The sequence below is a fragment of the Synchiropus splendidus genome, chromosome 8, assembly GCF_027744825.2.
Source record: "Synchiropus splendidus isolate RoL2022-P1 chromosome 8, RoL_Sspl_1.0, whole genome shotgun sequence".
Taxonomy (NCBI): domain Eukaryota; kingdom Metazoa; phylum Chordata; class Actinopteri; order Syngnathiformes; family Callionymidae; genus Synchiropus; species Synchiropus splendidus.
Window position 1 is genome coordinate 21,101,709 of NC_071341.1, and position 248,292 is coordinate 21,350,000.

At 43.8% G+C, this 248,292-nt stretch overlaps 17 protein-coding genes across 63 annotated transcripts in view; 11 read left to right on the forward strand and 6 right to left on the reverse strand.

Moving 5' to 3' along the window:
• Positions 1 to 7,389: 7,389 nt before the first annotated feature.
• kiaa0753 (KIAA0753 ortholog) lies at positions 7,390 to 20,560 on the reverse strand. 2 transcript variants are annotated; one of them, XM_053873827.1, is made up of 18 exons: positions 20,235 to 20,560; positions 19,664 to 19,939; positions 19,330 to 19,597; positions 19,128 to 19,237; positions 19,003 to 19,065; positions 18,612 to 18,833; positions 17,818 to 17,986; positions 17,276 to 17,460; positions 17,078 to 17,208; positions 16,627 to 16,782; positions 16,301 to 16,369; positions 15,143 to 15,218; positions 14,957 to 15,028; positions 14,661 to 14,825; positions 14,466 to 14,547; positions 14,162 to 14,276; positions 9,183 to 9,413; positions 7,390 to 7,720 (listed from the first exon to the last, which is right to left on the reverse strand). In XM_053873827.1, exons 1-18 carry the CDS (start codon positions 20,250 to 20,252, stop codon positions 7,576 to 7,578), a joined length of 2,553 nt encoding a protein of 850 aa, XP_053729802.1. In that variant the 5' UTR covers positions 20,253 to 20,560; the 3' UTR covers positions 7,390 to 7,575. The 2 variants fall into 2 exon arrangements, with proteins under 2 accessions (XP_053729802.1, XP_053729803.1); XM_053873828.1 differs by having other exon boundaries at positions 7,391 to 7,720; positions 14,718 to 14,825.
• A 227-nt stretch (positions 20,561 to 20,787) lies between these two features.
• txndc17 (thioredoxin domain containing 17) lies at positions 20,788 to 22,405 on the forward strand. The gene is made up of 4 exons (XM_053873168.1): positions 20,788 to 21,050; positions 21,123 to 21,204; positions 21,523 to 21,598; positions 21,672 to 22,405. Exons 1-4 carry the CDS (start codon positions 20,906 to 20,908, stop codon positions 21,738 to 21,740), a joined length of 372 nt encoding a protein of 123 aa, XP_053729143.1. The 5' UTR covers positions 20,788 to 20,905; the 3' UTR covers positions 21,741 to 22,405.
• Positions 22,406 to 22,986: 581 nt separating this feature from the next.
• On the forward strand, positions 22,987 to 76,888 carry nxn (nucleoredoxin). The gene is made up of 8 exons (XM_053872988.1): positions 22,987 to 23,464; positions 62,993 to 63,110; positions 66,887 to 67,020; positions 68,798 to 68,898; positions 68,966 to 69,072; positions 70,502 to 70,681; positions 70,887 to 71,011; positions 75,606 to 76,888. Exons 1-8 carry the CDS (start codon positions 23,156 to 23,158, stop codon positions 75,786 to 75,788), a joined length of 1,257 nt encoding a protein of 418 aa, XP_053728963.1. The 5' UTR covers positions 22,987 to 23,155; the 3' UTR covers positions 75,789 to 76,888.
• mrm3a (mitochondrial rRNA methyltransferase 3a) lies at positions 75,584 to 78,134 on the reverse strand. The gene is made up of 4 exons (XM_053872987.1): positions 77,784 to 78,134; positions 77,469 to 77,713; positions 77,236 to 77,397; positions 75,584 to 77,148 (listed from the first exon to the last, which is right to left on the reverse strand). Exons 1-4 carry the CDS (start codon positions 78,122 to 78,124, stop codon positions 76,583 to 76,585), a joined length of 1,314 nt encoding a protein of 437 aa, XP_053728962.1. The 5' UTR covers positions 78,125 to 78,134; the 3' UTR covers positions 75,584 to 76,582.
• A 524-nt stretch (positions 78,135 to 78,658) lies between these two features.
• Positions 78,659 to 80,777, forward strand: glod4 (glyoxalase domain containing 4). Its single transcript, XM_053873085.1, has 9 exons — positions 78,659 to 78,787; positions 78,931 to 78,980; positions 79,044 to 79,164; positions 79,231 to 79,375; positions 79,661 to 79,797; positions 79,887 to 79,973; positions 80,040 to 80,153; positions 80,221 to 80,307; positions 80,391 to 80,777. Exons 1-9 carry the CDS (start codon positions 78,698 to 78,700, stop codon positions 80,454 to 80,456), a joined length of 897 nt encoding a protein of 298 aa, XP_053729060.1. The 5' UTR covers positions 78,659 to 78,697; the 3' UTR covers positions 80,457 to 80,777.
• A 580-nt stretch (positions 80,778 to 81,357) lies between these two features.
• LOC128764071 (bridge-like lipid transfer protein family member 2) lies at positions 81,358 to 96,614 on the forward strand. 3 transcript variants are annotated; one of them, XM_053873504.1, is made up of 40 exons: positions 81,358 to 81,525; positions 81,934 to 82,048; positions 82,136 to 82,262; positions 83,569 to 83,618; positions 83,697 to 83,838; positions 83,901 to 84,019; positions 84,084 to 84,144; positions 84,222 to 84,414; positions 84,478 to 84,601; positions 84,679 to 84,803; positions 84,881 to 84,948; positions 85,990 to 86,126; positions 86,297 to 86,451; positions 87,224 to 87,417; positions 87,658 to 87,937; positions 87,998 to 88,203; positions 88,286 to 89,336; positions 89,408 to 89,599; positions 89,667 to 89,869; positions 90,151 to 90,269; positions 90,340 to 90,563; positions 90,630 to 90,820; positions 90,979 to 91,078; positions 91,673 to 91,872; positions 91,932 to 92,235; positions 92,306 to 92,463; positions 92,535 to 92,741; positions 92,806 to 92,905; positions 92,978 to 93,160; positions 93,237 to 93,358; positions 93,431 to 93,586; positions 93,715 to 93,836; positions 93,912 to 94,092; positions 94,170 to 94,256; positions 94,604 to 94,714; positions 94,809 to 94,944; positions 95,031 to 95,155; positions 95,218 to 95,319; positions 95,438 to 95,572; positions 95,939 to 96,614. In XM_053873504.1, exons 2-40 carry the CDS (start codon positions 81,960 to 81,962, stop codon positions 96,122 to 96,124), a joined length of 6,765 nt encoding a protein of 2,254 aa, XP_053729479.1. In that variant the 5' UTR covers positions 81,358 to 81,525; positions 81,934 to 81,959; the 3' UTR covers positions 96,125 to 96,614. The 3 variants fall into 3 exon arrangements, with proteins under 3 accessions (XP_053729479.1, XP_053729481.1, XP_053729480.1); XM_053873506.1 differs by having other exon boundaries at positions 86,333 to 86,451; XM_053873505.1 differs by having other exon boundaries at positions 83,904 to 84,019.
• Positions 96,615 to 98,644: 2,030 nt separating this feature from the next.
• On the forward strand, positions 98,645 to 102,420 carry aldoca (aldolase C, fructose-bisphosphate, a). Of its 2 annotated transcripts, none has more exons than XM_053872642.1 (9): positions 98,645 to 98,666; positions 99,456 to 99,576; positions 99,651 to 99,862; positions 99,935 to 99,989; positions 100,954 to 101,114; positions 101,190 to 101,273; positions 101,347 to 101,521; positions 101,667 to 101,866; positions 101,929 to 102,420. In XM_053872642.1, the coding sequence occupies exons 2-9, from the start codon at positions 99,465 to 99,467 to the stop codon at positions 102,013 to 102,015; spliced, it is 1,086 nt and encodes a 361-aa protein (XP_053728617.1). In that variant the 5' UTR covers positions 98,645 to 98,666; positions 99,456 to 99,464; the 3' UTR covers positions 102,016 to 102,420. The 2 variants fall into 2 exon arrangements, with proteins under 2 accessions (XP_053728617.1, XP_053728618.1); XM_053872643.1 differs by having other exon boundaries at positions 98,647 to 98,666; positions 99,448 to 99,576.
• A 1,115-nt stretch (positions 102,421 to 103,535) lies between these two features.
• srsf1a (serine and arginine rich splicing factor 1a) lies at positions 103,536 to 108,047 on the forward strand. 2 transcript variants are annotated; one of them, XR_008415720.1, is made up of 5 exons: positions 103,536 to 103,939; positions 104,274 to 104,452; positions 106,229 to 106,401; positions 106,572 to 107,288; positions 107,648 to 108,046. XR_008415720.1 is itself a non-coding variant. In XM_053873691.1 (4 exons), exons 1-4 carry the CDS (start codon positions 103,752 to 103,754, stop codon positions 106,767 to 106,769), a joined length of 738 nt encoding a protein of 245 aa, XP_053729666.1. In that variant the 5' UTR covers positions 103,536 to 103,751; the 3' UTR covers positions 106,770 to 108,047. The 2 variants fall into 2 exon arrangements, 1 of the variants encoding a protein (XP_053729666.1); XM_053873691.1 differs by having other exon boundaries at positions 106,572 to 108,047.
• A 1,405-nt stretch (positions 108,048 to 109,452) lies between these two features.
• Positions 109,453 to 112,943, forward strand: dynll2a (dynein, light chain, LC8-type 2a). The gene is made up of 3 exons (XM_053873234.1): positions 109,453 to 109,609; positions 109,903 to 110,055; positions 111,795 to 112,943. Exons 2-3 carry the CDS (start codon positions 109,924 to 109,926, stop codon positions 111,930 to 111,932), a joined length of 270 nt encoding a protein of 89 aa, XP_053729209.1. The 5' UTR covers positions 109,453 to 109,609; positions 109,903 to 109,923; the 3' UTR covers positions 111,933 to 112,943.
• On the reverse strand, positions 112,822 to 121,285 carry rilp (Rab interacting lysosomal protein). 2 transcript variants are annotated; one of them, XM_053873232.1, is made up of 8 exons: positions 120,715 to 121,285; positions 119,186 to 119,309; positions 117,989 to 118,110; positions 117,278 to 117,463; positions 115,834 to 115,997; positions 115,640 to 115,762; positions 115,469 to 115,558; positions 112,822 to 115,101 (listed from the first exon to the last, which is right to left on the reverse strand). In XM_053873232.1, the coding sequence occupies exons 1-8, from the start codon at positions 121,051 to 121,053 to the stop codon at positions 114,987 to 114,989; spliced, it is 1,263 nt and encodes a 420-aa protein (XP_053729207.1). In that variant the 5' UTR covers positions 121,054 to 121,285; the 3' UTR covers positions 112,822 to 114,986. The 2 variants fall into 2 exon arrangements, with proteins under 2 accessions (XP_053729207.1, XP_053729208.1); XM_053873233.1 differs by having other exon boundaries at positions 112,825 to 115,101; positions 115,834 to 115,994.
• Positions 121,286 to 121,465: 180 nt separating this feature from the next.
• Positions 121,466 to 134,447, reverse strand: prpf8 (pre-mRNA processing factor 8). The gene is made up of 43 exons (XM_053873345.1): positions 134,279 to 134,447; positions 133,630 to 133,748; positions 133,381 to 133,549; positions 133,135 to 133,299; positions 132,821 to 133,039; positions 132,533 to 132,745; positions 132,246 to 132,371; positions 132,060 to 132,165; positions 131,540 to 131,730; positions 131,288 to 131,407; positions 130,853 to 131,042; positions 130,614 to 130,733; positions 130,328 to 130,462; positions 130,082 to 130,211; positions 129,806 to 130,002; positions 129,486 to 129,692; positions 129,027 to 129,190; positions 128,827 to 128,953; positions 128,536 to 128,728; positions 128,218 to 128,405; positions 127,862 to 128,100; positions 127,639 to 127,785; positions 127,341 to 127,551; positions 127,133 to 127,249; positions 126,812 to 127,059; positions 126,558 to 126,737; positions 126,339 to 126,474; positions 126,064 to 126,233; positions 125,792 to 125,921; positions 125,569 to 125,715; positions 125,332 to 125,492; positions 125,064 to 125,255; positions 124,560 to 124,797; positions 124,316 to 124,444; positions 124,033 to 124,146; positions 123,766 to 123,939; positions 123,462 to 123,655; positions 123,144 to 123,383; positions 122,920 to 123,061; positions 122,684 to 122,824; positions 122,465 to 122,604; positions 122,176 to 122,378; positions 121,466 to 121,974 (listed from the first exon to the last, which is right to left on the reverse strand). The coding sequence occupies exons 2-43, from the start codon at positions 133,736 to 133,738 to the stop codon at positions 121,820 to 121,822; spliced, it is 7,017 nt and encodes a 2,338-aa protein (XP_053729320.1). The 5' UTR covers positions 133,739 to 133,748; positions 134,279 to 134,447; the 3' UTR covers positions 121,466 to 121,819.
• Positions 134,448 to 135,649: 1,202 nt separating this feature from the next.
• On the reverse strand, positions 135,650 to 152,392 carry brwd1 (bromodomain and WD repeat domain containing 1). Of its 2 annotated transcripts, XM_053874132.1 has the most exons (44): positions 152,019 to 152,391; positions 151,865 to 151,923; positions 151,727 to 151,756; positions 151,497 to 151,556; positions 150,297 to 150,447; positions 150,062 to 150,160; positions 149,789 to 149,949; positions 149,444 to 149,665; positions 149,157 to 149,257; positions 148,947 to 149,017; positions 148,675 to 148,775; positions 148,555 to 148,595; positions 148,352 to 148,453; positions 147,963 to 148,116; positions 147,754 to 147,888; positions 147,519 to 147,647; positions 147,238 to 147,386; positions 146,678 to 146,754; positions 146,389 to 146,619; positions 145,703 to 145,886; positions 145,536 to 145,626; positions 145,185 to 145,310; positions 145,043 to 145,110; positions 143,818 to 144,043; positions 143,621 to 143,737; positions 143,360 to 143,467; positions 143,166 to 143,290; positions 142,836 to 142,918; positions 142,605 to 142,716; positions 142,467 to 142,528; positions 142,132 to 142,275; positions 141,924 to 142,044; positions 141,708 to 141,833; positions 141,540 to 141,606; positions 140,855 to 140,905; positions 140,661 to 140,786; positions 140,430 to 140,582; positions 140,201 to 140,358; positions 139,942 to 140,081; positions 139,685 to 139,801; positions 139,011 to 139,244; positions 138,385 to 138,669; positions 138,124 to 138,273; positions 135,650 to 138,053 (listed from the first exon to the last, which is right to left on the reverse strand). In XM_053874132.1, exons 1-44 carry the CDS (start codon positions 152,053 to 152,055, stop codon positions 136,735 to 136,737), a joined length of 6,603 nt encoding a protein of 2,200 aa, XP_053730107.1. In that variant the 5' UTR covers positions 152,056 to 152,391; the 3' UTR covers positions 135,650 to 136,734. The 2 variants fall into 2 exon arrangements, with proteins under 2 accessions (XP_053730107.1, XP_053730106.1); XM_053874131.1 differs by having other exon boundaries at positions 140,430 to 140,786; positions 152,019 to 152,392.
• A 3,329-nt stretch (positions 152,393 to 155,721) lies between these two features.
• get1 (guided entry of tail-anchored proteins factor 1) lies at positions 155,722 to 159,001 on the forward strand. Of its 3 annotated transcripts, none has more exons than XM_053874161.1 (5): positions 155,722 to 155,880; positions 157,836 to 158,001; positions 158,152 to 158,219; positions 158,489 to 158,603; positions 158,734 to 158,999. In XM_053874161.1, the coding sequence occupies exons 2-5, from the start codon at positions 157,845 to 157,847 to the stop codon at positions 158,805 to 158,807; spliced, it is 414 nt and encodes a 137-aa protein (XP_053730136.1). In that variant the 5' UTR covers positions 155,722 to 155,880; positions 157,836 to 157,844; the 3' UTR covers positions 158,808 to 158,999. The 3 variants fall into 3 exon arrangements, with proteins under 3 accessions (XP_053730136.1, XP_053730138.1, XP_053730135.1); XM_053874163.1 differs by lacking the exon at positions 155,722 to 155,880 and adding an exon at positions 157,084 to 157,144 and having other exon boundaries at positions 157,834 to 158,001; positions 158,734 to 159,001; XM_053874160.1 differs by lacking the exon at positions 155,722 to 155,880 and adding an exon at positions 157,111 to 157,298 and having other exon boundaries at positions 158,734 to 158,989.
• A 222-nt stretch (positions 159,002 to 159,223) lies between these two features.
• LOC128764378 (lebercilin-like protein) lies at positions 159,224 to 162,695 on the reverse strand. Of its 2 annotated transcripts, XM_053874134.1 has the most exons (7): positions 162,643 to 162,695; positions 161,382 to 161,466; positions 161,028 to 161,299; positions 160,433 to 160,675; positions 160,230 to 160,367; positions 160,070 to 160,139; positions 159,224 to 160,002 (listed from the first exon to the last, which is right to left on the reverse strand). In XM_053874134.1, the coding sequence occupies exons 2-7, from the start codon at positions 161,458 to 161,460 to the stop codon at positions 159,479 to 159,481; spliced, it is 1,326 nt and encodes a 441-aa protein (XP_053730109.1). In that variant the 5' UTR covers positions 161,461 to 161,466; positions 162,643 to 162,695; the 3' UTR covers positions 159,224 to 159,478. The 2 variants fall into 2 exon arrangements, with proteins under 2 accessions (XP_053730109.1, XP_053730108.1); XM_053874133.1 differs by lacking the exon at positions 162,643 to 162,695 and having other exon boundaries at positions 161,382 to 161,739.
• A 112-nt stretch (positions 162,696 to 162,807) lies between these two features.
• On the forward strand, positions 162,808 to 172,625 carry sh3bgr (SH3 domain binding glutamate-rich protein). Of its 37 annotated transcripts, XM_053874135.1 has the most exons (12): positions 162,915 to 163,199; positions 164,038 to 164,223; positions 164,368 to 164,448; positions 165,206 to 165,280; positions 165,738 to 165,866; positions 166,173 to 166,202; positions 166,901 to 166,924; positions 167,206 to 167,232; positions 167,889 to 167,915; positions 168,933 to 168,959; positions 169,127 to 169,183; positions 170,601 to 172,625. In XM_053874135.1, exons 1-11 carry the CDS (start codon positions 163,155 to 163,157, stop codon positions 169,142 to 169,144), a joined length of 669 nt encoding a protein of 222 aa, XP_053730110.1. In that variant the 5' UTR covers positions 162,915 to 163,154; the 3' UTR covers positions 169,145 to 169,183; positions 170,601 to 172,625. The 37 variants fall into 37 exon arrangements, 23 of the variants coding, with proteins under 23 accessions (XP_053730125.1, XP_053730122.1, XP_053730128.1 ...); XR_008415749.1 differs by lacking the exon at positions 162,915 to 163,199 and adding an exon at positions 162,808 to 162,857 and having other exon boundaries at positions 168,933 to 169,183; XR_008415743.1 differs by having other exon boundaries at positions 162,913 to 163,199; positions 168,933 to 169,183.
• Positions 172,626 to 202,590: 29,965 nt separating this feature from the next.
• Positions 202,591 to 229,607, forward strand: pcp4b (Purkinje cell protein 4b). Its single transcript, XM_053873655.1, has 3 exons — positions 202,591 to 202,705; positions 220,035 to 220,086; positions 228,962 to 229,607. The coding sequence occupies exons 1-3, from the start codon at positions 202,697 to 202,699 to the stop codon at positions 229,090 to 229,092; spliced, it is 192 nt and encodes a 63-aa protein (XP_053729630.1). The 5' UTR covers positions 202,591 to 202,696; the 3' UTR covers positions 229,093 to 229,607.
• A 16,837-nt stretch (positions 229,608 to 246,444) lies between these two features.
• Positions 246,445 to 248,292, forward strand: part of LOC128763653 (matrix metalloproteinase-20-like) — a 5,282-nt gene continuing 3,434 nt past the window's right edge. The window contains exons 1-3 of the mRNA XM_053872686.1: positions 246,445 to 246,459; positions 246,816 to 247,054; positions 248,175 to 248,292. The exon at positions 248,175 to 248,292 is cut by the window's right edge and continues 31 nt beyond it. Coding sequence (XP_053728661.1) covers positions 246,445 to 246,459; positions 246,816 to 247,054; positions 248,175 to 248,292 — 372 coding nt within the window. The remainder of the gene's footprint in view (positions 246,460 to 246,815; positions 247,055 to 248,174) is intronic.

Consider the following 248,292-nt stretch of genomic DNA (forward strand, 5'->3'; position numbering starts at 1 on the left):
ACTTGGGTTGGGAGGAAGTAAACACAGTTTTTTAAAAAAAGGCCTTGCTCATCCACTCTCCGGTGCGGCACAAGTGGAGCGAGGATTTCATCCTTGAGTAAAGCAAGTTATGTAACAGCCTTCCGATAATTGGGGAATGAAAACAGATGAGTTTTTTTAGAAATGAGGGACTAAATGAGAATATAAAAATAAGCAAAACAGAACTCAAGCAAACACAGTGTATATTGAGTATTTAGGATTAGAATCACAAACAAATAAAAATGTTTTTTTGTATCAAGATGTGCTTTGAAGCATTTGAATGATTCATATCATAAAACCATGTCTTTGAAAAGACTCTCTTCCGCTTTATGAAGTTTACATTTACGCACAAGAGAAAAGGGTCAGATAACGTCTCACTTCAGCCATTCCTTCCTCCGCCTCAGTTGTTACTAACTCAGGCACTTGTATGGATAGGATTGAAATGTGTGCAGATGATTTCTAGCTCACGTGTCAAACTTGAGGGCCAACGACAGACAAAAGCAATACATACATGCAAACTACTTGGTTGCACCTTGGAAGACATCAGCACCAAAGCAGGATGAAATCGTGACCTTCAGGACAAAGAGTTCCAAACTTTGCTCTTCGACAAGCTACCCAGTGGAGATGAAGATGGAGAGTGAATCCAAACACTTCCTAAAGATAGTCGTAAATAAAAGTGAATATGGTGAAAGATGGGAATGTGGATGGATGCTGCTTCCACAAGAAAACCACACTGACTTGTGTGTCGCGAGTCAGTAGCAAATAAGGACCATTCATGTGTTTTGAAAGCATCCGCAGAAGCATGATGCTAATATTAGCCTTCAATAATTCCTCACATGTTTTGGGAAAGACTCACTATTTATTCACTTCAGCATCGCAATGCTTTTTAAAAAGAATGAGGTTAAGATTAGAACATTTAACAGCTCCATTGTGATAGGTTAATCTGTTGGTGACTTACACCCTGATCTTCAGACATTTACCCGGGGATATTGGGATATTCACATTTCACCACTAGGTGGCACATTCTAGCCCTAGGCAACATGGTGTGTAAATCACTGTCGTTTTGCCTTTTAAACCCAAACGTTTAAAAGAGAATGCTGAATATTTCACAATTGTTTTATTTTATGGACGATTTAGTGAGCCATTTTCACTTAGACTTCCTCAGTCCTTCTTGAGTCCCTCTCAAGCGCTAAGCCTCTAATGAAATGGTCTCAACTTTCCACCCCTCGATTAAACTTTAGTACCCTTGCGGGTCAAATAGATTGGCAGTTTTTGCTGATATTTTTGGCTGGAAAAGGAGGAGGACAGCCAAAAGACGTGTCTCACGGACTCATCCACTGTGGTGTCTGCAGCTGGAATAGGCACTGGGACCGTCTGCTGCATTTGTCACTGGGATGTCCCGCACATCTATCCAGGAAGAGTCAGAGCGACAGCTGTTTTGTCGTTGCTTCTGTCGAGCTGGGGTGTCGTATTGTTCATTCCCATTCTAATCATGCACAGCCAAACCATCTCAAAACATTCTTATGCGCGATCATGAACTCTATTACTTCACCTTGGTTTGCAGGGATTTGTCCGACATTCCTTCCTGCCTCGCCGCCTTTAATCCAGTCTGATCTAATCAGGCAGGTGTTTAAACTAATGACTCCCTCCCCAGTCCTTCTCCTGCGCCGTCTTGACCTCACAATACCTCTCTGAATTTTCCCCAATTCTGCTGATCCTGAACAAGACAGAGCACCTCTTGCTTCCACACACACACACACACACAGACAACATCGGCGACCACACATGGCCTGGTTGCTGCAGCATCACTTGGCGTCCACACAAATGAATATTGATAGAGCAAAGAGCCTCTAGCCAAAATATCCATCTGGAATTGGAACTGCCATTACCAGGCTCCGCCAGGAATTCACACACAGCATTCATCATGACACCGTGGCGACACCCTGCTGGCCCCAAACCATAAGATTCCATTGATTCAGGCGAGGACGGGAAGTAGACACGATTGCTCCAATTAGTCTTGACTCGTGGAAAATGAAGGGAAGTTCCATCATCACAGATCTGTCTTGTTTGTCTCTGTACTGTTGGGGAATGACTGCGAAGATTCAAGGTAGGGATCAATGCTGTAACAGAGGAGGTCATCTGGGACTGGATCGAAGGGTACACCCGATCCTGGGGTGGACCCAATCAACAGCTCGATATAGAGCGGCTACAGTAGATAAGGTTGTGGGCGACACTTAACAGAAGTGGGAGCAACATTTAGAGATGGTGAAGAAAGTCATTTCCTCTGTTTTTATGTGCTCCCTCCAGCGAAGGAAAGACTGGACCTCCACTCGTGGTTGTGGTCAATGTTTTGAACGTGGCTCAGCCACTAGAAAACACACACAAAACATAATGATTTGGAGCACTGGTATGAAAAGAGTCACAGTCAGTGAGAGCAAAACATCAGAGTTGAGCTAAAGACTTCCAATTTTGGGTAGGTAGAAAACAGGGAAAGACACATGCGTTTTGTTTTTTTCAACATTCTTGTTGCGGCAACCTAAAAATGAACCCATTCAGAGTTTATATACAGCAGGGGCGGCCAGCCAGTCAGAGGCTAAGAGCCCCATTGTTTGACTGTGTTGCTGAAAAGAGCCACATGCTACAAACATGTCAGGCTGTGAGGCTTCACCTGAACAGCTGGTCATGTGACTGAGCGGCAGTATAGCGGTTAAAGCACATCCCTGTGTGTCACACGGTTGCTGGTTCAGGTCCGACCTATTTCTCTTGTGCATGTACTTTTCCATTTTATATATTTTACCGTGATCCTTGTGGAAATATCAAGCAGCGTAGATAGAAATGTGTGCACCATTGCTTTGACTTCTCTATTTTTGGACGTGGCTCCTGCCACCAATAACGTGGCCCCGGTCTGTGTGTGAGTGAGCCATGCTGCAGGCTGGAGCGTCTCATCTTCACTCCACTGAATTCAACGGACTTCACCACCATCAACAATGAATCAGAGGTGAAACACATGCCAGACCTTTAGTTTAGGGAAGGACAAAGTGACACGTGGAACTGAGTCATGTCAGTCGTGTTGATGGTGGATCTGATGACGCTCCAAGTCTGAGGTCCGCCACTCACATCGACACTGAACCTGCCGGAGGTTTATTGTTTATGTTTCAAAGTTAAACCCAAGTCAAAGTCAGTATTTTGACATTTCGCCGTAATAGCTCTAACTTTTTCATCTTGTTTCCTGTATGAACCATCATCTCAATAGCAACTTCACCAAAATCTGAGCCAGATTGGCGGCTCACTTGGTGAAGAGCTGCATGAAATTGGGGAAAGAGTCGCATGCAGCTCGGGAGCCGCAGGTTGGCCCGGTCTGACATACAGTGATGAGTACAAGCACATTTTGGCAACGGCAGTATAGTGAAGAGCAGTTGTTTGTCAAGCAAGAGGGCCACCTAAAACAGATTTTATCTTTGAAAACTCTGCCCCTTGGGTCATTTGTGGGATCGTGGGCCATGACCACCACATTAGCAACTGGCTGCTAAGTTAGTCGAGGCTCAAGTCGGTGACCAGAAGCGCAAAAGAAATGTATCAAGAAGTTAAGCTTGGATGCAGAAAAAAAAGAACAAATATGGCAGCTGAACCCTGATTTTGATGTATGTTCACACGAACTGAAATCCATAAAATAGTGTATTTAATGGATTCAAAGGATGCAGGCTCGAGCTGTTTAGATGCCAGTAGAGGAGCGTAAGAGGACGTGAACGATTACAAAGTACAAACCTGCCTGAGCAGCTTTAACGGTCGGAGAATTCTCTCTCAAACTGGTGATTATTGAAAAGCAAAATGAAGGTCACGCTGCTCCTGCTGGAGCAAATCGTCCCGTCTACATGGCGTATTTCCTGCAACCATTATAATAACGGAAAAACAGCTTTATTTTGCCAGGCTGATTGCATCTTGTCCCGCTCCTGTGGTGCAGGATGGGAAGATAATCCATTAAAGTCTCCAGATGAATCCATGCATGTAATCTCCCTGTAACAACCGCATTTTCATGCAGCAAAAATGCTGAAGGTCAGCGCAGTCTGGTCGGCAATCAAACAGGAAATTACGCCGGGACGTAATTACAAGTTGTTGCGCAGTCCAAAACTCAAGAGTATTTGCATGAGGAATGTTGCAGCATCTGTAAAACCAAAGGCTTGGTGTGAAGCGCTGAGCCTCAGCTGAAAGTGCTCTGTGCTTAAATATCACCAGCGAGTCATGATCTGCCTTGAGTGAGCAGCCCGGAGCTTGTGAGTCACTGCGGGCCCGAGGCAAGGTCAAGCCTCTCTAAATATTAGAAATTATAATCACACGGCAGAATAGAAGACTTTTGCCGTGCAATCACAAAAAAATAAACTGCTTCAAATATCGGCCATCCAGGAGCATCTTATCCCAGCTTTTGCTCCCTCATAAATATGAATCTGAAACACAACAGAAGTGTATTTGAACGTGGAGCTGTGTCAAATTTTGGTGTGAAAAATCACCAACACCAATGTCTTGTGTGGTGGAGGAACAAGGGGCACTGTGCTGGATTTCATGGAAGCCTGCACATCTTCAACTCCGCCAACTCGGAATCCCGCCCGAGAGAAAATAGAAGCCTCCATACGAGGTAATTCAGTCAGCCGCTCCCCTTCCCCTGTCAAGAGCTGGTCCCCCCGGGGGGTGACCAGCATCTGGATAAGACCCCTCTCCACGGCCGGCAGAGCTTTGATGCTGCGCTCAGGGATTTCTCAGACATGTCCAGGACAGAAGAGAGCGAGCTGATGAGGCAAACGCATGTTTTGCTAAAGTACGTGACTTAAATAAACACTTACATGAGGGAGCGCCATCTTGGTAGTGTAGGTTCACCACACTCTCTCCTAGGTTCCCTGACTGACAGTCAGGGACAGACTCCTGACTTCAGGTGCGAATGATTTCTAGCTAATTTACCGACAAGAGTTCCAATATTTCTGGTCGTAATATTACTGCCTACTGCTCTTTACGTCACTTTTTATTTCAAGACTGTATTACCATTTACATTTATTCAGGGACCATGAAGAATCAAAGCTACTCAAAAAACGTTCAATTTCCCATCAATTTTGTCGAATTGGTGATGTGTTCCCCCTCTATTGGGTCCGTAAATGGCGTACCTCAAGGGTCAGTTGCTGGTGCCACTTAGTATCTTATGATTATTTAAAAAAAAAAGACCTTCAGAAGTTCTCCAACATGGTGGAATAGTGAGAGACTGAACGTCACTCAGACCAAGGAGCTTGTGGTAGGAGACCTTGTGTGATAGGGTGGCAGGTGAGGAGACCCTGACTGCCATGCATAGGCAGGAGATTTGTTTCAAAACATTGGGTGTTTATCTCACAATCCAGACAGAAAACTCTGAGGTTCTTCAGAGTAAGCATCACTGCCCTGGAGGTGCTCCACCTATCTGTAGCCTCCGGTGTTCAACAATTCAACAATTGAAAGCAGAAGGTGATCGACCAATGACACTCTGAGTCTTCGACCAGATCTGTTGCCATCGGTCAGCCCTTCTTCACCCCACTGCCAACTACTTGCCAAAAACAAATGAGGCGTCTCATACCATTCAAAATGCTGAAACACGAATGTAAATTTGGAAGCATCAAGCGTTCATGATGATGAAGTGTTGAATAATCCGCCTGCACACAGTTGTGTGCTGGAGAAAGGGCGTGAAGACTGAAGGCGAAACCAACATCCGATGAAAAAGGATGAGGTCTATCTTCCTCCAGGTGCTGCCCTTCAACAACTGGATTGGTTAAGCTGTACAATTTATCAGGGTTCAGTGTTCACAAGACGACATCTGATGTCTCAAGGTAGCGATGAATTCAAATAGCGAGAGTTTATTTTTGACTGACGTTTGTCGGCTGGCTTTCAATGATCTCCTGTGAACTGTCATAGAAAAACGTGCGGAAGAGCTGAGTATCTCCACGCCCACGTTTTCGTCGATAAAGCGAGGTTCTGCTGTAAAAGGATGAAGCCGAAGGCAATTATGTCCTTTAATTTAGCTAAGAACAAAATGTTGTGACGGTGTCCAGAAGCAATTCATGTATTTCAATATTTAGGAAGGTGTGAGTAATCCCCCGGGACTCAAACAATGAGTCAGACCAGCGCGGTAATCTTATAATCCCTGACGTCCTAATGGTCTCGCAAATCTTAGCCAGACCCAGCTAATACACCCAGAGGAATTCAAACACAGGTGGAAAGTGAAGAAAGGGAGTGGACGGGATTTGAACTCATGTGAGTCAAGTGTGAAAACAGCATCTTTAATGGCTCACTTCGCAGTGTTTAAATGGAGCCGTCAACACAGAAGTAGACCTTTCATGACACTGGTCTGAGGCTTATTTTGGACAACTCGCGGTCAAACAGAATCTTTAATGAGGAGCTCTGGCAAAAGGCAGAGAGAAAACCGATCATGAGAAGAGACGGGATTGCTCAGCATCCAGCGCCACTTGCAGAGTGCTGACCCAGAACCCGCAGGGCAAAAGAAAGACCGGCCGACCTAAAAACAGCTGGAGGCCAAACACAGGAAAAGAAGCGAAGGGGTTTGGAACCAGCTGGACTGAGGCGGAGAGCTCTGAGCCGAGGCAGATCAAGGAAGGTCATCGCTCACTTGTGCTCAAATCCACAGCAAAGGTCTGAAAGTCCGAGAGAAAGCGCTGTTGCATTGGAATAGTTATCTGTGGTTTCTGAAATGTGGTTTTTAGCAAGCATGCTTTTCTAGCAGCCTTCAGAAATCTGACAGAGCCTGTTGCAGAATGGAATGAGGACCTCCTCCAAGTCATGATTCTTCGTAGCAATATGGAATGTGGAGAACCAGACTTCTCATCACCTTAAAAAGTGAAGGCACGTTATCTGGAAAAAATGTCATCTGAGAGGAAAACTATGAAGCCACTGCAACGATATACTGGCATTTGTTCAGAATCTGTCAAACCAAACCACATCAAGTAGGATCTGTAACAATGCACTGTAGTCATTAGCACCGTGAGATTGTCTGCCTGAACAAATTTTTCTGACCTCCAGTGTTTTTGGTCAAAACCTTGCCATCGTGTACGCCACAGTCTCGGTATTATAGTGTCCTTCTTCGCTTACGTCATACAGTGATCATATACTTCTGTGTAAATTGCAAAATAAACAGACAGAAGCTGAAAGAGTGAAAGACCAGATGACTTTTTGGTTGTAACTCCCTATATATATATATATATATATATATATATATATATATATATGTGTACACAAGTATGTGCTGAGTAACTCCGGTCTGTACTGCCTCAGATCCATGACGGTTGTGGAGATGCATTTTTCATGGACCATGAATCGACCATGAAGTTGTGAATTGGCTTAAATAAGGACAGCAAATACGTCAATCAGAGTTTCCCATGATTTGTATTTTACACAGCAAGCATCAAACTACTGGAATCAAAAAGTAAGTGTAACAAAAAAAGATGTGAAAAAATAAATAGATGAAAATCCCAATTTATAAACACAACACGGAGTTCATGATGGTTAGTAAACTACATAACTGACGTCCTCTCAGGCCATCATTGCTGCAGCAGAGGCGGCAGGAACTGGCTTCAGGAACTCAGAGGTGAAGATGGCTTCCGTATATTCCTCGGCTACGTCCTGGAATTCAGCTGCCACGTCGGCCATGACCTCAGACAGGAGTTCCTCTGCCAGACTGTGGAAGAGGGAAAGAGGGGAAAATGCTTAGTTTTTAAGAATAGAATAAAAGGTAAACATGAAATATACCATTAGCTAAATGCAGATCCCTATTTGACCACCCAAATACCTGTACTTCCTGGGGTCCAGGTTCTTCACAGGCTGCTGCCCCATTGACAGAACGGCCAAGAAAATGAAGGGATGCATTTTGTGTCACGGATACATGTAGCTTACGCAGTTATTCTCTTTTAAACAACCACTTTTTCAGCGGACACTTCGCAGGCGAGGCAGTTTTTGGACTTTCAGAGATTTACTCCACAAACCTGCTACTGAGATGAAACAACTCGCTGGGAAAGAGAGTGCCGCTGTTCACAGCTAAAAGTCTATTTTATAATCTTTATCTGGGTCAACACACACTGAGACCGCAGCGGGTTAACAGTGTCACACTCGCACACACTCAAAATTACTTCATTAAGGTCACAGATGGGAGAAAATCAACCTACTAAGCATCATTTGTTCATCAGCAGCAGCAGCAGCAGCTTTCACTTCACCCAGTCTGAACTACTCACATTACTGTACATTTATTTTACATGGGTAAAGCAGCGTTATATAAATGCTCAGTGTGAAATTGTGATTCACACTGTGTTGCAATTGTTGCCAGCCATGTCAGCAAAACCAAGCCCAAAATCTTGCCCCAAGTTCAACAGGTAAATTGTTTGATGGGCCAGGTCCAGAGAAGATACAAATAAAATCATGTGGTGAACCTACAAGAAGAGGTAATAGACTGACCTTCTCATCTGGGTCTCCTGAGACCTTGAAAGTCGACGGCAAGATGAAGAGCTCACCAGACGAGCTTCTTTGATGAGTTCAACTGACACTGAGAGAGTCGCGATGGACCTGGCCGCTTGTTAGTTTCTGGAGCAGCGCTGGTTATTTCTACACTCTCTCTCCCCCGAAATCCCCCGAGTAATTGGACGTCTTGTTACAAGACTTTTTGTTTTTCCAGAACACGATGAAAATCCCACGCTTGTCTTTTCAACTAAACATTTCTCATGCCAACCCGGCAGCTGAAACTCGATCAAAATTCATCTGTATGAAAAATTGAACTGGCACAGATGAGAGGGCGTCTTCTGCATTGCAGCAACTCAAGAATTCTGTTTAGTATGCAAATTCAGCGGCGGCACGGTGGGCAAGCTGCTCAACTTCACGTGTTCATCTCAGGAGACAAATAGCAGGTGCAAACATCCAGGCCACCGTGGGGTGATGAGGAACAGCCAAACAGATTTTCCTTTTTTGGCACATTTCTGCTTTCAGGACATCTTTGGTGAGGGAAAAAAATATCTCATTCTCAGCTGTCACTGGCAGGTGTTGGCAAGTACAATTCACTCTAGTACACCTGACTCAGCCGAGAGAAACACTGAAATCAAATTTGTTTCATTGGCATATTTCTGTGAAGGATTTTTGCTGTATTGGTGTCATACCTATCTGCGATGGCCCAAGGGTTGAGGCCAATGACATCCTCACGAGACCCAAAAAGGTGAGAACTATACGCCTCCCGGTATCTGCGGATTCTCCCCAGCATGCTTCCTGGTACAGACAGAACAGTCGCCGCGGTTCTTCTCGCCACTGGACCCGGGAACTTGCTGGTACCAGACGGCGGAGCGTCTGGCGGAGCATCCTCTGTCACGCTGGTCTCCGAGAGGACGCTGGCCCTGTCGGAAAAACAACACTTGAGGTGCAGGTGCAACTACGAGATATGTGTAAAACTCATATCTGTCGGCCTCTTGCTAGTTGGAGCAAGCTGGGGCTCAGCTGGGTCCTGCCTGGGTTTGGAGTCGTTCCGCTTTCACATGTCAGCCTGGTTACATGGCTCTCGGTGCTATATTTAGTGTTGCAGCACTTTCCAAAGTGGGTCTCCGTCATGCACCCCAGTTTCTATGCAACTGGTTTCACACAGAAGGCAAAAATAAATCAATAAAAGAGCTTCCACAATATGTCATAATTCCGGACTGAACTGGGTCTGATTTCAAAACCTGCTGCGCCCCTCCTCTCAGAAATGGTGCTCTGCATTTTGAACATTAATAGTAAATGAAGGAATTTCAAGTAAAAGAAATGAATGCAGTCTTCCATCACAGTGTTCTGACTACATGCTGCTCACTCTTTCCACATTCCAGACATTTTTTTTTAAATAATACAATTCCAATTTCTCAATAAAATAAATAGAAATCCTGACTCGAAACAAGAAAGGCACTGGGACAGTGCATACCGCCACCAAGCCAGACTGATTCTATAGCTCATTTATGTTAAACATATTCCCAGTGTGACAGACAGACAGCAGGTTTTTAAACAGAGCATGTAATGTGCCCCTAAGCAATCAAAATGAAGAGGAAAAGCTTTAGAATGATAAGCTTCAAAAGCAAAACACTCGTTCCTGCTCAGTTCAGACAAAACCTGTCCATCACCTTTTGAGTCACACTCACTTACACTCACACCTCCAGTTTAAAGACAACAAATTAAAAGGTCTCTATGTGTTTTTGGATGGTGGGAGGAAACCAGACTTTAAGGAGAAAACACAAACAAGCTCAAGAAAAAAAACATACGCACTTCATAAAGAAAGGACACAGAATTGTACTCTTCAAACAAACTATCAAACACAAATAAAATGACCATGAATCAAAGGGCCTTCTGTCCCATCTCAGACTTTGATGACTCAGCTCATCTCAAATACATGCAGTCCCAAACAAAAAGGGGCCAGTTCGGTGGCAGAGACAACACATGAAAGGTTGGGAATATCGCTGAGTGGCTCTTTCATCTTCATCGATTTGTTTGACCGGCTGATGGAGCAGTCACATTAGCTAAGCATGGAGGGGCGATCGAGGTCTCTGTCTGCACCCCTCACCATGGATACGACTTTTTTTTTTTTTATGAGCATCTCTTCGGCCATTTGACCTAGCAACTTGAAGGATGCTGCAGTGTGACAAGGCGATGCGATGAGAACAGACTGAAAACAATGACACATTACGTCCCATTGGTAAATTGTCTGCATAAACTGGCTTGCAAGTGTCGTCTTTGCGACAGGCACTCGCCCTCTCTTGACAGCTCATCGATGGCAACACATAGTCTGACCCGTTTACTGTTTATTATTCGGGTTTCATCCGTCTGATATCAGCAACATTTCTGCTACTTTTTTATGCAAATCAAAGGCTATTTGTTTCCACTGATGTTAGACCCTAAAATGTATTTTATTTTAGTGAAAAGCTGGGATTTGATCTTTGTCAACATCACCCCGCAGAAGGTTATTTGTTTTAGAAAAGGAGCTGCACACACTGGCTGTGGCACCAGGGCAGCACTCCCTCTATTAGATGATGGCGCTGGGCTCTGGGGTGCTTGAGTGGAGTGTAGCAAATAATAAACAACTGTCAGAACAGCAACAGTGAGCAAAAAATATATATTGGTACAAAGAAACCCCCTCAGGAGGCCAACAGAACAACAAAATCAGATCTTGGTGCCTTGAGTTATTTTTCATAAAACCGAATTCCCACATTCATTTCTAAAAAGAGGGGAAAGCAGTTGGTTTAAAAAATATCACCACCCGGACTTTACAAGCGCAGGCATTAGAACCAAAACTAGAAGATGGATGCTTGGTGCTGATGACCAGGGTGGAGGAGACAGATCGTGGGAAGAATAAAGACATTAGAGTTAGTGGTGGATGATTCCATTACATCGCCAACGTGAGTTGAGTTAAAACAGGCATGTCAAAATCAAGGTCTGTGGGCAAAATAAGGCCATCATTTTAACATAAGTAAGCCCCAGGCAAATTCCTCTCAAACTTTATTATGAATAATAGTGCACATAAAAGCACCATCCTCTCCTTTCTGCGGGTCCCATAAAGTACTACAGCGGCATAAGGTATTCAAATCTGCATTTTGATGAAATCCAAATGTGACTCTTGTTTAGCTCACAGCATGGGCAATATTTTTGTTCTTTTGAATCTGCTCTGCTCTACACTGCTAACAAAACAACTAGTGTAACTGAAAGTAATGAAGTGTAAAACCGGATTGTGATATTTGTGATATTTATTACCCTGACTTTGAAAAATCATTAACATCTTGTAGTTTCTATGTCAAATGTTCCATGTGACGGTACAGGATACATCGATGGCGGTGTTAAGTCATCTACCAATCCTACCGATCCATTTCTTATCAACAAACAATTAAGCAGAAATGATGTTAGTTCAGACATCAACCTCATATGTTCTGGCACCTCGTCTCTTCAGGCTGTTGGTGGCAAACATTCAGTGAAAGATCAGCCACACACTCAAATCTTATTAAGCCCCACTAAAGGCCATTACTCTGACACTTCCTAAATAAAGGCTCCAGGGATGTGAAAGATCTATGATCTACAGCCTGGTGCTGTGTGCTACGCCGCAGAGCCTCCACAACAATCGCCCCATAATTAAAGAAGAAAAATCATTTGTTGCTGACAAGGATCTGGCATTCAATATTTAATAAGCAACCTTTCGTCCCCCTGAAGAAAACAGTGTACAATAAACGGTCGACTCAGCACAGAGCCACTTCACAATCGTGCTTTCGTTGCTAATGTTTCCACCGCGGGAAGGTCCAGGGGGTCGTGTTTCCAAACAGTTTCTTCATCATAACTGTCAGCACAGTACAAAACTCCATAATAAAGCATTCTTTCTCATCATAGCTGCAGTACTGACCATCAGCTGCCCCTAACTCCTAAAAAATGGCCCCTATTTTTCACGAGTCATTCAAAGCTAAGGAACCTCATACGTAGTTAAGAGTGAGTTGTATTTTAAAGTTATGATCTACCACAGCAACAGATCAAATTTATTGACACAGTTATTGATAATAAATCCACTCGGACGCGAGTTCTGAGGGGAGGCGAGTATGATCACAACTGTTACTGCCGGCCTACTTGAGATCCTGTATTGTGTGACTAATGCAGCGCTGTCAGTAATTCTGAAGAAGAGGACAGACACACACAAATGATGATAATGATCCTTCATAATATGTTGTGAAAGTAATGCTTTATAATAACACTGGCATAAATAAAGGGCTGAGAAGAACAGAGTGGAAAATGTTGACAAAGACACTTCACTGTCAATCTCAACATTCATAGTTATTAGTGGGAAACAATGGAAATTGAATTGAAAGGTGTGGCTTTTTTGTGGATTCAAATGCAAAAGCATTACTTTTGAAACAAACTTCAGCAGCATAATCACGATAGAATCAGAAATCTCAGCACACTTGATCAAGTAAAGTTCGTGTGTGCTCTGTAATTGACCTTCGATGCTTCTCCGGAAGCCCTTTTCTGCAGCAGAAGCAATGGCCTGGTGTTACTTTGACAAGGGTTACTGCAAGTGTGGTCGTATCAGAGTGAGACACAGTGTTATGAACGCTGCTTCTTTCACATCGAGTTTGCATTTGTTCATAACAGTTCATACTTCCTGTATCTTGTTTGCTATGAGCCATTAATAGTCACTTGACTGTCATGAAACCCATCGCTCCAACACACAAAAAAGCTTATTTTCATTTATCTAAAAGGATGTGATGGTGTCCATATTATGACACAATACAGTTTGATGTTTTCAACATGAAGGGAGTCTCATGGTGTTTTAACCAGATTTTAGTTTTCAGCAAGAGTTATATATTATATTTTAGTATATATATTTTTTTGTATAATATAATATTCACAGTGGTAGGAAATAAATCAGTATATGGCAGGTGTGCACAGAGGAGTTTAAATCACTGAGGGGGTTCCCTAATGACACAGCACCTACAGCTTTCAATCAGATCATCCATCACAAACTAACAGGTGTGTGAACCGCTGCAGCACATGACTGGTACTCCTCTTTATAAGACTGATAATACTGTTACGTCATGTTGACTTCTGCAATGTGTCTCTCCACCCTCACTTTCAACAGTTTCATCCATTCATTTGACCAGTATCAATGGCAGAACCTGGAGGTAGAAGAACTGCCTCAGTCAGGAGTGGACTGTTCCTGGTGACCTGGTTGCCAGGAAGTGAGTGTTGTGGATTACTGAGCTCCACCAGTTGGAAAGCAATTACAGTCCAGTGACAATTCATGTGGAAAAAACAGCCACAAAAATACTCATTATCCATTTCCACTGCTTATCTTGAGTCTCCTTAATGACGTTGCTGAAGTGAACATTGATTCCAATACTTCCAGGTTATATAATACGTACATCCAGCTGTCTAATGAATTCATTTCACATCACCTTTTTGTTTAAATTGTGTGTCTAGCGTGCATCATCTCAGCTGGGCAGAGTGAAAGGTGTACTGCACAGACAAATTATTATTCAGGGAACACATAGAATTAGTGCTGTCAGCACTAAACAGCAGGGAGAGGCAAGTTCAAATAAAAATGGTTCGCTAGAGAAACAGAAAAAAGGGAAACGAGGGCACAGTAACCTACCCAGTATCCACAGGTTTCTCTAGGAGAATATCAGCTTCAGGGTTGAGTCTTAAAACCGGCCTTGTGAGTCTAATTGGCAGAGGAGAAACCGGCTGAGTGCCTGAACCAAAGCGTCCTGGGCAGTACCAGAAGAGGATGAGGAGGGGCGGTAGTGGTCGGGTACACAGAGGGATGAGGCAAAGCAGGGGCAGAAAGATGAAACAAGAGGAGAGCACAGTTAGAATACAGATGAGGTGTCCTACGTCCAACCTGCCGCACTATCCCCACCTAGAGGATCAGGCAAGAACGAATAATATCGACATACCTGCTCCTCCTGTTTGGCTCCAGTGTTGTGGGTCCGAGTAGGTGATTGAAGCAAACCTCCGCCTCACTTCCTCCTGGTCCCTCTGCTCAAATACAAACACATCTTTTGTTAACCACCTGCCTTTAGACAGCCACGTCCCGCAGACAGCGCCGCAGCTGAGCTGTCACTACAGATAACAAGCCGATTCCGAGTGACCTTTCTGGTGCAGCAGAGACCTTTCTCTGATGAGCTTGTCTGTGGGGTACCCCTCACCTGGATTGCCTCCATGCGAAGCAGCATGGTCTCCAGGCAGTTCTGGGTCGTGCCCTGAGACAAATCTTCCAAAATGGCTTCGCTCAGCTGTTCAGGACTCTCTGCTGCCTGCAGGGGCACAGCAGAACAGAGGAAAACTTACTGACCCGAACGCAACATTTTCCAAATCATGGATTATTCAAGAGGTGGTCAAAGAAGCCCATCTTCTGTGAGCTGCTGGCAGCAGTAACAAGACTCACCGTCTCAGCTGCAGTCTCAGACAACAAACTCCTCAGGGGAGAAGTGGCTGCATTCCCGGCCTTTCTTATTTGCTACAGCAAGCAGCAGAACGCACATAAACAACAAATAAATTGAAAGGACAGTGGGTCAATATCCCCTGCAGGCTTTTTGAGGATAATACTGCTAACACAGTTTAAGAAAAATACCTGCACTTCATCAAGCAGCGGCTGCATTCTCTGTCTGACCTGCTCTGCCCTCTGAGTCGGTGAGACGTTGTCAGGCCTGTAAAGCAAAACCACCTTTTAGATAACACTGAAGTGTGAAGTTTGAGTGAAATCTTATCTAATAATGCAATTTCTAATTTCAATAACGTTTGCACATCTCAAGGTGACCCTGTTCCCACCAGTGTTAAGCATTTTAAGCAGCCAGGACAGTGTGATATTGAAGTTTGTGAAGTTTACAACAAGCTTTAATAACCAAACCCTGCTTTAAAAATGAAACTCTGGACAATATAAAGCAGATCAGGAACATTTATTTCAATGATCTGATTGCTAGGTTGAGACCAGCTGATGCGTTTGAACTGAAGGGCATCTTTGAGTTGGCACACTCTGCTAAGACAAAGTGTGTAGAAGGTCAATGTTATTTGTTATGCACCAGACGGAAACGGGATTAGGTTTATATCAGGGAGACAGATATTAGAGTTAACCTTCACTTTTGTTTTACAACACGGTAACAGAGACAGATTTTTCTCAACGGAAGAAGCTATAAGGACTTCTCTTTCTTCTCTGTGAGCTGTGCTCAAGAAATTATAAAACAGTTTTTTGTTATTTTGGGAGGAGACATTAACCAATAATAAACTGCTGGTTCCAGTATGCATTGACAGAATGTTTCACAGTTATCCATCATTATCAAGAGCTAATTTGTGTCTTAATCAGAGAGCATTGTAAACAATAATTACAGATTATGAACAGTAAATACTGGAGTTTGTTTAATAAAAGTCAATATGTCTTCCCAAATCCAAAGTGATCAGGTTATTTTCACACTTTGACTTCGACAAAAGTGTTGCGATCCTTCCTCAAGTAGAGGTGTTCAGGCGTCCTCTACTAAACACAGGTGAAACAGGTGTTTCCATTATTTTGTCCAACCCCTGTATGTTCCTAGTCTCCCATGCAATGCACTGACTGACTGAAAGAACAAGGGCTGTCTCCACAGGTGGGCAAGATTCTTCCTTAGCAACCCACGTTTAGGTGAGACACAAAGTGAGAATGCTCCAGGGGAGACGGAAGACTGGGCCTCTTTGCTCCAACTGCTTCTCTGGCGATCCATGTGGACACTAAATCTTGAAACTGCTCTTCCCTCTTTACCTGAATCTCTGAATGTGTTCACCATCTTCTTTCAGTTGCCTCGTTGTCGCTGTTTCCAGCCGGCCACGTCTGAACAAAACAAGTTTCCTCTGATGAGTAATTATGTTCTAATACTTTAAACATGGGGTGGCAGGCCACTGATTTATCGGGACGCACAATTGTAGTCATCAGTTTGATTAAAAAGTAGAAAGGGTGGACACACAATTACACGCTCTCAAAAATAATAAAGTATTAATCAATGTCAGAGACAGCAGGTCCAATTTTAATCAAGCAGTCACCTCAAGTAAACCATAACATTACGATGCAAGTTCTGTTCGAGCCCTCACCTTACTGCTTCTTCTTCTTGATATATTTTCCTTTGTGAAGAAGCTTTCACAGCTGGTTCTTTGCCAATGCATGCTGCCGCCTGCTTTGGGGGACTCTGTGGGGGTTTTTCAGTGGAGAATAGACAACGGGGTGCTGGTCGGCTCCTTTCAGGGGATCTGCAAGCAACCGTTCAAACTTATGAAGACACTTGTAAGACAAACACATTAAACTCAAAAATGAATGCGTGATTTGAACTGCATTGTTGTGAATCAAACCACATAATTCATATTTAATTTTTTCTTCATGGATGTGTGGAACAAATGAATGAAAAATGAATGTGTAAATGAAAACTGATCTATATCAAATGATTAGAAATGCTCTGACTCTTGGGCAGGGAACTGGAGACTTAAGATCATCCAATAAAGCAGGGAATGAAAGATAGCAAGCGTGATACAAGCGGATTATGATTACCGGGCGGGATAAGGCGTGTGAGGAGATGTGGGCATCCAGGGCACTGACTGCTCTTTTTGGGGGATTTGATTGACTCTCAGCCGGGAGGCAACAGTGGGCTGATGGAAGCTGACATCTGGCTTCGGATTGTCCTGAAAAGTGTCACATGCAGGTAAGAAAGTTGAACGCCCCCACTCGTGCATCAGAACTGAAGATTACCGTCATCGTTGGTTTGGGTTTTCTCCACAACGGTTGAGGCGCTGTCGCTTCAGCGTGAGGAGTGTTTGTGTGTAAGACTAGCCCCCTCTGCTGGGCGAGAAGCTGCAAGCAGCCCCTCAGCACGTCTCCTCTCGTCAACGGTTGGGAAAACGTAACCTGGGGTTTTTGCAATCGCTTCCTTTTGCCTAGAAAAAATGAACTGCCTTTCATTAAAGGTATCATATGTCACTGATGAACTTCTATGACGATGATATTGTCAAATCCTGTTCAAAACCGGCCAGGAACAAATGTGCCTGTGGATTTTGTGAATTACGGGACTTAACATCGCCATAGGAATATTTGTTTCCAAGGAGATCTTATTTACACCTTGAGTTTCCTTGGAGGCGTTTGTGGTTTCTCCACCGGTCACAGGCTAACTGGAGACAGCAGGAGTCCGAATTGAGCACCACAAGTGAGTTAGGCAGAGGGTTATTTATGATAAAGACAGAAAAAGGTGTCGATTTCAATTGGAAAGAAATGGTATTTTAGAAAACAGGCCTCACCATGATTATTTCTTTTTAGATTGGTGGGTTTAGATCGCCCTCGGGTCTTGCTGGCTCCTCTGGGTGCTCTCTGAGGGGACATGCTGTGATGAGGGGACCGCCTGCGTGGAGGACTTGCCGATACATGAGTGTTGTGCAGCGTTTGTTTATTCCAAGCAGAATCTAGAGTCTTCAATGATGAGAGAAAGATAAAGCTTTAGTACCTAAACAGCTAAAAGCACTGAAGTCGCTCCCTTTTTAGGTTAGTTTGTTAGATTTTTAAAAAAAATCATCTTATAACTGACATCACACCAAATGTTAGGGCTATATTCCCAAGTGTGGCAAAGATAGATGTAAAATAGCACAGTTCTTTTTTTTTTAATTCTTGTTGATGCTGAATTGTAGATTAAAGTTATTAGAGTTTTATAGTGAATGTCAAAAACAGATCACACATGCTGCACCTAAGTTTAATGGCAATGTGAAGGAAATAAAGGAATGGCAGAATGTTTTTTTCCCCCAACATGACAAATGAGAACTGGATCATTTCATTCATTATTTATAAACAAATAATAGTAATAATTTCTATCCCGGTGACGGTCATTTCTTCTGCAAGAAGAAAACATTTAACATCTAAAAAAGCATTTAACATAAGATGATTTCACTGAATACTAAAATTTACACAGCAGAATTTCAGTGTGATGTGGATTTTCAGTTATACATCCGAAGATAAAAGGCTTTCGTGAGTAGTGTTTGCTCTTCACAGACAATATTGTGCTGTTGAGTGTTGCTTTTCGAAGTACTGTATGATTGCTCACCTCCAGTTTCTGTAGGATGTCGAGCGTTGCCTCAGGCACAACTGAACCATGATCAACTTCTATCTTGGCTGAGCACAAAGAAAGCTGACGGATCAGCTGGCCAAGTTCTCTGTGATGAGGCGGCAATACGCCCCGGGATAGATCTTCAATCTGCTGGACAACAAGTTGCAGCGCCCGGAGTGTACCACGGTGGGCAGCAGCAAGTCTATGCACTGCTGTGGACTGGATCACAAAAGAAAACCTTGTTACTTAGAAGACTACGAATTTTAACAATATATAATAGACAAATAAGAATGATGTATTATTATTTGTTTCCAGTCATTTGTGCTGTAAATGTGATGATTATACCACAAATCAATAGTTATCAACAAAACAGATAGAACTGACATACCTTGTTGCTGTCCCAAAGATTCTGGCTGCGCAGCTTCACGATATCATCTTGAATCTCTTTTACCTGCAACAATTTAACCAAAACATATTAAGTCTTTCAAAGAACGGCATTTTGTCAGCAGTTACCTGGTGTTGCAGATCGTAAATGAAGCGTGATGAACGAGCTGCCTGCTTCTCCCGTCGTATTTGTATTTTCTTTTCCTCGTCAGGATCCAGTGGTTCTTCCTCTTTCTCCTCTGATAATATAAAAACATCACCATAAGACAAAAGAAGGGCTTCAGCCAACTAAATGTAGTGCAGTATATTACAATTATCTTGTGTGGTGTACCTTTATTAGCCAGATCTTCAACTTTCCTGACATACAACTCCAGCTCATTCTGTAGCCTGCATATTTCTTGGCCTAACACAGACTTCTGATTGTCCCCTAATGGTTTCAGGGCAGGATTTCTGGCTTTAGGTCCAGCAGGAAGAACAGCAGAAGTTGGGGCTCTCTGAGATGACTTCTTGGATGGTTTGGGCAGAGGTTTTGATATAGGTCTAATTGGTTTCACTTCTGAACTTTTTGCTTTAGACTTTTCCTGGTCCACTTCCAAATCCTAAAAATGACAATGTTTAGAATGAATGCCTTCAAGTCATTTTTTTTTAAATTTTAGACGTATTACCTGATACACAGTCACACCATTGGTCACAAGTACCGAGTCTTGTTGATCGTTTGAATGTAGGCGCATGTTTCTCAGATCTCTCTTGGCGAGCAGGACTGCATTGTTAACACTCTCCTCAGAGAGTACAGTAAAACCGAACGAGCTCTGGTTGCTGTCCACATTGTGTTGACGCTCCCGAGAGTTTGGCAGCAGTTTTTCAATTACAATGACGCTTGGTGAGGCAACACGAGTGGCTCTGTTGCTGGTTCTTGCCAGGATGTCCTCATTGAACAAAAGCTGTGGCAATAAAAATTGAGAGAAGAGTAATTAATCCAGTATAGATGTGTTTCTTATACAGTGATCTAAGTGATGAGGGTCAGTTGCTAACATCACAGAACATTTCTTCTGCTGCTTTCTCGCAATCATAAAGTGAGACTGAAGGTTGACACAGCTTCCATTTAAGGTATAATCCAGCTAGTCTTTTAAACTAAAAACAATCGTCTACTAGAAGCAGCTAAACAATCCCAACTAAATACTATCATTAATTCGACAGGCCGTGCAATGTGAAATGACTTTTGATTCCGTTGTTTACCTTTGTTTGGGATATCATTGTAGCAAAATCACAGAGGTCGGGAAAGTATTGGCTTCATTTCAAAACAACCAGTAATTTCCTTCCTCTATATATGAATCATATATCGCAAACTAAAACCAAGCAGACCCTCAAACGACGGTTAGCATTAGCAACGGTTCGACGCTCATTCAATAAAAGTTGCACTTGACAAAAAAAATAAACATACAGTATAAAGGGTTAAAAAGTAAGCGTATGAAAAACACAGTAATGTAAAATATGAGACGGTATGCCCATATTGTGTGCTAAAAACGAGCTTGACTGCAGTTTAAACCGCCGCCATGACAACAAATGACGTCACTTCAGTTTTAAATCAAGTACGGACCGCGACGAGGTCAATTCAAATTAGTTTTGCGTTTGAGACCGAGATGTTTAGTACTTCTAATGACATTTGTTTTCAAAGCAAATAGCATTGGTATTTATTGTGAATGCCATAGACATCGTGTTTGCTTATATAATATTTGTCGAGCCGTTTAAACGACGCGGTCCCTTTAAGAACCTTTAGCCAGCCCGGACGTGCAACTGTCTGTTCGCTCTTAAACAGCAGCAGCTTCTCCTTTCTGAGTTCGTTTACTCTTGTATAGCTTCTAGAGGCGCTAAAGTCCCGTCATTTGGTGAACAACTTTCAAACAAGAATGGCTAAATACGAAGAAGTCAACGTACACGGCTATGACGAGTTCTGCAAAGCTGTTTCGGACAGGAAAGGCAAAGACATATTCGCTTACTTCTCCGGTGATAAAGACGCGCAAGGCAAGAGTTGGTGTCCCGACTGTGTGAAGGGTAATGCTGTGTTTCATGCACACGATCCTTGAAATGTGCTTTTTGATTGGACACTGTTCTCTTGGTTCTCAGCTGAGCCGATCGTAAGAGGCGAGATGGCGCACCTTCCTGACGGAGCAGTCTTCATCTACTGTCAAGTTGGAGAGAGAGCCTAGTCAGTAACACCGTTTACTTTTACATTCTGAAATGTATGAGGAAGACAATGCACTGCTGGCCTTTAATAACCGTCTATTACTTCCCTACCATCAGTATAACAACACATGTCATTCATTGCCAATGTAAACGGTTCCTTCTTCATAGGAAAACGAGGCAGTAAACTATTATTGTTGCTGATGTAGTATTTAGCTCATGTGCAGAATGTTGTTTTTACTTTGAAAGGCCTTTCAAGATGAGAGGTCAGAAGTGTCTTTGGGCGGACGAATGCCCTTCATAGTTAATGGATATTATTTGTATGTGGTTTACTGTGTTTCAGTTGGAAGGACTCAAGTAATGAATTTAAAAAGACCCTGAAGCTGACTGGTGTTCCCACTCTTCTGCGATATGGCACAGTAAGAGCTGTTCTCTATAACAAAATGCAAGTGGATGGACTTCAATTTATAAACCTGCTCTATGCTGTTCCAGCCTCAGAAGTTGGTGGAGGAGGAGTGTTTCAAAGCCGAGCTGGTCAGGATGATGTTCACTGAAGACTGAAGAATCATGGTGTAATCAATGAAGTGCACTTTGTTTACCGAGGTGGTTTCATCTAAATTTAAAGTCCACCTGCGTTAATGAAATCAAGTCTAGATATGGATGAATCAGCTGTGTCTTGTCACTCACTACAGATCACTGTTGTTCTGTCACTCTGCCGTCCTAAAATGTTTTTTTTTTTTCGATAATTCTTTCAGGCTTAGATCATGAAATATTTACATTAGATTTATTTTGCATTTTTTAATGAAAAATTCATGTTCATTATTCTATGGAGTAGTGTTTTCATTTAATACCCCGTCTCTGAAACGTTCAACAGAAGTGTAATAAAGTCGTGTTCAACTGTTTTCTTGTTGTCAGTAAATGATTGACGGTGGCGGACGCTAACAGACTCAACAGACTAATCCGCAAAGCTGGTGATGTGGTGGAGGTGAAACTGGAGTCCTTGGAGACGGTTATGGAGAGAAGGATGCTCCTGAAACTAAGGAGCCTCCTGCCCAACATCAGCCACCCCCTCCATGAGCTCCTGGTCCAATACAAAAGCACATGGACCAATAGACTGAGACTGCCCAACTCAAAGACCCAGCGCCACAGGAGGTCCTTTCTTCCCGTGGCAATAAAAGCATACAATTCATCCCTGAAAAAAATACAATGAAGGTTTTTTTTGGCACATTTTCTGTTCTTGAACTGCATTTGTTGCACATTGTTTTTCTAAGATCTTTTGTATCACCTTTTTTTGCACTTTATAATATTATTTCTTTTAATTTATTATGATATGTTGTGTACAGGGCATGTTACAAACACAATTTCCCTTGGGATTAATAAAGATTTTCTGATTCTGATTGGCAGATGCTGTGGAACAGTTGTAGTTCGTATTTATGGACGCTAGATGGCCCTCAATCCTTGTTCACTATATAATACTAATACGGTTTGTAAATATTTTTTAATATAAAATTGATGAAGTCTATAGAATTCTTCATCTGAAAATATGAACAAGATTATGATTGCAGTTCAAGATAAACGCTACAACACACATTCAATCAGCCTTTTCGGCGGATAAATACATGCTATTTTTTAATATTTATTTATGAAACTGCATATATTGAATTTTGTAGAAGCGGCGTTGAAATGTATTGTTAGTTATAATCCAATAATACCATTGGAGGTGAGGTGGGAGCAGCGCAGTCGCCGTTGCAGTCAGGGAGATTTAAGCGGAGCGCATTCCTGCACTGAGCTCACTCCGGAGGACGAGCTGCGGGGACGCACACGCCGCGACGCCGCGCAGGAGCCGGGAGTTGAGCCGCACACACCCTCCAGTTCGAGGCGAAGGAAGCACCGGCTGTCGCTGGACCGTAGCGGGGTGCATGAGCAGCAGCTCCGGTTGAGGCTAGCACCGTGTTGCCGAGGACTTGTTCGCCGACATGTCGGAGTTCCTGCTTGGTCTGCTCGGGGAGCGGCTCGTCAACAGCGAGAAAGCCGAGGTGGACGTGCAGTCGCTGGGCGCCAAGCTCTCGCTGGTCGGGCTGTTCTTTGGATGTAGCCAGAACGCTCCGTGCAAGCAGTTCAACGGCAGCCTGTGCGAGTTTTATAGCAGGTTCAAGAAGAGTTCCGAGCACAAGGACAAATTGGAGATGGTCTTCATCTCATCGGACCAGGACCAGAAGCACTGGCAGGACTTCGTGCAGGAGATGCCCTGGCCAGCCCTGCCTTTCAAAGACAGACACAAAAAGGTAAGCTCAAGAGGAGAGGAGACTCGTATGTGGAACCGCTTTTTTCACAGATAAATCTGCCTATTCCATTATAAAATAGCGTCATTGTAATCTAATTAAACTGGGAATTTCAGACTTGCGATTAAATAACAATGCTTTTTATGTTGTGCCACTATTTCCTGACTCACTTTAAAGTCCAAAATGAGTCCAAATATCACTTCATATTTAGCCCTAAAAGCGAAAGCAGTCATTGTAAACTATTTATTTAACCATGAATTGATTCGTATATAGCATAACAACAAACCCTCCGCGTTTACAATTGAATAATTTTCTGGTGAAATACAATGTTTTCCGTGAAACATTTATTGTTATTGCCAGGGGGCTTGATGTGTGTGTGTGTGTCTGCCCAGTGGAGGCCTGCTGTTGGCCAACAGCATTTCCTGGACTGGTGTAAACATTATGGTGCCTTCATTGCTTGTTTATTTGTGGTCTGAGGCTTTTAAACTTGTCTTACTGCTGTGTAGATTGCTCTCCCTGTGCATTGTATTATTTAAATTTACCCCCTGCATGTGTTCTCAATTAAGATTCGGTTATATTAACTGTACTCGCTGACATTTATCCTTCGCTGCTGCACCATTTCTTGACTGAAGATTAAAAACATCACACAAATGAAGATGATAAATCTTTCCATTCAGGTTTATTAGTTTTTTGGCTCTTCGCTGCAATAAATCTTTAAATGCCTCCAGCACAGGCTGTAAACAAATCAATATATGTGGCCTTATGAAATGAACATAGCATAATAAACTGTATTTCTTTGTGATCAACTCAGCATGACTTAATCTTGAACTCAAATTACCTTTATAATAGTATTTAAAATCAATCATCTTTCATGACTAGATTTTGTGTATCATTCTGTGTTTAGTGTTTTAATCCTGCCTGCTGCTCCTTTGTGTGAATCATTGAGCTCATTGTCCAAAAATGTTGCTCACCCCAGGCGTGAACACACACACCGACGTGGATGAAGGTCGTTTTGTGTTCCATCACCTCGGTGTTGTGTTTGCGTGGCACCAACACTGTCCGACCTCTTGGTTTTTTTTTTCCTCAGGCCTAATTATGTATCTCATAGTTTGAGTTTGGTGTGGAGTCATCGGCCTGCTCTGTCTCCAGTGTTGTGCTGGACAGCTTCTTTCACTGAGTGCATGTCCTGCAGTCTTTCACGCACGACTAGAACTCGGGTGTGTAGATGATTTATGCATGCTGACATTTAAATGTGGAGTATGATAAAAGCTTGAGTCAAAGGACAGAGATATATGGCATCCGACACGTTTGTTCTGTCAGACAACCACAAAGTGAAAACTGTTTGCACATGCTGCTGTAATGACGATCAGATGGAATCATCTCATCGATTTGAAAACCGTGACATTAAAAGTATAAATGTTTTCCATGCGAAGCCACCTCAATATAAAAAGAGCCTATAAGAGAAAACTAAGGTTCGTGATGCGATGAAAACTTAACAGCATCCAGAACAATTTCCGCTTATCTGATCAATCACAGGTGAATAAATGGAGTCAAGTTTTTTAAATTTAAAGATGGCAAATGGCAAATATTCCAATGTTACATTCTAGTTAAAATATTCTAAACTGAGTGAAACTCTTTCTCCTCATATGTAAAATATTTAAGGCAAACGTAAACTCATATACAGATGAATGAGATGGATTTAAGAGTTGTACTGAAGCCCACTAAAGCTAGTTTTTCATAGCATGCTCTTTCAATTTTAATATGCATTGAAATTAAAGCTTTTAGTTCCTTGTTGTAGGTGCAGATTTTTCACTCAAGTATTTACTGGTCAGTGTTGTAAATTGCTCGTCCTCTCACAGCTCGCAGTCAGAGACACTCCTCCCCTCTTCTCACTCTCTTCCTGCCTCATGTTGCGCTGAACATCACTCTCTCCATGGAAGCTGGCCTCCTTTCCTGTGCACAAAGGTTGAGAAGGCGGGTTCCTCTGACGGGAAACGTGTGCACAGTTTTGACAAAAAAGGGGTTTGTGTTGTCCAGTTTTGAGTCCAGTCACATGACCTGTATCACGTGAAATTTCCAGCCGCAGTTGACGGAGGATTGTCTGTAGCTGTGACACCAAAAAGCCCTTGTTCAAGTGGCTCGGTTTTTAACCAGTTGAGAGGCAGGAGTGAAGGTCCACTTGGCTGGCTGCCAGGGGTCGAACGCACAAGAGGATTCAGAGAGAGGGGGCTGAGGATGTCTTTCGTCAATATGACACTAATCTGCAGAGAAGTACGTTTCATGGACTTCACTCTAGCTATCTTATGTTTGGAGGAATATCTGAGGGGATTGTCAGTAGGTGGTCGCTCTCTCTTCTATCTCACTGAATTTGAAAAAGAAAAGTGATCAAATATAAAATTAAGGAGTGGTCCTCTATCTTTATTTATAGATTATGTTGTTCAAATGACCAGACTGATGCACAAAATAACCCTTCTCCTGTGTACGATTTGTTTAGCTAAACATTGGATGGTATCTATGCTGCAAAATATTGACTCCACCATTTGTTGGTGGCTTAAAAATCTGTTTTTGTGGCACACTTTCCATGCAGCTCAACCCTGGTGAATTGATCAATATTTGGGTCAAACTATGAAATTCCTCCTTTTTCCCATTTGCTACATGCAAAATAACGTTGTATGTATTTATTTATTGTATTATTGACTCTTTCCTGACATAACGGTGTCCTCATTGTGACATTAGGAATTACCTAATGCCTAACTTGACCTAACCTGATCATCTTAGTCAAAGTCAAATTCCCATGCACATCAATGGACATTATATGTAGGGAAATACTTTTCTTTTCTACAGAAAAAGGGCAAATAAATCATGTCAAACTTCCCTGCTTGGCTTCTGCCGGGGTTTGGTGATGTCACCTGCTGTCTCTGATGTCATTTCAAGAAACAGTTACGGGGTGGCATACAAAACTGGCTCGCTGGTTTTGTGAAATTGTGCTTTGGTTTATTAAAAAAACAAAATTACATTATTCATTTCTTTTGGTTATTGAAATAACTACAAGGCAGGTTCATAGCAAGTTTTGGGGTTTTTTTTTTCAGTGATGGTCCCTCCTACCAAAAGCCCCTCAAATTTTGACCAATGAAAAGAGACTCTTGTGAGATTTGAAAAAGCAAATGAATATGTCAGTTATGAAGTGACAAATATTTTTAAATCACAGTCAGCAAATTTACAGTGGAAAACCGAAATGGACAGGTCAATGAAATGGGTTCCTCTTAGCATTCCCTCCACTCCCTGCCGAGTTCTAATAGTTGCACTAGATACTGGTCTGTCTGAGTTTAATGCCAGTAACCAGACATCGGATAGTAAGCCAGTGATCTCAGTTTCTCCAACACTGGTTCTTAACAAGCATGACTGTCCTGTCGTCAAAAGTGACTCCTTTGTCCCGCAGCTGCCTGGCCTTGTTGCCGAGCGCCATGTTTGACAAGAGCTTATGTTCGGAATGTGGGCAGACACCTGCTCCATTGAAGCACATCAAGGCCAGAGGCCATGGAAATCATGTCAGAGTTGTTTGGCGATGCCAACTGTTACATCTGGCAGGAGCCGGCTAACGTTTCGCTCCTTTGACAGCCTGTGGTGTCGTCCTCACTGGAAGAAGTGTAAGACTAAGAGAGGCGACAATAGAGCCCTCATCCGGGTGAAGCTCAGAGGCTTAAGTTACTCAAGTGAGAGTCGACAGAACAATCGCACCAGTTGTGCTGTTTATCCGTATTCCCTGTGGACTGGCATCTTTAGTTTGCTTCTGCCAGTTATCAAGTGACAACGAGAAGAAGCTGTGTGGTGATCCGTGCACGCACCCATGTTCTCCATCCTGATGACTTTAGGTACCTCTGGCTTTTAACTTGAGTGCACTGAGATGTTTTCAGGATTGTGTTGACCAGCGAAATGGGCGCCAAAGTTGATGTGTTTACTGTGTACTTCTGATAACCTCGACAACCTTTTCCCTCTATTGTTTTGTTGTCAACTTTGACACCTAACAGAATGCTGGATTCTTTCTCAACAATAAGACAACCCCAAAAAATGAGTTGAACAAACTATCATAATCTCATTTGAATCTTCTTACTTTTATTCTTCTGAGAGCAATGAGGGTCTTATTAATTGGTATTCATTTTCATTGAACAACGTTGGAGAATGACTTTTTTTGTCTACACTTTATTTAACATTTTAAAGTGTAAAGTCATGTGTTAAGGCGGTGAAGCAGTGGCCATGTCTTTAGTCTAGTTGTCCGTCATAAATCCTCCACGCTGCAGGTTTTCCGGTAGTCAGTTGCTCTTGCCTTACTATTCTGAAGTTGAGGTCCAATTTCCATTGTGTTGGCGTATGACATTGACCTCCAGACATTGGAGTTCTTCTGCAGCTTAATGATGGCTGCTCCTGGCTATTTTTGCATTACATTTAATTCTTCTGCGATGCATTCGGGACTGCGCTGGCTGTTGAGGACATTTCCTGGACTCGTTATTGTGACGGGACCCTCCCCCAGTCCGTCCTCGGGCTCTAATTGCCCCACGCCGCCGAGCAGCAGCCTCTCCAACATAATAGCAGGCCAGCCGCCCCAGGGGCATCCTGCCATCCTGAGCTGTCCTTGCCTTCCTTTTGTTATCTCCTATAGATTAAGTGTGGCTGCTTTATGATTGTCTGGATTTCCCCTCATCATTACCGGCGATCATATTTCAAAAGAGAAATGAAAAGTGACAGAGTGATGGATGCATGTCTGTCCACACCTACCGTGGGAGCTCCTGCGGGCCATCTCCACCAGGAGATCTGATCTGTGATTTGATGTAAATTTATTCATAGTGTGATGATTTCTGCTGTGGCCGGGCGTGGGCAGGATTGTGTACGTGCACAGGCTGGAACGCCCTCCGTCTCTGAGCTGTTTTCGCCCAAGCGTAAGTGCTCCTGTCGGCCGAGAAGCTGGTCGTACAAAGGGGCCCACTGTCTCTGCGTGCAGCCGGGCACACTGGCAGTGTCTTCGCCATCCTGCCTGCCGTTTAGCTTGTGGCATGTGGTGAAGGGATTTCTCATCCAGCAATTGACAAGCAAGCAATTTCAGGGGATAAAGACAAGCGTCTTCTCTTTGTAGCTTTTGTAATGAACTAAAACAGGGCTGGAGGATGTGTCTGTCTTCACCGGTCGTCAGGTCTGGCTGGCAGTGCTTTGTCAGGGGCAGAAGTGAAGGAAAAAAAGGGAAATGGAAATGACTCCCTCAGGCTGATGCGGGTTGTGGATGTATGAAATGTTTAAGTCCACTCTGCTGGCCTTACCGGCTCTTAAATTTTGTATGAGACAAGACGGGGATCCATTTTGTATCATCTTCATCTGCCATTTCCAGAACAAGTGAAAGGAACCAAACTGCAGCTGTCAGTCATTTCTTCCTCTCAGTACCCTCATTGTAAGCCATGAGTAACTGGAATTGCAAATACCGATCGTCATGTTGTGATGAATTATTGGTCTCTGATGATGTCAGCCACTCATTGATTTGTTGAGATCAGCCTCACTGTGTTTGTGCTCCTTGTGTTGCAATTATTTTATTATAAGTAACTGGTGATACTTCAGATTAGGACACCTACATTGCATACATAAACTGCTTATTCATATGTGTATTATCAGCATGTCTGCCAGTTATTATTAAAATAAGAAACAGATTAACTTCTGGTTCCCCTTGACTATATTTTAGCCTTCAATAGTCACCAAGATTTCCCTTGAAATGACACCGTTGTTACAGATTATTAACAGTAAACAAACAAGTCATTAGTTTATTAATGGTTAATGTGTGTAAAATACCCAATTTTTTAATATAACCTTGTGGTTTTATGCCATGGAAGGCAAAATAACTCTTTGCAACAGGACATTTATCTGTTGATTTAAAAAAAAAAGAGCATGAATTTGTGCTGTTATTTAAATTGTTATTAAATCATTGACTCAAAACTTGTCTAATTCATTTTGACTTTTATTAATTACATTTCTTTGCATCCTACTGATGAAGAAATAACTTGATTCATGCTTGCTGGCCACACCTGCTGCAGCAAATATACATAATAATAGTGTAATTATTAAATAATGTATTAAAGTAAGTTATCTGAAAAGAATGAGCCTCTGGAAATATGCTCGAATTTAAGTAGGTTGAACATCTTGAACATAAGGTGTCAAACTGACCAAAAGCAGCGTCTTTAAATGTCGTGTTCTTGACCTGTGTTATAGTAACATGAGCGTGTGTAGCACTGCTGACCTCATTAAACTCTTAAGCATGGGTTCATATGGGAAACCACTTTAGTGCCGTGCAGATGTGAAACCAGGAGTCCTGCTAATCTCTCACAGATTAAAAAGCAGTTGAGGATATATTGCCCGTCTCATAAGGTTGTCGTGGCAGCTTCCCGAAATAATCTTTTTCATTATATTGTTCGGCTTTTCACAGCATACCGTTGAGGAAAAGCTGAGTTTCTGTGGCTGAATATAGACTCTGCAGAAGTAGCTTTTTTTGTCGGCACTCGGCCCTCAATAGACTTCTCATTCATATGCAGCTGCTGCCGAGCAGATCTCATGGTCAGTAGTTCCTCATTATTTCCATCATAACCAGTCACATGGAATAATACAAGCATTAGCAGTAATAAAAAGGCCTTTTAGCGCCATTCTAATTTTAATCAAAATATTCCATGAGGCGTTATTCTTGACGCCGCGTGCTGAAAAGCAGTAATTGAACATTAAATCTTGGTGCACAAATGGGCTTGTTGATTTCCCAAGTCGGTATCCATCATGCCGTGCGCATGTACGTGTCACATGACGTTTCAAATTCATTTGTTTGATATGACTCGGGGTCACTGGGGGGAGGGAAGCTAATCTGGAGCACAAATAATGGTTCTGCGGATTTGATTCATGCTGCTGCCCAAGTGAAGCTAGTTATTTCCGGCTTGCCTGGTTTCATTAAAGCGAGTGTTTTCTCAACTTTAGACCGAGTTGATTCATTAAAACAACAGCGTACATGTTATGAAGGATGTTGTTGCGTGACTTTGAGCCGTTTCTTGGATCATTTGATATTTATGTTTACTAAGATTTCAATCCTGTAAAAAAACAACTTGTTGAAGGGAGATTGATGGTGGATAGCTCATAGGTCTTTCCTCAGGCTTGGCAAATAATTTGACAGACATTCTTTCTTAAAATTAAATGTATGGTTGATATTCAAGGAATCCGGTGAAGATCCCACTCTATAGTTGATTTTTGCTTAAGTCAAGGGTTGAGGCTAAGCTAATCAGCTAGGTGCACTGTTCTTCAAGTGAGAAAAGGAACAGTTGAAATCAATTGAACAATGTGTACATCATGGCACTTCACAAATTCAAACAAGACCAGGCCTTTAGCTAAGATTTTGAGACAGGATGTCCCAATGTTTGTTAACTGGAGAGAGGCAAGTTGGGGCGTAAGGACAGATGATGCTCTGACTTTTTTCCAGTATGAAATAGCTTGTGAATTGAACATTTGAAAACAAAATTGTTATTACATGTGAAGCATTTATAGCCACTAAAAGATGAACTTATAAATATATCGCTTGTTGTTGGACTGATTTGAACTGATAGCAAAGGTAAAACAATGGGTCGCATTGTCCTGTCACAATGGAGAGGGCAACGACAACAAGTGAGTTTTGGCACCACTGGGTTCAATATGTAGACTGTTGAAGGATTGAACCTGGAAAGTGCACTGGTCTAAAAATTTGTTTTGGCTATTCTATTGTGTTGGTGGCCCTTCATCTGTGAAACAACAAAATATCGCTATCTTGTGTCTGGTGTCAAGACGATTGTGTCAAATTCCTGCAGTGGCTTGGATCTAATCTCTGGACAAAATCATTCTATTGTCTGTGCTTTTCTTATTCTCTCACATCTCTTTCATAATGAACAATGTGGTGTTTCCAAGTTCACTCCTCGCCTGCTCCATTAGGGCTCTGCTCCGTCTCCAGACGGCTCCGTGGCAGAGCGACCCCCTGCCGAGAGACGGCTGTAGCAGTGCTCTGCCTCTGTGTTGGGGGCTAATCGCTGTTTTGATTGGTCTTTTTTTACCCAATCTGTTTGCATGGAGCGCTGATCCCGCAGCCATGTTGAATGAAAGGGTTTATCAGCTTAAGCCTGTTGTAAGGAGCGCAAGAGGTCTCATCTTTTCTCTGAGGGAGGAGTGCCGTCCCGGACACAAGTGTCCAGGCAATTAGAGACGCCGGCGCCTCAGAGAGAGATTACTGGCTCAGCGGCTGGATTCTTCCCTGCCCACCAGTTCTGCTCTCACATGATCACTGCCAATATGTTCCCAATCATGAGGCTCTTATCTGGAGAATCTACTAGTGAGTCATCAGAAAATCATGGCCTGCCTAATTGATTCCCTACTGAAGAAACTTACTGGTCACTTATGTCTTAATGTAATAATGATGGAGAGTTTGTGTGCTCGCAAGCAAACAATCGCCAAGCTTTGTTTCTACGAGATTTTTGTGTGCGACCGATTAATGAAGTTAAGTCTGGATGCAGTGCCAAGCCTTGCAACAATATCAAGGCATTTGGGGGTCGATGGTGCTGAAATAGGTTTCAGAAAAAGGAATTGACCTGTACTCAAAGAGGATAGTAAACCATATTTCAGTGTAACAGGAATCCATTAGTTTTGATGCAGTTTTGATTTATTTATTTGGGTGCTGGGGGGTTCTCTACACCAATTTAAATTTGGACCACCACATTGTTTAAAGTAGTCCTTAAATTCTATATCTGGCCCAAAATAAAACTTGAACACAAGTCCAGTTGCACCAAAAAAAACACATCTCTGGTGCCTTGCTTAAATGTGACCCTCAAAGACCACAAGTGATAGGCTGCTTTCCCCCAAGCAGGGACTTTAAATGTCGACTATTTATTTTGAAACTTCCACACAGCTGGAAAGGAACTCAATATAAGGTAGCGACACAGATTGTGTGTATATGTGTGTCCTGCTTCACGAGGTGGAGTCAGCAGTGACCCTGAGATATAACAATTGGAAGGAAGTGTGAACCGCATTGTGTCCACACACTCTTATTTCCTACAAAAGACTAAGTGAATAAGTGCGTACTTTGTTTGGCCCGTGACCCCTTGCATTCTTCTGATCTACTCTTTACATGGGATGTCTTTTGTCATGTTTTATAGTCCGTCTTCAAACAAAGAAGCTCATGAAAACGTCACTTATCTGCATCTGAAAATCAGAAGTGTATTTTAGGAGGGGGAGGAAAGTGATATCCCGGTGTAAACTGAATCCCTTCACTGTGACTCTATATATACTGCCGTATAAATGGCGTTCCTCTCTCACTTTCAAACTCAACCCTGCTAATATGCTGCCCCTCTAACTGACTCACAACATGATGAAAGTTTATTCATTCACTGACTGATATTAAGATTATATTAGATTAGATGTCCTTTATTTGTGTGAAAGTCAGTCTGCATTCAGCCACTTACTGGTGTTACCACAAGAGGAAAATGAACACCATGTTTAGCTTACATAGAGTGCAATATGAGGATGAAGAATATTGGAACTTTGTAAACATATTGAAAATTGGTTGAATGGATAATGGATGGTAACACTAGATTGAGGATCACATATCAACTATTAATAATAAATAAAAATACTTGTTTACTGACACTTAATACGGCATAAACTCTCCCTCATCATTCCACGGTAACACCTAGTCATAATTAATAGTTTTATTCTTTTTGGTAATATGCTGCGAATACACTTATAAAAAAGTAGTTTATTTAGGGAAATAAATCTTCTGAAGTGTGGCCAATATTATATGACTTGGTCTTGACTTTTAGAAAATGGCTGACTGAGTGGACAAAATGGTTACTGATCATCCAAATAATTGCTTTAATTTAAAAATGTAAATCAGGAAATGAGCCACAAAGGGAGTTTAAAACTGTTTTCACAGAAGCCTGTCGACCCAAAACTGGCTCAAAGTCTTAGGGTTAAAAAGGGTTAAAAAAAAGTACCCCAATAAAACCCTCTTCATTCTGTGTCTCTGCATCCAAAACCTGCTTAGAATACCTCATAAAAATGATCTAGATAGCACAAAAGGGAAAGCATTTTCAGTGTTTTCTGCATCCCTCCTATGTTGCTTTTAGTAAAATGCATGCTTGGGAATGATTCTTTCTCTCCAGAAGAGGAGTCTGTTTCTCCTCAGTTCCTACGTTGACTGGGCCTTAGTCACACTCATTGTGCAGCTGTAGTGACAAAGCCAATTGTGTTCAGGTAATACAGTGCAGATGTGTATTCGCTGAGATGCTCTGGGTAAAGAGCCATCGCTCACCTTGTTTGTTAAACCTGGAACAATGTGAGATCCCACTGCTGATGTGGACGGTGAGGTTTTAAATTAAAGCACGGCAGCATGAAGAGTCAAACTGCTTCTCCACGCTTCAGTGACACGTCACTCACCACCTGCTTATTTAACATCCACGCTGGTTTTGGAAGCAGCAGGTGTGCTCTTTAGGTTCAAAGTCTTCTGCTCTGTGTTGTGGTCGGAAAGGTTTGTTTTCCCCAAGTTGAGAAAATAAACACCAGCCAGATAATGAAGTATTTTTAGCATGGCCAAGAATGTGTGTGTTTAAATCCCCAGAGAAACAAGGACGGTTTACTGAAGCATAAAAAGTGAGGTGGAAATAAAGGTTTCATGTCAGGAATGTCTGAGTTCCTGCCAGTTTCTCTACCTTCAACACTCGCTTTTTCATCTCTCATGTAATTGCAGTGAACACGGGCCAAAGTATGTTTTGTAAAAAAAAAAAAACGGGGCCAGCTGGAACTCGAGAAATATTCTTGCAAGGATTCTTCTGATTTGAGTGAAACCAGGTCCTGGGAGAAAGGTTGAGCACAAAGAGGAGGCATGTTGAAGTTGAAAGGCCTGCATGTGGAATCATTTCTGAGCGTTTTCTGTGTGGTTGATCCCCTGGAGAAACAAAAGCATCTTCGCCACGGCTTCCCCTCACCGCTCTGTTTCCCCAGGTGTTCGCGATGCAGATGGACTGCAGAGAGAAAACAATTCAAATAAAACGTCAGCACTGCGTTTGCTGCGCCAGGGATGAGACGCTTCATGATAAAGTTGCTCGAGAGAAAGAGAACGTGTTCTGCTTCTGTCTTCACTTAGCTCGTCCACTGCTGAGCCAAGCTAAATATCTGCTGTGGCTCTGATTGTTTCCACAGGAAGTCGAGTGGTTTGTGTTAGTTCATGGACAGAGATAACAAATTGCTTGTCTTTTGTGGCCAGTTAGTTACATGTTTGGGTTCAGAATGGCTGCACCACACACTGCCCTGGATATTAGGTAATTGTAGACTGAGTCTGAGTCAAGTGAGGAGTTGCCAAATAAATCTTTACAGAATGAACCTGTCGCTCCACCCAACATGTCCTGTGATGGTATTCATATAAAATATTGTTTGTGTAAAGCCATTTTACAGATAGCAGCATAGTCCTTGTATTTCAATTTGAATCAAAAGTTGAATGTGTTTAAATCACGCGTAATACAAAAGGTCCGCTATAACAGAAAAAAAACAACGGTATAGAGAAGAGAAAGGTGGGTCTGAGGCAATCTCTCTCCACTCTTTAATCTCTATAAAATGTTAGGATTACATTTTTGTATTCATTGATTTCCTTTGATAATAATATAAACCTTTGATTATGCAAGGTAAAGTACTTCTATATTACAAATCATAACTTTGAATTTTAGTTTATATCAAAGAATTCTGTCATAATATTACCCTGCTAAACTCATTAATTACACTATCCCAAAGGTTTCAATCTTAAGCAAAATTGACATTACACATGATCAATTTATCTCGAAGATAGGATTAAAAAGATGAATTAGATTCATAACTGTACTGTATCTCATTTTTTTCCTTACAGTTCTTAATTTATTTTCTTTTAATACAATTATTCTTTGTTTGAAACACTAGAAAGTGCAGTGTACATTGATCTTGTCATCAGTCCTAATCGTAGTAGCCTTTGGTACTTCTAATAAAGAATAACTTGTGCCACTGTCATTCTATATGGAGATGACGCACATCTGTGTCGTTGTAATGGCCCCTTGATAGCTGAAGGAAACTGTGCTGGGTCAGCTTGGGTGGCTGAGACGTCAGTTTGTGTGCCCAGAAGCCAGTTTACACAATAATAGAGCGACTAAATCGCGGGCCCGCTTTTGTGTTAAAGTGTGAGCAGCTGCACGAAGATGCCAGTGTGAGGACTGAAGTAATTATCGCTCCATGCAAAGCTTCGTCACTGGTATTCAACCGCAGCTGTTTCCTCTGCTATGACAAAGAATTTCAACGCCGCTTCAAGTTTTCTTTTCTCCCAGCCCGAGAATGATTTGCTTTAGTGCCATCTCAGACTGTAAATACACTTAAAATTTAATAGCGGCAACAGCCCACTGCGTAAATATTCGAGCGCAGACTGAAGATTTATGATGAGCCTGGGGCTTTGGACACACAACTCTCACCGTCTCGCCAAGTTGTTTTCCTTGACTCCACCCACAGAGTAGCAGTGTCCTCTTCATTATCACAAAGGAAAGCATGGAAAGTGGGTCAGGTTGCCCTTTAAGACATTTTTTTTCCTATTTTGATGATACTATTATTAATTTTTTGGACTTCATGTGCATTCTCATGAAGAGTTTGAGTCATGGTTTTGGGAGAGGGAGAATACTCTTCTGTTGCAGCTCTCTTGTTTCATTTCTGATGTGTGAAAAGCTTTGGGTCATATTAGTAAATGGAAACTGGTCATTACGGTCACCATACCAGACATGACTTGAGAGTTTTTTTTTTAATGGAGCCATCTGATAGTGCTGTGTCTCAACCTTCAGTTAAAAAATAAAAGATTAATCAGGTTAGATAAAAGCAGCTTTGGAAGCATGTGAATTTTTTTCCACTTTTGGGTTCGGAATTGAATACTAGCTGCCTGTTGATCGCAGTGATGCAGTGTCTTCTTCTGATACTTTTGATGTAGTATTGCACAATCTAATTATGATGTGATTAATGTGCTTTTTAAAAAAAAAATCCTGACCCTTTCTGGCCTTAAATCGTATATATATGACCAGTTTAACTGATTCTTTCTAAGGATAAACTTGTCAATATTGTGCTCTATATTGTTTTCAGTGGATTGAGTTTTGACTCTATCGTCTTCATATATCAGAGCTCAAAACCCCGGGTAGCCTTTGTGCTAACCCTGGATCCATTAAATTGTGGACACAAAACTTCAGTTCTGGGTCCGATGTCCTCAGGAGAAGTGCTGGTGCGTAATTGAAAAGAAATTTGGCATTGGAAGGATCAAGAAAAGCAACCATACCTCCTCAGTTGTGTGACGCTAAAGGACCGTTGATCGATGGCCGCTGTTTCAGCGAAGAATTTGGCTCCCTGCGAGCGTGTGAAAAAGCCACATCTAACACCAAGCGATGGTGCCAAGTGCCTCACATATTCAGCGAGGCATGATTAGAGCCCTGAGCACGGTTGCAAGTTTTGCTTTCAGAAGCAACAGTGAGGCAATTTGCTGCGCAGAAGTGATCTGTCATTGTAATGGGTACTGCAGTAGTTCATTCTCGAGTTGACGGCTCCTTTCAGCTTTAGAGATTTTGAATGAAAGGTGGCGGGAATTTGATGCTCAAGGTCTTAAAAATGTGAAACTGCTGGCAGCCTTTGGTATTTGGCACATTTGAAACTACTTCACACCTTTGCATTTCTCCCTGTACTTTTCCGGTAATTACATTAGCAGCAATGGAAGGTTCCATCTCTCCACTACGACCGCCTCCCCGGCCTTTTCCCAATTGAGTAGCGCTCTGTCATCTCCCCATGCCAAAGACAGCAAAAGGAATCTTCCCCTTCTTTATTATCCTGGATGAAAAAAAACCTAGAATCCTGCTGCTGTTTTTCTTCAGTAATTTAACTGTGTACAGTTGGAGCTTTGATTGTTCCAGTAATTATAGAGAAGGTGTGTTTATCCGTGCGCAGACATGCACCGCACCATTTCCTGTTATGAATGTGGAAGACCCGAGTTTGGGGTTTCCACCGAGAGTGCCACTCTCTCTACACACTTTCTCAGGCTCCAACAATAGCCCCCTCGTTGCCGGCCCCTGGTAATCCTCTTTACAGCACCCCCACGACATGTCCCCCTCCTGCTGCTTCCAGCCTTTTGCTCTCCTCTTCTATTCTATTGAGCAGGCATCACGGCGTGCAGTCAACACCAACCAAAATGCTAAGTTGAAGACAACTGCTGTTTTTTAGAATATGAACACTGCCGAGTGACTACAAGAGTGTGCTTTACATTTTCATTGTCATTGCTAACATTGATGCTTTGGCATGCTGGGGATGTTCCCCTGAAGATCCTGAGCACTTTTGATGAGGGATAAGTCTGGGCCTCTTTGCTTAGATTGCTGCCCATTGCATCCCAAAATGGGAAATCGCAGAAGTCGAAGATTAAACTGTTGTCAAACTGAAGGCCCGGGGGGCCAAATCCAGTCCCGCAAAAGTCATTTCACGTGGCCCTTGGAACGGTTGGCTCAAAAGTCCATGCAATGTCATGTAGATCTAGTGACCTGTCAAAGTGCCATGAGGAAATTGAGGCGTCTTTGTGTTTCAAGTCCAGTGTCTTATGTTAACAGATCATTTTCCAGGTTTGTTATGTATATTTTCCCCCTCCTTGTATGTTGCACTGGGTTCACAACGTTCACCCCTAGTTTGATTGAGTTCCTCTGCTGTTGATGGCTTTAGTTCTGAATAGTCTTTGTCTGTAATAGAAAAAGCAGGCTGAAGATGTACAACTATTGTTTCAGCTAATGCAGCAATGGTTGTGACAACATTAACAATTCTAGTACTTTTTAAACAACCATGCATTCTAAGCATGAAGTTGGAAAAGTTTTTAAAAAAAGTGCTCTTTGGCATCGTAGATACCAAGTCATTCCCAGTTCAATTGCTGCAATAGTACTAAGACCATGTAGCCATACGTAACTGGTAATTCCTCTGCCTGACAGTCTATTTTATCTAGCCATGAAAATTCAACTCAAGCATTGCACAAAAAGTCTTACCGCATTGCAATGGCAAAACGTTCACATGCTTTCAACACAGTTTTGAAAATTTGCTTTCTTGCCTTTTTGAAATGTGTATTTTTAGTATATCTGCTTTGGAATCAAAATTGTGAAAACACAGGATGTTCTTGACTGAAATGTGTCAGGAAAATCAAACTTGTGATGTTTTCCTTAAGTTGGCAAATGTTCCTTCCCATCTGCAATTGCTATTCAGTGATTTAACCCTTTGTTCACGAAAGTGCCTTCTTGATCTGGAGACATGTAAACTGCCGGCATGTAATAGTAGATCAAGTACAGGAGCCAGTGGAGGCTGTAACTTTGTTTCACTCTTTGGCTGCCAACCATCGCTGAAGTGCTTCCTGTGGTGGGAACCAAAATTGGCCCCGCTTATGCAGTCAGCCTCCAACCACGGAGGCTCTGACACTGAGTTTATCTACATTTCTGTTCAGTGAAGTTACAAGGGGGGTATCAGATGATAGCCTTGCCTTATCAGCTTGCCTGGGGCCCTCTATTAAAATCAAAGCTGTTTCTCGACAGAACCTATTCATCACCAACACACTAATGATGCAGGAATCTATTTGGTCATCCGCCATTAACTCTCATGAAGCCCCTCCTCCCAGACATTTCCTTCTCTACTTCAAAGTAGCAGAGCTTGTGCGTACTATAGAATTCAGCTTTGCCTTACTGATGTGAAGCAAAGGACATCTATTGTAAAAATTGCTCTGAAAAGACTGCTATGTTATTAAAAGACTAGAATCTAGTAGCTGCGTTTGCAAAAGAGTGCAGTTGTTCACCAATATATCCACCAGGGGGAGCAGCCCAGAGTCAAAACTCCTAAACAAACATGACTGTGGAAGAAGTATTGATAATGTACCTCTCGCACAAAAGACACAACAAAGGCAGCGTTGTAGAAGGCGGTGGTCAGTGAGGTGGATAAATATATCGCAACTGTAGGACGGAGATTTTCCGCCATTGTCATGTCTTCTTTGTGTCTCATCAGAGCTACGTAGCAGGTTTACGGTGGAACTGCTCCGTTTGGTCCGTACCTGTAGGCTTTGTGGAAACATGCAGAAATGCTGCTGCAGAGCACGGACAGAAGACACCGTCTGTATCCGGATCCGCACCTATCATTGAGCGTAAAATGCCTTTTAAGTGTTATTTGTGGCTCTAACATTGAAACAAGTACTTCCAACCTAAGCTACACATAAGTGTCCAACTTTTAGAATCCTGGGGAGTTTACCATATGGTTTTGGGGGCTTTGATCCTAAGAATCAAAAATTTGTTTACAAAATCAAACTTTAAGTTAACTCCACAGCAACAGACCTTTTGGCTCAATGTTGGTTCCTTTATTTTTGTTGTTTATTTGCCAATTGGTTTACATAGTTCTCGGCTCCGTATTGAACATCTATCTTACATATGAGATAACGCTCACAATTTTGTAGTTTTCTACCACGTTTTTTGTGGCGTACAGGTGAGCGAATGTCTGCATGAACAGTTAATAGGTTGGCGTCAGCCGGGGATGGACCCATCCCTGAAGCAGGCTGAGTAACACTTGAATAGATCAAACAGACGACTGCATGATACAATCCACTGATATGGATGCGACAAGTCTCCACCAGCATGAGCACAATGAAAAGGCTCTTCGACCAGCATATCTCCTGTCGATCTGCTGCTGCTCATCACACCCAAATGCAGTGCAACCCTGCAGCAATAGAGCAGCTAATCTGTTAAAGCGTGCAATGATAGTCTACTTATTTAGAATTTCTGAAAAAGAGGGGTTTTTTCTATTCAAAATTCTCAAATGACAAAAAATGAGCTGTGTCTAGTCATCTGATTTTTCGGGAATTAAGTGGTCCAGTAACGGCAGTTTTTTTCTGAATAAAAAGGCTGGGGTGGCCTCGAGAGTGAAGCATAACATGTTGTGCTAGCTACACAGTCAGCTATAGTAATCCGTAACAATTCAAGGCATTAGATTCATGTTGATCATTACAGAGAGGAATGTGGAGGAAAGTCAATAATAGAAACTTCACACCCGTCTTATGTGGAATCCAAGATCTTAGCCTGTGATGTTGTTTATTTGTGTTGTTTGGTGCTGAAAATGTGTTGTGCGTCTCCTTTTGGAAAAGAGGATGCAATTCATGGGTGTTGGCGAGCTCATTAAAAACCACTATTATGGTCTGGATTGTATTGGCACAAAAGTGGTCCAGGCTGGTATGTTTGTGTCTCTCTTGGCTGGACCACCCAGATGGATTTTGCGGGGCTTAACAATTAAACAATGCGAAGCGTTGAAAAAGTGAGTTGTACACACCTGGCTTTCAGATTTACTAACTGTTGAATTGTGACAGAAAAATTGGGAAAGTGCTATCAAACTGGAAACTAAATTGCATATGTTTTTTGTTTTGCTTGTCGGTGATGACATGGAGTAGGAAACCAACTCTTATTGTTGGGTCCTTCCTACACCATAGGTACCTGAATCTCCTCAGCTTCACTGTGCTTTCAAGAAGTCCTGAGTACGTCTCCTCACTCACCTTTGCTCCGATATTATCTGTTTTGGTTTGCACTGCACTGGTGAGTCCACCATTCCCACCAAGCCCTTCAGAGCTTGACAGAAAACCTGCCGTGTCCATTAGACTAGACGTGATTTGGGGAGTGGAAGAACCCACCACTGGTCCGTATGTGATCCCACAGGATTGTGCCAGTTGAGCCCACTAATATCTGGACACTATCGCCAAGACTGAAATGGGAGGATCATGATGATTCCCAACCTCACTGCGTCCATGTTCCGCAGCATAACCATCAAATCCCTATTTTATCTATGTAGCGCGAGGACTTGTGCAAGTGCAGTAATTCCCCACTGTTTTTCTCTGAGCAACTGCCTGGTGTTTTCTCAAGCTTGTCCACAGGATTGAAGGGTGTCCATCTTTCCCCTTTTGTGCTCCATTATGTCACCATTTCAGCAGCATTGCATCGGGTCACAGGACCAGGCTTTTTGCTAGGATTTTGGGAGCTCTTTATGCAGTTATATATATATAGATAGTAGGATAATGTTATAGTTTGGTTTTATTCCCAAAGATATATATTTTTTTTTGCCCTAAACCGTTATTGCAAAACTCTTTGATTTCTGCATGTAATGAAATGAAAACAAGAGGAAAGAAAAAGCCTGATTTCTTCAAATGCTGCAGCACTTCAGCCACTACTTCCAGGTCAAATGATCCACTCCTTGCAGTTACTCTGCGCAAATAAAAGCCATTTCCTCTTCACATATTCTGCAGTTTACTTGAGGAAAGACTCAGTCAACCCTAACCGGTTAAAAGAGGGCTGTCATGGTATAGAACTAATGAAACGGCAGGAGACCTTTCAGGGCCATAAAAGCGCAGGAGTGACGCGGCAGCATGAAGCAGGCGGTGCGGTTGGCTCGTGGTAGGTTATCTGTCAGTACCTCTAAATATTATTGGCCTTCTATCTACTCCGGCTTGTTGCAGTCAGTTATGTGGCACAGATGGCTGAGGAGATTCTGACCAGTCGCTCTGTTGTCTCAACAAATGTGAGTGAGCACATAAACAGGGCGAGTCATGCAGCAGACTCCCATCTGGTCTCTCTTTTTATAGGAACATTGGACTACTGTTTATATTTTAAAGCTCTTAGCTCTGATATCACCCTCTCTTCTGGTTATGCCCTTTGCTCCCCCAGCTGGATGTTCTGATGCTGCTATTGATGCTTGTTCCAGCCACTGCAGTGGTTTTTAATTCTTCATTTGTGCTTGTGTCTTGTAGTTCGTAGCAGATGGCAAACAGTTCTGTGCTTGAGCCACCATGCCTTTGTAAAGATGAAATCTCACATGATGAAACGTATTAAAATGAAGTGAAACGTGGATTACGGTGGTTTTTAACACAAAATCCTGATAAAGATCATAAAGTTTGTTGCTTGTGGAACTCTTGTCGCACATTCCGACTGGACCTACGAAGACCCGGACCACGTGAGGGCGGCTGCTGACTGGAGATAGATTTATTTCTCATGATGAAAAACTGTTTTTACTGTCACCAAGTTAGTAAATATGAAAATTTTCCCTCTACTTCCTTGTTTTTCTATTGCTTCTCGATTGGCTGCATTCCCTGGGACCTGGGATGTCTGATAGTAGTTTTAGAAATAGTGAACAAAAAAAAAAATGAAAATGTGTGTAAATTGTTGTAATGTGTTGTTATGCTGTTTTGAAACTTAAGATTTGAATTGCTCCAAATGTGGTGAGAATGGTATGTGTCCTTTGATGACCTGTCAGTGACTGACTTGTAGTTAACATGTCATTGCAGTGTTGCCTTCTCTCAGAACTGCAGCCTTTGCAGACCTTGATTTCTTACCCAAATGTATGACTAAATTCCTCTGTATATTTTAGTATTCTGTCTCATACAGTGAAAGCCCACTCAAATGTTGCTGTTAGTTTATGTTTTAGGAAATGAAACCACTTGGAAACGGTGTGCTCTGAGGCTGTACTTTGTGTTTGACAGACCACAGTTTCCTGGTCGGTGTTTGGCATCGTTCACAGCATAACAGGCCCGTGACCAAAAAGCTCCGCAGCTCACTAAATAACCAGGGATGGGTGTATTAAAATGAATGAAAAATAAGAGAAGCTTTACTCTCACCAAAGTCACCCTCAGGTGGAGCCATCTAACGCGATCGCCCACGGCAACACAAAGACCCTGAAATGCTCGTCGACTGCAGCAGCTTTCTCTCCATTGTGCGTTGGACGCTGCAGACATGTCGCATGTTCAAAGCCCCCAGATCGTCTGAGTGCCGGTGGGAGGCTTGTGGGGTGTGTATGCATTACAGGAAACGGTTTGTCCAGTTCCTGCTTGTACGCGTTTCACACGGTGCCAATCACCAGCCGTGGTTCCTGTTGCTTCATTCAATCCTGTTACTGTGGAACAGCATTTGATTAGATCCGCTCCACATCCAGCCACATAAGTACGTGTGTGTGCATGTCCCAATTCTACTGAGAAAGAGAGGCTCCTGGAAATCAGCTCGAGTTGCTATTAAACCATAAAACATGGCTTAAATTTCACTAGAAATAATCTATATCAATCTTTTTTTTTTTGTAATTTGGATTGAAAAGTCTGTATTAATGCAGAATATGCATGAAATTTTGAGCTGAGAAGTTGACTAGTTTGCACATGTAAGAAAGATGGTTGCCTTAGGTGTGAAAGAGAATCACCCCCCACACTCGTCCAGAAATCCAGTCTGGGAAAAAGAAATGTTTGTTTTTTTCCCCTTCTGCAAAAGGTCAATTTAGCATATTTAGCTCACCATTGCTCCCTCACAGGAATGGAAAGGGATTAAGAATATCAACATTAAACCATTCTGGGCAGATGTTAGTGTTTTGAGTCGATGCTGAGGCCCAGATGGCCCAATGGACCCAGTTCTGGGATTGTTAAGAGACAGATCCCAACTTCCAAATGTGTGTTTTGTCTTATTGTGGTTGGTTTTGCCACGGCAGCAAGGATTATTCATCATCTCTTGAAAACATTCCAGGTCCCAGTACTGGAGGACTGGCTTAGTGCAATGAGCCAAAATGCGTTCTATGAATCTACTGTTAATACTTTCAGTGAAGATAATCCAGGAGAGGAAACTGTTTTTGGACTTGTATATAGGTAAGCTTAAATCCCAGACTGAAAAGTGATGCTGGTGTGCAGTGTTTTTGGAGATACCCTTTCCACACTTGTCTGTTACCTATGTTTAGGTACATAGGTATCACAGGTTTTGATCATTTTTAATATAGTATTATAGATTTCTTTCAAGTGCCTTTGACGTTGTCATTACTTTGTTGGCGTATTAGAACAAAATAAATTTAAAAAAAGACCTTAAAATGAACCAGTGTCAGTGTGGAAAGTCATCATTGTGCATGCTTTTATTTTTACAATACAAATGAGTAAGTTGATCAGTTAAGTTGACACAATAGGAAATTCTATTCATTTGTAAATCCATGGTCACTGTCCATGATCCTCAATACCAGTAACCTTTAAGCTCAGCGTCGACTTGAAGCTGAAAGCAGAGTGACAGCATTCAAAATGCTATTGACACAGCTGCTTATTCATTTATTCATCCATCCTCTGACGCCTAACTCTGCCAAGCCAGAGTCGCCGGGCCGCCTGAGCCACAAACGCAGGACGGGTTGCCAGACTATCACTGGGTGCACAAAGATGGACGCCACTTGGCGGGCGTTGTTGCTCGGAACAGACACCTCATTGAAGAGTCAGCAATAATGGAGACGTTGGTTTTATTTCAATCCATGACTCCATCCAATTATTTTATTTTGAAATGCATGTCAATGGTTCACTTCCTTTCCTGTCAGTCACGTGAAAATGTCCATCAGGAAATCAGTCATGGAAGTCATGGAGGTCTGTTGTTTCAACGTCATTCGTCAGTGCCACTGTAAATGAAGGAATGAATGGATATGTAGATGCAGAGGTGACAAAGGGATCAGGGGATGTGCATGGAGCCTAACTGTAACTGTAACCTCAGAGATGAGGGACTGATGCTGTAATGTGGCGTTGATTCCTCTCATAATCTCAGCTGCAGTTGTTTTTCAGCACTACCTGCCACATTCCCAACAGAGCTTCTATATAAAACCTGCACCCACGTCCTCTCATTATTTCCAAATCGTGTTTGGTCCTTGAGCTGATATCTCGTCTCACCTGTCTTTTTTCACCTATAGTGGGATGTAAATTATTATAGGGTAAAAATATCAGACGACACAGTTCAGTAAAATACACAGCGCGTTGTTATTTTTACATGAAATGGAATCATAAAAACAGATTTCTCAGGTTGCTGAATCGCGGAGATGCAGTGCAGTTTTTATCCTGCTCAGAGAACAGTGGGGTAGCTCTATATCTTCAACTCCATTTCAGGTTATTCATGGACTTTGTATTCGAATATACTGTCATTGTTCAGGCGGCTCTGTCCGGTGCTGAATTGTTGCCCGTGTTCCGGGCTATGTGTTGTCCAGTGTGGACTTGAACTGATCGACCATGGAGTTGAAGTATCAGGGGAGCTTGTTTACAAGTGAGGGAAAGATGGAATGGGAGATTGACAGGTGGGTTTATACAGTGTCTGCGGTAATGAGGGTGCTCTGCTGAGCAGGGCGCTGAAAGAACACATGGATTTTTTGGTCTTTCTTTTTTTGACTTGAACTCCTTCAGCCTCCATTTTGAACTACTGCAATATTTTCGAAGAAAAGATGAGATGGAAGACACCATTTTTGTATTTTACAGCCATATAAGTGGTATCCATAGGATTAAAAAATAAATTGTAATATTTTCTATAATAAAATGGCAACTAACAGACTAGCTGTAACACTCTGATCTGTCAGTTATTTGTGTAGTACTTCAGCCTGACAATACAATCTTTGATGGACGTTCAAATTCACTACCGTGATGTGGATGATATTCTTTTTTTTTTCTTTTTTTACCACATTCAATTTGGAAAATAAAATAAATTCAGAAGCCAACGTATTAACAATTGCACAGATTAATCTTTAACTTCACTCAAAGTTTGTCTTTTTAAGCTAAAATATTTCATAAGGTAGCCCAAAACTTAAATGGCATACATGTCTAGTGTTCACGGAAATATATAGGAAGAGTTTTGTAGGCTTAAAGGGGGGTTAGCGACATGTTAAACCAAGCAGCTGTGACTATATGTTGGCATGATGCAGCATTTGCTGAGACAAAACAACCATAGCCATTTGTTTTCATCTTCATGAGGAGAGGGAACCTGGTTTCTTCTATGTTCCTCCAGCCAGCACCACATTGGGTTGATTTTTATTTGGTAAAACTGTGGTGTTCAATAAAATGCATTTTTACTGATTAAATCTAAGTGTTTGCACACTAGCTCCTTGTACAATGAACAGACCTGCTTTGACTATTCTTCTCTTGGCTGATGCTGGTGCACTTGGTCTCAGTCGAACTCTGACGTTAACTACTCAGAGGAGTCGACAACCTTTCAGGGGCGGAGACTTCAGTCTGACAAGAGTCGTCCAGCTCTGAACAGCGGCACCTTTTGTCTCTGCCCATTTCTGGTGGTTATTTATAAACCAGCAGCACATTCCAGGCGACCACAGTCACAGCGAGAGCAGTGCTGCGCTCATGTGTGTCCTCTTTGTCTTCAGCTTCACCAAGTGTCCTCAACATCTGGTCAAATGTGGAAGCTTGTTTAGACCGAAAAGAGCTGCCCTCAGCTTGTTTTAGGGAGATCATCTGCTTGCCTTTATGACCTTCTCTGCGGTCTTCCATGACTCATAAGAAAATTAAGCACCTCCTCTTCTTGGCCCTTTGTGATGTTTGCAAACTTTTCTGCAAATGGACAAGTCGATCCAGATCTCATAGGAGCTCCTGCGGAAAACATTAATCACATTTCCCTGGACGGCCCTCCAGGCGCAGACAGTGATGGATTTCTTGTTAGCAGGACGTCCAAGTTCCTCTTGACTGGATCTGTCTATGGTTCCATGGCCTCCATGTAACGGCTTCATTCTTGACACGAGTGGTGTGGCTTTCATTTTTGTGCTGATAGTGGAAGTTTTCAGATTCATTCCAGAGTGTTGCTGAAGACTCTCGCTCACACTTTAAAGCTGATCCCACTTGTACGTCCCGTAAGGGTCACATGATATGGTATTATGTGCTGTACTTCGAATTGTGCTATTATTCTCTAACGTTTTGTTGAGTGTGTAAAGCCATGGAGTATATTTAAATCAGCAACTTTCTTGGCAGCAGTCGATGTAGCAGACAAACCTGTACGTTATCGCAGATGGAGGGAAGGAAAGTATCCAGAGGCATTTAGGTGAGGTGTTTATGACCATCATTAAGACTATATTAAAACAGCTGGGTGTATCTACTGTATGTGCCAATGGTGAGCCTCCATGTTGCAATTTTTTGTTTAACACTCTTATTTAACAGTGATTTTTAACTACTGTTGCCTATTCACCACTGCTATCTATTGTCCTCTCTTGTTCCTCCTGGGATACATGTTGTATTCATGCTCTCAAATCTGAGACCGGCAGGCCACATTCAGCCCGCAATATTTTTTTTTTAAATGGCCAGCAACGTAATTTCTTAATGACTCTCACAAACGTGCCATAATGCACTGCAACAGTTCAGAAATAAGTGTTTTGAGATCCAAAGTTTCAAATCGAGGATGTGCATGGTTGCCTGCAGAAGTCAAGTGGCTGATCATAACTTAACAAACTTGTTATTTTGGGGTTAAATTGAGGCTTGGTGAGATGGTGACTGGAGAGCCTGTGAGATGGTTGTAGCTTTGTGTGGTCAAAAGAGGTGTTGAAATGTTGTTTGGCCAACAACATGATGTGCCATCATGCACTGCAACAGTTACGCTGTGTTGGAAATGAAGATTTGTTGCCTTATTGTACACAAAACTAACTTGTGTTCACGCTTTTGGAATTTTATGTGATTAGCAGAATGCTAAAAACATATGGCGATTATTGCTGTACATACAGTCCATAATGCCCTTCAGCTGACGGCTAGAATTATGTTTTTCTTTGAAGATGACAGGTATTAATGTCTTGGATGTTTCAGGAGCATTACATCATCCTGTTGAAAACGAGACCCTTGAAGCACTGAAAGGCGATATCAGAGGCGGCGGTAGGAGGCCGGTGCTGCTAGTGTGAGCTGGTGACCTCTGCTTACATCTGCAGGAGGCTTCAGATCTGAGCTGTCAGGCTCGCCGAGTGGAATTTTAAACATGATTCTCTGATGCAGCTCATTTCTGATGCATTTTTCTGTAAGCGCATTTGAATGGTCTCGGATGTATTGATGGAGACCTGATACCAAGATGATCTGAAAGTATTTTGTGTTGAGTTTTCTGTAAGATTTTATCTGGTCACTTCTAAAAACTTGAGATTGTGTCCGATCAAATTTATTAACTAACAGAAACAGTGTTGTCTCCCACCACGAGACAATAAGAAATCACATAAGTTGAGCTATAACTTGATGTTTGTGGGAGTATTGGGGTTGTGAGGTGTGTATTGGGGAGGTTCAGAGGTTATGACCATGTTAAGTTTGAGAAGAGGAGCTGCAGGGCTTCTGTGACTTGACCTTTAAACCCGTGTGGTGTCACGTAAATCAGACCTCCACCAGAGCGAGGTGACCCGTGAAAATGACACTCTGGTCTTGTGTGTGTCTTTCGATCTGTCTGTCTGTCCCCTCCTCTCCCTAGCATTAGTGTACCTTCTTAACCCCCGACTCAGCTCTGCAGGTCTGCTTTCAGCAGCAGAACAACTCTGCACAGGATTCACTCATGTTTATGTTTATTTAACAAATCTCTGTCGAAGGCAGCATAATGCATCTGTGAAATTCCCACTTGAGTTGTGCCACAAACAATGACATGTTGTGTTTGAGCGGATAGTTTCTCTGTTCAGACCACACCTACTGTGACAACATCGCGGCCTCATAAATCCGAGAGACACCAGCGATTTGTTTGGCAGGCTAGAGCTCCGCTAGCTTTTTGAGGAATGTCATAAACTGAGGAGGTTTGGTCTTTGTCTCTCTGCACTTGTAGTGACATGAAACGTGTAACTATTATCTGATTTTCCCAAAACATGGTTGCTGAATGTTGGTTGAAATATGGAAAATCCCTTTGGAATGTTTGGGATTGTGCTGAATTGAATTATGAATGGCTCATTGTCTATAAGCAGTTCCAGAAATCCAACCTTTTCAAATATGAAGTGTGCTACCACTTTACAGTATGTCCTGGGTGATAGCATGGAATGCTAAGCTAATGTTGCTAAAGAACAACTTAATAGTATAATAATAGTTAGTTTAATAATAGGGTCTTTTTTAGATGTTTATTTTAATCAAATTTCATTCTTTGCTATTTCCTTATCATAACCTGGAAATTATTATAGGGGTGTTAGGTTAGTAGCAATGAAGTATTGTATATATTGTTTATACAGTCTTTAAAAGAGAAATTAGCTTAGTTCTTAGTTTTATTTTGTTATTAGTTTTGTAATTTATGACCTTTGTTAGGCTAATGTTTGTGTTGAACAATCACGTTTACTTATATTGGGCTTATAAGTAGACAAAGTGTAGGTCCTTTTTTGTTATTTCATATGATTCCGTGGAATCGACATCTATGTTGCTGCATATGGAACTTGAACTGAACTGTTTTTTTTTTCGGATTTCCATTATGAATCTCTGAAAAACAAACGGTTTTTCTTGGAGCCTGGTCGACTGCGGCTTATCTAGGACCTGAGGCAGAGAGGGTGGCTTTCCTGTAGAGAAGTGATTTCATCATTTGTTAGTTTTGGAGCAGATGAGAATATCATCAGAAAGCTGGGTTCAGTTCAAGGACGTAACCTAGATTGGAAAAGTTAACTCGTTCAGCTCGTCGTGGGTGATAAGTTTGCTTTGTTCATCTCTCATATTTATTCATTGACACCACTGTTATGTATTATGTCTTCAGATAGATGATTAAGCCTGTAAAAAATTGCATTGCTAAATCTGTGAATGCGCTGACCTACTTTTGCTTGTCTAATTTCTGCTGTACGATTTTCTGCCATTGTGCTGGTTACACATTTCCCACTGAGCACAGTGGTTTGTTAATAAGCTCTCCAGGCATCTGACCTTTGCCACACTGTGTCTATTGATTTGTCATCTTCCTAAATTATGCTGAGCACATTATACATGAGTTGGCGTTTAAGGTCATTTGAGGTAGTTACTGAGTTGAAGAGCGCTGTGATCCGAAGAGGCAGTTTACGATTGAGACACTGCTCCGTGAAACTGAAGAAAGCCAGACAAAGCGGTTCCGACACCTTAATAGAAATTCCGCCACTCCTCCACTGTGGCAGCTGCTCTGGGAATTCTCAGAAAAGGAGGAAATAGACGGCAAGCTTTGTGCGCCGTCGCTGGAGATCTTTGGCAAATTGATAGATGTTTATTCTGAGGCTTAGTGGGGGTTTGGCTCCGAGGTGCGCATCAGCCCATTTTATGGTCTCTGATGAGATCTGATCTCTCACTAAGATGTTCCAGAAATTTGCTCACAGATCGTTGGAATGTCTCTTTGCTCAGTTGGGGTTTGAGTTTAGGGAAGTATTTTTACATCCCGCTTTACATTGCCTTTCAGAACTATTTTGACTGTGGAGTTAGGTATCAAGTGACGATCTCCTTTCATGTTTTATCTTGGGATTACTGCTGGTTAAAATTGAGAACTGCAGCTTTCTGAGTCTATTCTTTGCTACCACGATATTCAGAAATTCACTTAGAAGAGAAATTAGTTCCAACAAAACAAAACAAAAATCTTCATTTGGTCATTATAGTCCGTTCTGCAGGTCAGAGGTGTCTTTTTACAAGCGGTGAGTCCAAAACAAAGCGTCCAGGTGCAGGCAGAGGGTTGCTGGAGACACGAGAACCTGAACCCAGATGTACAGCTGGACCATAAAATCTCTACAACTGAGCATATGTGTCCTTTTAAGAGCTTAAAAGAGGACGCGGGTTCATGGTGGATATTAAGTGTCAGTATGTAACCTGATGTCATAGCTGAAGAAGAAAATGAGGCTGAGGAACATCCTTGGCCGCAGGAAGTGACCACCATTGTCTGAAAGTCAGTCCATCATTGTGTGTCAGCAGCGGTAGAAATTAGATATCAACTCAGGCTAATCGACGCTAAGTGGAGCTGAGAATTGGTTACTGCTGAAACCTGTGATACATGCTGTGATTATGGGGTACTTGGACTGGTGAATGTGAAATGGCCAAGAGAAAGAAAGTTTGTTGTTATGATTGGAGTTTTTCTGTAGCCATTAGTTGGTTTATTAAGAGCGTAATTTGCTTTTGCTGCGATGTATGTTGTGCCAAAGACAAAAGATTTTCACAGTTAGAAACTTGTGTTACAAGTGAGCATCATTCACAACAGTGACAGGTCACAGCCACCCTATATCAAGTATGTACTATGCAAATGGGATTTAAAAGCATGAACCTCATCTTGCCTCCCTTAACTGGACCATATGGGATGAGCTAAGCTCGATGGCAAAGCCGCAATAATTTTAATTTATCTTCTCTGCTATGGTGATAACCATGAACTAGGTTAATGGCACAAGCCCTGTGGCAAGACTCTTTGCCCTGTATGTCTATATTAGGTCCAAGCGTCAGTGAAATTGCATGCATTGTACACTTTTTAGGTAAATGAGGAGGACCATCGTCTGAGACTAGGAGTAGTGCCAATTTTTCCTGACTGGAACTTGCACCTTCACCCCTAGTAACCAGTGTATGTGTGCATCTATCGATTAAATTCTGGACAGACACTTATTGTGTCTTTCTGTCCACCAAGGAATCATGAAATTAGTCTGCCTTCGTGACCATATTTTACATTTCTCATTAACTATTTCATAAATGTGCGGCTGTAAGAAATAACTCGCCCATCTCTTGAACATACACATGCTGTAAATAGAATCGAAATCTGCTCAGATTATGTGCAGAGCACTGATACAGAGTCTAAAATGAGCCATAAATATTAATGGGTTGCATTGTAACAGCTCCAACAGACATCCCAGAGCGACGGAGCTGTTTAGAGTTAAATAGGGGGTCAAACTAAGGTCACGGTCTATACCCGACCCTACCCCCTTCATGCTGCCTGCTTTTCAGGAAATTGGGGTACAACAGCACCCGGAGTGTGTAGTTTTATGTGCTGCTGTGGCTCGGTTTGCAGTGTATTGCTAATTGAGTGAAACGTGTGAAAGCTGGATGGTTATTTTAGCATGTTTGTTTACATCAATTCCTTGAGGCATTGAAATGTAGCGAGGTCATGTGAGGTATTCCTAGTGTGACTTTATTCGATGCCAGCAGCCATTCCTCGCTGTATTGGATTACACTGGAGTGTGTGTGGCGTATTACGTTTGGCGCGCACACAAGCTGTAATCCCCCAAAAATGCTGAAAGACTACCAAGTCACAAGTTGGCTGGACACTGTGAATGTGTGCGAGGCGCGTATCAAAGGATTTAATTCAGGTCCGAAGTCATGTTGGGATTTTCTCACCCATCCTGACAAGTTTGAACCTGGCGACATGCAGGCAGACGGAGGCGTGAGAAAGCACCAGTGGGATGTTAAAAACAATTTCCTTGCGTGGTTCTGGATCCTGGATGTTTTTGTTGTGAACTTGCCTGTAAGTTTGTAACTCAGACTTTGCAAGCTCAACAGGCGACTCCCCTTCTTGTGTGTTGTGTGGGACTCTACGACCTGTAAAAGCGGAAACCTCATGATGCATGGAGATGCTATATGAAGGGCACACATGCTGCCACTCAGGATTGCTGGCTTTATTTGCATTCTGTTTTTTGAGCTTAAGAAGGAATGGATGCTACATTAACTACACTTATCCAATAGAAAAAAACTCTTGAGCCCGCTGTGATTTAAGAATTCCCCTGCGTCAGCGTGACCCTTGACCCTGCAGAATGTAGGCCTCCAGGGCAGCCCAAGACAATGCCGCAGATACCTATTGAACCCTTTCTACTCCTTTACAATCCCTCTGCTTTTTACGCCACGTTCTTAACCAGATAAAAACTTCTCGCCTTACACAGTCCAAGTTTGGATTCAGCGCCTGTATTCAAGGGGTGTCTTTTGTGCTTCGACACAAAGCGGGTGGGCGACACACACCTCCCTGTCTGTCTCGCTCCCCATCTCGTGCACGCTCCTCTTTTCTCCAGCGGGTTATTTCCTCTAAGTGCTCTGACATTCTGGCACCTGTTTCCCCCCTCAAAACCCTTAATTTATCACTGAATTATTAACTGAGAGCCCACAATGTGTCTGGCACTGGGTGACATGCCCTGACTTTGTGGAGGCTGGTGGGGTGGAGGAGGTTGCCATGGCAACAGAGGATAGTGGCAGCGGCGCAGGGGGCATATTCGTTGAAAAGGCAATTTTATCCTGCGTGCGGAGCATCCAGCGCCAAAACGGCTCGGCCCAAGAATGTATAATACATCACATGAGATAGGAGCAGAAGCGCTTCTGCATTGGGCTGGAAATGATGTGTTGCCTGCTGAGAGCTTTCCGCTGCATGATTGCAGGGTTTGCATGTTGGCAGTGCTGGATTAGCCAGAGTTGAGCTCCGAAGTGGCGGTTAAAGTGTCAGACGGCACCTCAAAAGGGTGAAACTTGGGATGTTAATCTTTAGGAATTAGACCTGCAGCAGTTTGGGTCGTAAACTTTTATCTGCATTCAAGACAAGTTGAGGCACTAGTAGGTGAAGATTAATGAGTTAATGGTAAACCAGAGTGTATGGTTACACAGTTTGGCTTTAGGAATGTGATACTACTTTAATGCCTGTTTGCAATTCCCTCTAAATTAAAACATACCCAGAGTTAAGCGTCTGAAACTTAATACAGTCTTATTTTAGTTTGATGCTGTACTTTGACAAGGCAATAGATGAGTCGTGTAGGAGCAGCACAGATGGAAGTAACACACTGGTTGGTGAAGTACCAGCTAGAGAATAGGCAAAGAGGCAGGAAGAAAGGCGTCTCTTTGTATGTGTTGAGAGCTGCAAGAGTTTTGAAGTGGATGCAGGCAGTTTGAAAGCCTCGGGAGCAGAATGAGCAGAGGTGGCTGCTGTGTGAAGGAGTGTAAACTGCTAGTAAGAAACTCATCGGTCTTCAGAATTGTAGATTCTTGCCTGAATGATTGATTTATAGTTGTGGTATGTGGAGTACATCTGGAAGTGAAGTTGTTTCTCGATGTTGAAGTATTGATTGTGAGAAGTCGGAGAGTCCGGCGCTGTCTGAGTGAATGTCGGACTCTGCCATCATCTGAGCATGTTAGGCAAGTTCTCTGTGGGATTGACCTTTCCTACGTGCGGATCCGGCATCACTGTATCTGGTACTTTTTGCAACCGAAATGGTTCCACTTTTATGGAGTATTTTAATCGGCAGAGAAAATGATTTCATAAAAAGATGTGCCTCAGTGTGGATTCAGCCTTGAATCACCTTTTTTTCTATTTGGATTTGTTGTAACACCACATGCTCCAGCTCAACATTCTATCCAAATCTTCCAAAAGTATCTATGTAGAATAGAGTCTCTTGTTTCCTGCTGCATCTAAATATCTCTCATATTTTTACTCATGCAGTAATGGCAGTAATAATTGTAGCCCACCCTCATATTTTTGTTTCCAAAATATTCTCTCTATATTCTTATCTCAGGTAGTGTGGAGAAATAGGAGAAAAAAAATAAAAAAAACATTTGAACATCTCCTGCCAATAAATCACCCTGGAAGTTGGTGACATTTACAGTCGACAGCCCGAAGACTTTAAGCCCGTGGGGCACACAGGTGGTGATGATGTCTCCTCCGTCTCCTTTCGTATTCTGCTGATGTTTTCTTTGTTCGTCGGACAAACAAATGTAACGCCAGAATTCACATCTTCATGTAGTCCGAGCTGGTGCACCATAAGACACGTTGATTACTAAAATAACTCACACAATCCATAACATTTTCCTCCTGTAAGAGTCCTTGTTGTAAATCATGACTGTCATGTCGTGAATCATAGCTGCCAGAGATCCCAGCGGCTGCTCTCAATAAACCCCCAAAAAGACAAATGCTTCCCATCTTGTGGAGGCTGCTCTCTCTAATGGTCTCAAACTCCCATCAAAAGGCTCCACACGCACACACATACACACACACTGACTGCTCAGATCGATGCAAAACCATCACCTGGCTGTTATCTCAGCTCTGCAGGAGCCGAGTGTGCGCCTTAAAAAGATTTCATTTTCTTTCTTGTACATTTAAATCAATTTGAGTTGAAGATTGAGTCGCGCCTGAGAAAGGCTGAGCTTTAGTCGGGTTCGCAGAAGAACACCACTTGACATGTGGAGAGATGTAGTGAATGAGGTTCAATAAGATGTTAGTCGCGACCAAACCTCCACATTCAAGCTTTAGACTTTTAAAAGACTAATTTCAGTGGCACTGTGAATGGATCTTTGGCCAGATGAAGGTGGAGATTCTCAGCCAAATCAGAGCTCCGGATCAGTCGTTTATCGAGATCAAGATTTCACATTGCAGAGTGTCACCTACCATGTCCTTGCTTGTAAACTTTCTTTGTAGTCATGTTGCTAAGACAAAGCAGACATAAGAGCGACTGGCAGACGCCTGAGGCCTGACTGATCTGTGATAAGATAAATGGTGTCTCCTGTGTGAAACGTTTCTATTGCGGTGGGTCCTTTGACAGAGTGACACCTCATCGAGCAGGTACATGCTGTTTTCCACAATACCTGCTGAGCATTGAGGAGATAAAATGTAGCTTGGAAGCACTAGGATTTCTTCTCTGTGGCTGCTGTTCTTGTGAATACAAAATGTACAAATTGTTCATGTGTTTCAAGGAGCTGTAATTTTTGGACTACAAGTCTCTACTTTTTTCTTGAACAATGATGCAGCTAATGTATGGATTTTTACAGGCTGTAGAGCGTCATGCTGCCAAAATATTGAGCCTTGTCGCATCACAAGTGTTTTATTGACCTTAAAGCGCTCAAAGTGCGCTGTTTTCATCATGTGTGTCCGCAGCTCTGACAACAGAGCTGATCTCCTGAAGGACCAGAGACGAGAAGCAGCAGCTGAGACCAGCTGTGGTGTTGGAACTTGGGACACCTGGGCCAAAACAGCACATTTTGAGCGCTTTAATGTCCATAACAGATGTGATGAGTTCAAGTTCAGAATATTTGTTCCATGAGTCAGTCTGCATGCCGGAGCCTGTTTTCCAAACTAGTTTACATGTGATCCTCGTGCATTTTTAAGAACCACTGACCTTTCTACAACTCAGACAGCACCACTGCACCCGCGACTTATAGACCTGCATACATATGAACAAGATATATTTCCTTCTTAAATTTAGGAGCGCTGTATCGGAAAGTAGGATAGAGTATAGGAAAGTCATAAACTGCTGTGACCTAGATGGCAAAATGGATGGGACAGGGTTCAATAATTCAATAGAAAAACACAATTTTGAAAGAGGTTCATCTTCCTGTGGGCCATGACTCACGTATCGGAGCCGGGTTTTTCCCAAGTTGTTTTTAACAACAGTCAAACCATATCCAAAGTAAGTTCCTATTTTTCTTATTGTGAAGTACAACCAAGTCCAACAGTGGGATGATTTGCTCTCACTCTCAAGATGGATCCTAGATTCTTCTGCCCTCCGTGATCCAATTAGCCTGGTGAGAGCTGTGTGCAGTGGGAAGCTAACGCTGGTGTGTGCACAAGAGTGTGTAATGGATTGTTAGTATGGATCCATCGCTCCCTGGAGGTTTTAATGGTGGGTGGTTGGTCTCTCCACACTGATTAAACCAGCGTGTAACAGTATAGCTAAGCCTTCAGCTCGGATCCGGTTGCACACTTTTGCAGATGATGTTGATAATGAATTGTCGGCTCATCGGAGAAAGCCAGGAGACGGGCGCTCTGGTCTCGTCGTGTGTATTAATTGGCTACGGCCGGTGGACTTTTGACAGCCAGCGCGTTCCAGAAAGCAGCTAATTAGATGACTCACAGCGACGACACGTTCGGCAACTGCAGCGTTTAGTTTGACCCTGCCAAAACCAAATCGATACTAATAAAGCTCAACAGTAAGCATGCATTATCTGGATAAAGACCCAGGAGTAAAATGGGACGGGTGAGTTGAGAAGTTGTTTTTTTCTGTGGGACCTGTTGTGGGATAAGATAGTGATGAGTGCTAAACACTTGTTTTTTCTGCTGTTTTTCAATGCACATGCAATATGGGAGCAGAGGATGTGAAATGTTGAGGGTGACACAGGTTTCAAAGGACATGTTCCAGGCGACCGATCAAATACTGGAGTTGGTCAAGTTGCAACATGTTAGCCACCCAGAGCCCAGATTTCTACGGTGGCACATTCTGAGAGGGAAAATTCAGCAAGAAGAATCTTTTTTTCTTTTAATATACTTGCACGGTAGATAAAGGGCTGTTATTCTCTCTCTGCGATTTTTAGACCCATACTGCTTTCGTTTGTACTTAAGATGCTGGAGGGAAGTTGTGTTGGTTACTGGAAACCAGCGACTACTGAACTTAAGTGTGTAAAATGATGTGGCATTGTAATTGTTGTCTGTGCCCTCTGAAAAATCTGCTACCAAGCGTCTTAAATGATTAGCATAACATGAAGTTTTGCTCCTCAAAAATGAAGGAATATAATAACAAAAGAAACTATTTTACATCCAAAGAAAATCTTGCCGCCTAAGTAAATAAACCTCCGCAGTTAAGTCAAACAAAATGTTTTGGAAGTTGGATTCAAACATGACCTCTTCTATCAGCCTGCTGCAGTGAAGTGGGTCTTTTGTAATCTGTGTGGTTGAAAAAGCTGGAATGTTGAACAAAATAGGACATCAATCATTCCTGTAAATGTCGCGGTTGTTTGCAAGGCTTTCATCGCTTCTCTTTTTCATGTTTTCTGCGGAGCAGATCTGATGGGACGCCTTTTTGTTCTACTACGTTTATGTTCTCTCCTGTAAGTCAGGTCTGTTTCTCTCCCTGGTTGATCAAGCTCCTTACATTATCTCCCAATCCTGATAAGTAAATGACATGGTTGTTTTTAATCTATAATGGACACCTGATGATCTGAACAATTCAGCACTGTTTGAAGATAACCGGATTTTATGTGACGTGGAGTCGGCGTGGGCACACTTCACACTGCACGTGTCCGCTGCTCTAACAATGTCAGTCATTCACTTCGATATCACAACAGGCCGTTTTATTAAGAAGGCACATCTAAATCCTTGAAGGGATTTTTTTTTTTTTTCCTCAGCAGGCGCTCTGATCTGCAGCCAAGTGGCCCAGCAGATGTGATTCAAGGATGCGGTAAATTAGCGTCCAGACAAAGAAAAGGGTTGGTTTTTTTTCTTTTGCCTCTGAGATTCCGGCACAACCGCCTCAGCTGTTCTCTTGATGCCCCTGCAATAACGGAACCTCAGAAGCTTCACGTATGTTTCCTCCCTAAATCCTCCTCAAATAGTCATCCATGTACTCCAGCCTCTTGTGATCTTGTGATGTTTCTTTGAACGGTCTTGTGTTTTTGACAAGATATCTGGCAGAATACAGTAACTGCAATAACCACACTGATGTCCACGACAATTGAGTTGATGGCCTTTAACGGTCGCATGATCGACTCTCTGTGACCAATCTGCTTGTGATTCTCTGCTCTTGTTGAACGGACTGCTCTGTCTTACCAACAGAAGTAAAAATATTCCCAAGGAAGTGCTGTATTAAAATGGTTTGTGACAACTTTTCAAGTGGTATAACCCATTAAACTCAAATGTATTCGAACATCAGAAGCTAGAAGCTCATTGTGAGTAGCAAATTTAAGAATTTAAAAAATCATCAGAAGCTAGAAGCTCATTGTGAGTGGCAAATTTAAGAATTTATAAAATCTATTCTCATAGAGAACAAATCTAGTCATTTAAGTGTGACCAGTCTTGTTCCATGGTAGCTGCAAAGGTGGAGTGACCATCCATTAAGTTTGTAATACCATTTGCTTCTTCTTTCAACTTCTGTCCTTCTTTCCCTTATCTTCATATCAGGGGTGTTAAACTCACACCTCATTTTAGCGTAGGGCATCTCTGTGGTTCCGCAATAATAGAGAATGGGGCCATTTCACCAAGGACACATCAAAGGACTCATACCTTTCACATGCAGACGTAACATGAAGTTTTGCTCCTGAAAAATGAAGTAAAATCATGACAAAAGAAACTGTTTTACATCCAATGAAAACAAAGTAACATCTACATTAGAGCTGGTCAGTGGGGATCCCACCAACTAGGATTAAAGCGCTGAATGAAATAAAATAAAATAAATGACTTGGACTGGGCCCCTGGTCTTGAGTTTGGCACATGCAACCAAGATTTTTTTTTTTTTGGCCCCACGTATTAAGCAATCATATGTTTCTATATGACAAAATTGATTTGATAATAGAATAGAAAAATTATAATAGAAAAAAGGGCAAGTTTACATCTCAAGAGTTGTGCAACTGGACCTTGTTTATACAGTTTGTACGAGTCTGATGAAAGCAGGAGAGAACAGCGCACGCTACGCTGAGCTTGTCTGTTTTAACAATCACGTCAGCTCACTGATATTCTGAAGAGTGATACCTCTAGGTCCCGACATCAAACCCATTCTTGACCTTTTCCTGCCAGAGCAGAACCAATCGCCCTGTTTTTTCTCGCTCTGAATCTGTCGGCTGAGTGGACAGCGGGCGAGTGAAATCGTTGCGCAGATGCTGCGTTGGCCGGTTGTCTTGGAGCCAGTCATGGTTAATGCACAAAAAAACCCCATCAATTTCTGAGCTGAGATTGTGTTACCAGACCAGTGTGGAGAGTGTGGTCAGGCTGTGGGCTGCGGCAGACACTGACGTTTACTTTTGAGGACCGTCCAGACCAACATAGTCCGGAGGCTCCGGGTCGTCTTGTCCACAGCACACACTGCCTGCCCTCTGACCCTTGCTGTCAGGAAGCTTCCTCTTCTGCAGTAGTCATGCAGACACTCACTCAGAGGGTCGCACGAGTCAAACCTCTGAAAAGTTTACTATCTGACTAGAAACCTCTGTTGATCAGCCTCTTGGAAAACTTCTTGCAGAGAATTACATAACCTCAGTGGATTACTTGTGGATCGAACACACTGATACAGCCCCATCGTGAGCGCTCCCTGATGTGGCTGACATTGAAAGCCTTGTTTTTACGAACGATAATAGCGCTTTGGAAGGGGAGCGGTTGTGAAGTGGTTATTGTTTTGGCTGCAGAAGAGAAGGCTCCCACATTAAAACTCCCCACTACAAAACCCAAATATGCATTTCTATGAAGTTGGTTCAGTACATTCTTTGTGTGTTCACCATAAAATAGACTTGTCTTCCCATGCCAAGACGGCTTGGCCACAAGGTTCTCAAGATGCAGAATGTTGTGTTCAAAGGGTCAATAAACTCTAAAAACGCAGTAGAAGCTAAAAGCGTTGACCTCAGTGAAACTCAGTGGTGTGATGTTTGTTTCGCTACATGCTGTTTATGTGACATCTTTTAGCAAAACGCTGTTATTTGGTCATCTTTCTCTTTCAATGGTCACATGACTGGTTGGTAGAACGCATCAAACAAGGTGATGCTGGACGTCTCAAGTCGAGGCTTGCGGGCCAAATCAAGACATTTTATGTTGCCTGTGAGATCTTAATATTTATATAAGGCAGAGTCAAATAGTGATTAAAAGTCAGATTGATATTGCGTTCTGTTAATGTTTTGTCCTGTCAAAGGCCTCTCTGCTGCCACCTATTGGAAGGTGGTCCGCAGTGGTCTTTAGTTATAAAAAATCATTATTACATTATGATTTACAAATGTATTTCAGGTTCAAACTGCAATTTATCTTTAATATACACTTTATCGGGTCACATTCCATGTGTTTGAGCTCAATTTGGGTCTCAGCTTGACGTTTTGTGGTCTTTTTAAATTCTTTCTTCTTCCTCTTAACTAAATACAGTGTAACTTTTTAAAGTAATTTTTACATTTTTGTGCTTTAGGTCATGTGATAAGAAGTGCAGTTAGACTAAACTTAGACTAAACAGCTAATGTTCTGTCACTGCGTATTTGGGACTTTTTTTCCTTTCGTGTTAGTGAAGTGAACCCCACCTATTGGTCCTTGTCTTTCTATCAGAACAAGCATCAACTGTTTCAGCTAATTTGCTAGATCAGATGGCAACAAGCCCTGGCAGCCTGATAAACTCATCGCCCTTCTGTGGCCCACGTTCTATTGATACTGACCACAGCAGATTGGAGAGACTCCCCACAAGCTTTAATGCTGGCTGCAAAACACAGAGCTGCATAATGCAAGCCAGGTTTTAAATGTTAAAGCAGGTCTTTGCACATCAGATGCAGAGCAGAGAAGAGTCAGAAACACACCCGGGTTGGATGTGTTACACAAAGTCTCAGCTGCTTCGCATGATTCCCCCCAGCTGCTGAAGCAGCAGCGCTTCTCCCTTCGCTGCTCTTTAAAAGAGGAACCTCTCCCGACTCTTCGCTCTCATATGGAAAGCGAGGCTGATAGGAAAAGCGCCTCTTTGATGGTTAAGGTCTTTCCTGCATGGATGAACTCTTCAGACGGTCTCAGTTCGCTCAGGAATGTGCGTTTGTGAACATATTTCTGTCTGTCTTCTACAGCTTTACCATATCAAGAAGTACTGCTCCACATCAAGTGTACCTGTACTTCTTCATTTCTTGTGTATATGTGAAGTAAAATCAGTCTACACTGGTAGGTTGTTGTTCTGCGTGGACGGGGATTGTGGTGAAACGGTTAGAGTTTGGGTAAATATCACATTAAGTTTGTACATTTGGACCTCATTTTGCCCTGCGACTCATTTGGGGATCAGTTTGAGAGTCCTTATGTACACTGTCTTCATCTTGATCTTGAGATTCTCCAGTCTTGATAATGTCTTGGTCTCGGTCGGTGCGGTCTTGTCTATAACACTAGTACACATTAAAACTTTGTTTCCTTATTTATACGTCTGATTTTTTCTTGATTGACTACATTCCGTTCATCATCATAGTTCAAGGTTTCACTCTTTGGATTCAGCTCAAGAACCTCTCTGCTTGTGGTCTGTGGGAAATCTACACAAGCATGGGGAGAACATTAAAGTCCCACACAGAATGGATGCAGGTTCACTTGTCTCGCTGTTGAGGACCTAACCTCCGTGCTGCCTAGTTAAAACCATCAAGAGTTAATTCAGTTCCACTACTTTCACATCCATGTGGTTTTCTGAAACCCCATAAAAAATATTATTAGAAGCTTTCTCGCAATTCATCCAAGATGTATTAAACTCTAAAACATTTTCTGAAGCCCATCAGGAATACAGATCTCAGGTATCGTAATTTTTATGCAGCTTCAACTGTTGTGATGCAGTATGGACTCTGTCATAAGAGTGGCAGGAGTGATTTTTACGTACAGTTTATCAGCCAGTGTTGAGGGACAGAAACAGCTCGATTGACTGCCAGGTGTTCTGAATGAACCGCTCTTTTAAATAAATCTACTTTTGTCTGAATCTGGCTTTTTTTATTGACGTAGTGGCAGTTCCATAACCAGTGTAAAAGCCTTTGCTACCTGAAATGTTGTTCCTGGTTTGAAAGAAAGCGTCTTTGCCGAGCAGTTGCATCAGCTAATCTGATTCGCGACGTTAATTTGAAATGGGTCCTGATGAGGTCCAAGGTCTCCTCAGGAACCCCCAAATAAAAAGAAATGATGAAGAAGGAAACATGTTTAATTAGCATTATTTTAACATTTCAAAGGATTTGCTGGCTTTAATTCCGTGCCTCATCATTCCCCCGATAGCGTGCTGTTACTCCGCTTTTTCATCTTTAATGGTTCCTGCGGCGACGTCTCCATTTTAAGTCAATGTTTGTTGTTCTTCGACTCGCACAGATGTCTTTAAAAAGGGCTCCTTGTGTCTCTCCAGATGAAGCTGTGGAACAAGTACAAAGTGACCAGCATTCCCTCTCTGGTCTTCGTGGACGCCTCTACGGGGAAGGTGGTGTGCCGGAATGGTCTACTGGTGGTGAGGGACGACCCCAAAGGTCAGAGTCACACACACACACGCCGACACCTCCCGCTGATTTATTCTCTTCTCCTCACCTCCGGCTCTGACCTTAATCTTCCTCACTGAACCTCCAGCCATTTAACTCTGGAAATGTGTTTCATTTTTAATGAGCCAATAGAAAGACGTTTAAGGGTAAAGGAGTCGCGGTTGCACCTCACTTGAGCCGCCCCGACTGAAGTCCCGCAGGGACAATACCTGAATATATCAAAACAAACTTCCTTTTTTTTTCCTAAAATGTCAGTGCGTTGAGCTTCTTTGTGGTGAGCCAGTTTTCTTTTGTGATCAGTTCACATGCTCTTCCTGAGAAGAATTCCTGCCACATCTGTCCCAGACATTAAGCTGCTCATAATTACAGCCTTGTGTGATCGTGATACCGTGTGTCACTGGAACCAACTATTCCTGATCTTAAAATGTACAGGGAAATAAAGCAATAGTGGGTTTGCATTCCTTCCCTGTCTCGAGCACATCTTCTCCTGCCACATGAGAGGAAAACCGCTGCCAAATATGAGGTATGGAGTCAGATATATTGGTAGGAGATCTGCAGGAAAAGGATTTTTATCACGGGCCGAGTTTGCTGTGTGACTAATAAAAGGCAGCACCGGCTGCTTGTAATATTTCCATGATTCATTAACTCCAGTCTGGCTGGGTGTAGACCAGAGATTTGTCTCTGGACCGGGCTTCAAAGGTGGCTCGGGGAACTCGACTACACTTCTTGCAAAGTGTTGTCTGAGGCTGCCAAGTATTATAGAGAGGGTTTGAAGCGCAGGTTGTTAGCAGGGCTTCGCTGGACCTGAACCTACTACATTTGCGCAGTTGCCATGGTTGTTGATGAAAATGTGCATTATAGAGTAGTCTATGAAGAGTAGTGTTTAATAGCTGTTGGTGAATGTTTTTGCAGATCACTGATTCAAAGAGAAAAACAGTGACAGTGTCTCTATACTAGGGATGGGCGATATGGACAAAAAAAGTTATTGCGATAAATGTCATATGCAATAATTGCAATAATTATCACAACAAATACATTTTCTTTCTATTCCATGTGTTGGACACTACAGTCTCTTTCGAAACTGTTTTATGATGAAGCTTCTTAGTGGAGTTTGTCTCCTGCATCATTATGTGTTTACGTTTAAATATAATAGTGAACTAAGTGTAGAGATGAGAAATTCAATGTTTCACGTCTCTGGTAGAAGCCACTGGTGTCTGACAGGCTGCTCTGCCAGCTTTATTTAGGGGTTAAATTGAGCCGTCTGTCTGCTGTATCTCATGTCTCTGAACAGTTGACTTTAACTATGGAGCAGTCTGGACACATTTCCTAAATGCCATTGAAGAAATATTAGAAATCAGTCCTTTGTCTTGTGTGATGAAAACCTCTTCACAATTCTCTCTCCTAAAATGCTTGTTTTCCATTGCCTTATTGAAGATTTCACGAATACTTTGACCGCTTTTGAATTTGTTGATGGTCCCTAACTGATGCCGGGTCGTAGCATTAGCGCTGCCTGTGGGAGTATGTCCGCTATCAGTGACCCCTAATGGGGACGCGGAATCGGATCGTGGCAGTATATCATTTTATTGTGCATCATTTTACTCAGTCTGTGGCAATAAAAACGCTACTTTTTAATCATGAGAAGTAAATCTTTCTCCAATCAGTCTGTCTATTCATATGTTCGTCCAGAATATGTGACTTGAGTTCCATGAGCAACAGACTTGAGTCAATTTTCCTTGGAAAACCCGCCATCATGTCAACTCCTTGCTGCGTTGTGTTATCAGATTGTTATAATGTTTACACTTTGTTTCAGTACTTTGATCACGTGAGAGTTCATCTTTAAAAAGAGATCATTTTTCTGATGGTGTGGCGGCTCTTATGTGCGCCACGCTGGTTCACATTGTTGGGCTCCCGTTGTTCCTTGTTGAAGGAAGACAAATCAATAAAACGGCGAGGTGCTACCACCTTCAAGGTTAACCAGAAGGCATGTAGGAGACCCACCCAGCATCAGGTACCACTCTACTCTGAGAGTCAACTGAATCATCTAAGGGAGGGAAAGTGTGGCGTTGTCCGATGATAAGGAAGGAGTTTAAACACAAGGGAGGATTAGCAAGTGAATACCTCACAGAGATCCAGGCACCTCTCCGTCTTCTCCGCATTAGTTTTTCTCTGTCACGGCTTTTGAAACACGTTAAAATAGACAGTGCTAAATGAATTGCCCTCTTTAGTCATGGTGAAGTTTTACATACCCCGTAGTTCTATTATAGATCTCCAGCTGTTCCCCATGTGACAAACCAATTCAGCCGCTGCTTTGATTCCCAGGAAAGGCCAGTGAAGTTTTTAGGACAGTGAGGCGGCAGGGCGGGCGACTCATTCAGGTCCCTGGTCTTTTCAGTGAGGGATAAAAAGCCGGGCTTGAGTGGCGGCAGAGCAGCCCTTCGGCATTGAGACAGAGTGCACTTTTACAATCATTACGGGCCTGAAAAGCTGTGCCCGCTCTGTGCAGTCGTGTCAGTCCTGCCTAATGAAGCCCCGGACCAGCGGGCGGGTATAAAGAGGCCATTATGGGAGCAGTAATAGCAGCTTTTATTTATGATGATGCCCGGTTTTAAACTGCGGCGCTAAATGCATCTGTAGAGGCGGAGCGGGACAAAAAAAAGGACACTTCTGAAAGGAAATGAAAGTGGGAAGGAGAGCGCGGGGGGGTGTTTTTCAAAACTTTGTCTCCTCGAGAGCAACACGTCCACGATACATCATGACCACCTGTTGAATGATGTGCTCAGTGGACCAAAGTAGGGAAAGCTGAGAGACACAAATCTGCCATTACATTATGACCACCTGCCATCACTCCACTGTCTTGTATCTTAGAAGAATCCACCTTATTGTGAAGTGGGTCACAAACTGAGACAAGGCTGTTTGGTGTTCCAAAGCAGCTGTTTTAAAGTTGCCTTATAGTAGTAATTAAGTGTCTGGGATCAATTGTACAGCTGCTTTGTATTATTATTATTATTGTTGTTGTTGTTGTTGTTATTGTTATTATTAATCTGTTTGCATTCCAGTTGCTGTATTTTCCAATTCTCTTTTTCTAATTCCACTTTTTCTCAGTAATTGACCCTTCTTATGCTAGTTATACTTATTATTATTGATCATGTATTATTATATTTTTATATTTTGAAGTATCTTCAAATCATTTAATAGATCACTATTCACTTTAACTCAACCTCACTTTATTTTTTTTAATCTCATTTATTTAATCTCATTTGTTTTATTCTGAATATTTTTGGTCCTTTTTTTAATTTACATATTAAATGTATGTATTTGATTCTTTTTATTCATGTATATTGTCTTTTTTATTCTGCTGGTTCTTGCACCTTAGAGCATGCAAATGCTTCTTTTTTGTATCACAAATGTTAATTTTGCTGAAATTTTGCTCACATGCAGTTATTCTACGAGCAGCTGTGAAACTGAACTTAATCTTTCTCCATTCACATGATCTTCATGATTTGCTGATTGAATTTTGAGTTGACAATTTAGGAGCCGCGATGGCTCCTGTCCCATCTCCTGACCTTCAGATGGTGAAGCCTCCATCCACCCTCGGTGTCTCCATCAGTCTCATATTCATGCATTTATCATGAGCCCCGAGCCCACGTCACCCCCGAGCTTGAAAGCATGACCTCACCAATCCGCAAACTTGGCTCTGGAGATTTTTTTCCTAATCTTTCTTTTCCTGCCTTTGTCTCTGCCCTTCCTTGCCCTTGTCCCTCTCTCAGGCCTGGAGTTCCCCTGGGGGCCCAAGCCCTTTGCGGAGGTGGTGGCCGGGCCTTTGCTCCGTAACAACAGACAGACCACAGACAGCAGCTCTCTGGAGGGACACTACGTGGGAGTCTACTTCTCTGCACACTGGGTGAGTGAGGAGGGGGGGGAACAAAGGAACCAGACTGCAGGTGCTGATTTTTGACTTCTCTGGACCCCAGTTTCTGTCAAAACAGCGAGGCCTTTGTGATGCAGGACGATGAAGTCCAGACAGATAAAACAGGAGGGTGGTGCCGCCTCCATTGTGCGGGTGTTTTTATTAGCAGCGACTAACTGTGTCAGTTAACCCTGTCACCTTCTTTGAAGCGAGCGGCACTAGTCATGACGCACACTCCTTTGTGTGTCCGTGTACCGGGTAGCCAGTGAAGGAGTCAGTGATGCGTGAACGTTGCTCCTGGTGTGAGGCAGCACGGCCTGTCAGCGCGACAGCTGCCAGAGCCGCTGCCTCGGAGACGCAGTCAGAGATTTGTGACGTTTGTTTCCCAGAAGCCTCGACTGGAGCCCATTTGTCGGCGTGTCTGTTCAACTCATTCTCCTGAGTTATTGGTGCCGACTGATCATGGCAGTTTGACTGTCTGGTTGGAGCTCATTGTTTTTTGACTGGAGTTTCTGTGAGGACAAGTTTGAGCGCCGTGACACGGTGTGAATCGGGGTCAGCCAAAGGGACACCAGGTTCAGAACCATGACATAAAGAGACACGGTGAAAGGATTGGGTTGTGATCTGCTTCTGAGCTCAACAATGAAATGCTTCTGCAGTGTGAAAAATTCTTCACGTCTTGAGCAGGAAAGGCAGGTGGCTTATTTTGTGTTGACCACTTGGCAACAGCCCTAATAAACTAAACAACACTCCATTATGAGGAAACACATACTAAGTGGATGTTGCTGGTTCATTTAGATGCAGCAGACCAAGATAACAAAACAGAATATTTATGGTTCAAGCTTCATTGTACTTCATTACAGTTATGACCATGATACTGTTATTGTGTATCTATGCAGATGTTCGCATCACATGTTGGATAAACTTATTTAGTCCATTCTATTTTGGTTGCGGTATTTTTTAATTCTTTCTTTTTTTTAAGTATTTTAACTTGGTTATGTGGGATTTTTTTCCCTAATAATCTGATTTACTCCAAGTTTGTGTATATTTGTTTTTGTTTTTTTTAATTCATTGTTGTGTTTTCCCCAATGTTGTTTTTAGTTTATTTAACTAATTTTATCATTTCAAATTCATCTTTTTAATCAACACTCAGTGACTGTATAATTTAATTCTAATACTAGCTGTAATTCTGACCATAACCCAAATTCTATCTCTTTCTTTAATGCTAACTATAACTGCAATGCTAACCGTTTAAAGCTTAAGCTTATTACTTTTTATTTTGCCCACTGACTTCTGAAACAATTTACAAAGTCATTGCTCAAATTTCTATGTCTCTATATTGCCACCAGGAAAAGTTTGCCGAAGAGAACTAGTAGAGGATATTGCATGTCTGTGCTGCACCTCAAAACAACTATGCATGAAATGGTTATTGTGCCTCGATATGAGATCAAGTGTATATCGAATTTGAGTCTGTTGTTGTCTCCAAAATGAACGACTGTAGACTTCACTCATCAAAACCCACATCTCAAACTGCAAGTCATGGTTGCTGTCGCCAGTGAAGGGAGGCTGAACCAACATCGGTGGTAGGAAGGCGTGTGATGAGGGATGACGAGGTCATGAAAGTTCACCTGACTGTCCTGTAACGCTCACATGATCCAGGTCTTCCCCAGTCATTTATCAAGACGTCGGTGAAAGGGAATGTTGCCTGTGTTTCTTCTCGTTGCTGCGGTTTTTTTTTCATTAAGACTTTTTTTGTGTGTGTGTGTTTCAGTGCCCACCATGTCGCAGTTTGACCCGGGTGCTGGTGGAGTCGTACCGCACCATCAAGGAGTCGGGGCAGAAGTTTGAGATCGTGTTTGTCAGCGCCGACCGGTGAGTGTGTCACGTGCACCACCCCATCCCTTAGTTTGGCCCTTAACTCACCCTGAACGTGCTTCAGGTCGGAGGAGTCGTTTCAGCAGTACTTCAGCGAGATGCCGTGGTTGGCGGTGCCGTACTCGGACGAGGCACGACGGTCACGACTCAACAGGCTGTTCGGGATTCAAGGTATCTCTCCTGAATATCTGTGGAACAGCGATGAGGGTTGGTGTCCTGCTGGCTGAGGAATGCTGCTGCTAATTAAGTTTATTGTGCTGTTTGCAGCGTGAAGGTAGCACGGCTGTGAGTGTGTGTGTGTGCATGTGCACGTGTGTCAGAGCGACTCACAGCGTCTGCTCCAAAGAACGTTAGGAATGTACGGGGCTGCAGTCAACGCGGCCCCACCACATGCTCCCTCCCTCCCTCCTGCTGTAGTCAGTGACGTTGTGCCCCCACCTCCACGATGACTTCGGTCCACATGCGCAGACATGATCGCGCTCCAAACCCAGTTAGGCGGAGAGATCAGAACCAAGAATCTCTGAAGTGGCAAGATGTGAAATTGAGATGAAGACTCTCTCACGTACTCTGAGTGGTTCATCATTTATTCCACGCATAAATATTTAAAAACTAAAGTCCAAATTTCATGAACTGTTGCGGCTGTCAGAAATTCAACATGAATATAGCAAATTTGTTATCACTCTAAATATAGATTTTTATCATTGTTTGTTGTTCCTCCCATAGTCCAATAACGTGGATATATTTATTAGTAACTCAAGAGTTCCTGTAGGTGAGTGAGTGGTTGACGTCTCTATGTGCCCGGTGATTCACTGGCAACCTTTCCAGGGTGTCCCTCAACCTTCCCACCTGGAGTAGCACTTTTCAGTGGTAGAAAATGAAATGATGATTTGTGTCATGACACATTGAGATGAGTGAGGAGGGATTAAATGAATCTAAGTAGTTCTCATCCATATTTTTAAAAATATGCTGGACCAACATGACATTTACAAATCAAACTCAGGAAGGTCATAAATTAAAATAAGACAAACGGGTTGATACATTTAATTCCAAATGAATTGCCTGTGATAACTGAAAATAGCTCCGCTCAGAAGAAGACAACAGTTATGAATTTACAATTCTTGAACGCCTATGTCAAGTCAATATTTTCATGTCACTGCTAAGTGAATTAATCTCACAATATTATGTAAAGATATGTGGGGAAAATTTAGTTTTGTGGGACAGAATTTGAGCAAAAAAACCAAAATTGTGTCGTATCAATTGTATCATTTTGAGGTAAATAGGAAAGCACATACATTAAAAATACATTTCATTGAATATCTTCACTGTAGTAAGTTAATATAACGCTGACCATAACATTAACGCTAGCCATTTTAAGGCTGAGATCCCATGACTTAATCTGACTGTGTTTGGAGCCCCGTTGAGGATGGGAATTGAGATGCAGGTTTCTGGCTATCTGGAATCGAATGTGCTGAGTAAGCAAAGATGAGAAGTCGTCTGATTCAAGTAGCGCGATCTCGTGGAACTTGGCCGGAACATTGGCGACGAGATAATGTCGCCACCTCCTGGACTCTCACCCGCTTCCTTCATCCTCTCTATCCAGGCATCCCCACCCTGATCGTGCTGGACAGCGAGGGTCACATGATCACGCGACAGGGCCGGGTGGAGGTTCTGAACGACCCCGAGTGCCGACTCTTCCCCTGGCACCCGCGACCCGTCCTGGAGCTCAGCGAGTCCAACGCCGTGCAGCTCCACGAGGGGCCCTGCCTGGTGCTGTTTGTGGGTGAGTCACTGGTGCTGAACATGATGCCGCATTAGACTCTGGAAACTTCTCCCAGTTTGGAATGTTCCGAGCGACTTTGGGAATTCTTTCCAGCGTTTATGTCATTACATCTGACTTTGCTTTCACTATCGGATTAGTTTCCTCTGTCCTTAAGTGGTTGCCCTTGTTACCTGTGCTGGTCGTGAACTGGACCTGGTGTGTGCAGATGCCGAGGAGGAGGGCGAGCTGGAGCCGGCCAGGGAGCTGATCCAACCCATCGCCGAGAAGCTGATGGCCAAGTACAAAGCCAAAGACGAGGAGACGCCGCTGCTCTTCTTCGTGGCCGGAGAGGTGAGATGAGGCCTCACTCCTCACAAATGTTTCCCAGTCTAGGCAGGTTGGCAACAAAAACACTTTTCTCCAGCATGTTTGCCCTTCAATGTTCTCTGCGTGTGCCTGCAAATATATAGAACTGTCTCAAACATTGTGATAACGGTGTATTTTAATCATCTAAACATGAGGTAAAACATCTATGGTGTTTTCAGTGCATGAATTAGAGGCGAACATATTCTTCTTCATTCCGTTTTTTGTATTCCTTTCACCGCAACACCAAATCAAACACTCCCCCCATGCGGTCAAAAATATATTGCAACTTGCATTGATCGTACATACTCGGAAATTCCAACTTATACTTACTTAACAGCTTCCAAGATCATTTTTAACGCTTTTATTCTCAGAAAGTATCATTTGCAACATCTCATTCATTCTCTTGTGAACTGCAGAATTCAGACTTTTAATCTCAGAATTTATGGCTTCTAATTGCAGCAATTCTGACCTTTACATCTGAAAAAAATACATTTTAATTGTCTTTTAATGTTACAAACTGAAACATTGACACCTTCAGACTGAAGCAGTTGCTGTTGAGCTACCAGACTCTGAAACTTAAGAATATATTTTTTTTAAATATTTCCTGAATAATCGAAGTATAATTTGTGTATTTTGTATTCTTATTATTTATTGGTTTTATGAAATCATCAACTTTCCTAGTAATTGAGACTTTTGACACATTTGATATCCCAGCTGTAATCTTATAAATTCTCACTCCAAATTATAGAAAATTGCAATGATTATTTATTCATATTCATAATATTTAGTATTAGTTATTGCATATATTGTACAATTATAGAATATCTATCTTTGAAGTGCTGTCATTTGACTGGCTTTTATTGTCAGCTCCGTCTTTATTCTTCTTCATGCAGGAAACAGTCTGCAGTTAAAATCTTAAATCCAGCTCCTGCTAGTTGCAATACATTCTTATACCACACGGGGAAAGTCCTGTTAGCTGCTAGTATTTTGTTATTCTCATGTCTGTTATGCACATGGACTGATATATTTGGACATTCAGAGAAGGCTGTGTATTTTTCTGTGCCCTGATCCCGCCGGTACCAGGGCAGCAGAATCTGGCTCCTCCAGTTGGGGAAGTGTAATGTGGATCGGGGGAGTCACGGTCGACAGGATTACTCGATAACTGCTTCTGCAGCTCTCCCAGTCCGGGCTCAGGTTTCAGACCAGCACATGCGCTGGGAGTCTGACCCGTGCTTGTCGGTCGTGACCGCTCAGCCTCAAATGTCACCCAGCTCCACTCTCAGAGCCACTTTCGGAAAGTCCTGATCCTTTCATACTTTTCAGTGTTGTCGCCTCTGTTGACCTGCACAGAGCGGCTTTGAGGCGGGGAAACCGTTTTGTGTTTTTATCTGCCGTCTGACCTTACCTGCTTCCCCCAGGTGGCTCACAGATCCCCTCAGCTTCATTTCCTGCTTCGACTCAACCGGCTATGAAATCACCGGTTTTTGTTACCAGAGGGGTTGAAGCTAGAGAATCAGCCTTTTCTTTAAACCCTGCCAGGGCTGAGACTCTGACCCCCTGTCAGACCAACTGCTGGGTTTACTGTGTCCACGACACGGCTGGACCTTTATCAAGGACGGGCAGGCGCACAGCAGATCGTAGCAGATACAAGGTTGATTTGATATGATCCAGGGAGGAATCTGCACCTGACTGTATCCTCTTCAAAACTTACCCAGCCCCCTTTGTGACCACGTCAAACACATGGACAAGGGATTTTCTCTGCAAGTCGTGTGACGTATTACAGGACAATATATTCCACATGAGGACTCTAATAAGTGTAGAATAGTTTTTAAAAATATATAAAATGTAGTTTTCAACTTTATTGAAAAAAATGAACCTAATATCATTTAGAAAGAAAATATGAGGGTAAAAGTATGATAAAGTGAGGGATGGAATCAGAAACAAAAAATTTTTTTTTTTTTAATTGTGCATTTATAATAGTTCAGCAGAAAACATGAAATATTACCTTGAAATATTCTGATAGAAAGCGGGAATTAATATGTCATTAAAGATCTGTGGAGAGAATTTGAGGCAAAATAAAATAATTTCAGTTGAGTCATAAAAAGGTCAAATCTGTTTCAGAATGAGGTTTTGCTGCATATTTGTAGCTATTTAAATCACTATAAATAACAAAAGAACATTGATCTTGCAAATTTCAAATTATGATTATAAATACATACATTTGTAAATGTATTTTTCCCTCACAAAATGTGAATAAAAGAAGAAATATGCAATATTTATCAGGTGACTCAAGAAAAGACAAATAGTATTGCCTTTTTTTTAACTAAAAAAGAGCCCCAGATGTATATATTTTCAGCTAAAACAATGAAGGAATTCTACGCCGCTGCCCTTGGTTTGCGTCCCTCCCTGCTGGCTCGCTGTGTTCGGACATTTCCTGTGCTGTCTGTCCACATCAAAGCCGAGCGCTGAGATTTCCGTGGCTGTGCTTCAGCAGCCTGCGGGCAGATTTGTTATCGGCGCCTTATCAGATGATTACGGTCTGTGAAATGTCACAACACATCAGTAATCCGTGTGACGTGGCCCAGCAGGTCCCAGGGAGAAGCCACACACATGCTGGGCCCTGATGTCGAGCCAGCTTTTTTTTATCTGTGGCCTCCGGGATCGCTGCGCCCCCAGTTCCCAGAGAGCCGCAGCAAAGACGCCCCATCTGGCTGGATGGTGACGCGCCGCATGCTCGTGACAGATTCTCCCCACTGATGGAAGCAGTGGCGGCCAGTTAGCTCTCGCCTCAAAGTAGAGGACTTCCTTGATATTAAAGTCAGAGAGCCGAGCGTGTGGTTTGGTTCGGTTTGCCAAAATAGTTGCGGATATTCTGATAACAGGGACGTCAAGAAAAGAAGCGTGAAAGAGGGAGTTCCTGCTGGAGCTGAGGAGAAAGTCCTGCTCTTGTCTTCTCCCCCTGGATTCTGAGTTCGATCAGACCCGAACTCAGGTCTCATGAGCTGCTACAGGATGAACAGAGATGCTCAGATTTTTCTTTCTGGCTGTTGTTTTTAGCGCCCTCTCGGGTCAGTGCGTGTACTCCCGCGGCATTCTGCCTCATAATGTTTTCCATATGAGTTTGATCTTTTTAATCCCGGCAACACTGAGTTCAGTCGAGGGGAATGTGGGTCGTGTTTTCTCCTGTCGCCGCTGTAATCTTTAATTTAATAAGTGAAGCGTGCGGCCTCCGCTGAGCAACAAACCCAGGGCTTGAAGAAGACGCCGCAACAATGCGGTTTGGAAACAGACTCAATAATTAATAAGACTTTCCCGTCTCTTTGAAGGGCTGAGCTGCTGTTTTCGTAGTACGGTTTGTAAACCCAGCGAGTGTGAGAGGTGACACGGAGCCGCGGGCGAACAGACGCGCCAGAGCTTTCAAATAGAACTGCCAAGACGGGAGTGCCCACCAGCTATACATCTATATTTAACCTGCTCCTTTGGAAGCGAGCTGCCGCTCCTTCGCCCACCGCTCCGAAGGATTAGGTGTCTGAGTCAGGAGGTTTGGTAAAGTGTGAGATTCTTCAGACCCCCACTTGGCTTCTCCTCATCCTCTGCTCAGCAGGAGGCGTGACGGAGCACAAGTTCTGCCGGCAGGAAGACATTGCAGATTCTGTTTGCGAATTGGTTCTGGCAATTTTGGCTCTGGACAAGGAAGCGACGCATGAGACTGGTGTTTTCGCCAGGTCCTCAGTCTGACCCTCAAGTTTCAGCGTCGAAGGTCGGATGGCTGCTTCATGAAACGCTAATGATGGGTCAATGAGGCTTTATGAAACAGTGTCCTTATTTTTAGAGCTCAGTAGGTGGCACTGTTGGTTTAAAAATGAGGTGAGGTTTCATTGTAATTGTCCCAACGATTTTACACCAGAGAGCGCCATCTAGTGGGCTCTGAAAATGAGGACACTGCTTCATGAACCTTCAGAGCTAGTCTTGAGTCTTCCTGTTACTACGCCGACTCACTTGTCAGCATCTTCCCTCTCAATAAACCAGCGTGCCTGGATTCAAGTGCTGTTTCGTGATCCAGAAAAGTGGAGCAGCACAAGCTTCAGGAGCATTTAGCCGATAGCTTCATCCTGCTAATGGCTACATGAGTAATTGCATCCCAGTTAACACGCTGGTGAACGCCATGTGACTTGGTTACCATTGAAAATTGTTAGTCGAGAAGAGTGGAATCACATGAATCACCTGCTTCTTCTATAGTCCAGTTAAGATTCTCAGGCCCCAGAATAAGAAGCATTGGCAGTGCTCCGTTTGTTTTGTTTTGGTAGAGGGCTCCCCCTGGTGTTGTGGAGTGTCATTTTTATTTTTTACCAGACTAGACTGCTTTTATTCTTCCCACAATGTTGATGAATAATGGAAGATTTTATATAAAAAAAATGTTTGATAGAATTACACACACACACACACACATATACATAGTTATTTTATTTAAATAAAAAAATATTTTATTTATTTTTTTAGATAATGCATTCAAATGTGAGTATTTTATACATCGACGTGGTTGTTGTCGAGACCATTTTACAATGCGCATCTCTTTCAGGACGACATGAGCGACTCCCTGCGGGACTACACCAACCTCCCGGAAGCGGCACCTCTGCTCACTATCCTGGACATGTCGGCCCGGGCCAAGTATGTGAGGGACGTGGAGGAGATCACGCCGGCCGTGGTGGAGCAGTTCGTCGGCGACTTCCTGGCCGAAAAGCTCAAGCCGGAGCCCATCTGAAGAATCTGAACTGGACATTGTGGGACTCACCTGCCATCACTCCTCCCCCGTTCTCTCACCCCCTACACTATGAGTCAAAGACTTTTAATGACATTTTAGCATTTTTTTTAAGACGTCTTTGTTCTTCACCCGGTCTCCTCTCTCTCTCCTGTGGTGCCTTGCTTTTACTATTGTCCTACAGTAATATATATATATGGAAGATCCTGATGTTTTAGTGTTTATTTTGGCCTTACAAAGCATTTCTCTCACATAGACTCTAGAGAAACCACCTGGACCTACTTCTTCTTCTCCTGTTGGTCTCTTGTTATGACGTTAGCTGCACAAGCACATGTAGTGACAAACACCTGCTTGTTACAGACCAATGACTGACCTTTTTTCTGGATACCCTTGTGTCTTATGGTATGTGATGGTCGTGTTTGGAAGTCACCTCAGAGCTGCAAGGGAGATTTTCTGTGAAGGTCCCTCTAGTGGCGAGGTGTGGTTATTAACGAGGAAACCGTTTTATTTCCAGTCACTGTCAGTTCTTTTCTTTAGGTCTAAAATAAAGTTTGTTCCCACTGACGATTTAGATGGTGCAGATTGATGTGAATAAATAATCCAGATTAGTCTCTTTATTGAGCATGTGTGTGCTGAAAACGGCCCATGTAAATCCATCGCTCATGTTCTATTGTTTTTTGAGCCTCTGTTTTTGTTATTCAGATGAGTACGGGTTCAAACGTAGGAAAACACAAGCAGCTCTCTCTGTGATGGTTTATTAAGTGGCCCAACACAAAGGGCCAGGATCCCAGAAACAGTTATCTCTTCGATCTCACTTTCCTCCCTGACGTTTGCGTCTGCTTCAGAAGCTGCTTCCTGCCTTCAAACAGCAGGATGCTGGCCGCCATGGCTGAGTTCAGACTGTCCATACTGGGAACAATAGGGATGAATAACCTGTGTCCCGCCGAGCTCTCCGCCAGCTCCACTGCCTCGGCGCTCAAGCCCCAAGTCTCGCCACCGATCACAATGGCAGTGGGACCCTGAGCCCACGTGTCGTGATACAGCTTAGAGTCCAGACTGGTGACACAGAGTCCCTGGTTTTCATCATCGGAGTCCGAATCTGAGTGGAAATCATCATCATACTGAGCCTTCTTGTGGTTCTGTTTGGTGCTGGTCCAGCCGTAGTCCCCTGCTTTGGTGGGTTTGTGGGACGTAATGAGCTGGTGATCGACAGTTTCTCTGTGGTTGTCCGCCAGGTGGACGGTGGTTTGCTCCGGGAGGTAGTTTTCAACTTCAGTCCAGCTGAGATTTGGGTAAATAGGGAGACGGAAGTGTGCGCCCATGGCAGAACGCAGGACTTTGGGCTCCCAGGCGTCGACACAACCTTTGATACATTAAACGCATCATTTCAAGAATACTTTTTGATCGAGTTGAAATTATTATAGTTAAAAATATTTCATTGTACTTTTACCTTTGGTGAGTAGTGCATTGTGGCATCCAGCGGCAGCAGCACACCTGAGCATGGTCCCGAGGTTTCCAGGATCTCTGATGTTATCACAAACAAGAGACAACGGCACTGAGTGACCCATGTCCGTGAAGCTCAGCTGTGACGGGTCGGGCCGAGAAAAGATGGCTGGGGAAGAGTCAAACCATAAACATCAGTCAAGCAACTCAGGGACACAGACTGAGGAGAAATAGATTTACCGATCACTCCTTGAGGGGCCACGACCTCAGACCAAATCTTGATCTCCTCAAATTTAACTTTGACCAGAGTCGCCGCCCTCAGCTTGTGCAGGGGCAGCTCTCGCAGACGCTCCACGGTGCTGAAAAACACCATCTGGGGTTTGGCACCAGCAGCCAAGGCGTCACAAATCAACCTCTTGCCCTCCAGGAGGATTTTTCCTTGGTGCTCGCGGAACGTCCTGGAGCGAGCCACACTCACCACCCGCCTGCAGGAACAGTGGAACCAGGAGAACTTAACGCGCGTTTCCTCACGATAAAGGATAACCAACTACTCACGCTAATCTTTTATCCCCAGGAAAAGCCTTCTCGAACCGAAGTCCGTCGACTTCATGCTTTCTCCCAGCGGGGAGAAACAGCGGGTCGCTGTTCTTCGTCCTCGCCGGGTCAGCGCCGCTGACAGGCGGCTCTCTCCCGGACCTTCTCCCCGCAGGCTCCATCACTTCCACCGGAGGAGGCTTGGCACGTTTAGCCACCTCATCTTCAGGGTAGATGACCTTGACGGGTGTCCTCCTCAGAGCCCGGACACCACGCTTAGGCAGCACAGCAATGCCTTGTTTTGACAGTAAAACCCTCTCTGCAGAGAGAAACGAGAAAGCACTACGCATGTAAGTCGCCATGTTGATCTGTTTCTTCTTCGCCTGTGCTGACTTCATAGCACAGCGCCCCTAGTGGTATAAGTTGAAATCAAACCAGCTCTCTTGGTTTGTAAAATGCGAACGATTCACATTTTAAATAATTATAGTTATTATAGTTACATTATAGTTATTGTTAAGCATACTAGCATTACCGTTTTGAGATCATATTACAGTTTAAAATGGCGTGTTTACACACTAAATGAAATATAAATAATATTTAGTGCCATTATTAATATATGTCAAAAACGACAACTAATACTCTTCGGTTCCCCTATTGCATTCTGACTGATAAAATAACGTTTAACAACAGTGCAATCGTAAACCAACATATTATTTAAAGAACTATTTTAGCAATAATTATTGTCTTATATGTAAGATTATTTTTATCGAGCCATATTTTTAAAATGTAAACACATAAATACGGTTTGATAGTGTTGTATATTGGGGTTTTTTTTTTATGAAGGTTAAGCAGGAGTTACAATCGATCCCAGACGAGCTGATCTAGGGAGCGCAATCAAACCCAGAGCAGACACTTGCAAAACAAATCCTCGCATCATGGCTCTGCGACGAGCGCTGCATTTTGTTTTCAAAGTTGGTGACAGGACCAAAACCGCTGCGTTTTACCGAGATGTTCTCGGCATGAAGGTGACTGAAGATGTTTATTTCATGTTTTCATCACCAAACGTTTGAGATCCGTCACTCAAATCATGCTGTGAAAGTCGAACAGTTTATTCGAATTCGGATTTGGATTCATGTTTTTTTTGTATTTATTTCACTTATATTTGCAGGTTTTACGCCATGAGGAATTTGAGGAAGGCTGCAGAGCGACGTGTAACGGGTGGGTGAACTTCGAACCCCCTCTAACGTGTAGATAAACTATACAGTGAACGTGTTATTACAGACCCTATGATGGAAAATGGAGCAAAACAATGGTGGGCTTTGGTCCCGAGGATGACCATTTTGTTGCTGAGCTGACGTATAATTACGGGATAGGAGAGTATCAGCTTGGAAATGACTTCTTGGTAGGTAGCAGTTCATTCTCCCGATTGGAGGGGCAGACCTCTAAGTGCATTGTATGTCATTTGAAGGGAGTGACGCTTCAGTCAAGCCAAGCTGTCAGCAACGCCAGGCGCCTGGGGTGGCCTCTCACACAGGTGGAGGAGGCTTTGTATCGGACTGAGGCTCCAGGCGGCTATCACTTCTACCTGCTGGACAAAGAGCAGCCTTCACATGGTAAGTTCTCTTATTTCACTGATCATTTTTAGTTGAACGTTTGGCTACAAACTGCAAAGTTACATTTGTGATGATACTACATAGCTGTCAACGGTGGTTTTCCATCGTGTAGTGCTCCAAAAAGGAATGCACAAATTCAACAGGAGGATAGTGAAGTTCAACTGGCAATAATAATATGTATTTTTAAACAAAGATGTACAGATCTCTGAGGATGGTTGAGAAGTTGCTTTAATTAGATGATTAAACGGAACCCAAAGCAAATTTAGATCGACATGATTTTCTCAGATCCAGTTCAGAAGGTTTGTCTGGGGGTGTCAGACCTCCAAAAATCCACCCACTACTGGGCCACACTGCTCGGGATGAAGGTGATAGAAAGAAATGACAGCAAGAAAACGGTGCTGATGGGATTTGGAGACACACAAGTAGGTCCATCTTTTTCCAGAACATAAGTGAAATACGTGATGTAAATATTTTCATATTGTGTGTTTTAATGGGAACTTTCCTCTGGAAGTGTAAACTAGAGCTTAAGGAAGTAGGCGGCGCTATTGATCATGGAACCGCTTTCGGGAGAATCGCATTCGCGTGTCCTCGTGAGCAGGTGAGTGAGTGTATTGAGCCTACAGCTGTATGTGATGCCAGTCTGTGTTGTTGCTCTGCTTCTCAGCTGCCGGATCTTGAAGCCTTGATGAAAAAGGAAAAGCAGAAAATCCTCACTCCGTTAGTGAGCTTGGACACTCCAGGAAAAGCCACAGTTGAAGTGGTCATCTTGGGAGACCCAGTGAGTGGATCAAGTTGGTGAAATATAAACCAAACATTTTGACGTTTATGCTCTTTTTTTTTTTCAGGATGGGCACGAGATTTGCTTCGTCGGAGATGAGGCGTTTCGACAGCTGTCCATGGTTGACCCCAAAGGAAATGAGCTGCTTGATAAGGTCGGTGTCCCTCCGCCATTCTGCTCTTTACTCCTACTCAGTGTCTGTTTTAGTTAATGTAACACTTTCAATCTTGTTTGCAGGCAATCGCCGAGGATAAAAGTAATGAATGGTTTGCCAAACACAACAAACAGAAAGCTGCTGCTTGAAATGATGGCTACTGTTCTGCCATGTTGTGCTCTACTGCAGTAAAATAGATCAATCACGTGACACATGAGGCGTTGCACTTCACAAAAAGTCAGTTTACATTCCACCAGTTGAAAATAGTGTAGCTGAGTCATTTGAGTTTTAAGCTTGATAGAGTGGACTCAACAATCCTTCAACATTCTGGACCTTCTCTTATCAAATTGAATAAAGCTTACACATTATGTCATAAGCACATGTTTAAATATTGGATGCATATGTTGGCTTTTTATGATCAACTTCAAATAAACAAGCGTTCTGATCATTCGTCCAAGCTCCCTGAATCTCTCCCTGCTTCATCACTGTCTGGTAAACTGCTGCAACAACTACGAACTGACAATAAATCTCGACATGTAACTAATGTAAACACCACATTTTAATTCTTCTATTTGCATTGCATGTACATCCTTCACAATGAGTCTGAACAAAAGCAATGTCACCTCCCATTGCTGACCAGTAACACATGAATGTCATTCAAATATTATCCTACTGAGTGAAGTGGATGGTGTCTATAAAAACTGTGAATACAACCAGGCTTGTGTGAGGCTGATTTAAGCTCTTTTTGCCTAGTAAGAAATGAAATTGGAACATCGTGCCAAGATAAACACGATAATCAGGTTTTAAAAATAGAAATCAAAGAAATGAAAAGCCAGTAAAAAGAGATCTACATGACCACACACAAAAATATCTCGCTTACCGGAAGATACATCCACTAAAAATAAGCGACATTTAATTTTGAAAGTAGAAAGTTATAAACGCATAAAAGGTTCACTTTGTTGCAAGTTTCATTATTAAACTTGTGGATGGTAATAAGGCTAAGTTGTAACGTGAAACCAAAAGTGGTGTTTAGTGCGTGAAACGTTAATACTGACCACTGGAAGCGTGTGACTGGCGGAGCTCCAGCTGGCTGCGGCTCCAGCGGCTGCCGTCCAGCTGAGCAGGGCGGTCTACCTCCGCTGTCTCAGGCGTCCGATAGGGCAGGTTAATGCCGAAGTTATGCCTCAGCACGGAGCCTTACCGATCTGAAAATGCCGGGTGAGTACGCCGGTTGATCAGCCTTGGCGACAGCGGGCTAAAACTCTCAGTTCCATCCCAGAATGCTAAGTTGACAGCTATGCTAACTGGCTAGCAGGAGCTAGTTTCCCTCGGTTGTGTGGATGACGCGGCCAAAGTATGAAGTATGAAAACTTTTTTCGGTGCGTGTTTTACGTCGCTTTATGCGCATAACCACGGGTGTTATTATCTGTGTTGTCTGCTCTAAGCTGGACGCTACCCGTGTTTACCTACATGAGTAATTTAGCTGTAAGCTAACTGTCACTCAGGGCTTCAGAAAATACAAGACTAGCCGTTTACATCGATTTGGAATGGCTTCTTCTGTCCACATTTGAGAAGAGTGGGAAGAATATTGGAGGCGTGTGACGCTCATCTCTTCCCCCCTGACAGCCGGCTGACCTGAGACCTGCAGACTGATGTTTACCAAGTGGGACACCATGTCTCTGCTACTCCTCTCCTGTCTTCTGGTTCTTCTGCTGGCCATCGCCTTGTGCTTCATCTCAAGGTTGGAATCCAGACCCACTGCCACCATGGCCACTCATCAGGTCGTGTGCACGTTTGGTAAATGCTCTCATGTCTTGGTTCCCAACAGATGGCTCGTGTCCACTATAGCTGTGCGACTTCTCCGAAACGCACTGAATGCAGAGCTGAAGATCAGGTCTGTCGGCCTGTTTTCTGTCCAGGGAGTCAGTGTTCAGTTTCACCCGCAGCACACGCTGGTAAGACGCGCTTCGCTGCTTACATGAGGGGTGCCCAACACCTTGAGATAGATCGGATAAGTTTACTTCTTTTTCAGTGATGGTGTTGTTGGTTGCTGCAACGTCTTGTCAATTAACTATAACAATAACTAGTGTTTAGTGTCAGAAAGCTGGGTCACTAGAGCATGTCCTAAGCTGTTGTCCCCTAAGCTGGCACTTGGAGAGGGGCGCTACCGCTGGCGCCATGACCAGGTGCTGCAGGTCATCGCAGAGGTCATAGCTACAGGGATCTCAAACAGCAAGCGCCATCAGCTGTTTGCAGGGCAGGGCAGAAGCCGCAACAGCATTGAAGCCAAAATGGGGGGCTGCTGGCTACAGCTGGGGACTGGCAGCTAGAGGTCGACCTAGGACGTCAGCTCAAGTTCCCGCAGAACATCACAGAGACCACGCTCAGGCCTGATATAGTCCTGGTCTCCGAAACAACAAGACAAATGGTTTTGTTGGAGCTGACTGTCCCATGGGAAGACCGGATAGAGGAGGCCTTCAAGAGGAAAAGAGCCAAGTATGAGGAGCTGGTAGACATATGCAGGAACGCGGGATGGACCCGACTCAACCCGATCGAGGTTGGGTGCAGAGGCTTTCTCGGCCAGTCTCTTACCAGGGCACTTGAGATGTTAGGAAAGCCATCAGAAACATATCTGACGCAGCAGAGAAGGCGTTAAGATGGCTGTGGATCAAGCGGGGAGATCCGTGGACAGCGCAGGCTACTTAGGCACAAGTTGGGGACTGATCAACCCCAGCTGGGTCGCCTGGGGGAGGGCGTCTGTTCTAAGACCCGAAAACCCGATGATCCCAGGATACAACACTGATGATGTGCCTAAGTTGCACCGAGACTGTTTGCAGGATTTTACATTCAGTTTTCCCATTTTGTAATGACTGTACACCACACTATACAGGGTTTCCGCTTCATGTAAATGGTCATGGGCTAACATGAGTCGCCCTGCCTTCAGAATAATGAGCTCTTTTTTGAAGATGAAATCTGTGGTGATCACATGTATGTATATATGTGGACACATCGAAACAAGCAGATGACACATATTGTAACATGGAAAACTTTTCCATCACTCTCTATACATAAAATATTCAACTTCAGCAATTCTGGTGTTGAGGGAGATAAAGCAGCTGGTTGAAGCTCTCAGAATTCCCAAGCTAGACTTGTGTTTTCCTATCAAACAGGTGACTTTATTCACCTGTTGAACAGCAGCTAAATACTTTAAAAATTGAGGCTCTTGTACCACTTGATATTAATGCTGTTTTCCCACTACAGGAAATTGACAGAATCTGGATCTCCAGTAAACTTCTAAACCCAGATTTACCGTGAGTTTTTGAGCCCTCGACTCCTGGAAACCCCCTTGTGTGATCGAGCTAAACACTGGCGTGTTTGTGTGTTCACAGGAGATACCTTGCCTTGTGTGTTGGAGATACCAGAGTTAGGTTTGATCTACAAGCTCCCCTCGGGCCCTTATTGAAGAGGACCAATGGGAGGAAGTCGGCAAAGTTTTCATGGAGCCCCACCTTCCTGCGATGTCTCTCTCAAGTAAGAATGGTTTTGTTCCCGAAGGATTCGTAGACAGCCTCTCACTTGTTCTATCTCTCCAGCGGTTCTCGCTCCATGTCAGCTCCATCAATGTGATGGTTCTAAACCTGGTAGTGACCGAGTCACTCTGGCACATGACTATTTCTGGAATAACATTGTTGCTTCATCAGCATAGTAAAAGGTAGAGTTTTATTTTAATGGATGAATTCTACCAAAAAACTAAAATATTTAAATTGTATTTTCAGACTAGCGTGGAATGTCTCAGTTGGACAACTGAGCAGTAAAGTGCTGAAAAACAGTCAACTGGTGAGTTGTTTTTTTTTGGTTCTATTCCTGGAGTCTGTGGAGACTTGTTGAGGTTTTAAAAGCATGTTTGGTCGCAGGACACATGTTTGGCTGAAGTGGCTTTCAACATGCTGCTCTCTGGAGAAGTGAGTCTTCCAGAGATGAGGCTTGGAAATCTCTCCCTGTGTGTGAGGACGCTGATAGCTGAGCTGCACGAGGGTCTGTTCCTCACCCAAATCCTGGTGCCCGTGACTCCGCTGGTCAGGAAGGATGCAGGTGACCAAACTGAAGGTAAGATTTAGTGTTATCGGTAGTCTCTCGGATATATTTAATGGCCTTTCATGTTCTTCGCAGAGAGTACTACCAGCGAATTCATCCGAACTGACTCAGTGGAAAAGCTTCACCAGTTTGTTCCCAACAAGGTCAATGTTGAATTTGATAACACCAACATCACTCTGTCCATGCACAGCCAGAAAAGGTGAGTTATCTGCTGCCGCTTTGCTGAAAGTAAATGATATTTAAATGGTATTTCTGTTATTTATAATGTTTGCTCAGACACTTGAACTGGACGTTGAAGACGTTGAAACTCGGCTACGGACGAGACGACGAGCAGCTTCCACTCAAAAGCTTCACACCTGAGCTGAGTTTCCCTCAGAGCAGCCTGGAGCTCTGCCTGGAGGGTGAGGCGACAGCTGGGTGCCGGACACTTGAGAAAGTTTCACAGAAGGTTAATGACACGTTTCTCTTTTCCTGGCAGATGGACTTGTCTTATCTCAAAGCAGGCAGCGAATTCTCTGTGTGAACTCCCTCAAGGCAGCTCTGCAGGTGAGAAGACCCTTGGATTGCTTTGCTGAAATGGTGCCGCTCTCACTGATGCCCCGAGTCTTGAGTCGGTTCAATGAAGGGGTATCTTTGAGAGCTGACTAATTATTATCATAGATGGGTTTTTGTCTGAATATTCTAAGGAATTTAAGGCTTGTGTAGACATCTAAAGCAGTAATTCACTTCACAGATTTGACATCTTAAGTGTGGCAACCTTTTGATAAGGAAGTATAGCAAGACATTAATATCAGCGAAAGAGACCTTGAACAGCAGTGACACAGTGGCCAATTATTAACTGTTTTATTTAGATAAATATTTGATACAATACCCAGCAAAATGTCAATCTGACAATGTGAACTGCTTTCATACATATTAATGAATGTTGAGACAGCATGTTATGGTCACGAGTTATATAAGTAGCATTCACTTTACAGTGTTACACTTTTCTGTTGACACATCCTGAAAAATTGCTCTATTGTTCCCATCCACTGCTTCCTCCCCCACCTTCCTCTCCGTGTCTCCACTTCCTCACAGTAGTCGATCGCCGTATGTGTCCGCTCTAGAAACGCAAACAAAGCCTTTTACAATAAAATCTTTTTCTATTGCTCAATGAAAAAGTCAAAGCATGACAGGGGAACAATGTTGCAGCCAAAATAAGACATTGGTTATGTTAAATTAATATAAATGAATACAGGTGCATATTAATTAATCTGAGAAAATGTAGCCACATTTATAGCATGTCATGTGATGTCATAACCAGAACGTGGTGAAGCTGACTAAATGAGAATGTGGCGATGGAAGGAAAAGTTAAGTTTAAAGGAGCACAAAAGCTGCAAAAACTTCTCTCATCACTGGAACACGTCCATAAGGCTTAAGCTTATGTGGACAGATTCTTATTAAATATATTAGGATGTGATTAATTCCTTATGAAATCTCGAATTCATTCATTTTTTTAAATGAAGTCCCTCTTCTGTTTTTTTTCCTGAATTGTTTGGAGTGAATATTAGTGGTCATGCAATTTAAAAACCTCTCACGTGTTTTCAGGTGACATCGATCGACATTTCTGGGTCCTTCACTGTCAACACTTGCATCGTTCACTACCGCCACCAGGAATTCAGCCACTGGCTCTCTTTGATTCCATGGGCTCAGATCCTGCACAGAAAAACTCCGCACAGAAAAAGGCATGTCGTTGCACGAACAACAGAAACACGCTGCTCTCCTGATGAGATCGCTGAATGTCTTCCTGTCTTTTGCTGCTGGGACACAGAACTAATCTCTTTCATCGTCTTCTCTGTCTCATCCATGTTTGTGTTTGGCTCATTTTGTTCCTCCATGATGTTGTTGTGAGTAGTCCATTAGATTTTTTGCCCACCTTCCTGTTCCTCAGGCGTCTGCCTCACCTAGACGCGCCAGTGATGATCACGTCCTCCGTGTCTAATGTGAACGTGTCGGTTCAGCTGGGGGACACCACGCCTTTTGCTCTGGGGTTCCTTGCTACAAGTGCAGGTACATTTAAAATCACGTGCTAAATCACCATCCTGAATGAGGCAGGTGGAAGTCATGTGCTTTTGTTTTGCAAGTCACTGCTGCTCAGCTGAACATGACATTCTTTACTGCCGATGTGTTGTTTGCAAGTATGCGTTTTCAACCTTTTCCAAACATGCTGTGGACGATTAGATAAGATCTTTCATGGAGTGTTAAACATTAACTCTCCCTGTTGGAGCTGATGTTTCAGAGGAATTCAGAAATGTTCTTTTGAGGACTGGGTCCATTGTTCCGCTACAGAAAATGTCTTCTTAACCTCAATCACAAAACTGTGAGTTCTATAACGTGGTTTCTCAAATGTTAGAACTACAGAAGAAATGTTAAAATGATTTACTGCTGAATGGGATGCTGGAACCAGACTGGGTGGCACCGTCACTACTGAACTCTGTTCAATACTGGCTCAGTAATAAGTAACATTTTGGCTTAGTAACAATGTTTAGCTGGGGGAGCTATTGGTCCACTAACATGCGCTGAGATAAAACTAGCCTATCACTGGGTGTGACTGATAGCAGGACATAATACCTGGACTACTTCCTTGTACCCTGTTGTTACCAAAATATTGTTTGGAAATGTGTGCAAATGGCTCTATTTATCAGCTCTGCACTGAAGAACTGAATTATTTTGAAGCTGCAAAACAGGCCTCAACAGAGTCTGAGCAGTGTCAGTAACTGTCCATTTCATGATAAAGATTCTGGACAGGTTCATTGAAAGATGTCTAATCTTTTCCTTGCAGAGCTGCAGCATCTTCCTGACATCAGAGTGGAAAAGGAATTCCTGGAGACTCCGAATGTGCACCAGCGTGCTTCTCTGAGCCTGGAGAGCTTCTGGTGGAGGGTGGGTCAGGGATCTCACATCCAACAGGCCCCGCACCCCCCTGGGAAACACGCCTGGGGAGAAGCTTTGGTTGTAGATTTCCTCACTCTTCAGGTAAACAAGTGTTGCTAGCACATGGTTAAATACACTTCTTTCCTACGACTTGTTAAATTTACTTTCACTTCTCTGTTTGTGAAATTGTTGTGATTTTTAACTGCTATCAATTAAAAGTTAATCTTGTTTTAAATGAAATATAATTATCGCGCGCATTAGTGCTGTGTCGTATTTCTGACATTTTCTTCTTCTTCTTCTTCTTCTTCTTCTTCTTCTTCTTCTTCTTCTTCTTCTTCTCAGGGAAGTTTGAACCGACCTCATCTGGACTTAACTGGTCAGTCTTCAAGCCTGAGTGTGGAGTCCACGCTCAAAGGGGTCCAGGTTGAGCTCTCGGAGACCTGCGCTCTCTGTCTGTCCCGCCTTTTGTCTCTCCTCTATGCCCCACTTGAAGATGCCACGCAGCTGTCGAGAGCCGCCCCAGTAGCTGCACCCACTGATGACACTCCACAACCGAACATGCTTTTTAAACTCAACTGTTGTTTGGAGGATGTTAACGTGTTTACAGTCTCCAATCTGGCAGGTAAAGCTCTTGCAGGTTATTTCTTTTTCTGAATTTTATTGACTGTTTTTTTCTCCTTAGGAGCCGTGTCTCTGCGGATGGATGCGGTTGAAATTTTAAGTGCCACAGAAAGCTCCACAGTGTCTCTGACGGGTGTTAGCTTGTCCTTGGTCCAAACTCTCACTGAGGCCACGGAACTTTGCTGCCCTGCCTCTTTGACTCAAGACCCCGTGGTCAAACTGACCTCCATAGTCATCTGCTACCACATTACCACACACACCTTGCAGGTAATTTTGGTTTTTTTTAACTCAGTCCTCAACATTACAGAAACTTAAAGTGCTTCAACCAACGTTTTGACTTCACACACAGGTTCAGTGTGAAGGTGAACTTGCTGTTGACTGGACTCCATCAGACCACATGGTCTTGCATCAGCATATGACTGAAGCTCAGGGATGTTTGCGAATGCTGCAGGCGATTCAAGAAACGGATCAGTCCATCCGTGGTATTGATGAAACCATCAACTCTCCTCAGACAAGAGGGCTGGTGATACACGTCCAGCTTTGCTGCACTTGTTTAACAGCCCATGTCAGCGAACAGAACTACATTCTCCTCCACACCGAAGCATTTTCAGTGTCCAAGCACACAGGCTCAATGCACATGCGCTCCCCATCTCTGATTTTCAACTTTGACGGTCACGACATTGTGACCTTTAAAGATTTGGATGTGCAGTCGCATGACGATTTTGCTGAGATGCAGCTGCACAGAGACAACTTTTCCTTCCTCACCACTCCTCTAAATCACGTCTGGGTTTTCAGTTGCCCGTCTGTGGCCGTGGAGTTCCCGTATCAGTACAATTTCTCCAACACCTTTGACGTGGCCATCAGTGTTCAGAAGTGGTTAAAGATGCTTCACCACTCCCCGAGTCAGGCGGCGGCAGATCCTCCTCTCCCTCCGGATTTGGTGTTGAAAATCAGCCATTTCTCATTCGTCTTCCTCGACGACGTCTTTGAAATCAAGCTGCGGGACAATTACGAGCTGATGAAGGATGAGAGCAAAGAGAGCGCCAAGCGCCTGCAGCTTCTGGATAAGAAAGTTGCGGACTTACGTAAACAGCACGGGGAACTTTTGCCTGCCAGGAAGATAGAGGAGCTGTACAGTTCACTGGAGAAGAAGCACATAGAGATCTACATCCAGCGCTCGCGCCGCCTCTACGCCAACACACCCATGAGGAAATCTCTGCTGACCTGGACTGTGTCAAACCTGGAGCTTGTGTTCTTGGCTGACCAGTCATTTAATGGGCCTGACAGGGTGAGAGAGCAACTGAGGGACATTGACAAGGTCAGCCCCTTCCCAAGAGACGGGCTACCTTTGGTGATACAGTGGTGCCGGGCAGTGAAGTTCAAACTTGCTGCGTTTTTGGGTGAGAGTTTTGAGAGCAAAGTGATGATAGAATGAAGTGTGTGTGACTAATCTGCTCTCTTGCTTTGCTAGTGAGAATCCGGGACTACCCTCGCTACCTGTTCGAGATCCGGGACTGGGACCTGTCCGGGCGTCTGATTGGGACCGAGCAAGATGGTCAGACCAGGGCCAAACGCAAGGAGGTCGTTCCCCTTGGCGCCCCCTGGGGCGACGTTGTGGTTCACAGGAATATGCCACCTCTCAAGTTCTTCTACGACTTTAAATGTACGAGGGAGTGTGCGCACACACACACACACACCAGTGATCGGAAAAGTAACCTTTTGTCTCACAGCCAGCATCTCGCTCTACACCATCGTCTGGGGACCATGTTGGGACCCTGCGTGGACTTTAGTCGGCCAGTCCGTTGACCTGCTGACTAAACCAACTGTTGACCCCTCACCTCTTCTGGCCTGGTGGGACAAGAGTCGCCTCCTTCTGCATGGACAATGGGCGATGGAAATTGACCAGGCAAACCTTCATCAGCTGGCGACAGAGGTAAAAAAGAAGTGTCTTAAAATCAAAGCTTAAATTGCAGTCAAAGTGGGACTGTGGGTCAGGTTGCGGGGTCACTGACAGAAACAGAGTAGGAGTGATGATCGTCCATAAAGTTGATCCAGATTTTCCAAACAGAAGAACCTGCTGAAAAGAGCAAATAAGTATGAGAGAAAATGGGGTTAACATTGCTAAAAAATGATTTACTTCAATTAAAAGGCTTTGAAGTGTCACACAGAGTTTTCAACTTTATTAAGACCAAATCTTTTCGCCTCGTCTCGCAGGACCCGTACAACACGACGGAAAACTTGCACTGGGAGTGGAACAAGTTGAGTTTCAACTGGAATCCTGGGCAGTTTGTGTTTAAAGGAGACTTAAATCTGAATGTCAGAACAGCCTCGAAGTGAGTACAGAAAATACACCAGCGACTCCACTGTGCTTTTATTAATGAGTTTTTTTTCTACTCATACTAGGTATGATGATATCTGTTTTCTCCACCTGCCGAATCTCCGTATGACGCTCGACCTCCAGTGGCTCTGCCATGGGAACCCCCACGACCACCATGCTGTGACGCTCTGCTGTGCAGACACTGTTGCAGATGTCGCCTCTGGACAGCCTCATGACTCCTACCGAGCTTTTCGCTCTGAGAATCTCAATCTGTCCATCACCATGGACCTGGATCAACACTGTGACTCGGGTATGTGCCTGGAGAAATTGAAGCCAAACTTGTTGCTTGAGTTCACTTGCGATGTTGCGTTTTTAGAGTCGTCCCAGCCGACCATACTGTTGTACAGCAGCACCCTGCGCTGGATGCAGAACTTCTGGGCCACCTGGACAAGTGTGTCCCGACCCATCTGCAGAGGCAAACTCTTTCACAGCCTCAGGCCGGTCCGCAAGAAGCTGAGTCAGCATTACAAGCAGATGTCCTACACAGCTTCCTTCCCTCAGTTACAAGTTAGTCTGTTCTTCTCACGCTTCCATGTGCTTTAGAGCTTGGGCCATTTGCATTAGATAAACAGTCCTTCAGACTGTAAACAATGTGCTTTGTTGTCTTCCCGACACTGCCGCATGATTTCATGTGTAATTCTTGCCGTTTCCTTTGTTTCCTTCAGGTGCATTACTGGGCATCGTTTGCTCAGCAAAGAGGAATCCAAGTGGTGTGCAGTAAGGGCCACGTGTTCACTCGAGGAGCCCAGAGACTTATTCCACAGGGTACGCTTGAATGATGCAGAACACAAAAACATTTTTCCCCTCACACTGTCCAGTGTCTCGTATTTCTTTTCTCCACAATGTTTGACGTTGAACTTGACTGACAAGCAGGAATGCTGCGCTGTTTGCTCTGCATGTTGTGCCTCACAAGCATAATGTAAAAGGACAAAGTCTTAGGTTAACTGAGGGATCTGCTGACGCAGAGTGAGCAGGAGAAGAAGGGGGAGTTGTGTGTGTATATATATATATATATATATATATATATATATATATATATATATATATATATATAATGCCCTTTTCGCCCGCGTGTCAGCAGTCCAGGGGGTCTAGAATCGAGAAGCAGCCGCTGACACCGGCAGTGGTGTCGGAACTTTGGGCACGCAGGCGAAAACAGCGCATTTTGAGGGCTTTAATGTGTATAAAAGATGTGAGATGTGAAAACTAGTTTTGAAAAGCATTTTTAAGCCGGGTGTACCACTGACCTTTCTACGGCACCACTGCATTCGTGGCTTATACAGTTAAAGGGTTACAGCTGTATATTCTGAATGTATTGACAATATTGCTGAGCTGTGCTCCTTGCTTGTGTTGATCTAGCTGGCACTGTGATGAGGAGGCTCATCTCAGAGTGGAATGTGACCCAGATGGTCAGTGAGCTCTCCGAGGTGACGGTACACCTCATGGCCTCCACCTGGGATGAGACCGCTGACCACCAGATCAACGCTCAGGTGAAGAAGACTCACCTGCTCAGCCTGTCGTCCCTCAGTTACCAACGGCAGAGCATCCGCATGGAAGGGGTAAGGATGATGAAGGCTTTGTCTTTTCCGAACACTTCCGTAATTATTTAATTCAACAGGAGGTCAACTCGAGTGATGAAACAAATGCTTCTTACACTCACAAACTTCGCCTTGTTGACCTCCGAGCATCTTGGACGACCACCAACCGAAATATAGCCTTCGGCCTGTATGATGGCTACAAGAAAGCCTCGGTTCTTAAGAGGAACCTCTCCACTGAAGCCCTGAAAGGTCTTAAAATCGACACCCAGCTTCAAACCAAAAAGCTCAAGCGCTCCCCTTCAACCTTTTCTCCCACAACTCCCACGACTCCAACAACTCCGGTGATGCCGACTCTGTCTCGGGCCGAGAAAAGTCATAATGAAGGTGAGTTGTTTGTTTGATTTGCACTTTGAGTAAGTGCAGACCCTGATGTTGCTACTCTTCTTCTCTGCAGGAACGTCGATGCTTCAGAAACTCATCGAGGAAACAGACAAGTTTGTGGTGTTCTCCGAGGAGGACTCTGGGGTCAGTGACCAGCTGTGTGGCATCGCAGCCTGTCAGACTGACGACGTCTTCAACCGCAACTGGTTTATAGAGTTGGTCAACTGCCAGGTAGGGATCATCTGTCCAGCAATCTGCTGCCATGGTGAATGGAATTGTAAGACGAGGACTGTTTCACTCAGATGATGCTGCGAGGCACAGAGACAGCAGGGTGTGTTCTAGTCTCTGCAGCGAAGGCTCAGCTTCTCCAATGTGAACATCACCCATCCTGGTACAACGACACCCTGAAGCAGAAGACCACCTGGACGTGTCTGCTGGACGGCATGCAGTACTTTGCTACCATGGAACTGAACCCATCCGAGCATGAGGACCGGCAGCTGTGGCTCGAGGTCAGTCCTCTAAACAAATGGTGCCATTAAATCAGCATCTGAAATCATTTTTCTGTTTGTGTAGGTGAAAAACATCGAGGAGCACAGGCAGCAAAATCTGGACTCTGTTTTGGAGCTGATGGAAAGTGGCCAGGCTGTGGGAGGGATGGTCAGCACCACGACAGGTCCTTTCATCTCAGAGTGGAGACTTGTGTCCTGGTCTTCTTTGCTGTTCTGATGCAGCTGGGTCTGTGCAGATTGGAACCAGCCTGCTCAGGTGAACGAGACGCAGCAGGTTCAGCGCATCATCTCCCGCTGCAGCTGCCGAATGCACTACATCAGCTACAGCCACGACATCAACCCAGAGTTGGCAACTCAGATCAAACCTCCAGAACTGAGGAACCACCACGAGAAGGAGGATCTGCTGAAAAAACAGGCCGGTATGTCTGCTCCTTTTTTTGAAAAATGAGGTTTTCCGCGTCCATATTTCGATCCCTTTGTTTCTGAAATCTCCAGGAGCTGTGGACACTTTCACTCTTATTCACCACGACCTGGAGATCTCCACCAACCCGGTTCAGTACGCCATGATCCTGGACATCGTCAACAATCTGCTGCTGCATGTGGAGCCCAGACGCAAGGTAAGAGGGTGATCATCTGAAGAATGCTCGTGGATTTTTCATCTCCCTCCTGACCTTTTGTTCTCGATCCAGGAGCACAGTGAGAAGAAGCAGCGCGTGCGCTTCCAGCTGGAGATCTCCAGTAACCCCGAGGAGCAGAGAAGCAGCATCTTACATCTGCAGGAGGCCGTCAGACAGCACCTGGCTCAGATCAGACGCCTGGAGAAGCAGATTTACTCCAACACCAGAGTGAGTTGTCTGCTCTCTATTTTAACCACAATTCAGACAAAATTTTTGATGAATTCATTTGAGAAAAAGTTTTGTATTAATATATGCAAGTGGCACAGATGAATCACACATGGATTTCTTAACCTCAGGCCCAAGCTGATGAGCTGAGCAGCGACGAGCTCAATGACATCAACGCCCGGCTCCAGAACCAACTGAACCAGGAGAAGAACGACATGCAGATGAAAAGTGAAGAGCTGAACATTCTGATCAGGTCGCCATCCGACTCATTTAGCGTCACCTGGGATTTGACACTCTGACCTTACGCAAAAGCCTCCTCTGTCTTTAGATGTTTCAAGGATTTCCAGCTCCAGCGAGCAAACAAACTGGAGCTGAGGAAGCCTCCCGAGGATGTGAGTGTGGTGAGGAGGACTGAAATCTACTTTGCTCAGGCCCGATGGTGTTTGACAGAGGAGGACGGGCAGCTGGGCATCGCTGAGCTGGAGCTGCAGAGGTTCATGTACAGCAAGGTGAGGCCGTGAATGAACTCCTACGAAGTTGCTTGAGAGTTTCAGATGAGAGAGACTAACCTGTAGTCACCTCGCAGCTGAACAAGTCGGATGACACTGCGGAGCATCTGCTGGAGCTCGGCTGGTTTACGATGAACAACTTACTGCCCAATGCAGCTTACAAGGTAGAAGACTTTTTCACTTGTTTGACAGTGATCCAGTCAATAGCTTTGTGTTTAACATATCGTTCTCTGTGGTCTTCTGTGCAGCGTTTGAGGGTATGTACACAGAGCTGTGACATCTGATAGTAGAACTTAATCTTTTGAGTTCCTCCTTTTCCGAATTATCAGACCCTGTTATTTTTCACAGCAACCATTTCAGAACATTTTTTATTGAATATTTCTTTGTTTTTGTATCTTTATTTTCATTGTGTGATGTTCAGTGATGCATGTCCTCCCATGATTCATCAACGCTTCACCTACTTTTTGCGTGGAGTGATGTTTTTATACCCGAGTATTATTGTTTCTGTCAGGTGGTTCTGCGACCCCAGAGTCCGTGCCAGTCAGGACGACAGTTCGCCCTGCGAATCTTCAGTAAAGTGCGCCCCCCTGTGGGAGGAATCTCAGTCAAGGAACACTTCGAGGTAAAAAAAACAAACAAAAACAACAACTTTGGTTTCCTCTCTGCTTATTTTCTGGATCTTAAAAAATTGTTTTGTTTTTTTGGTTGATCGCTAGGTGAATGTGGTGCCTCTCACCATCCAACTGATGTACCAGTTCTTCAAAAGGATGATGGGATTCTTCTTCCCTGGAAGAAACATGGAAGAGGAAGAGGTCACGGACGAAGAAGACAAGTTCAGATTAGTGACCACTGGTGTGTTTTGGTTTGAGAACTTGTAACATGTCTGCGATGAAGGTCGCCCAGAGGTTGCAGTGATGACGTTGCTCTTGGTGTCTCAGGTATCCCGGTGAAGCCTCGCCAGTCATCAGAGGACACGCTGGGTCCGATGGGCCCCAGCAAAGGAGTCGCACAAGGCCTGAACCGCAGCGCTGGCGTCAGGAGGTCGTTCAGGAAAGCTCCGGAGGTAGGAGCCTTCTTCAGTCTGGTCCCAACGTCGGGATTAAACGGCTTCATCTCCACCACCAGCACCCAGTCGATGACATCGATAAGATGAAGGAGAGAGCAGCCATGAACAACTACTTCATCTACATCAAGATTCCCCAAGTGCCTCTCTGCGTCAGCTACAAGGTGATCAACTCTGAAGACTGATCAGTCGAATTCGGATCAATAATGTGGACAAATGATTGAAACATTGTCTTGGCTTCCACGCGTTAAATAAGTTTCTGTCCTGTCTCCGGTTGATCAGGGAGAAAAGAGCAGTGTGGACTGGAAGGACCTGAACCTGGTTCTCCCCTGTCTGGAGTATCACAACAACACCTGGACGTGGCTGGACTTTGCCATGGCTGTGAAGAGAGACAGCCGAAAAGCACTTGTAGCTCAGGTACTCAGCACTCAGTGTTGGCTCTGATCTGTAAGTTTTGATCTTTTAACGTGGAAGTTATGATGGAAACGCCAGGAGCGAGTGTGGCTTAGATAAGTGATCCCGGGGGGGCACTGGAAAAACCAGGACTGTGGTGAGGAGGAGAAATAATTTGACACTAAAGAAGTAACGGTATGAGGTCACACAACTTTTATGTTGAAGAATAGAATGTGAAGGCCGCAGTCCTGACAGACCTTCAGACTCCAACCTTCCCCCTCTCATCTGGGGAATACAGAGAGAAGTTCTCCCTCCAGTGTGTCCTGCATTTAACCAGCTGTAAAACCTCAATGACAAAAAGCAGTCAGCTCCGCTGGGTTTTATTTTCAGATGATAAAGGAGAAGCTGCGTCTGAAACCCGCTTCAGGCTCGGACCTTCGTGGGAAGACGCTGGAAGGAAAGTCCGACAACGGCCTCCAGCAGCAGGAGGAAGACGAGAAAGCCAGGCTGCTCATCGGCCTCAGCTCCGCCGACAAGAGCTCCAGCAAGAAGAGCATCTTCAGCAGGCGCAAGTGAAACACACACACACACTGATAATGACCAAATGAGTTTCACATTCTGCCACCTTGGAATCAAACATGCGAGGAGGGTTCAGGCGTGCCTTCCTGCAGCCTCAGGAACACCCCATGTCAGCGGTTCATTTACGGTCCTGACATGCAGTCAAAGCTAACGCTTCATCACGACCGTGGCTGCATGACTGTGCCTCACACAGGAAGGCCACTCTTTTATATCTTTTTACGTCGACTGTACCTCACCTCAGTGCAATTCATGAACACAGAAGCTTGACCGCGGCGCGCAGAAGAATTAAGGACTCTATGTTTCGTACATTTTAACACTTGAAGCACTTTTTACGCAAAGTTGTATCGATATTTTTGTAACCACGTCTGTTTGTTCTGCTCTGCGTCTCAAAAGAAAACGGTTGTTTTAAAAGTTTGTCACTATTTTACCAAAATTTATTCAAATACTGTATATGTGGCAAAATTGTTAATAAAAGGTCTCGTCTGCTGTCGGCGTGTCTGATGTGGCGCGAGGTTTTTAGGATCGCAGGCGTTCAACAACCAGACATGTGCACAGACATTTCAGAGGGGCAGGTGCTCAAGTTAGAAAATTATGATTATAATTATGTAATTACTATTCCGGAGGATTTACAAGCGTTCTAAAGATTTCACCGTTCAATTATATTACTTATAGTTGTGGTTAAGCTGTAAAATGTGATCATGCAACATGCCATCGACTCACTGAAATAAACCAACTTTTGTCTAACTGTGGTGACAAAGCCTGTTGTCCGAGTCTATTTAGCTTCAATTTTGGACACGAGTTAGTGTTCGGCGTGCTGAGCATCATTTGAAATTAAGTTTGATGCATTTCCATTAGCCAATTTTAATAACTTAAAACATTGAACAGTCAAGAAAAAATTAAAACCCTGCCTTCTATTACATTTTATTGGAGACAGAAAGAGCCACTTTCAACTTCAAGAATGAAAAGGGAAAATAAGGGGCTCCAGCAAGGGACACTTTTCCCATGCGCCACTAGGGGTCTGTCTGTGTGCGAGCCTGGTAACAGCTCTGCAGTAGGAAGTTGTGGCTTCCAATCTCAATGTTTATTTATTTTTCTATAGTTCAAATTTTCTTGAGAAAATAGTCATTAAATTGAATAGAACATTCCATTGCCGTTCATCAAGTTTCCGTTTTTGAACCTGCACAAAATAGACGAATCAAACCCATTAAACAAAAAGGGAAAAAAACCCAAACAAAAAGCACCTATTTGGGTGGGAGTTATACTGTACAGCGAACCGTAGAGAAAGTAAATTGTAAAGAAGTAAATAACATGATGCATACAAGGAGAGAGAGAAACATATCATTACTACCAAGAATAAAGCAGATTAAATGGAGTAATTCCAGTGTCACAACTCGTGTACTGGGTTTGCTACTTCCCCTGCAGCATCACCAGGTTTTTAATATGTGACTCCAGACTTTCATGAAGTGGTCTACACTGCCGTCCTCTGGATCACACTGGTCTCATCCTTCTCCTCCAAACATCTCCATTGATGTCTTCTTGAACAGCCCCCGTCCTCTGTTTAATACATGTAAAGGTTTCTTCAGCATGAAACAATAACTACAGTGTTGTCCACCTCTGCACATATCACGACCAACTTCGATCCACCGCTCGACCTATTTAGCTGCAAGTCCTCGGAGATGGCTTAAGTGGGCCAGAACATCCAGGACCAGTTATGAAACTATCTTTAAACGCTTTTAATTAGGTAACAGTAAGGGAAAAAAAGAATCCCTCTTGAGGCCGTGGCGTATAATTGCTGCTCGTCTCTGAGTCCAGGAGCTATTTAACCGGCTTCTGGTTTACTCCTGACATTGTGCTTTCCTCTCAGGCCCTTGTCTTCGACAGGTTCACTGTGTCTGTGGGCAGTAAGTGACCCACATCCGTGCGCGACACACTGACCCACAATAGGGAGGAGAGGAGTCTCTTGCAATTCAGGAGAGAGCACAGATCAAAACAAAAAAAAATCTCACTGAGGAAATTGGATCGAGTCGATCCTTAGGTCCTGATGTGCTAGTTCACATGTATAGAACTCTCCTGGACTTGTATGTATCTTTGCACTAGAACTCTCACCGTGTAGAGGCCAGAATCTCAGACAGCCCAGTGAGGAGGGATCCATCATGAGAGATGAAGCCCTTGTTCACGGATGCTAATGAGATCAGGAACATGGGAAGACGTGAAATGAATATTAATAGTTGGCTCGTAGTCACAGTTTAATAACTATATAGCAGTTTCATATATTGAATCTGTGTTTCAAGTTTGAAACTGGTCGTAATGTTTACGTTTGCTATGCTGGTGGAAACGGCAAAGGTTAGTGGCGGATACTAAATATGGGAGCAATAATTCATCAAGAAACCTAAGGTTTATGGGGCACAGTGGGCGTGAAGGCCCCGCCCCACGGTGCCAGTCACTGTGTGTGTGACACAGTTGGCGGATACAAATCCCACCCGGCTGAGACGCTGAGCACTTTTCAGCTGTGAAGCAGAGACGCACCTCGCAGCCCAAGGTAAGAACCTCCCCCATTTACTCAGTATGTATTGATGTTTTCAGGATGTCAAATAGTCACCTTAGTGTATCATTTTGAATCAGAAGTGCAACAGATTCTTAAGTTAATAAATATATATATATGAAAGAAAATGTAAAATGTTCATATGTGTACGATGTTGAGGAAACGATGCAGTCATCGCTTCTGATAAAAGCGATAACTGCAGTAAAATGTAATGTTAGAAAAAGTTATAGCAAGGTAACAAGCAAAGATATTTAAATATAAAAGTCGAATGTATTTGGAAAACAGATTTTTTTTCTCAGTTATCGCAGGTCATTGATGTCTTATGAAAAATCTGTCTCAGTTGTATTCATATGTTGTGTATTAAAATAAGCACTGTAAAATGCCAAAATGATTCCTATAGAAATTCCAATTTTGTTGTAGTTAAATTTGATCATTTTGCTCCTTGTGTTTGCTTCCTGTGTCCCACGTGCTGAGGTGGCTAAACTTAGCATGCAACACCTTAAAAAGCGTAGTTTAAAAGGATTTTGTTTCTCAAGTTAAGTCAGGTAATGGGTGTGTTTTGAAGCCCGCTTTCAACCTGATGATTTTTGAATTTATGACGTTTAAAATGTGGAGGCTAGCTCAGCATTAAGTAGCATCGTTTATGTTGTTCCTGTTCCAAATAAAAGTCACAGTTTGTAATGGTGAAAAAAGGTGCCCTAAATGTAGCAAGGCAAAGTAGACTTGGTTTTGGATGTTCAGTGGAGCTGTGTAAGCCATTCAAACACGGTGTTGACAGGTCACCAGCTGAACAGGATGACGCACCAGTTCCCGGCTCTGTCCGAGGCTCAGAAGAAGGAGCTTCATGAGACGGCTCTGCGCATCGTGGCCCCGGGGAAGGGCATCCTGGCTGCAGACGAGTCTGTGGGTCAGTGCAACGCTCCTCCTGTGGACCGGGGCAGACGCCGCTCTCCCGTCTGAAGGCGACTGTGCTCCCTGCAGGCAGCTTGGCCAAGCGCCTGGCGCAGGTGGGGGTGGAGAACACGGAGGAGAACCGCAGACAGTACCGTCAGATCCTCTTCAGCGCGGACGACCGCATCAACAGCTGCATAGGAGGCGTCATCTTCTTCCACGAGACCCTGTACCAGCACTCGGACAGCGGCGTGCACTTCGTCAAGATGATCCGGGACAAGGGCATCATGGTGGGCATCAAGGTACTGGCCACTCACGGGTCTGTAGAGCAGCCGTCAGAAGGTCTTCTTTCACGTCAAGGTTTGTTCCCTCAGGTGGACAAAGGTGTCGTGCCACTGGCGGGAACCTCCGGAGAAACTACCACTCAAGGTAGGAAGGAACTGTGAAGAAGGAGAAATACCTACGAGAAGGTCGAGAAGGCTGATCGGAAGTTGGGTTTGAGTCAGAGCTGTTTCTGCTATATATTTTTATTCATGAATAACTTATCTAATCTAAAAATACAAAAAAAACTAGTAAGAATGTGAACTTTCACACTTCATTCTAAATGATCATGCAAAATATTTCAATTCTATATGTTATATTATTAGTATTTTAAATGTTTTTTATGTTGGTTAATATATTTTTTTCTTGATTTTATATTTGTTTTTTATTTATTGATTTGTACTGTTTAATATTTATGTTAATATTATTATTATATATTATTCTAATTATTATGTTATGTTACAACTGGTAAAACATTGTTATAAACATGTATATCTGTGTGTTCTTTATTTTATATTTGTTTTTTCTCTACTTTATTTTATTATTTATTGTTTAGGTTATTATTATTGTTATGTATTACAATAACTGCTAAAAAAACATTTATATATATATATAGATATATCTGTGTGTTCTTTCTTTATTTTATATATCTTTTACTTTATTTATTTGTACTATTGATTGTTTGTCATTATTGTTCCAAATTACAATTATTATGTTATTATATTACAATAACTTAAAAATAATAAATAAAAATTAATATAATAATATATAAATAAAACATGAATTTTTATTATTTATGTTATTTAAACATATATAACAGGCAAATCATAATTTTAACAATTAAAAATATTTGAAAATACAATAAGGTGCAAGTATGTAAACATTTTGATTTACTTTGTTGATGAACTGACAAAATGTATTTTTAATAAATTGCATCAATGAAGGTATGAATCTATGAATAGTCCTCATACATCAGAGCAGTAGGAGGCACCGGAGTGGTCTCCTCTCAGGAGGCAGCACCTGGAACTATGATGAAACATCAGCCGCCTGTCTGGTGACCGATCCTCCTCAGGTCTGGACGGGCTGTCAGAGCGTTGTGCCCAGTACAAACGGGACGGCGCGGTCTTTGCCAAGTGGCGCTGCGTCCTGAAGATCAGCGACGTGAACCCGTCCAAACTGGCCATCGCAGAAAACGCCAGCGTCCTGGCTCGCTACTCCAGCATCTGCCAGCAGGTCAGGACACACTGACACGTTTTCACCCTTCTGCTGAGCTGCTGCTCAAGCGGTCGGCTGTTCTCCATCTCGCAGCACGGCATCGTGCCCATCATTGAGCCCGAGATCCTGCCGGATGGAGATCACGATCTGAGGCGCTGCCAGTTTGTCACGGAGAAGGTGAGGAAGCAATCGAAATGTGGACTCATTTTGAACAGAGTTGGATGGAAACTGTTTTCAAACTTGTTTCTAGGTGCTGACTGCCATCTACAAAGCCATGTCCGACCACCACGTGTACCTGGAAGGGACTCTGCTCAAGCCCAACATGGTGACCCCAGGACACAGCTGCCCCACGAAGTACAGCCCAGAGGACGTCGCCATGGCAACCGTCACTGCCCTCAGACGCACCGTCCCTCCAGCAGTGACTGGTGAGTTGGATGCAGAGCCTGACACCGCGGGCTCTCAGCACACTGATGATGATGCCATGTGGTCCGAAGCGGAGGAGCCCAGGAACAGCGAAGACCCGGCTGGGACTTCTGCCGTAATGATGTTAATGTGATGATCTTCCGCCAGGGGTGGCTTTCCTCTCCGGAGGTCAGAGCGAGGAGGAAGCTTCCATCCACCTGAACGCCATCAACAACTGCCCCCTAGCCAAACCCTGGACCCTGACCTTCTCCTTCGGCCGAGCCCTGCAGGCGTCGGCGCTCCGGGCCTGGAGAGGACACAAGGAGAACGAGAAGAGCGCCACGGAGCAGTTCATCAAGAGAGCAGAGGTGCGCTGAACATCCGTGTCGGCTGGAGAGTCGCCTCATGCTGTGCCCGCTGTGTGTCGCAGGTCAACAGCCTGGCCTGTCGGGGGAAGTACACCGGCGGCGACGACCACGCTGGCCACGGCGTCTACGGCTCCTGTTATTCATACTGAGACGTCCAGTGAAACATCATCCGCCCCTTCTCCCCATGAAGCAGAACAAAGAGTTAGGAAGAAACACAGTGACAATGAGGGAGAATACAATGTTGTGTGTAACAATAATTCAGATTTATTCATGTTTTAGCTTGGTGATTCCATAATAGTTGTGATCCTGACCTAGTTATGCATAAAAAGTTGAAGGAAAAGTTGAAGTTTAAGGATTATTCCTGTGTACGTTTAGAAACGGATCTTATGTTTTCGCTATTAGAATGGCGGATTTCAGTTAAAGTTAAAGTTACGTTTTCCTCATAGCACTTTGCTTTGAAAGCATTTAGAAAAAATAACATCAATTTTGGGAGGAAATTTTGTTCATAATGTTGATGTCAGCAATTTAAGGTTAATAAAGGTTCCCAGTGTCTCGTCTGTTTTGTACATGTTTTTCATCTCTGAATTGACATCACTCTGCGCGTCAGTCCTCTTATCAGTATTACTTTTCTATTCATGCATCAAATCATGGTAAAAATGTTTAAGCTCATTGCTCCCTCCGTTCACAGACGTGGTGGTTACAGTTTTGACACTGGCGGCGCCATCTTGCAGTGATGCAGCATAACAGTCTGTAATGTCTCACACAGAAAAAGATGGACAAACAGCAGGATGGAAAATTCCATTTGAGAATAAATCCAGTGTAGAGCTTCACGCAAGATGGGAATCTTACATGTTTTAGTTGTAGTAGCTTTATGCTAATAATAATCCGCAAACACAACTCCAAAAACAACTTTTTAAAGTTTTAAAGTTGAAAAGTTAAAATCTAAAAACTGCAAAAAGCAAAACTGAATGAATGTGCAGGTCTGAAAGGGTTAAAATGGCGCACTAACTGTACAATTATTATTATATATTACAATTATTATGTTATATTACTGGTAAAAACATTTTTATAAACATATATATCTGTGTGTTCTTTCTTTATTTTATATTTGTTTTTTTCTACTTTATTTTTATTATTTATTGTTTAGGTTATTTTTATTGTTATGTATTGCAATAACTGGCAAAAAACATTTTTATAAATAAATTATATATATATATATATATATATATATATATATATATATATATATATATATATATATATATATACAGAAATTTCATTTTTTTCGGGTTAAAATGGCGCGCTAACCGTGCTTTTTTTTTTAAGCACCAAGTTGATTTGGATCAAAAAGAAAATGCCGGACAAGCTCGGACGATTTGATGAAAACAATTCAGTCACGGGAAGATGAATAAAACACATTTCAGAAAAATACAAATTTTCAATGTGTCGATATTAAGTTCTGAAACAGTTTTGTCCTGTAAGACAAATGCAACACGATATTGTGCGGTGATCTTTTTGTTCCATTTGCTGCGGCAATTGGCGCGTTAAATAACAATTATAATGCAGGTCTACGTGTGTAGTTTCTATTTGTATGACGTCACTCGTAACTAACCCGAAGGCATCTTGGACTACTTTGCCAGGCGGAAGTATCCTGTCGTGTCTGTGTTGTGCCGAGGCGAAGGAGCGTCGTGTGCGGGGAGATTAAGGGGCACCGAGCGCCACGGAGCGGGACCGCCTGTCTGGGAACTCATTCAGGAGAAGCGAACAACTGCGGTGTTTTGGTTTTACGAGCCTCTTTTTCGGCCCGTAGCCGCCTCTTCTTTCCGTTCCGAGTGTTTCTACACACACGAGCGCGGCGCAAGCATCGACGCGCGTGCCTGCCGTCATGGCCGGAGTTGTGCGAGGCCCCGCGGGGAACAACGACTGTCGGATTTACGTCGGAAACCTGCCTCCTGACATCCGCACCAAAGACGTCGAGGATGTCTTCTACAAGTACGGGACTATCCGGGATATCGACCTGAAGAACAGAAGAGGCGGACCCCCGTTCGCCTTTATTGAGTTCGAAGATCCCAGGTACTGCAGCTAGCTTAGCATGCTAAGCTAAGCCCATTGTGTAGCTAATCGTGTGTTCGTGCAAAGTGTTTCGTGCGCCACGTGACCGCTATCGGCCTTTCCCTTATTGTGTTTCAATTCATTGCAAAAAATAGACCGAATGTTTCTGCTGTAGCATCGCTGCACTCGCTGCAGTGTTCTAGCATGTTCCAGTGAACGTGAGCTAATAAGTGTTGCGGAAACACGTGTTGTCTCCACTGTAGCTCTAGTTAGTCGCTCGCACAACAGCGGCTGCATCCACGCTTCTTTGCATCCGTTAACATGCTTCTACTGTCCGTTGCTCTCGTCCAAACAGGGACGCCGATGACGCAGTGTACGGCCGCGATGGTTACGACTACGATGGCTACAGGCTGCGCGTGGAGTTTCCACGGAGCGGCCGAGGCTCCAGGGGCGGTTTTGGCGGGATCGGTGGAGCCGCCAGAGGCAGATATGGACCCCCCTCCAGACGGTCTGAGTACAGGGTCATTGTGTCAGGTAAGCGCCAGTGATGCTCTCTAACACTTCATGCTTTAGTGTAGAGCTGTGGTGGTTGTTGAGTCCAGGAGAATACGTGCTCACTTGATATGGTTCAGTGCTCATGATGCTTGTATTGGATTGCAATTGGATGTCTTGTTACACAGAGGGTGGCACTGATCCACTTTTTTTTTACTTTGGATCCATGAATATGGATGTCTCATCGATAGTAATATTAATATGGCACCAGAGCTCTGGTTTGTGTTTTCATCATTGTTGATCAATGCAACTACTGGTCAGAATAGGACCAGAAAGGGAAGCGAACCAGTCGACAGTAAAGCTATCTATCTGAAACACAGTTGCAACTCTGACGGTTTCACGTTGCCACTTTGTGTTTATGAAAGAAAGATACTGTATGTCTCCAAGGTGAATGCAGAACGTGATGCTGCTTCATTTGATCAGTAAAATGCCACTTGCTCTTGTCACAGAAATACATTGGTAACTGATAAATGATGAATGTGGGACAAACGTTAGACACGCTCAACAGATATTGGACTGCTGCGTGTAAGTCACAGAAACTGCTTTTTGACCTGCAGTGGAGCTTCAGCAAACACCATCGCTTCGTGGTAACACTTTATTTACATGTACTTAAGTTTGACCTGATTCAGTTGTGGCGCTTGCCACAGCAGACATGTTTGTCAGGTGCGATTTTGCTGCTGGTTCTGATAAAGGCTCGCCTGCTCACATGCCTGCAAACTGTGGGATTCCTGAACGGAGGCGTGTCTCATCAAGACGCAGCAGTGAGTCGGAGGGAAACTGGCTGGGAAGGGATTTCAGCTGGCAACACAAGGCTCAGACTCAGCTCATGGATTGGAAATATCTGCTGGTTGAAATGTCAGTTTCGATCGGGTCAGTCCCGTATCTGGTTATACCCCAGCAATTACTGCAAGTTGTAACACCCTGATCGCTGTGTGTTTAATGCAGCAAATCCCAGGTTTATGATGTATATTAAAACGTCAGTCCAGCTGTTCTACAATCTTGTGTTATCTCTGGAAAAGTGCTTGTTGATAGCAACTCCAGTTTCATCCTGTGCGTATGGTTCTGTCTCCTGTGAAACCTCTTGCGCCCAGTATTCCGCTTAAAAAAGTACGGTGAAGTGGTGCTGGCTACATGAACCTGCACAGCATTTATTATGCATGTGCTCTGAAAGCAAACTGGGATGGGACGTTTTCCTGACAACTGTTTGGAGTAACTGTGGGAGAGACTTGTCTTGTTCATGTAGCAGCACACAGCAGCAGGTGCGGTGGATCCATCCAAAAGAATGTGTTCACTTCCAAGAGCAGTCATCTCACAAGCTGAAAGAGTCTTTGTAAACATTATTGCGATAAGGTTTTTGCTGTCATAAAACCATTCAAACCGTAAGTGCTCCATTTTTAAACTATTTTTTTAAAGGGTTAGGTCACCACGATAGTGATTCACTCTTACTCACCGCAGTTGATCTGAGTAGTGAACTGCACCTGAGTTGAGCTGCTCTCTGTATCTGAGGAAGCTGCATGCTCGCATTGGTTCAGATGTTTCCAGGCCCATCCCATGGAAGCCGACCAAGGAGCAGATGGGGAGGTTAATTCTCCGCCTTGGGGAACAGCCTGAGATCCCATGGCTGGAGTGGCTTGGGTAAGGGAAGTGTGGAAGTGGCTGCTGATGAGACCGTCTCTGCTGTGACCCGAGAACTCTGACCTCTTGCTGAGACTGACTCACCTGTGAAATGGTCCATTACAGTTTGCCGTTCTCTTCCAGGGCTCCCACAGAGTGGCAGCTGGCAGGACCTGAAGGACCACATGCGTGAAGCCGGCGACGTTTGCTACGCTGATGTTTACAGGGATGGAACCGGAGTTGTAGAGTTTGTGCGCAAAGAAGATATGACCTATGCCGTTCGAAAACTGGACAACACCAAATTCCGCTCTCACGAGGTATGTGTGCCGCTTTGGTTGCTAGTCATGGATTGTGTTTCTTTGCTGTGTGGAGGTGAGTACAGGCGACGCCGGAGGATGTGTGCGCCCTCCCGTCTTGTCCATCTTTGGCATTGCCCCTGGCCGCAGGATGTTTTCTCTTCAATGTCAAGTTCTCTTGTGTCCGCCAGGGAGAGACCGCTTACATTCGTGTGAAATTAGACGGTCCCCGCAGCCCCAGTTACGGACGCTCACGCTCCCGCAGCCGAGGCAGCCGCAGCAGGAGTCGCAGCCGCAGCGCCAGCCGCAGTCGAAGCGATTCCCGGGACCGCGGCAGAGGATCTCCCCGCTACTCGCCACGTCAAAGCCGCTCCCGCTCCCGATCCTAAGCCTTTGATACGCTGTCCTGTGATGTACACCCCGCTGTTTTTACCGCCTATCAGTTTCTCCAGATGTCAAGAGTTTTAATTTTTTGCATTTCATTGTCCTAGTGTCCCTGTGTGTGATATTGGTATTTAGCTGGACCCTCCTGCCCCCCTCTCTCTCTCTCTCCACCTCCTCTCCAACTGCTTTGTCCTTTTTTTGTTTTCCTCCTTCCCTTTATTTTCGCCAGTATAGGAACTGTTTTGAACTTCAAAAACGTTGAGTTGTCCGAGCCACTCAGTGTTTTTGCAAGTGTCCAAATGAGCTGTTGTGTGCTTTTGTTTTGTTTTTACTAGCCCCTGGGTGGATTTCTGAGGACGGGCTGTTTGGATGAGGAACCCAATAACTGTATTTTACCCTTGTGTCTTCCTTTAGAAAACTGAAGAGAAGGATTAAAGTGATTTGGAATAAAACCATTGTGGAGCACATTTCATTTGTATGGTCAGGATAGGACACAATTGAGGAGCGTTCAGGTCGAGGCAATGGTACGCTTCCTATTCCATCAATTGATCCTTTTGCTTTTTGATGCATGTGATGCAAGCTTTCATTAACCCCTGTACTTTTGTTAGAGACTTTTTACCATGTTATCAGACTGGTGTAAACACAGTCCTAGACACAGTGTTGTGATGTAAGTGTAAAGATCTTTGGTGTCCAGTGTAAAAAAACAAAAAAAAAAAGTGCCCACTTAAGTATCGGCTTTGGTTAAGTTCAGGAAGGTTTTTTTTTTGTGCTCGGTGGCTTTTTTTTTTTTTATTAAGTTAGAGAAAAACATGGAAAAATTGGCCCAAAATTTTGACGTTTTATTCTAACGGTCTGCCTCTGATTTTCTTCCTGGTATTTCAAGGTTTTGATTGGACGAGTGGATCCCAATCCGTGGAGCTGGATGAGTGGATCGATTAGGAAAGGGATAGGCAAGGATGGATGCTCGGAACGGGATCAGTTTTCCAGGAGTCAAATTTTGTTTTCAGAACTAATTAAAAGGAGTCCCGGAGCAACCTTTTTTTTTTTTCTCTCTCTCTTCCCCCCACCCCCCACCCTGCCTATCTTACGTTTTTGAGAGATAATGGCTTTACTTACAAGAAAACAGAGGACCAGGAAGTTGGATCAAAGGATGGAATCGTAGATGCCTGGTATGGGGGAAATGGAAATGTTGGGTGGGGGGGTATCATTTGGGGATGTAGTTTGTATCTATTTTGCTTAATCTGACTTTTTCTCTCTTAGCATTTTCAATAAAAACAAAACAAACCAAAAGTCACCTGTTTCTGTTTTTTTTTTCTCCAATTCAGTGGTACCAGTTCCAGTTGGTGTGATTCTCTAGAGACACATTTCTGCCCTCACTGTGAGCGTTTGGTTGAGATAAAGACAAATACTGGCCGCTGGGATGAGTTCATGTCAGTGTCTTGCCATCAGAGAGAGACTCAGAGTAGAGCAGCATGGAGAAGCCAGCTGAGCGATCGGGTTCAACTGAACAAAATAAAACAATGACCGAGTATGTTTTCTTTGAAAATCACTTTGGTGGCAATTTAAAATATACTGAGAAAACTGATAAAAACTTTATTCATCCTGAGGGGATATTGTTCATAACATAACATGCTATGTAAACAATAAAAATCCTAAATGTAAAATATAAAAAAAAACATGTTCACATTGGACATATGGACATCAATAATGTAATCAATAAAGGACTTAACCAATTATTAATTAAATAACCAAGGGTGGGATAATAAAAACATTCCAAAATTTAAAGTATACATTTCAATTAAATAAATATGATTTCTTTAGATATCTACAAATAAGAGATTATTATGATAAAAAAACTAAGACAGAAGACAGTCACTCTATAATTACTTATAAAATCATATGACGATGTTATTACCAAAGAAATATCAATATTATATTCACATTTAATGGGATTTAAAAATGAAACCACAATATATGTTAAAGATAAATGGTCTAAAGAACTAGGTGAAGAGATAACTTATGAAATGTGGAAAAATCTGCAAACAACCACTCAATCCCATGAATGGAGAGAATTTTCATGGAAAAATCAAATACAATTAATTACTCCGCGGATTAAAAGTAAACAATGTATTCAAAATCAGACGTGTTGGAGAAAATGTGAGCAAATGAATCCCGACCATTGTGCATTTCCTTTCATTTTCTTTTTTTCCCCATATTATTACATGTATACAATCGTGTTTTCTATGATGTACTTCAGTGAAATGAATAATGCAGTGCAACTGTATTTCTATATGTGCATCAACAAAAACAAAAACAAAAACTATATATATATATATATATATATATATATATATATATATATATATATATATATATATATATATATATATATATATATATATAAAATGCAAAATGGGAAAAAAAGAGGCTATGCTCATAGTGTCCATAAAGACGGACATGGACAATGTGTAAAAATATAAAAATAAAGTCTTACCATGAATGAATTGTACGGGTTTTATTTTCATTTTTTTATTGGATTAGAAACAACGATTAACTGATACGAAGGCGCTTATTCTTCAAGGACCCTTTATAACATGCCGTCATCCAGTGGCGTCTGCGGGAGCGGTGCATCATGGGAGGAAATAAGATGCCGGCAGAGACGAGCTGAGGAAAAAGCGTGAAGGGGCCGCGCCTCAGCCAATCCGAGCGCAGCGGGGCGGGGCCACAGAGCGCAGCAGCGAGCCCAGCCGCCTCAACGCGTATTGTGTGACTCTTTAAAAAGCGATTCTCCGCAGCTGCCTCCGCGCGTTCCTCGTGTTTGGAAGCACAGCGAGCTGAACGAGAGGTGAGTGTGGAAGCGCCCGGCCGGGTCCCCCCCCCCCCCCGGTAAACCGAAGGCTGCAGGCGCGTGTTCGGAGGCGGGTTGTTAGCCTCGTGCCATGCTGGACTCGCGCTAACCAAAGCTCGTGTTTGCTCGTGTTCTGAGTAGCTCAACTCCGCCTGTGTCAAGTTTGTCATCGGCGTGGCGATAAGACACGGAACAAGTTGGCGATTCTGGAGCCACTTTTCCGGATCCGGTTGGTCCGAACCGGATCTCCAGCCACGTGCGGTGTGGATGACGGTGCTGTTCCTCGGCAGGTGAACCTCCTCATCGTCAACATGACCGACAGGAAGGCGGTGATCAAGAACGCGGACATGTCCGAGGACATGCAGCAGGACGCGGTGGACTGTGCCACGCAGGCCATGGAGAAGTACAACATCGAGAAGGACATCGCCGCCTACATCAAGAAGGTGAGGCGGGAAGTCACCTGATCGCACGAGCCGACGTTGGCTCGCGTTGCGTCTATTTTGGGCTCCCGGGGAGATGAATCAGTGTTTGGGTTGGTTTGTGCGGAGAACAGCTGTGGTTCTCACCGGCACTCTTGCCCAACACTGAAACACCAATGCCCTACCCACTCCGTGGCTGGTGTCAAACTCGAGGCCTGGGGGCCAATGGGTTCCTCTAATTGGTTCCTGACCGAGGTCCGACTCCGACTCACTGCGCGCCCCCGGCGCCACATCAACACTTCCGAGTGACTGCTGCAGTCACAGAGGAGTTGGAGCCAGCGATGGGTCATAGTGTTGAAAAGTTTGTTTTGTTTGTGAAGATGACGCCTCTTTAGCATGAGCAGACACCACACACCCTCCCGCTAACCTGCTAGCTAGTCAGTTAGCACGGCGCTAACTGTTGTAAGAGGAGACTAACTTGTTTTTAATGATGTCACATCTGCGCTGCTACGGTGATTTATTTATTTTACAATGATATAGTGATTCAGCTACACTGAACACATTTCAGATTTATTATTAAAATAAGACCTTTTGGTCATGTTGATCAGATCTGATGATTTTAAATTGTTCTTCTCGACCCATGAAGACCTCCGTTAAAGAAGTGGAGCTCTCTGTCGACAGTTCCGTGGCTCAGGATTCACAGGGTTAATGCATGTTCCTGCGTGATGTGTCATTATTCTACTTGTCGCATGTACTCAGACCTTGAGTTGCGTCCAGGTAACTCTGCAGCTGTGCGGCTCCAAGGGTGCATTCCAGTTGAGTTTGGAACTCGGGAATTCCCTTTTACCCAATGCAGGATTTCCAGCTTGAAGTTGGAGGAACCTTGCCAGCCCGAGTTCACAATCCAAGATGGCGTCCTCAACATAAACTGAAAGTTTTGAATTGTTGCAAAGTGCAGAAGGAAGCTATACTTTCTCAGAATTTGTTTCTTCTTCACCCATTGGTACTAGTTGAGAAAGTTCTGAGGTTTTGATCCCCCACGGTGCATTGGGCCCCCAGGCTGGCGACTGTTTATGGCGTCCTGCTGTAGATACAGGAGGGCGGCCATTTTTTCATGTTTTGCAGCTCAGGTCCTCAGGACACCCTGCTAACTAAAAGCCTGCCTTACATCTACATGGGTCATACAAAGTGGCTCCGTGGGACAGATTTGGCCCCCAAATCCGTTCAGATACAGGGCTCAAATGTCTTTGGAAACTCAGAACCTTGTCCAACCCAATGATGACGGCCGTTTTGGAGTCAACATGGTGGCTGTTTGTGTTATCTTCACTTTTAGCTGCTCCTTGGTAGCTAGCATCATTAGCATGTACAAACAAGACAAGGCAAAGTACTGTACAGTAGATTTAGTCGGTCAGTGTTGTCATTTGAGCCGGTTTTAGGCTTGAGTAGTGAGCAGCGCCCCCTTGTGCCCCGGCTGCTGCAGTGCAGGTCATCAGTCTCCGGAACACATGGCTGAGTCGGTGGCCATCACTGATGTTTAGAAGACGGACTCCACCTTAATCTGCTGTGTTTACACTCAAACGGTCGGCGTCTTGTCTCCTCATGAACAGTGGTTGAACCTCCGTTCACTTCACTTTATACAAGAAGAGAGACAAGAAGTCAGGTGAACATCATGTGACTGGCTGCTCCATGTGCCGAGTCATCAACAAAACAAACCCCTCTGGAGGTCTCAGACCTGAAGGTCACGAATGTCGCTGTTCTTTCAGGAGTTTGACAAGAAGTACAACCCCACCTGGCACTGCATCGTGGGGCGGAACTTCGGGAGCTACGTCACCCACGAGACCAAGCACTTCATCTACTTCTACCTGGGCCAAGTGGCCATCCTGCTCTTCAAGTCTGGCTGAGCCGGTGGAGCGACCTTCGACCCCCCCAAACGCCGCGGTGGCCAACGTCTCCCCTTCACTAATCACCATAACAACGCCGAAGTGGCGGGGTTGGCGCAGTTGCATGGACTCGACCCTGTTTCATATGTCTGTGACCGTGAGTTTACGTTCGAACGCAGCTGAAGTAGTTTGTGTTCATGCCGTTCACTTTTAGGTTGCTCGGCGATCCGGCGTGGCCCCGGATCGCCGAGCTTTAGGAGAGCGCTTCCCTCCATCAGTGGTGTTGTGGTTTGGTCGGACGATAGGACTGCATGCACCAGCTCCCCCCCTCTCCCCCTCCGCTTCTGTTCCGTCTCCAGTCAGCTGCGTTCACTCGTGGGGTTTGTTTCCTGTGTGAAAATAAAAGACTGCAGCTCTGTCACCGGCTAACTTTCACTGTGAAGGAGTCACGTGTCCGCTCACGCTGCAGACGGATCACACTCATCTGCCACCTAGATGTCTTAGCCACTTCCTGCATGTCTGGAGGATCATGTTCTCGGTTCTTGCATCAAAGACGTCCGCCTCTGCTTTAGTTACCTGTGAAGATTGTGGATATCGGACGGAGCCTTGTGCGTGTTCTGGAAGGCGATGTACAGTATAAACACTTGACTATGATTGTGTGGCTCGGAGCGTTTCCCCATGTTTTTTCTGTTGGAGCGAGCCACTTCTTTTCATTTGTTCCTGTCGGTTAGGAGCGAGTTCCCACTGAAGGAAGAGCGTCCTGTCACGTTTGTTGCTCGCTCAACTGTTTGCTTGGACTGACTTGGTTCCATCACATGGTTTTCCTCTGGCATGTATCTTCTGGCGTGTGCGTGTGTGTATGTACGTAGGAGCCGTTCGACGCCGTTTGAATTTGCACAAAACATGTGCCTGTCTCTGCTCTCAACTGTACCTGGCTTAACTATTGCACTTCATTCGACTGATCCAGTAGGTTGCTACAGAACCAAAACACAAGGAATAAATATTAGTTGTGACTTATTACGCCGGTGTCGTGTCTTCATCTGAGCCAGTCTACAGCATGAAGTAATGATGGGCTGGTGAGGCTTCATGAAACTGTGTCCTCATCTTCAGAGCCCTCTGAAGAGCCATTTCAATGACACCTCACTTCAGTTTTAAACCAACAGCGCCACCTACTCAGCTCTAAAAATACGGACACTGTTTCATGAAGCTTCACTGGCCCATTTTTGGAAGGTGTTTTTGACTGTAACCTCAATTCTACTTGCGCAGTGACTTCACCAAGGTACCAGTTTGAGCTCACCTGGACCAGCGAGGTGTCAACATGTGGCTCTTCATGTGGTTGAATCAATGTTCAACCACATCACGTTCTGGTACGACGAAGCAACAAGCTAAAGATATGTTGAAACATTATGGAAAATATGAAGAAAGTCAAGGTCAATATCCTCATCTATAATGTATTTTAAAATGTTAGTTTTTGGAAAGAAATACTTGTATCTCCTACAGAAAGTACATTACTAATATCCCACAATGATACTGAGTCCAAAGGGCCTGGAACATACTGAGGAAAACAACTTTCTCATGAAATTAAAATCAGTTTTTAGATTTAAAAACGAACTGAAATATCTCAGGTATCCAGCAGAGGGCGATGATTCTTCACTCAGTTTGAAAGACTCGGTCAATCAACTTATGTTGCATGAATTTCCATTTGTGAGAGATTTGACTTTTTAAAAATAGGTGCCGTATCGCATGTAGTTGGAGGTGTTCTATGATACTGCACTGATTTAGAGGCGATAGGTCACGTGACCTTCCACGCTATGGAGCAAAAACATTGACATGTATTTATTTAATCAATTAAAAAAAAAAAGGTCGTGACACGAAGTCAGGGCCTTAACTCGAAATGCATAAAAATGTCATTTTTTTAAAACTCAAAATATGACTTAAAAACAACTTGTCTGGCACCTGTGGACCATGTGAACAGCATGGAAAGTGAAGAAATGGATGAATATGCCGTGACTGGGACCCAATACTTTGTCACGACCAATTTAAAAAAAAAAAAAAAAACATCAAAATTCGACATTTGCATTTCTATCCATTTCTTCACTTCCCTTCATGTTCACATGGCCCAAAGATGCCAGACGACTTGTTTTAATGTCATTTTTTTAGTTTATAAAACAACTCATTTTGGGGGCATTTTCCTTTGTGTCAGGACTATTTTTTTTTTTTAAATCAACTATGTCATTTCTGGCAATTTCTTCACTTTTCTGAGTCCTGGGATCTCACAAGTGATGACGGAGAAACTTCCATTCACAGGTGGAGAAAGGTAATGCAAGAAAAAAAAAAAGGGAATTTCAGTAATATGTGTCGGAACATCAACAAATGAAAATGTACATTGCAAACCTCAGACTGTCCACAGAAGATGTCACTTGTTCAACACGTTTGAGAACATTTGGTTACATCATTTATTTCGCATCCGTCCAACACATTGTTTTACATAGAAAAAGTTAGTGTCAAACCTGAGTGATACAGTAGTACCACCACGATTGTTCTCTACACCAAACCGTCTTTAGTTTACTGAACCTAGATGCACCTTCAAATAGTGGATTTTAATAACACATACAAATATAGACTCAGAGCGAACTGACGTAATTACTGATAAATCTGCTGGTTTTATGGACAGACAATTTAGAAGATATAAAATAACAGAGTTAAAAAGGGCCCCACAGTGAAAGTGCTTGAAATATGGCTTTTAAAACGCGTGTGAGGCAAAACTCTTTGGTTTACGGTGTTGACGGGAAACAATGCCCTCTTGTGGAGTTGATGCGAACTACATTATTTCAACATGGAAATATATATTTAAAAATCTCTTTGGTGGTAAAATAGGTTTTAAAAATATAACTATGCCCACGACATCTTTGCCGTCACACGATAACATCCCCGCTTCAGTAGTTCAGTGCAGCCTTGTTGTTGTTGTTGTCTAATGTACTGTGGAGCTGAAGGTGAACACCAGACATGGAGGAGGATGAGGACAGCTCTCTTCTTCTCCTCCCCATGTTGGAGTCGGAGGGTCGTGGTCGGGGTTCAGGACGGCGGATCTGGCTCCACCTCCAAGTCGCCGATGATCTCCCAGGTGGAGGCCGAGGCGGGCAGGTGAGTGGGGCTGCGGCTGCTGCCCGACCGCGTCAGGAAGCCGAAGCTGCGGACAGGGGAGGGAAACAGAGCTGCGGTCAGGGGAGCTCAGAGGGATGAGGGTGAAGGGAAGCCATTGTGATGAATGAATTACAACAAGAGGAAAATTGTTGTCCTTTACTAAACAGCGGTTTATATGATCATTGCATCGTGGGGAGGAGCCTGCTGGGGGTCACCTGCATCTGCATTCATTTCATTCAACTGTCATATAAGTGTCATTTCTACGTTAATATGAAATAAATTCTATGTTTTTATTCACTTCCATAAAGTTGGCTCTGGAGGTTAGAGTGGGTTGAGAACCACTGGTCCAACTGGAGCATGGTTCTCACAGACGAACCACAGCAGCAGGTGGTAAGTGAGGAAGTGAAACTCACAGGTTTCGGATTCGAGACTCGGCTGGTTTCTGCAGGCCGTCCACTTCCGTGCTGCCTCCCAGCAGAGAGCCTTGCTCCTCGTCTTCGTCACTGCAGAAGAAGATCGAGGCATTGCTCAGCTCAGCGCAGACGCCCAGCTCCCAACTCTGGGCTCCGCCCGGGTCACAGAACCTGATGCAGTCGGTCACTTGAATCCCCAGCATCTTCTCCTTGATGACTTTCCTCCTCTTGGTGATGGCGGAGCGCACGGCTTCTAAGAGGAAGCCGGGGCACCGCTCCTCGCTCAGGATCTCCCTGCACACCAGAGGGCGCCGCTCTCAGCCTGGCGCTCCTCAGCTGCTGCAGGCTCATGGCCGCTCACTCACCTCTGGTAGTAGTTGAGCTCCTCCTGAACCAGGAAGAGGTTGGTCTTCAGCTCGTTCCGCTCGAAAAGGATGTCGCGCACTTCTTTCTTGGTGAAGCAGGGTGTGTCTGCATCATTGGGCTCGTCGGGCGACGCTGCTGTCTCAGGTGGAGCTGGACTCATCTGCTGAGAGAGAGAGAGAGAGAGAGAGAGAGAGAGAGAGAGAGAGAGAGAGAGAGAGAGAGAGAGAGAGAGAGAGAGAGAGGCCAGTGTGACACAGGAAGCAGAGGTCAGACGGCCGGCGCACCAGGACTCAGTCACGTGTGTTCCCTGACTCGCTTCAACTCTAGACTCTGGCAGCACCTCGGGTCAATCGCTGCTCTCTCTATGTCCTGGAGATGTTTTGTTATAACTTGCAGCATCTGTGAGGCAGCCTTTCCAGTGACTCCACTTGGATGAACTACAGTGTTCGTGGAGGGAGCTTCACAGAGAGATACACACAGACACAGGAAGTCAGAAGTGACTGAGAGTGAGTGTCAGAGGCACAGCTCATGTGGAGAAGTCAGGTGACTAAGTTAGGGAAGTCAAATGAGACGGAGATCAGGGAACAGAGGAGCAAGCAGTGGATGGCTGGGATCAACAAGGGGGGGGAAGCATAATAATAAGAAAAGAAGAAGAAGGAGGAGGAGGAGGAGGGAGATCAGGGGAAGGTGGAGGAGGAAAGTCATAATAAAAAGAAGAAGAAGAAGAAAAAGGAGGAGCAGGAGGAGGAAGACCAGAGGAAGGTGGAGAGGTGAACGTCATAATAAAAATAAGAAGAAGGAGGCGGAGGAGGAAGAAGATCAGGGGAAGGTAGAGGCAGAAAGTCATAATAGTAATAAGAAGAAGAAGAAGAAAAAGAAGAAGGAGGAGGAAGACCAGAGCAAGGTGGAGAGGGGAACGTCATAATAAAGATAAGAAGGAGGAGGAAGATCAGGGGAAGGTGGAGGAGGAAAATCATAATAAAGATAAGAAGAAGAAGAAAAAGGAGGAGGAAGACCACAGGAAGGTGGAGAGGGGAACGTCATAATAAAATAAGAAGAAGAAGGAGGAGGAGGAAGAAGATCAGGGGAAGGTAGAGGCAGAAAGTCATAATAGTAATAAGAAGAAGAAGAAGGAGGAGAAGGATAAGGTGGTTTCTCTTTTATATCAAGAAGGTGATTTAGTCATGAAGTGCACCTCGAGTGCCTCTGACAGGACTCGGTGAACACATGGAGGAAGGGAAGGGGGGGTGAGCTGATCACATGGTACATGACGTGTTAGCTCTCCCAGGAAAGGTGAGGAGGTGAACTCACTGCTCTGCTGTTTTCCAAACGTTCATCTAATATGAAGTAAAGAAATGTGATGTTTCTCATCATAAATGAACATGAAAGCACAGAACAGGGTCGTGTTCTGTGCTTTCTCTGGCCTGAGCCAGGATCACGCACCGGACGGTTGCTGCTGCTTCTGTCCAGCTGAGCCTGCAGCCTCTCCATGGCCTTGCTCTGCTCCTTCAGGTCGGCCTCCATGTCGGCCTTCCTCTCCACGGTGCTCTTCAGCTGCGTCTGCAGGACGCTCTGCCGGTGTCGCAGCTCCGCGTTCATCTTCATGAAGCGCTCCAGCTGCTCCTGGAGCTACACACACACACAGATGGTCACTCCAAGAGTCACAAGGCCCGACGTGAAATCCACAAAAAACACTTGAAATCCCTCAAACTACTTTTGTCATTTTGTCAGAATTTTGCTAAGGTCAAATGACTCAGCAAAACCTGAAGCGTTTTAACAATCCCACAGCCAGTTGGGGCAGATGATCAAGTCACGTGCTCCACATGCCTGGACACACACACACACACACACAACAGACTTGTCTGGAACGAAGAGCAAACCTTCGGAACTTCAGCAGACACTTTCAAATCAGACATCAAAAGATAGATTTGTATGTAGTGAGAGAAGGAAGTGACGTGCTTCGATTGAGTGTGTGGGAGGACGTGACCTTTGCGCCCACTATCATAAACATGAATTGTTGAAGTGCTTCTGACAGTTGACCATCAATTTCACAGCTGCACCAGTTACAATCTGATCAGAGGTTGACACACACACACAGACGCTAGGATTCTATTGAACGAGTGGACAATGAACTTGAGACGGGACGCAGCGCACCGCTTCCACTTCCCGGGAGGCGGAGCTTATCTCCTGAGCCTTGGCCCGCAGCTCGTCCCTCTGCTTGTCCACCACCTCCTTCAGTTTCAGCATCACTTCCCGCTCCTGACGCTGGACTCGGTCTGTCCAAACACACAAGCACAGCAAATATTTTTTTCTCAATATTAAAAAATAAAAGCAGCCCAGGAGGCATCAGACAGTGTTACTGCGGCAACAGCTACTGAGTTCATCTCTGTCAACCGTTCTGATTGTTTTTGTAAAACAAGCTGAAAACAAATAGATGTGTACAGCTTGTTTTTTGCAAAGCAAGTTGTTGAGTCAGTCAGTGACTTGGCGTGTCTGGAGGGGAATGGGCAGGGGGCGGGGCTTTGGACGCCGTGTTTCACAATCCTAGCGAAAAGCCTGCTTGAAAGACTTATATACAGAGGAATGAATAAAGTAAACACTGCTGATTCATGTGACTGGTGCAGATTGTGAACAAAAACTAGTCACGGTATGAAGGCCTTTCTCAGCTCTGATCCTCTGACACCACACATCAACATTCATTTAAGACACAACTGAATGTATCGCTACCGAGCAAGCAATTGACTTTCCATAAACTGTTGTATCTCTGCGCAGCAGAAAATGAAACTAAAGTGATCACATGCTGTGGTGACAGAGAGGTCAGAGGAAATATGCCTGAGGAACGACCGCTCCTTTCTGAGGACTTTGGTCGAAGACATGAGTGCATTGAATAGAGTCGGGGAATGACAATGTCATTTGCTCAGGAAAAAACCATATATATATATATATATATATATATATATATATATATATATATATATCAAACTTTACAATACTGGATTGTATCAACCACTACTTTAGAGTTTGGCGACTTGTGGTGACCAAAATTCAACCAAAATATGAAGCACTAGCAGGCAAATATCCTCAGAGGACACAGATGGAGGCAGGTCGGCTTCATGTCAGATGTATCTTATGTTTGAGCGGTTTAACTTGAGCTGCTGAAAATAATGGCTGTTTAACTGCTTACGCAAAAACACTCACCCTGCTGCTCCAAATCGGCACAAAAAATGAGCTCATGTTTGTTGGAGGACTTTTTACAGTACAGTTAATAACTTTCAAGTCCAAAGAACAAGGTTATTGTCGCCCAGTCACTCCTTGTCATAAGCATCAGTAGGAGGTGGGTTACTGAGGTACCATCGTGCGTGTGAGTGCCCTTCAGTTGGCGCTGCAGTTGCTCCTTGTCCACCTGCAGTTGCTGGACCTGGACCAGCAGCTCCTCGCACCTCCTCCTGCACTGCTCCTCCTTCTCCTGCAACACCTAAATTGGACATTTGATGCTGATCAGACCATGGTGAAGGCGACATGTTGCTCACAATAAAACTGAAAAAAACAAGGCAGTGCTGCTTCCAGTGGGTGTGACCTTTGTGTCCAGCTGCTCCAGATGTTTGGCTGACACCAGTTATGATACAATATTTCACCTCGAAACAAACTTCACTGTGGTTCCCAGAGAAAGTTCTGACCCAGTACATGTTCCACATTCTCAGCCCAGGACAAAGACATCAACGTTTTCCTGAATAAGCCTGTTTAACAAGCATAAAGCGGAGGTCACTACCTGGGAGAAGTGTACGTGACCTCCTCACGTGCAGCTGTAAAAGCTGATAAGGAAACCAGCACAGAGCGAAAGGTGCTGGTGTAGCGTCTAGTTTGTCTTCACAACAAACCACTGTTTAGCTCAGAGCGAATGTTGGACGAATAATGAAGTGCACATTACCGCTGTACTATATATAACAGGTTATAGAGTCATCGGTGTTATGGCGAGATGAAACATCACAACATCTGGTGCCGGGTGAAAAACTAGAACTAAAGCGAGTTTGTGTGGCGACTAGTGTTTTCGCTGCAACAAACTATGAAGCTAAGTCATTTGACACGTGTCTCGGATTGGGATTCTCTGAGCAAACATGTTCATCTCAGCTCAGCTTCAGTGACTGACGTTTGTCATCCGTTGGAACCGGAAGTCACCGACTAGCACAGTTCATGCCCCACGTTTGTAGTTTTGAGGCGAGTTCTCAGCGAAACAGTCATGAACTTGTTATAACTTTGAAAGTACAAACACTGAAAATATTTTCTTGACTTTTAAGCTACTCTCTTAGTGTGTGAGATGTGATAACTGAGGAGCATTGTTCACATTCATGTCAATCATATCAGCTAACTTTCGAGCTGTACTTGGGCTGGAGCAGAGGGGAAATACATTAAAAAATATTGAAATATTGACAGCATTTCCACCTGTTTTAACAAACTAAATCACGACGATTAGCTAAATATGCCATAGTTAGCATATAGCACACTGTGTTAAACGGACATGGTTCCACTTATACAAACAATGACTGTCATAATAATAAGAAATACATTTAAACAAACAAACGCGTTACAATATGAGTTAAAGTTCAACTATCACCAATAAACTAGGTTGAAACTGAATCGTCGTAAGAGGCCGCTCAAAATTCCTACACATGCACGTCACGTAAACGCCTCATGGTACCAAGCTTGCTAACCTTGCTAACAACCGCAAACATTACGGATTTAAATAATAACTGTTGCAGCATATTTGAGTTTGACTCCGTTGTGGTGAAGCGGGAAGGCTGGTGGAACTCATGCATACGCTGCTGCCCGGTAATAGTTGTCTCTCACGGCGGTGACGCGGTAATAACGTCGCTGTTTCTCACCCGTTTGTCGCGCTGGTCCGCCGCGTCCTCTCCCTCCTTCACTCGCTTCTTCTGCTGCTGCTGCAGCTGGATGCTCTCGAAGGTCTTCAGCAGCTCTTCCTCTCTCTGCTTGTGGGCATCGTTTCGCGAGGCGAAACTCTCCAGCAGCTCCAATACTTTCACTACTTTCGGCACCAGACCGACGACGCTTTCCTTGCCGTAGCCGTCGATGAGCTTCTCCACCTCGGCCCCGATCTGCTTAGCGATCCGGTACACATCGTCTACCGTCAGCGCGGAGAAGCTCCTCTCAGAGCAGCCGTCGCCGGGATTAGAGTCGGAATTGGACGCTGGTTCCTCCATGTCTGGGCGCGACGAACATGCTTCTGCTCCTCAGTCGAAGTAGCTCCTCTGCCGCGCGTGGGAGTCGGTTCGAGTGACAGCGGTTAAAGTCGATCTGCTCCACTTGTCACTTCACCGTCGACAGACACGCGCGTCTGAAAACATCACCGCTACTGGGACCCTCCTCCTCTTCTGACCAATGTAATCCGAGCTCAGACAGTGTGTGAGGCTGCATGTACTCGCCTGCCCTGTGGACTGGTGTAACGCGTCCTGCTGAGCGTGAAAACTATTTCCTCTCCAGTGTGATTCATGACCTGCATTCTCCCTTAACCTCCCGAGTCAAACTGTGCTGCGCTCAATACATTTGATGCACCTTGAAATATAAAATTAACTTTCAGAAACGAGTCAAGATTTTAAAGGCTCTGAAAAACAATTTGTACAAAATGGATGCTCTTTATTTAAAGACAGGCCACCAAGTTACAGATCTTGTTACCACATTATTTGAATGTAGTACAGCATTTAAATTTGTCAATTTCTATTCCAAAAAAAAGGAAAATAAGGGGGTCTGTTATGGACGAGGGGACAGGTTCTGATTAAATACAGACAGCAATCCGCTGTGACCCGACAATCACAAACTGCATTATCACACAGGCTATCGGAAAAGGGGGGCACTGCCAAACAGCTGTAGAAAAAAAACAAAACAAACGGAGGCTAAAACAGTTCCATTGCCTTCACATAAAAATGTCTAAACAAGTTACTAGAAATATTACAAGCGCTGGACTTCAGCTCAGCCAAACATGTCCTCCCGGTCAGCGTTGTAGATCTCACCCTCCTGCAGAGAGGCAAAGTTGAGGAAGTGCGACGGTCTGTGGACTTCGTGGTAGAACTCCTTGGGGTTTGCCAGCTGCAGGTCGTACTTCATGTTGGGGTCATGTCGAACACCTACAGTGAGAAAAAGGAGACAGAAATGTCATGGTCTGGAGTGACTCCAATGTAACTGACCACCACAGTAAAAACCAATACAATCGACCGGGTGAATGGAAAGATCAATGTTTTAGTCACAAATCAAGTGCAGCCCCATAAACACACAAATGAACCAAAGGCGGTAAAAAAAAAACCCCAGGGAAATCAAACATGACTGACCCATGAAGTTGTAGTTCCAGGAGACCTGTCCAGGGACCATGAAAAATCCCAGGAAGCGGTCGGACAGCAGCATCTGGACCCTCTCGTAGTGGGACGGCAGGTAGCCTTTGGGGTTGTTGCCCTTGTCCGTGTTCTGTCGACCCCATTCGTACCCGCTGGGCGTCAGCTTGTAGGCGGTGAGTGTGCATGAGCCCGGAGTGAAGCTGTAAAAGCAGCAGCAGCAACAGCATGTTAACCCCTGGGCGTCATCCATATAGAAATGCCATGGAGTTGTGGGGGGAACACTCACCTGCAGGTGATGATGATGGTCTTCTCTCCATCCCATGATGGGTTGTCTGCCATGATCTTGGCGTGGGTGGTGACATCCTGAGGCGACAGCTGAGGCGACTCATTGGGCTGAGTGTGGATCCACCCCAGGGGCTCCATTTCCTGCGAGATTGAGAGCAAAGGCTTAGGAGTGCTCAGATGAATTCAAGTGTGTGTTGCACATGAAGTTGGTGGCTGGTACCTTCAGGTATTCATGTCCAGGCAGCTGGTTGGGAAGATGCACAGTTTGGTGGGTCCCCCACTGTGGAACCATCACGATGCACCGGATCTCCTTCACCTGTGGGTTGTCTGGTGGACTGGTGCCATACAGGTACCCAGCAATCTGTCACGGCATTGATATGTCACTTCGCATCTTTCAGCCAGGAAACATGATCATAAAGGCCGGAGAAAAACGGGAAGAACAAGACTCTCAAGTACCTGAGCTCGCAGATCAGAAATGCAGATGAACTTCTTGAGGACGTTCTTGGGCAGGATGTAGGTGTAGCCAGTTTCTTTGATGTCATCAGACGACACATAAATGTGGTTTGTTCTGAGATGCAGGTTGGCAGCAGATATGGCCCTGAAGAGGAAGCACACGTGCAAGTTTCAATCTAAAGCCACGTGAAAACAGTCCACTGGCAGCAAGCTTCGCATGCACACACCTGACTCTCCACTCTGTCTTGGAGGAGAAGGTCTGCGTCTCGTAGTTGGAGGTGGTGGACGTGATGATCTCGTCCCCGTGTTTGTTGACGGTTCGAGTCTGGGTGGCGGTGAGCTGCGACTGCTCTTTGGTCTGCTTCTCGATTTCAGCAATCTGCTGTCGCTGTTGCGAGGGAGCAGAGATCTCCATTCCCAGGATGATGTCACGGATTTCCGACTGCGTCAGCGAGGCCACGTTCACGCTGGACAAAGACGAGTCATTCCATTGGTCGGATTCCAAGTTCAATCAACTCAACAAATACCACGAGCAAAAGACATACTTGTTCTTTTTGCCGTAGTCGGCCAAAATAAGGTCTTTGAGCTGCACTTCCACCTTGATCCACTCCTCGTCAGTGAGAGTGGGCCAAATGTGGTGAGGCTCGGTGATGGTGGTCTTGTCAGGCTTCAGGATGACTTTAGCTCGATCATTGTTGACATGCAGTGCTCTGAGGATGAGGATGAGTCGAGAGAAGGCCTGAACATGGACAGAGCAGAGGCATGTTGACATGGGCGACGGCGACATTTCTTCAACTCAAAAGACAGAAACAGGCATTGAACACAACAGAGTCATGAAGCTACACTCACAGTGTAAGAGGAAATGGTCTTGAGCCAGTCATCATACAAGTTGAAAAGCACCATCTGAGGCTCTGTGGCCTTCAGGATCAGGTCTCCAAACTTCTCCACCTTCAGACAAGCCTGGAAGGGCAACTGCAACTCCGAGCCCTTGATCACAATGTTGGGGAAGTCAAGCAAGTGGACCTGGGAAAACGGAGAGGGATGAATGAGACATAACATTCAATTACAGGCAAATTCAACCATTTTCTAGCCAAGGAGGCACCGAGAAAACCATACCTCCAGGGGGTCCAACATTCCTTTCCTGGTCACAATGATCTGCTTCGGCTGCTCTTCCACTGGCAGGGAGCGAATCAAGGCAGCAACTTCCTCAGCCGTCTTCCACTTGGCCAGCTGCAGGGCAGAAACAATGAGGTCATATGACTCCCTCTGCTCACAATACTTTACACACAGTTGTTCAGGAGATAATGTGTGAACAAGCACAGTTCAACAAATGAATAACGTGTGAAATAAATGACAACGATGAACAAACACGGGTAATTTCAAGAGAGTAGAGCCACACCTGTCCCAGACGTTTCTGCCCCGCCCACACAGACGTGTGAATGATCTTGAGGAAAAGCTGACCAGTCCTGGGGTTGAAGATGAAGATGGCTCCGTTGATGGGCTTTGTTGTCAAGTTACCCTCAAAGGTCTGATGGAGGGAGACACAAAAGCAGACTGAATTAAAGAGACGGGAGTAAAATAACTACACTCGAGTTGATGCAGTCGTGATGCAGAGGTCGCGAAGGCCGTGGGCCAGTTCTCACTTTGTGGATGGTGACTCTGTAGACGTTGGTGTCATCTACGAACCAGATGATCTGGTTGGAAAAGAGTTCACCGTAGTTCTGGGAGGACAGGTAGGGCTCGGTGGGCTCAGAAGAGTACAGCTGCAGACCCTTGCGGATGCGCTCCCTCAACACATACAAGGCTGGGTTGGCCTTCATGATCTTAGCCATCGCCTGCTGGATCAGAGGCTTGCTGCCAGGGAACCAGTTGCCATAAGCACTGCAACAGGAGGGGAATTAAAAACACATTGCAAAATTACTTTAATAAGACAGAGAAAGAAACCTTTGCATCAATGTGAAAGAGCTTATTAAGAAGGTGCAATTTCAATGTATCCGTTATAGAAACATCTACAACAATAGTCACAAAAATGTTAGGTATTTTAAACCACAAACCCCATGGTTATACCAATTATATAAACTGCATTTAAACAGTGCAGGATCATAGGGAAACAGAAGGGAAAGTATCATCGTAAGGTGGTAACTGACCTGTGAAGATTGTAGGCCAGGTCGATGGCAATGAGCACACCTGTGGGTGACGGGTAGATACTCATGTTGTCAGTCGTATAGTCCAGGAACTTCGCTCTGGCATAACGCTCAATGTCATGCGAGTCGTAGTCTCCCCAACGTAGCTGAATGTCGATCCAGTACTTTTGTGTGGTGGTGCTGTCCATCACATCCCTGTTGGAGGAGAAGCACTCAAGACGTTAAATGCTTCATCTGTGCAGAAAGAAATCTCAGTAGCTTGAAGTCATACTTTGAGTCGGCAAGTAAAGACGGACGGGAGACATTCCACTTGTAGGATGCAAAGAGGAGGATGTCGGCGCAGGACGAGTTCATCTTGTACGACTTTCTGGGATGGATGGTTTCCTTCTGGACCGTCTCAATTTCAAGAGCATCGAGTTCTTGATCAAAGACCTGCAGAAAAGAAGACATTTATTCACATGCAATATACCATGATTCTGAAAGCTCAAGAAACAGAAAAAAAAACTACCTGGCAGAGATCCATCACAATGCTCTCGTGGATCTTCTGCCACAAGTGGGCCCTGAAGATCTGGATGAGTGAGATCTTGAGAGTGGGGATTTTGCCATGCATGAAAATTCCAGTGAGGTCAAGTTGCACCTGGAAACCCACATACACCTGCAGACAAGAGGAGGTTTGGTGAGACAAAAGTCTTAAAGGATGTTGAGTAAATGTACTTTAGAGATGCACGTACATTGGCTCTGTTGATGGTGGGAGACCACCAGAGTGTAAAACGACGGTTGGGAATTTGGTTGAGACCAGACCTCTGAGCATTCGTCAGCTTCTTCCACTTCATCGACTCCTCAAACCCACTGGCCTTCTCCCTGAAAACCCAAACGATAACTGTCATTTAAATTTGACAGACAATTGCCCAAAGGCAATAGAACAAGGATCCAACCATACAGGAGACTTGGAATGATCCGAATCTTATGAAATGTGTGTCTCATTTCTGTGTCTCAAACTCACCAGAAAAGACCCTCCCATGTGGGGAAGTAAGTGCCTTTGAACAGAGTGTGCTCCAGAATGCCTTCGACTCCTCCCAGAGCTTGGATCATGTCTGTGCGGTAGTTGTTCAAGTTCCACAGTTTGCCATCGTGTCTCTGGTGGGTCCACCAGAACGGATTCTGCTTGAGAACCTGCATTTAAGCAAACACAAAAATAGATTAAAATTGGCTTGACTGTATAACCTTTGTTACCAAAAATACAATTTCGGAGAACAAGGTCATTGTTATTTCCATTACCTGGTACTGTTTGAAATCTGTTCTGACTCTCCAGCCCTTGTCATAGGCCAGTGTGTGTCTGTCTTTCTGGAAGAGAGTGTTGATACGTGGGATTCCTCTGTCCCAGGAATCCTCCAAATCCTCCAGGGTGAGACGCCTGCAAGAATAGAAAGCATAAGGTCCAGTTCTGTTACCTTTAAATGTGCGTATCTTTCAAATGTTTGTCAGTGGAGCACCCACCTGTTCTGGGCGATGGCCTCCTGCCTCTTGAGGGCATATTCAGCCCAGACTCTCTGAGAGTCGATAAACTCACTCTCCCACGGCTGAATGTAACGATACAAGTTAGGAATGAGCTGATCCTCCTCGTGACTCATTCCAGACCTGAAGTGAGTGATGCCCACATCTGTTTGTTTGGACCACCTGGAGAGGACAATGAAGAGGTTATGATCAAGTTAGCCCCTGATCAAAGTCAAGATCTTGCATCGAAACCTTACCTCAAATCAGACTGTGGGATCAACACATGGCCCATGGACAGCATACCGAGGCCACCAAGCTCTTTGGGGGTGTAAAACACCACTGGTGGAAAACGGCTAGGCATTTTGGAGTTCAGGCCGATCTTGATACGAGTCTGGATCTTGTTCTCACACTTGACAAGCAGGTCCAGGAGCTCTTGGGTGTTCACCACAGCCTCTCGGAAGTATGTCATCAGGCCAATCAGAGCCGTGTTCCATTTGTTCACAATCTAGAGTGAAAGTCAATCATGAGCCAAGACTTTTTACCTCCATTCATGTGCACTTTCAATCGTCTGAACTGACCTTGGTGAAGGTGGTGGAACCTGAAGCCATCAGGATTTGACGGACTCTGTTGTGGAAGCGCTGCATAGACTCATCGTCCACGCGCAGGAAGCACTGCGCTGTCCTCTCTTTGGTGACCTGCGCATGAAAAATAGCACCATTTTGAGTTCAGAACTACAATGTCAGGGCAGTAATCCAGTTTAGAGCAACTTGTTCATAGAATTCACACCTCGTTTTGAAGATTCCAGACGCCGTCCTTGTGAGTGAACTCCTCGTAGCTGGTGCGACATTTGGGCAAGATGCGGCACTCGAAGCCACACATGTTAAACAGCAGGTTGGGATTGTCTTTGCTGTAGACTGACACAAAACTGTTCTCCCACTGGACTGTTGTCACAGACCTGGGCAGACGGTTCTTGATGTCCCAAAACACTGCACGACCACTGTGTTGAAAAGACAAGGCAAACAAGAAAAAAAGTCAGCAACTTAATCCAAAAGCATTTTAACAACTGAATACTAAGAGAACTCACAGGTTGACATCATGCTTCATCAATCTCATGCGGGCATCACGAGGCCAGCACTTTTTGTTGTTGTAGCCAACAATGTTCTCATTGTTGGGATCAGGATGTTCAGTGAGGTACCTCTGGATCAGATCTCTGGCCTCATCGGCAGAGAACCTAGTGAAAGAAGGCATTTTAAAAATGTTACCAAGCCAGGGAAATACAGCCTTTAAGACATTTACAACACACTCACCTGAAGAAGATGTGGATGCGGTCAATGTATCGACAATAAAGTCGAATGGGGTGGGCACTCTCTGTGGCAGTGTCTTGGAAACTGAGGAAGTCATTGGGCATTTGTGGGGGACCAGCCATCTCACTGGCTCGGTGCAGTCCAAGCACCAGAAGGTCCATCACAAGACCGTAATACTGCACGATGAAAGAGGCAAACTGGAGTCCTCGGATGATGCCGTATGAGTTGGTGTGGTTCATGTCCTGTAGAACACAGAGACGAGACGCTACAATTTTAAACAAATACAAAATATAATGGTGATGCAAACACAACCACTATTCATCAATTGAATTATTATACTAAAGAAAAGAATTGCATACTTTGTAGTTGATGACCACGTTGTTCTTTGCAGTCATGTAATCAGCAATGTTGTGATCCACGATGAGACGCAGGAGTCTGTTGAGCAGCGTCAGATCGATCTTCTCGTACATCTTTTCATAGCGAGATTCAAGCATCACATTGCATTCTCCCTCCGCAGTTTCCCACACATCCTGCAAGTTGTTGATGCCTGAGAAGACACAGAATTAGATGGCTTTCATCCCATTATCGGCCTTAGATATTCTAAAGTAAAAGTGACAATATCTGCTTTTCACTGAAGAAAATGACATGACATGACAATGCTGCTAATTTGTTCCGACCTTGGCACCACTTGTAGACCAGCAGTGGAGGAGGTTCAGTGTCTGCTGGTTTGATCCACGGTGGGAAGAGACGTCTCTTGTCTGCTTCATACCACAGATACTGGTCAAGATAGGCATCGGTGATCTTTTCCAATGGCTCGACGTCGTACACAGGAACCAGATGGCTGTACAAGTCCATGAACTCAATGCCGACCTGCACAAGGACAAACAAGTTTGTATTTCAGCGTCCAAAACATACCTTGATTAAGGATTTACTATACAGCAAGAGCATGAAAACTCTTGGTTTCTGACCTCCTTGAAAGCTCTCTGAGTGAGCAAGTGACGCTTGATCCTTGACAAAGCCTCGTGAGGATTGTCATAAGCCTGCTCAATCAGACCCAACTCCTCTCTCTGGGACTGGTTCAGTCGAGACTTCACGCTGCAGGATCACACAACGGTCAGTTAGATTAAATTACATAGCCTTAACCTTGGTGCAAAAAGCCTAAAATCACCTGTAGGCCTCCTTGAGTCTCTCCAGGGCCAGGATGAGCAGTTTGGTGTCGTGTTTGTACGACAGCGGAGGGAAGGGAATGGGTGAAAATCGACGGCTCTCCAGCCAGTGAACAGTGGTGGTGTAAATGGCCACTGCCTCTTCAGCTGTGATGTAGGGACCGTCCTGCAGGTAGAACATCATTGAAATTAAATTGTAAAGACCTGGAGCAGAAGGTGAAATGTAAACGTAAAACAACAAAAATGACCAGACAATAATTATCTGTCTGAAAAGTGGAGTTACACCTGCAATTGCAGTCAAAATAAAAACTCCACCATTCACTTTGATGTTCCTCCAGTTGTTACGCACAGACAAGCAAACCAATGCAAGTGCGCCTTTGTAAGAGGGTTTGTGGATAAGAAAACGTAAGCCACTAAATTGATCTACTCATTACCGACATGTTACATTGTGTCATTAATACCTTCAGGTAGTTGTGCTGTCTCTCCTGTTCAGCCTTGAGGTACAGACGGGTCAGTCGTCCCAGGTTCTTTTTGCACACTGTTTTGTCAACAGTTGCTCCGCGGCGAATTCGCTCACGGTTGTAGTGCGCTGTGTTGGTCCACCAGTCAGCTTTGGCCTTGACATAGCGCAGGATCATGTTCTCAATCGGTGTTGGCAAGCCAGGCACCTAAAATAAAGGGGGACAAAATGGAGTAACCCATCATTAACATTGTTATTGATGTGCTTCTAAACTTGTGTGTTCTAACCACTGTTCTTAAAAGGTAAGTGAGTGACCCTCACCTTCCAGGGGATGTTGGCCTTCCAGCACCTCCATGACTCACTGAGATGCTGCAGAATGGTCCTGGCCTTGTTCTGCTTGATGCCCTCTGGCATCATGTCCAGGATGTCGTGCATCACAGCAGCACGCAACTCCAGATCAAAGTGAGACTCCACACGCTGCTTGGTGACAGTTTTGGCCACACCCTTTGAATGACGCCCTGTTGACATCATGAATAATTTCTATTAAAAAACCTCGGCCATGGCAGAATTCAGCTTTATGTGAAAAAAAGGGCTCACCCTCAAACTGCCTGGCAAGCAGATTTCCAAGCCATCTCTCCAACAGAGGGGTGATGCCCCTCATGAAGAACAGCCAGACTCTCCAGCCAGGTGCCCAGAAACCACAACCTGGTCCTTTTCCCACAGGGCCCTTAAACAAGCAAAATCAAAAATAAATAAGCACAATGTTAGTTGGGATTTGGACAGGTATAGGACACAAACGAAAAAAAAAAGAAAAACAATCAACAGCAGAAAATCCAGGCTCACCGTATTGAAGCGGTAGTAGATGAGATGTTTCAGATCTTTGCACATTCGAATCTGCCTCATCAACTTGTACTTGTAACGGTACATTCCTGTGAGTTGACCCACATGAGCGAAGATGTACTGCAGACCATCAGCCAGCTACAAAAGAAAGAGTTCAAAGAGGCAACAGTGAATTGATGTATGAATTCTCAGTCTCAAGTCTGTACCTTGGTTCTTAGCCTGCAGTTTTGGTTTGGTAGGGTAATGTATATAGACCCAAGTCAAACAACTAACTAAATGCCAAGTTTACCTGAAAAGCGTCAACGTTTCCAAGTCTGTACTGGACATGGCTGTCCACCACCAGCTTGCTGAGACGCAGCACCTCTCTGCAGAGATGGAAAGCATTGCCGAATCTGGACTTTTTACGCTCCTGTGGAGGAAAAAGAAAAGCACAGGAATTATATTCGTCATCTCTCAGCAGCACTAATAAGAAATCCTTGGTTGGTGCCTTCTATGCAGTAGACGTAGTATATATGTTTTTAGTTTTACCTTTGTGGTCAGAGTCTTGACAGGTTTCAAGTTGAAGTTGTAATCAAGATGCAGGTAGTTCAGATTTTTTCGGTGGATCAGCAGATTAAGCATGTTGTAGCCCTGTCGGCACACCTGAAGACCCACTTCCACCCAGTCAAGTTTGGTGGACTGGAAGAACTTTGTAGCCTTGAAGGAACGGAACAAGTACCTGGCAGACATGAATTCAAAACTTGAAGTTAGACAAGATGTTACTGAGGATTTAGAATAACTTAACATACCCAAAATAGTACATTTAGAACTGTTTTCTAAAATGAACCTCAATAGAATAATTTTAGTTAACACATATTACTCGATCACGTCACAATCCTATATTGAGACCAACCATTTAGGATGGAAAGGCACATAGTTTCTACATAACAGAAAAGCACAAAAACACAAAAGAAAAAGATTAACCTCTTCTTCTGGGCCTTGGGTGGTCTGTGTTTGAGGGCGTTAAGGACATAATACTTCAGAAGCTTCTGGTAGGAAACCCGCACTTTCACGGGTTGTCCAGCAGGACAGTGCTCACGGTACCTGGAGAAAAAAAATATTCCGTCCATTATATTATATTAGATTAGGTGGTCTTTATTAGTCCCATACTGCACAACTACTTGCACTTGTTTGTAATGTGAACTCTTCTTTCATTATTACTTCAGGTTTGCTCACCAGTTCTTGATCAGTGGAATGTCGATGGCTCTTCGGGTGCGACCTGAACGGAGATTGAATGGCCGTGGTGCCCAGAGCAAAGCAATGCCATTGGCTGTGTTGTCTGTGTAGAGTGGGGTCTCTTTCAGGAAGGGCTCCACGTACTCGGGCAGCTCGAACTCTTCATCATCATCTGGCAGGGGCTCCTGACTCTAAATTTAGTTCAGACAAATGAGCAGAAAGTATGTCACAAAAACAACAATTAATAAATTCAACCATTTCCATGACTTGACAGTTAGTGTACTTGACCTGAGGGTTTAAGAAAACCAATGATAGACAATATCTGAATGATGGCACACCGACCACAGGTGCAGCCAGTGATAAACACAGACCGTCATTCATTTTGATTTCCCTCCAAATCTTACGCACAAACAGGCAGATTTCTGGAAGTGCGCCTTCGAAGGAGGTTTCATATTTGTCAGTTAATCTACTGATAATGATGGCCAGTTAGGAACTTAGAAGCATGATAAGCAACACTCACCTTGACGGAATGTCTGTGTGAAATTGGATTGATCAGTGGGTCGAAGTAGAAAGCTGGAAGATCGGGATCTTCCGTCTTGATGAACACGACATTTGGTGTGTGGTACCTGCATATAAAAGTTTTTTTTGTTTAGACTTTATGGCTGTTAATTACGATAATATTTACACATTATCGTAAGTTACTTACCAAGTCAAGTGGACATGGTGTGGCAAGTTGTTGTAAAGGTATGGGAAGGCGATTTTGTACTCTGTCCTGATAGGCTGTCTGATGATGATTTTGTTGATGTCATTGAATTCATTCCAGTCTTCATCCCTACAGAATAATTACCAGTGAGTCTCAGCACCACATAAAATAGTTCCCTGAAACATTCTCAATTACAATCCACATAAAGCACAAAGAAACAACGCTGCACTAGAAACTCAAGAAAGCATGTAGAATTTGTCTTCTAAGACTGTACATGATAACAATCTTACTGGAGATTGATGTCTCGAACCAGGGGCTCAAACTTGGGTCCACCGGGGATGGCCATGTTTAAAGCCTTGGAAGTGAAGAAGGCTTTGAGGTCGAAGAGATAAAAGTAGTTGAAATCCACCAGGTCAGTCAACAGCTGGTTAGCAAGACGGTACAGTGTGGACATCATGGGCAAAGTAAATTGCCAGCGACGGTAGGTCGTGCCATTGACAAACCTTTAAAAAAAAAAAGGCTGGGTGAGTTATACTTGATGTCTAAAACATGATTTTTTTTAAAGCAAGACCATTTACTTTGCAGTTTCTTTGAGCGGTTGATGCTCATACAGCCACTCTACAACTGAACCATCCTCATCAGGATCCAGTTCCATTTGAATTGCTTCAAGTGGTTCCACATCAAGGATGTTGTCAGCATAGTCCAGTGGCGGCTCTTCATCATCAAAAGGTGGAAATCGCATCCTTTTGAAGTGTTTTCTGTCACGTTTCTCTCGTCGCATCATGATCCACATTGTGCTACAACGATATAGAGAAAAGGTTAAGATAAACAATACTGTTGAATAGAAATATGGCAAACCAACATGGCTGATATATGTATAAAATGGTCTTACCCCCACTGAGCAATGTACACTGGTTCAATGACCCATGGGATTTCATTGACAAAAGAAATAGCTCCAGTGATGTGGTATAAGACTGGTACATCTCGGATCTGTTCCCAGGGCATAGGCATGTTCTCCAGCAGTTTCAAAACTGCATGAGGCATGTATTTGAGGGCCCTAGTTTCATAAAAATAACCTTCATTAGGACAAAAGCAATTACATATATATATGTTAGATTATAGATTACTTAATAATTACCCCAAGTACACTCTTTTGTCATGACGGAATTTTCTGTTGGTCATGTCGCCATGGTCTCGAATAATTTTACGAACATGCTCAGGTGGCATATCTTCTTTCTGGGCATCCACAAAGCCAAACTTTCGTTTCTCTGAATAGCGTTTCGCTTGCAGCTGCTGCCATTTTCTTGCTGTAGGAAAACACAACGAAACGGTGAGGTAAACACGAAGGCACAGTGTAACACAATACACAGAAAACAGGTGAATAAACCTTTTTCTTGAAGTTTTTCCTCCGACATAAAGTCCGGGATTGGTGTGGGCGGCTGTACACCCGGAGGTAACCCTGGAGGGGGAACCCTGAATGGGAATGGGGCAGCCATCGCACCTCAACTGAAAGAGAGATCGAAGTATATGAGGGAAATGTGCCATGAAGAGTTGCTGATGTCCATCCGTGTAGATGGACATCGTTGGGCCTTCATTCATTCCAAAAAGTAAACACACGTCCATAAATAAAGCGTACCGCGCAGTTCTTTATTAAAAACACCCCCTACATTTTAAGCAAATTACATTTTCATACGTGCCAATTGTGCACATCCAATCAGAAAACAAACAAATAACTGCGTGTGCGTTCATGAATGCCGTCGACATGGCGGCTAACATTAGCATAGCAACACGGCGAACAAAGTGAAACAACTTCAGACAACTCACTATACAGTCAAAATTGTTTGCACAAAAAAGGTTATATTGGCGGTCATAATGAAGATTACAGAACAAAACGCTTGTATGAAAACTGAATTCTAGTCGGCAGTGAACGCAAAAAGGGCGCCGATTATGGCCGACCGAGTCGGAGTTAGCTTTAGCTGCTAACCAGAATACTGCGGTCTGTTTCAAGTTAAGCCACACTAAACTCAACAACTCACCGTGCTTTCTTGGCTCCCTTTAAGACTCACTCAATATAAGAATGTGTATCTCGACACAGTACACCTATAAACCATCGCCTTTGACTGTAGAACTTCACACAGCAATACGCAACGCACGCCGTACGACACAGACCACAAGGTACGTTCGCAATGAAAGACCCGGATAATAGTGTTTCCGGGTTCCTTTGCTACTTCCTTTACGCGTTTCAAAATAAAAATGCACTCCTATTTAAACCCGATACTCTGCTTCAGTCAGTATGCAATACCTAATAACGCTATATTCTAAACCATAATCTTGCACACTGCATTATAATGTTATAATTAATCGTGTTAGTACCGGATGCAACCTCAAGGAGGCACTGTGGAGTTGCACTTGTGCAGCTGCCTTGTATGTTATTTATGCTACAGAAATACGATGTTTTCATTTTATAACTGACCCCACTGAAAACCGTTTGCCGGTATTACCGAACTAATGTGACACTTTGCGGTTGTTGTGAGCGAAATACTCAAAACATATCTTCCAGGTCGTGAAATCCGGTCAGATGCAATAGTTATTCAGACATTTTGTGGAGCTGGTGGATGATCACCCATCGCAAAAAATCGAATTGTTTCGATTTGTTGGCGTTTAAAAATGTTCTTCATCCAGCCTCGGATATGGTCAGTCAAATGTTCTGGCAGAAAGAACAGTACACAGGCTCAAGAACATGCTGATCAGGGAGACCTCTACAGGCCATTGCTGGAATATCGTAACACGCCTTTAGAAGGTGTCTCCTACACAGCTACTGATGGGAAGAAGGCTGAGAGGACATTGACCAACACCAGAGGGAACTGGGGAAATTTGTAGTGAGCTGGAGGGAAGGCAACCAACGCAGAAGATCTACATTCACAAAGACACATTGAGAACTAGGCTGGTGACAACATTGGAGTACGGAAGAATGACCTCTGACAGCCAGTTGTGGTCCTGCATCAACGAACAGCCGAGATACTTTCTCATTCAAACACCTGATGGTAGAACTTTAAGGAGTAACAGGCAATATTTGAGGAGAACAGCAGAGAAAGTGTTTCCCACACTGGTTGAACACAATGTCAAGTTTGGAGTCAGTGTGACAGAACAGTGAAAAGTACAGTAGAGACAACACTGAAAGCAGAACACTACCTGATTCAAAACAATAGATCAATATCTTAAGCAGGTATTTTGGCTCAGTTACTATACTTGTTGGACGTACTGACTCTTGACCCAGCATATCACTTCTGTTCTTCAACAATAAAGTGAATAAATTCTATGTAAAATGTCATTACAGCTGACATGTTCAGTTTAGTAGATATATTAAAGATAAATCCAAGACAAAGAATATGAAATTATGCCTTTATTGAAAGAAGGAATAATTCATTGCACTCCACAACCACATTAGTTTCTTCCTGTGAATTCAGGTTTATCAAAAGGTGTAGTATGAAAAACATCAATAAGAAACTGCATTCAGGAAACTCCCCATTAGCTGAACTAAATCACATGTGACTGGCTAAACTTAAGATTCTGAACAAAAAGAGATATTAATACTGAAAATAGGTATAACACAGACAATAGTCTTCCCAATATGAGAAATCACAGTATTTTGCAACAAGTACTTCTTTTTACTTGTACTCTGCAAAAAGGTACCGACATGTGACTTATGGCAAGACGATGCAATAAAAATAATTTCAGGTATTTTTATATAAAACAAAAACAAAAAAAATGTACAAATTAAATAACACTTTGCTACCACGGGTCTTCTGGTGTACGCAATCTTAAATTTACAACCATTTCCACCACGCAAAATAAAACAGGAAATTCATGGGGCAAAGAAAAAGTTCATTTGGCTCATTTCATCAACGAGAATAGTACGGAGTGCTGCAGTCAAAAATCTGGATGTGGGTTTGCTGCTACCTCATGCATGTGCTCAGACATCCACCGACCTGGAATTGTTTCCTGTCCTTAGCTCAAAACAAATAAAAAATATAAACAACCCCCCCCCAAAAAAAATCTGTTTTGAAGACTACAGTAAACTTATCTGACCCCTGAGTTTCTAATGCAAAACTAGTGTATGAAATACCTCATTACAGTGTTTTGTAGTGCAAGCTAGCAATATGCCTGATCGATCAGAGGTATATCAGATAGCACCCAAGCCAACGAGACGCCAATAAAGGTTATTCTGTTGGCCAAAGAACAAGCAGTGAGGGAGGTGGCATCCTGCTGTACATCTTTATAAACCAGCAGTTCCATTGCTTCAACTTCTATCTATAAACGTTTTTTTTTTTCATAGAAAATATAAATATCCCTGAATTAAACAGATTCACAGCATTTTTTTCCACGAGGAAACCAGTGCTCCTACCATAGTGCGGCCATCAAGTGCATTTGCAGTTTCCAGTTACAATCCCAACTACTGTCCAAAGCCCCTCCCCCTCTCTCTCGACCGCCTTCATTCACTCTCATTGTAAATGACGGTCCGCTTCCCCCTGTTGCGGGTGTTGACACGTTGTCTTCGCTGCGATGTACTGTATCCGGCTAACTCGTCACTTTCATCCTCCGACGCAGCTGGCTTTCGCTGTCTTAGTTGGCGACCTACCATCCTCTCACCAGCACCAGACCGTCTACGACTTCTCATCTTTGGACTGCTGATGGATCCTGAGCTAGAGCACGAGTTGTCAGAGCCAGAAGAAGACTTCTTGCTGTCAGAGTCAGAGTCATGGCTGCTCTCGTTGGTGTATTGCGGACGCTTCTCATTTTTCTTTCCAGGCCTGGTGTGACCAACCTCCTCATCTTCTTCCTCAGAATCAGAGTTCTTATCCTCGTTGCTGTCAGGCTTCCCTACTTTGGGTCGCTTTGAAAAGCCTAACCTGCCATTTTTCTTGCTCTTGGCCACTGGCTCTGTTGGTTCCTCCTTTTCTACCTCGGAGTCTGACGAGTATATTCGTTTCCTTTTGGAAGGAATTTGATTGGCAGTGTCAACAGGCGAGGTTCTATTTGAATTTCGCTTGAGTCTTCCCTCGGGTTTAACAGCGGCCACCTTGCTCCCATTTTTCTGTTTGATATGGCTCATAGATTGCTCCCCAGAACCAGAGTCGTCACTGATATACTTCTTTTTAGGCAGAGTTCGTAGGCACAAACGTCGGTTGGACGCACTGTCTGAATGATCCGACTCTTCATCGGACGAGCCAGTGGAGCGTTTCCTTCTCTTCTTGTTTTTGGGTTTGTATGACTGCTCCGAACTATCAGAGGCTGAGTTGGCGCCGCGAGGCCATTTCGTTTTGCTCTTCTTCCTTGTTTGCCTTTTTGTCCTACTTTCGGCTTCGAAGTCATCACTGGAGTGACTGCTTTCCTGTTGCTTCAGTCTGACGCTGGTTGGTCGTGTCCTTCTGGGGGCGTCGCTGAGCTCCTCCGACTCTGACCCACTACGGTTAGCTGAGGCAGGTATGTGAGAACCCTGTGATTTGGAAGATGAAACTTGACGCAGTTTCTTCGACTCATTGCTTCTACCGCTCGTTCCATTTAGCTGTGGATGTTCATTATGGTTTTGCTCCGTTTCCTCTTCATCCGAGCTGACAGGTGATTTGGGGCAAGTTGATTTACGTTGGCTTTGCTCTTTGTCGGTTGGTTTTCGACTTTTTCTTGTTGCAGAAGTTGACCTTGCAAAGGGACCCTGCTTCACATTAGCAGGGCTGTCTGAAGCAGCTTCCTGCTCAGACTTACTTTCTGACTGGCGTTTTGCACTGTGTCCATTCAAACAAGGTGAATTCCCTGTAGAAAGACAGAAGTGAAAGAGAATTAGAACATATGTAGAAGAGAAAACTGAGCAAGTGGAACTTACCATCTTTTGTCTTGGTGGGCTTCTTTGAAGACTTTTCTTTGGCAAATTTTGCATCTCCGTTCGGTTGCGTGTGGGAGTCAGATGAAGCCACGCCGGCGTCATCACTCTCTTCATTGGACTCTGCAGTGGAGTCGCCGGTGTTCTGAGAGGCTTGGGTGAAAAAACAAGCAAAGAATGGTTAGCGTTACCATTTTAAACAAGCTGGGAAAAAAAAAAAAAAACAAAATCGGCGGGATCGCCACATTTTTATGTGAAGTTCACCTTGTGTCGATGTTTCGCCGTCTGATTCAGAGCTGCTCTGAATCACGGCAGTGCGTTTGCTGGTCCGAGCTGTTCGTCGAGGGCGGATGGCGCTGGGATCCTCCTCCTCTTTGTCATCATCTGACGCCTCCAGTTGTTTGATCTTGTTTACAGCTGCCCTCGCAGTTTTCCTCTTCAGACACCTGCGGACCATGATCTTGTCGTCGTCAGAGGCCTGGGACAGACCCTGCCGCCTCTCCCTGCGGGAGGTCCTGCTGCTCCGCCCATTCATCTCTGCACCACCATCTGAAAAAAAAAAAAAAAATGAAGCAGACGGAAAATATTAGTCACTTATTACGATCGGTCATCACATGCTGCTGGTTCACTGTGTGAGAGTCAGATGATACAGTAGCAAAGGTTTCGGGAGCAACGAGGCTCTATTTGTGTGAGAAAGCCATCATTTGATGTCTTTGGAATCTGTTTCCAGGGCAAAATTCCATCCACAATGAAAAAAAACCCCACAAAAAACATAATTACATCGTATTGTTTCCTCATGAAATAAACAAACTTTCAGCACTGTAAACGACATGAAAATATTCTGAGGGACTCCAAACTACTGGGAGGTTTGGGCTGCGTATTGGTCTGACCTGTCCATGTCTTCTCACTCCCAGTACTGATTCTAGTTGACCGTGTGCTCCTGCTCCTTTTGGTCCAGGAGGGGTAGCGTTGACCTGATGCTGGAGAGGACACACCGCCCACTTCCTCCTCAGCTTCACTGTCAGATTCTTCCTTTGCCTCTTCCTCATCATCATCATCGTCGTCGTCATCATCATCGTCTTCTTCTTCCTCCTCCTCCTCTTCATCACTGTCACTTTCAGCAACTGGAAATAAAACCACAGTGAGCATTCATTTAATTTTAATTTAAAGTACACATTTAACTTCTTATGCCTCATCCTTCATCTGGTGATGATGATAAAAACCATAACAGTTCAATTATTGATTAGTTATTGATCTGCCATCATTGACTACATACTCAGCTCCATCACCACCAGCTGCGTTGCTACAACTGCTAACAAGGGCAGACTACAGCGCGTCAAACGCTCTGCGGAGAGGGTGACTGGCCTGAGACACTCCCTCATGAAGGAGGCTTGATCCATCACAACCAAAACATCCAGCCTCCAAAACATTGTATGTAGGGTTTATTCTTATTTTTAACATGAATGTGTTCATATTTATGGCATACTGGCTCTGAAGTGAAACCAAAGACAACAGCTACAATCTCTATACAACACTCAGGATCATTTTACTTGGGGTCACCAACCTGTAATCCTCTGCTTCCCACTATTTGCTCTAGTGATCCTGTGCTTTCCAGAGTGTTGTCTGGAAGACCCTGGACATTTCTGCTCCGACTCACTCAGCTCACTATCGCTGTTGGACTCTAAAAAGGGGATGAAAGAAACTATTACTAAAGCAATCCAAAACAAATTAGTCAGACACTTGATTTTTGCATATTTTTGAGGCTTTACAGGGGTTGTCAATTATTTTCAGGTGACAAAGCAACAGACTGGGTTCAAGCACCTTTGCAGCCAGAGTCATCCTCTGAGCTGTTCCTGCGACTCCTGTGCGCCCTCTCAGGAACAGACACTTTGACTGAGGTAGATTTGACTGCTGACGTTGGCTCATCAGTATCCTGAGTTTTGAATGCATGCCTCTTTTGACTGTAGACGATATTGAAAGCGACATTTTTGATACAGGATTTTGTCTTAAATTAGCGATGCACTTGCAATCTATTCAAGATGAAGCACATGATATGCGCTGAATGACTGTTTCGCCATACCTGGTGGGAGCAGACTGATCCGTCTGCTGGGTCTTCTTCCTAAACCTCTGGCTGCGACGGAGCCTTTCGCTGCTTTTAACAGCAGTTTTGTACTCTGATATGATTGTTCTGATCTGTTCTTCAAAGAAGGCAGAGAGCCTCAAGGTCATGCTGTATATCTGAAAGGACAGAAAGTTCAGCCACCGCTGTGCAACCGTCATACATTTTCAAGCCTGATATTGGAACCAACCTTGGAGCGCTTGTTCGGTGTGTACGCTTTTGCATTCGCAAATATGAGACGGATGTCTTTGCAAAACTCTATGGGATTTTCATAGTGGTCTTCCTCCAGAGTCCTCCTAACGGTGCCAAAATCCATCGGTGTTGCAATGATATCAGTGTAGTCCTGAAGATTAACACAGTGTAGAAATATTATACATGATGTTATTTTGTATAAAACTGAACAAAGCCAACTTAAACTCACAGGGTAGTTCTGTGGATCAACAGGCTGTCGGAACGGTTCCGAATCCTCACACTCGAAAATGTAGTTGAGTAAACTTCTGCACTGCTCTTTCCAGGCATCTCTGTCCGGCAGGACTTCCACAGAGCGCTAAAAGTTGAACAAAACCCGAGAATCAGTCCAAAAGTTCTTGGTCTAATATAACTATTTTCTTTAACCTGGCGCAGCCTATGTCCTGAGGATGTACCCGGACCTTCTGTGTCCTCTTCCTGTAGATAAAAAAAAATACATATATACATGAGGAGTCATGGCGTCTACTTTAATTTTGTAGCAAATACGTCGCCAACACAAGTTTCCCATCTACTGTCAGTTACGGTGATGAGATTTTCACTGACTTTACACCATCTATTGTAGCCAAGAATGACAACAATTTAGTCAACAAACTAGTATCCAACTTCCTCAGACATTGCATGTAATGCTAAGTGACGCAGCTGGGTGAATTTCTGATATTTGCTATTAATTTCTAGTTTTTCCCAACAAATTTTATTTTTATATTGAATTAATTTGTACGTGAAAAAAAAGGAAGGCGAACGAATATCAGTGCTAGAACTAGGCGGTGTTTAAAATTCAACCCTTGATTTTGATGCTGCAAAAAATTAAAAGAAAGAAAAAAAGTACTAGAAATTCATATTCAATATCTGTAGAGTAGAGATATACTTCCATAACCATTCAGGCTCAAAGTGTCTGAGCAACCATAAGAATCCTGGCAGACCCCCTTTCATGTTCAAACATTACTTGGTTTGGAAGTGATGGTGAGCACCTGCTATTGTATTGCACTCAATGGAGTTGCAATACAGGTTTGGCTGCGCTTTAGTGAGGCTCACTTATTTCTAAGGGTCCTACCTCATCATCTTCATCCATTTCTTCAACAACACTGTAAATCTCCATGATGTCTGTGCAACTGGGATTACTGTAGAGTGGGGGGGGGAAAGGCAGCAGTTGTAAATGTCAAATTACTCGGGCATCACAAGGCAACCAGTCAATCGAACCTAAACAGTAACAGAAGCTTACTTGACAAATTTCTGAAGGACGTTGGTGATGATCTTTGCAGAGTGAGCAATCTTGCTTCGTGGCTCATTGAAAGTACGAGCGTTGTGTGCGATGTACCTGACATCCCAAATTAACGCAGAGAAACGCCTGGATGGGGTTGAAGGAATATGATGTTCCAAATCAGAGGGAAAAACTTAGAATCAAAGTCATCTGTACTAGTAAAACGAGCGTGGGTACCTGTAGAATTTGTTCATGAGGCGCAGCCTGATGGTGCCGAGGTCAGTGGGGTACGCGATCACAGTACAATATGTGGGATACTGGACCAAGTCCACAGGACCAGAGAATGGAGCTGCTATCTCTGTGATGGATGGCAGCAAAGCGTCAGCGAAAGAGATGGATCCAACTTGTTTACTCTGTAGCATTAGGGAAGGTGGTGTTGACATACCTATGGCGAGGAGTTGTTCAATTCCAGCAATAATCCGTTCACATTCCTCGTCCCTGCTTCTTTCCCCCCACTCGCCATGCACAGGCTTGTACATCAGCTCGGTCAGTTCCGAAACAGAGACGGGGATCCCACCTCCATTTGTGTCTGTGGTCAAAGCAAAATCAATATTCAAGGTCGTAGTTGATATAAAATGCCTGAAAGCAGCTGGAAATCTCTGCATTGATTGAAAGCTTAAATTCACGGTTACAGTCCCATGTAAATGTGTGTTCACAGAAAGACATTAGCTGTACTCACAGGAATAAATATTTAAGACGAACTACAAAAAATGTATTTACCATCATCCTGAATAGGTTCGACATCCCATGGACTAAGTTTCTCTGTTTCACCATTGTCCCACCTGAAAAGAAAATAATGCCCGGTTTCAGAGAGCCACCTTCTACAAGCTAGTCGCATACGATTCGTGACCATCTCACCTCACTTTGAAGCACTGGAAAAGACTGTCTGGGTAGTCTGGTTGGTATGGCTCCTGACAGATGATGGTGCCAAACCACCAGGCATCATCTATCACTGAGCGAAACCTGTCATCTGCAAGGAGAGCACATCAAATGCAGGCGTTCACACACTTATATGTGCACATGTGTGAGACCAGCTCATATGCAGATTGAGAGACACACTGAAGTACTCATTAACTGAAGCCAACTTACTTGGTTGCCAATTTCTCCGCATTGCCTCGTCGTAACTTTGTCGCAACACCAGGAAATCAATAACATCCGGCATGTCATGGTACCTAAAATAATAAATCGTTCATTGTAATTTGCTCAGAAGCTTTGTCTGCTACTGTAGCGAATCATCTGACTGTTTAAAATGAATCTAGACAACAGACTAATAACCCATCCATAAGAAATGAAAACATTTTTTCTAATTTCAGACAAAATTCTTGACATCAAAGTGTCAGTGCAGTAAAATATCAAATGTATTTTCCAAGCACCACCACGAAAAAATGGGAGCATAGATGCCGAGTTTGAAATGCTTACTTCACAGAGAAGGACTTGTCTGTGATCTTTCCTGTGCCATGATCAATGAGGCTGAGCTTCAGGCAGCAGAGGGTAGGAGGACAGACTTCATACTTGATTCCAGTGATCTTCACAAATTCTTGGTCCTATGAAATAATGTCAAGAGGATTATAGAATGACTGAACAGTGCCTATTTTTACTGTCACTTTTCATACCCGTAGCACCATCTTTCTCCAGGGTTGTTTCTCCAGGTTGATGGGGTACACTTCATTCCGCCTCACTGCCTCCACATAAGCTTCATGACCCTGCCGAAAGTAAATCACCTGGCAGAGAGAACAATACATATACAATGATTGACATCAAAGGCGTTGAGCACTGGAACAGAGATATAAAAATTATGTTGACGTTCTATTGCTAATACCTCTTAACGTGAGTTTATTTACACTTTATGAGAAAATGACAGCATGAACATGTACCTCATCACCCATTTGAGGAACAAACGGAGATTTTCTGGGAATGACATCAGTGATCCAGATTGAAGGGCGGAACTCATTGGACACTTCTCTGTTGATAGATGGACGAGGCTTTGGCCGCTGAGGAAGACAAAAACATTTCAATAAATTATTGGTTGCAACCCTTACTTTTACCTACAGGATTGAAAGTGACAACTGACCCTTGGGGACTTGACCTTTGACTTCTTTGCCTTCGCTTTGCCTTTCGTCTCAGGCTTTTCCTCTTCGTCACTCTGCGGCTTCTCTTCCTCTTCTTCGTTTTCTTCTTCTTCCTCCTCTGAGCTACTCAGCTGGCGCCGCACTCTCTTGCGGGAAGATAATGGCGTGGAGGGTTGCAAGTTGATACCAGCATCGGCGGTCCAGTCTGAGTACTCGCTGGATGAGTGGCTGAACGAGAGAACACACAATAACTCATCGACATTTGTAAAATTGGAGATAGTTTCTTCGTCAAGGAGTTGGAATATTCGTTTTGTACTGTACTGTAGTCCAGTTTAACCAACTTTACAACAATCACTAATTGTAAATAACATTATTCAAACAGTTGTTTCTATAAAATTACATTTTAAATTAGATCATAAACGTTGATTTAAATCCTATACTAGGCTGGTATCGATACACAGTCATCAAATAGTGAGGTCACCAAATGAACCTACAGTGCTGTTTCCCAATATTTATTCAAAGAGTGAAAACATGATGACGGTGCAGAACCTCTGCGATTCAAACTAATGGTGTGTCCACATTACAATATATCGCCAAACTGCGTCGGGCTATATGTTATAATCGATACCCGGGCCAAGTATTGAAACAACAAACATACAGCCGTCTTGAAAGACTTGCCTCACAAAAAGTTTGCAGCAATTCTTAAAGACGCCACATGATGGCGCCGCTACGCCTGAACAAAAAGTGAATACAGCTGCAGAGAAAGTGAAAAATAAGGTGTCAATTGCCTCTATTATACAGTCCGGCTATTGTTCTCTGCATGAAATGTGGTCAGTAAGTGTAAAGAACACCCACTGTGAAGTATATACCGGAACTTGTTTTTCCCGTTTTGAAATTCCTGGTAGGTGACTTGAGTGCAGTTAAAGTATTTAATTATCTTAATTCTCGAGCAGCAGCAAATTTGAAGCTTGATGTAGTTTCCACTTTACACAAGCAGATGGCGGACATCTGTAACTTCAATCTGAGCTGAACATTTGTGGGCATGTTTCTATCGTAGTTTTGGAGTATATTTAGTTTACTGAAGTCCCTCTGATAGTACGTATCGCAGATGAAATTCCTTGCAACATATCAATCATCACAGAATCTCTGTATCGTGATATTATCATGATCGTGGGCAAAACATTGTGAGGGACCCGGTGATTCCCAGTGATGTCTAATTTGACCAACCTCTGACTGTCACTGTTCCACTCCTCCTCATTGGAGGAATCCAGCTCACTGCCATCAATGTCATTGTCCTGGAAACAAAGAAGATTATTGGTCATAGAACTAAGTTCACATCAGTGTCAGTCTCTGGTCAAAAGTGCAGTACCTCAGAGTGCACATCCGAGCTTGCAGTTTCCTCTCCTTCTTCACAAGACAATTCAATCAAGTCTGTGGCATTAGAGCGGCTATGAGTTCTTTTTGTGCTTGTGGTGGGTTCGTCATCAGAATCATCCTAAAAAGATCAGATTGCTTAGAAGATTCAATCATACAGCACATTATATAGAATTTAATGTACCAAATGGCTTGCGGAGCAAGTTTAGAGGTGAAAGTTTTTGAAATAAAGTTAAAACAGCGCAGCCATTATCAAAAAATTATTTATTCATCTGCCTAATAATTTCTCCAAAATTATTTGGAATAAAGTTTGGTGTATCATCATTAAATTCAATGATCTACATACACGACAGCTGTTGTATAAAATGCGCCTCCTCTTCATGTTGTACAAGGCGATCTCTTCATCACCTTTGGCAGTCCGAATCTCCTCTTGGTCCCTGTTGAACGTTACCAACAAAACAATTTAGATAAACATCTTTCAAAATGAACAATCAACAAACAGAGTGCATATACCTGTAGCTGCTCGGAGGAAGTTCAGGTACCACCACTCGGCGTCGCCATGCCTGTAGGTCTCTCTCAGTGGCTATTTGGCTGCGCGGCGCATTTTGGTGCATCTGCCGGACACCTTCCACCTGTCCACTTCGGCGCAGGCCCACATTGGGTGGAGACTGAATGTCCACTCGCTCATTTACAGACACTGTAGAGACAAAATGAAAATATTGAATGGGGATATGAAAAACAATTATGGTTGCAGGGCAGGTCAAGGGTTGTGGTGAACACTCTTGGAAGAGAGTAGGGGGAAGGGCTTGGAAAGGATGCTAATCTGCACCCTGTTGAAAATGCAACGACTGTAGAAGAGTGAACTACAAAGAGTTTATATGTTGGCCAACGTTTGGTGAAGAAAAAGAAACTGATCTAGCAAAACAGTCATTATTTAATGCAGCTGGCCAAGACAGAAAGAATCGGATTGAAAATCAGTGACGTCTGCATTGTACCCACTGCCTCGTTACAAACTTTGGCGCTGTTCAGACCATTCATGCAAGTAAGTATGGGCCCATTGCAAGCTCTGGCAGCCAGTAATGCATGTTGGTAAGGTCATTTTCAATGGCCTTCATAGACATTGAAATGAATGCAGTGGGACCAGCTACGGCAGGGGATTGAGCAGCATTATGCATGTCATACAGCCATGAAATGAATACCTCTGCGTGGAGTACTGGGTGCCGGAGCTGGGGCTTGCCCCTGGGAGACAGCTTGGCCGTCTGCTCTGCCTCCAATATGTCCAGGCGCCTCGTTGCCGGCAGGACCCTGTCTGTCCTGTTGCTGCTGCAGCACTCGAATAGCTTCATCAAGAAGGTTGCCCACTCTCTGCGTGGCTGCCTCATGCTCTGCAGTCTGCTGGCTGATCACCTGCTCTACCACTTCACCATCACCTGGAAAGGAGCGTTAAAATATAACAGTCCTCTTCAGAAGCCGTGGATTGTGCCTTACTTGTTGCGACGTATCCCAACTGAGGAACCAGGTGTTCAGCAGCAATGTTCTCTCGTCCCGGAACAAGACGTTGGTAGCTGTGTTGAGTCATAAACTACAGTGAGTCAAGTTATTAGAAAAAGCACATATAATTTCAACGATAAGTGCCTCCAGCCAAAGTTCATTTTTCTTATCCAGGAAGAAATCGAGCAGCATTTCATGACCAATGCAGACCATTTATGTCACGATGTCTGCCTTTTATCCATTTCTTCCTTTGATCTGCAAAACCATATTGCAGTACTGCATTTTGTTGTGCCAATATATGTATACTTGGAAGTAAACTGTTCTTGTTTTGGAAACAAAAATGCAGAGACATAACAAGGATTGTTAATTGTGAATTATTGAAAAAGTAACAAAAACTTAAGTTTAAAAAAAAAATCATTTTCAATAGACCGATGGAGTTACTTTCAGTATAGTTACAAAAGATGAATAAAGTTGCAGAAAAATGTTTTACTATTGCAATCGACATTAGATTGTATCAATCAACCAAGTGTTGCAATTCTCATTTCTTAACATTCTACCTGGGTGGATGAGGGTTTCCATCCACATCCACAAGGAAAGGCGGAGGCATGAGATGAGGTGCCTGTTGAGTTTGTTCGTCAAGTACAAAGCCATTGGCATCTCTTATCAGTGGTCTGTAATCTGTATGGAAGAACACCTGATCTGGAAGCTGCACGGATGAAATGAGAAGAGTACACAGCCATTAAGATGTACACAAGTTTTTTTTCAGTATCACAAGATTCAATAACAGTATTTAGTTATTATAACAATATATAACATGAGAAAAACCAACAATACGCACCTTCTCATATGGCTTTGAACTGCCGAACCCAAAGATAAGCAGATGGCCGTGGGAGTCTGTGCAAGCGAACCGCTGACCATCAGGAGTGAACTTGCAATCAAATACAGCACCGTGACCTTGACCTTCAATCTAGAATAGAAACATAGGCCAGATAAAGAACAAAAAAAAAATAATTAAGATACAAAGAAGCAGGCAGTGTAGTCATCCTATGGGCAAGGACACAGAGGTGTACTACCATGTTAAAGTAGTGCTGCGTTTTCTTTCCTCGCAGAAGGTCCCAGATGAACACATTGCCATCATGGCCAGCAGAAAGTATGATCCTGGGGTCAAAGGGGTGTGGCTCAAGAACAAACACCTCAGCTTCATGGCCCTTGGGGGGGAAAGAACAGTCAGAAACCAATAACCTGAGATATACATTGGAAACAAGAAAGAAATGGAGATTACTTTGAGGATATGTAGCAGCTGTCCGGTGCAGGAGTTCCACACTTTGAGGAGATGGTTGTTCACTGCAGTGATGACGGTGTTGTCATGGCGATCCCATGCTACCATGGTAACTTTGGGCTTAAAGTAACTTTCTTCCTCATTTGTCGTTTCCGCTCTGAGGAAAAAAATATTGAAATATTTATTCACCAGAGCAATAACATTTTATATCCATTCCAGTTGCTGCTAAACGGCTTAAAACTAAAAGACTATTCATAAGACACTGCTGTGTTCAATATATACCAGAAATAAAATGTTAATTTCAGTGAGAAATAAAAGATTGACATTTAAAAAAACTTTGTGATAATTGCCGAAATAAGCATCCATCAACAAGTAATAGCACATCACAGTACCCTGGCAGATTGGCTGACATGTTGAGGAGAATGCATCGCCACTGCTGACGCTGATGGAGCTTCCAGATTCTCGCAGTTCCATCTCGACTTCCACTGACAAATCTGAGATGGGACAATTTTAATCCAACCACCACTATGACGTATACATGAATCCTTTCATTCAAAACTTTATAATTTCTTAAATACATAACTATATATGATACCTTTCACTCAAGTGGCAGAACTGGATGCTGTCCACTTTGTCCTGTATCAAACCGAAAAAAAGCATACTGAAAATCCTAATAATTGTGTTAACAATAATAAATGTTTTTTATTGTTCTCACAGTGTGTTCATGAAGCTCCGATATCTTTTCTGGAGTTCCACTACCCAAGTAATAGATTCGAATGACATCATCAGTACTTCCTGTGGCTAAGAAAATCCCACCTGAGAAAGAAGAAAATAACAGTTTCAAAATTTGAATTCACCACATAATTGTGGTTGAAATCTGGCTCACAGTTTGATCACATGATTGCAGGTTTATATTATTATTTGTATGAAGTTTACATTGACCTTAACTTTTGACAAGCATGAATTATCTACGCATCTATGAATTACCTGGGCTGAAAGATGAGCACACAGTCTGAACACCAGGTCTTGGTCGCTCAGTGAACTTGTGAGGACGATCACTTGAGTAAGAATGGAAACAATTATTATTGATAATAAAAAAAATATAACAGTAATAACAATTTAATTCATGTTTCATATACATCCAGTGAGGGTCACCATGGGGACCTGTTTTAGCTGTTTTAAATCAGCATAACTCACCTAAAGTTGATGTTGTTTACATCCCACTGCCAGAAATAGACGGTGGCATCTGTCCCAGTGGACAGCATGTAGCGCTTGGAGCCCTTGGCAAATGGTGAAAACTGAAAACGACACGATACAGGCTTGTGAATAACTCCTTTCTTTAATAAATAATTACAGCCCTTATAATGTCTTTGTAAGGAATAAAATTGACCAGTTTGAAAAATATAAAAAACAATGTACATATAATTTGATTTAATTATTCTTTATCGTAAAGCTATATATTAATAATGGGAAGAGTGTCTCACCTGTAGAGAGGTAATGGATCCACTGTGCCCCTGCAGCACAGCAACAGGTGCACAAGTACGAAGGCACCACACACGGATGGTTTTGTCACAGCTTCCTGCAGCAATGAGTGTGTTTTCATAACTAACAGCCAGGTCTGTGATCTCTGCCGAGTGCCCACGCAATGTTGAGTGAAGCCTTCCATCAAATGAAGACCAAATCTTTACCAAGCAGTCATCTGAGCCCTGGAGAGAAAAAAAAAACAAAGCTGGCGTTAGAGCTCGCTGACATCATCAGTAATCTGAACTGCAACATCAGACAAATGTAAGTTAAATAGATCTCATGCAGTGTCAAAATCTGGATCTTACTGTAAAGATTCTGAGGCCGGTGCGATCAAATGCAATGCAGTACACAGCAGACAAATGACCCAGGATTCGTCGGTGCAGGCGCATGCGCTCGTAGTTGCTGACAGGATTGATCGAGCTGTAGCGCTGTACCCCTGTAAGCTCCCTCCCTCGATGAATCTTTACTGCAAGGGAACAAGTCATGACATCAGAGCGGCAGAATTAACACATCCTAGGAATAAACCCATCATCGAAACGCACATCAAAATAATGTTGAGTTACAGACAAAATAGTTACCCAAACTCAGAGGTTCTTTGCAATTTAAAGGCCTCTCGGGTGGTCTGCCCCTATGAAGGGCTGCATATGATGAAGCTTTACATTGCACGTTGTCCCAATCTGAAAAGGACACATTTCAGAACCACAGAAAAGGATTACAAATAGTTGAAAGATATATACAGGAGATGGTGAACAAAATAATCCTTATATATAGACTATAGTCTCTATGGACTATATAATATAGACTGTTGTCTACCTTTTGCGTTCCGGAATACTGACTGCTTTCCAGACCCCAGCAGAGAGTGCACACCAGGGACACATGATGGCACTTCTTTGTCAAGAAGTGGTCCAATTTGCTTACATATCTGTAGCAAATGATCAGGAGCGATATGTTTGTTTGCAGCAACCTGGCGGAAGAAAAAGGCGACAATGTAAGAAGTAGTTAAATGCAATGTCAGTCCAGATACTTACGAATGCCACTTGATAATGTTAGCATCATACACATTAGGACTGCAATGACACGTTGCCATAGTTGGCTACAATCGACTTAATTTTTTGCAGACTGGTTCATAAGTCAAGTAGTAGTGGCGTCATTGTCCTTTTAGTACATATGCTGTACGAAGAGAAATGGCTAAGGCAACAGGTCCATCAAGACCCAAAAGGATAATCTCACATCACATTTTGAGTTAAAGGTCAAATCTAATGTATAAAAACATCGTTTACATGTGTTTGTTCACATGTGTCACGTGAATTTGGTGCAGTGCAGGTCTGACAACGCATGGAAGAAACAGGTTCCAATCTACACTGTACAGAATGGATTTGACTATTAAATGAACCATTTCATTTTCAATAAGCTGTTTTAGATTTCAAAATAATTTCAATAGGATTCAACGTTAGCCTATGCATATGGTACATTTTCACATTTTTTGTTAAGATCTGTAGAAGTTATTGCTGGAGACCGTTATGAAACATAACACACTTTTTTTTAATGTGACAGAGGTGCCATGAGCACACACTACTCGCAGATCAGTGGGCTTCACATCGCCATCGAGTGGGCGAAGCTTTGAGCAAAACTTCGCTTTTAGACCAATGAAAGCGACGGTTGCTATCCAAGTCACGCGGAGATAGCAATTCTTGCAATCTGATTGGCCAGCAGCGCGACGTCAACGTCAGACAGAAGCCGAACTACCCACACCATCTGCAGTAGTCTGAGCTAAATATCGAACATTCAGTCAGTCCATAACGGTTTTTAAGCGGCCAAGTCGCATTCCACGATAAACCCAATGTGTGTACAACATATAGCGACACCTTGATCGTCCGCGATATGAATGCGTACAACTGTATCAAAGCAAAGGAAGAACAAAGACCGTAAACAAGCACGAAGCGTGCAGCGTCCCTCTGTCACAAGACAATAATAAACACCTGCAAGCGACTCACAGTTGCTCACAAGTCTTACCAAATCTTGATATGTTCTCGGGTGCTCGTTTCCCTGCCAGTCCAGTCTCTTGGGCAAAAGCTGCGTGAGAAAAAATGCTCTAGTTGAGCGACCAAGCACAAGAAGCTAAACGCATATGCTAACAAAAACAGTCCAAACGGTGACGTTTAAATCGGTCGAACTCCGTTAAAAGCCGGTCACAGTCAAACATAACGACTTAAGTTAGCAAAACAAGGGTCGCGAGTACACACCTGATATTCCTCAATTCCTCTGGCGAGGGCCTGTATGGGGTTGAAAGACATGGATTAGATCTACTGAATCAATTTCTAAAACGTGAGCTAACTATTGGAAAAACAATACACAGTTGTAGTGACGGCATGCTAGCTTACCTCAGCCACAGCCTGAAATGGACCCGTAGATAAAAAACGAGATATCAAATAGTAGAGCTCTGGAAGAAAACAGTCAAAATGACCCGATATTCATTAGCACAAATGTTATGTTTCTTAATTGAATCTGCAATTTGGCATGACTTGTTCCGCTTACCCGACTCTAGGAGCGAATTGTTCCGATTTTTGGCCATTGAATCGGACGTGAATATGGATAGATGAAAAAAAATAGGTTAACTTTGCGACTCCGGCAGACAATATATATATTTATTTAATTTGGCCTGTGCAGCTCCGACCCCCTCCACAGTTGCTCCCGCTTTCTATTCAGCCTGTTTTCAGTCGCCATTGGAAGGTTGAGGCCTCGGATACACGACTCACTTCCGGCCTGCAGCCGCACACAGGAACAAGGGGGCAGGGAGCTACGCGGCCAACAAAGACGCAAAGCATCTACGTTCTCGCTCAAAATTCACTTTAGAGCCATTTCGAACAAAGCCACGTTCAAAGACAAGCGTATCGTTGTCGAGGCTTCTTTTTGAGGATATGCAGGAACCAAACACGATCGCTTATACGGGCATTTCCTTGTGACGTCACCATAAAGCTATATTCTTGAAATGACATTTTGACGCTCGCATTCTTTTATAGTGAATGAACGTCATCGGACATTGAATCATTTGGGTTCCCTGATATTTCGTAAACATAATTTCTACCGCTTTGTTTTTATTTTCACCCGTTTAATGTATGTGAATCGTTATTATTATTTGCCTTGTTTTTGTGTTGTGTTTTGTGTTGTTTTGGTGTTCTAAAATATAAGCAAACGTCCACATTTTATCACAAATAATTCACTGCTATCTATGTTACAGACAGGTTCTGGTCATACAATTAAAATGTGAAAAAAAGTTATTTCATTCATAAAGTTAAACATGTATGCTATGATCATTCATTGCATGCAGAGTAATGTATTATATTATTTATTTTGTTTTCTATTCATTCTGCCGATTTTAACTGACAACCAATGTAAATCCCAAATTCAGTGTCACAGACAATTACAATGTTCATTTAGGCCGATACTAAGAAAATATTCCTAGAAATGCTGCCCAACTGGAGACTATGAACATGAAAAGTATGAGCATGTACAGAACTCTTATTTTAGTTGGGGCTCCTTTCTACTGAATGACTGTTGCGTGGCACTGCTCAGGTGCTATGAGAGCCCAGGCTGCTCATAGCACCTGCTGCTGATCGTGGCTTACAGCTCTTCTGCATCTTCCTCTTCACAATACCCCACAGCTTTTGCATGGTGTGAAAGCATGGTGAGTTTGCAGGCCCTTTTAGAACAGGGAGAACATAGTCCTTAAACATGTTATTGGTGTCAAGTTGGAAAATGAAATCTGCATGAAGTTGGTCAGCAGCAGGAACCATGAAGTGCTCCAAAACTTCAGACAGACAGCAGCATTGACCTTGGACCTCACCCTCACCATTGAATGGGTTTTGTGCGATTATGCCCATTGCTCCAAGACCTCTTTCTGAGGTAAACGTTTTCATGAAATGCTAATTATATGGCCTGTGCCTGCATACAGGTGTATTTATTTTTTCTCTCCAATGACCCCCGTTGTTAACTTCGGTTCCATGAGGAGGAAGTAGATGGGCAGGGCTTACGCTGCCTATAGAACACGCATGTGCTCCCTCATGTAACTAAACATCGTGTTCACTGCGTACATGTCAACCAACTCCAAAGTAAAATTTCTTATAACAGATAAAACACACCCAAGGAAAAATACAAACTTTAATAAGAATTTTTAAAACATACATGTCAAATGCAAAACATTTCCTTAAAAATAATGAAAAAAACTGTACATAATAGAACCCAAACCACAAGAAAATCTGCAGAAATTAGCCGAGAAAATAACACCCTGATAATCTGTATATTTAACTAAATCTCTGAGAAAAACATGGATTTGGTTATTTTGAAATGTCAATTAGTAGTTACCAGATTGCAACTTCCAATCTATTATGAAAGACAAATTATGCTGCTTGAAGAGTTCAACAATTGCCCCCCGCATGTAACTTAATAATCATAACTATGTAGGTAAAGCCAGAACCGAAGGAAGATGAACATGACTAAAATAATCCCTTCAAAAAGCGATAAAAGAATGAAAAGTAGTACAACCCCTCCCGATACATTCCATGATTCCACCAATACCCAATAAATTCAAAAAACACAAGAAAAAGAAAACAGGTACATAGCACAACCAACAGGTGGAACTATTCTGTAACCTTGTTGTCCGCGTTGTTGTCCTCATTTTTTTCTGGCACTGTGGTGGTCTAGAAAATATGGACAAAAGTCAGGCCACTGCGTCAACACTTGGACACTTCAGGACGATCAATGGCAATAAAGAGAAGTGAACCTCTTTAGTTTGGGTGTCGCCATTCGCTACTGTATCCTCTGCTTTTTCTGTCTGAGTATCCTTCTTCTCTTCTGGCTGTTTCTTGCTCGTTTCCACCGCTTTGGCTTTCACCGTCTACACATCATGAACAAACCCAGAGCATGAGAGAGACAAGAAAGGTTTATTCCAATGAGCTTCTATACTAACTTCTTCTTACTGACCTCCTCAGTTTTGGTGCCTGAAGGTTCTTCTTCTGCATTAAGTTTTTGCTAAAAAATAAATTGGAAAATAGTCAAAATAAATATCGCCGAACAGCAGGTAGCACTATTGGTATAAGGCTGCAGGTTCCAGCATCTAAACACGGAAGTGGTCCTCATCCTTTCCTAAGGCTGTTGAAATTACCGTCAACCAAAAGCAAAAACTCTATTGAATATATTTAATATACAGTTTTCTTTTGTAGCAAGGTGATATTTGCCCAATCAAACAATTGCTGCTGTCATCGGTTTTACGAGGCGAGCTTGTATAGCCACATGAATAGATCCAATTTCCTTGCATAAAACAAAGTTGAAGTGGGAAGTTAGGGACAGAAAGCAATAATCAAATACAGAGGAACAGTTGAGATACTACCAACTCACTGCTTTTATCCGGGGAGACTTCCGCAGAGGCTGAAAAGACAAGGGAAAGGGGTTTATTTTTTTACTTCTGTTGTGCCACCAAAAAGAATGTATGTCTAATCAAAATAAACAGAAACTACTTTTCGATACCAACAACACAAAATCAACTTCTCAAATTCAGTTCAAGCAAACATGACAGTCAACAGAGGTTCATCGAAGAAACCATTCTGACAGATGATTCTTGAGTCTCAAGGGGAGCCTAACACAGTTTATCCCAGTGTGAAACATTATTGCACTCAACAGTACTTCCATGAACACAACAAACTCAGATTTACGTTTGAAAATACAACCACTGTTTGGAAAAATGGGGAAAACGGCAGATATTAGCTTTTCAGTCTCTATCATGATGGGAATTATAATAAAAAATATTTACTGGCTTGTATGCAATGTCGAAGTTATGAAGCCATGTGATGAAATAATTTATATAACTGTCATACAGCTTCATGTCATGTAAGAAATTTACAATGTGTTAGAGGAGACTGAAATAAACCTGCTTAACCATAAACCTTTGGATTACTACTCATGCCAGTTCTAGGACTTGCACGCAGGTGTATGACGCACTACAAGTCCCAGAATGCAAAGCAGGCAAATTGTGTTCCTCCTTTGCCAAGAGTGACATAGTTGGATCGAGGCCAATCGTTAAATCGGGAAGCAGGTAAGAACTGGCTAATAGCTTGGCGCCTTTTCAGAAAAATGCAGAGGCTCAACGCCCATCAGTTTCAAAAGTTGTGCAACAGCGCCCCTAGAGGTTCTGTGACTTCACTTGCTCAAAGGCAATTTTTTGTTTGGCGTGAGAAAGTGAAAGTGTTTGCACTGCTTCCTTGAACGTTTGCGCATGAAAGTCCATGTCAGGAAAACATAACAATAGTTGTCTGGTGAGCGGTCTTCTTCCTTGAATACTCACCTCTGCGCAGCGATCTGGTTCAGAGCTCTGCGAAGGAGAACAAGGAACGTATCAATACAGGTATAACAACCACTCACGACAGGGCTGGAGTGGGTGTGTAATGGAAGGGGGATGGGCACATCTGGCTTCCTTATAAAACACGAATAGAATTATGCAATCTCAGCGGGTAAACGCTTCTGCATTTCGATCCTCGAACTGGGGAGTTTTGTAAGCCCAGCGGACACAAGCCTCTCGATGTTTCCAGCGGTTTTCCACCTTCCTGTATCTTAGCGTTCACCTTCATTTTCGATCACCAAAGTGGTCGCTGACGTTGCAAAGCTGCCATGACACTCGAACACACCTTAATAGACCAACGTACATTAAAGAATAGGCACAGTGATAAAGTGTGGCCGTTTTTTCTACCCTCCTCACGTATCGGCTGATGGCACACAGACGCCTATATTTGCTGCTGTGAACTCCGAAAGTTGACACTGACGCGTATTTAATGAAAACATATGCACTTTCGTGACGTTTTCACGCGTGACGCAGGTATTTAATGCGAGAAGAAAAGTAAATATTCAAGAGCCAACTAACCTTTTTACGGCCCATTTTTGGTTCTAATAGTTCAGGAGAGACGTCGCAGTCACGGACAGGCGAATGGTTTTGCACTCGCGTGCGCTCAGTTTGGCATAAACGTACCAAAACCAGCTCAAACTGGATTGGATCTTCTCAGCGCTGTTATTTACGTTTAACCTACCAACCTTGCGGGACGAGACAAACCCCGCCCCTTCCTGCTGCTGATTGGGCTGAGGGTCGAGGCAGCGCATATTTGAACCATAGCAACTTACCTGTGTGGACAGGACCGGCTGCCAATCAATCGCTCAGCGCGCTCTGAATGACCAAGTCTCGTTCTGCACATCCGCGTTTCAGATTTCATCATTCAACACCACTTTTCTTTACAAAGTCTTTATGACTCAATCACATATTTATATTTTTCTAACTCGCAGACACTTTCAGCTTCATCCCTCCTGCTATGCACCAAAACAAAACAGCAACAACATTGACAGTACTTATTTTTAAATGCTGAACCAAAATGACCCCATCATTTCTTTACAAGTAAATTCAAAGATGATTTCGAAAACTGCACAAAACTAGTGGTAGTTACACTGAATTATAGCATATTTTTATTTTACCATACTAACCATACAAAAACAGTTTATACTGTTACACTCAGTATTGGAGTTGACTGCAGCAGGTTGTGTACGCTTCCAGTCCGGTGGGAGGCGCTAATACCCTCCTGAGTGGCTCACTGCTCGCTAAGAAGACACCGCCGAAGAAGATCAATAGGGTTGACATAAGATACATAGACGTACGATATTAAATTTTAGTGCTTTCCTACTCCAACCGAGATGGAAACTGGCTACGCTTGGTTTCTGGTTCTGGCTTCTGTTTTTCTGTGTAATCTAATGAAAACGCTCCTCCCGAGTATATCGTCATTCGTAAGTGTTGCATTAGAAATACAATTTCGTTGGCATTTTCCTTTATTGTCTTCATCACTCTTGCTGTCATTCATTGTTCTCCACCTAGTTCGTGTGTTGTGCATCATTTTTCTGAAGTGTAATGAACAGTAGAATCGATCTTGCTACGGACATAATGCAGCTTTCCAATCATGAACGGGATAAAGCAGAGGAAGTGGCCTGCTTTTGTGTTCGTCATGTTATCACGTAACACACATGTACACTGACACAGGTGATTTAGCCCAACAATTTGGCTCATTGCTTCGATGAATAACGATGACTTTCAGCTTCAAGCCGGACTGATAAAAATATAGAATAAATAAATAGCCATGGTCATTGCAATTGGACCATTTAAGAAATGAAATTATGAATGAAAGGTGTAACACAGTTTCAGTTATGACATCTGTCTTCGCTAGTTTCTGAAGTCGGGTAGTTCAGCAGTCCACAATTTTTGTAATTTATTTGTATATATTGCCTGTAACGTTGTCTATAACAATATTATTTTTCTCTCCTTTTCAGTTCTCAAAGATGGTACAGAAAGATGCAGAGCAAGAGAACGAGATGAGGGCTGAAATCCAAGAAATGAAGAAGGAGCAGTCCTCCATTAGCATGATGGATGAGTTTGCTCGATATGCTAGGTTGGACCGCAAAATCAACAAGCTGACTGATAAGCTGAAGACTCATGGTAAGATGCATGTTTATATTATAGATACATATTATGTTGCAGGTGAAGCGACGTCATGGAATGTGAAAATGTAACAGTAGACTTGCCTTCAAATGATACAAAAAAATGTAATTTATGACCTGTAAAATGTGCTTCACGTTGTCTTTATAGTGAAAGCCAGAACGGCACAACAAGCAAAAATGAAATGGGTGGTGAACATTCTCTTTTACATACTACAGGTGAGAGTGAAAACTAAAGACAAATCATGTTCTTGTGATGTAAACGGCCTGTTTGCTTTCATACTCTCCTATTGTAAGCATAACACATACGTTGACCTCAAAGTTACCATGCCACATCTTTGTCAGTATTTTTTGCTGACGTTGCACATTGGTTCTTTAAGATAGTTGTATTTTATGTTGTTATGGAACTGAATTTCACTGTAGTCCTGGAAGTATACTATTTTTAAGTTGAAAGTGCTTATTTGAGACTCTTTTTCGGTCATTTCCAGGGTGTCTTGATGGTATCTTTGATATGGAAGTATTACTCTGACCCAGTTACCGTGGTTCCAAGTAAGTGGATCGCCCCTGTTGAGCGCCTTGTTGCCTTTCCAACTGGAGTGGCAGGTAATTATCCTTTATTTGAAGCATAATATGTTTGTGACAAATGATGGTAAACTGGGCATTAAATGTTCTTGTTCACTGTGTTCAGAATGCGGAAAATCGACTGTTTTTTTTTTCTTCTGTACTTTGCCAGGTGGTGTTGGAATCACATGTTGGCTGGTTGTCTGCAACAAAGTGGTCACACTGGGCCTCCATGCCTTCAGCTAGAAGGTTTAGCTTACAAAGGTTACATCAGAGTTTTGTCTAAATGTGTATTTTCTTTTGTGTTGGAATTTTTTTTAATGGATATCTTTGATCACTTCTTTATTTGTATTTAATGACATTGCAATAGCGGAAACATGTTTTTAATAAAGTAAATTGGCAAAACAGTAATCGCCTTGAACACATTACTTCTCTAGAATTAGGAGGCCAGAGATAGAAATGGTGCTGCTCTCTCGGGATCTGTCCCATGTCTGATGTCTGACACAGCCATTGGGTGCAGCGCTGTGAAGTTGCCTTTTAACATGAAGGACAAATAAAGTTGTATGAAGATCTCAAATCTGAGCCTTAGTGAGCCTGCAGTGAATGAGGTCCTGATGGCAGTGATGCACATGAGTGACATTAATCAAAATACAAGTCCATTTATTATTTATAACTTGACACAATTGAAAAAGTTGTAATAAATATTTGCTATAAATATTTGCTCAGCATCTGTCCGTATGCATTTTGCTTCTGTAAACACAGAATTCAAAGCACAAAAATGAAAGCTGTTGGCATCAGAGGAATTCCTGCAGTCATCAATCATCAGCACGAGTGGTGTCAAAAATCATTAGACAGGAAGGCTTGAAACGTCACTTCTATTTGAGATGTTCACAGCACAGTCCGACTCTGACCAGCACTCAGGGAACATAGAATGCAGGTAGACCATTGTGAAGGTTCTCAATCACCTGTGTGAAGGTGTATATGTGTCTTGGGCCATTTCTTATTTTGAGGGTTTTGAACTTTTTTAATTTGTCCCCACATTCCATTCCAAGGTCCAAGTCGTGGCTTTCAGGTTCTTCTGAGGGGTCCTCTGTGGTTTCCTGCGACTCTTCGAGTTCACCAAATTCTGTAAAGTCATCGTCCGACTCAGTCTCTGATTCAGTCTCCTCAACAGACACTACAGGTGGTGCTTCTGGTTCTGCAACAGGAATCGGCTCCACCACTGGCTCCTCAAGCACTTCCTCACTGGGCTCTTCCACCTGCTCCTCTGCTGGCTCCTCCACTGGTTCCTCTACTGGTTCCTCCTCTGGTTCTTTCTCAGGCTCTTCGACTGGCTCTCCCACTGTAGTAGTGCTCTGCTCAGTGTCAGAACATTGCAGTGCTGCGTCTTTAGTTGGCTTTTGAATCACTTCGTCTGTTTGAATCATTTTGCTTTTCCCTCCTGTGGATGAAAGGATGATCTTGGACGAAATTGAACCGCATGAATTAAAATGTATTTTCTCCAGTACCTCTTCTGTATGTCCCCCTTTGGAGCCGGAAGTCATAAATGTTCTGGATGTTTAATTCTTTCTCCTGACTCTGAAGGATAAGCGTGTTATTCTTATTAGATAAAGACCATAAAGGAAAGGGTTTTGTAAAAGAAAACAAGTGGTGAGTGGAGCATCTTACTTCAACTTTCCTGTTCAAGATTGAAACTTCTTCTCTCAGGTCAATGGCTATCTCTGTCACCTCCTTGACCTTCTTTTGTTCTGTGGTCAGCTGGCGATTGAATGCAGCTTCACGAAGTTCTAACATTCTCTCTAATTCCTGAAAAGGTTTGGGCGGATTAATACCTGACATGCTTCTTCTACAAGGGGAAAATCCACCCATACTTGTATCCTCTTGTCCTTCTTTTCCAGCTCGGCCGTTGCCTTAGCCAACCTGTTGGTGAGGGTCTCTCTTTCCAGCAGGTTCCTGTCCTCATTGAGCTGCTGCAGGTGATGCAGTTTGTCTTTGGTGCACAAGAGCTCCCTCTCTGTGAGCTCCAGCTTTTTGGCCAGTGCATCACGACTGGCCCGAGTGTCCCGTAGCAGTCTCTGCAGGACCCTGGTCTCCTTCTCGTGCCTGGCGAGGATCTGGAAATATTAGGGTTTATTCAAACTTGTTCAGTCAGACTCAGAAAATGTGTCTCATTTTCAATATTTCTAATCACAGATTGCTGAAAAGGCCATCCGTGAGATGCTGATGCTAGTCTTTGTTGTCGCAGGAAGCTTCCCTTTTGAGGGTCAGGAGATCAGGAAAGTTTGATTTCGACGTATAGTTTTTGTTTTTTTCTGACCGTCACAGGTCAGGCCAGGTTTAGACCCCAGACCTTTTGTTGTAGCAAGTGATGTAAAGGGTAGAGGGGGAGGAAAAAGACTCACATTTCATTACACTTTTCAATAGCATCTTCATTTCAAATGTTTGTCAAGAGTGAGTGGTCTCAACCTGAGTGATGCTATCCTCGGAATAAAGGAAATATTGCAGGGCAGCGGTGTTCTGGTGCTCAATCCTCTTCAATAGTTTGTTCTCCTCCTTGACTTCAGTCAGTTTCTGCTGCAGTTCAGTCATCTGGCTTTTCAGTTCCCTGATCCGGTTCATGTTCTCAGACTGAAACTTCACCCTTGAAACCTGCAGGTGCTTGATAGGCGGGAGCTTCAGGGGCTGTCGGAAGGCAGCAAACTTTGCCCTCTGTTTGTTGGCCATCTGGACTTTCTTCTCTGAGCAGAAAGAAAAACATTCAGGGTGATTTGTTCATTAGACTCTGCATTTTATGAATGATGTTTGTGTTCGGACACCTACTTTGGTACTCGGTGTCAGATGACCACTGGGAGGAGTGAGCGTCACTCCCACCTTTCATGTAAGTATAGTTATGATGCATTGCGTTCTGAAAAATATGACGACGAATCATCATGCTGGTTGATAATGTGAGTGATTGTATGAGGGCAGGGTAAATACAAAACTTTCTTTTGGGGGTTCAAAAACACAAGATAGGATCACACATTGTTCTGTGTTTTACATTTGTTTGTGGGAATCGGAAGTGGAGTTAAGACGCAGGGAGTTGAGGTGGTCAAAACCAGAGAAATGGACAGAGATAAGGGAGGAAAATAAGAGAGTGCATGTAGGTGGAAAGGATGAAGAAGGGAGAAAATAGTGATGGGCTGATGAGGTTTCATGAAACAGTGTTCTGATTTTCACAGGCCACCAGATGACACTGTCTGCTGTGATATGTTTGGACTTTAACAAGTAATTCAATGAAACTTCACATCATTTCTAAACTAAGTGGGTTCTGAAAATAGGACACTGTTCCATGATACCTCATCTACACATCCCTGGGAGAAAGAGTTAGCTGGTGATGAGGCTTCATGAAACAAGATGAAACCACCAGCTCTAAAATCTTTGTATTTCATCAATGAAACCTCACATATTTAATCTCTGAGCTCTGAGCCAACCCTACTTAGCCAATGCCAGAAGACAAAGTAGAATGAACTGGAACTAAAGAAACAGCTTGAAATGTAGGTTCTCATGATCTAAGCACGGTTCCAGTTGCTTCATTTAATTCCAGTGGAAGGGGCCCTAAGCAAATACAGAAGCAAACTTATCTTTCATTTTATCATCTTCTATTACTCATACAGTCCCTGGAAAATCTTTTCTTTGCAGTATGAGTCGTCCTATTTTGGGTCCTAATTACATCATAAAGAATTTGTACCATACATTCACTGTGTCAAAACATGTTGCAGCTAACATGGGAAAGACAATCAAACTATTGAATCTTTTGGCTAATGTGTTGGGGCCTGTCACTAAAATAATACTGACGTTGTAAAAAAATGAAATGAACAACCAAACGCGCCATCCCAGGGTGGAGATGTAAAATATTATTTTATATTCATCATATATTGTATATTTAGTAAAAGCAGACAGCGATGTTCATCTGACTCATGTCATCTTGCGTGTTTCATTCTAAGTCACAATTTTAGGAATTATGTGTTCTGCACGTTAAATATTTTAGAGTTTTTCAATGGGGGAAACAATTGACATAACGGTGTCACACAGTTGGTCATACCTGTTCATGAAAATAATAACTATTGTTTTGCGCGCAGACACGTTTACTGTCCTCTAATGTCGCAGTGCGAGACTGGAGCTCTTCTTCATTTCCTGCCCTTTATGCTAAATCACACCAAAGACTAAAGGAGGCCTCTTTAGTCAGCCGAAAACATTCATACGTCAGAGTCAGCGCAGGGACACCGTCTTTGGAGTCTGTCATGGCGGACACTGCAGGTGAGACGGGTAAAACGGTGTGTAGGAACAATTAGAAAGATGCGTTTACGGTCCTCACGGGGTGGCCATATATGCACCGAGCAAAAGAGCAGCAGACGGACAGCTGGAGCTTCCAATCAGCCAGTGAGCTGAGGCGACCCCCGGGGGCCAAACTACCAACCTCACACCGGGGGACAGAAATAGCTCGCCGCGCGCGTGCGCGCCTGTGTGTCCCGGCTGCGGTCTAATAATAGAGGGGCTGCCTTCTCCTTTAAGACCCACTTGTTGGCGCTTATCTCGCTAATATTCCCTTCAAAAATGGTCATTAAAGTGTTTCTCGCCTCGTCTTCAGGCTCCACGGCGGTGAGTACGTTGTTGGGGGGTTGTTTTAGCCGTGCACGCCGCGTACAGACCCAGGGTTTGCGGTGAAGTGTCACCTGCTTTCGGGGTTCAATATGAAATGTGGGTGCGGACATTTTACGTCGACTGTGTGCGGAGTTTCCCTGAAGAATTTAAAGTAATAAGTTGACCGTGTCAGTGTAGACTCACTGGTCTTTGACTTGACTCCTGTCTTAGTCCCCACCGGGCTATTTATACTCTTCATCACTGCTTGAGATGGTGCTAGTTCTGTTAGCAAAACAGCAAACTAAAGTAGCAGAAATGACCAACTAAGCTAAAAGCATTCACTTAGTCCAAGCTGAATCAGCTATATTACATTTTCTGAAAGTTTTTGTGCAGAAGTACAGTTAGTTTTACATACTGAAAGGCTTCAGCCCTTTAGAAATTTGAATTTAAAGTTATTTTCCCTTTTATTTCTCAACAATTTAGAAGCAGATAACGAAAATTAAATCAATGTTGTGTACTGCTCATTTCATGATTGTGTCGGTTGTGATTCTTGTCTGAAAGGCAGGGGCCATGTGTACTGACTATTTTAAATCAGATATTGGACAGTGGAAATGAGACTGCCCAGGGGAATGTGTGTATTAGGAGTCATAAGTTGTTTTTGGGAAGCAACTTGAGTTCCTGCAGGACACCCTCACCAGCGTAGGGGGAACATACAAACACTGTGCGGTGTTCTTTTCCTCATCTAATCCAATGATCTGGAGCCTGCGAGCTGCTCCATTGTTGTGAATGAGCCAGGGTTCAGACTAAACTAACAAAACAAACCTGATCTAAATAGCAATCCACTGTGTTCTGCTAGATCAAGAAGAAGCAACAAGATGTGGTTGCCTTTTTGGAGGCTCTCAAAGTGGAGTACACTCAACTGGACATCGCCTGCAATGAGGAGAACCGCATGTGGATGAGGCAGAACGTTCCCGAGGAAAAGAAGCCGTCCAATGGCATCCCCCTGCCCCCTCAGATCTTCAATGAAGAAAGCTACTGTGGGGTAAGGGAACAGAAACGTCTCCACGGAGACCGTGCTGTTTTGCCAAAATCAGGGCTTGTAAACTTCATGAGAACTCGCAGACAGGAGAACTAATCAGCATTCAGGGTGATTAAAAGTAGGGCTTGTGTTTGTTGACTTTTCCAGGACTACGAAACTTTCTTCGATGCCAAAGAAGATAACGCTGTGTACTCCTTCTTGGGGCTGCCCCCACCCCATGGTTCAAAGGTCAGGACGGCTTTTGTGTTATTGAGAAAGTCCATTCTCTTTTTCACACACACGCGCACTCACGAGTGTGAAAGAATATGAAAAGTTTTCTTGCTTCTTGTTGGCCTTTTTACGTGAATTCATCACAAAAAATAATTTACAAGACTTACATTTCTCCAAATTGTCTCAAAATTTAAATATGGATATACCGTTCGGTGAGGCTGTAAGACCAATGCTATTTAGTGAAGTTGTTTTTTTTGGTATATTGTTGTTTGTCATGTTGGAAAAGACAAAGGTTGTGGATTAATATGATTGAAAAGATTTCAAAATTAAATTGAAAGAGTCATGGACCAAAAAGACCATTTTGATGAAATGTCAATTGCTGTATTCATAATTATTGGAAATATTAGTGTGAAAAATAAAATAGTTAATCAAATGGTTTCATTATAATTAAATAGAAGAAAGAAATTCAAACCTTTAAAATGAAATTAAAAAAATGAATGAAAAAAATGGGTGATTATTTCATTAAAACAACAGGCTCCATCTCAAATACCTGTGACAGCTATGCACAAAATGTAAATGTCCACTGAAATAACTATTTATAATATTAAAATCACGATAAAAATGTATTTAAAAACAAACAAAAATCGCGATGCTGTTAGCTGAAATATCAGCAGAAATGGTCACTGAACCTTTTTATGATACGCTGCATGCGAGGGGAACTCTGGCTCTTTCAGGATCTCTTTGGAACGTCTCATGTCTCATGTCTTCTGCACAGGAGGCAGCACAGGCCGACAAGATTGTGGAGAATGGAACTCATGCTCAGACAAACGGACACGTTGATGATTCAACAGTAATGTCTCTTTTCATACTGTGTTTCATTTTTTTAATTCGTTCATTTCATCCATTCTCCACCAGATGCATCACCACTTCCTCATGTCACTTGGCTGATTGTCAAGAGCATGAGTGAAAGTTTACAGAGGCGACTCTTCTGTTCAGTCTCAGCTCTGACGGCTCCATGTATCATAATGTTAATCTCTAAACGTCAAACCGTAATAACTATCAGAAACATGTGTCATGACGTCTTTCATGAGGTTTAGTCTAAATTGAATAGAATAGTGCATGGATTATTATACTGTATCGGTCCTTGACTTGACATCTCCCACCGAATCATTCCCAAACCTTCCTTCTAACAGGAATGTCGACCCTCTCTGCCTGTGTGCGACTTCCTTTTTTTACAGAGTGAACTGACTCCCATTTTGCTACCTCATTTAGTTTATTAGTCGTTTTCCTTTTCCTTAAAAAAAAAGGAGGCGTGTAACGGGGATACACATGGGGAGGAGGATGTAGCGGATGAGGAGGAGGAAGGTGAGGGAGCAGACCAAGAAGCCGAGGAGCCTGCAGACACAGAGGAGGCTGACCACGTTACAGAAGACACAGTAATTGTCTCCTCCAAACTGTCGCCTTCTCTCCCTCCACTAAAAGTTACCTCTGAACCTGGAATGCTTTTGCTTTATCTTTCCGTGTGACTTTCCTCTCTCCCCTAATAAAACTATATCTCCTCCTGCATCAACCCACCGTCCCCCAGGAGGAGACTAACATCATTTCCTTTCTCCCTCCAGCCCCACCTGTAACACTTTCTCTTTCCTCAAGTCTATTTTCCTGGTCACAGTCTTGCCGCAGTGTCTCGTATTATAGTGGAATCAGATTTTGATATGAGGGTTCTCCTTTTCTTCTGTCCTCAGACTCAAGCTGCGGAAGAGGAAGAGGAACAGGTATGTGAAATACATCACACAAGTGGAATCAATTTACTATATCTTGGCTAATAACTAAAAGAAATATATAAAACAGATTAAAAAAAAGTAGTTTTTCATTTGTCATTTGACTGTTTTTAATTTAAGAATACATTACTAACTTTCAATTGAATTGAGGGTCAAAACATACTCACAAAAAGAGCAGAAGCAATAAAGTAAAATTGAGGATATCAAAGAGGTTCTATTCAGAGTTGAACTAGTAATGAATAGTAGAAATAATAATTATAATCATAAATATTTTCATTTTATTCCTCCCTCAAAAGGGCCACCTGGCTCTCGGCGTTACTCTCACACTTCAAAGTTGAACAGGACATGTTCACTGTTCTATGAGTGGGGACTGTTGCAGTGTGTTATGAGACTGCTAGAGTGGGTGGTGGTCATTCATCCTGCATGCTTGTGTGTGACCTGCTCCTGAATACGGTCAAGTCACAGCTGTACACTTGTGCCCACTTCACTGGGATAAACATTTCAAGTTCCAGAGAGGCTTCATGAAACAGCGTCCTTATTTTTAGAGCTCAGTAGGTGGCGCTGTTGGCTCAAAAATGTGGTCAAGTTTCAATGGAACAGTTTTAGTGCAGAGAGCATCAGCATTTCTCAGTTTCACTCGCTTGTCACCTCGTGTTGGCACTTCTGTCCATCTCTGGGTTTGCTCCCTCCAGGAGGAAGAGGATTTGCAGTCCGAGGTAACTGAGCACCTGTGACCCCTCTGTCCTCAGTTCTTAGCAGGAGAGCGGCGCTCCTCAAGCTTCCTCTCTTCACCCCCCTCTCAGCTAGACCCCTAAACTCCTTCACTTCTTCTTTCCCAACCCTTCCTCCACATTGTCACTCCTAACATCATCTTCGTTTCCTTCTAGTTCTGTAGCTGCTTCCTGACATCCTTCACTACCTTCCCATTCCAAACCAGCATGTACAGTGCTCTCTTGCTCCCCACAGCCTGCTCACTGCCCTCTGTTATCTCCTCTAGGAGGAAGAAGAGCTACGACAACTTGAGGTAGATTCACCTTTTTACCCAATCCTTCACTTGTCGCTCCATTTTGTCAACAGGTTTTTCATTTTCAACTGACTACAGTGCTACATGCAGTCTTTATTTTGAGAAGCAAAATTCCCTTCAAACTCAAGTTTCAGAAATGATACTGCATCTATTGTGCAGCCTTTAAATGCATTATGTGCTGTGATTCCCCTGATAGTAGTATGTAACACATCTAACAATAATACGTATTTAATATCAGTCCATTACAGCAGTTATATTCAACTGCTCATTTGGTTTGATGCTAAAATCATTACTCTACTACCACATTCATCTTTCTCTCATCTTTGTTCTGAGAAGGTTTCTGTGAGACTCATTTCTAACCTCTGACCTCTCCTACAGCCACTCTGACATTCCAAGCTTTATGAGACAGTAAAAGCTTTGCAGCTTTTCTTTCCACTGTCAACCTTCCTTGCAGGATTGGACGTTGGTGATTCACTTTCCTCCTTCTTTTGCTTTCACCTTCTGTTCTTCTGTTCCTGGCATGACCATGTGACGCATGTGCTGCTTATTTGAGACACTTCCTTTCATGCATTAGGTCAATAAGGTCACACCACAGAAACTGAGGTCGATGTTTTGATTAATGACACTTAAATCATTCCTGATTTCAATTTCCACAGGATGAAGAAGATGCTGAGGCACAAGAGGTATATTCCACTTCATGTGTCTAGCATGTTCTTTTCTCCTCCTAATGAAGTGTTGCATCATGGGATGATTGTTGCTCAAAATTCCCTTTTTAAATCACACTAACTCACTCTCCAGTCAGAATTATACAATGGACTACACCATGAAAGAAAAAATATATCAAGAGAGTTTTATAAAGTGCAATGACAATGACTGCACCTCAAATAAAACCAAAAAAATACAAAGCATACAATATCTAATCCATGGACAAAAACAGAAGATCTCCCCTTATAAATGTTACTCATATTAATTGATCATATTCTACTGGAAACAGCTATTAAATAGTTAACAGCATTCGCAAAATAAGATAAAATTTTGTGGTTTGTCATCATAAAAGATAAAATAGGTACATGCAAAAACTACACAATTTTACTCATTTAATTTTTTTGGTTTTTGATGCTACAAATGAAAGCGTCCTCAAGTGTGTATGACATGTGGTCTGATCTCCGAACGATACTTAAATGTTCTTTCAAATGTTCTGAGGCTGAAATAGAAAACTATTTTGTGATTTGGAGAAGCAACCTTCAGTGCAAATGTATCATTTGTATATGAATAATGTGCTTATTTTTAAGTTAGAAATGGAATTTTAACTTGGCATCAGCCAAAACAAAGGTTGTAAAACATTTGAAAATCAATTCATGGCTGCAATAATGTTGCAAAGGCCAGAGTTTTCTTTTTTGCAAAATACTCTTTTTTGCAATGCACTCTTCATGAAGAAGGACCTGTCCCAGAAGGGTCGTACAAAGGGTCTTGTTCCTCACTGCTCCTGTGGACGGACACATGATGTCCATTCTTGACCTCGGAGCTGGCATTAGAGAGACTTGCTAATGCTCAGGGACTCTTCACATATCACCTGTGTGTGCAGAATTCATGAATGACGTCTGATTTCAAGCACGTACGTGTGAAGTGCTCTCACCTCTCATCTCCACCATGACGTCTCACAACTTTTGATTTTCTCTTTCTTTTTTGATAAACCAAAGGAAGAAGAAGACTTGGAAGAAAATCAGGTAGGACCAAGAATTCACTCCAGACTGGTCTGAGAGAACCAGATTTTCTTTTTTGCGGGGGGACGAAACAAAGAATTCACCGGTTTTTAGCGTCAATCTTGTTTTTATTTCGATGACATCAGTTTGGCATCACTGTTCAAATGTTTTTTATTCATCTTATCTCACAGGAGGAGGCGGCAGAGTAGCCTGACTATGAACGATGATGTTGACCCTCTACTGTACAGGTAGGTATGCCACATGTTCTCCCTCCTGAAACCAGTAGATGGCAGTAGAAGATTGCATCACGGAAAGACCTGGCGGCTCCGCAGTGTTCCACTGTTGCATTTCTATTCGGCAGTTATTCCTCTAGATTAATTAAATAGATAAAGCACTATTCATTCTATGCTATTGAGCAGAAGCTACTGTTCAGTTACATGTAATTACTGTCAGCTTTATCTATATGACACCGCTCCCGTGCGCCTCCCAGGTTTCCACTGGCCGACCTTCTCTGCTAAATATGTTTTTATCATACTTGACGCAGCGCTCTCCTTGGCTCACCTTCATCTATGGATAAATCCTCTCCTCCTCCTCCTCCTCAGTACTTTCAGTAAAACCAAAGAAAGACTCACAACCCATGTGAGAACTGTGAAAGAGTTTGTTAAACATCACTCACTGTACTTATAAAAAGACAGAAAATGAGTGACGTGCTTCATGAAACTGCGTTCGTTAGGTGGCGCTCTCGGTTTAAAAAATCATTATTATCATTGGAATGGTTGTGTAAATCTAAAGATTTAAGTGCCATTTAGTGGGCAACTCTGTCTCATGAAGCCTCATTGCTGCATCACCAGCTGCAGACTCACAGTCAAGTGCTTGTCTGTTTATATGAGCAATGGCCAATGGCAATGGACCTGTCCAGGGCGTCCCCACCTCTCACCCTGTGTAGCTGGGATACACCCACTGTCTCCCCAGTCCTGATTTAAGCAGCAGTAAATCAATGACATCGAACAGCAGTTTATCTTTCAGATTCGACCGGTCCATAAATTAGTGAAAATCTATGATGAGGAACAAGTAGTGACTCAGTAGGTGGCGCTGTTGGTTAAAAAATGAGATGAAGTTTCATTCAATGGTTGTTCACATCCAAAGATTTTAGAGCATAGAGCGCCATCTAGTGGGCTCTGAAGATGAGGACACTGCTTCATGAAGCCTCACCAGCCCGTCACTACCATTAAGAGTCCCATATTTCCTCTGTTCTCCAAAGCCAAACACACTGGCAGCCTGTTTATTCACTGTTATTGCCTCCATCTGTAAGCTTCCTTCCAGAGCACACGAGGTGCCGCGGGCTGAGAAAGCCGACAAACATCTTACTATTTGTTTACTTTCTTCTCTAAGGCAACAATGATTACATTAATTATCTCAACTTCCAAAGCCCCTCTGCCAGCCCGGCGTCCACCGACTTAAAGGGGCAGTCATCTCCCACTCATCTCCCCACTTCCCTCCGCCACCCCCCTGACCCCGCGAGCCTCTGTCATACTGTATTAGTGGGAGCTGCTAAATGCGCTTCGGATGTGCCAGTGGAGCAGCGGGCATGTTGGGTGGCAGAGTCAGGGTGGTGCTGGCTCACATTGCTTTCTTTTTCCTGATCCATGCTCTGTGTGTGTCCAGCCTAAAGGAGCCTCCTGTGCCAAGTCTACCCTGATCGCCGACATTTGACCCCAGCAGCCATGTCAGACAGCTTTCTGACTGCTTCACGATGGCAGAACTGGATCTCACCGGATACTACATCCTGGAAGGCAACAACAAATCGCAAAACTGCATCACACAGGCCTCTTGCCTTTTCCCTTTCACTGCAACCGTGGCTTAATTTTTATATCTGCATATGAAGATTAACTGTACGTAGTTGAGAGGGTTGGTCACTGGAGGAGCTTTTGGAAAATCAGAAGTGATTTTTGTAAAAAAAAAAAAAAAACAAACTTAATGATAACAATTAGGACTGTCACTGTCAATAAACTTCTTTTTCTTTTTTTGTTTGTTTTATTTTTCTTTTTTGTAATAAATTGTTCAAGGTGCTCCACTTCTAACATGAGCCCAAAAACTCTGTCCAATAAATGCACTTTGTTAAATAAAAACCTCTGACGTAAGCCTGAAATAAAAACAATGAAAGACAGTGAGCTGCTTTACTTCAGTCAACTCTATCTCAGGGGCAGATCCATTCATCTTTACAGAGAGATTCTCTGTAGGACTTAAAAGCTCTTTGTTTGCAGTCTGACTTGCTTTGTGTATTTACATCAGTTCAGATTGTGGGGCAAAGTTCCCACCGAGGTGAGTAATGTTTAACAGGACATTTTTGGGCGATAAGGTTGAGAACCAACCAAGAGCAAGAAGCGGCAGCATCGTCGACGCGTGGGGAAAATGGGGTGAGTCACTATTCTACGTACTATTTGTACAAACATCAGCATCGCAAAAAATCGTTTTACAAGTATTAGTTGTTGTGGATGAGCCTTGAATTTGTTCATTGACAAGTTGACAGTTTCCACTGTTTTACTGTTGCTAAACTGTGGTTCTGTGATAATAACTATCATGAAATGTTGTGGTTTTACTTTACTTTCTGTGCCTGAATGTCTAATTCAATGTTTATGAAAGATTCGATTTGTCAACAGAAAACTCTGTTTGGGAGTCACGGCGATGGTTTACCACGCCACATGCAGAAGATATTCCCATTAAAAAGTGTATTTTTGGACTGGTTTAGTGAGAAGGGAAGGCAAGACTCACCAGTTAGTTATTTACTGTGTATCAGCTTATTCCAACTATGTCGAGCGGAAGTCATTAAAAACAGGGCGCACTCATTCAATAAGAATGGAGACAGTACTTCTTAGTACAAACTAGTGAAATCAGACAATGATACGAACCTCTGTTGATAAAAAATGCTGATGCGGGATTTGAATGTGGCGAGTTCTGGAGATAGATGGCAGTGAAGGCTAGAGGTTTCCTGTGTTCCTGGTGCAGGTTTTGGATGCTGGTGTGTGGTGAGCTCGGACTATATGGACGATTCTGGGGCTGGCTGAGGTCATTGGGGTTGGGAGGGGATTTGAAAATGGGTTACTGCACTGGATACAATGTTGGAGAAGAGACAGTTTGTCAGGCATGAAGCTGTGGATGAGCAAAATTGCTTCAAAATTTTCCTAAAACCGCATTTTTTATTTGAATTTTTGGGACATCAAACCTTTTGCAGTGAGCATGTAACAAAAAAAACAACCTGACAATCTTGGTATGGGGCCACCGCAGAAGTAAAAAAAGATGTTCAGCTGTAGAAGAGCCGGTGTGAGCAGGGAGTCGTGAGAATGAGTCGAGAGGTTTTTGAAGCAGGAGGTTGTGAAAGGTCTGCACTGATGGCAACTTCCTGCCAGGCTTTCAGCATTTGTGTGTAGGGTGAGTGTCGGGCGCAATCCTTCCTTCACTGGAGACGTGTCGGTGATGGAGGGAAGGCAAACCTGTCACGCGCAGAGGAAGTTTGATGACCAGAGGTGTAATTACACACCAGTAGATCTTCACTGAAGGTTGTGCTTGACACCGTCTGGTCACATTCATTAGTTCATAAACAGGCCAATACATACAGAGATTCATGTTAATCTTTATCAAATAACACCTCATGTTTTTCAGGTCCACTCACAAACCGATGCGCTGAATTGACCCGTTTCATCATGAACATCTTTCCTGTGGTGCTGCTTCTGCTTTCAAGCAGGATTCAAGGTGAGGTTCAAACTTTAATCAGAATTTGTGTTCAAGTTTTTATGTGATCGGATCCACCCATCCACCACTGTGGTGAGATTGACTGTGACTCATCTCAGATTATAATCACAGACCATCCAATTGAAGGAACTTATGAGCTCTCTGCTCTTTCTAATGAATATTTTACAAAATGGCCGGGGGATAACAATGTGGAGCTGGAAATGATTGCACAGCACGGGAGCACTGTGCTCTGATTTTGAAATGACAGAAGTATCAGAAGAGACTGGCCTATATATTTCCCAGACCCCATGTCCCAAATAGATGCATTATTTACCAAGCTGCTTTCTGGCTGCAGAAGGCAACAAATTCAGCTCCCCACGAACAAGCTCGGCATCACCCCCAGTCATTTAACGCCTTCAGTGGCCATGCATCGTAGATCTCTCCACCATTTTATGTCTTTGTTTATGATCTATGTATCCTGCTGTTTAGAACCAGTGCAGTCCTCACCAGCGATTTTGGCAAATCAAGTCACAATATAATTGAATTTGAGTTGAAAATACATTGGGTCTCACATCATTATCCATATGTAGTCGAGCAGCTGTGGAGGATAATGGCTTGGGTGCGCCTCTAATCCAATTAACAGATGCTTCAGCTGTAGAATGGAGTTATTATATTGTAATGTCATACTATCACAAGATTATTAACTAATACAACATTCATTACAGTGCTGAATTGTAGCCTGACTATCAAAATACCCTTTAAAAGTGAAAACTAACTCTCATTTTAACAGGATGAGCATCAACATTTATTGCTTTATATCTTATATATGAGAACAGGTTGGGCAAATGTGTTTCTTTCAAAAGAAAAAAATAATAAATAAAATTATATATATAATGATTATATATATATATATATATATATATATATATATATATATATATATATATATATATATATATATATATATATATATATATATATATATATATATATATATATATATATATATATATATATATATATATATACATATAGTTCCAAGATGGTGAGATAGTTTCACATTCTTCCTCACATGAGTCATTTTCAACGTCAGGCGTTGCTGCGCAGATGAAGCTGTCGCCTGAAACCTTAACTGTCCTGCGAGGGGAGGAGGCTCGCTTCACCTGCACAAGCTCCAGCCCCAACTGGAGCGCCATGGTGTGGCTGCTCAATGGCACTGTGGCGCTCACCATTTCAAAGATCCACGGTGTCATTTCATCTGACGATCATGACCCCAGCGTAACTGCGGAGAAAAACCCGGCGTCCAGAGGGGACAGTTGGGTGTTTGTCCTGAAGAACACGGAGCGTTCACATCAGGGATCGGTGACCTGTGACCTCCAGGGCCTCAGCAGGAAAACTGCAACGTTATTTGTACAAGGTTTGTACTCCAGGTATTTGAATTGGGCAGTGGAAGTGTTCATATATTTAACTGTACCTCACATTGTGGGCTCACAACGTGAAGGCTCTAGGACACAAAAACACCAGCAGCATCAACTTTGGCGAATACAAATACATTCTGATTTTGAATGAAAAGGGCTGAATTGCAGTTTCAATATTTGACAAAATTCTGAAAATTCAAAGTCTAATCTAATGGAGATATACAATATTTGTCACTTGTCCGCTAATATTTTTCAGCATTCTTTAGCATTTAAATTTATGCATATTTCAAACATTACGTTAAATTTCTTGAATACCTTGATTTAGTGCAAGAATCTACTACTTCGACTGTTCTTTTATAGCCGTTGTAATCTTCAAACAAATGATGATTTCCATTTTTATTTATCATATATTATAAAATTTCTTCTTCAACCAAGATTTTTTAAAATTATAATTATTATAATTATGTTCACACTTACTCAACTAATATCGCAGATATTAACTCTAAAGATGTATTTACACCCTTTGTTTGTGTTCTATTATAATAATGATCTCTTAATGTATATATATTTTTGTAATATTAATTTTAGACCACTTAGCTATTTTAATTGTCCCTGTTTTGTAACTCAGTCCCTGATTTCTGCCCCTGTTCCGCTTGCTCTTAACTCCAGGTGAGATACAGACCATCTGAAATGTTGCCACGAGAGAGTCAAATCATTTCTTCCCCCAAGCTTTTTCATTTATTAAAAGCTAAAGTTTTCGCTTTAATGTGGAGTTGGCCGGACTGGAAGAGCTCGCAGCATCAATCATTAGTTGCTCAGCAGGGAGGTGGGAAATCATTTGGACCTGGGCAGTTGACTGGAACTGCCCAGGCGTGTTTGATGGCCTCTGTGACACTGTTAATGGTGGTTGTGGGTGGTGTTGAGGACAGGAATTGATTTGCTCCGTGAGATAAACACCAGGTGGACGTGCCGGTCGGAGCCGCGGTGGATTTACACGCTGGGTTTCTCCTACGCTTAGAAAAGAGAGCGGCTACTGTGGTTGGAGCGTGGAGCTCGACATGAGCGTGGGTCAACCCATAAGTAGGAGCTCCTGGTTATTTTGTACCAGGAGAGACAAACCTTGTCATGCTCTATTGAAAAATCAATACATATATTTTTGCATATGGAATGAGTGCGTTCTAGAAGATTAGAATATGTACACTTTCAGTCAGTGATGGGCCCATGAGGTTTCCTGAAACACTGTCCTGAGCTCTGTATTTATGGTTTTACAATGAGGTAAAGGTTCATTGAAATAGTTCCAAATCCAAATATTTTAGTGCAGAGAGCGCCACCTAGTGGCCTCTGAAAAGGAGGACACTGTTTCATGAAGCGCTCATAAGTCCATCACTGCTTTCAGTACATCAACTCATGCAAGCATTCATGTAAACTCTTCCTCTTAACATTTACCTTTTCTCATTCTATGTGTAAGTAAGTAAGTAAGTCCCTGGTCTTTTAATCCAATAAAGGAATGTAGTACATTCCAGTTTGACAGGGAATGGGAAGGAAGAGGTGTAGCATGAGGGAGCTACAAGTCCAATGGCAGGGCAACAAGCAACACAAAGGCATTACAAATGTACCATGTGTTATCTTGAGGGTCTCAAGCATCAATGAAAAAGGGCTTAGTAGTGATGGGCTGGTGATGCTTCATGAAACGGTGTGCATTCTTACAGCTCAGTAGGTGGCGATGTTGGTTTAAAAATTAGGTTTCAATTGTTCAAATCCAAAGATTTTAGAGCAGAGAGTGCAATCTTGTGGGCTCTGAAAATGAGGACACTGTTTCATGAAGCCTCACCAGCCCGTCACTACCGTAATGTGAGCCCAGCACTACACTGAACACTGGCTCGCCGATACTTTGATTCCCGTCAAAGTGGCAAACCTCAAACATGCCAACTCATTACAAATGCAGTCGGATTTTCGACTGACTCATGCTTTCTGTGACCATTTTATTCAGCTCATTCACAGCCTCTGTACAGGAAAGCACGGGTAACCAAAAAGGATCGAGCCCACTGTGTTTCATGAAGAGTGGCGAACCACAAATCCCCAGTGAGGCTTGCTCCCATTAACAGCGGCGGTGGTGAATCAGGCCCCTGGACTGGATGCATACGATCAGCACTGCCTGACGTGGCCTTTCAATTAACGGTGTGTCCTGGCACCACTGGATAGCAGTCAGCAACTCCTCCTGTGATTTGTGGACTGCAGCCTCAAATATACTGTGGGAAGGCGGCCACAAATCTTCAGCCGGCTGCTCTGCTGCTCTCATTTTAACCCTTATCTTAATTGTATGAAGATGGTGAGAGCATAACTGCACTCCCCAGTGAGCACTCTTTGAAGGTGGTTATGGGCTGTGATGATGCATCTAAGGAAAACAGCCACATAGATGGCATACAGCCACTGGAGAACTACATGCTGTATTGTTAGTCAACCTCTGATCCCAGGACGCGGAGTGTTAAGGTGAATAGCATTTCTGTGACCAAGACAACAGGCGAGGGAGTTGCCAAATACATGCCTGCACGCCACAAAGTTTCCTGTTATTTGGAATGGTGTGGAGTAGTGATGGGCGATATGGACAAAAAAAAGTTATCGCAATAAATGCTGTAATTTCAGCGATAACGATAATTTTCATGATAAATCCATTTTCATTCTATTCCATGTGTTGGACACTCTCTTGAAACTGTTTTATGATTAAACGTATTAGTGGAGTTTGTCTCCAGCATCATTATTTGTTTGTCTTTAAATATAATAGTTAAGTGTAGAGATGAGCAATTCAACGTTTCACGTCTCTGGTAGAAGCCGCTGGTGTCTGACAGACAACATTGTCTTGTGTGATGAAAAACCTTTCCACAATTCTCTCTCCTAAAATGCTTATTTTTTTATTGGCTTATTGAAGATTTCACTCATACTTTGACCACTTTAGAATTTTTTTGATGGTCCCTAACTGATGCATTAGCGCTGCCTGTGAGAGTGTGTCCGAGATCAGTGAACTTTTTCTGTGAACATCACTTTCACCATGGTGCGTGACTGTGAGAGCGCATGTGTTCATGTATGCGGGTCCAAAGCAGGGAGCGTGTGTTTATTGAATTTATCGTGAGACGCAGAATTGTCATCGTGGAGATTGTTTTTGGCGGTATATCGTGTACGATAAGTTATCGCCCATCCCTTGTGTGGAGTAAACTTGTTGTCCATTGATCAGGGAAACTAAATTGTCCAGATAAGTTGAGCTAAAATATGCAAATGAATCTGAAACTAGCTGATACATTATTAAAAAGCAAATTATAATACATTTGGAAAGTTGACAAATGCAGTTTAGAATGTCTTGAATTCTGGAACCTTATAAGATCTCATTGCTTCCCCAAACTGTATGTTCCCTGACTGAGACGCAGCAGTGGTAGTGACGCACTTGTGAGCTGCAGCCACCCGGGATTCTGAGTGGCTCTCTGTCCTCTGGATGGCATGTGAATAGATGATGGGTGCCCTGCATCAGTCTGCCACAGCAGTGGAGAGTCCTCCGCTCTTTCTGCTCTGATTGAAGGAACCTTATTTCAGAGATTGCCTCTAATCCAGCCCTGTGGAAAAAGTGCTGACACGGCGACTTTCTCTGGTCACGTTTATCAATCAACCGTGATTAGCCACTGACTTCATCAGTCAGGGCAAATGAGACCGTTGGTTGGTGGCCAACTCTTGCTCTCTGAATTACTCCGGGAGGCTTTGAGCAGTTGGGGGAGATTCAACAAGCAGTATATGGAACAGGAAATAGGTTTGAACATCTGCGGGTTTGAAGTGAAAAAATATTTATGCCTGTTGAACTTGTGCCCTGAGACTGTCAGGAGGAGAGAAAATAGAAATGACAGAGAGCTCACCGAGTTTTATGTGACTTTTTGTTCATTGGAAAAGAAACACAGGGAGATGAAGATTCTCGAATCATGATTTTATTTCCGTGTGTTTACATGGTGCTGCAGAGAAGGGCAGCATTGACGTCTTCGGTTCCCAGATGGCTTTCAAGGGGCAGGAGGTCCAGTTTGAGTGCCGGGCAGCTGGGTGGCACCCTCAACCCTCACTGACCTGGCAGGTGAATGACAGAAAGGTAACCCTATTTTAAATATGAATATAAGTTACAAATGAAATGATGTAATCCGAAAGCCTGTTGGAATAAAGTCCAGTTATTGAAATTCTGAAAGAATTATGATCGTACACCTTAAACGTGAATTCCTTCTGGGCTGATGAGGCTTCATGAAACAGTGTCCTCATTTTCAGAGGCCAGTAGGTGGCACCCTCTGCTCAAACACCTCATCAACCTATCACTACATTTAGCTAAAGAAAGATATTGGATCAGATTCAAGTTGGAGGTGAGATCCCCCTTCTTTCCTCAGTCGTGCTGTCTTGAACAAGACTTGTATCCAGAAGGTTTAATGGAGGCAAAGTTTTGTAAGGCAACTGAGACAAACACCCAACATTTGGTTAAGGAAAAAGATGAAGGTGGAGGTTCTGCATGTTTTGGGACCATGGACCTCTGAAAGTTGTTATGATTTTCCCCAAAAATTCCCTTCTAATCCCTAAAAGTCTTGCACTTCCATTGCAGTTCCTTAGGTAAGTATCATGGAATTGAACACTATTTCTTGCTGACTGCTGGAAAGGTTTGAGATTGCCAGATTTACACCAAATTTTTCTTCTTATTCTTATAAGGTCAGTGTAATTCAGTGGTCTGGAACTGACTCCTGGGCAGAGTAGACTGGATGTCAGTCCATTGTATGTAGAAATTCTCGGGAATGGCATTGCAGTAGAACATTATCGGCTCCACAATTCGTCAAGAAACCGCATCCAATGAGCCTTTACCAGTTGGGTTTGGTTAGTGATGTGCTAGTGAGGCCTCAAGAAACAGTGTCCTCATTTTCACAACCCACTGGATGGCAGTCTCTGCTCTAAAATCTTTGGATTTGAACAGATTGAGCACACAGTGACCCTGCTGACCCCAGCAGTGACCCTGCATCCATATTGCTGGAACATTTTTTTTTTGCTGCAGACCAATTAATCCAAACATAATTCCCAGAAATTGTCATCATTATTTCTCTTGTGATGCAGGTGAGTCAGAGTGATTACAACATCAGCAGTGAAGAGACGGGAAAGAGCCTCTTCACGGTGACCAGCAACCTCACTGTGACGGCAGTGAAGAGCTCTCACGTCGATTGTCTGGTGTTTGTTTCTGCGCTCCCAACGCCACTCTCCAGCGGCGTCCGCCTGCTCGTCGGTAGGAACACAGTCACCCGTTGCTTCACATGACACCATTCTGTTCACACTCGTTCAGCTGCTCCAGACCAAACACTGACACGGCTCTCTGCTCAGTTGCTGAGGTGGTGCAGGACCCGACTGACTGCACGGTCCCGCTGGCGATCACGGCCACGCTGGCTGCTCTGTCTCTGCTCCTCCTGCTCTGCACCTGCACCGTCCTCTGCTACAGACAGAGGAGACAAACAAGTAGGCACTTTTCTCAAATTGCTCCCAGGGAATAAATGTCACCTCCCACTACCAGGCTCCTCGCAGATACTGTGATTAAAGTGTAATGAGGAAGAGAGCTGGTCACACGCTGCGACTCGCTGCTGCCCCACGCTGGCCTTCACCAAGGACACGCACTATTTCTCTGACAGAGGCAGAACATTAGTCGTCAGCAGAAACTTTTACCTCTGCGTTGCCTTTTTAAGAGTACAGCTGCCGGGTCAAAGGTTTTGACCTCTCAAACCATCATAAAATGGAGACGTCCCTTGTGAACGTGTTTGTTTTATGACACAAAAATCTAATTTACTTACATAAAAGACGAAGTATGTGGAAGAAGCTTCATTTGTCAGGTTGAAAATAGAGTCTCTGTATACAGTATGTCTATGAAGTTAGGTGAACAGATCTAAAAAAAGCACCTGAACACATCATCCCTGATCCGCTTCTGATATAAATAGACTGAGAGCCAGTGATGTGCTAAGCTGAGACAGAAAGAGATGGCGGATGACAACAAAAGGTAACTCATTCTGAGAGACTACACTGATGTCATTCATGTCTAATTGCGCTCTCAAAATAAGATTTGCCGCCCGCCTGTTGATCGATGGACTCTTCTGGGCAGTGCATCATTTATGAATGATTTCACTGGGTGAATTCCAATTCCTTCCTTAACCCTCAACCTCAATCCTCAATCCTCAGAACCATGGGTTTAGGAAGATTTTGTTCCTTAGAAATGGGACACTCCAGGTACGTGTTTAGCCTGTTGGCGGCAGCATTACACCCTTTTTGTCTGTCAATTCAAAAGAAGAAGAAGAAGGGGGGGGGGGGGGGGGGGGGGGGGGGGGGGGGGTGGGCGGGGGGCAAGAAGCATTTGCGGGATCAGCAGCAATTGGGACCTTGCTCCTCCCGCATGTTTGAGGGTTGAGGTGGAGGATGAAGGAAGGAATTGGAACGTATCCCAAATAAACAGAAAAACAGTTGAAGAAGAGAAGTCAGGCAGGCTGGTTTGGTGGACAGGGTTTATGTGATATGTGACAAAAGAGGACTCACAACAGTGATGTTGAGATGGAGATAAAGTTAGGGAGATGGTGAGGGGAAGAATGTTGGAGATGGAGGCACCAGGTGAAAAGAAAAGAGGAAGACACCGATGTGGCGCTGCGAAGGAGCACACGAGGTGGTGTGACTGGGGCGGATGTGATGGAAGGGTCGTGGTGCGGGGGACTGACAAGCCGACGCAGCCCCTGGTGGGAAATGCAGAAAGAAAAAAGCCTAATGCTTCAAAGCTTGTGGTATAATTGCTTCTCTTTTGAAGCTCGGTGCACAGAAACAAAAGCCGATACCTGGGCGAGTTTCTTCAACAGAGGTGTGGTGCCGTGACAAGGAGGGATCACAGAGGGGATTGTTGCTCTTGCACAGGGAGCCAGAGGAAGCCTGAGTGTACCAGATAAACAAAACATGGCCCTGAGTCACACATTACCGAGTCAGCGTAATCCCTGTGACTGATTCTGGTCCATTGCAAATCATGGGCATGTTTTGGAGGGGAGGGATTGTCAAACATCAGGTGTCACCTTCTTTCCTGTTGATTTTCTGTCTTAAAAACGGGATCTAAATTCCTTTGGTCCCTGTCTGCTTGAGGTGACATGGTCAGACATCAGCAATGCTCCTCTGTCGGCTGTGTGGGTTGGACTCTTAGCCAATGATGAAAGTGGCGATGTTGCTCCAAAGAAGACTCTGTTGCCTGAAACAATATGACAGAACATCCTCCGTCTTACGGGGACTAACTGGGAAGTGGGAACAAAACTGAGCTGCTCATGCCTGTATTTCCTTTCAGAGGCAGCACAGCCGCGAGAGATAAGGTAAGATGAGTCCATATTTACAAGTCAGTGGGAAAGAGGTGTGCCCCGGCTGAGCCTCATTTATATCTTCAACAATCCAATAAAAAGTCTTGAATTATTTCTCAGCGCAAGCGATTTTCATTATTGCTCCTTCTGAAGGAAAATTAAATCCTCTCTGCATTAAATAGCCATTACACTGTTAAGTGCCCCATTTATATCACGCATGCCTTCGCTCCTTTAAGCAGAAGATGTACAGTCATTTATTTTTGTCTGAACGCTTTATTGCTTTTCCATCAAGCAAACAGAAGCTGAGCAGTTTTGTTGCCCCTAATAAAGTTGAGAGGAAAGTGAGACAGAAGGGTGCTGACATGCTGCAGCGTCTCAAAATGGCTTCAGTTTGTTCTCAGCCTGTAACTTGGGTATTTTCAGGTTCATCCAGCCTCTGGGCGCAGGAGGCTCGGTTGCTGAGGTGACGACAGGCACGGTCAACCTGGGGTTTGCTGGTGAGAGCTCCACAGGTGAGCAGGCTGTAGGCCCACCTCTGACCTCCGACCTTGTATGCAGGTCATGTTCACTCACAAATACTTTCAAATATTGCTCTTGAGATGCCTTTATTTTGACATATCTGTATTGATAGAAACTACAGTTATTTATGCAGTTTAATTGCTTTAAACATAGTAAATTACATGAAAAATGGAGTAAAAATGTAAAAACTAAAAAAGAAAATTGTTTTACACCTTTGGGCCGTGAGGGCCGCAACACGCTCAGTTTTAATACATGATCCACGTATGGTGGCAGTAGTGTGTCACTGAACTGACTTGACAGCTGCAAATCTGTGATGGTTACCAACTATGGAGAAGTTCTTGAAAAGAAACAATGATGAAGAAAGTGATGTTGCACCCCACAACAGTAAAAATTGTTCATGAAAGCACCTGTCGAAGCACTTTTGAAAATGAATTTAATTTTATATTAATTGTATATACTTAAACTTTTATTTACACTTCACTCACAGTATATATTCTTTGGAGTTTAAATCAGATATATTATTTAAATTTTACATTATTTAGGCATGGTTTTATTATATTTCTTTAATTTTTTTTGTTTTTCCAATTTTCTCAACAGTTTGCATCAAGTGTATTTTTTTCCTTTTTTTTTCTTTTGTAAATTTGATGCCCCTGAATCTGCTGCTGGTTGGACTTGTCAATGACAAAGAAATATCTTTGCGATGATCACATGGTTTCATGTCATTTCACGTGTACGGTTGTTGATCACAAATGAAATCAAGAGTCATCAAAAAGGTTAAGAACCCCTGGCATAAACCACTAGATCGCTAAGTCAGCGTACATTCAATGTCCAGTCAGCCTGTTTGACCAACAGAAGTGTATGTTTATCCAAAACAAATGTAGCAGAAAGTTTTGTGTCCATTAGACTGTCCATGTGCTTCGCTGTTTTGAGTCCAGTCCGTTTGTTTTGACTCGGCAGATGCAGTTTACGACGACCTTGTGAAGGCAATCCAGAGACAGATGGACTTTATCAACGATGACAAGGCATGTTTGACTCTCTGTGAAAATAGTAATTCTCTTCTCTCATTACAGAGCACAGGCCACCAGAGGTTTAGACACAAAGCATCATTAGCCTCCATTTCATGCCAGAGCTGGAAAACTCCGGCTCCACTGAGTTGAAGTCCTGCCATTGTTTTTAGTTCCACTTTGGCTGACAAGGCTGTTGAGTGAAGCTGATCATAAAGTGCCAAGATAATCTAAAAGTCAGGGCAAATTTATGGCCTGGCTTTGCTTCCAGAGTCAGAGCGTCCCACCGTCGTAAGAAAAGCAAAAGCCTTCAGCCATTGTCTTTCGTCTGAAGCTGTGCTGACTATAAACTATGCAGCACTAGCAATAGGTTTGGTGCCTCATTATTGCCATCATTTTGAGGTAGAAACCATGAGACAAACAGGCTGTTGACAAGCCGCCACTCGGGGAGGAAGCAGCAGCAGGAGAGTCAGGCACAATGTAACCCATGTTTGGACTCAGCTACTGAATATCTGGACACACAGAGTAATTTCCAGTGGTGTTCATTTGGTTTGAAAGTGGAAGGATTCGTTTGGTCTACACACATTATAATATTTTATTTGACTTTTGATTCTTAAATACTGTTCTCTGAGTTACTGAGTTCTTGACAGCAAGGTTCAACATTTGTTCAATGTAATTTCTTCTTTATTCATTTTAATACGTTGCATTTGATGGTGTTTTTCAAATGTTCTTCAGGTCCCCGTTGATGTTCCCTCCACCAGCCAGAGCCTGCCCACTGGCAGCCAGGCACAGAAGGCCCTGTTCCCAGACAATTCCAAGAACATCCGCTCAATAACCACTGTTTAAACGTCCAGTGATGGACTCATGAAGCTTCATGAAACACTGTCCTCTTTTTCAGAGCCCACTAGATGGCACTGTCTTCTCTAAACTCCTTGCATTTAAACAACCACGTCAGTGAAACTTCAAGTCATTTTTAAACCGAGAGCGCCACCTACTGAGCTCTGAAAATGAGGAGACTCACTGGCCCATCACTCTACAGGGAGATGTCCATAATGGACACTGGTTGGTTTCACTGGTTGTTTTTATGAACATCTGATTCTGATGTTTGGCGATACTGAGCAAGCGCTTTGATGTTTTTTGTACTTCACTTCACAATACCTGAGCAACTGTGGACCTAGATAAAGTGCCGGTGCAGCAGATTCCTTCAGTTTTTTTCCACCTGTTGTCAGCTTCTTAAATTATGCTACCAAAGCGGGAAAAAGTTATCTTTAGGATAGTGTGGTATTTCTGGCTTTTTTAGTATGTTCTGCCAAACAAAAATAGATACATATTAGATTAGATTAGTTGGCCTTTATTAGTCCCACATATACAAGTAACGTCCGACTTACGACCTGCTCGACTTACGTCCCCTCGTACTTGCGACCACGGCCAGCAGAGGCTTCTTTTTTTTTAATTCAATGTCTGGCACCACAGCACGTAGAAGCCCTGCATCTTGTACGACAGTTACGGCTGTAAACAGCTTGGTATATAATAGTATTCAATAGAAGAAGTTGCTTAAAAACGCAACAGATTGACATCGTGTAACCACTACAGCAGTACCTATAACCCTCGCGTCGGGCATTTTCAATGGCATTCGACTTACATCCAATCTTACGTCCGGGATCAGTTCCGACTATCCGGTCGTAAGTCGGATGTTACTTCTGTTAAATACATACAAGCGTACCTGAATAAAGTTTAAGACAAAAAAAAACTGAAACATATCTGTACTGTGTACACACTGTTGGATATATATGCTTCTGTAGACATGAACCAGTGTTCACAGAATTTTTTTTTTTTTACCTATTTTTGTATGTATCATATTGTAAATTTGTCAACATTTATTTAACCATGAACCAGTTAACAGAGCGAGACTCACACTTCCTTTCAGTCATGGTCCGAACACTTATATTACTGCAACCCTAAATGAACATTCAAATTACCTAACTACGACAATACTTTTAGTAGTAGTTTGAACAAACTACTACCAGCTACATGCATCTTGCAAAGCAACTTCCCTAACTCTGACAATAAAATCTGAAATAAACAATAAAAACAGCAGTGGGTCAACATTATGGTAGTAAGTGTGATGGAAGCGCCAACCGCGCCGTCCACTTGCACCTGAGTATTGGTTATGAATGTACTAGCAAGAGGTGCCGTTTCCTCTTTCCTCCACCAGCATGAACTGAGAACAAGCGACTGGATTGAATTTCCCTCCTCCTCCTCCGATCTTCTCGCCAGTGCCGTGGTACGAATGCATGCCTCCTCTCTTTGTCGCAGCTAATCATTTTCAAGTCAGTAGGATGGACTTGTTATTAAAAACACTGTCAACGCTGAAGATTGGAGTGTAAATTATCGCAGCAGTTCCGGTGGTCGGATCAGGCGTGTGGCAGCAATGGCTCACATCACATTAGCATTTGGCGACACAGCGACGGAGATGAAGGTGCGTAAACACGCTCCGTCTCTGTGGCGTCTTCAGCAGCAGTGCAAATGAAGCCATTGGTATAAATAAAGCGGAATCTGAATGGCACTTTGTTTTTGCATTTTGAAAAGGCCTCCTCAAGTGTTTTGTGTCTTCATAATAAAGTGACCTTTTGGCGGCAGCAGGACTGGTGTTGCTGTTTCTCACTCCGTCTCTCCTGAGAGAATCAGCATGCATGCAATCACCTGACTGTGTTTCCTGAACTCTTTCACTTCCCCGGGGGCCGACACACGACCTGTGGGTTTGATTTATCTCTGCTCTTATTGTTCCATACATGAGAATGACTTCACGCCCATAAGAGGACAGCGTTCCGCCGGGCGCCAGTGAATAAAGATGGCTACTGACAAAATGACTACATTCACACTGGATTTGGTTGTGAATGTTCCAGTTTAAGCAAAGCTCTCTCTCAGATTGAGGGAGGCAATGCTTCATTTTGAGCTCCAACTGTTGCCCAGATCACAGGAGTAGGTGTTGGTTCTGACAACTTTGTCTTGGGCTTCAATAGAATATGTTGATGCATGACTTACCAACAGATTAGGGATGCAGTTATCCGTGTTTGATGGTGCAGTTATGGCCTAAGGAAAATTGGGGTTTCCTTTACTTCCCAAACAATATGGAAGTATACAGTTTCATGAGCAGCTAGAATCTGAGGTTTTATTGAATTCCCCACATCATGAAATGAAAATGATAAGGAAAAACAACTACAGTGATACCTCAGTTCTCAACCACAATCCGTTCCAGACAGCCGTTCGAGAAGCGATTTGTTCAAAATCTGAAGCGAATTGTTCAAAATCTGAATCGATTTTTCCCATTACAATGAATGGAAAAAGAAATAATGCGTTCCAAGCCTTAAAACAGTCTTTTGTAGGAGTGAATGTAGAGTGTCTGCTGCAGGTGGCTGTTCCTCTATGTGTGTGGCCGCTGCATGTGGGAGGGGTTGCCGAGTGAGTGAGGTCTCTCCAGAAGTGAAGAGGTGCCCGGTGCGTGTCCAGCTCTGAATGTGCGCTTCTGTGCAGTTTGGCTGTGACAAAGTCATAAACCAAGTCACGCTCTGTCCCAGACTGGCCTCATCCCTGTCCCAGCTCCAGCCCACAACAGGACATCAAACCCTGGAGTGAGCGCTCCAGCACCTCCCCTGTGACCCTCAGTGAACCTCCCGTCACAGGAACAACTTCTTCCCCTCGGTCGTCAGACTGTTATTTTATTTTATTTTATTTTATTTTATTTTATTCCAAAGCCTTTCCTAGTTGGTGGGATCCCCACTAACCATGGCATTAAATCTGATTCTGATTCTGAGTTTGACTCATGGTCAAGTGCCACCCAAGTGAGATAGGGTCCATTGTCCAAGGTACATTTGGTTTGGGCTTTTTACATGGACTCAGTCACCATGAACGGAGGTGTTTAACTTCAAGATTTCCTAAATATTTGATGCTATTTAGTCTGGACGAAAGTGGGACACAGCAAAAGACGCTAAGCCATGCTGCCGCAGCGGAAAACACTGAATTATCAACCACATTTCAGCACAAATCTCAAGCTCAGATGAGGCGATGCCTAGATCGGGTGCAGTGGCGGAGCTCTCCATATGACAGCGTACTTCCGTGCATTATTGAAACAGCATGCTGGCAGCGTCTGCGCTCCTCTCTGTCACCAGATGGCCGACACAGATCTTCACTTTGGAAATCACATCTCACCAGTAAAAGTGAAGAAAGCATTTGTCTCCCACCACGTTTCGGTCGCCGCCGCCGCCGTCTGCTAGCTAAAGCGTTAGGCTCTTCAATAAATTAGCATCCCTCCAGTGGCCCCACCAGAGGCACAATGAGCAACATGACCCGCCTCGGTGTTTTTGTTCTGTCTAACCTTAGCCTTCCCTCAGGACCCGGGGTGTCGGGTGTGCTTTACTAAATGCTCCTTTATCTCATTCACTGCACCAGACGGTGACACACTCCTATGGTGGCACCTCTCTGTGCCTGATCCAGATTCTTCTGAGCGACCTTGTTCCGTCGTGGAGTGTCAGTGAAACTGTCCGTGGTGGGAGGTCGACAACCCAGCACGTTGGAGACACACTTGAATCTAAACCAATGAACTGCCTGCTGTTGGAAGAATGCCACCAAAGCATCTTGTGTGTGGAAGAGTCAGAGGCGGAATGTTTTTTTTTTTTTTTTAAATAAACATTTTGGTTTTAAAAATGATTAGTTTTAAAAAAAAACAGAAACATTTCCTTGTGGAAAAAAATAAATAAATAGACTGAGGCGAGGCAAACTGACTTTCGATTTTCGACTAAATCTATTGTGCGGAAATCTACTGTGCAGAAGCATCGTGAAGAACAAAGTGAAGATAAACTTCAGTCATGGCCACTGCAGTGACTCGTGTAGGTGTATGGTCTCCAGTGAGGCAAACTTCCGTCTGCCAGGAATCGCCTGTCACTCCATCCCGACTCTGCCTGAGTGCATCACAGGAAACCAGTGAGCAGAACCGCATCAGGGACGACTGCCTCTTCTGCTGGGAGGAAACGTGTGAGCACAACAGGATTCTGTCAGCAATTAGCTGGAAGACACTGCTCTCCTTCGTCTCTACTTTTTTTTTTTTTTTTTATCGTCATCATCGGTGTTTGGCTTTATAAATGGAAACTTTGCATAATGGCTCTCTGGGGGCCGAAGCACTGTCTCCACTGGCTTGTTATATTTTGCTTTCCACTCTCCGTTAGTCAGGCTCCATTAGTGGCCTGGTCACTGCTCAGACTGGAACAAACACAACAGCCATGGTGGAACAGACTCACGTCTTTATCAGGGGCACAGGTGTGTGTCATGTTTCGTCTCATGATGGGGTGTTTTTATCATCACAAGCTGTTCAAATGAAATAGAAATCAATCGAACAATACTTGTCTGATCTCTGCTCGTTTGGAATAAGTCATTAAACTTGACTAAATTTTATAAAACCTATTAATTTCTCTCTTGACAATGGACATTTTACCATGCACTTGTGCCTCCATGGTTCCTCTCCCACCAATCCTGTGGACTCATTCCGTGCCTTGGACTCTGGTTCTCCTCCGTCGTTTGTGCTCATGGACGCCTGTTTTTGCTTCTGAAGTGTTTAATTTTATTTTCCGGACTCTGTCTCCCTTGGGTGTTGAGCTTTTTGTACCGTTTTTCTCTTGCCTCCTTCTAGTTTAGAAGTAGTATAATTCTGTTGGTGTATTGTGTTTTAGTTTGCTTCCTTCTCGCGTAGATGTAGTGTATTCAGTTTGTGTATAGCATTTTTTCTTCATTGTTTACCTGCCTCCTCCTAGTGCAGACGTAGAGTGTATTCGGTTTGTTTTATTACTACATTTGTTGGACTTCACCCTGAGTCACTGTCTCCTCCTGCTGCATGTGGGTCACCTGTCTGAAATTGTTGCTTTTCCTCTTGCTCTTTCAGGGACTGACACAAAGTATTTCGCTCTTTAAGTGTTACTGCCTGGCTCTGGTTCAAATTTCAAGTGAAAGTAAATTAAAAAAAATATGTCATTCTCTGGTTTCATCTTATGAAGGAGGATGTGGGCCATCTGATGTTGAATTTAGTGCCACAAATAGTCTTATTTGAATGGCAACACTGGTGGAGAGTCATGCTGAAACCCCTAGGAGGGGTTCAACGTCGTGGAGCCCCATGAAGAGAAAGGCTTCCACCACCTCAGTCCAGACTCGGGTGAGGGAGGAGGCTTCTTTCCTCCTCACCCACTGTCACTGGCAGACACTAAAAATGAAAAAGTGTAATCTGTAAACCAAACTGAAACTGCTTCCATCGTCTCTCTGGATCTTTGAACCACAAAGATTTCATAGCTGATGGGTGAAGATAAGGACCGAAATCCATACAAAAGAGCTTTGGCTCGGAGTGCAGCTTTTCTTTTGAATGAACTCATTACAGCTCATGATGCTGACACGATCAGATCCATCGCTCAGATACATGGACGTCTGCTCTTGGAGGCACATTCTTGTTCCATTTAGGAGCGTGTGCTTCCTCTGCTCCTCGGTGGAAATGCTCTTTGGGGGATCTGGTCTGTAAAAACCGAGCAGCCAATGAGGATCAGTCTAAGTTCAGCCAGTAAAACGACACTGTTTTACCATGAGGCCGGTGAGGTGTGGTGGTGAGTCTGATATAGATCGACCTCCTTCGTGAAGGAATCAATTCCAAATTCATCACTTTCATTTTACAATTCCAGCACTTCCAGCACGTTCTCCGAAGCACAAGGTCTCCCAGAGGGATTCCAAGCTGCTGACCCTTCTCAGGACAGAACTTTCCTGGTCCGCTCCCACCTGCCCATCGCTCATGTCGTGCTCAGATGGCACCGTGGTTGGCAGCGTGGTGGGCTCTGCTCAGCACTTCTGCGGGAGCGTCCCCCTGATAGTGCTGTCCTGATGAATGATACCCCGCTGTCACCCAGGGGCCCGCTGAAGAGACTGATGTGCTGTTCTCCTGAAACCGCCTCCACTTCCTGTGAAATACAGTCCAGCTTGGAGTCCAAGCACCGGAGTGGCAGCGGAGGCAGTTTCCACATCAACTCAGCTGCTTCACAGAAGAGAGATTTACTGCTCTGTGATCAGGGGGCTGGTCCAGGGTCCCTATTAAGGGAATGAGAAGGAAATGGAATCTATTTTTCAGAATAAGAACATAAGCTGCAGAGCCATCTGTAAGTGCAAGCTCCTCCTTAGAGATGTGTCTTTGTTGTCATTGGCTGCCGTGACATGTGGAATTCCTCCGCTGTGGGACTAACAAAGGCGTCTCATCTAGTATTATAGGGCGACATGACTCACGCACATAACCAGACGCGGGATGTATGAATAATGCTGTGCATTAAACAGGATATTCCTTGCTCTATCACGAAGCCCATTTAACTCAAAAGATGAAGTGCAGACCTCCCTGACTTTTAATTACCGTGCCTCTCCTCCTGGAAAGTCCCTTCAGCGGCTAAATCTCCGTGTTCATTGACGCCCATGTCCTCTGGGCTGAGAGGGGTCAATGGAGATCCAGCTCCTGTTTAACTGGAAGCCACGAATCAATCCACAGCATAACTGAGTTTGGACGATGAAAGTGGGCGTCAGCTCATTTTCTCCTCCAGCAGCTTTACACACCGTGTTTACACTCGTCTTGCTCAAAGGCCTCAGTCGGCTGAGCATTTATGTGAGATCAAAGTTATAGATGAGATTGTTGTTTCATGTGTTTTGGAATTACACGCTGGCTTCCCTTTATTCAGGGCTCAAGTCCAGATCACATCTTAAGTGAATGTTTTAGAGCGGAGCTGCTTCTCATTCCTTTTCCTTCAGTGTGAAGGGCGTTTGGGAAATGCACCTGATGGAGACGGTTAGCCGTGCCAGCATGCGGAGTCGCGAGTTTACAAAAAAGGGAACAATTTGGGAACAATGAACGATAGTATTGCTGGATATTTAAAGCAGCTGTAGGTAGGTGGAGAATATCTGCTTTTGGCGGCGCCACAGGTAAGTGAGTGTAATTGCGATCTGTCATAAAGCTGGGTCTCTGGTCCTGCCCCCCATCCCATGTGGGAAGACCCAAGATACACCACACTGTCCAGCTTATACTTGTAAAGTCAACTCTAAAAGCATCTATTATTCAACATGAGAGACGGACCGACGGACCCAGATAATAAAGCTTTATTTATGGAGTTGGGGCAGTGGTGCCACTCACAGAACACGCCTCCGGACGGCTCACCCAGAGAAAGTTACGTCGTCCAAGGGAGCGTTTAACAGAGAGCTGGAGAGTCTGACTCCGGGATTTGGGACTGTTCAAAATGAAACCTGTCATCTCAGGGAATATGAAGATAATCTATTTATGCCTAAATGTTACGCATTGTTGCTTTAAGAAAGAAAGAAAAAGTCATATACTGACTGAAATGATTCACACCCTCATTTCTTTCATTCATCTATGGTCAGTAGAAAACAAACTTGAGAAGCATGTATGAAGCATGTAGTTGAATATCTTTCTCTTTGGGCTTCTCCCTTCAGAGGTGGCCACAGTGGATCATCCTCCTCCATCTCACCCTGTCCTCTGCTTCCTCGTCTCTCAAACCTACAAACCTCACGTCCTCATGTCCTTCCTCTCCACCTTCTGCCTGGCAGTTCCAAACCTCAACATCTTCCTACCAATCTACTGGCTCTCTCTCTCTCCTCGGTACATGTCCAAACCATCTCCATCTAGCTTTTAGATTTTAGGTCAGGGCTTGTCGGCAGTCGCATGCGCACAGAACCCAAGTGCGAGCGGTGACCAGCAGCACAGGGACTCAACCACGAGAAAACATGAACAGAACCGAGGAATAAATCTGGGAACAGAGAGCAAACACGTGTCGGTCATATTGTTTTGGCCTTTCTACCCTCCTCTCTTCCAAGATTGGGGGTCTTCTTCCCGCCATAACATGACATTTTTGTTCTCATCAATATAAACAAAATGAATAATGTTGGGATATGAATAATGGCCTACTGTCTCATGTCGTGTTCCTCTAAAGCTTTGCTCCACAGGTGCTGTTGAGACAGAAGTGAGAAGCGTTGGACAAGCGGAGCTGCAGCAGCTTCTATCCGACCGCGAGAGTTTCAAACCTACAGCGCAGGAGTCTCATCACCGCAGCCTGAGGGGAGTCACCATGTACAAGGCTGAGCCAGAGTGTGACCATGTAAAAATAAAGGCTGCGATGTGCGGTGTCAAAATTCCTTGCCATCAGAACTCCTTCTCAAGTCTGAAATCTGCAGTTCATGAACACGAGGGAAAAGATCGGTCTTGGGTTCTGGCTCAAAAGTGACCTGCACCTCATAATCCCACAGTTCAAAGGTCACACATTCACTGCTGTGGCTGTAAAAAAAAGAGAATTTCTAGGATGAGTGCAAGATCTTTGCAGACTTTTCTCTGAAACCCTCAGGCGACGCATCTGCTGTTTACTCTCCAACTGTACGTCTGGTTTATTTTTAGCCAAAAAAAAAAAAAAAAAGGAACAGTAAATGTCTGCAGAGACATTTGAAATTCCTTATTTTGCAATTCACATCCACCCACTTGGTAATGCTCAAGGTCATGGGCAACTTTCATCACTTCATCTGTGGAAGACGCAAAATCTTGATGACGTGAATGAATGAATGAATGTATGAAAATGAATTCACTTTTCCGCTGCCTTAACTGGAGCCGTACTTTCATCATTTGCCTCCCGACTAAACCATTCAGAGTTTTATTTGGACGTTAACTGAGGGTGACATGCCTCAGGTGGTCTCGCTTCTCAAGTCCTGGACTTGTCTTCACCAGCAGGTTGAACGTGATCGTACACGTTTCCAGGCTTAACAGCTTTGTCATGCACCATCAGGTTTCTGCTGCTCATCGCGTCGTATTGTGCTTACTCAGCAACGCCGTCTTTAAAATGCAACTATATGATTGGTCACGAGTCCAAGTCAAGTCTCATGTGATTGGTCGTGAGTCCAAGTCAAGTCTCATGTGTTTGGTCACAGGTCCAAGTCAAGTCTCATGTGTTTAGTCACGAGTCCAAGTCAAGTCTCATGTGTTTGGTCACGAGTTCAAGTCGAGTCTCATGTGTTTGGTCACGAGTCCACGTGAAGTCTCATGTGTTTGATTGTGAGTCCAAGTCAAGTCGCATGTGTTTAGTCACCAGTCCAAGTGACATCTCATGTGCTTGGTCGCGAGTCCAAGTCAAGTCTCATGTGCTTGGTCATGAGTCCAAGTCAAGTCTCATGTGTTTGGTCACAGGTCCAAATCATGTCTCATATGTTTGGTCACCAGTCCAAGTCAAGTCTCATGTGTTTGGTTGCGAGTCCAAGTCAAGTCTCATGTGTTTGGTCACCAGTCCAAGTCAAGTCTCATGTGTTTGGTCACCAGTCCAAGTCAAGTCTCATGTGTTTGGTTGCGAGTCCAAGTCAAGTCTCATGTGTTTGGTCACGAGTCCAAGTCTAGTCTAATGTGCTTGGTCACGACTCCAAGTCAAGTCTCATGTGTTTGGTCACCAGTCCAAGTCAAGTCTCATGTGTTTGGTCACGAGTCCCAGTCAGTAATAATGTCCCTGTCTCTTCTGTGCTTCTTTGTTGTCGGTGGACAAGTGGCGAGTCAACAAATAACACTCATTTGAAGCAGTATTGACAGGCCAAGACAATGCAGAGCCCTTCTCCTGGCCGCCTCCTGCAGAGGAAACAAGCCGTACACAAGCGACGCTGGAAACCAGATAACAACGTAATGATGTGTAATCTGGCTTTGATGAATGGCCCCTGATGAGGATTGGCTTGAAAGCGATGAACGTTAAATGAGGGTGTTTCGTCACCACGGTAGTCAACAGCACCAGGTCCAAGTTAAGTCTCATGTGTTTGGTCACAGGTCCAAGTCAAGTTTCATGTGTTTGGTCACAGGTCCAAGTTAAGTCTCATGTGTTTGGGCACAGGTCCAAGTCAAGTCTCATGTGTTTGGGCACAGGTCCAAGTCAAGTCTCATGTGTTTGGTCACAGGTCCAAGTTAAGTCTCATGTGTTTGGTCACAGGTCCAAGTTAAGTCTCATGTGTTTGGTCACAGGTCCAAGTTAAGTCTCATGTGTTTGGTCGCGAGTCCAAGTTTAGTCTCATGTGTTTGGTCACGGGTCCACGTGAAGTCTCATGTGTTTAGTTGAGAGTCCAAGTCAAGTTGCATGTGTTTAGTCACGAGTCCAAGTGAAGTCTCATGTATTTGATTGTGAGTCCAAGTCAAGTCGCATGTGCTTAGTCACGAGTCCAAGTGACATCTCATGTGCTTGGTCGTGAGTCCAAGTCAAGTCTCATGTGCTTGGTCACAGGTCCAAATCAAGTCTCATGTGTTTGGTCACGAGTCCCAGTCAGTAATAATGTCCCTGTCTCTTCTGTGCTTCTTTGTTGTCGGTGGACAAGTGGCGAGTCAACAAATAACACTCATTTGAAGCAGTATTGACAGGCCAAGACAATGCAGAGCCCTTCTCCTGGCCGCCTCCTGCAGAGGAAACAAGCCGTACACAAGCGACGCTGGAAACCAGATAACAACGTAATGATGTGTAATCTGGCTTTGATGAATGGCCCCTGATGAGGATTGGCTTGAAAGCGATGAACGTTAAATGAGGGTGTTTCGTCACCACGGTAGTCAACAGCACCAGAGCTGATATTTCCAAACTAATCCATCTGAGCGCCGCTGCTGACAGCGCACTTTGGCTTGGCCGCGCTCCACTCCTAATACAATTGCTATTGATCAGGGCCGCAGACAAGGCAAGATAAATTGGATCCATACTGGCGCATGGGCTGTCAGAGTGGCGCTTGGTGGGCTTCAGCTCATTCGGCCGGGACGTTCTGGGTCGGCGCCGACACGCAACTGGTGCCGGACATGAATGCAGCTCTCCTGGTGATGATGTGCTAACAAGTGCAGAGCGAAGGGAACCATCTGCTCGGGCTGGAGAGCCTGGCGGGGAAGAGTGTGGAGGAAGAAAGTGAGGTGAAGTCTACACTGTTTGGATGCATGTGGACCGTGCAGAGAGACCGGACTGTTCTGAGGCTAGAACAGGCGTGGCCAAGCCGCGGCTCCTGAACCGCATGCGACTCTTCCCCCGGTTTCATGCGACTCTTCACCGAGTGAGCCGCCGAACTGGCTACGATTTTGGTCAAGTTACTGTTGAGATGATGCTTTATACAGGAAATAAGAGGAAAAAGTAAGAGCTGTTCCGGCGAAATGTCGAAATACTGTTCAAAGAATTTGACCTGCGTTTAACTTTGAAACATAAACAATAAACCTCCGGCAGGTTCAGTGTCGATGTGAGTGGCGGACCTCAGACTTGGAGCGTCATCAGATCCACCATCAACACGGCTGACATGACTCAGTTCCACGTGTCACTTTGTCCTTCCCTAAACTAAAGGTCTGGCATGTGTTTCACCTCTGATTCATTGTTGATGGTGGTGAAGTCCGTTGAATTCAGTGGAGTGAACACAGACACACAGACCGGGGCCACGTTATATTATTAGGAGCCATGTCCAAACATAGAGAAGTCAAAACAATGGTGCACACATTTCTATCTACGCTGCTTGATATTTCCATGAGGATCATGGTACACACACACACACACAACACATGGGAACCTTTGTAAGTGCAGGAGTTCCTGGTCCACTGGGATGTTTTTCGCTATACAATGTCCAGGGTTTCCACTACTCTGAAAGTACTTGAAATTCTTATAACATTGAAATTCTGATAAAAACATTTTCAAGACATTAAAAGAGCTTTAGTTTCAATAAGGCGATATCAAAACTTGAATATAGCTGCCATCATGATTTATTGTGCTGTTGTCAAACTGATGCAACGTAAACAATATTTTGTTATAGATAGATAGATAGATAGATAGATTGTGATAATGTTGCTAGTTCTTACTAGCTACATTGTCACGAGCATCTTTCAAACATATGTTAGGTAGCGATGGGCTGATGAAGCCTCATGAAACAGTGTCCCCATTTTCAGAGCCCACTAGATGGCGCTCTCTCCTCTAAAGTCTATGGATTCAGAAGAACTGTTTCAGTGAAACCTCACATCATTTTTAAACCAAGAGCGCCACATACTGTGCTCTCAAAATAAGGGCACTGTTTCATGAAGCCTCATGAAACCATCACTCTCTCTAGACCCTTCATTGCCATGAAAACACATTCTTCATGCTTTAGACAGACTCACGCTAACAACCGACCTCTGACACAGCTTGTAACTGAATTTCCTGAACTCTGTGACATGGCTAAGTCACAGTATAGTGTGGTGACTGACAAGCTGTTTTCCCCAAAGAAAGTTTTAGTTTGTGTAAGCCTCTCAACAAAGAAAGATAAAAACGGTCGTCCAAACTGATGTTTTCATTTCGTTCTGGTCCCAAATCATTTTCACCCCCCACCCCGCTCTCGTAACACAAGCATGAGTCTCACTGGAAGGAGCCCACTCGCTCCTCAGCCAGCTGTGTGCTAATAGAAAGCGATGCTCTTGCTGGCTTCCAGTGCCCAGCAGCTACAAGTTATTATAAAAATGTCGGTGCATGTGCTGATGAAGCGAACAGACCTGACCACATGTTTGCCAGAGACGCGGGCCGTCAGGGAAACAGGCCGTGACAGAGCATGTGAGACAGTGGGGCCCCCTGGATGAGACGAGATCCTAGATGAAAAGATACACTCAGAGATTCTTGGTTCACGGGGGGGAAACGCTTGAATATCCAGTGTGTCAGAGCAGGAACATGACAAGCTCAAGTGAATGTCGGGATGGTGATGGTGAACTACTTTGATCAATGGCTTCCCTTTTAAGTGTTTGGCTGAGCAGAGAGCCTTTAGTTCTGGAGGGGGAAGCCTCCCTGGACGGGTGAAGGCCCCCGCGACGAGAAGCTCCTGGGCTGGCGGAACTGTCAGCCTCTCCCTGTGTGAGCTTTCATGATGCAGCTGTCGGTGCCACTTCAGCTGAGGCTGCGCTGGCAGGATTAAATTAAGTTGCCAAACATCGTCATAAAGACAAGGAGAGCGGCTCTTCTGACAGTGTTTGCTTGGAAAGTGCAAGGACGTCGCGACTCAGTGGGACACTGATCATAAGAGGGGGATCATTGGATATGACTTCATGCAGCGATTCGTCCAAACCATTTGAGTAACATCCTGTTGTGTCTCACCCTCTATAGCCCTGGTGTTGTGCTCCCACTGAGGGGTCATGTGACCACAGATTAGAACAGGAAATGACCTGGTGGGACGTTGCTTTGTTTCCCTTTTCTTCCTTGTCACTGCCTGATCTGGTCCGCCTGCCTGATGTGGTCTGGAAATTCCAGTGCTCGAACCAAAAGCTCTGCCAGAGACGGTCAGGTGAGCCGTGGGAAGTCGCCCACAAGATGGACAATACATTGAATCATGAACGATTGGAACCTGTCGAGGATCTACCAACTTGAGGAGATCACATGGATTCTTTCTATACACTACAGATCTACGCTCCATCCAATGCTCCTCTTCCCACGCACTCACAGAGAAGAAGCCTGTGGCATTTCATGATGTGACTCTAACATGACCAACGTGTGGTGCTGTTGTAGATCCACACCTGGCTCCTCTTAACTCTAACTCCACCTTTTTAACCAGGTGTCAACTGAAATTGCCTTATTTCTCATTGGTGGCTTATGCTGAAACTCAACCTTAGTTGTACCGCCCATTCTGAAGACCCCAGACTTGCTCTTCAGGAAACAGTTTCTACTTTTCCCAGTTCCTCAGTTCATGAGCGATGACAGCTTGACCATGCAGGTATGTGCTGTACTATAGCAGGAGGCTGAGAACCACAGTGGGACGTTGCCCAGGAGGTGTGGAGCTCAACTCTTCTTCCACGTATATTCTCTCACGCTATGCTGCTCCTCTGCTCCGGTCCCTTGAAGAGGACATACAGGGTTAATCCTGACACCAAGACGCATCTACTTTGCTTAACATTACTTGACAAATTTCCAACTGCTGGGGTTCCTGAATGGATTAACAGCATTGTATATGACGCAAATAAATTAAAAAAAATGTGTGAGATGGGTCGCTAGCTTCTGGTTAAATCTCTCGTAGTGTGTGGATTCACAAGGAATAGGTTAAGCAAATGCATACAGAATACACAGAAAACAAGCCTCAGATGAGTCATAGTATTCTGGAGGGAGGGGGGTCGCAGAGCGTAGACCCTCGGCTGTGAGACCATAATGGAGTTAGCATGACCGGCCTGGCCATTGTTGGAGAATGACTCAGCAACGCAGCGAAGAAGAGACGAAAACAAAGTCTGCTCAAATTTCCACTTGATCTAGTTATCATATATTAACATACATGTGTGCGCCCCGCAGCACAGCACCTACTGAAATAGATTCACTGCAGCTCTCTGGGGGACAACGCCGCAGCACAATAACAGTTTCTGCCGAATAATTCATGGCACAAAATCCCTGATGAGATTGACTTTAACATAAATGCAAACCAAATCAAATCCAAAGCGCCAGGTCTTTGTTTACGGTCTCAAGGAACGATGAGACGCTGAGGCGCAACAAAGCATGAATGTTAAGCGCTGGATTCATATGTTGGAAGCCTAATGGAGGACTGCAGATGTCGCATTCATCAGCTCTGGACACAGGGCCGTGTGGCTTTATTACAATCCGGTCAAGGTGTTTCAATTCAGCTTTTTAATCAGGCGGTGGAGAGCGAACACACACACACACTGTTTCAATTTCCCCCGAGCCTCTCCTTGACGGCCCCACAGTGGCACTCCATATCCAATCCCCAGTTCCTGACTCCCCCTGCACCTCTTTGGTCGGACGACCAGCTGCTCACAAGTCTTTATATCCTTCGCAGCACAACAGGTCGATAATAGTTTATTGTCTACAGCAGTGTTTTTCAACCAGGGTGCGTCGGCATCACATGAGCCGTGGGAAATGACCCAGTTTCACCCAATTTATCCGGAGATAGAGGTGGACGATGTGACATTGAATCATGAACAATTTGAACCTGTTGAGGATCACATTCTTTCTATACACTACAGATCTATGCTGATGCTACCTGTCCATCCAATGCTCCTCTTCCCTCACACACTCACAGAGAAGAAGCTGGTGAAATGCACAACTTCCAGCTGTTTTTAAACCTGATGCGACTCAAACTTGACCACACACTTTCACCACAGAACCACGGAGGGAGGGATCCCTGTTGGACCTGCGGCGCCAAAGACTGTCTGCACCGCACAGCTAACACGGCTAGCGTGACATCTCACTTCAAAACTTTATTGACAGTTTGCTCCGGAAATTAGCTAGAAGCTAAATGCAGAACCAATGAAATGTGCCCCAAAATGTGAAGAGAGAAAGAATGATCATTGTTATAAAGCAAGCTGCGGTGAAGAGTGTTAAAGATTTGGAATTTCTCAGAATAGAATTAAATCATTTCAAAGACATTTTCTGCAATTTGTTCATGTAAATATCATGCCAATATCGATTGTCAGTAGCTACAGTTTTTCACAAACTAAAAGGGATTTTTTTGCAGGACTTTCAATGAATGTGGAAAAGGTTGAAAAACACTGGTCTAGAAGATGAAGAAAAAGACCTCTGTAATGCAAGCGTTTATAGGAGTGTTGTGTTTTCACTGCGGCAATTTCACTACTTGTACTTTCACTTCATAATATGGAAACACACCCAAGTCCTTATATTCTAATTATTGCCTCCATTTTCCATCCAGAGAGTAACACAAACCTGTTCCATTTTCCCTTCCAGAGAAAAGTAGCCACTAAAGTCCAACTTCAGTCGTTGCAGTTGATGTATAACCACAGAGTTCTCTGTCTGAAGGAGCCACGGAACGACCGAGGTGTAAAATATTCTCAGAAAGAGGGAGCAGCGGTAACATTGTACAGAAAAGTATAGTGGCTGGGGAAAGTGAGCACGTCTCTCTCGGATAGTTAGACAGAGATGTTGACAGCTTCAATCATGATGTCATCTTTCCTGGAGGTTGCCGTCGTCGGAGAGAGTCAACAACTATTGATTGTTTCTCCAATTGATTCCCATTTCACGTCAGTGCACGCTACACAGTCTCATTAAAATCGTGTCTAATATGGCACATAACCATGGCCTGCAGAGGCGACAAAACATAGATTAAATGAGCAATAAATTCACACTAATATTGCCACTATAATGTTTATTTTTTTTCCATATTTACCACCACGCCATTTAGGCTCTTCTGGGATTCCATATATTTAAAAATGGCCGAGGTTGTAATCAGGATCCTTTTGGAAAAGTTGCTTTGTTGTCGACCTGTCAGTTCACTGGACTGTTCTGGTGGTTTCACACTGCGGACTCTGTCTCCAGACAACGTGCGTTCGACTCAGAAGTGCGAGATGAGAACACAAGCGAGTCGGGTTTTGGCCGTGGACTAGATCCCGGCTGGAGAGCTCTGGAAAACTCTCCTCAGGGGCTGAGCTTCTCACCTCAGGCGACTCGGCGCTAGATGCCGGAAACTACATGTACAGCGCGACTCCACACAAACCTGATAAATGCCGGGCAGTAAAGGGTCTGATCGCGGTCTGGGCGGACAACGTCGTTCAAAAACAACTTCTCAAACTCAAACTGAGGTGTGTAGCTGGGAGCAGCAGGAAAATGGTGCTGGGGAAGGGGCGCACAGCGCAGTGGTCCAGGACTCACGATGTGTGCAAATGTTTTGTTTTCGCTTTTATTAGGCTGATAAACATCTGATTTTATTGACAGACAGATTTGCTTAAATGAATAATGTTGCGCTCTACAGTAACTGTTTTCACTGCTGTGGTCTCGCAGCTGGCTGCATTACAACAGTGAAGTGGACAGACGCTGATTTTTCCAAAAAAGTTACTGAAGATCACCAGATGATTCATTGATCATTTCTGAGGTCTGGATCTGGACTTCACTGACTAAAATCTTCTCGATTGTCAGTAGAATCTCTCTCACTTTGTTCAAGGTGTTGTGAGACCAGCGTGGATCAATCAAGACGCTCCGTGTTACGCAGTTTGTTTCTGCTATTATAAAATAAGCAACAATGAAACAGTAACAAAACAATAAAACTCTTCCATGTTTACTTTAGGCTGTGAAATGCCACATACTGCTACAGCTGTGGCGGAGCTCCGTCAGCAGTTCAGTTCTGAGGCGAGGACGACTCGTAATGTTAAGAACTGGCAGAGAAATAAGGAGGTCAAGCCGGTGGTGGTAAATAGGTTGTCGCACAGCTCATGACGACTTCCTTTAGACCTGCTTAGTCGTGGCTCACAAACCAGCTATTTTGTGTAGAGCGCCGCCAGCTGAGGAGAAAAAAGGGACATTGCCATTGCTGGGGGCGAATCGGACTCAGGCCAGACCTGAGACAGAACCCGCAGTGTGAACCCGCCTTTACTCTTTCCTCCTGCTCCATGTGACTGTAGTTTTGGGATAGTTCCCCCAAATATACCCCTCCTAAGTCTCAGGTGCAGCAAATGGATAAATAACTTTTTTTTCTCCATTGTGAAAGGAAAACCACGGTCTGTGATGAATCTCCATCTGAAGGGAGCTGCAGACGGCTGTGCTTCACCAACTTAACAAACCTTACAGGATAAAAAACACCACCTGTTTCACTTCACTATGCAAAACCCTTCCTGATGAGAGGGTGATCTCTGAGGAACACAGTGTTTCAGCTCTCCTGAAGGCTGCCAGCCAGGATGACTGGACACGTTCGGGTCAGGCGCCCGGGCTGCTCTGTAATCACCTTCCTCTCCGCTCATCAATCAAACCTCTTTCGGGACTTGACAACACCGACTTCAGTCTCTAAGGAGGCTAAAGTGAGCATCGCCGTCGTCCTGTAACTTGGTTGGGAGCCACTTGACAGAGGCTGAAAGCACATTAGGAATAGAGTCGAATGTGGAGTCGGTTGATTCATTCAATCATGCTGACTCGTGAGTCACACCAAGCCAACGGAAATAAGGACTTTTATTTCGGGGAGCAGTCTCTGGAGGAGCCTTTATGAAATTCAACATCCTGATATGGATCTACAAAGCTGGACAATTAAATCACCACGCAGCACGTCTGGTCAGTTTCCCAGGGTTTTCCATCGGCCAACTCCGTTTGAGACCTGCCATCAGTGAGGATGAAATCCTTTCACCTGCTCTTCTTCTCACCAAACCATCCAGCCTCCATCTCACACCTCCAGCTTCTCCTTCTCCTTGCCTCACCAGCAAACATCATGGTGCACAGAGCCTTGTATCAAATCTCCCTGAGTCTCCCTCATACAGTCTTCCTCCAAAGGACCTCTCTGAGGACCAACAGGGACTCTGCAGCTCCTCCTGACCTTCTCTGTCTTGCTCAAGGCAACCAGACACCTGTGGTGCTGCTGCTGCTCTGCATTGTTGTTGCAGCATGAAGAGGCAGGGATAAAAGATGCTTCACGAAATGCAGCATAGTTTACGTAAGACCTGAAATATTCTGTGTTTATTGACATGAAACCCATGTCTAATGTATACGAACACAAAGATCGATTCTCCATCCATCGTTGATCAGCCCCACATGAAAGGTTCTGGCTCCTCCATGAATATTTGAAGGAGCTGCTGGGTGGGTTCTGATGAGACTCGCTGCTCCGCGATTGGTTTGTTTCAGACGTGATGACACGCCGGAGTCGCTCCTCACACTTTATAACGCTTCTGTGTTTCCGCGCTGAGCCACTCTTCGAAAAGCACCACTGACACGAGCGGGGAGCGGGCGAGGAACCAGCGCGCAACCATGAGCGAGGTAGGAAGATCTATGTTCATAGATGGCGGCGGTTACGCGGGAGAACGATGAAAATTGTTTTTGCGTAGACGACTCGCGACTGAACTGAGAGCCATGATCGCGCATCCGCGAGGGGCAAGTGTTGAGCACCAGCCGAGGGAAACAGCGGAGCGCGCCAGTGCGCTGCGGTCTTCTCTCACTCACATCCGTCAGCGAGAGGTTTGAGAGGAGGACGCGTCTGTTCTCAGAGATCCTCAGTGGAAAGATGCGACCAGCATCGCTAGTGCTTTGTAAGGCTCTTCCACTGGAAGCTTATGAATGAATGACTGAATTTACTTTTCAGATAAGTTTTGGGGATCCATTCATATAATGTTGTACCCAACTCTGCAACACTTGCAGAGTTGGGTAAAAACCGGGGAAAAAAGGAAGTGGATGGGCTGAAACATATGCATTCTGACATTACAGCATAAATGTTTTCATCATGTCACGTTTACCACCGTCTCCCTATAAAGACCGGAGCCCTTTTTACACTCTGGGTTGAGTTGGCCCGAGGTTACACGCACCAGTGTTGAGAAACAAAGGTCCGGGTGGGTGTTCATCCATCACTCCTTCTAGCAAATAGGTGGCACAGACGTCGACTCTCCCCTGCAAGCTGTTACAACAAGTCGCACTCTGGCAAATAAACGCTGAATACTGAGCGCGCAGGAACAACGTCTCCTGAATTATTGAATCCCCTGCCTCCAGCACAACGGCCTTTTGCTTTGGCAATTATCGGGAAGTAAAGAGAAGCAGGCTGCGCCTCTTGGGGGTGTTTTTTTTTTTTTTTTTTTTTAGGAGGGTGAATGTGTATGAATATGTGAATTAGATGATTCGCTGGAGCCATTTCCAGATGGATGAGTCTTGTGGTGGTCAGCACTGCAGCGCTCCCCCGGTTCAGTCCCAAGTCTGACACCGAGGAGAGGAAAACTCAGATCCAGAGAACCTTGTGGAATGAAAACATGAATATGTCACACGAGAGTTCCTCTCCGTCTTCTGCCACATTCCAGTAAAACAAACTAAGTAAAATTTAAAAAGTAATTAAATAAAAACGCTGGTCAATTTTGGGTCGCCTGGGCAGCAGTCAAACTAAAGTGACCCGGACTTCTCCTCTCACACAGTCAACTGCAGGATCTGCTTGAGACCTCCACCCAGAAGACTCCACCTCTGCTTTAAATGAAACATGCCATTCACTCTCCATCCAGTGTGTAGTGCTTAGTGTAAATGAGTGTCACTTGTGGAACAATGGAGGTCTGACTTTGACACTTGCATGTTGCTTGTGATGCTACATTATTCATCAACTCAACAGTGTGAGTATGAATTATTGAGCGGATATTTTTTAGAGCCAGTGCCGTCTGTGCACTGACGACACTGGGCATGTTTGTATGCCCTGAACTGGGCCCTGTAGGTCTGGAATGGTGAAAAGCTTGAGCGTACATCCGAGACTTCCTCCTGGATGGTTCTGCAAAAGAGCGCCGACTGACCCCACGTCCTCCGGTTTAGGTCATGTCGTGGTTTTAATCCAAATCCAGCAGATCATTTTGTCCCATGTCCAGTCATCTTGCTTAACCTACAACAGGAAGTGGCTCCTGACTACACTGGAATATTAAGCAGCTTTAGCGCGTGTTCTCCTGGATTAGTGGACTTTTCTGCATCGGGTTTATACAGCAGCCTCTGCATCAGTGGCCCGACTGCCTCTCCGATCCATTTGTTTGAGATGTCAGACCTTCATTGCTCAACAGTTGTTTTCATTTCTTTCGCAAAAAAAACCCCAAAACTTTTGCTTTTAGAATAATTGAAAATAAAATAACATTTTTTTGCATGTGAATTGAAACAAGTCGATTGCCTAAAATGAAATTAAATGATTCAATAAATTGGTATCAACTGAAGTAGACTTCACCAGAAAGACACTCACACTTCCTGTCTCGACTCCAGGACTAGGTGCTAGTGATGCGCTGACGAGGCTTCATGAAACAGTGTCCTCATTTACACAGCCCACTAGATGGCGCTCTCTGCTCTAAAAGCCTTATAATTTAAACAACCGTTTCAATGAAACCTGAAATAATTTTAAAACCCAGAGCGCCTCGTACTGAGCACTGAAAAAGACACTGTTTCATGAAGCCTCATCGGCCCATCGCTACTGTTTTGAGGTTCTGCTAGTGATCGGCTGATGAGGCTTCATGAAACATGTCCTCATTTTCAGAACCCACTAGATGCTGCTCTCTGCTCCAAAAGCTTTTCATTTAAACAACGATTCCAATGAAACCTGACATTGTTTTTATAAAAAGAGCGCGAATGCTAATGCTAGGGACATGGCTAAATGTCAGTGGAACTACAGCAGGTCTATTCAGTCAGCAATCTTGTGAAACTACGGTGAAAATATTATTTTCTTCATCTCCAGGTTGATTCTTATTGTACGAACGGCATCAATCAGCACAACCTAAATCACAACTCGAGCATCAATTCACCGCACCATCAATCACAGGGGCCAGTGCTCAACACAGCCGTACTATTAAGTCCCTTTGTGCCGCCGTATTACGGAGCCGTAAATTCTGCAGTTGTGTAAACAGAGCTGATGGCCTTCTATTTGATGAATTCCTTGACTTGGACTGGTTGCATCTTGCATATGCAGCAGAGACTGTAAAGTGGATCAATAAAGAACATTGGCAGCTTTATTTGTCCTGTTGCTTTGCTAAAGTGCATCGGAAGCGTTTATGAAGCCGTTTGTTGGCCATGACAGTGGAGGCCCTCTGCTTCATCAAAGGACAACAAATCAAAGTGTTGGGATGTTGCCTGTAAAATGAAATGGGCTTCATCTGACTGTGAACTGATGGCAGCCAGCCTCTTCTCCGCTCAGTAAATAGAGGGTTTTCTCAGCGAGAGCCGCCATGTTGGAGATGCTCACTGCTCAACACAGTACTGAAGGCGATTCTGCAGCGCTTCCTCTAAAATATGGTGAATTACTGTTGTGTTTTGGGCTGTACGAATCGTTCAGATCGTGATAAACATTTGGAATTTTATCGACTTCCAAAACTTATTACAGATCAAGGAGAACAATGCCAGAAGTTGTTGGAAGAAAGGAGGCGCTTGTGGTTAGCGAAGCTGAACTGTGAGCAACATCCTCATATTGTGCTCAAAAAATATAGCCTAAATGACTATTCATTTACATTATATAGCTGTGGAAGAGTCGAGGAATACACAGAACTTTTATCAGAACATATTTATTGATGCCAACCCACACAGTTTTAAGAACGTCCCCTTAAAAAGCGATCTCTCTCTCTCACACGCACGCACAAACTACGATAGCACACAAACTCAAAGTGAAACATCAAAATATTTAAGTACGTCACCCTCATATAAGGTGCAAATGTCGTCGTGACTTGGTATAACAGTTCCCTGACCCATCTGGTAATACGCCTCCAAACTCCGGTCCTCGGCGGTGAATAGTTTGGGCGAAAAAATCGTCGCGGAAGTCCCTCTCTGTATGTCCTGGCGCTCCCAATGCGTTTCGACGAGCCTTTCACAGTCACAGTCTATGGTGGTGTTTACAAAGAATATTTCCAACATGGCGGCTTCCAGGTTGGACGACGCCGTGAAAACCCTCAGTAGATTGTGCGATTGTCGTGCGGTGGAGGCAGCAGTTAAAGTAAAGAGGCCCAGACTGACGCCTTCCAAGGTGTGACGTAACCCTTTCAATATGTCTTGGGTCTGACCCAAGGCTCCCCCCGTTACACACCTAGATGAGAACCATCCAAAAACCATACAAAGAATGAGTGACATCTTGCCTTCTGGCTCAGCTCAGGCATCCCTCCCTCACTGTAATGTTAAGTACAGCATTTCCTTGATAAGGAACTGGTTTTCCCTCCATTTTAAGTGGCCACTGGGGACGACTGAGTTGCTGCTGATGTAGATAACCTGTCCTGCTAACTTGGAACTTGAAAATGAAGAGCCTTTTATTATTCTACAGCACATGGTTTTATGTGATAAAATGTTTAACATAATCTGGTTTGGAATAATCTTTGCCTTCCATTCATGTAAATGGCACCCAGGAACGCTGGCGCAGGCTCAGCAGCGTGTGTTCGCCTCCGTTATGGGTTGAGTTGGCGAGAAAGAGCTGAATTAACAGAGCGACGTTTCTGCTTCACGCTGCAAATTTCCCTTCTGCAACATTATTACTGCATCACACTCCACGGAGTTCACTTTGTAAAGCTGCAGAAAAAATGTATTTGGAAGTTCGCACCTTTGAAGATCTGGGAAAATGGAAATGGAGTGAGGGAGAGTTCAAGCTCCACGCTGAGATTTCTGGTATGATCAGGTTTTACAAGTTCAATACAAATGGAGTCCAGTGAAAAGCAGCCGGTTTGATCCCATTTCTGCTCAGACAATGTTCGTCTCTCATGTAACTAGAGAAATAACTAGTCGTGGGCTCATAAGGCTTCATGAAACAGTGTCCACATTTCAGAGCCCAGTAGATGGCGCTGTCTGCTGTTAAAAACTGTGGATTTGAACAATCATTTCAATAGAAACTCATTTTTAAAACACAGACTGAGATCTAGCAGAACCTCAAAACAGTAGCAATGAAGATTCTTGAAACCGTGTCTTTTTCTGTGCTCAGTAGGAGGCGCTCTCGGTTTTTATTTCAGGCTTCATTGACATGGTTGTTTAAATTAAAAGATTTTTAGAGCACGGAGCGCCATCTAGTGGGCTGTGGAAACGAGGACACTGTTTCATGAAGCCTCATCGACCCTTCACTGGAAATAACCACTGCAGTTTGGTGAATCCTGTATAAATGTGGTTGTTGCTGACTATTTACCTTGCGTATAGGTTGTAGGTCTGAGCGTGTCCCACAGGTCCTTGTGTCGGTATGAAGTTGGCTCTATCTCTCTCTCTCTCTCTATATATATAAACATTAAATTATAAATTTCTGCGACTGGTGCCCTTCTTTCCGGGTTCAGCCTCCAAACCCCCCAAAATGTTTGTGCCCACGCCTGGTGGCGTGCAACTTTTCGGAGCGGCAGCAACAAGCTGGATTCCTACTGCAGAAGTACAGTCGCACTTCTGCTGCTTCCTCCTCATTATGAGCCAAATGAGGCTGAACAAGTGCGGCCATTTATAAAAGAGCTGGCGTGGAAAAGAAAACCAGCCGCGCCAGAGCTCATCATTTGTCACTTTGGAATGAAAGACAACGGTGGGCAGGAGATTTGTGGGGCCTGAAGGTAAAATATGGACAAAGGGACATGAGTTATGAAACGTCTGTGGATGTGTGACAGTCGCCTGTAAACATCATTAATTTAGGAATGACCTCCCTTTGTGTGTGTCGTGTGACGTCCTCTGAAGAACATAAAAGTGATTTCACTTGAGAAATGGTAAAGATCTGGACGGACGTCTGCCGTGGTCCTGGAGGAGTTTCCGCGGCTCTTTGCTCAAAAGCATTCAGTCAGTGGAGTGAGCAGCAGGCACAAGCTTGAGCTAGCACATGTCCTCTGCACATGTCACTGCAGAGTCAACAACACTTTTGAGGAAGTGTCTTGACAGCAAGTTGCGCTCCTCCTCCTACACGTCTGCACCCACATCGTCTTGTGCAGTTATGACAGGATTCATTGAGACCGTTTTCCACCCATCTCTTGTAGGAATGTAGGTTTTGGCTTGAAGATTGTCAGTGTCCTGAATGGTACGTGGCCGACTTTCGCAGGACTGTATTGGTCTGTGCTCAGCAAGTCAACACACATTATTACCAACACTGATCACATGCTTCTGTGCGTTCTTGACATTGGTATTGCTGTTCACCAATATTTCCACCAGGGGGAGCAGCCCAGAGTTAAAAGTGTATGAAGGCGACTAACTCCAAAACCAACATGGCGACTGTGAAACAAGTATTGATCATATATTAAATATATCATCACTGGAGGACGGACAAGTTCCATCATTGTTTTGTCTTCTTCATGTCTCATTAGAGCTATGTATCTAGTTGTGACAGCAACACTGCCCCCCATGGTTTCCGGTGGTACTGCTCAGTTTGGTTTGTATCCATAAGCTTTGTGGAACAGAAATACGGATGAAATGAAGGCAGAGCGCGGACAGAAGGCTCCATCCGGATCCGGATCCGTACGTGACGTTGAGCATAGATGGGCCTTTACACGCTGTTTGCGCAGGCCTGGATTTAGCTTTCAGAGTCAGAATCAGCTTTATTGCCATGGTCAGTGAGGATCTCACCAACTAGGAAAGTGCTTCGGAATAACGTGGAAAAATAAAATATGGAATAAAAAATAAAATAGTCAACGTAAGTAATAAATAAATAACCCACAAACAACAAGGGCTATTCACGAATTTGTGGTGTTTTGATTGTTCAGAGAGACGACCCAGAAAAGCGGCTGAAGAAATGCATGTGCACCAGCTCCGACACTCATGGCGGGTCATTATTAGACTCCTAATTTTGCTCCTCATGGTTCATCACCAGGGCTCCTCTCCTGCTACTTGGCCCACAAACCTAAACCGGGGCATTATGTGGGTCGCGTATGATGGCGGCTAATTTGCTGGAGCGAGTGAGTCGCGGCCAACAGGATCTGAACAGACCGTCCTCTCTGTGCTGTAAACAGGAAGGAGTTTGAAGCCAAAACATCAATCATCACTTCGCGCCAGACCAGGCTCAGAAATCTGCGCCGACAGATTAGCAAAATAAGACGATTACAAATGTACAATATTGATTTTGGAAGGGTAAAGCTGCCTGAGAGCAACACGCGGCGGTATCCACTTACATTTTCAGCGGCACAGAACTGCCACCCCTGATGACAGAGTTTGGAGAGGATAAATACATTCATCTCCAGCCTCGGTTCAAATTTATCACGATGCATTTTAGTCGCTCAAGGTTTTTAAGATGGAGGGTAAAAGGGATTCCCGATATGCAGAGAGAGTTCTGTTTTCAATACGCACATCTTTTAAGAGACATTTTCTTTCGAGCATTGATATGCTTTTTAACAGCTCCCAAAGTTTTGTTCCGGTTCAGGTTGACTTCCACAGATGTCTTTGTTTTTCATGCCAAGTAGCGGTGGACATGGATTTTGAAGAAGTTAAACAGACTCAAGATCTTTCCTTCAACTCCAACCTGGCTCAAGCCCTTTCTTTCCCGGTTCCAAAGTGACTGTAGCTAGCTGTCACGTGACACATACGTCACTTTTTATCCCTCAGTGACGTCAAATGAATCAACAGGAGGCAAACCATAACTTGATCCCCCACACAGACATATACAAGTAACAATTTACGTCCAATCTGACTTACGACCGTTTGGTTGGATCCGCTCCCGGTCGTAAATCAGATTGGACGTAAGTTGAATGCCATTCAAAATAGCTGATGCGAGGGTTATGGGTACTACTGTAGTGTAGGTCGTACGTCAGTGTTATATATATATATATATATTTATATATATATGTGTGTGTGTGTGTGTGTGTGTGTGTGTGTGTGTACAAGAAATCAGAAAATCCCCCAAAAATGATGACAGATGCATGGTTGTTTATATGCTAAGCACCATATGTTTTAGTGTGTCACTGGGACGTGGGGCAAGCGTGTGACCAAGGGAGGCTCTCTCAATGACCTCTTCCAATTCTTCCTGGGTCAGAACTTGCTGCAGAGTTCAATATTTATACATAAAAGTATAATTCATGATGCACCCGGCATCAACACATGACTAGTGTTAGTGAGAGACAAGGACAAACACCATACACTTACAGCTAGAAAACTTTGTATGGCGATAGCTAGAGGGGAAAATATAACATCGGCTGTAACCAACCTGCTGAAATATCCGATAAAAACCAAGCCAAACACATTAAAACATTGATGAGAATGAGGGTAAGGAAAACCTTGGGGTGTGGGGTTGGTCGATGTTGCTGCCGCTCTGAGTGGAGCTTTAAAAGTGCTGTGAGAATGCAGTAGTTTTTTTCATGTGGAATCATTTGGAATAAGGGGAAAGAAATATCATTTATTTTGTGCAAGACATGTTTTGACTATTAATGGAAAATACAGGGAAGAATTCCTGTATTCCACAGTAGCGTTGCTATTGTAAGGAGCTAAACCCTTGGCAGACACCGTCCCATCATCTCTCTCATCTCGACTGTGTTTTCTGAGTCAGCTGAAGTATTTTCTTCCAGAACCTCAGTGGCTGGTTGACACCACTCTCTGCTTGATCACAGGACACTTCCTCATTTACTGCCTGGCGGGACGCGAGGCGCGACAATCCCAGAGCAGAGAACCAAATCCCCCCGGAGATTTGCGACACCCACTCTAATGAAGCAACACGGGAAAAAAAAAACAACCACACAATCTTGCCAATTTCGAGGCTCATTAAATCGTATAACAGACGGGAGGTTTGAAAAAATAATTTGAAGAGGAGATGTTTTTTTTCCTTCTCCTCTCTCTCAGCACCAACTGCCCTCCTCTCATCTCTCAGTCGTAATTGTAGATAATGAAGCATCGTAATCCAGACTTCTCTCACCAGGATGACAACATGGCTTTTTGAGGTGGTTTCATGAGTTGAGGCTTTTCTAGGCCACGGCAGCTTTAGCCCTTCTTGGCTGCATCCATCGTATTATATAAGATGTGGGTTTAACTGCTGCTCTGCAAAAAAAAAAATGCTTTTTTAATAGGGAAAAAAAAGAGTTTGTGTGAGTCAGTTTGATATGGTTGCCCTCCCTGTAGCGAGACTGCAATTTATTTTTGTGGAGACTTCATTTGAAACTGAGGCTTTGCAGTTGGACCTCTGGAAACTGTGGCAGCCACAAGCAAGGAGCAGTGAGGTGTTGTGAGGTTCACCAGGGAGCTGTCATTTGTGGAGCAGCGTGACGTCCTGGGTAGTGACGGCGTCCTGCTTAGTTCTCAGCCGTCACTCACTTTTCCTGCTGCGTGTATATGACGGCATGCAGTGTTTTGGGTAGTGATGGGTCAGTGAGGCTTCATGAAACAGGGTCCTTATTTTTAGAGCTCAGTAGGTGGCGCTGTTGGCTTAAAAATTTGGTAAGTTTCTTTGAAACGGTTGATGGAATCCATAGATTTTTGAGCTCAGAGCGCCATCTAGTGGGTTCTGAAAATGAGGACACAGTTTCATGAAGCCTCATCCGTTTTGGGGGTCTTGACCATTGCACAAGTGATGTCTTTGAGTGTGTTGAACTTTCTGTGCGGCCCTTGCATCTCTCCTAATCAATAGCATCGGATTTTCTTGGACTCCTCTGACACTATTGAAGAAAAAACCCAAAACATAAGGAAATAAATGACAGATTTTTTTTACATGCAGGTGCAAGTCTTATTCATCAAACGGAATACAATTCTGAATAAAATAAATATAATAAAACCATGTCTCTCTCCAAAACTCCTAAAAAGATATGTAAGTAAATGAAAGTATCGCCACAAAATGGTCTAATTCATTTTCAAAACTGCTTCAACTGGTGCTTTCATTAACAGTTTTTAATGTTTGGGGCGGTGGCCTCACTTTCTTTGTCATTTTTTCTTTTCAAGAACTTCTCCATAGTTTGTAACGATCACAGATTTGCAGCTGTCACATCAATTCAGGAACACACTACTGCCACCATATGTGGATCATGTATTAAAGCTGAGCGTCTCACAGCCCAAAGGTGTAAAACAAAAAAACTTTTAGCAGCCCTCTAGGAGGCGCTCACGGCCCAACCATGGGCCCCGGCCAAATGGTTGAGAATCACTGGTTTATAGGACTGGAGTGACTTGTGGAAGGGCTTGATTTCGATGAGGAGTCCTGACTCCATGAAGTGGAATTCAGGGTAACCTACAGAAATGCCTTTGAAAACGTTCCCTGAGGACAAGAGTGGTAGAAAGAGGTGTCCAACTGAACAGAGCAGAGGAAGAACAACAAACTCAGGCTGTTCACCTTAAAGAACACCACAGCTACAACTGGAAACCCAATTCATTCATAGATGAGATAGGCATTACTGGTCACGTGTAGAATTTTCAGGTCTTTATCCCAAAAATGTGTCGAGCAGTTAAGACGAATACGCTGCAGTCAAAAACACTCTGAAGCAAGAAGGATCGTGATCATGGATCGTTTCTCGCTTCTTTTAAAATAATAACGGTGAGCTGCTCATTGGTAGTGAGCATGAACACATGGAGAGGAAAGGGGCGAGGATGTTGGAAATGAAGGTGCCATGCGGAGGCTGACAAATGTTGAGGTTCATGGATGTGATAAAGGAGGACATGAAGAAGACAGCTGTGACTGTGAGTGCAGAAGGCTGACTTGCTTAGATGTGTCTGCCTCACGTCACGTAGCCAGTCAATTTGTTCCAAACAAACATGAGACCTCTGGCGCCATCTGAACGGGAGCTCCACAAACCAAGTTGTTGGAAGTGAATTTCAATTTCACATCTGAATCGGATCCTTCTGCGCCATTTAATCATGGACATCTGCTCCACTTTGGACGCAAAAGTCCAATTGATGACAGTCGATAAGGGGTGAGACTGAAAAGCTGGGTTCACAGCTTGACCTTACGTTCACTCCAGCACCATGACAAGTCCCTACCTTCACTCCTCTCCATTCACTGAGCTCCCAGAAAGAAGGTGTTTCTCAGGGGTGTTTTGTCATGGGCTGTGACGTTTAGCATCTAACTTGTGTGATTCTGCTTTGACCGAAGAATACACTTCTGGATGAAACAGAGACACTGATCTGTTTCTGTGTGTGAGAGGAGTCAGGTAAAGTCTACATCTCGTGAAGTGTTTGATGCAGATGTAGGTAGGATATTTGCTGCTGTGGTGGCCTGAGGCTGCCCATGTTCCTACAGTGCCCCCCCTGTCATCTTTCTGACTGGTTGGTTGGTGCACCTTCCACTGAAGATGTTCAACTCCTTCCCTAAAAAAAGCACGCGTGCCCTCACGCCTGCACACGGGACGGTGGAAATCTGAAGAGCTGCAGAGGCAGAAGGGAAGAGGTGAGCGGATCAGTGGAGAAGTCGTGTTTGAGCAGGCAGGTTTTCAGCCTCCATCTGCTCAGCATCACATTTTAGAAAGAGCTGCAGCGCTTCATGGGCGATGATGAGGAGAGGACGGCTCGGATCTGAACCTGGTGTACTCGAACAGGTCGCTGCAGTGAATGAAACCATCCTCTCACAACGTTAGAAAAAAGATTCAGTCACGTCGGCTGAGTTGTTTATTGCATCATCTTCAGTTTGTTTTTCTGAATAAAATGCTATCGATATTTAAGCGTTGTTAATCTTTAAAATGCTACATCAGGATGTGAAACTGACAATACAAAGCAGGCATTTCTTTGGAAAGTCACACAACTTGTTGTGAGTCTGCAGCGCCCCCTGCAGACATTAGAGCCAGCCAGCCACGTGTGCACCCACAGGCAACATTCTGCTCTTCAACAAGTCAAGTTCACATTGTGGGTTGGATCGTTGTTCATCGAAAAGGGAATAAAACATTTATTTTATATTAAGTACTTTGCCTTTTATTTTGTTTATGATTTGGTTGATGAAAAAAAATCGGTATCGGCCTGTTGGGCCTTTAAACAAAATCGGCAAAATTGGCACCCGCAGACGGTCACACTATAACAGTCACCACAATCACTGAAGCAGATTTTTGACAGTCACTTACAAAGCTGTTCTTCTAAATGATCATTTAATAGTTCTGTAGTTCTGTAGGTTTGTCCTCCTCCTCGCTGTCTTCCTCAGGATGAGAGCTTCGCAGATGCACTGAATACAGTTAGAATCCAACGTTATTAATAACACTAAACCAGCCTGTTGATGATGTCGGTGCTGTTGTTTTTTTGTCTGCCTTCTAAAGACGAAAAACATGTATCAAGCGCCCAAACACCTAGCGCAGGGAACAAGAACCTCTTGGTGAGCCTTGACGTCACAAGTCCCAAACTACTCGTATGTTCACTGACTCCCGTTCTTTGTCACAGCCCTGCTGTTATGGGTGAAAATCCGGAAGCTGTTTTTCAACTTTACTCCACATATATTCTGCAAGATCAGGTCTCAGGTTTGTCTTCTCGCACTGGAACCGACCTGGTCTCCAGTGTCTGCGGAGTGAAAGCCGTATCACTGAATGGCGATTCCTTCCTGAAACAAACCTCGAATCTGATTTGACGCTCCAGAGCCCCACCAACATGTAAACACCTGTGCCAGTATCAGCGTGTCCTAAAAACTGTGTTTAAATACATTCTTAACTTCCACAGTCAAACTCATAACCCCACTGGCGTCACCCATGTTTCCTGCTGAGAACTATGAGGTGCTGATCCTCGTCCTTCAGTTCCGACGAAATGGAAACACTGGGATGTCAGAACTCTCTGTTCTTCAATGATGTGCCCCACCCAAATCTCTCACCAATAGAGAATTATGAATAAAAAGATTGAGGAGGGGAAGAAGAATGAGCCTGGGAATGTCTGCTGCAGCCTCCTGAGAGCTGTTCTGCAGGGCGGATCATGGAGTTTGGCTGAGAGGGGAAAATAAAGGTTGGTTCTCAGCAGAATGCGAGCGAGGGGATTAAGAGACAAAACCCTTCTGCTCTCCTTCACTGCTCCTCCACCAATTCACAGTCACTGATGAAACATATTTACTTTTCTGCGATGTGCTATGTGCTGGCAGCATGTGCACAATAGATCCTGTTCGGAGGCCTCGCTCAGCCGACCTGTGTGTGATGCTCCTCAAGTTTCCTCATTGACAGGCTGCAGGCTCACACTGTGACTGTGAGTTTGAAGGTGATGTGTTTATGTGTTTGTAGGTGTGTGTGTTTCACCACGCTGCGCACCTTCAGCAGGAGGGAGTCACGTGACCTTGCGTCCCCTAAAGCCTGTTTGTGATAAATGAGCGGCTCCCCGCACCGCGTCCAACTCCTCCACGTCTTTTCTGCTTTTTCTTCTTAATTAGTTTTTCGCTGGCTTGTTTCTTCTGACAGTGTGAGAAGCGCGTGTTTGCTGTGTCCGCAGGTGCTTCTGTGAGCACAGTGGGGATAGACCCCTTCCCCGCTGCTTGCTAATCTCCCTCATTGGGCAGCCATTATTGTGCTCTTCGCTGTAGCCCGGAGCTACCCAAGCATGATGCGTCTTCTGCTCGCTGTCCTCCAGAGCGTGAGAGTTTCACCGTATACACACTGACCACAAGTCACATTCTGTATTCCAGCCAGGCGGCAACCTGTTTACCCCCTGAAAGACGCTGTTCCTGGAACAGCACTGCAGCTCTTTCCAGTCCAGTGAGGCGATCGATCCTTTACCGCAGCCCTCTTTCTCGGGGCGCTTCCACAGAAGCTCTTAATTAAACATGTTAATGAAACTTTGGATGTGCAGTACAAACTTATATGGCAGTAACAAAGTCGCAGCCCAAACAAAATCGATATTTGCTGAACAGTCTTCTATCATGAAAATAGGTTTTGCTCCTGGATGAGGCTGCACACGTCACACGTCAGAAGTTTATTTATCACCACAGGATCGTTGAGACATCTAAAGACATGAGGGTACGGGGCGACCGACAATCTTTCTTAAGGGGCCAACAGAGATCTCGATATCTGGTGACTTAGGAGAGCCGATATTCTGGGCCGATATTTGTCAGATTTGGCTCTGGTAATAAAAAAAGAATAGAGTAGAGTAGAGTAGAGTAGAGATGGGCGATATGGACAAAAAGTTATCGCGATAAATGTTGTAATTTCGGGGATAACAATAATTATCACGATAAATACATTTTTCATTTTATCCCACGTGTTGAACACTATCATCTGTATTGAAACTGTTTTATGATGAAACTTATGAGAAACTATAATCATGAACCAAAAGTCCAGCACACTCTCCACAACTGTCACACACCGGTGTCTGCTGTCAGACTCTGGAGAGCGCGGTGCACAGTTGCGGTCTCGTCTAGTCCACGTGTGCAAATCCAATGCAGCGAGTGAGCCATGTGTCTATCGAACTTATCGTGAGAAGCAGAATTGTCACTTAATAACCCTTGTAAACAACAGTCAGTGGCCTCGCTCACACATCAACAGAGACTGTATTTGTGAGCATGAATGTGGTGGTCATTTGAGGGATATAATAAGACTGAAACTAATCTGTTGGTTATATTTAGAAATAAGACAATTAATATTAGTATTGCAAGTTTGTAAAAGCTTTTCATCCCTGTCTGTCAGTGACTTCCAAGTTCTATACTCTCATGAGTTGTTTATTGGGTAAACAATATTGCCACATGAAAAAGACAGTTTTGTTGAGACCAAAGCGTCATGTAAAGGAGAAACTTCTTGATGTTAGTTTTATGAGCGCTCGCTCGCCCCCTGGTGGCTGTGTCTGAGACGTGAAGCATCTAGCCGTTGACGGCAAACATGGCAGGTAAATGTGAATTCGTAATGAAGTACCTCCTGAGCTCGGATTTCAAACAAAACCAGTGGCATCAAAGCCCAAACTCAAATCAGAAAGCATGTTGTGCTGAGAGTTTGGGAGTAAGCAAACGTCTTCCACGCCTCCCGCGCTCCTCGGCATCAAAGTGCTGCTCCGCGTTTGAAATTCATTGAGAGACAGAGATTAATAATGTAGGAAGAAGTGCAGAGAAAAGGAGGCCTCCACGATTCCCTTTTCATTTCTCAGCTATTAAAGCGTAGCAGCGCCTCTGACATTACTAAATTGGAAAGCTTTGAGCGAGCGGGGAAATAAGTGTAAGGCGGTTGTGGTGAGGGGGAGAGCCGAACCTCTTGGGGATGTCAGGTACACGCTTCTGAAATGAAACCGTTTCCTCTTCCTCCGTCTCTGCTGAATCGCTGAGCAAAGATTGGGATTTAACAAAATAATAACGGTCAAGCGGCTGGTGATGGAATATTTATGATGTTAAAGAAAGACAAAAAAATCTAAATAAAGGCCTCTCTAGCGCCCCCTGTATCACATAGAGGATCACAGTTTCAGTGCGACAGATCCAGCAAGAGTTCAATCTTTTTGACTTTCTGGGATTTAATATAGACATTTGAGTAAGATTTTTTTTTTGGACAATTTATTTAACACTCCTTATTACAGTTTACTGAGGTGAAATGGTGAAATTGCATCCCAATTTTGTTGAAATGAGGTTATGTAGTATTTGGGTGCAAAAAATAATAATAATTTATTTATATTCTTTAAATAAGTTTCTTTTAAACATCAAGAATGTCTGCAGGGTAAATCTCAGAAAAGTAATACTGTCATTATTCTGACAGCTGGTCCCTGGATTCAGGAGGATTTGATATAACTGATTCTACAGGGGGCGCTCTTCCTGCTGTACTCATGCACCGGCTCCCGCCTGTATTTTATGGAGTAGATAATCCCAACACAGATTAAAAACCAGTTCATATTTTCATGATTCAGAATTTTCTTGGGCTCGTTCTTGACGTAGGAAACAGCTGCTGCTTCAATAAGTGATTAATAAAATAGTAATAGTTGAAGAAGGAGAAGTATTGTAGGTGCAAGAGAAACTGGAAGGCTTTCACACAGCGACAGGAGCCTTTATTTCCCTAATTCCTCTCCATCCTGCAGACGAACTTCTGGCCATTAATCACCGCTGTGCCAATATTTGAGCAGTTAGGTCTTAACTGCGGGTGGAGATATCGACCGCGCTGTCCTCCTCTTCTCCCCCCCCGAACGTCCTCGACCTGCTGGCATCACCATGCAAACGGTGAAGATCTCCTCACTCCCTGTTTGACCCAAACGCTTGATTCTTGAAAGCTGAATTGTTTTTGATTCTCACTGGCAGCCAGTTTACTTTCTGTTAACTGTTAAATAGAAATGTATGAATCAACATGCATGGCTAAAACAAAACACTCGTGCTCAGAGCATAGATTTACCTCTCTCTGGTTTTTCATAAAAGAGGTGAGCAGCGGACGGCAGAGCTTCCTCTGGGATTTTCTGAAGTTGTGGAACAGTCTCACCACCAAGAAGCCGTGAAGCAAAGGGGACATTTTTTGACCTTTTCTTTAAACATGTTGGATCCCACCAGCTCTTATTTAAACTGTGTGGAAGAGTAAAACGGTAGATATGTATTTGAATGTTTAGCTTTAGATGGGTTGAGGAATTGATCCAGCAAAATGTGCGACCAAAACAAAGCACTGCTGCCTCTCAGAAGGAAGAAGGTGCGAATCCAGTTCTGGACCTTTCCTTCTGCGCCTGTTTTCCCCCATAGTCCAAAGACTTACACGTTTGTGTGTATGAAATGGTAGTGGGCCAATGAGGCTTCATGAAACAGTGACCTCACTGTCAGAGCCCACTAGATCGCGCTCCCTTCTCAAAAATCTTTGGATTTGAACAACCATTTCAATGAAACCTCACCTTATTTTTAAACCAACAGCGCCACCTACTGAGCTCTAAAAATAAGGACACTGTTTCATGAAGCCTCATTGGTCCATCACTAGTGAATGTTGTGCGATGCACTGGCCACCTGCCAGGGTGCGTTCCTGCCTCTCGCCCAATGACACGACTAACATCTGTGTATTAGAGCCTTTATGAAAGAACAGAATGGTCTGCATTTGTTCACTAGGACACAGTAGGAAGGGATTGAAATGAGTCATTACAAGTTTGAACTCAACATCTTTTGCCTGGCAAGGAAAGTTTTGAAACTTTTTTTTTTCCATGTTGACCAGAAGCCATCCGAAGTTCTGCTTCCTAATTGTTTTTAAATGTGTCGTAACAGTGACAGGGCATTGATTGTCCCCTAACTGATTCCCTCCTGCTCGGTAGATAAGATAGACAAGATAAATGGGCCACACAGGCGGCCGCAGGGCTGGGGACATCACTTATAGAGAGAAACTTAATGCTGCATGAATCACCACGAGGGGGAAGTGAGGGCGAGGCCGACCAGGGAAAGTTTTCACACCTTGATGACTAGTGGGGAAACGACAAACGTCAACTCCGCTTTTCTTCACTTTATCACACTTAGAAAAGTGTTTAAAACCACTTCCCCCCCATTTTTCGCCTCATTTTGCGACGTGCTTTTGTCCATTCCAGTTGCATCGTAGCAGCAGACTTGAGTGACGCAGTCACTTCCTGTTTTTTCATCTTGTCATTTAATGTACCTGCTCCGTCTATTGCAGTGTTTAATCACGGGACCCCTGATGGGCTGTTCGGAGGCTCTGCTCAAGCCTGTTGTCCCACTTAATGTTTGCTGCTGTGCGCCAGGCTGATCCATAAAAAACTTCATTAACAACAGAACAATTTGTGTCGCAGTTTGGCTCCATCACTTGATGAATGCGGTGGCTCTCAGATGTACCAATGAGCTTGTAATGTGCTGCTCTGCCACCCGAGGATGTGGCACTATTTTTAACAACGGTGCTATGGATGTGCTTTGACTTTACGAATGTTTTCTTCACAGAGACAAGGACCCGGAGCCGCCACTGGCAACAACAAGACGTCTGGAGGACAAGGTGAGTTGTCGCTGGACTTATTGGACTTATGAGACACTGCCCAAGGGAATAGTTACTTGCTGGTGCTAGGGGGCGGGTCTCGGGCGGAAATTGGGTCCAGCGGCCCCAAATATCTCATTATTTTCAAGCGATTCATACCGAGTGCACCCAGACACCCTTCAATTCAATTTTTATTTTTCGCACCTCTACACTGACTTTAGTTGAAACTCAGTGGCTTTGACTAGATTGAGACAATCTCCTGCCCCAGAAGACATGGACTTTATTATTACCATTTTATCGTTTGCGTTATCATCCTCTTATTGTGTCGTCCTCTGGGCACCAGCTGCAAAACAAGACGTCCACTGGCTTCCACCAGTGACCAGAGTGACTCATTCAGCCCAGAGACACTTCACGAACCAAATGAAATCATGCCTGGATACTGGCGCTTTCAAAATCCATTTTCATTTTTTCGTAAACAAAACCAGTCGGTCTGCACCAATAACCTTCATTTTGCAGCATCAGTGAGGCCTGTTTTGCAACCGATCCTAAGAGCCAATCACATCTACCACAGCCATCTGTTGCACACTCCAGCAAATTTATTGTAACAACGCAGGAAATTAATTTTAACATTGAAACAAGTCTTATCTCTTCACGTGGCTGTTTGACAGAGCGCATCACACTTCTCACATATAGTCATTCGGCTGGTGAGCCATGCCGATAGCATGAGAGTTGGCAGCCCTGGTGTTGTTCGCAGTTACTTCATTTTAAAAGCTAAAGTTAAATACTGCTATAACCACAGATATTGTTTTTAAACAAAGCAAGTCTCAAGTATTGAAGATGTTTTCTGTCAAGTATTAAAAGTGAATAAATCATAAACAACTGAAATTTTAAAAAAGTGATTGGCCAGAAAAGTGACCGGTGTGTCCCGAAATGCGAGGACAACTGTTTCACAGAACCAGACTCCTCATAAGTAAAGGCCCATTTATGCTCAAAGTTACTTATGCATCCGGATACTACGTAGCCTTCTGTCTGTGCTCTGTGTTCATTTTGTCTGTATTTCTGCATGTTTCCGCAAAGTTTAATGATACGGACCAAACGGATGAAGAAGACAAAATAATGGCAGAAATTCTCCATTGGCGATATATTTAACAACGAGTGGTCGGTGAGAACAGCGGTGCCTCTGTTTCGTCTTTAGAGCAAGAGGTACACCAGTCGCCATGTTTGTTTTGGAGCTTGCTGTTGTCATACACTTAGAACTCTGGGCTGCTCCCCCTGGTGGCTGGGTGAACAGCAATACCAACGCAAAGAACACGTGGAAACCTGTGATCGCTGACTGTAACATTGTTAGAATGGAGGGGTACAGGTTCGTACTTAAAGGGAGCATAAATGGGCCTTTTGTCTGAAGCTCTGTTGTGAGTAAACCATCACAGAGCAGATAGACTTAAATGAATCCTGAACATGCACTGAAGCGTCAGAGTTCTTTGTAAAGACAGACTCTTAATATGGAGGTCACATCGCTCCGATGGTGCAGTGGTCGAACCCTCGCTGGGATGTGGTTGGTAGGTATGTGTGTGAAGTGCTTTGTCGCAGCCTTCTGTCATCTTCAGCTGCCCAATATAAGGTAGTTGGTGCGGTTCTCCGTTTTGTTTGTGGATTCCGCAACATCTCCGTTGCACCCCCATCTACACGCACATGTCCGTGTTCCCCTGGGGAATGGTTAAATCAGCTGGATGGACTCTGCCTTAGGCTCAAACAGACTGAAAAGGGTAACAAAGACTTGAATATACAGCCGGAAGTAAACCCTCGACCAATGCAACGCACCACATGATGGAGGACGGCGATAAAGCCAGCTGTTGGGAGGACATAATTCAGCCCATTAAACAGTCACTGCCCCGCAACATTATTCAGCAGCAGCATTTAAAGCCGACCAAGATGATGGAGAACCGAAGCAGTCCGCTCATTCCTCTCCGCCTCTACCTTCAGCTCCACAACAGCCCGTGTAAACACTCCTGCTTTTGTTGTTTGACCTTGACAATGAATGTGATGCTGAGAAAACACTCGGCCAGTGTTGGTCTGAAGCATGTTTCTCCGTCAATAGAGGTGGTGGAGTGGGCGGGTGGGGGGCACAGGGACTGTTGCCATCACACAGCAGAGCCTGGTCTTCAGAAGCAACCTCTCTCTGGCTCAAGGACACTCACTGATGTTTTCATATTCATCTGGGACTCCGCTATATTGGAGCCATGTGTGTTACAGCCTGTCTGGAAATTCACATTTATTTTAGTTCATGTGGAAAAGAATGAGGCAATTTAGATCAACAAATGTACCTGTTTTTCTTTAAAGGAAAATTTAAATTTTTACAACCTATCATTGAACTTCATTTTCATTCGCAAATTCATATCAGCTTTGGATGCAGATGCTACTGTCCAGAGGCAAGTCATTCAAATATTGTTGGCAATAACTGTTGCTCATACAATTGAAACATTTGCTTAGCTTTATGATGCAAAAAAATTAATAAGAGATGTCAAGACCAGGGTTCTGAGTAGTGATGGGTAGATGAGGCATCATGAAACAGTATTCAAGGGTTGATGAAACAGTGTCTTGATTTGCCGAGGCCATTAGATGGCGCTCTTGCTTTATAAATGATGTGAGGTTACAATGAATTGGTGGTTCAAGTCCAAACATTTTAGAGCATCTGGTGGCCTCGGAAAACCACAACACTGTTTCATGAAACCTTACCTGCCCATCACTAGTTCTCAGTTGGAAAAAAGTACAGCCGGTGTCCTGAGTAAGCGAAGAATGTCATGTGAGTGAGGGGTGAAGAAGTCAAAGCTGGAACAAGGAGCTGCATGACATCTGCTGCTCCTCTCTTGGATGGTACGCAGTTCAAGTCTCGGTCACCAAGCGTTTAATTTTGGTGACAGACACGCCTGCTCTCTGAGTTTGAAGCTGCTATATGCAGCTTTTCAGTCCCATTATCAGCAACTCGCTCCACAGTCGTGACTTGCTGCCACGGTGGGGGTCCAGATGTTGTGTATTTGGGCCATAAGCAGCATATGTTTGCTAGAATCCAGCCTCAACAGAGAGTTAAGGGAGTGCAGCATCTGGAGCTTAACCTCAGCATCACTCCACAGAAACACCAAGTTTGATATTTAATGGAGTGCGATTCGATTAAAAAAATCAATCTAGTTAATTTGAGAATTTTGATGGTTTTTGGTTTGAGAATGTTTGCCACAAGAAGCCACATTTTTCAATGTGAATGAATTTGGTATATTACTGAATCACATGATGGAGCCATACATACATTAAAACAAAATATTCTTTATTTTGCCAGTGGCACAATAAATCACATTGGAGGTTACATTCAAGTTTTTATATCACCTTATTTTAAACTCAAGCTCTTTTAATGTCTTGAAAATATTTGTAGGAGAATTTCAATTTTATAAGAATTTCAAGTCCATTCAGAGCAGTGGAAACCCTGGGGAAACCCTGGACATTGTGTAGTGAGAAACCTCCCTGAACAAAAGCAAACAGATGCCTTTCCTCCATGTTTGTTGTTGTTGTTTGTTGTCCACGTGTGTTTGTTAAAGTCCCACCACTAATATTTCATAAGGAATCATGCGTCTATTGGTCCAGGATTGGGTCAAAGGAGAGCAGAGGTGGAACTGTCAGGACCAAATATATCCCACCAAACGCCTCATTTGAAGGAGTCATCTCAAATGGGCTCAGCTCAGAGATCAAGTCATGGTTTCTTTATTAGCTCGGCAACAGACTCAGCGCCACGTCGACCCATTTCTGCACTTTATAAATAGCTGCACTGTACTCGATGATAGCGTTAATAACAATAAGAACAAGCCTAAACCACACTTTTCTCCCCGAACACGTCACATGCCAAGCATAAGTTGACGGTGTGGAGAGAAGCGCGGGTGGACCATCAATAAAAAGTGTTCATGTATTGATCTACTGAGGTCTGTCTCACGCTTCGCCGCGCCTCCAGAGCTTCAAGGCCTTTGGGGTCATCGAAGTCTGCTGATCTCTCTGTCAACATTCAAAACAGCTTCTCCTCTTCATGCTTGATTTACCTTTTCTTTAACCCTCAGGATGCTATTCAACCCCATTTCCCCCCACTGCACCTCCTGCACGAGTCATGAAACTTCACCCTGTAATCCTCAAGTGAGTGTGAGGAGAGGCACAAATTCTTGCCTGGACCACACTATAAATAAAGAGCTTGTATAAACATATAAGATTGTTGTGGTTCTGTAGAGACCACGATTGGGGGGCAGAAATATGGATATTTAATATTGTCAGGAAAAAAAATTGCCACATATTTTATGCATTAAGATTTTCAATATAAATATAATAATAATAAATAGAATATATAATAATATATAAATAAAAAAACAATAAAGATCATTTTGAATCTGATGATAATCTACTATGGGTCAAATATAGCAGTATAGTATATTAGGGACAAGAAATACTTGAGCATTACTTTAATTTATAATTTCAATATAACTATTACCTATTCACATGTGAAGAACAACACATGGAATAGGGGGGAAACACCTTAAAAATAACTAAATAAACTTAAAAACATACATAAAAAATACACATTTTATTTGGAATTGAAATAGCAATAAATAATGGGGCTGCATAAATATAGGCAAAGGAGCCGCATGTGGGCCCCAGGGCCGCATTTTACTCACGTCTGACCAAAGTGCCAAATACCTTTATTTTACTGGACTACTGTTATGTGATCTGTTAGAGATGATTGACCACTTGCACTTGTATCCACCTTCTCTCACCACTTGCTGCTGCCGTGCTTCATGTTGGCCTCTTTTCTATAATCTAGTTATGCAAATGCTTTTGTCTTAAAAATACGTTGATAAGATTCAGTTCAATTATTATGGGAAAGAAAAACAAAACTTCAAAGCCCAGATAAAATACAGCCGGCTGTTTGGAACATCTCACTAAGAAGATTAGGGCTGGCGCGGCATCACGGCGTCTTCCACTCACCGTCATTATTTCATTCCCCGTCACAGACTCAAACCCCCGCCCCAATTAAATAATAGAAAATATTTAGGGCTGAGCGTGTTTTAATTACATGAACGTCATCCATAATCTGGACAAACATTATTATTACGATGGCTTCTTTTCTACCGGCGCTGCATCTGTGCAGATTAAAAACCAGCAGTCTCTTTCTGTCAGCTGAGGTTTGTGCAGCAGTAAATCTACTTTGAGAAATGCTGCCGAGCCTATGAGTTAGTTTTGGGTGGTGGGTTTCCAAAAATACCCCTTTATCTGCTTTGCTTTCATAATATCGCAGCCAACAAAGTGGCTGCAGTGGGGCATCGCTTCACATGTGTCTTTCCTGAGCCCATGTAGGTTCAGAGACGCTCCACTTTACCTCCCACCGCCCTCCTCCTTTCTGTTTCAAGGCTTAAAAGCCCCTCTTGTCTCGTCCTTCCACAAAGCCCAGTCATGGATCTGCTGGTTTTTAAGCAGCCGAATCAATAAGACAACCCGGCTCCTCATCTGGCTCCTGCAGCAGGGGTGGGGTTTTAAGAGTAAGACGACCCAGGAGGGTTCCTTCCTGTCACTTTGGCAAGCTTTCCTTCTTTTCTTCTCATGAGAATTGGCACTGTGCTGAAGGTATGATCACAGAGAAGCTGCCAGCAAAAATACATTCTGGCTGCTTTTCTCTAAATCCTCCTCATCCATGACGTCCCGTGTCATGTACTATGCACTCGTTGTTCCTTTCATCTGTTGCTCATTGTGGTTAAGTTACGCCAATTCATCCTTCTCAACAGGATTTGGTTTCTTCAACTAATACTTTCTTTATTTTAATTGCTATTTTGTTTTTTAATAATAATTAAAAAAACGACTTAAAGCAAAAACCGTCGCCAACAAGACAGGATGACAGCAATGTCCTGGAGATGGAGGCGAAAAATGAAAGTCTTCCATTCTTCATTTGTTAATGGTAACATGCATTTTAGTAGTGATGGGCCAATGAGGCTTTGTGAAACAGTCTCCTCATTTTCAGAGCTCAGTAGGTGGCGCTGTTGATTATTTAAAATGATTGAGTGGTTTCATTGCAATGGTTGTTCAAATCCAAAAGCCTTTAGACAAGAGAATGCCATCTAGTGGGCTCTGAAAAAGAGGACACCGTTTCGTGAAGCCTCATTGACACAACAGTTTTTAGCCTTCCCCTTTTTCATTCAAACTGGAGGAGCAGAAGTGGAAGCAGGAAAGCACGGTGATAGGAAATGCAAAAGAACTCACAGAGAAATACAGGATCCAATAAAATTCTGAACAGGAGACACATGCTGGTGAAACCAGCGGCAGAGAAATAGAATCAAAAGCTCCAGGAATCAAGAAGACAAACCTGAACCAAGAGACAGGTGCGAGGCAACACAGGAGCAGGTGATCATGTTTGTCAGCGTTTCCTCCAGGTGTGTGCCCGTAACAGGTCAAGCTCAGGAAAACACAGAGGGGAGACACAGGAAGTTAAAATACAAAACAAGAGCGAAGGATGACAAAATGACAGCAACAGAATGATATGTCTTAATCAATGACATGTAGTGAAAAACCAGTTTGAATAGCAAAGATGAAGGAGAGTTGCGGTAAAGAACTGGGCTCAGTGGCTCATCCTGCTGCTGCCAGTCCAGCTTTGGAAAATTCAATATCAATTAATGCAGGATTGGATGGTGGACTTGACACAGCAGTTAGAGTTTCCTCCTTGAGCTGCAGAGAGCATGGCGCCCCCAGAGAAGCCCGGATTAGCTCCCCGCTCAATAGCAGTCACCTCTAGGCTCCTGTCCTCCGCTCCCTGCCCTCAAGTGACTTTGGCCGAAAGCAACATAAAAGTGAAACAGAGGGGAAAAGAGGTCCTCCATCACGACTTGATGACTCATGGTCATCACTATCTGGTCGGTCAACATCAGTGGACGTGGATTTTGTCAGGTCAGAGATGTGGCATGGGTCGAATGCCAGCTCCAAGTCTCGACTGCCTCATGAATAATACAAAGAGTTGGGTTTATTCTGTCTCTTGGTGATTCGAGATCCTTCCTTCATTCTAAACACACCCAACCCTGGTGCCCCTTTGTTTCCATCTGAGAAGATCCAGACAGTTCGGAGAACCGAGTGATGTTTCGGCACATATTTTAAAATACTGTTGGTGCGTTAAAACTCATGACAACTGAGTAAACAATGTGACTGCAGTACTAGTGAACACATTAGCTTCCAAACGGGTTGTTGGAGGAGAAAATCTGCAGACTAGACTCCACCTTCCCTGGATGAAGTGACCACTTTGATCCACCATTTCCACCTAAGGGAAGAAACCATCAAAGGCCTCGCTGACATCCAAGTAGACGAGACTGTGCTCCCAGGCAGGTTCAGCGCCTGCAGTTTGTTGTTGATCCCAGCAGTCAACAAGCATGAAAGAACAGTTTGTTCCTACATTGAGAAGTAGCTTGTCATATATGGACGTTGTTCCCTTCATTTGCTTGAATTCAGCTCATATCTTGGGTACCTGACTCAGAGAAAGTGCATAGCATCCGAAGAAGTACTGCATATCAGGACAAGTTCAGCAGTCTTGAGGAGGAACTGGACTCAGTAACCAACCAGAGATGAAAGCAGAGGAGCGGCAAGAGAGATGGAAAGCCGCAAACACCCAGGATGAACCGCCACCGCTGGCCCCTTTCACCCAGTGCCACATGATACTTAGACCTGGGGACAGAAGGGGAACACCAAGGTCGACGATAGCTGTTCTCACTTGTTGACAACTGTGCATTAGCCATGCAGATCTAAGCTCTGAAACTAGAGATACAATTGAGAATTGGTTTTCTGACCTAGGGATCTGTAGCGGTGTGTCCTGAAGCAGGATGGATGTTTGTCTCCTTGTCTTTTCAGTTAATTGTTTTTTTGTAGGATTGATTGTTTAAATATCCAGAGGATGTGAATTCATTTCTCTGCCTGGCCAGCGCAGATGAAACCCCGCCGCGGTCACTCTGGGTTGTAGGTGAATGAAAACAAACAAGACAAATGAATTCTGCATCCTCTGAACCTCATGTCATGGCACGTCCACTGCGCTTGTCGGGATGATGAGGAACACAACTAAAGGACAACTTGATCGATCCGGGCAGGCGGGGTTCGGAGTAACAGTTCTCTTTTACCCTTGTGTCCCTACGGAGCGTAGTACCCGTTTTGGCCAGCAGGGATGTGAACAGTGATGTCATGACAGTGTCACTTTATAGATGACAATATAATTCACGGGCGCCACTGACCACATTTGTGACACGCCCACATTTGTGACACACTTGTCACCCTATTTGTGATCCAACGCTAACCACATCAAGAGGTGGTCTTCATGCTTAACGTTACGTATGGTCCAGAAACGGACGTGCTCTGCCTTTATTTCGTCCATATTTCTCTACATTCCCTCAAAACTTACGGATACAGACCAAACGGAGCAGTAACAAAACACAATGCAAACATAAAAATGGCGGAAATTCTCCGTCCTTCAGTTGCGATAGATTTAATTGACCACCGCCTCCTACAACGCTGCTGTCGTCTTTTGTGCAAGAGGTGCATTACTTCTTCCACAGTCGCCATGTTGGTTAAGGAGTTTGTCGTCATAAACTTTTTGACTCTGAGCTGCTCCCCCTGGTGGATATAATGGTGAACAGCAATACATATGTAAAGAATGCATGGAAACTTCCAAAAAGTTTCTGCTGAAAATGACTGGTTTTAAGGATTTCAGAGGATCTGGTCAGCGTTTTATCTGACACACCCCCAATATTTTTACTCTACTTCATCTCCAACAAGAGTCGGAGAAATCAAACTCTGAGAAATCCCTGCCGACTGCAAGTGTTCAGTTGTGGCTCTTCTCTCTCCTCAGATGCTTCCAAGACGGACGTCCCGGAGGATTTTGACATTGACATGGAGAACCCCGAGACCGAGAAGGCGGCGGTCGCCATCCAGTCGCAATTCAGGAAGTTCCAGAAGAAGAAGCGCGATGAGAAGTCCTAGTGAGCGGTGCCTCGCCGGGCCACTGTGTGGGGAGAGGGCAGCGGGAGGAGACGCCACAGTGACGCTTGCATGCAAACAGATTCATATCGTTGGAACTCCAGGGGTCGTGACGGGGACGAGGGAATGCAATAGCTTGTCAATCTTATAACATGTCTGTGAATTTTCATGATAAACCCTTTTACTGCAGTTAATAACATTATGACCACCACATGATTGTTGTAGGAGGAATTACTACTGTAAATGAGTATTGATCTTTTCTTGTGTTTGTTCGATGAGTCGCTGGTGAAGGGTTTTGTACTCATTGTCTGACTGTCCATTTCCGTTAATCTCAGGTCTTTGTTTCCCCCAAAACACAGGAATTGTTTTCTGATGACTCGAAGTGACGTGAAGGTGAATGTTGCTTTTAGAAAGCTCGGCCCTGATGTTACTGTTTCACACCAGAGTTAGTCTCACCTGCATGTTTCTATCACACTCTGTATCAATGTATATTGAATAAATAAAGATTGTGTGTCAAACGTCTGTGTGCTCCTTGAATTTCAAATATCTTTGACATCTATTCATTTTCTCCTTTATATTCCCGACGCTCTGCTGTGAAAAGGTGTTGGATTCATGACCCGTTGCAAGTCTCGGTTCTGAAAGTGCAGATGTGGGTAACAATGCAGTCTGGTTAGCAAGAATTTAGATATTCATTTGTGGGTTTGAGGGGTAATGATGGGCCAGTGAGGCTTCATGAAACAGTGACCTTATTTTCAGAGCTCACTAGGTGGCGCTGTTGGTTTAAAAATGAGGTGACATTTCGTTGAAATGGTTCCTCAAACCAAAGATTTTATAGCAGAGAGCGCCATCTAGTGGAAAAGAGGACACTGTTTCATGAAGCCTCATCAACCCATCACTATTGAAGGGCGACGCACCCATGCTAGCACTAGCGCTAATGACAGCGGCAGCTTCATGCAATTTAAATATTATGGAAATATGAGTTTTCATTGGAATCTGATCAACAAGAAATGAGATGATCAATTCATGTCTAAGTTTTGACGTGAAATATGTTTTTTTCGGAATATGCTATGGGCTCTGGTGGGCAGATCAATTTGGTCCTGTTTGCGTTGAGATATGAACTCTGCAAGGAGACCCTCGGTTCCATTTTCTAACTGTATCCAGGGAAGGGAGGAGCTGTTTTCGATGGTGAAGACAGATGAGGTTTGGGAGGAGTCTCCGTGGGTGATGTCTGCCGATGATATAGCAATTATTAGCTGCGAAAGTGGGGAGGAGGTGCAGGAGAAGGAGACGTGGAAGTATGAAATGGAGAGGAGAGGAATGAAATTCACAGGAACCAATGCATTTGAATGAGGAGAGTGAAGATTAAGTGAAGATTAAGTGGGTGGAGGTCATGAAACAATTCAAGGTTTCTATCAGACAGAGTCATGGACTGAGATCAAGGGACGTGAAGAAGAGAGTGGGGGCATGGCGGAACAGGTGGACGTATGTGACACAAGACTAGCTGAGGAAGAACCAGTGATTGTGACCGGAGAATTAAGTCTTGTCAGTCCGATACAGACATTGATGACATTGAATTATATTGTCCTTATCATATAAAAATAAATAAATGCTGGGCAAAAAATATACATTTTTTTCTGAATTAAAAAAATGTAAATGTCAAAACCCCAAAATAAAAGTCTGTTGCCCTCAAAGTAGTATTGTGGACGTTATAGACTACTGTTAAAATACAACTGAAACTAGCTTGAATCGTACAAGAACATCTGAACAGCAGCTCAGGTCTGGACTTCTCAGCATTATCAGCAAAGCATTCTCTAGTTTGCTTGACTCTAATGTGCTGACAACTCAGTTTCAGCATATGTTTGAAGGGCAAGTTACAGCTCTGCATTTTCAGATCCAGTGAATACAGATGAAATGTTTCCCTCAGAGAACATTTCTATAATCTCAGTGCTATTTTCTTAACTGCACAGAGTGTAGCGTAGACACTTTATCACTGAAGGTTTGATCTCAGTGCAGCCGATACAAGCACTAATGATATGCTGATATATGCATTGAAAGTGTAGCGTTCTGAAAATGTTCTCCGTCACTCAGAGCCAAAGAGAGAAGCTCGGAAAGAGCCGTCTGTTCTGCCAACAGAAGATCAGGCTACGTTGTAAATCCGCGACTTTGAGAGAAAAGGCAGCATTTACAGTAGCTGCTCAGTGCTACCTTCGCCCCGTCGGAGCGCTGTGAAATCAATTTCACACTTTGTGCTTGGTGATAACATTTAATCATCTGTGTTGTGCTGGGAACATCATTTGTGCCATTGTTTGGCACACAACTCTGCTCACGCATGTCATGAGGACGTCCGTGGTGATGGCCCAGGACGTGACAGATGCTGCGCTTCTCCTCAGACTGAGGCGGCTCTTGAGTCACTGGGCACAGCAACAGAAGCCTGGATTTGACGGCTATATCGACGTCAACTACTTCAATAGATAATGCGCCAACTGTCAGGATGGATGAGCTGCGCTCCTTCGCCTCGAGCGGTGAAAATGAATGAAAGGGAAATATGCGTATTAATTCAATCACACATCTGCTTCGACTGTGTTAAGACGCGGACATTTAAGGAAGTTCTTGGTCACCAAGCTGCGGAGTCTCTCTTGTGTTGTTTTTCTTTCCATCTGCTGGTGTGACTCGTGACTGACTTATAAATAGGTCCCTGATGTCACATCATATGGTGAACACTCACTTAATGAATACTGTTCTTAGTTACATGTCACATGGAAAGTCAATAAACTGCCATGTTCGTTTCTCTAGTGCTGTTATTTTGTTATTTCTGCATTTCTGTTTCCTTGTTTTCCTCCAACTTCCCGAGCGACACGGCTGGCACTGATCAGCTAATCTCGACACCTCGGTGCCAGCTCGTGTCGCCAGCTGGTTACTTCGCGTTCCTATGGTAAACTCTCCTGCGACTCAGATCTCTCGTGTATTTCCCTGAGTATTTCTAAATTGTGTGCGTGCTTGATTTCCTTTTCAGCCGCCTCCTTTGTTGCATTCTCCTCACTTCGCATTCTGTTTCTTGTTTCTTCCTTCTCCATTTAGATCGTGTGTGAGTGTTTTGTAAAACTCACCCTTTGTTTTTCTCTCGTGACTGTTATTTCCTCGTGTGAGTGTGTTTTATTCCACCACCTTTCTGTTTATTGGGCCTCGTGAGTTAAATTCTGTTTTCATTAATTATTTGTTTTCTGTTCCAGGTTTTGACCCTCTCCTTATGTGTCTTGTCTTCCTAGCTCCACTGGTATCAACACCCCTTGGTTTCTCCGCTCCCGTTCGTCTTTGTATTGCTCGTCTGTGTCGATAAATCTGTGAATTCTCTCCCGAGTCTTCTGTCAGCCAACAACAACACAGCAACTGACTCCACAGACAGCCATGATTTAAACAGTACTGCAAAATCTTCATATGTCTCAAGTGTCAAATCAAAAGCTGAACCAAGATGTAAGTCTGAACCAGAACCAGCACGTGCGCGGATGTCGACATGTTTGGGGCCACGCGGTTGCAGCTACTGTTCGGTGCATTTCTAGTGACAAGTTTCAAGCGACATTTCTCCTATCAAATGCTCAGATATCTGAACTCAAGCGACAAGTTCTCAGAAATCGCAAGGTAAAATTACTCTTTTATTTATTTATATATGTTTTGGCAAAATGTATGTTACGCTAGCTAGCAAAGTGAGCAGAAGGATACATGTGTAAAGTCAAGACTGTTCAATCCTCTGTGACAAACTGGACACTGGATAGATTCAGAAGATCGTCAGCAAACTACTGAGCGACAATTTAATTTCCCAAGATTGTTGAACAGAGATTTTAAAAAACTGACTTATTGTGTGCTTCCTTTTGTGCTCACAAGGATGTGACAGGATTGACAGGTCAACTTCACATGTAAACTTTCTCCGAAAATAATCGTTAAAAATACCAGCATTTTGACGCACAGTTTGGGTTTGAAGTCAAGCGTGGTGACTCCGCCGCGTTGCCCTCTGTGTGACTCCTCTCAACGTCGCGCTCTTGCATCTCCAGGGAGAAACCAACCTCGGGCGACATGTTTCCAAGTCAAGACAATCGCCAAGATGCAATGAAATGAATTACTAGAGCGCTGAGAAGGATGAAAAGGGATTCAGTGAATAAATCATGAGCACCTGAGGGTAAAGGTAATGCTCGGCGGCAGCAGATGACCTCTGACCCATCTCTTGGAGCGTAAATGAAGCAGCTTCGTTGCGCACTGACCCACCCCTGGAACATCTCTGAGGCTGATACCGAGGAGGGGGAGGAGGACTGCGGCTCTCCTGCTGAGATCAGGTTGTTGCTTCAGAACACAACGTCAGCTCTTGAAGGTGAAGATGTTTCTTTCTTCTCCAGTCTTCACATCCAGGCTGCCGCTCATTATGTCATCTGTTCACAGCTCCATCGCTCTTATTTGATCTAACACTGTCCTAGAAACCTTTAGCCCCCAGCAGTAGCGCAGTCCCACTGACCCGGTGGTTGTGAAACCAGGTGCTATTAATACCTGCAGAGACCCTGAAGAGACACCAGCTCTTCACAAGTCTTGCCAGCTTCTTAGACATCACATTGGTGCTGGATGGAGATGCCTGTTTTACACACTGTAGTTGTGTGAATGCTCAACAGAGCATCTTGTTCTTCACAACTGTTGTTCTTTACTTTTTAAACAGCAGCGGTTCCGTTCATATCAAGTTCAGCTTCTGTTTCTCCTTCTTTTGCGAACTAGAAATCAAACATGGTCAAACATGGTCAAACACGAGGTCTAGGGTCCCAATCTGGTCCTCCAACTCATTCAGTGTGGCCAGTAAAAGCTTTAAAAGTGGTCATGCGTTGCCATTTGATTCTTAACAGCTCATTTTGAAACTTCTCAGAAAGTTGCAGCAGGAAGTGAACTCAGTGATGTCAGTGTCATGAAGCAGTATTTTGTCCAATACTTCGGTGGCGAAATGATATCATATTCTGTATAGGTCATCGCCGTAACTCACAAGCATAACTCACGCAAACACACTCGAAAATTAACACACAAGGCCCAACAAACAGAAATCGCACGGTGGTGGATAACACACACACACGAAGAAATAACTATGTTGAGAGGAAAAGAAAAGTACAAAGAACTCACACACAATCAAATAGTGAGGAACAGAAAACTGAGCCAGGAGAACCAGATAAGGAGGTGACAGAAAGAAGATCAAGCACACACGAATTTAGAAAAATATAAAATAGGAGCACAAGAGGACGGAGTGTCGAGAGATAGTTTACCGTGAGGACGTGAAACAACCATCTGGCAACACAGACTGGAACACAGGTGCAGAAATGTGGAGTCTGATCCGTGGAATGGGATTCAGCTGCGCTGCTGTGAAGCTGAAGAAAGAGAAGGAAAAGGAAGCAACAGGAACACAGGAAATAACCAAAAATAAAGCGCAAGAGAAATGAAACATGACAAAATATGCTGCATTATTAAATAAATTATGTCTTCAATGTGGGCATTTTCAATAAAACATAATATAATGATAATAAAAGCAGTTGGTCCGACCTGGGAAATATCAAACTCATGCTCCTAAAGTTGATATTCAAGTTACAAGTGCAATAAAAACTGCTGAGTCACTGGAAAGAAAGGGCTGCGTAGCACATTTCTGCCTTCATGATTTGGCCTTAAAAACTGGTCCAAATGGTTATTTTACATCTCTATCTGGAGTTATGAACTTTTTTTATGCCACAAAGTCAGTCAAAGTGAAAGTAGCTGAGGCCTCTGGAAATCCTGAAATGAAGTCGTGTGGGAAGAGTATCACGCTGCTGAAAATATGTAAATGACTTTGCCTCCACTCAAAGGTCAATATCCGCTTCAGAATTCCGAACGGTCGGTTAGGAAATACGACACAGATGTTTGCAATCACCGGAAAGGTCAGACCCGTTTGTCTGCCTAATTAAATTCGGTGCCGACCGGAGGTCGCCGACTTCTGCGGCGATTCTTCGAGATTGTGGCCGCGTTCGTGGTCGCTGTCATTTGGAACAGCTCCTTCTTGGAGGACTCTGATCTCAGAAAGTCAAGGTGTCTTTTCCTTTCCATATGATGATGCATTTATTCACCTGGACGTCCAATGAACCGTGAGGAACGATCACAAAGGTTGCGACAAAAGTTCACCCTCCAGAATAATGGAGAGGAACCACTTGAAGAACTTCTCATAAAAACACGTTGTTTTTCTTTCCCTCTCAGGTGATGATGATGATGTTCCAAAGCACGACACCCATGTCGATCACACTGGTATTTTTCTAGAGGACTCAAAATACCTGCTGAATCATCTGGGATTCACCTCCATGTTTGTTTTCCATCTCAGCCCAATTAGGATTAAAAAGTGAACCGCCTCCTCCTGGGAGCTCAATTACAAGTTTAATGAAGAGTTCCTGCGCTTGTCAAACTCTCTGAGCTCCACTGTCCATCACCACGGTCTCGTGTCACTGGTGACTGTGACCCAAAGACGTGAGTACTTCATGTAAAATGTGGGTATAAAGGCTCAGTTGACATGAGATATAGTGAGTCAATGGAAGCAGAGGAGGAAAAAGAACTTTTACTTCTTCTTGGGTTTCTATTTTATTTCATATCTTCTTTTTCTTCCAGCGTCACCCTTCAGCGGTGGCCACAGTGGATCACCTTCCTCCATCTCACCCTGTCCTCTGCTTCCTCTTCTCTCAAACCTCCAAACCTCATGTCCTCCTTCACCACCTCCATCAATCTCCTCTTTGGCCTTCCTCTCCACCTTCTGCCTGGCAGTTCCAACCTCAACATCTTCATCTACCAATGTACTGGCTCTCTCTCTCTCCTCTGTACATGTCCAAACCATCTCCATCTAGCCTCTCTGACTTGGTCTCCTAAACACCTGAGCACATCCCTCTGATCCTATCATCATCCTGCTCACTCCCAGAGAGAATCTCAGCATCTTCATCTCTGCTACCTCCAGCTCTGCCTCCTGTCTTTTCCTCAGTGCCACTGTTTCCAAACCATACAACATTGCTGGCAAACATCTTATTTAAAAAAAATGGAGCATTGACAAATGTTTTACATTCTTGTTCCTGCTCTTCGGAACCCTGGCAACTGTCCTCGTCTTCTCCCTCTACCGAGCTCCTGAACCAACATAATGTTCAATCCCCTCTTCACCCGTCATTATCAATAAAATGATGATGAAGCTTCATGAAACAGTGTCCTAATTTTCAGAGCTCAGTCGGTGGCGCTGTCAGATTAAAACTGATCAGAAGTTTCACCAAAGACTTTTGAGCAGAGAGCATCATCACTATTTTTGGAGTTTTTAGGAGGGATCCATGCTGATAATGTTATACAGTAATAATATGTCTCCTGAATCACTATTCTACATTGGTTCTTGTGAGTTGGGCAGCGGGTCAGAGGGCCCCTCCATGGAGTTGTCACCGACATCCTGTGCTCCTCGGGTTCGTGATGAAGATGGATGAGATCGATGCCCAGATATCACAGGTGCTGGGGCGGCGGTGAAATAAGGAGAGCAGGTCTTCTGAGGCCGTGGAGAGGGTTGAGGGTCTGAGTGAACTCTGGGGGAAACGCCTTCCATCTCATGCTCTCTAAATTGTGTCTCCTGCCGGATCGACAGGCAGCTCATTAGAAGAGTCAGCTGGGAGGTTGCCCGTCTAATCTTAGCCTCCACCAGGGCGGTCTGTCACACCTCTTATGGCCTCGACTGATGGACTACAGCACAACCTCCACCTGAAATCAGATCTCAAGAAGGCAAGCTCCTTTGGTGGTGGTCAGCTCACGACTACGTCTGTCACCGGGGGTCCATCGCTTTCAGCCTGACAAGAGGTTTTAGTGCAAACCCTATTTGTCCAGGTCAAAACAAACACTCCAGAGAAGACCGGACTTCGGTTCAGTCAAGTTTGCAGATTATGAACTCATTTTATTCAGGCGGTCCTCAGAAGGAGGAGACGCTGTGACAGCATTCAGCCAAAGGATTTGCATCTCATGTACGTAGTGATGGTCTTCTGGGGCTTCATGAAACAGTGACCTCGTTTTCAGAGCCCTCTAGATGGCAGTGTTTGCTAGGAAATCTTTGTATTTCTCAATGAAACCTTACATTTTTTAAGCCAAGATCGCCACCTACTAAGCACTGAAAAGGACACTGTTTCATGAAGCCTCATGAGCCCTTAACTGCATGTACGGGTGAGAAATTCCGAAATGTTGCAATTTCTCCAATTTCAGTGGCGGATTCAGTCATTTCCGTCTCTGACTAAACAGATGCATCAGAATGATCTGAGATCAAGCCATTACAGCAAGTTTCTCTTTTGTTTCTTCTTTATAGACGTTCTGACTTGCCTCGACTCGACACTCGTCTCAGAGTCTGTCTGAGAACCAACAAGGGTGTGGAAAGAAAGAACCGCCTCCCTTATGCCTTTTATCTTCATTTTTTACTGCCCCCTGCAGGTCACAAACAGATCAGTTGGCAAAGTCCCATGGGCTTCTGGTGGCAAGTGGTTCTCGTGAAACAAGAAATATCTAGGGGTAAAAAAAATGAATCTAGTTAATAAGAGAATCTGAGATGAATTAATCACAGTTTAATGGTATAAGAACAAGAAGACACATTTTTCAATTGGAATGAATTTAGTATATTACTCAATCAGATGATGGAGCCATACATAGATTTAAACAACACAATATTGTTTATTTTGCATCAGTTTGACAGTAGCACAATAAACCACAAAGGTGGCAATATACAAGTTTTGATATCACCTTATTGAAACTAAAGCTCTTTTAATGTGTTGAAAATATTTGTATAAGAATTTCAATTTCATAAGAATTTCAAGTGCATTCAGAGTAGCGAAAACCATTCCTCCATGTTTGTTGTTGTTGTTATATTGTTGTAATTAACTAATCGTAATAATGTTGTAATGAAATAATCGTAATTAACTTGTTAAAGTCCCACAAGAAGAAACATCAGTTTCGTTCGTCATGTCTGGAGGAGTCATTCTTGCATTTGTGTTTCTGAATGATAAACTAAGTGAATAAATAGAAGTCCTGGCTTTTTCCGCCCGTGTTGCTGCATTGGAATGTGTAAGCTAATGCTAGTCACAGTCGCGCCAACAGTCGCCTCAAAGGTCCAAGCAAGTCCTCTTATCAGGCTTGTGAGAAGTGACCATCATAGGCTTGAATATAGTAATGTTGGTTCTGCGGCACTACAGAGCACGGCAGCGGCTCTGGTCAGGTTCCTTCATGACCTGTTCGGATGAGGATGGACTTCACCAGGACTGAAACCCTTGAGATGCAGTTTCAGCGCTCCGTCTCATCCTCCCTCTGCCGTGTCCCAGGATGCTCCCGCAGCTCAGCCGGTGACACCCGAGGCTCCTACAGCTCAAGCAGGCCGCTCCTCAACCTGGAGAAGGGCAGCGAGTTTCCTCCACAGCCTCTATATTTAATCATCGGTGAGAGGAGGTCACACTCTCCAGCTGACTGAGGATTCCTCCCTGGTGGTTGAGCTTAGTGGGAGGTGTGATCATGGCCTCCAGCCAAACCCTCTCCTCTGCCGCCGCTTTCTAATGCGCGAGGGCGGCCGTGTCGTCGTGGAGTTCTCGGGGAGCAGACGGAAGATCTGTCTTCATTAAACCCAGGGAAAGTGTCGCCAGCATGTGAAACCATCCAGGTGGGCCGCCTGGATCTAATAAACCCATGGCATCAATGACATTAGTTCACCATCACCTGCCGCCTGATTCATATGCTGAGCTCAGTGTGGACCTGTCGTGCGCTATTCTGCATCTCCTGATCTCCTGGGCAGGGTCGCCCTCTGCGCCTCTTTCGGGGATTCACTCACACCGTTCTGCGGCTGAAACATCCTGTTATCCGCCTCCTCAAAGACCCACCAGCTCGAGGACTGCAGGGGAGTTCAGCGAATGCACAGCGCCATCTGTTGGTCGGACTGCAGACTTTTATGTGGCTTTCAAATTTTTATTCACATATTTATCTCGGATTAAACGCACCGACGCGTCTTTCAACTATGATAAAATCATTTGTTACATGTGCTGGCTGTTACGGAAACTATATTTATTGCATGAGTCCAAATTAGCTGCAAACTAAATGAAACATTCTCTTCTTTTTCTTCAATATGACACGGTTAAAATACCAAATAAAGAGATACATAACGTAGATATTTTAAATATCACATTGATTTACAATGTACAATAGGGGTCAATTAAATAAAAGGAATATATATATATATATATATATATATATATATATATATATATATATATATATATATATATATATATATATATATATATATATACAGTGGTACCTCGGCTCTCGACCACAATCCGTTCCAGACGGCCGTTCGAGAAGCGAATTGTTCGAAATCTGAATCGATTTTTCCCATTACAATGAATGGAAAAAGAGATCATGTGTTCCAAGCCTTAAAATAGTCTTTTGTAGGAGTGAATGTAGAGTGTCTGCTGCAGGTGGCTGTTCCTCTATGTGTGTGGCCGCTGCATGTGGGAGGGGTTGCCGAGTGAGTGACGTCTCTCCAGAAGGGAAGAGGTGCCCGGTGCGTGTCCAGCTCTGAATGTGCGCTTCTGTGCAGTTTGGCTGTGACCAAGTCATAAACCAAGTCACGCTCTGTCCCAGACTCGCCTCATCCCTGTCCCAGCTCCAGCCCACAACAGGACATCAAATTTTTTTTTTTTTCTTTTTGGCTGGATGATGGCAACAAGACACTTTGTTACGTGTTTCTGTCTCACCAAATAGGAGTGAAAGCTAAGGAATCACGGCGATTGCTGTCTATCAAAGTGTTTTGTAGCGCGTAACAAAAGCTCCAGATCCGGTGACTGATGGCCTTCAGGTGCCCTCTCCACCTGGTCAACGCACAAAATGTTGGCGGCGTCACTCGGCCAGTCACTCGAGAGGCCGACCCCAGCATTTGTCTCGTCAGCATTTAGCCGCGAGCCCACACGGACTGCGTGAATGATCCACAAACACGCGGCGACATGGCAGGATGATGGACGAGCTGTGTTCAGGTGTTGCAGGAAAGCTTGTTCATTTGAATGTCTGAAAGTCACAGCGGGAGACGCTGCCCGGGAGCCACAGACCTTGTAATCGATCTGTAGGTCGACCAGAGTTGAGGGTCAGGTGAGGTAAAACCAACACCTGAGAGTTAGAGCCAGCGCATTAGAAACCACTTAGCGCTTGTCCTGGTGCGGCCTATTGAGAGAAGGAAGGAGAAGGAGATCTTCTTCATATGATGATGATGATGATGTGCATTTAAAGGAGTATCAGTGACGTCACAGCAGGATGATGCTGTGAGCTTATAAGCTTAACCCTTCCATGCTCAATGTCCACTACAATTGAGAGCAGTTCAAAAACATTCTTCCTCCTACAGTCTTGATGTCAAAAGGAACCGCACCAAAAAAGGATTTTCAAAACATTAAGAAACTTTTTTTCATCTGTCATGACTCCACATAAAAGATGAAGACCCCTGAACCAAGGAGTATTATACTTTCATTTTGTCGCTTAAAAAATAACAGCTTTACAAATGAGTTTTAGCTGGAGGACCAGATTTATCTGGGGACCTGAACCAGGCCAAACACTTGCCTTTTTTCCTTTTGCCTATTTCGGGTTTTAGTGAATCCCAAATCCCACCGACAGGTGGCGCCAGACCATTTTCCAACTGATGACTCTTAGCTGACTGAGACAGGACAGGTGTTTGTCATGATTCTAGCTCACTTATAAACTTGCTATTTTTAAGCCTCAAGTATAATACTCCTTTGTTCAGGGGTCTTCGTCACAGTCCTTAAAAGATTTTGCAGGCTTTTTCATCTTTGTGTGGGGTCTCTGACAGATGAAAAAAAACAGTCTCAAGTTCTGTGTTATTTCATCTGTATAATGGCTCGCAATGATAAAGAAGCAGCTTTGTGTAATGCAGGTATTTTTTTCTTTTTCAGTGTTATAATGGCAGTTTTGTGCACCATCTCTCTTGAAGTGTCTTACTACTGAACCACAACTGAACTTCAAGGCAGAACAGAAAGGGATGTCTCCACCACACAACTGGGCAGAGACAAAAGCTTTGGCTATAATACAGTATGAAAAAATACATACTTTAAAAAGTGTGTGGTTGAATCAGGTGACGTGCCATGAGACAGCAGATGCAGAAGGTCACCACTCTTCATCTGCTGTGGTCCAGCGGAGCTCCAACAGCGAAGGTGCCTCCTCGGTTCTGCAGCCGCCGCCTCAGTTCTTTCCATCTATGAAAATCTTTCTGAACATATTCAGTCAGGGCTATGACTGCAGCAGATTCAAATGAAACAGTAAAGCAGGAGGCGACACACACACACACACGATGGTAGCGACACATGCGCAGCGTATCGCGGTGATCATGTTGGTAGAAAAGGGAATAGAGTTTGGGCACTGACTCACTGGTGCCAGGCCTGGCGTCAGACACGTCCACCAGTGGTCCAGTAGCCTGGGACAGAGACTGGTAGTGGACCATGTGAGTCACTGTGGAAGACTTCTGCTTATCCGTCTTTCTAAAATCATCATCTGAATCTGGAAGAATCAAGTTCAAGTGAGGAGGAAATGGAGGCAGTGGCCATGTTTGCGGGGTTAAAGCTAAAGCTGCGGGGATGTCAACGTGCATCCTCAAAGTCTGCTGCTGCTTGTTGACCGGTCCGTGCGTTTTTACTGCAGAAATTCACCCTTTCCATCCTTCATCCCCTGAATGCTAATTCACTTTAGCGTAGTCTAGCGAGGCAAAAGGGGGGAGGATGATATATCTAGATCTTCACTGTTTAGCTCCTATAACCATAGACTCCCCTCTGATTTATGTCCCCTACATAAAGCGAGGCAGCGAGCGTAAAGATCACTCACCTCATCAGCATTTCTGCCAGGCTTTTGGCATCTGCTGAGTCAGCAAAAAGCTAGTTAGCACCGTCAAAGATACAAGTTGAAGTCAGCATATCATGATCCCGAGCCTGCTGGTGGTCCAGGATCCGGAGTCAATGTTAATGATGCTGAAATACACACATTGAACATGTGAGATGTTTCATTTGGCATTTCACGTACATGGAGCATCCCTTTCTTTGTTTCATCGACGGAATGAAGACTTGGAAACATAAAGGTATCGCTCTGGCGCCAGCCTTCCTGGAGGCCAGAGGCTTAGATGCTGTAGTTGGTGCATTTCTCCAGGCCGTCCAGCTCCAGAGAGGGCTGACTGGTGGTCACGTCCCAAATCTCCCCCAGCTCTGAACAAACAGAGGGAACAAAACACCAGTGAAGCTGAAGAGGGTCTCAAGAGTCACAGCCACCTGAGAGGAATTTCAATTCCACACAAAAGATAATGGCCTTCCAATTTCATCAGTGTTGACATTGGCCTCCTTCCTCTCCTCTCATCCTCTCATCCATCATGCGACACTCACTGAGTTATTGTGCTGTGAAATATTAATGGGACGCGGATCCCTGTGTTCACTGTGTCAGACAGAATGACTACCCACATTGGGAGGTCGCTGTGATGGCAACAGGTCTCTGACATAAACTAAGTCAAAGTAAACAAGTAGCACGAGGATAGAAAAGAAATGTTTCTCCAATAAAACAAGCCATTAAGGCCGATGATACAATGTGGTAATAGCACATTCCAAATAGACCGATAGGAGGCGCCATAGTCTCTCCATCAGGAAGGTTGGCACAGTGGCTGACACTGCAGGTTTCCATGCAGAGCTTCTCTGACTGACCACGTTTTCTGGAGGATAGAACTAATAGGTCAAGAGAGACAAACAGAGAGTCAACTGCAACTGCTTGCTGTGTTATAGGAGTGTTTGGTGTTCTCTCTTCATCAGTCCTTTCCTACTGAGCAGCACTGCCGCAGTACTTCCTTGGAAAACCTCATGTTAACTTGGTGGAGTGAGGCAGGTTCTGCAGAGTTGTCATTATGTCACTTAGTGGCTCCGCAGGGTGATGAGGGGGTCTCCAAACCTCTCGCTCTTTTCAGGCTTAAATATATCTTTTGGGTGGTACTGAGTTGCAGAAACCCTTCGTCTATTTGAGCTCAACATCTGCTATTGCCAACAAAGCTCCCATTAAAACTAAAAAAAAAATATTTCAAGCTGAAGGCTTCCCTGAGTTATTTCAGGTCATGTGTCGCGGGGAGGGGCTTTGTCTTCTCCATTTTTTCTTTAAAGGGTAATTTTTGTTTATTATGAGACCTTATAGATTAGTTTACAATGAACAAAAATTTGAATTATTACAGAACCTGTGCCCTCTCATAGTGATGGGCCAGTGAGGCTTCATGAAACAGTGTTCTTATTTTTAGAGTTCAGTAGGTGGCGCTGTTGGTTTAATGAGGTGAGGTTTCATTGAAATGGTGGGAGAAATCCAAAGACTTTAGAGCAGAGAGCGCCATCTAGTGGGCTCTGAAATGAGGACACTGTTTCACGAAGCCTCATCAGCTCATCACGATCGTCTCATCTCTTATCTGTGGTGTTGAAGAGTCGGGTCAAATAGTTCTCAGGCCTCTCGTCTAAACACTTCCACACCTCCACTGGGATTTTGTCAGAGCTCCACCTTGCTAATTCCTGAAGTCCAAACCGCCACATTGTCTCTGTTCTGTCATTCAGTGACCTTCTCACATTTTCACAGGATTTTTGCTTCACTGCTTCTGACAGAAATGAAGCTGAATTTGTTTATCCTCGGGCCTCTTACGACCAAAGTTATAATAGTTAACGAAAACAAAACTAACGATACAACAAAAAAAACAATAAATCATTTAAAAATAAAAATTAAAGAGAAAGAGAGATAAAGATTTACTGGTGCTGAACTTGACCAAACACAGACGTATAACTTTCGATCTTGTCTTGATGGAGAACCACATGTCTGAGCCTCCAGTCCAGTAAATGCTACGTACATGCATGAAACTAGCATGTTGGAACAATGAAGCACGAAAATAAAGAAACAAGAGCAACATCTTAGACTTGTTTTGGTTCTTTCTCATGTGAAGTATCTGTCTCTCTCCGGAGATGGACATACTTTACTTTTCACCATTGGATTTGATGTACCACAAACCTTCTTATTTAAACCCTATGCATCTCAGGCTGGACACAAAAGTCGATTCTGTGCTCAGATGAACGGGCATGAATCCGATGACCACGTGTTGAAAGACAGCGTTCAACCTTCAGAGATCGAAGATGTTGTGGTTAGTGAGTGGGACAAAGCAGAGACGGGTTCCAGCAGAGACGAGAACATTGTACGCACATTTCCTCTCGCAGATCTCTGCTGCTCAGCATCTCACGCTTGCCACGTTTTTCAGTTCCAACAGACGTTTTAATGGCCATGCTGGTCAGGACGAACTCCGCTCCGCTCTGCCGTTTTAGCCTTCACTCTTTCCCAAAACGACTTGACTACCTCGTCTGCACTCAGACCATAAAACCAGCCTTTTTCAGTTTGTTGCACTCTCATGTTGCCCTGCTGAGGAATGCTCCTCGCATCCATAATGACCAATGACCATGTTTTGTTTTTTTTTGGCTGATATTCTTTTTGGAGTGTGTTAAAGCCATCCCTACAATTTAAGCTCTCCTCATGACACTTTTGGGAAACGGCACTTAAATAGAACGGTGTGGTTGTTTGAGGGGCGCTAGAAGAATGCGTGGGATGAAGTTCTGCCGCCCGCAGCAGGGTTTCCCATCGTTCCCCTCTTTAACTCATGATCTCCGAACAAAACCGCAACAATTGGTCTCTTCTTCACCCGAGCCAGAATTCCTAAGGACACCAAGATGCCAAATGGAGACTTCTTCATCAGGTTCTCATTCTCATCTTCCATTAAAAACATACTGAAAACTGCCAAAATGGATTTTTAGATAATGTGATATATATTGTGTATATATTTATTTAGTTCCTTTATTTAGTAAAGACTATTTCCGTGTGTATTGTTGAATATGTTTTTATTTTTATTAAGGTGCTGTATAATCGTGTGGTGGCGTACGCAAGGTACGTACGTTGTGGCACTAGAGTTACGCTAGAAAATAAAGAAATGTACAAGTTATGTCCACATGAGTCGCCGTCTTTTTTGGATAAGAGCCAGTAAACGGAACCCGAAGATATTACAGATGAGATTAGATTTCCAGTACAAATGAGTCTAGTGATAAGCCGTGATGTCCGGAAGACGCGGCGTCAAGACTTATAAGCCTTATTACGTTAGACCAATGAAATGAAGCGCTCACTACGCTATTCAACTGAGCACGTTCCCACCGCTCCTCCAACATACAGAGTGGAACGAACAGCAAGTGGAAGAGTCGGCTATGTGAAGTGAACTATTGAAGCTGCGTGAAGTTTTAGATTTACAGTCGCTCGTGGTTGGTCAAAATGTGTGTCTGCACTGAGCCAACAGGGAGCGAGGGATGATGCTCGCGGCAGAGTTACGCACCGGAGCGAGAGACGCGAGCAAAGGGGATCGTTGCAGTATAGGTTTCAGAGACTACACTCCAGTCACAATAAAAAAAAAAAAAGTAACATTTCACTCAGTGAAAGAATCCTATTCCTTGTTCATTTTAGCCTGATCCAAGCAAGTTCGCTGTTCCACGATCAGTAGCCACTGAATACGGCGGCCTCAATTGGACAAAATTAAGTCTTACAACAGATGGATTCATGAGAGTTTGAGAGATAAATATTAATAAAAAAAAAAATTACTTTACTTAATGTATTCGAAGATTCTCGATATACATTTTGAATGTATATCACATTAATATTCAGTTTAACAAACATGTAATAATGTACCATGTATGCATATATTGTATTTACAATTGAAGACAACGATGACTGTTATTGAATATTATTGTATAATATAGACCATTGAAGGGATTTTATTTCGAACTTTTTTATTTTTAATTTTCCATTGGTCATTGTAAATTATTCAATTCCCATCCCTTTGTTAAACATTTATTCACTTAGAACGGGAACATTGGTCATGATGCAGAGTTTTGACAAATATATTCTAACCGGTTCAGTTGTGTGTGAGGGTGTCACGTGGCCGGACTCTTCAAATGTCTTCCTCTTTTCTTTCTTGCCGTCCATGGCTCAATGCAAACCCCTCCCTAACCCCATGCTGTCTAAGGCTTGCCGTGGATTTGCAAGTGGCATGAGTCACAATGGCCATTTAAAAGGCTTTGCCATCAAGCAGCTCTCGCGTGCGTCCGGGCCACTACAATTCATGTGGTCTCCACAATGCTCACCGCGCTGCTGTCCTGCTGTGTCTCGCTCTGGCTTCTGCCCGCTCCGTGTTTTATGGCACCCACATTGACTCCAGAGGGAGCGAGCTCTCCTTCTCCAGAACCACAGGTTGAAATGAAGCTGGCCACAGTAAGTGCATAATTGCATGATCCACTGCTTTGGACTGTTTTTAACAGGATCTTAAATTTAATATCTGTAATGGCAGCTTAGAAAACATGTCTTTGTGTGTGTAGGACTCATTTGCTAGGATTCGTTGTTGCCAAGACTCGTTTTTTAAATTTATTCTCATGTTGCGCGGTTGGACGTGGGTCATTAAAGTCTTAAGATCCTGCATGCACCACCGCATCCTGCAGCTAGAAAACAATGACAAGAAACAGCATTGCATGAAGATTCTCCAATATTCCCGCTGGTTTACATGTAAAAATGTTAGTGTTTACTCTCTAACATCAACTCACCTGAGAAGCTTTAAACATTTCTCCACGCAGGACTATCTCCATCAGTACTACGATCTGCAGACGGAGCCATTGGGACGATCCAAACGGAGCTGGCCCGACTTCGCCTCCAAGGTGAAAGAAATGCAGATATTTTTCGGCCTGAACGCCACAGGTGAGCTGGACTCCGAGACTCTGGAAATGATGAGGAGTCCTCGGTGTGGCGTCCCTGACCTGGAGGATTTCAGCCACCTGCAGGGAGCCCGTTGGAACAAGAATGTCATCACGTACAGGTACAGTACTACACACTTGCGAGTGCCTGTTAGTCGATAGAAACAGAACACGCATGAAAAACGACACCCAGAAATATGCCACTTACAGTTGGTTTGCAGTTACATTCTTGGCAAGAAATGTCACAAAGCATTATGTTTCACAGACGTTTGGGTTTGGGAGCTTTGCCTGTTTGAGTTTCACAGGCTTTTTTGTTGAGCCACGATCGCAGAAATGTTTGTCTTATGTAACACTCTCAGACAATGTTCTCATTAAAGTGTGTATTATTCATTGTATATGTGTGTGTCAGCAACATTTTTCTCTTTAATCTAAAAAAGTCAGCAAATACACCTTATTTCGAAGAGGGCCACATTTGATGAAAATGTGTTGGTGTGATGCGTCAATGAGGCTTCATGAAACAGTGTCCTTACTTTTAGAGTTAAGCAGGTGGTGCTGTTGGTTTAAAAAAAATGTGAATTCACATTGAAATGTCTGTTCAAATCTTAGACCTTAGTGCAGAGAGTGCCATCTGGTGGGCTCTGAAAATGAGGACACTGTTTCATGAAGCCTCACCAGCCCATCACTACCTTCTATATGCAGGGATGGCGAGGAACATAACATTAAAGCTTATCTGACTTCCAAGTTCAGAACATTGTGCTTTTAGGAGCTTGAGTCACTGCTTTCTCCTCATGTAGTGGTGGGTTGATGAGGCTTCATGAAACAGAGTCCTTATTTTCAGATCTCAGGAGGTGGCGCTGTTGGATTAAAAACTAGGTGAAGTATCATTGAAATGGTTGTTCAAATCCAAAGATTGTACCACAGGGAGCGCCATCTAGTGAGTTGAGTTTCATGAAGCCTCATCAGCCCATCACTAAAAGCAGAACCGACTTTGGAAACGCCACTGCAACATGGCCTGCACTATTTCCTGACCAATGTCTAAAGTAGCGATGGGCCAGTGAGGCTTCATGAAACATAGTCCTTATTTTTAGAGCTCAGTAAGTTTCAATGAAGTGGTTGTTCAAATCCATATATTTTTGAGCAGAGCGCACCATCTAGTGGACTCTGAAAACAAGGACACTGTTTCATGAAGCTTCATCAGCACATCACTTGTATAAACTCTGCCTTTGCCCTCTTGCGTTGAAGTGTCAGCAAGTACACCAGAGATCTGCCACGCAGCACTGTGGACGCTCTGGTTGAGTCAGCGTTCAGCGCTTGGGCCAGAGCCAGCGGCTTGACATTCGTCAGGTTGAACAGCCACAAT

Bases quoted from the DNA above. Each gene is read 5' to 3' on its own strand.
- kiaa0753 (XM_053873827.1), bottom strand. The intron at 17,209-17,275 runs GTAATCTTCAGT...GACACTTTTCAG, and splicing joins AACCCAAACCAACGATGACG to GACAATCCGAAGCCAGATGT. The intron at 14,548-14,660 runs GTCACTCGGAAT...GTATTTGAGCAG, and splicing joins GTCTCTGCTGCACCAGAAAG to AGGGACCAGGAGGAAGTGAG.
- txndc17 (XM_053873168.1), top strand. From the start codon at position 20,906: ATGGCTAAATACGAAGAAGTCAACGTACACGGCTATGACGAGTTCTGC. The intron at 21,205-21,522 runs GTCAGTAACACC...ACTGTGTTTCAG, and splicing joins CAAGTTGGAGAGAGAGCCTA to TTGGAAGGACTCAAGTAATG. The intron at 21,599-21,671 runs GTAAGAGCTGTT...ATGCTGTTCCAG, and splicing joins CTCTTCTGCGATATGGCACA to CCTCAGAAGTTGGTGGAGGA.
- nxn (XM_053872988.1), top strand. From the start codon at position 23,156: ATGTCGGAGTTCCTGCTTGGTCTGCTCGGGGAGCGGCTCGTCAACAGC. The intron at 67,021-68,797 runs GTGAGTGAGGAG...TGTGTGTTTCAG, and splicing joins TCTACTTCTCTGCACACTGG to TGCCCACCATGTCGCAGTTT. The intron at 71,012-75,605 runs GTGAGATGAGGC...CATCTCTTTCAG, and splicing joins TCTTCTTCGTGGCCGGAGAG to GACGACATGAGCGACTCCCT.
- mrm3a (XM_053872987.1), bottom strand. From the start codon at position 78,124: ATGGCGACTTACATGCGTAGTGCTTTCTCGTTTCTCTCTGCAGAGAGG. The intron at 77,714-77,783 runs GTGAGTAGTTGG...CTGTTCCTGCAG, and splicing joins CCTGGGGATAAAAGATTAGC to GCGGGTGGTGAGTGTGGCTC. The intron at 77,149-77,235 runs GTAAAAGTACAA...AATGTATCAAAG, and splicing joins CAATGCACTACTCACCAAAG to GTTGTGTCGACGCCTGGGAG.
- glod4 (XM_053873085.1), top strand. From the start codon at position 78,698: ATGGCTCTGCGACGAGCGCTGCATTTTGTTTTCAAAGTTGGTGACAGG. The intron at 78,788-78,930 runs GTGACTGAAGAT...TTATATTTGCAG, and splicing joins GAGATGTTCTCGGCATGAAG to GTTTTACGCCATGAGGAATT. The intron at 80,154-80,220 runs GTGAGTGGATCA...TTTTTTTTTCAG, and splicing joins TGGTCATCTTGGGAGACCCA to GATGGGCACGAGATTTGCTT.
- LOC128764071 (XM_053873504.1), top strand. From the start codon at position 81,960: ATGTTTACCAAGTGGGACACCATGTCTCTGCTACTCCTCTCCTGTCTT. The intron at 84,415-84,477 runs GTAAGATTTAGT...TGTTCTTCGCAG, and splicing joins TGCAGGTGACCAAACTGAAG to AGAGTACTACCAGCGAATTC. The intron at 92,742-92,805 runs GTCAGTCCTCTA...CTGTTTGTGTAG, and splicing joins ACCGGCAGCTGTGGCTCGAG to GTGAAAAACATCGAGGAGCA.
- aldoca (XM_053872642.1), top strand. From the start codon at position 99,465: ATGACGCACCAGTTCCCGGCTCTGTCCGAGGCTCAGAAGAAGGAGCTT. The intron at 99,990-100,953 runs GTAGGAAGGAAC...GATCCTCCTCAG, and splicing joins CGGAGAAACTACCACTCAAG to GTCTGGACGGGCTGTCAGAG. The intron at 101,115-101,189 runs GTCAGGACACAC...TCCATCTCGCAG, and splicing joins ACTCCAGCATCTGCCAGCAG to CACGGCATCGTGCCCATCAT.
- srsf1a (XM_053873691.1), top strand. From the start codon at position 103,752: ATGGCCGGAGTTGTGCGAGGCCCCGCGGGGAACAACGACTGTCGGATT. The intron at 103,940-104,273 runs GTACTGCAGCTA...TCGTCCAAACAG, and splicing joins ATTGAGTTCGAAGATCCCAG to GGACGCCGATGACGCAGTGT. The intron at 104,453-106,228 runs GTAAGCGCCAGT...GTTCTCTTCCAG, and splicing joins GTACAGGGTCATTGTGTCAG to GGCTCCCACAGAGTGGCAGC.
- dynll2a (XM_053873234.1), top strand. From the start codon at position 109,924: ATGACCGACAGGAAGGCGGTGATCAAGAACGCGGACATGTCCGAGGAC. The intron at 110,056-111,794 runs GTGAGGCGGGAA...CTGTTCTTTCAG, and splicing joins TCGCCGCCTACATCAAGAAG to GAGTTTGACAAGAAGTACAA.
- rilp (XM_053873232.1), bottom strand. From the start codon at position 121,053: ATGGAGGAACCAGCGTCCAATTCCGACTCTAATCCCGGCGACGGCTGC. The intron at 119,310-120,714 runs GTGAGAAACAGC...TGTCCAATTTAG, and splicing joins CGGACCAGCGCGACAAACGG to GTGTTGCAGGAGAAGGAGGA. The intron at 115,998-117,277 runs GTGCGTGATCCT...TCTCTCTCTCAG, and splicing joins GAAGCAGCAGCAACCGTCCG to CAGATGAGTCCAGCTCCACC.
- prpf8 (XM_053873345.1), bottom strand. From the start codon at position 133,738: ATGGCTGCCCCATTCCCATTCAGGGTTCCCCCTCCAGGGTTACCTCCG. The intron at 132,746-132,820 runs GTAAATGGTCTT...TTTTTTTTAAAG, and splicing joins CCGCTCAAAGAAACTGCAAA to GTTTGTCAATGGCACGACCT. The intron at 128,101-128,217 runs GTATGCAATTCT...TGTGTTCTACAG, and splicing joins ACGTGGTCATCAACTACAAA to GACATGAACCACACCAACTC.
- brwd1 (XM_053874131.1), bottom strand. From the start codon at position 152,055: ATGGCCAAAAATCGGAACAATTCGCTCCTAGAGTCGG. The intron at 151,924-152,018 runs GTAAGCGGAACA...GTTTTCTTCCAG, and splicing joins CAATTCGCTCCTAGAGTCGG to AGCTCTACTATTTGATATCT. The intron at 142,529-142,604 runs GTGAGATGGTCA...TTTTCTTTTCAG, and splicing joins TTCCAGTGCTTCAAAGTGAG to GTGGGACAATGGTGAAACAG.
- get1 (XM_053874160.1), top strand. From the start codon at position 157,209: ATGGAAACTGGCTACGCTTGGTTTCTGGTTCTGGCTTCTGTTTTTCTG. The intron at 157,299-157,835 runs GTAAGTGTTGCA...TCTCCTTTTCAG, and splicing joins TCCCGAGTATATCGTCATTC to TTCTCAAAGATGGTACAGAA. The intron at 158,220-158,488 runs GTGAGAGTGAAA...GGTCATTTCCAG, and splicing joins TTCTCTTTTACATACTACAG to GGTGTCTTGATGGTATCTTT.
- LOC128764378 (XM_053874133.1), bottom strand. From the start codon at position 161,493: ATGATGATTCGTCGTCATATTTTTCAGAACGCAATGCATCATAACTAT. The intron at 160,676-161,027 runs GTTGAGACCACT...TAATATTTCCAG, and splicing joins CCGAGGATAGCATCACTCAG to ATCCTCGCCAGGCACGAGAA. The intron at 160,140-160,229 runs GTAAGATGCTCC...CTTATCCTTCAG, and splicing joins TCTTGAACAGGAAAGTTGAA to AGTCAGGAGAAAGAATTAAA.
- sh3bgr (XM_053874135.1), top strand. From the start codon at position 163,155: ATGGTCATTAAAGTGTTTCTCGCCTCGTCTTCAGGCTCCACGGCG. The intron at 164,449-165,205 runs GTCAGGACGGCT...TCTTCTGCACAG, and splicing joins CCCCACCCCATGGTTCAAAG to GAGGCAGCACAGGCCGACAA. The intron at 166,925-167,205 runs GTAACTGAGCAC...TATCTCCTCTAG, and splicing joins AAGAGGATTTGCAGTCCGAG to GAGGAAGAAGAGCTACGACA.
- pcp4b (XM_053873655.1), top strand. The intron at 220,087-228,961 runs GTGAGTTGTCGC...CTCTCTCCTCAG, and splicing joins CAAGACGTCTGGAGGACAAG to ATGCTTCCAAGACGGACGTC.